The following is a 278585-nucleotide window of genomic DNA, read 5'->3' as shown; positions in this document are numbered from 1 at the left end:
TTTTCGTTATGATACCTTAGTTGTTCATTGATTGCTTTCTCATATGTGCCTTGACCGTGGGCCTTCAGTAGACCGAGTAACCCCTTGCTCAAACCAGCGACCTTGGGTCCAAGCTGGTGAGCTTTTTGCTCAAGCCAGATGAGCCTGAGCTCAAGCTGGTGACCTCGGGGTCTCGAACCTGGGTTCTCCTCATCCCAGTCCGACGCTCTTATCCACTGCGCCACCGCCTGGTCAGGCAAGCTCTTCCTTTGATGCCTTTTGGTGATTTATCCTCACAATGGATCAAGTGGAAGGTCTGAACTTGGGGACAGACCTTGTGGGCCTTTTAATTGAGCCTAGGACTGTCTAATAAGCTTAGATTTATTCTTAGCAGGAAAGGGATATTAAAATTAGTTGATTTACTGTGGGCAAGTTGTTTAACCTCTGAGCATGTTATCTTCATTATTGATTACATTATGAATAGTAGCTAATAATTTATTGAATGCTTAGTATATACCAGGTACTATGTCAAGAATTTATATGCACTGTTTCACCTAATTTCCAATCTGTCATACTCATTTTATAGATGAGGAAACAGGTCCAAAAAGGGTAAATAAGCCTGACCAGGTGGTGGCGAAGTGGATAGAGCGTCTGACTGGGATGCAGAGGACCCCCGGGTTCAAGACCCCGAGGTCGCCAGCTTGAGTGCGGGCTCATCTGGTTTGAGGAAAAGCCCACCAGCTTGAACCCAAGGTCGCTGGCTCCAGCAAGGGGTTACTCAGTCTGCTGAAGGCCCGCGGTCAAGGCATATATGAGAAAGCAATCAATGAACAACTATGGTGTTGCAACGCGCAATGAAAAACTAATGATTGATGCTTCTCATCTCTCTCCGTTCCTGTCTGTCTGTCCCTGTCTATCCCTCTCTCTGATTCACTCTCTGTAAAAAAAATAAATTAAAAAAAAAAAACTTCAAAAAGGGTAAATAACATGCCTTAGGTTAAAAAAGGGGGCTATTAGATTTTCATAGGCCCTGCTTTGAACTTGTTTGTACCTCTTTCAGCACAACTATTTTGAAGCAGTAAAGCGTTGTGTTTGTTTAAGAGGTTTGTTAAGGATGACAAATCAGGTTTACCCAGAACTGAGAGGGTTCCTAGGATGTGGAGTTTTTTGTTGCTGAGACCAGGAAAATGCCAGACAAATTGAAATGGATTTGTCAACCCAGGTTAGCACTGGGACTCAGTCCAGGATTGACCACTGAGACTGCAGTTTCCTGGTTTCTTGGTCTTGTAGGCCTCACCTTGCAGCCAGAGTCCCTTTATCTGCATTTGAGGACCTGCTTTAGTTTAGCAGGCGGGGAGGGATTTGGGGTGAGGAGTTAGGGCATCAGATGGCACTCTGGTCATAGGTAGCTGGAGACATAGAGCTGGGGTCACTGTCTGAGAAGCCAGTCTTAGGTTCCTAGGCAGCCACATGCTCAACCCCCAAATGCAGGGTATCTACTTGGGAGCCACGGAATTTTATGGAAAGCTCACAGGGCTAACACCAAACACGTCTGGATTCAAATCCTAGCTCATCACTTGTCATGTATTTTGGGGGCCTGTTAACTCCATAAGAGTAAGATAATAATCCCTATCCCCTGAATGGGATCTGAAAAGCAAATGGAATGTGTGAAATACCTAGCACAGGGTCTATACATAATACTGCTTAACACTTTGAGTTTCCTTCCTCCTCCCCCTCCCCCATCTTCTGTTTCTTTCTCAGTCCTGTCACCTGTCATGTCTGTCACATGCAGACTCCTCCCTCCTCTCATTAACACTTGCAGCCTTAGGGAGCTTCCTTTGAGAGCCCTGACCTATTGGGCTTGGCCCAGCTGCCCTGCATGTCAGTCACCCAGCCTGCAAGCAGAGAAGGGATGACATCAACCTTTCCCCTCCCCCCATCGGAAGCCTCTGGACTGTTCTGAGCCATAAATATTTTAGCTGGGCTTTTCTCTGGCTGTTGCCAGGGTGATGGACTCTCAGGGGACTGGGGTGGGAGTGTGGAGGCTGGGCTGGCAGCTTGGGGCCTAGCAGCAGAGCTGGCCCTGGAGGGGCGGTATGAAGCCTGGCCGGGAGCCAGTGCTTGCTGCAGCAGTTCAGAAGGCTCTTGCTCTGTAGGCCTGTCTTCCCTTTCCTGGGCCCCTCAGAGCCACTCCAACTGCTTCCAGGCCCAACTCTGCCCTTGAGTGCTATTTGATCTTGGGTAAATTGCTAAATGCCTCTAGGCCTTCATTTTAACATCTGCAACACATAAATTCCTGCTTAACTCGTGCAGGTAAGTGGAGAAGACAAAGGAGGTTTTGTAAAAATTGTATGAAATGTTACAATTAATAGTTCTGTGTTTCCCGGAAAATAGACTGTCTTATATTAATTTTTGCTCCTAAAGACGCACTAGGTCTTATTTTCAGGGGACATCTTATTTTTCCATGAACAAGAATTCACATTTATCGTTGAACAAAAAAATCAACATTTATTAATATACTGTAGTAATTAATATTACTGTAATAGATGAGTGTATGAAGATGATGTGATATATAGTGGCATATTAATCAGCCATTAAAAAGAATGAAACCTTGCCATTTTCAACACAGAAGGATCTTGCGGGTAATGTACTAGGTGAAATAAGTCAGAAAAAAATACTGGATGATTTCATGTATATATGGAATCTAAATAGCAAAATAAATTAACAAAACACAAACAAACGCATAGAGAACAAACTGATGGTTGCCAGATGGAAGCAGGGGAATGGGTGAAATAGGTGAAGGGAAATAAGGCACTTCCAATTATAAAATAAGTCACAGGGATGTGATGTACAGCATAGGGAATAGTCATTAATATTACTGTAGTTTATTAATATACTGTAGTCATCACAAACATCAGCATAACCAACCAAACTGAATTCCATCAAGAATTTCTTGTGGCTTTATTTCCATGTGCAACAATCTACCCTGTTTTCCCCGAAAGAAGACAGTGTCTTATATTAATTTTTGCTCCTAAAGATGCGCTAGGTCTTATTTTCAGGGAAGGCCTTATATTTCTAAACTAGGTCTTATTTTGGGGGGATGTCTTATTTTCGGGGAAACAGGGTAAGTAGTCGTGATTGGAGAAACTAGATCCCATAACCCTTTATGATAGACTTAAAGCTTGGAGTCTTAAGGCAATGTAGATGCCGCTCTAAAGACTGACTGTGAGATATGGCACTGCCTCCCTTTGTCCTTCCCCCTTCCTCACACTGCAGCCCTGCTCCTTTTCTAAGGTTCCCAGATCTAGCTAGACTACCTGGCCTGGTACCCAGTATTTCTAAGAAGTTGGGCTTATAAGCAGAGTTGGTGAAAGCCCTTTTTATTTGAGATACAGTAATTCAGGCCCCCAAACTAGATCTGGCCCTCATTCTGTACTCCCCATCCTAGAGATCTTTTATCTGGTTAGCTGCTAAACTCTAGGTTGTAGCAGCATGCCCTAACCCTGTCCTTAGGATGTGTTAAAGAAAAGGGGGCCAGCGACAGCACCTAGATCCATGCCCCACCCCTACCATTGAAAAGTCTGGATTGGTTCCAGGATTACACACACCCGCCCAGATTTGCCCACCACAATTTTCCTGGAGTTGGGAGCTCTGATTCCTTTGTATTGAGCTCCCTCTAGTGGTTATTAGTATGTGTGCCTTACAGGAATATAAAAATCTCAGCGACACTAGATTACAGGCCACCCTGAGAGTTGGGATGGTTTGCTTTATACCGGACGCAAGAATCTTTGTCTCCAATTTATAAGACAGTCATTTTGTTTCTTACATCTCACCCATCTATCTACTCTTTATTGTTAATCTTCACAACAATTCAATAAGAGAAATCCTAATCTTACAAATGAAACAGGTTTAGAAAGTTGAAATCAACTTCAGACTCTTCAATATATGTAATATTCAAATATATGTAACATTCAAGATCCTCAAGTGCCATAAACTTAATCTATGTTTTCAGCCTCATCTTTACTCACAAGCCAAAATGGTCTTGTTCTTTTGGAACAAAACCTCTGGAGTTTTGCTTGTGCTGTTGTCCCTTCTGTCTTCATTGCCCACCTCCCACCAAATACTTAACAAAATCCTATTTTTGAAAAACTGAAGAAATAGTTATTTTTTTAAAGCTTGCATATATTATCTTTTTAATAATCAAATATAAGACATGGAGGCAAATGCCTGGATGACGATGGGTGGGAGGCCGTACATATGGAAAGTGGATGGGGGAGACTAGATACATGAAGTGAGAATGGCCCCAGAAATTAGAAAAACATGAATTCACCTGGATTCTCTCTTCTAGTCTCTTATAAATCAAATGTATTCTTTTTTTTTTTTACAGAGACAGAGAGTCAGAGACAGACAGGAATGGAGAGATGAGAAGCATCAATCATTAGTTTTTCGTTGCACATTGCGACACCTTAGTTGTTCATTGATTGCTTTCTCATATGTGCCTTGACCGCAGGCCTTCAGCAGACCGAGTGACCCCTTGCTCGAGCCAGTGACCTTGGGTCCAAGCTGGTGAGCTTTGTTCAAACCAGATGAGCCGGAGCTCAAGCTGGCGACCTCGGGGTCTCGAACCTGGGTCCTCGGCATCCCAGTCCGACGCTCTATCCACTGCGCCACCGCCTGGTCAGGCCAAATGTATTCTTTTTTAAAGAATATAGTATATATACAATATTAGTTTCAGGTGTACAACATAGAGATTTAACACTTAAATACCTTACAAAATGGTCACATTAAGTCTAGTAACCATCTGTCACCACACAAAGTTATTACAATATTATTGACTATTCCCTATGCTGTACATTACATCCCTGTGACTTATTTTATAATTGGAAGTGCCTTATTTCCCTTCACCTATTTCACCCATTCCCCTGCTTCCATCTGGCAACCGTCAGTTTGTTCTCTATGCATTTGTTTGTGTTTTGTTAATTTATTTTGCTATTTAGATTCCATATATACATGAAATCATGTATTTTTCTCTGACTTATTTCACCTAGTACATTACCCGCAAGATCCTTCTGTGTTGAAAATGGCAAGGTTTGGCCCTGGCCGGTTGGCTCAGCGGTAGAGCGTCGGCCTGGCATGCGGGGGACCCGGGTTCGATTCCCAGCCAGGGCACATAGGAGGGGCGCCCATTTGCTTCTCCACCCCCCCTCCTTCCTCTCTGTCTCTCTCTTCCCCTCCCACAGCCAAGGCTCCATTGGAGCAAAGATGGCCCGGGCGCTGGGGATGGCTCCTTGGCCTCTGCCCCAGGTGCTAGAGTGGCTCTGGTCGCGACAGAGCGACCCCCCGGAGGGGCAGAGCATCGCCCCCTGAGGGGCAGAGCTTCGCCCCTGGTGGGCGTGCCGGGTGGATCCCGGTCGGGCGCATGTGGGAGTCTGTCTGACTGTCTCTCCCCGTTTCCAGCTTCAGAAAAATACAAAAAAAAAAAGAAAAGAAAATGGCAAGATTTCATTCTTTTTAATGGCTGATTAATATGCCACTATATATCACATCATCTTCATCCACTCATCTATTACTAGAAACTTAGATTGCTTCCATATCTTAGCCATTGTAAGTAATGCTGCAGTGAACATAGCGATGCATAGTTTCAATTAATGTGTTTGTTTTTGGATAAATACCCAGAGGTTGAATTGTAGGATTGCATGGTAGTTCTATTTTTAATGTTTTGAAGAGCCTCCAAACTTTTCCATAGTGGCTGCTCTAATTTACACTCCCACCAGTAGTGCACAGGGCTCCCTTTCCTCCACAGATGTAAGTACTCTTGCTGGCAGAAGAAAATAGGCAAATCCCTGCAGAACTGGGTCAGACCTTCAGGTGACTTTTCTTCAAAGTCTTGTATCTTAAAATTACATTAGTTTTCTTTGTACTTTATAATATATCCATGTTTTAACAGTAATGGCTAATATTTAGCACTTATGCACCAGGCACTGTTCTAAGTACTTAATTTTTACAACAATCTCATTAGGTACTGATACTATCTTCAAAATTTGAAACAGGCCCTGGCCGGTTGGCTCAGCTCAGTGGTAGAACGTCGGCCTGGCATGCAGGGGTCCCGGGTTCGATTCCCAGCCAGGGCACACAGGAGAAGCGCCCATCTGCTTCTCTACCCCTCCCCCTCTCCTTTCTCTCTGTCTCTCTCTTCCCCTCTGGCAGCGAGGCTCCATTGGAGCAAAGATGGCCCAGGCACTGGGGATGGCTCCTTGGCCTCTGCCCCAGGTGCTAGAGTGGCTCTGGTCGCGACAGAGCGACCCCCCGGAGGGGCAGAGCATCACCCCCTGAGGGGCAGATCTTCGCCCCTGGTGGGCGTGCCGGGTGAATCCCGGTCGGGCGCATGTGGGAGTCTGTCTGACTGTCTCTCCCCGTTTCCAGCTTCGGGGAAAAAAAAAATTTTTTTTTTTTGAGGAAACAAGCACAGAGAAGTTAAGTAATTCTAAGGTCATGTAGTTAGTAAGTGATGGAGGCAGGGTTTTAATTCATCTAAGTCTGGCTCAGAAAAGGTGCTCTGAATACCTACACTTTAATGTTGAAAATATTGCCTTACATTTCCATGGATAAAACTGACACTCCAGAAAGCAGTACTGTGTTTTATCCCATGGCTTCAGCACCCCCACTGTATACCACCAGAGGTCTGCATATTCCAGGTTGAAAACTGATCTGGAAGACAGAGTGCCAGTCTTGGCCCCAGAAAAGCATAACCAAGGAAGAGATTGCAACTCCTGACACTCAATGACATAGGACTGGCCTAGAGCCAGTGACATTTCCTTAAAAACTCAGACTCCTGGAAGAGTCAACAGAGAGCAAGTTAATCAGGAAATGAAGACAGAGAAGGAAGTGAGGGCTTTAAGGTCACAAAACAGCTGAGATGTGTGGCGACAGAACTGGAGGACAGAAGCTAACCAACATCTTGCAATCGTTTAATTATTTTCCCCTGAGAGCCTGTAGGAGGCAGATGTGAAAGGACTAAAACCCTAGGTGTTTCTGCTAGAGGCTGGGATAGAAATGTATATTGTGGATTATTTCAGATGCAGTTGTCAGATACCAAACACAAACTGACTTTGTGATGAAAAAGTCCATAAAGCCTTCAGGTATAGCTGTTTCCTTTACTGTCAGTTAAGTTCTGCTGAAAAGTAGTGAGATACCTACCAAGAGCTCCATGGGGTTTTGTTTTTTTTTTCTTTTTTCTGTTCTTGTTTGTTTTTTTTTTGTTTTGTTTTGTTTTTTGTATTTTTCTGAAGCTGGAAACGGGGAGAGACAGTCAGACAGACTCCCGCTTGCGCTGGACCGGGATCCACCCGGCAGGCCCACCAGGGAGCAATGCTGTGCCCCTCCGGGGCGTTGCTCTGTTGCAACCAGAGCCACTCTAGCGCCTGGGGCAGAGGCCAAGGAGCCATCCCCAGCGCCCAGGCCATCTTTGCTCCAATGGAGCCTTGACTGTGGGAGGGGAAGAGAGAGACAGAGAGGAAGGAGAGGGAGAGGGGTGGAGAAGCAGATGGGCGCTTCTCCTGTGTGCCCTGGCCAGGAATTGAACCCGGGACTTCTGCACACCAGGCCGACGCTCTACCACTGAGCCAACCTGCCAGGGCCCAAGAGCTCCATGTTTATATCCTATTTGTTTAGCCATCTGGAACTTAACAATTGTTTCTCAGTACTTCTAGCAAAGATCCTAGGGTTACATCTCATTTGGCCTGTGGTGGGTCACTAACGCCTCCCACCCCAACCCTACAACCAGTCACTGTCACTGGGGTGGCAGGGATGAAATGCTTTGACTCACCAGGCCAGGGTCATCTGCCCACACTGAAAATGCAGAGTAAAAGCCCCACCAAACCACATGAGCTGAGTGGAAGGAAGGGTAGTTCCCCAAGGGAAAATCACAGTGTTCTTACTAGAAGAAGTAAGAATGAATAGATGCTGGGCAGACAAGATCAATAGTCAACCTGTACAAGGTGGGCAGGAGCCACATGTAATGGGTCACATGCATAACGGTTCATTTGAGTGAACTCTTACCCTGGGATATATGAATGCCCTAAAATCAATTCGGTAATTATTTCTTGAGTATTCACCATGTACTAAGTCCTGCACCTTCCACATTATAAACACACATGAAGACATTCCTCTGCCGTCATCCCCAGTAAGACAATTACTGGACTCAAGCTATTGCTTCCTCCCATAGAAGTATGACAGGCAAACTCCTAGCCATCTCTCAGAAACCAGCTCTGATGTCATTTTCCACAAAGCTGCCTCTTGCCTACCACCCCTGTCAGAGTTAGTCACCTTCCATCCACCTCAGAACTTGATACATACTGGTATTATCACACTGTACCATAACTTAGTGATTCTTCTCTGTCTCTCCCAATAATAAGTGCCATCTCTGTATCCCTAGTGCCCAGGATATATTAGATGCTCAAAGAAGTTTATTAGCTTTGGCTGGATATTCAGTTGGTTACAGTGTCATCTGCATACACAAAGGTTGTGGGTTTGATCCCTGGTCATGGCACATACAGATAGATGTATGTATCTCTCTCTCTCTCTCTCTGTGTATTATATATATATATATAATTTTAAGTTTATTGACCTGCATTAAAATGAGTTCCCAGCTATGGCTGTCCTCCAGCTTCTATGGAATATTCCTGAAACCATTTAGCTTCCCTTCCTAATTGGCCTTTCAAGAGTCAATTTGCCATTCTCTCAATTCAACTGAATTAATACTTATTTGGAATGCCTATCATATGCCAGGTAATATTAGACTTTGAGGATTCAAAAATTAATGAGATGCATTTCAAATGTAGCACCATAAAGAGGCCAGAACCAGCTCTCCTACCAGCATTTCTTTTTTTTTTTTTTTTTTTTTTTGTATTTTTCTGAAGTTGGAAACAGGGAGGCAGTCAGACTCCCGCATGTGCCCGACCGGGATCCACCCAGCACACCCACCAGGGGGCGACGCTCTGCCCATCTGGAGCGTCACTCTGTTGCAACCAGAGCCATTCTAGCGCCTGAGGCAGAGGCCACAGAGCCTTCCTCAGTGCCTGGGCCAACTTTGCTCCAATGGAGCCTTGCCTGTGGGAGGGGAAGAGAGAAACAGAGAGGAAGAAGAGGAGGAGGGGTGGAGAAGCAGATGGGTGCTTCTCCTGTGTGCCCTGGCCGGGAATCGAACCTGGGACTCCTGCATGCCAGGCCGATGCTCTACCACTGAGCCAACCAGCCAGGGCCCAGCATTTCTTTAGTTGGAAAAGGAAACCTCTACCCTAGTTTCTACTCTGCTTTGTGACCTGGTCATTCTCCTCTTTATCCCCTACCCCCACCATTTTCAGGCCTTTTCACCCGCCCAAAACGAAACGCCTGACTTGGTGTAAAATCTATTACAGATGTATATATGTGGAATTAAATTCTATATTTTTATTTGCCTAAGCTAAAAACCTTGGAATAATCCTTAGTCTCTTCCACACATCTATCCATCTGTCAACAAATCCTATTGACTTTCATTTCAGATAAAAAATCCAACCATGTCTCATCACCTCACTCAATATGGTACCAACCATTAACATCTCTTGCTAAGGTTATTACCATAGGTTTATGTCTGGTCTCCCCACTCCCACCCATGCCCCTACAGTCCATTATCACAGAGCAGGCCCAGGTGATTCCTTAAAAATGGACGTTCAGCCCTCCAACTGTTCCCCATCTCATTCAGAGTAAAACCACACAGTCCTATATAGTCCTTTCTCATATCCTATTCCAGGGGTCGGGAACCTATGGCTTGTGAGCCAGATGTGGCTCTTTTGATGACTGCATCTGGCTCACAGACAAATCTTTAATAAAAAAATAATAACGTGCCTGACCAGGCGGTGGATAGAGCGGTGGATAGAGTGGTGGATGTGGAGGACCCAGGTTCGAGACCCCGAGGTCGCCAGCTTGAGTGCGGGCTCATCTGGTTTGAGCAAAGGCCCACCAGCTTGAACCCAAGGTCGCTGGCTCCAGCAAGGGGTTACTCGGTCTGTTTGAAGGCCCGCGGTCGGCCTGACCTGTGGTGGCGCAGTGGGATAAAGCGTTGACCTTGAACACTGAGGTCGCTGGTTCGAAACCTTGGGCTTGCCTGGTCAAGGCACATATGGGAGTTGATGCTTCCTGCTCCTCCCCCTTCTCTCTCTCTCTCTGTCTCTCTCTCTCACTCCTCTCTCTCTGTCTCTCTCTCTCACTCCTCTCTCTCTAAAAAAAAATCAATCAATGAAGGCCCGCGGTCAAGGCACATATGAGAAAGCAATCAATGAACAACTAAGGTGTTGCAACGCGCAATGAAAAACTAATGATTGATGCTTCTCATCTCCCTCCATTCCTATCTGTCCCTGTCTATCCCTCTCTCTGACTCACTCTGTCTCTATAAAAAATAAATAAATTTTTAAAAAAGTTTCTATTAAAAAAATAATAATAATAATGTTAAAAATATAAAAACATTCTCATGTATTACAATCCATTTCCTACCGCTCATGTTCATGGTTGTGGGTGGCTGGAGCCAATCACAGCTGTCCTTCGGGACAACACCAAATTTTTATTGGGTAATGCATAAGGTACACGGGTCGTTGTATGGCTCTCACGGAATTACATTTTAAACTATGTGGCATTCATGGCTCTCTCAGCCAAAAAGGTTCCCGACACCTGTCCTATTCCCTTGTTTCTTAAACATACCAGGCATGTATATGTGTGCCTGAGGGTCTTTCCATTGACTTCGTCTGCCTAAAATGCCCCCTTGCCCCAGATATCTGTATGACTGACTCACTCATTTCCTTCAAATGTTTGCTCAAAAATCACCTCAGGGAAGCCTACTATGACTACCCTGTACATAATTGCCACCTGCCATCCCCCTTTCCTGTTTCCTCCACAGCAATCATCATTCCCTTCTAACATACTACAGAATTTACTAAGTTGATGTCCATTTCCTCCCATTTGACTGTAATATCTGAATATCAATTATCTAATTCATACAATTAAACATTACTGTTCATTATGTGCCAAGCACTGTTCTAAGTGATGGAACTACCAGTTGATTAACACAGTTTATAAGTCTTATAAGGGAAGAAACCATAACAATTAGTAGTAGTAGCTCATTTATTGAGTACTTTCTGTGTTGAGTGCTTGCCATACCTCATCATAATAATGATGGCAAACATTTATAAAACAGATTCTGCTTTACATGCATTTTCATTTAATCCTCACCAAGACCTGTAACATGATTTCAAGGCTGGGAACTGGCGGAGTCAGGATTTGAATAGGTGGTAGCAGGGGAGTAAATCTTAAGAATCCGCAAGACTAGGTAAAAGATTAGATGTGGGGCCGAGAGAAACGGGGAAATAACTCCCAGGTTTTGACTGCGGTAGACCAAAGAGCAATACGGCCGGAGAGAAAGGTGACAACCCAATTTGGGAGGTGTTCAATCTTGGCAGCCTATGGGCTACTCAAGGATCCCGTCCACTTCGGGCAGGAACTGAGCCAAGAGGCGGGTTCCGGCCCCCTTCCTCGGACCTGAAGAGATGCTGCGAGAAAGCGCGCACGGAAGAGCAGGACGTGGGTTTCCCTGCTTCTTGGGTTTCTTTAGCAGCACTGCAGGAAAGGCGTGAACACGACTACGAGACAAAGACAATGCAGGCTCCGCCTTTGTCTAGACGGCCCCTTTAAGAAGCGCGCCCCCAGCCTCTATCCCGCCTTGTATGCAAATTTAGCGGCGAGGCGTGAGCGCGCAGCAGATACCCGGGGACTGGGCTGCGGCGGTTAGTCCTCTCCCGGCCGCCGTCGCCTCCGACATATTGCCCGCAGGAGCTGCGGCGGCGAAGCGGAGAGCGCCGGGGGGAGGAGATGGGTAAGCAGATCGGGTCCGGCTCTGTCCGGGAACGGGCGGCCGCGGGGACTGGGATAGTCAAGCTGCTAATTGCTCCCACAAGGGGACAGGATCCCGGAGAGGCGCGGGGGAGGGGATTCGGCTGCAGGGGGACCCCGCCCCCTCCTGTCGTTTTGCGGGGTGGGGCCTTTGTTGTGGGGGCGGGACTTCTAAGTGAAGGGGGCTTGTGGAGAATTGGGTTTAGGTGAGGACCCGGTTAGGCGTGGGAGCGAGGCTTGGCGGGGGCGTGGCCTTAGTGCTAGGGGCGGAGCCCGTGGGCTGTAGGTACTGGTGCAGGGGCGTTCGCGTAGGTGCTTTATGCTGGGAGTAGTGGGACGAGGAGGGATCCCATTCTGGAGCGGGGCTTCTGGGCAGACAGAGCTTTTATTGGCTTGTGGGCGGGTTTTCTGGGCTAACAATTGTGTGTAGGCGGGACTTCTGGGCTGAGGGTGCTTGTGTGGGCGCAGAGCTTCTAAAGAGAGGAGGGGGGTGTGGGCAGACTTTTGGGCAGACTTTTGGTGCTTGTATGGGATTTTCTAAGCCAAGTTTAGTAGTGTATGGACAGTTCTGGGCTGGGGGCTTTTTGGGTACGGAGTTCCTGGACAAGTGATTTGTGGAAACTTGAGGGAAAAGCTTCCAAACTGAGGAACTAGGGCCAAAGAGTATGTGTTATGTAGGCTGCTGTGTTGCCCTGAAGGGGTATGAACAGTGCTACAACCTTGACTAGAACTGGGGTGGTGCTTATAAACAGAATGGCACCTAGGATCTTGAGCTAGACTGCTAAGGCTAGAGAAATAGATTGTGGGTCCAAGTTTTGGGTCCACAACCACACAGTTCTCCAAAACCCATATCCTTGACCCTGTGCTCAGGCCGTGGGTCCTGACCATAAGACACTGGGATGCCCCTTTACCATCCTGAGCTGGATCTCAGGCCCTGAAGGAAAAGGCTGTAAGAGTGCCCAGAATTGTACGCCTACAGAAACTGTGTAGTATTGGAAAGGGGTAGTGTGCACCAGCACTAAGAGCACAGGACCCAGACCCCCAAACTACCTGTGACACAGTATAAACTCAGTTTTCTCATCTGTTGAAAACGTACCTTGCTGGTTTCACTCACTCATCAACATATACTTACTGGGCATTTACTTAATGCAGGTCACTGTGGTAGGGGGAGGGGATACATCAGAAAAAGATAAGTATGGTGACCTCACTGACGTTCCATACTAGTAAGACGGACAATAAGTATGTTAACCAATTAATAAAATAAATTCCAAGAGTGAATTGCTGTGGTGGGGGGGGATTACGGCAGCAGATACTTCATAAATGGCAATCAGGGAAGGGCTCTCCGGACAGAGTGTACAGCAAGTACAAGAGGTAGGAACAAGCTTGGTTTGCTTAAGGAGAAAAAGGCAGGATAGCTGAAGCATAGAGGCGAGACTGAGAATGGTAGATAAGGTTGAAGAGGTAGGCAGGGGCCAGATCATGGGTCTCTGTGACAAAATGGTAAAGTGAAACTCGAGGTAACTGGCAGCCAGTAGTATTGCAGTTATCCCTGATTCCAGCCCTCTGGTTTGAAGATCTACCTTATGTTGAGCCCCACAGGAGGACGAAGAGGTCCCAATAGGACGTCCTACTGTCGTAATCCACTCTGTGAGCCAGGATCCTCAGGGGGCTCTGTTGGGGGCCACACTTCCAGTGCATCAGTCACCAGTGTTCGATCCCGCACCAGGTAAACCACGTTTCTGTCTCTTGTCCCTCACTGTGGGCTCACAGGGGCAGTATGGACGAGCTGTCCTGACTGGGCTCTGAAATGATATAACCCAAAATGCCAGGTGGGGGCTCAGAAGGCTGTGAGCAGAAGAAAATATTTAGAGAGTAGTCATTTGGACAGCTGCAGAGGGACATAGTATAATAAGCCCAAAGGCCTGGATTCTATATAGTTATAGGTCTGCTGCTGATTTGTTGGTGGCTTAAACAAGTTATCTCCCTCTTTGAGCCTCCCTTTTCCTCATCTGTGAAATGGACCTAATAATTTTTTCTTTCCTGGGGAATGTTGGGAAGCCGAAACAAGATTAGGGATAGGAAAAGGCCTGTCAATTACTTGTCTGAAATGTAGGATAAGGACTGTGTTCTTGCTGTGAACTGCTTTTCTGAGCTTACCTCATAATCCTGTGCCCCAGGAGCCCTTCTTAGTTGGGGTTCTCAGATCGGTTCCTGATGTCTTCCCTTCCTACCCTCAGGAGCAGTTCTGGGACGGGTCTCTCCAGTCCCCCACTGGCCACCCAGACGGTCGTGCCCCTACAGCACTGCAAGATCCCCGAGCTGCCAGTCCAGGCCAGCATTCTGTTTGAGCTGCAGCTCTTCTTCTGCCAGCTCATAGCCCTCTTCGTTCACTACATCAACATCTACAAGACAGTGTGGTGGTACCCACCTTCCCATCCGCCCTCCCACACCTCCCTGGTAGGTGCTCAGCTAGGACCAGCCGTGTGTGTGTGTGTGTGTGTGTGTGTGTGTGTGTGTGTGGTGTTTGGTTTCAGTTTAGCATAGCTTACCCAGCACCCTGTATGCTTGGCCTCATGCTGGGCAAGGGAGATGTAGAAGGAACAGGAAACTGGTGACTCTTGAATACTCACCCCTAATGTGCTCAGCACCACACTAGGCATTTGTAAGGGTAGCAGAGATGAGTCTGACAGATTTTGCTAAAGGAGCACAGTCTTAAGTCCTGTGGGGCAGATGAAACAGGCATACGTGAGTGTTTTAAGGAGTGGGAAGATCTCTGCAGAGAGGTTCAGGGACAGGGGCGAGGGTGATCAGAACAAGAGGGCTCACACACCACTCTCTTATCTCCAGGGACGTTCCCACTTCCCTCTGGGTCCTGTTCTACTCCTCTAGGTAATTTCCTGTCCTGACTCAGCTGGAGGCCTATGAAGGTCAGAGAGTGGGGACAGTCCCTATGGAAAGGACTGGGCAGGGGGAGGTGGGTATGAGAATAGCTTGTATGTGGGCAGGAGGCCCACATGACCCCCAGCCTCTGCCCCTGACAGAATTTCCACCTGATTGACTTCAACTTGCTAATGGTGACCACCATCGTTCTGGGCCGCCGCTTCATTGGGTCCGTCGTGAAGGAGGTGATTGGGTCCTAGAGGCTGGGGACTTTGGGACTCCCTTTCCCCTGAGGGTGCCAAGGAGACATATGGAGCCCTTCAACCCTGAGGCATTTCCTTGGGGCTCCTTTTGGACTTGGTTGAAGGACATTACTCACATCACTTCGACTGCTGGAGTTCACTGGGTGTTGAGAAGGACTCACTGTGCCAGGTCCTGCCTAGCCTGCTGCCCCATGTTTCCCTGGGTGGGATCATAGGCTGTTGGGAGGGATTTGGGGGCAGGCCCTGTGACCTTCATCCAAGGCCCATCCCATCCTATCTCGCCCTGACCCAGGCTTCTCAGAGGGGGAAGGTCTCCCTCTTTCGCTCCATCCTGCTGTTCCTCACCCGCTTCACCGTTCTCACGGCAACAGGCTGGAGTCTGTGCCGCTCCCTCATCCACCTCTTCAGGACCTACTCATTCCTGAACCTCCTGTTCCTCTGCTATCCGTGAGTACCCCTTACTTCCCCCCTCACTGCCCGGCCCCTGGCTCCCAGCCTCCCAGCCTTTGTCCTGAGTGTGGCTGGGCCACCAGGCCCCGGCACCTGGGAGATTCACAGGCAGAGCAGCAGCAGTGCCCCCTCACGTTGCCTGACTATATCCCTGAGATAAGAGGGATCAGCCTTCTTTCGCAGGCACAGGAACAGAGACGGCATAATTTGCCCAAGGTGCCACCTAGAGGGAGCTCAGAATGAGACTCAGATCTGAGTGTAAACCCCTAAGGAAGGTTCCTGAGGAAAAGTGCACAGGCTTTGTCTCCCATCTCTTTCTCTCTCTCTTTCTTTTCGGTTCTCTCTCTTTCTGTCCTTGTGTCTGTCAGAGTTTATATAAGCTCTTTGTACCTCCCGCAGGTCTGTGTGCATGCAGGCACCTGTGTGTATTCATGTTTTCTGTGGGTGTTTTTTATTCATGAAACACACGTGTGTGTGTTACCTGCACATGCATGTGTATATGTTTTGTCTTCGTGTCTGTTTTGGTCACTCACTCGCTTCCTCTTGCTAGAACCCAGATTGTTGAGGATAGAGAGATAGTATCTGAAAGAAGCCCAGGGCTGCCCCCTTTCTGGCCTAGAATTGTGGAGGGCTTTGCAGGGTATCCACTCTGGCTGTTCGTGGGGCAAGCTCTTGGCTGCCCGGGCTTTAACAGTTATTTCTCAACCCCTGAGCTTTCTGGTTTATGAGCTTCCCCAGGTCGGACCAGTCCTGTTCCCTAGGAATCTCAGAGCTGGACCCTCCTCCCTCTCTACCAAGCTTAACCAAAAAGGCACTGTCATGGGAGGAGTCCCATCACTGTCGCTTCAGTTATATCTAATGTATAATTAGATGAGTGACACATGTCATATAAGAACATTGAACTTTATAGAAACTTTTAATGAAATGTCCACATAATCTTAGTCTCCCAGAAAACCATTATTAACAACATATCCTTCCATATTTTGGGGGGGCAAGAACACATATACTTTTTTAGAAACAAAAATGGGATTATACTCTACATGATGTTGTACAATTTATTACAGTTTTTACATAATCATATAACTTGGATATTTTTCCATGGCAATGCATATGGATCTGCCTTTTTCTATTTTTAAGCAAGAAAAAGAAAGAGATTGGGGGAGGGACAGAAGAAAGACAGGAAGGGAAAGAGATGAGAAGCATCAACTCATAGTTATGGCACCTTAGTTCACTGATTGCTTTCTTATATGTGCCTTGACCAGGAAGTCTCCAGCCGAGCCAGTGACCCCTTGCTCAAGCCAGCCACCTTGAACTCAAACCAACAACTTTGGGCTTCAAGGCAGTGACCTTTGAGCTCAATCCAGTGACCATGGGATCATGTCTATGATCCCATGCTCAAGCCGGTGACCCGTGCTCAAGCTGGTGAGCCTGCACCCAAGCCAGATGAACGCATACTCAAGCTGGCGACCTCGGGGTTTTGAACCTGGGTCCTCAGTGTCCCAGGTGGATGCTCTATCCACTGCTCCACCGCCTGGTCAGGCTTGGCTCACTTTTTATAATGGTCTCATTGTATTCCATTGTATAGACTTTTTTTAAAGACTATTCATTTTATCTTTTTTTTTTCTTCTGAAGTTGGAAACGGGGAGGCAGTCAGACAGACTCCCGCATGTGCCCGACCGGGATCCACCCAACATGCCCACCAGGGAGCAATGCTCTGTTGCAACCAGAGCCATTCTAGCACCTGAGGCAGAGGCCACAGAGCCTTCCTCAGCGCCCGGGCCAACTTTGCTCCGACGGAGCCCTGGCTGCAGGAGGGGAAGAGAGAGACAGAGAGGAAGGAGAGGGGGAGGGGTTGGAGAGGTAGATGGGCGCTTCTCCTGTGTGCCCTGGCCGGGAATCGAACCCGGGACTCCTGCACGCCAGGCCGACACTCTACCACTGAGCCAACTGGCCAGAGCCCAAGACTATTCATTTTAGAGAGGAGAGAGAGAAGCTGGGAAGAGCAGGAAGTATCAACTCCCATATGTGCCTTGATCAGGCAAGCCAGGGTTTTGAACCAGCGACCTCAGTGTTCCACATTGATGCTTTATCCACTGCACCACCACAGGTCAGGCTCCATTGTATAGATTTTTTTAAATAGATTTTAAAAAGTTTTTTTACTTGTTAATTTTAGAAAGAGAGAGAGAGAGAGAAACATCAAGTTCTTGTTCTCCTTCATCCATGCATTCATTGGTTGACTTTCCTATATATGTATCCTGATCGGGGATCGAACCCACAGCCTTGGCATATATATGAAGATGATGCTTTAACCAACTGAGCTACCTAGCCAGAGCCACCTAGCCAGGACTACATAGTATAGGTTTTTTTGTTTGTTTGTTTGTTTTTGTTTTTTTACAGAGACAGAGTCAAAGAGAGGGATAGATAGGGACAGACAGGAACAGAGAGAGATGAGAAGCATCAATCATCAGTTTTTCATTGTGGCACTTTAGTTGTTTATTGATTGCTTTCTCATATGTGCCTTGACCGCGGGCCTTCAGCAGACCAGGTAACCCCTTGCTCGAGCCAGCGACCTTGGGTCCAAGCTGGTGAGCTTTGCTCAAACCAGATGAGCCCGCGCTCAAGCTGGCGACCTTGGGGTCTCAAACCTGGGTTCTCCGCATCCCAGTCCAACGCTGTATCCATTGCGCCACCACCTGGTCAGGCCACAGTATAGGTTTTTGAAAACAATCTGTTTTGTCTGCAATTGGTAGATTTTTGAGTTGTTCTTAGCTTCTCCCTACTTAAAACAATGAGGGAGAGACCCTGGCCGGTTGGCTCAGTGGTAGAGCGTCGGCCTGGCGTGTGGAGGTCCCGAGTTCAATTCCCGGCCAGGGCACACAGGAGAAGCGCACATCTGCTTCTCCACCCTTCCCCTTATCCTTCCTCTCTATCTCTCTCTTACCCTCCCACAGCCAGGGCTCCATTGGAGCAAAGTTGGCCCAGGTGCTGAGGATGGCTCTGTGGCCTCTGCCTCAGGTGCTAGAATGGCTCTGGTTGCGGCAGAGCGACACCCTAGATGGGCAGAGCATCGCCCCCTGGTGGGCATGCCGGGTGGATCCTGGTTAGGCAGTCTCTGACTGCCTCCCCATTTCCAGCTTCAGAAAATACAAAAAGGAAAAAAACAAAACAAACAACAAAAAAAAACGAGGGAGAGAGTCTGACCTGCAGTGGCACAATGGATTAAGCATCAGTTTGGAATGCTGAGGTCGCCATTTCGAAACCCTGGGCTTGCCCAGTCCAAGGCACATACGAGAAGTAATTACTACCAACTTGAAACTTCCTGCTCCTCTCCCCCTCTTCTCTATCTCTTTCTGCTCTCTCTAAAATCAATCTTCAAAATAAAATGAGGCCGGAATATTCTTTTACATACATTTTTGCACACATGTCCAATATTTTTGTACAGCAGATTCCCAGAAGTAGAATTACTGCACCAAAAGTTATATCTACTTACACTTTTAATAGACATTAGCAAATAGCTCTCCAAAATTTACTCTATTGATTAAAATTGCCAATAGTCACCTTAATTTGACCTTTTCTGGTTATTCTCTGGTGAGTCCATTGTCCTAGGATACAGACATCATCTAATGTTCATATTTTGCTATATATTTTTTTTAATTTTTAAATTTTTATGAACATAATACATGTACCTCATAAAAAATTAAGTCTAGTAGGCTAAAAGTTTATAATGATAAACAGCCTATAACTCCACCCACCAGAGTTTTAGTCCCACTTCTCAAAAGCAGTCTCTGTCGCTGTTTCTGGTTTTAAGTGTTTTCCAGGCTACCTCCATAATTCTAGAATTCTTTTATACCTTTATTTATTCCTTTAAAATTTTTATTGATTTTAGAGTTGGACTTACACAGTTAAAATTCAACAGGTATAAAAGAGTATGAATGGGCCCTGGCCGGTTGGCTCAGTGGTAGAGCGTTGGCCTGGCGTGCGGGGGACCCGGGTTCGATTCCCGGCCAGGGCACACAGGAGAAGCGCCCATTTGCTTCTCCACCCCCACCCCCTCCTTCCTCTCTGTCTCTCTCTTCCCCTCCCGCAGCCAAGGCTTCATTGGAGCAAAGATGGCCCGGGCGCTGGGGATGGCTCCTTGGCCTCTGCCCCAGGTGCTAGAGTGGCTCTGGTCGAGGCAGAGCGACGCCCCGGAGGGGCAGAGCATCACCCCCTGGTGGTCAGAGCGTCGCCCCCTGGTGGGCGTGCCGGGTGGATCCCGGTTGGGCGCATGCAGGAGTCTGTCTGTCTCTCCCCGTTTCCAGCTTCAGAAAGAGAAAATTAAAAAAAAAAAAAAAAAAAAGAGTATGAATGAAAAAAATCTCCCCTGACTCCTGTTTCCTAGCTCTCCATTTCCCCATCCCAGAGATAGCCACCTCTGTTTCTGGTTTCTTGTGTATCCTGGAAATAAACGTTCTTTGCACCACAAGCATACTGCACATGCATATATGCACATCCATTCAGGTGCACATGCAATGACAGATAAAAGATTTAGTACACCCTTCCATTCCTACTGGTTCCAGTGTTTGATAACTTACTATTTCTAGTTTTCTATTGGTTATCTTTTTCAATATTATGAATATGCCTGTATTTTTTATTCCATCAACAGCAGTCAGTATCTTAATCCCTTTTATGGAAGAGGAAACTATTAGGAGCCCTGCCAAACCACTTTTTCTCTGCTCTTCCTCCTCTCACTTCCTGGCAACTAAACTCTTATATTGTCCAGCTTGACATTCGCCCTCTTGTATATAAACACATTTAAGTCTTTCATTCTTTGTCTAAGGCTAATTCTAAAAATTAAAAACAAGTAAATAGCCTGGATGTTAGGAATGTAAACATAAAAATATCATTCAGTGTAGGACCAAGTAGTATTCATAGATGACATTCCTTCTCTGTAGTTACTTGGGCCTCTTAAAAAAAAGAATGTTCTTGTGTCAAGGTCAAATGATTTCTCTTTTCTTACATCCCATCAATTAATTAAAGTCATGTCATATTTTAGTTTGCTTCATATTTAGATTATAACTATCTTTTTTTAAAATTTTTTTTACAAGGACAGAGAGTGAGTCAGAGAGAGGGATAGACAGGGACAGACAGACAGGAACGGAGAGAGATGAGAAGCATCAATCATCAGTTTTTCGTTGCGACACCTTAGTTGTTCATTGATTGCTTTCTCATATGTGCCATGACTGCGGGCCTTCAGCAGACTGAGTAACCCCCGCTCGAGCCAGTGACCTTGGGTCCATGCTAGTGAGCTTTTTTGCTCAAACCAGATGAGCCCACGCTCAAGCTGGCGACCTCGGGGTCTCGAACCTGGGTCCTTCCGCATCCCAGCCTGATGCTCTATCCACTGTGCCACCGCCTGGTCAGGCAGATTATAACTATCTTATACAAGTTTTTATTCCTCTTGGGAGTTTCTAATTGCCTTTCTTTTTTCTTGTTGACCAAAGAATGATGGGCCTTCAACATATCCTCAAGTTTATCCAGCTCTCAATCATGCTACCTGTTGCCTGGAATTTATTTTTCCCCCCAAAGACATCCCTCCCGGAGCCCTCCATCCTCCTGCTCCATTCTGGAGGTTGCTTTTTAGGCCTGCTGAACAGCTCTCAGCCTGAGACTTCCCTACACTGCCCTCCTGGGTTGGATCCACTGTTTCCTGGATCCCATGTCTTCCTCTTTCTTGGTTTTCTCTCTTATTTTGCTGGAGTGCATTATCAGGTAATTTTCTTAACAGTGGGTACATGGGAGTTATATGCATTCTGAGTCCTTGCATGTCTAAAAATGTCTTTATTCTGCCCTCATACTTGATTGATTATTTGGCTGAATGTAGATTTTACTCATTCTCAGAATTTTGAAGATACTGATCCACTGTCTGTAGCCTCCCATGTTTACAAAGAGAAAACTGATGCCAGTTTGATTCCAGTTACTTTGTAGATGACTTGCTTTTTTCTTTCTGAAGGCTTTTAGGGATAGTCTGTTTATTTTTTGATTGTTTGAAAGTTCACAAGAATGTGTGTGATGTGGAACTTGTCTCAATCATCTAATAAGAATTCTAGGACTTTTTAACCAGACGGTATAGGTATTCAGTTCAAGGAAATTTTCTTCTATTATTTTTTTGATGATATCTTTCCTTCCATGTTTTCTGTTCTCTCTGGGACTTCTTTTCATCAGATAGTAGACCTCATAGATTGGTCATCTGTTCCTCTTATATTTTCTCTCATATATTTCTCATCATTCTCCCTCTGCCTCCCTTCAGCCTCTCTTTCTATGTCTGTTTCTCTTTTTTTACTTTGTCTTAGGGAGATTTCGTCACCTTTATCTTTCCAGCTCTTTTGAGATTTTTTTCAGCAATCACATTTTTCATTTTTAAGGCCTCTTTCTTATTTTCTTATTTTTATAAGTTTTTATTTATTGATTTATTGAGAGAGGAAATGAAGGAGGAAGAGAGAGAGAGAGACAGGAACATCAGTCTGTTCCTGTATGTGCCCTGACTGGGAATCAAACCGCCAACCTTTGTGCTTCAGGATGATTCTCCAACCAATGGAGCTATCTGGACAGGGCATCTAATTTTCTGATTATTCTTTTTCATAGCATTCTGTTTTTAAAATCTCTTATGTCCCTTCAATATTGTCTTTCCACCTGGGTCAATTTTTCTGTTTTATGCTGCTAGTTTTCTAAAGACAGTTGGCCTCTTTGCCTGTCTGTTTATATTTAAGAATGAAGGACCTAGTATCTTGGGGTATATTTTCTCTTCCTTTGCCATTGTATACAAAAATAGGAGATTTGCCTGGAGTTTGGGGACATGGGCAGGGCACACTGATGCAATCTTTGCTCTAGGGTGATTGAAGGAGTTACTAGTTGTCAGCTGTGGGCCCTCCTAGGCTAGAAAAAGGGGGAGAGGTATTACTCTAGGATTCCCAAATTGGAGACCTCAGTTCTCAGACACCTTGTTCAATTTTTTTTTTTTTTTTAATTTTTATTTTATTTATTCATTTTTTTAGAGAGGAGAGAGAGAGGGAGAGAGAGAGACAGACAGAGAGAGAAGGGGGGAGGAGCTGGAAGCATCAACTCCCATATGTGCCTTGACCAGGCAAGCCCAGGGTTGTTTTTTTTTTTGAACCGGCGACCTCAGCATTTCCAGGTCGACGCTTTATCCACTGCGCCACCACAGGTCAGGCTTGTTCAATTTCTATGGAGAAAAAAATCCTTCAAGGTGTGTTGTGTGAAGTGCGTAAGAGAATAAAGGGACTGATTCTTATACATAAATACAGATCTTTGTTTAATTCCATTTGTTCAGCCCTGCTTTTCACTTCTACCTTCTATCAAATGTGCCTACTTCTAGCCAGAGTCTCTCTTAGGTGACTAGGCAGATAAGCTTCTTCCCCCAGTGCAGCCCTCTCATGGCATCTAGACCTGTGCCACCCAGTTTAGTAGTTTGTAGCCACCTGTTGTTACTGAACATTTGAAATAGACTAGTTTGAATTGAGATGTGCTATAAGTGTAAAATATATACCGGATTCTGAAGACTTAGTACAAAAAAAAGAAAGTAAAACACATCATTCATAAATAATGATTCTGTTTTGTAGTGATTGTGTTCTGTATATATTGTTATGTAAGATAAAGTATTAAAATTAATTTTATCGCCTGACCTGTGGTGGTGCAGTGGATAAAGCGTCGACCTGGAAATGCTGAGGTCGCCGGTTTGAAACCCTGGGCTTGCCTGGTCAAGGCACATATGGGAGTTGATGCTTCCAGCTCCTCCCCCCTTCTCTCTCTCTGTTTCTCTCTCTCCCTCTCTCTATCCTCTCTAAAAATAAATAAAAATTTTTAAAAATTAATTTTATCTATTTTTTTATGTGGCTCTTAGGAAATTTTAAATTGCATGTGTGACTCATACTTCCATTAGACAGCACTGCTCTAGAGGTCTGATGCCTTCCTTCTGCATCTGTCAACATGTGTCTGTCTACTTTTCAAATTTGTCAAACTCAATTGTGTACCAATAACCCCCCTCCCATTCTTTTTGCGGATATGGATTTATTTCCTGCCGTCGTGTCTTGAATGGAGAGGATGGGAGGGATTCTGCCATCTTGCATGTGACCTAATTTGTGACCCGTCAGAGCAGTCACTTGCTGTTTCCACATCATTTGATTGACTCTGCAGTTCTTCTTAGAAGCAAAGCCAGAGAGATTTTTAAGTACTTGCCCTTAAGTTTGAGTTTGAATCCCTTTTATGTTTGTGTAGGTACCCCACCCCTTCATTCCCACAGGGTATCCTGAAGAGTGTTTTGGGAGTCCTGTTTCAGTCTTCTTTCCTGTCCCATGGAATCACTGGCCTATATTTGGTGGGGGGTTGTATTTTTCTGAAGTTGGAAACGGGGAGGCAGTCAGACAGACCCCCGCATGCACCCGACTGGGATCCACCCGGCATGCCCACCAGGGGCGATGCTCTGCCCCTCTGGGGCGTCACTCTGTTGCAACCGGAGCCATTCTAGCACCTGAGGCAGAGGCCACGGAGCCGTCCCCAGCACCCGGGCTAACTCTGCTCCAGTGGAGCCTCAGCTGTGGGAGGGGAAGAGAGAGACAGAGAGGAAGGAGAGGGGGAGGGGTGGAGAAGCAGATGGGCGCTTCTCTTGTGTGCCCCGGCCGGGAATCGAACCCGGGAGCCCCGCACGCCAGGCCGACGCTCTACCACGGAGCCAACTGGCCAAGGCCACCTATTTCTTTTTTTTTTTTTTTTTTTTTTTTTTGTTTTGTTTTTTTTGTTTTTTTTTTTTGAGTGGAGAGGGAGAGACAGAGAGAGAGAGAGAGAGAGGAGAGACAGAGAGATAGAAATGGGGGAGGAGCTGGAAGCATCAACTCCCATATGTGCCTTGACCAGGCAAGCCCAGGGTTTCGAACCGGTGACCTCAGCATTTCCAGGTCGACGCTTTATCCACTGTGCCACCACAGGTCAGGCCACCTATTTCTTTTCTAAACAAAATTGTATTGATATAATCTGAGCCAGGCACCATGCTGGAGGTTACTGCAAAGATTAAGAAAGTATTCATCAAAACACTAGCATTAGCCTGACCAGGCAGTGGCACAGTGGATAGAGCGTCGGACTGGGATGCGGAAGACCCAGGTTCGAGACCCCGAGGTCACCAGCTTGAGTGTGGGCTTATCTGGTTTGAGCAAAAATTCACCAGCTTGGACCCAAGGTCGCTGGCTCAAGCAAGGGGTTACTCAGTCTGCTGAAGGCCCGTGGTTAAGGCACATATGAGGGAGCAATTAATGAACAACTAAGGTGTTGCAATGTGCAACAAAAAACTAATGATTGATGCTTCTCATCTCTCCGTTCCTGTCTGTCTGTCCCTGTCTTTCCCTCACTCTAACTCTCTCTCTGTCTCTGTAAAAAAACAACAACAATAACAAAAACACACTAGCATTCCTGGCTGCGCATAAAGAATCGATTCAAGCTGTGTAACTTAAGGCAAATTAAGTAAACTGAGGCTCATAGAGGTTAAGTACTTAGCCATAAATAGCAGCATTAGTAAGTGGCAGAGCTAGGATTTTTTTTTTATTTTTTTTATTCATTTTAGAGAGGAGAGAGAGGGAGGGAGAGAGAGAAGAGAGAGACAGGGGGAGGAGCTGGAAGCATCTACTCCCATATGTGCCTTGACCAGGCAAGCCCAGGGTTTCAAACCGGTGACCTCAGCATTTCCAGGTCGACGCTTTATCCAGTGCGCCACCACAGGTCAGGCTTAGTTGTTCATTGATTGCTTCTCATATGTGCCTTGACCACGAGTCTTCAGCAGACCGAGTAATGCCTTGCTCGAGCCAGCGACTTTGGGTCCAAGCTGGTGAGCTTTTGCTCAAACCAGATGAGCCCGTGCTCAAGCTGGCGACCTTGGGGTCTCGAACCTGGGTCTTCCACATTCCAGCCCAACGCTCTATCCACTGTGCCACTGCCTGGTCAGGCAGAGCTAGGATTTTAATCCTGGCCTATTTGTCCACAAAGGTTGTGCTCTCAACCAAATTCTCTAAGTTATCTTACTTAACCTTACCCCAGGGAGAACGGCAGCATCCCCATTTTATAGAACAGAAAACAATAACCCAAAGAGTCAGATTGCCCAAGGACACTCGTATTTCCCTTCTTGGAACCTCAGAAAACAAGAAAAGAGGAAATTATTGTTGATAAGAAGATGTAGCATTCTCATTGACCCTAACTTCTGGGGCAGCCCGGGGACCCTTCTGGGTCTTTCTATGTCTGAGGAGCTGGGGAAAGGGAGAGGCCCCAGGAAAGAGTACCTCCTATGACGTTCCAAGTACTGTGCTGGATCCTTACCCAGTTTATAATTATCTACCCTTCTGGGCTATGGGTTTGCCTAGTTTTCTCCTCAAATGATATTAGCCAATTACTCAAAACACCCCTTGACTAGCCCCAGCCCTAACCTAAGGGTACCACTCAAAGGAGCAGATTTCTATTATTAAGGGTCCATGTCGGTATGTGTCATGTAATAGGCACATACTGTTCTGAACTGCCCTCTGCCGCACAGAGGAGTTGCCTCTAACATAGGTACTCATAGTAACTTATACCTCTCTTTTGTGGTGCGTGGACATTTTAAATTAATTACTTGTAGCATTTGTTGACTATCTGTCCTGATCTTTGGTACCAGATTGTTCTGAGTTTGAATACCAGCTCTATTGCTTCCTCATTAATTGTGTAATCTGTGGAAGTCCGCTTCACCTCCCTGAGCCACAGCTTCTTTGGCTGCAAAGGGCACAAAATAGCAGTATCTAATGCACAGTGAGTGTTCTTAGGAGGGAAAAAGAGGAGAGAATGCACATAAAGGACTTAGCACAGTGTCTGGAACACAGGTTGTACCGAGTCACTGTGGGCTGTTACGATTACTGTTAGTCAAGGACTCATCTCTTGCTCCCTGCTGTGTCCCTGACGCTCAGCGCACACTCAGTGCTAATACTTGAGTTGAATGACTGACTGTTGGATGGGAGAATGGATGGGTAGAAGGATGAGTACATTCTTCCCTCAAAACTGCCAGGAGAGCGAAGGCAAGGGAAGAAAGAAGGTATCCCTTAGATGCTAAGGGTTGGGATCACGGCCCGTGGGCAGGCCTGCCCTCACCACTGTCTTCCCCAGCAGGTTTGGGATGTACATTCCGTTCCTGCAGCTGAACTGTGACCTCCGCAAAACAAATCTCTTCAGCCACTTGTCTTCCGTGGGTCCCCGGGAGGCTGTCAGTGGTCTAGCGAGGAGCCGGGACTACCTGCTGACTCTGCGGGAGTCATGGAAGCAGCACACCCGGCAGCTGTATGGCCCAGACGCCATGCCCACCCATGCCTGCTGCCTGTCGCCCAGCCTTATCCGCAGTGAGGTGGAATTCCTCAAGATGGACTTCAACTGGCGCATGAAGGAAGTGCTCGTCAGCTCCATGCTGAGTGCCTATTATGTGGCCTTTGTGCCTGTCTGGTTTGTGAAGGTGGGTAGCTCAACCTGGGGACAGAAAGGGCCCATGGGAAGGGCCTGCTGCAGGGCTTTACCCTGTTGCCTGCCCCCCAGGAGAACGGCTTGCATGAAGCACTACTGGTTTTTATGAGATTCAGTATGTTCTCTCGAGGGCTAGAGTGACTGCCACCTCATGTTAGAGTGGGGAAAACAACGTTCATTGAAAGGAAGTGGCCTGCACAGGGTCACCCAGCCAATGAGGAGGAGATGGCATTGTTCAAAATACTTGATAACAAAGAACAGTGACATATTTATTTCTCTTTTTTTCCAAATTAGAAAGTTTATTTAGAAAGTTACAAAGGTAGTAGAAGTGAGCCAGTGGGCTGCTTGGGCTCTAGAAACAAGTCACAGAAGCAAAAGAAGGGCCCTTGGAGCTTAGGGGGAGAGGAAGGCAAAGGCAGCATGCCTGTGGGGAGGGGCAAGGGCTGGCCCGCTCCCGGGAGGGAGGGCACAGGTAACTTCTACTTCACTTCGGCTGTTTAGGCACAGCGTGTCACAGTGTCCTGCTTTATCGGTAAATAGGAAAGCCAGGACTCCCCCAGATCTGAGGGAATGCAAAAGCCTGTGCTCTTTAGCTTGTGTGGTGTCCTAGAAAGGTATCTCTCCAACTGACCATAGGAGTTGAATGGACTATACTGAATAATATGATATTGAGAGGACTTCAATTCTGTTGAGCATCTACAATGTGCTAGAGCTTTCCTGAGGATTGTCCTCCAAATGCCTCTCAGAGGTTTGGTGGTATCTTATACTCATTTAACAGATGAGGAAACTAGAGTTCAGAGCAGTGAAATGACTTGGCCAGGGTCACACAGTCAATAAGCAGCAGTGTCAAGATTTGAACTCATGTCTATTGGACTCATGTGCTTGGACCCCAGAGCTGTGCTCTGGCTCAGAGTGGTGGGCTGTGGGAGCAGTTTTGCTTTGTAGAAAACTAAGTAGTGGGCACAGGTTCTAAGCCCATGATTAAACCTTCATTAGGTATTAGATCCTTGGTTTTAAGTCACCCTGAGTTTTCTCCAGGGTTATCCTGATCTTCAAGGCAGATAGAATCAGGGAAAGGGGAAGGAGTGAGGCCATTCCATTATGGACATCCCAAGCCTTACCCACTGCTTTCTACCCCCAGAACACACACTACTATGACAAGCGCTGGTCCTGCGAGCTCTTCCTTCTGGTGTCCATCAGCACCTCAGTGATCCTCATGCAGCACCTGCTGCCTGCCAGCTACTGCGACCTGCTGCACAAGGCCGCTGCCCACCTGGGCTGCTGGCAGAAGGTGGACCCAGCGCTGTGCTCCAACGTGCTGCAGCACCCGTGAGTTGTCCTACCCTTAGAGAGTTGCCAACCCCAGCCCTCTTGCTCAGTGTCTGAAGTCATTCACCTCCTCTCTTGTCAATTCATTCATTTAGTCAGCAGTTTATTGATCATGTCTTATATGCTAGACCTTGTGGTCAGAGTGGAGTATGGCAGGGCCCAAGACAGGTATGTTTCCTGTCCTTAAGTAACTTGTAATATACTAGACATTGGAGAGGGACAGGTGCTAAATTCATAGACTCATTGACGTTATCATTCTCTGACTGTTGTTTATTCACTCATTGACTGATTTGCTCATGCATTCATTCATTACTTCACTCTATCCACTGCTTACTCATCCATGCAGTCATTAGTCATCTGCTCTTGCAGCAGACATTTATTTCTACCTAATCTATACTAGGCCTGGTTCTATGTATTACACAGAGAAGCTTAGCTTTGGCCTATGAGCAGAGGAAAGCTATAGAGGGTTTTGAATAGTGGAGGTACTGATTCCAAGGCGTACCTTAGAAACATCAGTCTGGAAACAAGATATGGTGTTGTGTTGGTTGATGGTGAACCCTGGACAGGGAAGAAAAGACACAGGGAGAAAATGACTGAGACCAGATCCTGGAGGAGTTCACAGCCTGATAGGGGTGATAGCTGTTTACACAAATAGTCAGGATGAGTGGCATAAGAGAGACCCAGCTGCAGGGTGGCACTGTACCCGGAGCAGAGGCAAAAGTCACCCTGCTTGGGAACCCTGAAGGGCTGGGCTGTCCTCCCCTTAGCCTGGTTCTCTCTTGGTGCCTGGCATGTCTCCAGCCCTTCACCATAGTGCTTTTCACCCAGGTTATACTAATTTTTTTTTTCTTTTCTTTTTTTTTGTATTTTTCTGAAGCTGGAAACGGAGAGACAGTCAGACAGACTCCCGCATGCGCCTGACCGGGATCCACCCGGCACGCCCACCAGGGGCAACGCTCTGCCCACCAGGGGGCGATGCTCTGCCCCTCCGGGGTGTCGCTCTGCCGCGACCAGAGCCACTCTAGCGCCTGGGGCAGAGGCCAAGGAGCCATCCCCAGCGCCCGGGCTATCTTTGCTCCAATGGAGCCTTGGCTGCGGGAGGGGAAGAGAGAGACAGAGAGGAAGGAGGGGGTGGGGGTGGAGAAGCAAATGGGTGCTTCTCCTATGTGCCCTGGCTGGGAATCGAACCCGGGTCCCCCGCACGCCAGGCCGACGCTCTACCGCTGAGCCAACCGGCCAGGGCCGGTTATACTAATTTTCATGCCTGTTTTACCACATTAGATTGGAAGCTTCTAAAGCTTGGGCCACTTCTATATCACATCTGGGTCTTAGGCCCAGCACAAGGCCTGACAGAGAAGAAGCCACTAGGACAGGTTTGTATAGGCAGGCCCAGCAGAAGCTGAGTCGCAGAGGGAGGCCACAGGGCCAAGCCTCCTGGTGTTGGCCCTCTGTGCTGGTCCGGGTCCTTCTCAGTCTCTGTTCAGGGGGTCCAGGGAAGGGAATAGGCATTGCCAGATAGGCCAGAAGGGGACCCAGCTTAGCCTAGGTCTCTAAGGGAGGGAGGAGTAGAAAGATAGAACATAGTGAAATATGAGAATAAACCTGTCCATAGCTCGCCACAGTGTGCAGATAAGACCCAGGCTCTGTCACAGGCTTCACAGCTGGTGAACTGAGTCCTGCCAGCCTTTTCTACCCCATCTCTTACCATGTCCCAGCTCACACCCTTCTCTAGCCAGGCCAGACCTCTTTGGGTCCTTAAACTGTATGCATTTGTGTTTCTGAGCTTTTGCGTGTGATACGTTTTGCCTACAACACTCTTTCCAACTCTCTTTTCCTGATTAATTCTTTAGCACTTGATTTCCTTCAGGACTTTCCTGACCATTCAAGTGCACCTCCCTTCTCCTCCCACAATCCCATAATGCCATGATCACTGCACCTAACACTGTCTGCTCTGTGTGCTCGGTGACTTGCCTGTCATTCCAGGACTAAAGCTCCAGAGATCAGGGCCTGATCTGTCAAGCACTCAGACATCCCCTCACTCCTGACAGAGTGCCTGGCTCAGAACAGGTTCATAGCAAAATTTTTGTGGTGTTTTGAGTATATATATATACATTTTTTAAGATAAAATTTGTATACAATGAAATATATATATCTTAAAGATTATAGTTCTTTGATTTTTAATAAAGGGATATACACCCATGTAATCCACCTTCCATCAAGATACAAAACATGTCCAGCCCCTCAGAAAGTTCCTCATGGCCCCTTCCCAGTGACCACCCCAACTACTGTCCTACTTTCTTTCACCATAGGTTAGTCGTCTGTTCTGCAACTTTATATAAATGAAACCTTGGGTCCAGCTTCTTTTATTCAGTCTATTGTCTGTGACGTTTGTCTGTGTTAATGCATATAACACGGTAACTATTTTATAAATGAATGAATCAACAAGGCAGGAGCAGGAGCTTGAGTTTCTTGCAGACAGTGATTCTCAGCCCTCTAGCCCGGTACCCTTGGAGTTCCTGAGAGATGTTTCAGAACATTGGATAAAAGCTCATTGGTTCCACCACCTCATTCACACACTCACTGGGTCCTCTATGTGCCAGGCCTTGAAGGCCACAGAGATGAATTGGACACCATCCCTCTCCTTAAGGGCTCCCAGCCTAGTGAGGGGTACAGACATAAGTAAGTGATGAGACATTGGGGAAAGGAGACCAGTCGTATGGGATTCAGAGAGAGTTAAAGGATACTGAACTCTGTGTGGAGCTGAAGAAGGCCTTATGGAGGATTCCAGGTTTTAAAAGATGACAAAGAGCTTGTCAGAAGGCTAGGCATCAGGAAGAGCAGTCCTGTTGGTGGTAGCAACCCATGCAGACGCATGAAGTAGTAAGGTATGCTGGAAGAACTGGAAACAGTTCTGCATGGCTTGAGCGAGAGCTATATGGTGGGAGGCATGGAAGGACCGCAGAGACCATGCCAAACAGGGGAATTGACCCAAGAACACTGGACAGCCTTCAGGGGATTTTGAGCCGAAAATAGGTTCAGTTTGGTATTTTACAAACACTACTCAGGCATCTGTGTGATGAACCAATTGGAGGCTACAGGTGAGACCAAATGTAGAAAATGCACCTAGAAAGGGAAAAGGATTTTCTTGATAGTCCCTCACATGTCCTTGATAGACATTAATGTGAGCCCTAGACCTTGTGACTCCCAGTACGGTGAATATCTCATGATTCTTACCCCGTTTTACAGAAGGGCAACTGATTCTCAGAAAAGGGAGGTTACTATGTCTAATTGGTAGAAATGGGAGCAGAGCCCTGGTGGTCTTTCCTCATGTCCAGTCTTCATGTCCTGCTTTGGTGGGTGAGCTGGGAGTAAAGGGCCTTGTTGGGCTGTGCCTCCAGGTGGACTGAAGAATGCATGTGGCCACAGGGCGTGCTGGTGAAGCATAGCAAGAACGTCTACAAAGCAGTGGGTCACTACAATGTGGCCATCCCCTCTGATGTCTCCCACTTCCGGTTCCACGTGAGTCTCCTCCCCTGGGAAGGAGGGGTGGGGCCTGATCTCGAAGGCAGGAAGGTGATTTCATTTCAAGAGAGAACCATTTTTAGTATTTTCCAAATCTAAAGGAGGACAATGCACACTGCACACATGCAGAACAAGGACAGCCATACCAGTGACCACTTCATATAACTACAGCTCACCTGGGAGCAGATCTTTGGAAACACTGGGTAGAGGTAGAAAAGATGATACAATAAAAGGAGGAGTTCTAGCTTGATCGGTGGTGATGCAGTGGCTAAAGCATTGACCTGAAATGCTGAGGTCGCTGGTTTGAAACCCTAGGCTTGCCTGTTCAAGGCACATATGAGAAGCAATTACTATGAGTTGATGCTTCCCGCTCCTCCTTACCTCCCCCCCCTTTCTAAAAATCAATAAATAAAATCTTTAAAAAAAAAAGGAGGGGTTCTTGGTGGAAATAATAACTGTTATCATTTCTATTATGTGTCAGGCACTATAGTAAGGATTTCCTATGCACCCTCCATCAGTCTTTACCAGAACCTGTGTATGGGAGAAATATCAGGGCTCTCCCCATTTTTAGATACTAAAATCAGCTTAGAGAGTTTAAATTGTTCAAGGGTGCCTTCCTGGGAAACTTGGAAATTGATGGTAATAAAACTATGGAAAAAGGCCTGACCTGGTGGCGCAGTGGATAAAGCATCGACCTGGAAATGCTGAGGTCACTGGTTCGAAACCCTGGGCTTGCCTGGTCAAGGCACATATGGGAGTTGATGCTTCCTGCTCCTCCCCCTATTCTCTCTCTCTTCTCTCTCTCTCTCTCCCTCTCTCTCTCCTTTCTAAAATGAATAAATAAAATTTAAAAAAAACTACAAAGGATCAACCAAATAAAAAGTTGATTCTTAATTAAAAAAAAAAACTGGAAAAAGTATGCTCAGAATTATCTAGGCTAGTGGTCTCTGTTTTATTTACTTATTTTGCTATCAAAATGTCTAATACAGTCATAGACTAAAGTTCAGTATCTAGGACCTCATGACACTGCTGTATTTGAAAGGGTTGGCACGCTTTTACTTCCCACTCACCCCGCTGTAGTCCCTGAAGTAACCTCCTCGGAACCTGGGGCTCTGAGGAACGCAGTCTGCAAAATCATTGACCTGGGTGAACTCTTCATTTCACAGCAGAGAAACCTAAGGCCTGGGCAGGGAAGGGCCTTGCCCAAGGTCCCAGAGCCAGCCTGGCATGCTGGACTCCTGGACTCCCGTTTCCTGCTACTTCTGCCATCCCGTAAACAGCTCTTGAGGTTCGGTCGGGTATCTTGGCTCCTACAGACTCTGGATCCCTAGACATTGAGCACTCTTTTTTTTTTTTAATATTTATTTATTTATTGTAGCAGAGACAGAGTCAGATAGGGACAGATAGACAGGAAGGGAGAGAGATGAGAAGCATCAATTCTTTGTTGCAGCTCCTTAGTTGTTCATTGATTGATTTCTCATATGTGCCTTGACCCAGGGGGCTACAGCAGACGGAGTGCCCCCTTGCTCGAGCCAGTGACCTTGTGCTCAAGCTGGTGAGCCTTGCTCAAACCAGATGAGCTCGCGCTCAAGCTGGTGACCTCAGGGTCTTGAACCTGGGTCCTCCACATCCCAGTCCAACGCTCTATCTACTGTGCCAACCGCTTGGTCAGGCTTGATCACTCTTTTGAACTGACCAGAAAATTTTTCTTGAGTCCCTACACTCTACCTTGCCCAGTAAACACCAGGTAAGAGTGAGGTGTTGCCATGTCCTCTTGACATCGCTTAGCTGGCAATGCTACACGTGAAGTAGTGGGTGACTCAGGCCGCAGAGTCTCTAATAACTTTTCATGCCTGTGTGATAAGATTTTAATTTGTTCAGGTCTTACAGTACCCAAGAGGATCACATATAAAAAGATGTTGATTTTAGACCAGAAAAAGTTTGAGAGAGCAAGTGAGACTTCTCAAGAAAAGCTTCCTAGAGAAGGTAGAAGGCGAACAGGATCTTAACTCACGTGGGAAGCGGTAGTCTTTTTTTTTTTTTTTTGCATTTTTCTGAAGCTGGAAACAGGGAGAGACAGTCAGGCAGACTCCCGCATGCGCCCTACCGGGATCCACCCGGCACGCCCACCAGGGGCGAAGCTCTGCCCACCAGGGGGCGACACTCTGCCCATCCTGGGCGTCGCCTTGTTGCGACCAGAGCCACTCTAGCGCCTGAGGCAGAGGCCACAGAGCCATCCCCAGCTCCCGGGCCATTCTTGCTCCAATGGAGCGTTGGCTGCGGGAGGGGAAGAGAGAGACAGAGAGGAAGGCGCGGCGGAGGGGTGGAGAAGCAAATGGGCGCTTCTCCTGTGTGCCCTGGCCGGGAATCGAACCCGGGTCCTCCGCACGCTAGGCCGACGCTCTACCGCTGAGCCAACTGGCCAGGGCTGGAAGCGGTAGTCTTGACAGAAGGAACACCACAAACAAAGGCAGAGAGGTGGCCAAGTCCTTGCCCAACCCTCCCAGGTCTTCCCACCCCAGTCCCAGCTGGGGACCCCTAGAACTCACCCCCCTCGTGGGCCCATCCAGCCCATCCAAGAGGCAGGTTCCCGGAGCATACTTCCCAGTCCATGCCTACTCTTTCCTGGATAGTTCTTTTTCAGCAAACCCCTGCGGATCCTCAACATCCTCCTGCTGCTGGAGGGCGCCGTCATCGTCTACCAGCTGTACTCCTTAATGTCTTCTGAAAAGTGGCACCAGACCATCTCGCTGGCGCTCATCCTCTTCAGCAACTACTATGCCTTCTTCAAGCTGCTGCGGGACCGCCTGGTATTGGGCAAGGCGTACTCATACTCGGCCAGCCCCCAGAGGGACCTGGACCACCGGTTCTCCTGAGCCCCAGGGTGACCCCAGGCGGGCTATCCCTGGGAAGGGGCTGTTGGGGAGGGATGGGTGAGGGACAAAAAAAATCCAAAACTGACAAAAAAATCCACCAGAGCTTTGTATTTTTGTTACATACTGTTTCTTTCTTTGATAATTGATATGATTATGAGGAAAAAAAGTCCTATTTTTATACTCCTAATAAGTCTGTGTCCTGTATTTTTTTCTCTCGCCTCTCAGAGTGCAGAGGGTGTGCCTTCTGGGTCCTGTGGGCTGGGTCTTCTCCAGTGGAGAGGAGGTGAGGCATTAGAGGTCACGGCAGCAGTGAGAACTGCTGAATGCTTGCTGTGTACAAGATGCTGCTCTATGTGCATGACATGCCTTGTCTTAATCCAGTTTTTATGACAACCATAGGAGCTGGGTGCTGTCACTCCTAGTTGATAGTTGAAGAACAAGCTCAGAGAGCTATAGTGATTGGCCCAAGGTAACACAAGGGCCACAAAACCCTCCAAAAGATGCTGCTGCTGTCCTAGCAGAATGTGATGTCCTGATTCAGCGTGCAGTCCCTGCAGCCCTGCTGTGTGCCAGGGATTGTGGTAGATGGTGAGGATGCTGACACAGAAACAAGTCTTACTACACTGGGATGGGTGTAACAGTTACAAGGTACACAGTAGCATAGGGGAAAGGATGTATAATGTTCTCTGGACTTCTTGGAGGAGGGGATAGCCTGAGTTATATCAGCCACTTCCTAGGTGGACAAGAGGGGAAGGGCATTTTAAGCAGAAATGCAATACACAGAGGTTTCCTAGAGCAGGAAGGATAAGAAAGGTGGGGCAGTGGTGGGGTGGAGCTGGAAAAGTCTGTAGGGCCTGGATTGGGGAGGACCAATGACTCCAGCCTAGAGCAGTGGTAGTCAACCTGGTCCCTACCACCCACTAGTGGGCGTTCCAGCTTTCATGGTGGGCAGTAGCGGAGCAACCAAAGTATAAATAAAAAGATAGGCCCTGGCCGGTTGGCTCAGTGGTAGAGCGTCGGCCTGGCGTACGGGAGTCCCGGGTTCAATTCCCGGCCAGGGCACACAGGAGAAGTGCCCATCTGCTTCTCCACTCCTTCCCCTCTCCTTCCTCTCTGTCTCTCTCTTCCCCTCCCGCAGCCAAGGCTCCATTGGAGCAAAGATGGCCCGGGCGCTGGGGATGGCTCCATGGCCTCTGCCTCAGGTGCTAGACTGGCTCCGGTTGCAACAGAGCGACACCCGGATGGGCAGAGCATCGCCCCCTGGTGGGCATGCCAGGTGGATCCTGGTTGAGCACATGCGGGAGTCTGTCTGACTGCCTCCCCGTTTCCAGCTTCAGAAAAATACAAAAAAAAAAAAAAGAAAAAAGATTTAACTATATAGTAAGTTGTCTTATAAAGATTTTTCTGCCAAACTTAGCGAAAATCCGACATAAAGTACTTGGTAAGTAATTATTCTTTTTTTTTTTTGGTAATTATTCTTATATGCTTTAAGTTGCTGTGACTCTGCTTTATAAATTTTATAAAGTAAAGTTACTTCCCTACTTTATAAGTCACCATTACTATGGAACCGGTGGGTGGTTAGAACATTTTACTACTAACAGAGATACAAAAGTGGGCGGAAGGTATAAAAAGGTTGACTAGCCCTGGCCGGTTGGCTCAGCGGTAGAGCGTCGGCCTGGCGTGCGGGGGACCCAGGTTCGATTCCCGGCCAGGGCACATAGGAGAAGCGCCCATTTGCTTCTCCACCCCCACCCCCCCTCCTTCCTCTCTGTCTCTCTCTTCCCTTCCCGCAGCCAAGGCTCCATTGGAGCAAAGATGGCCCTGGTGCTGGGGATGGCTCCTTGGCCTCTGCCCCAGGCGCTAGAGTGGCTCTGGCCTCGGCAGAGCAATGCCCTGGAGGGGCATAGCATCGCCCCCTGGTGGGCAGAGCTTCGCCCCTGGTGGGCGTGCCGGGTGGATCCCGGTGGGGCGCATGCGGGAGTCTGTCTGACTGTCTCTCCCCGTTTCCAGCTTCAGAAAAATACAAAAAAAAAAAAAGGTTGACTGACTACCCCTGGCCTAGAGGGTCTGTGAGCAAGGCTGAGTGCTAAGAGTAGAAACAAAGCTTCTTGGAGGGCCTCCTGGTTCCTGCGCGGCATAGCTCAGGGCTGGGAGGAGAGGAGACAGTCATAGCTGCTCATCTAGCCTGCCTGTGTTCCCTGAGCGCTTTTTGGCCGCAGGATATGCACATGAGTCCACAGAAGTGTATGGGCGACAGGTACTGCAACAAAAATTTTTGGAACCTCTGTTGAGGCAGGTACAGTGCTAGGACCTAGGACAGATAGATACAAACTTGAGGAAGATACTAATACTGACAACATAAGAATATCTAAACCTAGCCCTGGCCGGTTGGCTCAGTGGTAGAGCGTCGTCCTGGCGTGCAGAAGTCCCAGGTTCGATTCCCAACCAGGGCACACAGGAGAAGCGCCCATCTGCTTCTCCATCCCTCCCCCTCTCCTTCCTCTCTGTCTCTCTCTTCCCCTCCGGCAGCGAGGCTCCATTGGAGCAAAGATGGCCCGGGCGCTGGGGATGGCTCCTTGGCCTCTGCCCCAGGTGCTGGAGTGGCTCTGGTCGCAACAGAGCGACGCCCCGGAGGGGCAGAGCATCGCCCCCTGGTGGGCGTGCCGGGTGGATCCCGGTCGGGTGCATGCGGGAGTCTGTCTGACTGCCTCCCTGTTTCCAACTTAAGAAAAATACAAAAAAAAAAAAAAAAAAAGTTTATTAGAGCTCTGCCAGTAGCTCAGTTGGTTAGAGTGTTGTTCCAAAACGCTAAGATTGTGGGTTCAGTCCCTGGTCAGGGCATTCGAGAATCAATGAATGAGTGCATAACTAAGTGGAACAATAAATCAATGTTTCTTTATTTTCAAAATCAATAAAAACATTTTTTTTTTAAAGTTCATTTGAGCCAAAACTGGCAATAATGCTGGGAAGCTCCTGAGAATGGCAGTTCTGCGGTTTCTTTCATGCATTTGGAATTAAGGAGGGAACACAAAGAAGAGTACATGAAGGTAGGGAAAAAAAGGTACAAGTAGTTAAGATCATGTGATCCCTTAAGGGTGGTTATGCCTCCAAGGGCTCTGAAAAAGAGGATTGCTTTGTTTTTTGTTTTTTTTGTGAGAGGCATAGACAGAAGCATCAACTGGTAGTTGCAGCACTTTAGTTGTTCATTGATTGTTTCTCATACAAGCCTTGATGAGGGGGTGGGGAACTCCAACCGAGTCAGTGACCCCTTGCTCAAGCCAGCAACCTTGGGCTTCAAGCTAGCAACCATGGGGTTGAGTCCTGTATGTGCCCCTGACTGGGGATCAAACCAGTAGTGGAATTTAAATAATTTAACAACCGGTTTTCTGCTCTAATGACCGTTATAAGCAGGGGTTGGGAACCTTTTTGGCTGAGAGAGCCATGAACGCCACATAGTTTAAAATGTAATTCCGTGAGAGCCATACAACAACCCATGTACATTAAGCATTATCCAATAAAAACTTGGTGTTGTCCTGGAGGACAGCTGTGATTGGCTCCAGCCATCTGCAACCATGAACATGGGCGGTAGGCAATGAATGAATTGTAATACATGAGAATGTTTTATATTTTTAACATTTTTTTTTTAAGATTTGTCTCTGAGCCAGATGCAGCCATCAAAAGAGCCACATCTGGCTTGCAAGCCATAGGTTCCCGGCCCCTGGTTTTAAGTATAAAAAGCAATATACCAAAAGGTGGTTTATTATTGATAGATAAAATGACTACTTTGATGCCATCTGAAAACAGTGCAGGCCCAAAGGAGGAGGAGGAAGGGCTTGAAACAGAGCATTCTCATCCCCCACTGTCAAATTGTAGTTAATTTGCTTGCTATTCTCTCTTAATGGTTTCCTGGCCTTTACTTTGAAATGTAGCAAAAAGTTTACCTTTTCAGGAATGCCAGGAAAAGCTTACATTGGTGAGAGACATGACAATTAGGGGAGCTTAAATCACAATGGTTGTTTGTAGAAGCCTAGCCACAGGCCCAGAAGCACCAGGTCCCAGCTGTTCCTGGAAGACACCCTAACCCAGGGGTCTCAAACTCACGACCGCGGCCCGCCGAACAATTTTGTGCGGCCCGCAGACTAATCCACGAAGTTCAAAATATTTTGGATAAAATTAAGTAAGCCTAGGGGCCTACTTGTATTTTTCATTTCTCTAGCATCCTAGCTAGATATTAGCTTAGTTAACAGCAGTTGTGATGCGAACTACAGTTTCTGGTCGTTTTGTGACACTGAGTAAACTGCATGTACGATTGTGCTTGTTGTACTGATTTTTTTTTTTGTTTTCAACTGCAGTGAGAAAAGTGTTGCGTAACAGTTGCCTTTTGTAGACCTAGTGCGGCCCGCCGAAGGGCTGTGATCTTGCTCTGCGGCCCACATGCTGAGTTGAGTTTGAGACCCCTGCCCTAACCTCTTGGCTGTTTTAAAGATTTACCAAGGACAGCAGATAGGACCACGCTGATTAGGCCTGTGCTACATCAGAATAACTTGCACAGTAGGTGTTTCTGCAGCTGAATCCCCCTCCTCCTGCTCATTGTCACATCAGTGACCAAGACTACAAACCAAAATATGCTCATCTGAGCATGTCCAGGTGCACCCAGTCCCATGCCAGCAAATGCCTGCAGCAACCCCAATATCTAATGCTCTCTCCCGCAGCTTGGGGCCGTCAGTCACCCTTTGTTGGTCTCAGCCCACCTGCACCCAGGTGTTGTTGGGGGTTTTTTGTGGGTTGTTTTTTTTTTTTTACAGAGACAGAGAGAGAGTCAGAGAGAGGGATAGACAGAGACAGACAGACAGGAACAGAGAGAGATGAGAAGCATCAATCATCAGTTTTTTGTTGTGACACCTTAGTTGTTCATTGATTGCTTTCTCATATGTGCCTTGACCATGGACCTTCAGCAGACCGAGTAACCCCTTACTCAAGCCAGTGACCTTGGGTCCAAGCTGATGAGCTTTGCTCAAACCAGATGGGCCCGCGCTCAGGCTGGCGACCTTGGGGTCTCGAACCTGGATCCTCCGCATCCCAGTCCGACGCTTTATCCACTGCGCCACCACCTGGTCAGGGCACCCAGGTGTTTTTATTTTTATTTTTATTTATTTTTTATTTTTCCAAAGCTGGAAACGGGGAGGTAGTCAGACAGACTCCCGAATGCGCCCGACCGGGATCCACCTAGCACACCAACCAGGGGGTGATGCTCTGCCCATCCGGGGCATCGCTCTGTTGCGACCAGAGCCACTCTAGTGCCTGGGGCAGAGGCCATGGAGCCATCCCCAGTGCCCGGGCCATCTTTTTGCTCCAATGGAGCCTTGGCTGCAGGAGGGGAAGAGAGAGACAGAGAGGAAGGAGAGGGGGAGGGGTGGAGAAGCAGATGGGCGCCTCTCCTGTGTGCCCTGGCTGGGAATCGAACCTGGGACTTCCGCACGCCAGACCGATGCTCTACCACTGAGCCAACCAGCTAGGGCCTCCCAGGTGTTTTTTTTTTTGTTTTTTTTTTCTTTTTTTTTTAATTTTTTTATTTATTCATCTTTAGAGAGGAGAGAGAGGGAGAGAGAGAGAGAGAGGAGAGAGAGAGAGAGAGAGAAGGGGGGGAGGAGCTGGAAGCATCAACTCCCATATGTGCCTTGACCAGGCAAGCACAGGGTTTCGAACCGGCGACCTCAGCATTTCCAGGTCGATGCTTTATCCACTGCGCCACCACAGGTCAGGTCTCCCAGGTGTTTTTAAAATAAACTTTCCTTTTGGAACACACTAGCCTGGTGTTTTTGGTTTGGCCCACGGTTTCTGCCTTTCAATTATTTCATGAATTTAATACTTAAATAAGAATAAAAGAGGTATACAAAATTAGATTATGTTATAGGAAAGAGTTTTAAAATATTAATGAAAAAATATTAAATAATACCTGACAAAAAGAATGCACGTTATCACCCCCTGATTGGCACTTTTTCTTTTTACGTTATATGCTTGTTTACTGAAATAACAAACTCAAGGGAATTAAAATGTAGTATTTCATCAAAGGTATAATGAACTTTAAAATTTTTAAAATTAATTTTAATTTATTGTGTTAACATGGATTCAAGCATCCCACTCAATATAATACCCTCACCTCCCCCACTCATGTGTCCCCCATTACATCCCCTTTGCCCCTTCCCCCTAACTCCTTTACCCCCCTTTCGGCTGGGATTTGCTGTCCTGTTATCTGTATCTATGTGTTATGTATATATAATTTCACTAATCCCTTCACTTTCTCTGATTCCGTACCCTCATCCCACTTCCCTCTGACAGCTGTCCCTCTGCTCCCCATGACCCTGCCTCTACTTCTATTCCATTCTTCAGTTCACTTTGTTCATTAGATTCCACATATAAGTAAAATCATGATATCTTTCTTTCTCTGCCTGGCTTATTTCATTTAGCATAATAATATGCAGGTCCATCTGTGCTGTCACAAAAGGTAAGATTTCCTTCTTTTTCAGAGCAGTGTAGTATTCCATTATGTATATGTACCATAGTTTTTTAATCCACTTGTTTACTGATGGACTCATTCACTTGGGCTGTTTCCAGATCTTGGTTATTGTAAGGTATAATGAATTTTATGAAATAAATATTACAAGGATAGTTCCATCAATTTTTTTTCAGGTATGGACAAAATGAACATTATTAAGGGCACTTAGAATACACTGTTGCACAGATGAACTTAAAAGAGTAAGGAATGTAACATTGTGATTTCCACACTGGGTGGCTTCCCAGACACCCACCTTAGAGAGAACCCTGATTATAATTGCCATTTTAACAACAGGTTCCCTGAACTCAACAAAAAAATAGGCACTGGTTCTGCTGAACTGGTGCGAACTGGTTGAATACCACCACTGGATCAAACCCATCAACCTGGCACATCAGGATGATGTTCTAACTAACCAAGCTACTCAGCCAGGCGATATCTGCTTTTAAGGAGACAGTAGATGCCAGTGGGAGAGCCCGGGGCAGGCAAAATAGACCAGAAGATAATGATGAGGTCTGACTCTGAGCAGTGGCAGTAGAAAGAGATAGTACTCTCTTTCCTGACCCTGAGTTCTAAAGTGGGCTCTTTGAGTTGCTTCCCTTAACTGACAAGACACACAACTAGAGTTGGCAATTTGTTGTGATGGGACCTGGAAGCTAAGGTCCTTCCTTCTGCTTCTAAAAGATAGCTTCCTCTTGGGACCAGTGACTTGAAGTCATAGTTTTCCTTTGTTGTTGAGGTGAGAAACAGGAGAACTGGTTTGTCATGCAAAAAAGAGAGGCCAAATGTGTACGAGCCATAAATTCCATGACTCAAAAGGCACATAAATACTAATAGTTTCAATTTTCTCATCTCTAAAAAGGGAGATAATTTCCCATACTTTATGTAACTCACAGGTCTATTCATTTGTTTATTTATTCAACATTTATTTATGGCCCAACCAGGTGGTGGTGCAGTGGATAGAGCATTGGCCTGTGAAGCAGAGGACCCAGGTTCAAAACACCAAGGCTGCCAGATTGAGTGCAAGATCATAGATATGAGAACCGCAGAGTCACTGGCTTTAAGCCCAAGGTCCCTGGCTTGAGCCCAAAGTCACTGGCTTGAGCAAGAGGTCACTGGCTAAGCTGCAGTATCTCCCCTTGAGGCACATATAAGAAATCAATCAATGAACAACTAAGGTGCCACAATGAAGAACTGATGCTTCGCCTGGCCTGTGGTGGCGCAGTGGGTCGGGCATCGACCTGCAATGCTGAGGTCGCCAGTTTGAGGCCCTGGGCTTGCCTGGTCCGGGCACGAGTGGGAGTTGACGCTTCCTGTTCCTCTCCTCTCCTCTCCTCTCTCTCTCTCTCCTCTAAATTGAATAAATAAGTAAAAATTTAAAAAAAAAAGAATTGATGCTTCTCAGCTCTCTCCCTTCCTGTCTGTTCCTCTTTCTGTCTCTTTGTCTCTGTCACTGAAAAACAAACAAAAAACCCACAATTATTTCTGGAGCACATACCATGTGCCAGATACTGTACTGGGTGTTGGAAATAGAGATGAAGAATAGAGAACCTACCCCTGCCCTCAGAGAGTTTGCTGTGATAATAAGTGAAATAGCTCTGTTAACTACAAAACACTGCACTTTTCCAATTTCTCTACTTTTTATCTCCCAATAAGATTGTAATCCTGTTTACTCTTGACTTCTTCATTGCCTTATCTTGATCAAGTCACTTCCCCTCTCCAAGTTAGTCCTCATTAATAGCCAGTTCAGGGTCTATGATTGGCTTTAACTCTGAAAGAATTACTTTCTGGGAGAAAAAGGAAACAGAAAAAGCTGAAAACTCCTAGGCATGCTTTCTTTAGTAGGTCTCTCTCCCAATCTCTCTCCACCCATCCCTTTCATATTCCATCCCTTCTCCTTGCCTTTTAGTAGTTGCGGTCTCTTTAAGTGCGCTCTTCTGTGTAAACTAGACTGTAGAACCGAGAGCGCATTTCTTCCCGGCGTTGAATGTCAAGTTGTTTGTCCGTTTCCGGCTGCCGTCCTTTAGAGCCGCCATATTGTCTGCTGAAGCTACCGCTGAAGCTGCCGCCGCTGCCGCCGCCAAGTAGGAGCGAGCGCAGCCGGGATGGGTGAGTAAAGAAACCAGACAACTGGGGACTCCAGTCGAGGCAGTGTCAGGGCTTGGGGTCTGGCGACAGCCTGTCTCCAATCTGCAGAGGATGTCTGAGCCCCTCCAAATAGATCTTGGGGGGAGCCAGGCCGGGAGTGCCGCTCAGACCCGTTTGGGGCCGGGCTAGGGCCCATGCGGGGTGCAGTCTTCGGGGGCTGGTTCCGGGAACGTTGCCACGCCTGGAGCCCCCACGTGGTGTCCTTGGGCCGGAGCCCAAGCATTCCCCGGGGCTAGAAAGGGGCCAATCCTCTGGCCTGCGCCGCTGAGGTTGGTGCTAGGGGGACGGGCTCCCCGCCGCAGGCCCGGGCGGCGCCAAAGGAGCCTCCTCCAGGCGTGTGTTTGACCGACGCGCATCTTGATCATATTCAGTGGCTCCCCTGCTCGTAATCCTACTTACGTCGCGGGTAGAGAGTCCGCTGGTGAGGGGACGCCAGGGGAGCCAGCTCCAGGCCCCGTAACCAAGGGCAGCCGTGCCAAAGACAGCCTGGGCAGCTGAAGGCTGGGAGAACTTCCCGAGCCGAGACGGAAGTGGGGTGGTTCGGTGGGGCTCAGAGTGACAGCCTTCGTAGTGGTAGAAGGCCAAAGGCCAAGACCTTGTGATCATATGTAGGTCGAGGACTTCAGGGTTCTGGGCTCGGCCCTGATTAGGAGGAAAGGAGCGACCTGTTGCTCTTTCTTAAGGGACTCCGGCTGGTAAGGCTTGTTCTCAGGGAGAATACAATGGCAAAGCCTTTGGACTTAAGGACAGAAACATCAGTGGTATTTCTTCTCCAGCAAAAAAAAAAAAGTATGCATATATTAGATTTGCTAAGCACTTACTATGTATAGGTATTGTTCTGAGTGCTTTACATGTCGCATTTTATTTAATGTGCACAACCGAATCAGATAGATACTACTGTTACCCCTATTTTACAGATAAGAAAACTGAGGCTTAGAGAGAAGTAAGGTAATTTATCCAAGGTCATACAGTGCCTAAAACAGGATGATTACTCTAGAACCCTAGTTTATAGCCTGGTCCCTAGTGGTAGAACTGGAAAAGGGGAAAAGAAAACTTTTAACCCAGGCAAAGTTGTAAAGGTAAAAGTGTTTGGTTTGGTTTGGTTTTTTTGCTAGTGGGCCCACTTTGAAATCTTTAGTCTGAATGAAACTGAAAAACTGCAAATTGAATGCTAATACCAGATGTTTTTGTGTGTGGGGGGGGGGGGGCTAAATGAGACTCTATAATGAGTTTTGTAAGATCCCTGATCCTGAGAAAAATGATTCCCCACTTGAGCTGCAAGACAGTGACTGTAGAATCAAATCTAGCATTCTAATCCTGACTGCCGCTTCCTGGCTTTCTTATCCAGAGAAGTCTTAGATGTTGAATGCAGTAATACATATGGAAAGCATCTAGTGTAACCTTAATAAATGTTATTTTTCTTTTTGAGTCTTTATTTCCTCATTTCTAGAAAGAAGGGAGGGGGCAGTGTTATCAAGTTGTTTAAAAACAAAAGGTGTAACACAGTGTTGAAGCCTAGTAAGAGCTCTGTAAATATCAGAATGGATTTTTTCCACTTAAACTCTGTGTGTGTGTGTGTGTGTGTGTGTGTGTGACAGATAGGGACAGACAGACAAGAAAGGAGAGAGATGAGAAGCATCAGTTCTTCATTGTGGCTACTTAGTTGTTCATTGATTGATTTCTCCTATATGCCTTGACGGGGGCGGGGGTAGGCTACAGGAGAGTGAGCAACCCCTTGCTCAAGCCAGCCACCTCAGGGTTTCAAACCTGAGTCCTCTGCATCCCAATCCGATGCTCTATCATCTGCACCACCACCTGGTCAGATTCTTTTCCACTTTTAATGATGTTAGTTCCTTTCTCTTAAGTACTCTGGTTTTCAGACTCTTCCATTAAGACTGATAGGCCTTTCTTTGTAACTATAGTTTTTTGTATCAATGAAAAATTTTAGGGTCTTTAATACTATAGATTTTGTATTGGCCTTTAATTTTGGGAACACTGGTGCCTCAAAGGGAAGGAGCTACTGTTTAGTTTATTAAGTTGGGTGAAATAAATTTGGTAAGTGATTTGCTCAGTTCTTTTTTAAATTTTTTTAAGACTTATTCATTTTGGAGACAAGACAAAGAGAGAGAAAAGGAGGGGGCAAGAACCATCAACTCCCATATGTGCCTTGACTGGGCAAGCCCAGGGTTTTGAGCCGGCGACCTCACCATTCCAAGTCGATACTTTATCCTCTGTGCCACCACAGGCCAGGCAGGGTTTTTTTCTTTCTCTCCTTTTGTTTTTTTCTTTTAATTAATTTAGAGAGAGAGGAAGAGAAAGAGAGACAGAGAGTAACATTTATTTGTTTCTGTATGTGCCTTGACAGGCTCAAACCAGCAACCTTTGCATATTGGGATGACACTAACCAACTGAGCTATCTGGCTAGCGCCATATATATATATATATATATATATATATATATATATTTTTTTTTTTTTTTTTTTTTTTTTTTTTTAGGTCTAAATGTCTAACATTTAAGTGGCTAAGTACTGTAATATTGACTTATTTAATTCTCAGACTCTTGGCCCTGGCAGGCTGGCTCAGTGGATATAGTGTCAGCCCTGTGAATAGACATCCCAGGTTCAGTTCTCGGTCAGGGCGCACATGAGAAGCAACCATCTGCTTCTCTTCCCCTCCGTCTTTCCCCTCTCTCCCTCTTTCCCTCCCACAGCCAGTGACTCTGAGTGTCAGCCTTAGGCACGAGAAATAGCTCAGTTTATTCGAGCATCGGCCCCAGACAGGTTGCTGGGTGGATCCCAGTTGAGGCACATGCAGGAGTCTGTCTCACTGTTTCTCCTCCTTTCACTTAAAAAGAAGGAATAAAGGATCCTGGTTGGTTGGCTCAGTGGTAGAGCATTAGCCCGGCATATAGAAATCCCAGGTTCGATTTCTGGTCAGGGCACACAGGAGAAGCAACCTTCTGTTTCTCCATTCTCTCCCCATCCCCTTCTCTCTCTCTCTCTTTCTTCCTCTCCTTTTCTCTCTCTTTTCCTCTCAAAGCCAGGGCTCAATTAGTTTGAGCAAGTTGGCCCCAGATGCTGAGGATGGCACCTTGCCTCAGGTGCTCAGTTGCTGAGCAATAGAGCAGTGGCCCCAGATGGGCAGAGCATCACCCAATAGGGGACTTGCAAGCTGGATCTGGGTCAGGGTGCATGTGAGAGTCTGTCTCTGCCATCTCTTCTCTCAATAATAATTTATTTTTATTATTTTTTTAAATTTATCATTTTTTTTACAGGGACAGAGAGAGAGAGTCAGAAAGAGGGATAGATAGGGACAGACAGGAATGGAGAGAGATGAGAAGCATCAATCATCAGTTTTTCGTTGGGACTCCTTAGTTGTTCATTGATTGCTTTTTGATATGTGCCTTGACCATGGGCCTTCAGCAGACCGAGTAACCCCTTGCTTGAGCCAGCGACCTTAGGTCCAAGCTGGTGAGCTTTCTTTTTTTTTGGGGGGGGGGGTTCAAGCCAGATGAGCCCGCACTCAAGCTGGCAACCTCGGGGTCTTGAACCTGGGTCCTTCTGCATCCCAGTCCGACGCTCTATTCACTGCGCCACCACCTGGTCAGGCTCAATAATAATTAAAAAAAAGGATAAAGGGCCCTGGCTGGTTGGCTCAGTGGTGGAGCGTCAGCCTGGCGTGTGGAAGTCCCAGGTTTGATTCCCAGTCAGAGCACATAGGAGAAGTGCCCATCTGCTTCTCCACCATTCCCCCTCTCCTTCCTCTCTGTCTCTCTCTTCCCCTCTCAACAGCCAAGGCTCCATTGTAGCAAAGTTGGCCCGGACACTGAGGATGGCACCATGGCCTCCACCTCAGGAGCTAGAATGGCTCTAGCTGCAATGGAGTAATGGCCCAGACAGGCAGAGCATCACCCCCTGGTGGGCATGCCAGGTGCATCCCAAGTGGGCTCATGCTGGAGTCTGTCTGACTGCCTCCTTGCTTCTAACTTTGGAAATATACAAAGAAAAGAAAAATACTTCTCAGACTTTAATGTTTTAGTTGAGGAAATTGAAGCATAGAGAGTTTTTATGAAAAGTCAGAGGTAGCTATCATATTTCCCCACTCTTTTCCAAAAAATTAGAGTCTAAAAACTGGGTGCGTCTTATACAGTGGTTGTAGTTTCTTTTTTAACTTGCATTTCCCGCTTTTTTGCATTTGATGAGGAGTTGTATGAATTTTATGATGAATAAAACTTGAGTTCAGGCCCTGGCCGGTTGGCTCAGTGGTAGAGCGTCGGCCTGGCGTGCGGGGGACCCGGGTTTGATTCCCGGCCAGGGCACATAGGAGAAGCGCCCATTTGCTTCTCCACCCCCCCCCTTCCTCTCTGTCTCTCTCTTCCCTTCCCGCAGCCAAGGCTCCATTGGAGCAAAGATGGCCCGGGCACTGGGGATGGCTCCTTAGCCTCTGCCCCAGGCGCTAGAGTGGCTCTGGTCGCGGCAGAGCGACGCCCCAGAGGGGCAGAGCATCGCCCCCTGGTGGGCGTGCCGGGTGGACCCCGGTCAGGCGCATGCGGGAGTCTGTCTGACTGTCTCTCCCCGTTTCCAGCTTCAGAAAAATACAAGACAAAACAAAACTTGAGTTCAGTAACTTTATGTAATTTTTTTCCAAATTTCGAGCTCCAAAATTAAGATGCGTCTTATACATGAGAAAATATGATACTTGCAGAGAAGACACTAAACCATCAAGCACCATCTAAGTTGCTGAGGAGCATCAAACTCACTCCTCCTTTTGGCCTGCTTTTTCTGCCTTTTTGTTAATGGTGAGACCATTGGCGCAGTCACTAGGGCATAAGATAGAAACCATATCTATCAATGGTTTCTTACTCTTCTTTCCTTTCTGGCATTCGTTGGACACTGTGTGATCCTGTTCCTGAGGTCTTCCCGAAGTTGCTTTGGGTTTTTCTCATGACATAGTTCCAGAAAGGGTATTAATTCTGTGGTCTTCAACCTTTCTGAGTCTCAGGCTCCTCAAAGGGAAAATATGGATAATGCTTTTTATTAATGTTGTTAGTAAAAATCCAGTGAATTACTAGATGTCAAAAAATATTGTAAACTGCCTGACCAGGCAGTGGTGCAATGGATAGAGCGTCGGACTGGGACACGGAGGACCCAGGTTCGAAACCCCAAGGTCGCCAGCTTGAGCGCGAGTTCATCTGGTTTGAGCAAAGCTCACCAGCTTGAGCGCAAGGTCGCTGGCTTGAGCAAGGGGCTACTTGGTCTGCTGGAGTCCCCCGGTCAAGGCACATATGAGAAAGCAATCAATGAGCAACTAAGGTGCTGCAACGAAGAATCGATGCTTCTCATCTCTCTCCGTTCCTGTCTGTCTGTTCCTATCTGTCCTTCTCCCTGACTCTCTCTCTCTCTGTCTCTGTCAAAAAAAATAAATATTGTAAACTTGTAAAGGTGTTATAACTTAAGAAGCTCCTCCAAATCTCTTCTATAGCTTCTCTACCCAATACCAATTCTGCTACATCTACATTACTAAAATGCTCATCCCATCTTGTCATTCTCCCGCTTAGTTTAGGAACCTTCTCATATTCCTTTATTTATTTACTTATTAAAAAAATTTTTTTAAATTTTATTTATTCATTTTTAGAGAGGAGACAGAGAAGGAGAGAGAGAGACAGAGAGAGAGAAGTGGGGAGGAGCTGGAAGCATCAACTCCCATATGTGCCTTGACCAGGCAAGCCCAGGGTTTCAAACCAGCAGCCTCAGCACTTCCAGGTTGACTCTTTTTTTTTTTTTTTTTTTTTTTTTTTGTATTTTTCTGAAGCTGGAAACGGGGAGAGACAGTCAGACAGACTCCTGCCTGCGCCCGACCGGGATCCACCTGGCACGCCCACCAGGGGGCGACGCTCTGCCCACCAGGGGGCGATGCTCTGCCCCTTCTGGGCGTCGCTGTGTTGCGACCAGAGCCACTCTAGCACCTGGGGCAGAGGCCAAGGAGCCATCCCCAGTGCCCGGGCCATCTTTGCTCCAATGGAGCCTCGGCTGAGGGAGGGGAAGAGAGAGACAGAAAGGAAGGAGAGGGGGAGGGGTGGAGAAACAGATGGGTGCTTCTGCTGTGTGCCCTGGCCGGGAATCGAACCTGGGACTTCTGCATGCCAGGCTGACGCTCTACCACTGAGCCAACCGGCCAGGACCCCAGGTCGACTCTTTATCCACTGTGCCACCACAGGTCAGGCCTATATTCCTTTATTTTTATTTATTTCTTTTATTTTTTTATGTATTTTTCTGAAGCAGGAAACGGGGTGGCAGTCAGACTCCTGCATGCACCCGACCAGGATTCACCTGGCATGTCCACCAGGGGGCGATGCTCTGCCCATCTGGGGCGTCGCTCTGTTGCAACTAGAGCCATTCTAGCGCCTGAGGCAGAGGCCACAGAGCCATCCTCAGCACCCGGGCCAACTTTGCTCCAATGGAGCCTCGGCTGTGGGATGGGAAGAGAGAGACAGAGAGGAAGGAGAGGGGGAGGGGTGGAGAAGCAAATGGGCGCCTCTCCTGTGTGCCCTGGCCGGGAATTGAATCCGGGACTCCTGCACGCCAGGCCGACGCTCTGCCACTGAGCCAACTGGCCAGGGCCTATTTATTTATTTATTTTAAATTAATTTAATTTAATTTATTCATTTTTAGAGAGGAGAGAGAGAGGGAGAGAGAGAAACAGAGAGGGAGAGAGAAGAGAGAGAGAAGGGGGAGGAGCTGGAAGCATCAACTCCCATTTTTGCCTTGACCAGGCAAGCCCAGGGTTTCGAACCGGCGACCTCAGCATTTCCAGGTCGACACTTTATCCACTGTGCCACCACAGGTCAGGTCTATTTATTTCTTTTTTTTACAGAGACAGAGAGAGAGGGATAGACAGGGACAAACAGAAACGGAGAGAGATGAGAGGCATCAATCATCAGTTTTTCATTGAGACATCTTAGTTGTTCATTGATTGCTTTCTCATATGTGCCTTGACCGTGGGCCTTCAGCAGACCGAGTAACCCCTTGCTCGGGCCAGAGACCTTGGGTCCAAGCTAGTGAGCTTTGCTCAAACCAGATGAGCCTGCACTCAAGCTGGCGACCTCAGGTCTCGAACTGGGTCTTCTGCATCCCAGTCCGACACTCTATCCACTGTACCACTGCCTGGTCAGGCTCATATTCCTTATTATATACAGAATAAAGTCATACCCATACGGTGTGATATTCAAGACCTTCCTATTGACTTTAGTAATCTTATTCCATTTAACATCTACATATCCTGCATTCCACTCAGACTACTTCCTTTGTACTTTTCCTGTGGAAATTTTAAAGATCTAGTTTAAATGCTACCTCCTTCATGAACCTTTCCCAAATATTTTATGCCATCCAAACTGGAAGTGTACCTGAATTCTGTAGCACTTTGTTCTTGCTTTTCCTATAGCCCTTTTTGTATTCATTCTTGTGTTACAGTTATTTCATTCTGTAATACAGTATAGTTAATTCTTCGAGAAGTTAATCTCCAGAGCCTCCTCTCTAAAATAGGGATAATACTGTCTACTTCATTGGAGTTTAGGGGATTAAATGAGCTAATGCATGTAAAACATTTTCACATGGTATTTAACAAAATAAGTACTTGATACATAACAACTAATTGCTCTTAATCACTTAGTGAACAAAGCTCTTACTATGTGTGAGGCCCTGCTAAACATAAAGATTAATCAGTTTGTCTTTCAGGAGAAGGCAGAAACATTATAAATGCTTGTCAAAAACTCCTAGTTTGCCCTGGCCGGTTGGCTCAGTGGTAGAGCATTGGCCTGGCGTGCAGAAGTCCCGGGTTCGATTCCCGGCCTGGGCACACAGGAGAAGCGCCCATTTGCTTCTCCACCCCTCCCTCTCCTTCCTCTCCGTCTCTCTCTTCCCCTCCCGCAGCTGAGGCTCCATTGGAGCAAAGATGGCCCGGGCGCTGGGGATGGCTCCTTGGCCTCTGGGTGCTAGAGTGGCTCTGGTCGCGACAGAGTGACGCCCCGGAGGGGCAGAGCATCGCCCCCTGGTGGGCAGATCGTGGCCCCTGGTGGGCATGCTGGGTGGATCCTGGTTGGTCAGGCGCATGCGGGAGTCTGTCTGACTGTCTCTCCCCGTTTCCAGCTTCAGAAAAATACAAACAAACAAACAAAAAAACTCCTAGTTCAGGGGTTCCCAAACTTTTTACACAGGGCGCCGGTTCACTGTCACTCAGACCGTTGGAGGGCCAAACTATGAACAAATCCCTATGCACACTGCACATATCTTATTTTAAAGTAAAAAAACAAAACGGGAACAAATACAATATTTAAAATAAAGAACAAGCCTGACCTGTGGTGGCGCAGTGGATAAAGCGTCGACCTGGAAATGCTGAGTTCGCCAGTTCAAAACCCTGGGCAAGGCACATATGGGAGTTGATGCTTCCAGCTCCTCCCCACCTTCTCTCTCTCTGTCTCTCTCTCCTCTCTCTCTCCCTCTCTGTCTCTCTCTCTCCCTTTCTCTCTCCTCTCTAAAATGAATAAATAAAATTAAAAAAAAAAAAGAGAACAAGTAAATTTAAATCAACAAACTGACCAGTATTTCAATGGGAAATATACTCTTCTCACTGACCACCAATGAAAGAGGTGCCCCTTCCGGAAGTGCGGCCGGGGCCGGATAAATGGCCTCAGGGGGCCACATGCTGCCCGTGGGCCGTAGTTTGGGGACCCCGTCCTAGTTTTAGGGACCAGACAGGCATCAGTTACTAATTTCAGCAAATGTTTGTTGAATGCTTACTATGTGCCAGGAACTGTTTTAAGGCCCTGGAAATACAGTGGTGAACAAAATAGACAAAAGTCTATCTTTCTGTTGAAATCCCCAGAATTTAAATTATAGTGGGTAATTGAGTGAAATCAATCAAATGGACAGGAAAGCCAGCCAACTGGAGAGTTTCTTACAGTCTACTGAGCTCCCTGCAGTTGTTGCCATGAGGAAATGTAGGTCTAGTAGTGCCTTACTGCAAAATTTCCCATCCCTTCCCACAACCCCTCATCCCCTTAAAGTTGGCAATTTGAGCTTTCATATGATATTATTAGATTAAACATTTGTAAATATTACAAGTTAACATTTTAAAATGTTACTGAGTTTTCTTCTGGCTTTCTCTTTTTTTCTTCTTTTAATTTTTTTTTTTTTTTCCTGAAGCTGGAAACGGGGAGAGACAGTCAGACAGACTCCCGCATGCGCCCGACCGAGATTCACCCGGCAAGCCCACCAGGGGCGACGCTCTGCCCACCAGGGGGCGATGCTCTGCCCCTCCGGGGCGTCGCTCTGCTGCGACCAGAGCCACTCTAGCGCCTGGGGCAGAGGCCAAGGAGCCATCCCCAGTGCCCGGGCCATCTTTGCTCCAATGGAGCCTTGGCTGCGGGAAGGGAAGAGAGAGACAGAGAGGAAGGGGGGGGGGTGGAGAAGCAAATGGGCGCTTCTCCTGTGTGCCCTGGCCAGGAATCGAACCCAGGTTCCCCGCACGCCAGGCCGACGCTCTACTGCTGAGCCAACCGGCCAGGGCCTTTTTCTTCTTTTAAAATTTTATCAGCTCTGGCCAGTTTGCTCAGTGGTAGAGCATCCGCCCAGTGTGTGGATGTCCCGGGTTCAATTCCCAATTAGGACATATAGAAGTGACCATCTGCTTCTCCACTCCTCCTCCCCTCCCTTCTCTCTTTATCTGTCTCTTCCTCTCTCATGGCCATGGCCCAGTTGGAGCAAGTTGGCCCCGGGCACTGAGAATGGCTCCATGGTCTTGCCTCAGGTGCTAAAAATAGCTCAGTTGCCAAGCAGTAGAGCAATGGCCCCAGATGGGCAGAGCATAACCCCATAGAGGGCTTCATGGGTGGATCCCGGTTGGAGCACATGTAAGAGTCTGTCTCTCTGCCTCCCTACTTCTCACTTAAGAAAATTAAAAAAAATTATTTTTTTCTTTCTCCAATATTGGGTCAAGTTTCCTGTCCTGGACTTGTCCATTATCTATTATTAATGCTATTCTTTTTTCTTTTTTTTTTTTTTACAGAGACATAGAGTTAGAGAGAGGGATAGACAGGGACAGACAGACAGGGACAGAGAGAGATGAGAAGCATCAATCATTAGTTTTTCGTTGCACATTGCAACACCTTAGTTGTTTATTGATTGCTTTCTCATATGTGCCTTGACTGCGGGCCTTCAGCAGACCGAGTAACCACTTGCTGGAGCCAGCGACCTTGGGTCCAAGCTGGTGAGCTTTTGCTCTAACCATATGAGCCCGCACTCAAGCTGGTAGCCTCGGGGTCTCGAACCTGAGTCCTCCACATCCCAATCCTATGCTCTATCCACTGCGCCACCACCTGGTCAGGCTTTTTTTTTTTTTTTTTAAACAAGTTTTATTTTTTTACAGAGACAGAGAGTTAGAGAGAGGGATAGACAGGGACAGATAGTTAGATGAGAAGCATCAATCATTAGTATTTTGTTACGTGTTGCAACACCTTAGTTGTTCATTGATTGCTTTCTCATATGTGCCTTGACCGTGGGCCTTCAGCAGACCGAGTAACCCCTTGCTCGAGCCAGCGACCTTGAGTCCAGGCTGGCGAGCTTTTGCTCAAACCAGATGAGCCCGTGCTCTAGCTGGCAACCTCGAGGTCTCGAACCTGGGTCCTCCGCATCCCAGTCTGACGTTCTATCTACTGTGCCACTGCTTGGTCAGGCAAGAAAATTAAAATTTTATTTATTGATTGATCACTGAGGGGGGGGGAGAAAAACATCGATCTGTTCTATTATTAATGCATTCATTGGTAGAGTCTTGTACGTGCCCTGACCAGGGATCAAGCCTACAACCTTGGTGTTTCAGGATGACTCTCTAACCAAATGAGTTAACTGGCCAGGGCCAGTAGGTATTATTTTTGAGCATAATATACATTTGGAGCAAGATGAACAAGAGATTGTAAGTCCATATTTTATTTTATTTTTTAACAAAGAAACATTTTAAAAATTGATTTTAGAGAGGAAGGGAAACAGAAAAAGAGAAACATCACTTTTTTTTTTCACTTTTTCCACTTATTTATGCATTCATTGGTTGATTTCTTTCTCTTTTTTTGTGACAGAGACAGAGAGAGGGACAGATAGGGACAGACAGACAGGAAGGGAGAGAGATGAGAAGCATCAGTTCTTCGTTATGGCACCTTAGTTGTTCATTGATTGCTTTCTCATATGTGCCTTGACTGCGGGAGGAGGGCTACAGCAGACCAAGTGACCCCTTGCTCAAGCCAGCGACCCTGGACTCAAGCTGGTGAGCCTTGCTCGAAGTAGATGAGCCCGCAGTCAAGCTGGGGACCTCGGGGTTTCAAATCTGGGTCCTCCGCATCCCAGTCTGATGCTCTACCCATTGCACCACTGCCTGGTCAAGAGGTTGATTTCTCTTTTTTTTTTTTTTTTTCATTTCATTTTTCTGAAGCTGGAAACAGGGAGAGACAGACAGACTCCCGCATGCGCCCGACCGGGATCCACCCGGCACGCCCACCAGGGGCGACGCTCTGCCCACCAGGGGGCGATGCTCTGCCCATCCTGGGCGTCGCCATGTTGCAACCAGAGCCACTCTAGCGCCTGAGGCAGAGGCCACAGAGCCATCCCCAGCGCCCTGGCCATCTTTGCTCCAATGGAGCGTTGGCTGCGGGAGGGGAAGAGAGAGACAGAGAGGAAAGCGCGGCGGAAGGGTGGAGAAGCAAATGGGCGCTTCTCCTGTGTGCCCTGGCCGGGAATCGAACCCGGGTCCTCCGCACGCTAGGCCGACGCTCTATCGCTGAGCCAACCGGCCAGGGCAAGAGGTTGATTTCTTATATGAGCTCTGACCAGGAAATCAGACCCTTAACCTTAATGCAGTGGTTCTCAAACTTTTTGAAATCGGGGCGCATTTAAAATCCTACAAATAATTGTAGGCACACTATATACAAATTTCTGAGAAATATGTTATGATAATTAAGTCAAATATTAAAGAAAAATATAAAGTCCAAGTGTGCTTTTATGGTAATTAAAATAAATATGACAAAATTAAATTTATTCTGACATTCAAAAACATTTTTATGTTACATTTTTTGAGTTATGCTTTTTAGAATTAAAAAAGGGGTTAAAAATTTTAAAAACGACGAAAAGTTACCTTTTTATATATATTGATACATTCTTAGTAAGATTTAGTAAATTCGGCAGGCACCGGAGCGAATGTGTTAAGTTTTTTCATTCTTGTGTTTATGAGAAACGTGAGCCTGATGTGTCCTAGCGATTTCATCAATGTTTGGGCATATATTTGAAAGGTAAGCTCTCATTTCTTCGTCAATACATTGAACAATTCCTCTCTTTTTACTCTTAATTGTGTTGAGGGTAAAAAATCCTAATTCACGTAAATAAGATGTTGAAAATTGTAAAATGTTCAAAGTTTTTTTAGATATTGCCACATATTCTTCTTTTATAGAAATCCAAAAGGCTTCAAGAGACAATTCCTTATGTTTAATCATCAATATATGATCAGTGGATATAGCTGCCAGTTCTTCTTCTTCTGTTAATGTTAAACCAAAATCACTTGAAACTTCTATGAATGGGTTTCTAATTCAATCGTATTGTTCAGTGTTAAGTGATGGAAAATGCTATAAATTAAATTCTGCCTGTCAGCTTTCAAGTCCTATTTTATTTACACTTAACTTTTGCTCACTTCCAGAATCAGATTCTTCAATATCACGCTTCTTTTGGAAAAATCTACCCATTTTATTTGGATGTATTTATCTAAAAATCATATAATGTGTGTTAATAATAAATATAATAATGATGTGTTAACAAAAAGAGCAGTATTTCGTAATGAAATGGTGTAATAGAGTAACTATATTTATTTTTATATCTGGGCACATGCCGCAAACCAGCACAGCTAGTAATTCCAGGTCCTGAGTGGGAACAGTGTGGAATTTAGAAAATACGGGGTCAGGAGGGCCCTGTAATTGCTGCTGGCAAGAACAAAGTGTGCCCCAAAACAGCATCTTGCTTTATTTATAGGGCAATGTGGGCCATTAGCAAAGCAATGAGATCTTTGATCATGTTTCCAAGGCAACACAAGAATTTTACCAAGTGCAGAAAACCCCCACCATACATATCATCTTAACTTTACACCAAACAAAGGATAGAAGAAACTTGTCTCCAGTCTTTCCAGGGAATCTGGGGGGTAGTATAAACAATTCAGCACCACAGCTTAACAGCCTTCTGCAACCTAATCAGGCAAGTGAGGTAGGGGGTTGGGCAGACTGTCAGTTATAGCCAATTCCCCACACCTCTGTCCCCCAAAAATCTAAATTCCAAAAACCCTGTTAGTTTTTTGGTCCCCAACAGGCACATATTTCTCTGGAATACCATATGGCATACCTGGAAATCTTCTAGGGCGCACACTTTGAGAACCACTACCTTAGTGTATTGAGACAGTGCTAACCTACTGAGCTACTTGGCCATGGCTATAAGTCCATGTTTTAAATAGTCTTCTAGATCAGTGGTCAGCAAACTGTGGCTTGCAAGCCAGATGCAGCTCTTTGGCCCTTTGAGTGTGGCTCTTTGGCCAGCTTTAGGAGTACCCTAATTAAGTTAATAACTATGTACCTACCCATATAGTTTAAGTTTAAAAAATTTGGCTCTCGCCTGACCAGGCAGTGGCGCAATGGATAGAGCATCGGTCTGGGATGCAGAGGACCTAGGTTCGAGACCCCGAGGTCGCCAGCTTGAGCGCAGGCTCATCTGGCTTAAGCAAAAAGCTCATCAGCTTAGACCCAAGGTCGCTGGCTCGAGCAAGGGGTTACTCGGTCCGCTGAAGGCCCGTGGTCAAGGCACATATGAGAAAGCAATCAATGAACAACTATGTTGCAACAAAAAACTGATGATTGATGCTTCTCATCTCTCTCCATTCCTGTCTGTCCCTGTCTATCCCTCTCTCTGACTCTCTCTCTGTCCCTGAAAGAAAAAAAAAAAATTCTACCTCAAGACTTGAGCAAAAAAAAAAAAAATTGGCTCTCAAAAAGAATTTCAATTGTTGTACTGTTGATATTTGGTTCTGTTGACTAATGAGTTTGCCAATCACTGTTCTAGATAATTTTAAATTTGGGGGCTGACTTAATTGTGATTAGCTGGTTATTATATTATTTTGTTTTATTGTGGTGTGGCAGGTAGAATTTTGGTACTTAGGAATTCATACTTCCAGAGACTCCAGCTCTGCTGGGTTTTTCTGTTCCTTTTATGCTTACATTATTAACATTGCCTTCCATTCAGTTTTTTGTTAGGATACTAAACCACTTAACAATTTTGTGTGTTAATTTAGTTAAAACTAGATAACTTATAAATCTTATTATAACTAGGCACACAAACTACAATATGATGTAGTATATTTAATGTGAGTGAGCCAGTATCCTCACCTACTTGATATAACTCTCAGACTTCCTTCAGGAAAACCTGGCCATCTGGCCCTGGCTAGATAGCTGGGTTGGTTAGAGTGTCACCCTGAAGCCAAGAGGTTGCCAGTTCGGTACCTTCCCAGAGCATATATAGGAACAGGTCGATGTTTCTCTCTCTCTCACGGTCTCTCTCTTGCTCTCTCCCTTCCTTCTGCTATCTCCCTCCCTCCATTCTTCCTCCCCCTTCCTCTCACTAAAATCAATAAATACATTTTTTGAAAGAAAGGAAATCTGGCTATCTGACCAAAATTGCCAGTATTGATAAGCACTATATATACGTGTATGTGTGTATGTATAAAATAGGCATATATATATGCCTATTAATACTGGCAATTATAAACACACATCTGTAATAAAGGTAAGCCTTAGCATCATGCACATGATTAGTGGCTTTCACTAAAAGTTTTAATGGCATGGAAGTAAATTGGAATGGGCTAAGAAATGAGAGAAGAGTGGCAAACTATTTCAGGAAGTTTGGAGTAAAGAAAGAAGGAACAGGTTTAATAGGCTCTTAAAAAGGCAAGAGATCATGAAGATCTGAATTAGGGTAATGGTAGTGGGAACAGAGAAAAAGAGAGTCCAGAAATAATAGGAAATAAAGATGCCCATTAAAAAAACTTTTTTTGTTGTTTATTGCTTTTTAGAAAGAGAAACATCAATTGTTGTTTCACCTATTTATGCCATCATTGGTTGATTTTTTTTTTTTTAAGCAAAGAGAGAAGGGAGGAAAGAGCAGGAAACATCAACTCCCATATGTGCCTTAAAGCTAGGTTTCCATTTATTTATTTATTTATTCATTCATTCATTCATTCATTCATTCAATTTTAGAGAAAGGAGAGAGAGAGAATGGGGGAAGAACAGGAAGCATCAACTCCCATATGTGCCTTAAAGCTAGGTTTCTTTTCATTTATTCATTTATTTATTTATTTATTTATTCATTCATTCATTCAATTTTAGAGAAAGGAGAGAGAGAGAGAATGGGGGAAGAGCAGGAAGCATCAACTCCCATATGTGCCTTGACCAGGCAAGTCCAGGGTTTTGAACTGGCGACCTTAGCATTCCAGGTTGATGCTTTTATTCACTGCACCACCACAGGTCAGGCTCACTGGTTGATTCTTGTATGTGCCCTCACAACCTTGGCAAGTTGGCATGACACTCTTAACCAACTGAATTACCCAGCAGGGCAAGCTGGCCATTTTTAGTGATTGGATATGGGGATTAGGGAAAAGGAGTTAGTTAGTTGTTAAGGATGTCTTCCAACTTTCTGGTTGAAAAGCTAAAAAGATATTGGACAGATCCCTAATCCATTATATCAGCATTTCTCAGCCTTTTCTTTCATTGTTACCCTCCTAAGGTGGCTTTTTAGACATTTTATGTATGGTAAGTATATCTTTATATATAAAGAAAGCATAGAACTTAGTTTTTAGTCAGTTTAAAGTTAAGAATGACTAAACAAAATGTTTATGTTACAAATTAAATTGGCCCTGGCTGGGGTGGTTCAGTGGATAAAGCATCAACCCAGTGCGCCTGAGGTCATGGGTGTGACACCCCCCCCCCCCCCAGTCAGGGCAGTAGGAGAAGCAATTAATGAATACACAACTAAATGTAACAGCTAAGTGAGTCAGTGAGCTGCTGTTTCTCTGTTTCATAGATGGAAAAAAAAATTTAATGAGAAAACAGTTTCCTGACCAGGTGGTGGTGCAGTGAATAGAGCATTGGCCTAGAATGTGGAGAACCGAGGTTCGAAACCTGGAGGCTGCCAGCTTGAGCATGGGCTCACCAGCTTCAGTGCAGGGTCGCTGGCTTGAACATGGGATCATAGACAGAACCCCATGATTGCTGGCTTGAGCCCAAAGGTTGCTTGCTTGAAGCCTAAGGTCGCTGGCTTGAGCAAGGGGTCACTCGCTCTGCTGGAACCATCCCCCTGCCCCCAGTCAAGGCAACATGAGAAAGCAATCAATGAACAACTAAGGTGCCACAACGAAGAATTGATGCTTCTCATCTCTCTCCCTTCCTGTCTGTCTGTCCCTGTCTGCCCCTCTGTCTCTGTCTCTCATATACACAAAAAAAGTTAAATTGGAAAGCCATTTGCAGTTAACTACTTTATAGCTGTATTTGCTGAGTAATTTCTAATATAATTTCCTTAGATAAATTATATTGTATCAAATTGCATATAAAAATTAGCATTTGTAAATAGAAAACAATGTAATCAAAATTTTAAATCATTCAGGCTGTTTATTTTCCAGCAAAAGCAAGACAGTAGCAAAATCAATATTTCTTTGGCCATCTGGCTTGGTTGGTTGGAGCATTGTCCCTATATGCAAAGGTTACCAGTTTGATCCCTGGTCAGGGCACATACAGAAACAGATATTTCTGTCTTTCTACCTTCCTCTCTCTCTAAAATGAATCAATAAAGCAAAAATTTTTCTTTTTTTTGTAACAGAGACAGAGAGAGGGACAGATAGGGACAGACAGACAGGGAGAGAGATGAGAAACATCAATTCTAAGTTGCAGCTCCTTAGTTGTTCATTGACTGCTTTCTCATATGTGCCTTGACCATGGGGCTACAGCAGACCAAGTGACCCCTTGCTCATGCCAGAGACCTTGGGTCCAAGCTGGTGAGCCTTGCTCAAACCATATGAACCCATGCTCAAGCTGGCGACCTGGGGTCTTGAACCTGGGTCCTCCGCGTCCCAGTCCGACGCTCTATCCACTGCGCCACCACCTGGTCAGGCTAAAGCAAATTTTTTAAAAAAAATCAATTTCTTAAAATTATTTTTAGTGAACTTTTAAACTTTTGCTTGATGTGAGAAAATAACTGAGAACTTAAATAGCTGCTAGATGTTTATTCAGATTTTTTTTCTTTTTTTTTTTGTATTTTTCTGAAGCTGGAAACGGGGAGGCAGTCAGACAGACTCCCGCATGCGCCGACCGGGATCCACCCGGCACGCCCACTAGGGGGGTTGCTCTGCCCATCCCGGGTGTCGCTTTGTCGCAACCAGAGCCACTCTAACGCCTGGGGCAGAGGCCAAGCAGCCATCCCCAGCGCCGGAGCCATCTTTTGCTCCAATGGAGCCTCGGCTGCAGGAGGGGAAAAGAGAGACAGAGAGGAAGGAGAGGGGGAGGAGTGGAGAAGCAGATGGGCGCCTCTCCTGTGTGCCCTGGCTGGGAATCGAACCCGGGACTTCCGCACGCCAGGCCGACGCTCTATCACTGAGCCAACCAGCCAGGGCCTATTCAGATTTTTTTTCTTTCTTTTTTTTTTTTTTTTTTTTTTTTTAAGTGAGAGGTGGGGAGGCAGGTAGACAGGTTCCCATATGCGCCCTGACCGGGTTCAACCTGGAAAGCCCTCTACCGGGCAATGCTCTGCCCATCTGGGGCTGCTGCTCAGCAACTGAGCTATTTTAGTGCCTGAGGTGAGGTCATGGAGCCATCCTCAGTGCCCAGGGCCAACTTCCTCAAACCATTCAAGCCATGTTTGCAGGAAGGGAACAGAGAAGAGGGAGAGGGAGGGGTGGAGAAGTAGATGGTTGCTTCTCCTGTGTGCCCTAACTGGGGATCGAACCCAGAACTTCCACACACCAGGCTGATGCTCTATCACTGAGCCAACCAGCCAGGGCCCAGATATTATTTTATTTGTTTATTTGTTTGTTTTTATTTATTCATTTTAGAGAGGAGAGGGAGAGACAGAGAGAGACAGAGAGAGAGAGAAGGGGGAGGAGCTGGAAGCATCAACTCTCATATGTGCCTTGACCAGGCAAGCCCAGGGTTTCAAACCGGCGACCTCAGCATTTCCAGGTCGACGCTTTATCCACTGCGCCACCACAGGTCAGGCCCCAGATATTATTTTATTATCAGCACTTGGCAAAATTATTTATGACAAATTTTAATTTTTAGAATTAAACAATAAAATATAAACTCTTTTTTTCTTTTTTCTTTTTTCTTTTTTTTTTTTTACAGAGGCAGAGATAGACAGGGACAGACAGACAGGAACGGAGAGAGATGAGAAGCATCAATCATCAGTTTCTCGTTGCGTGTTGCGACTTCTTAGTTGTTCATGATTGCTTTCTTACTTGTGCCTTGACCATGGGCCTTCAGCAGACCGAGTAACCCCCTACTGGAGCCAGCGACCTTGGGTCTAAGCTGGTGAGCTCTTTGCTCAAGCCAGTTGAGCCCGCGCTCAAGCTGGCGACCTCGGGGTCTCGAACCTGGGTCCTTCTGCATCCCAGTCCGACGCTCTATCCACTGCGCCACCACCTGGTCAGGCTATAAACTTAATTTAATTACCAACGCTGATGTCACACACTGAGGATCAAACATAAAAAACATTCACGAGACATAACAGGCATGCATAGGCCAATCTTGTATGACTTCAAGATCCAGCAATTAATTAGTCAAGGGAAAGTCCCCAAGTCATGACCATCTAGCAGCGTTCCAGGTCCACACTTGACTGTGCTGCCACAAGTCAGGCAGCAGTTGTTTTCCAAAGAGGCAGTAATTGTCTAATGAGACATGATTGGAATTGCTCATCTTGGGGTGAGGTAAATGGTAGAGAGCTGGTTGTTTTTTAAATTCTGGCTTATTGGGCCTGACCTGTGGTGGCGCAGTCGATAAAGCATCAACCTGGAATGCTGAGATCACTGGTTTGAAACCCAGGGCTTGTCTGGTCAAGGTACATATGGGAGTTGATACTTTCTGCTCCTCTACCCCCTTCTTTCTCTCTCTCTCTCTCTCTCTTATCTTTCCTCTCTCTAAAATGAATAAATAATGTTTAAAAATTTTTTAATTCTGGCTTCTTGATTCTTAAAAAAAATTTTTTTTAATTGATTTTAGAGAAACATTGATTCATTGTTTCACTTATTTATGCATTCATTGGTTGAATCTTGTATATATCCTGATGGGGGATTGAACCTGCAACTTTGGTGTATCATGATAACTCTGTAACCAACTAACATATCCTGCCAGGGCATTGAAAGTCTGGCTTGTGGCCCTGGCCAATTGGTTCAGTGGATAGAACATCGGCCTGGCATGCGAACGTCCTGGGTTCAATCCCCAGTCAGGGTACACATGTGTAGCAACCATCTGTTTCTCTTCCTCTCTCTTTCCACCTTCTCTCTCTCTGCCTTTCTCCCTTGTCGCAGCCAGTGGCTCAGTTGGTTCGAGTGTTGGCCGAGTCATTTGAGGATAGCTCAGTTGATTCAAACATCAGTCACAGACCGGGATTGCTGGGTGGATCCTGGTTGGGGTGTATACAGGAGTCTATTTCCCCTCCTCTCACTTAAAAAAAAATCTGACTTGTTGGTTCTTACAGTCCAGGTTGGGAGAGAGTGAGATGGAGTAGAAGGATAAAGATTTAAGGGGAAGGAGCTACAGTGTTAGAAGGAAGGAAAAGCTACCTGTAAATAGAGAGCAAGAAAACATAGCTGTCCTTTCTGACCCAGCTTCCTAGAAATTGACCTCATGGGTAATTGAGGCCTTTTAGAGTAGGAGCTGAGAAGGGAAATAACTGTTGATTTAGCATTTAGGCCCTCTCCACTTCCATATTACCTCGCCAATTCTCCAGGGCTATAATTTTATCCTCATTTTATAGTTAATAGAAGTAGTAACTCAAAGATATATATATCTTCCAAATGATTGTCTCCAAACTGATTATCTTCAATATATGAATATTCCAAGTAGGTATCCCCAAATGGTTATATTTTATATATAGTCTGCCCCCTCTCAATTCCTTAAACTGTGAATGCATAGGAGATACTCAGTGAATATTTTGCAGTTGGATTAAATGGAAGTTGAGCTCTTTGCTTTCCCTACTTTATGTAATTCATTTTAGTTCTTTGTAACACCTAGTGGTAGTGGCAATGGGGTGTCCCTAGGAAGGTGAGAGCTGCCAGATGCTGCAGTCTATATGGGATGATTGGAAATTTTCTTTTGAAGAAATTGTTTGGACTGTAGCATCCTTAGTCCTCTCCTATGTCTCTTGCTGCTCCTTAATTCCCATCTCTGTGTCTGAGCATTGCATTTACATGTAGACTCCAGGGCTAAAAGTACTACTAAATCTTAGAAGGGAATTAGGATTAGAGAACTAGACAACTGGGACTGTCAACTATCTGGTTAATTTATACCTCAGTGTGCTATACAAAGTTTAGACCCTGAGCTTTGAATATTAAGTTGTATGTGCAGAAGATAGATTTTCCCATGTGGTTTTTTTTGTTTTTTTGTTTTTTGTTTTTACAGAGAGTCAGAGAGGGATAGACAGAGACAGACAGGAACAGAGAGAAGAGAAGCATCAATCATTAGTTTCTCGTTGTGCGTTGCAACACCTTAGTTGTTCATTGATTGCTTTCTCATTTGTGCCTTGACCGCGGGCCTTCAGCAGACCGAGTAGCCCCTTGCTCGAGCCAGCAACCTTGAGCTCAAGCTGGTGAGCTTTTGCTCAAACCAGATGAGCCCATGCTCAAGCTGGCGACCTTGGGGTCTCGAACCTGGGTCTTCCGCATTCCAGTCCAACGCTCTATCCACTGCGCCACTGCATGGTCAGGCCCATGTGGTTTTTTAGCTAAACCCTAGTTTATAGATTCAGGTTTGTTTTCTAGAGTGATTGCTGTTTAGCTCAGCCCTCTGAGGATCTGCTAGAATTATGAACAGCTTTCTTATGGCCACAGGTGGACTGACCTAATTGTCCATAGGAGTCTCTCTTACTGTTTTGGTGACTGGCAGTTCCGACAGTCTTGCACATAACGTCCTGAGAGCCTCATGCAGTCAGACGTGTTTTACTGTTGTCTTGTTTGCAGTATTTTCCTGAGAGAAATTCTAGAAGTTTGCAAAGTTATTGCCAAATTTAATCCTACCATCACCACAGCACTTACCTATTTACAAAGTACTTGCATGTATGTCCACATTTAATCTTCACTGCCACTCTGAGATAGCACGAGGATAGGAAAATTGAGGAACTGACACCCAAAGTGGTACATTTTATTAAGTTGCAAGACCAGAAATCACATTGTCTGGCTTGGTAGCCCCTTTCGCCAATACCACACTGTTTCCAGTGTGCTCGTTTGTGGCCCTTCCAGCACAGCTGGAACATTCACATAATGTTGAGTTTTTAAAAAGATTTTCAAACCCTACCCCAAACTTAAATGGCATTTATCTCAGCTCATCCTGTTACCTTCAACTTTTATTTGCCCTAACGCAACTTCCACCACCACAAATCATTCCCTCTACACACACAAACACAAACATGATGCCGCAAAAACAAGAACAGAGTTTGTGTTTTCCTTTGAAGTGTCAGACAACCTTCAAATGGCTACCTACCTACCTGCCAGTCCCTACAGTTTTCTACTTCTGTTTATATCTGTTGGTATCATCTGGTATTTGTATGCTCTATTCTTGGCAAGAATTAGACCACACCTTATCTGAGGGATTGAGTCAGGCAATGGTTAGGGTGCTAGGATCCAAGGAGAAATGTTGACACTCCTTCCAGGAAGTAACAAGGGTGTCTCCTTGTGGCTGTGCTGTTAAGTAAAGTATATGTAATGGAGAGAGTGTTGGCTTTAGTCAGAAAGAACTGGATTAGATTCTTCCACTTACTAGCTGAGTTCGTCTACGATTTAAGCTTCAGTTTCCCCACCTCTGATACGGGGATTCTGTATGAGCTTATACTTAAAAGCTAAGCAAATCATTATTAATTTTCCCTTGGAATATTCCCCCTATATAAGTCAGAGATTAATTTTGGGATATTTGAAAGATCTTTCAAAGAGGTATCTTAGTTCTTAGTCTGAATTTAGTAGACACAGTTGTGCACCGCTTAACAAGGTGATTTCATCATGGGAACATCAGAGTATACTACACAAATCTAGATGCATAGCTTACTGCTCTAATTGTATGTGCTATACTTTTATACAACTGGCAGAACAGTGGGTTTGTTTACACTTCCATCATCACAACATGTGAGGGATGCATCACACTACGACAGTGTGAAGGCTACAACATCTCTAGGTATCTAGGTGATAGTTTTACATTTCCTTTATAATCTATGAGACCACCATTGTATAATATATACAGTCCATCATAGACTGAAAAGTTATGTGGTATGCGATTATAATACCTTTTCACCATGGCCAGAGACTCTGGAAAGCATTCTGGACTGAACTTGAGAAGACTGCTTACCATCTAGCAGTAAGAACATAAATGTGTAATTTTTTTTGCCAAGAGTATCATGATCCTTTTCTACCTAATGCCTGATGCAGGTTTCCTAGCAAGACGTGGAAATAAGTAACTTGACACAGGAAAGGAACTTGTATATACTACAGTACTTTGTTGGTTTAACTTTAATAGATTAGTTTAATCATAAAAATGATTAACTTTGAAGGAATCTCAATTAACGAAATTCATTAAGAAAGGACCCATGTGGTCCTGGCTGGTTGGCTCAGTGGTAGAGCGTCGGCCTGGCGTGCAGAAGTCCCGGGTTCGATTCCTGGCCAGGGCACACAGGAAAAGCGCCCATCTGCTTCTCCACCCCCCCCCCCCTCCTTCCTCTCTGTCTCTCTCTTCCCCTCCTGCAGCCGAGGCTCCATTGGAGCAAAGATGGCCCAGGCGCTGGGGATGGCTCCTTGGCCTCTGCCCCAGGCGCTAGAGTGGCTCTGGTCGCAACAGAGTGACGCCCCGGAGGGGCAGAGCATTGCCCCCTGGTGGGCAGAGCGTCACCCCCTGGTGGGCATGCCAGGTGGATCCCGGTCAGCACATGCGGGAGTCTGACTGTCTCTACCCATTTCCAGCTTCAGAAAAATACAAAAAAAAAAAAAAAAAAAAAAAGGTGGCACAGTAGATAGACCGTTGGACTGGGATGCGGAGGACCCAGGTTCGAGACCCCGGGGTCACCAGCTTGAGCGTGGGTTCATCTGGTTTGAGCAAAGCTCACCAGCTTGAGTCCAGGGTCGCTGGCTTGAGCAAGGGGTCACTCAATCTGCTGTAGCCCCCCAGTCAAGGCACATATGAAAGCAATCAATGAAAAACTAAGGTGCCGTGACGAAAAATTGATGCTTCTCATCTCTTTCTTCCTTTCTGTCTGTCCCTACCTGTCCCTCTCTCTGTCTCTGTCACAAAAAATAAAAAAAAAGGATCCGTGTGGATTACTGGTTTATTTTGATCATCTTAATGTGCTAATTACTATATATAATGCCTAGTAATAATAGGTATCCATATGGAAAAGAATGAAGTTGGACCCATGCCTTACATCATATATAAAAATTAATTCAGTAGCTCAAAGACTTAAATGTAAAGATCTAAAACTCTTCTTTATTATTTTTATTTTATTTTTTAAGAGAGAGACAGGAAGGGAGAGAGATGAGAAGCATCAACTTGTAATTGTGGCACTTTAGTTGTTCATTGTTTGCTTTTCGTATGTGCCTTGACTGGGGGCTCAAGACCTTAGGCTTCAAGCCAGTGACCTCTGGGCTCAAGCTAGCAACCTTGGGATCATGTCGATGATCCTGTACTCAAGCTGACAGCCATGGTGTTTCGAACCTGGGACCTCAGCATCCCAGGTTGATGCTCTATTCATTATGTCACCACCAGTCAGGCAAGATCTAAAACTCTTTTAAGAAAACATAGGGCCCTGGCCGGTTGGCTCAGCGGTAGAGCGTCGGCCTAGCGTGCGGAGGACCCGGGTTCGATTCCCGGCCAGGGCACACGGGAGAAGCGCCCATTTGCTTCTCCACCCCTCCGCCGCGCTTTCCTCTCTGTCTCTCTCTTCCCCTCCTGCAGCCAAGGCTCCATTGGAGCAAAGATGGCCCGGGCGCTGGGGATGGCTCTGTGGCCTCTGCCTCAGGCGCTAGAGTGGCTCTGGTCGCAACATGGCGACGCCCAGGATGGGCAGAGCATCGCCCCCTGGTGGGCAGAGCGTCGCCCCTGGTGGGCGTGCCGGGTGGATCCCGGTCGGGCGCATGCGGGAGTCTGTCTGACTGTCTCTCCCCGTTTCCAGCTTCAGAAAAATGAAAAAAAGAAAAAAAAAAAGAAAACATAGGAGCCCTGGCTGGATAGTTCAGTTGGTTAGAGCATTGTCTCAAAGCACAGAAGTTACAAGTTTGATCCCCAGTCAGGATACATTCAGGAACATATATAATGTTTCTCTCTCTCTCTCTCTCTCTCTCTCTCTCTCTCTCTCCCTTCCTCTCTCCTTCTCTCCCTCCTCCCCCCTTTTTCTCTCTCTAAAATCAATTTTAAAAAAATAGGAGTAAATCTTTATATCCTTAGATTAAGATAAAATATAAGACAGCAAAAGCACCAGCAACCCAAAAAAAAGATAATTTGGACTTAGTCAAAATATAAAATTCTTGGCCTGACCTGTGGTGGCGCAGTGGATAAAGCGTCGACCTGGAAATGCTGAGGTTGCCGGTTCGAAACCCTGGGCTTGCCCGGTCAAGGCACATATGGGAGTTGATGCTTCCAGCTCCTTCTCTCCTCTTTCTCTGTCTCTCCCTCTCCTCTCTAAAAAAAATGAATAAATAAATAAATTAATTAAAAATATATATAAAATTCTTGTGTTTCAAAGGACACCATCATGGACAGTGAGAATTATGTGAGTGCTCACTCATGTTGCTTTATCTTGGCTGTCAGGTAGACATGTCAAGATGCAACTCAGTTTTAATAATTAAATGATTCTTTGGGTCCTGCTTTTCTTCATTCATCTTCCCCTATTTTCTATATAAATTTGTCTATTCCTATTCCAGATTTTTGTTTTTGTATTTTTATTTTGTTGGATTTATTGTAAACTACTTCAGGTCCTTTGGAAAACTGAAGTTTAAAATGTTCAATGGGACATTGAGAGCATACGTGTGTTGTAGACTCAACGATTCTTGCTCTCAGGGATTTAGTGGTCTTGTAATGAGAGATAATGAGTGTGAACTAAAACTGTGTCATTGGAGGTTGTCAATAAGGATCACTTTGGGGTAGCAAGTGTCAAAGAGAAAGCTGGACACTACTTAAAGTGAACTGAACTCAACTTCAATTTTATTTATTTATTTTTTGAGAGAGACAGGAAGGGAGAGAGATGAGAAGAAGCATCAACTCATAGCTGTGTCACTTTAGTTCATTGATTGCTTCTCATATGTGCCTTGACCAAGGGGCTCAAGCTGAGCCATTGACCCCTTGCTCAAGCCAGTGACCTTTGGGCTCAGGCCAACCACCTTGGGATCATGTTGATCCCACACTCAAGCTGGCGACCTTGGGGTTTCAAACCTGAGAACTCAGCATCCCAGGTTGACGCTCTATCCACTGTGCAACTTCTGGTCAGGCTCAACTTCACTTTATACAAAGGTAAGTAGGCGTGTGTTTTTTTGTTTGTTTTTTGTATTTTATTTATTCATTTAAGAGAGAGAGAGACAGAGACAGAGAAAGGGGAAGGAGGAGAAAGCATCAACTCCCATATGTGCCTTTACCAGGAAAGCCTGGGGTTTTGAACCGGCGACCTCAGCATTCCAGGTCGAGGCTTTCTTTACCCACTGTGCCACCAAAGGTCAGGCTAAGTAGGCGTTTTAAAGGAAGAATGAGGGAATGGAGAGTGGGAGGGTAAAAGAGGGCTCAGTGGAGTCAGAGCAGTGAAAAATTACAAAATTTGAGGAAGGGGTTTGGTCCATGTGAAACCTAGCTGGGTTTGCTAACTTGTACTTACTAAAGTTAGGCTCCTACCTCCCGCAGAACCTGGGAGACTGACACCCTATTTTCAGGTGTTGGCCGAAACAATAGGGTCATTCTAGTGATGTGACTTGGAGCTATTAAAAACTATGTTAGTGTTTTGTTCAAGTCCTTGTTGTTGTTAAGATTTTTTTTTTAAAGATTTTATTTATTGATGTTACAGTGGAGGGGTAAGTGAGAAATATCAACTCATAGTGGCTTCATTTTATTTTAGTTCATTGATTGCTTCTTGTATGTGCCATGACTGGGCGAGCCTGGGGTTTTGAACCTCAACATTCCAGGTTAACATTTGATCCACTGAGCCACCATAGGTCAGGCGTGTTGTTCAAGTATTTATAGGGCCAGAGTTGAGACCTAGTTGAGAAAGGGCCCAGAGGAGCCTAGATACAGTTTGGTTAAGGAGAGAATCTCCGGCACAAGTAAAAATCAGTTTACCAACCTGTTGTCTTTGAGGAGGAGAAAGTTTATGGCTGACTCTAAGACCATGTGAGTGGTAATGGCATTAACTCTAGACTAGCCAAGATAGAAGAAACTGGTTTAAGGAGAAAGTGAGGTGGAAATAGCCAGTAGGCATTTGCAAATGCACTTTTGGACAGGAGGTTGAGACCAAAGGGATTTGGTACTTGGTGTAAAAGTGGAGGTTGAAGCTAAGGGAGATCACTTAGGGCAGGGGTCTGGAACCTATGGCCTGCGAGCCAGATGTGGCTCTTTTGATGGCTGCATCTGGCTCGCAGACAAATCATTAATAAAAAATAATAATAATGGCCCTGGCCGGTTGGCTCAGTGGTAGAGCGTCGGCCTGGCGTGCAGAAGTCTCGGGTTCGATTCCCGGCCAGGGCACACGGGAGAAGCGCCCATCTGCTTCTCCACCCCTCCCCCTCTCCTTCCTCTCTGTCTCTCTCTCTTCCCCTCCCGCAGCCGAGGCTCCATTGGAGCAAAGATGGCCCGGGCACTGGGGATGGCTCCTTGGCCTCTGCCCCAGGCGCTAGAGTGGCTCTGGTTGCAACCAGATGGGCAGAGCATCGCCCCCTGGTGGGCAGAGCGTCGCCCCTGGTGGGCGTGCTGGGTGGATCCCGGTTGGGCGCATGCGGGAGTCTGTCTGTCTCTCCCCGTTTCCAGCTTCAGAAAAATACAAAAAAAAATAAAATAAAAAAATAATGTTAAAAATATAAAACACTCTTGCCTGACCAGGCGGTGGCGCAGTGGATAGAGCGGCGGACTGGGATGCAGAAGACCTAGGTTCGAGACCCTGAGGTCGCCAGCTTGAGTGCGGATTCATCTGGTTTGAGCAAAAGCTCACCAGCTTGAGCCCAAGGTCCCTGGCTCGAGCAAGGGGTTACTCGGTCTGCTGAAGGCCCGCAGTCAAGGTACATAAGAGAAAGCAATCAATGAACAACTAAGGTGTTGCAGCGCTCAATGAAAAACTAATGATTGATGCTTCCCATCTCTCTGTTCCTGTCTCTGTTCCTGTCTATCCCTTTCTCTGACTCTTTCTGTGTGTCTGTAAAAAAAATAAATATAACTAAATAAAATATATAAAACATTCTCATGTATTACAATCCATTCATTTCCTACCGCTCATGTTCATGGTTGCGGGTGGCTGAAGCCAATCACAGTTATCCAAATTTTTAGTGGATAATGCGTAACATACACAGGTCGTTCTATGGCTCTCACGGAATTACATTTTAAAATATGTGGCGTTCATGGCTCTCTCAGCCAGAAAGGTTCCCAACCCCTGACTTAGGGAGAGGACTGCTCCTGCTCTGAGGACCAAGGGAGTATGTGATGAAAAAAGCCCCTTGCCTGCTAGTCTTTAAACACGAGTCCAGCCTGACCAGGCGGTGGCGCAGTGGATAGAGCGTCGGACTGGGATGCAGAGGACCCAGGTTCGAGACCCTGAGGTCGCCAGTTTAAGCATGGACTCATCTGGTTTGAGCAAGGGGTTACTCAGTCTGCTGCAGCCCCATGGTCAAGGCACATATGAGAAAGCAATCAGTGAACAGCTAAGGTGTCACAACGAAAATCTAATGATTGATGCTTCTCATCTCTCTCAGTTCCTGTTTGTCCCTGTCTGTCCCTCTCTTTGACTCTCTCTGTCTCTGTAAAAAACAAAAAACAAAAACAAAACAAACAGAAAAACCCACATGAGTCCAGCTTCCTTTGGTTGCTGATTCCAGATATGCTTCTGCAGATGTTCCCCTTTCAATCTACCCTTCCCCTGCCTGGCTTCTCTAGTGAAGTCATAAGCAGATAGTTGTGATAGTTTCTTGTCACCATGGTGACTAAAAAAGCACAGCCTGGTTCTCCTTCCAGCTTCACTAGCAGCTCTGCTGGAAGGAGAGGACAGACCTGTGAGTAGCCCAGGCTCAGAGTCATGAAAAGCCATCTATCAGGTAATGGGTGACAGCAGTCTACTGTGCTGACTTCAGGAATCTGTCCTGTGCCTGTTAAGGTCCAGGGGTAATTAGGGCCCCAAAAGGAGGCTACTGTAGTCCCCTGGGACTTTTATTTATTTATTTTTTTTTATTTATTTTTTTAGAGAGGAGAGAGAGACAGAGAGGAGAGAGAGACAGAGAGGAGAGAGAGACAGAGAGAGAGAGAATGGGGGAGGAGCTGGAAGCATCAACTCCCATATGTGCCTTGACCAGGCAAGCCCAGGGTTTCGAACCGGCGACCTCAGCATTTCCAGGTCAACGCTTTATCCACTGCGCCACCACAGGTCAGGCCCCTGGGACTTTTATTGTTTATTTATTTATTTATTTATTTTCATTTTTCTGAAGCTGGAAACAGGGAGAGACAGTCAGACAGACTCCCACATGCGCCCGACCGGGATCCACCCGGCACGCCCACCATGGGGTGATGCTCTGCCCACCAGGGAGCGATGCTCTGCCCATCCTGGGCATCGCCATATTGCGACCAGAGCCACTCTAGCGCCTGAGGCAGAGGCCACAGAGCCATCCCCAGCGCCCAGGCCATCTTTGCTCCAATGGAGCGTTGGCTGCGGGAGGGGAAGAGAGAGACAGAGAGGAAAGCGCGGCAGAGGGGTGGAGAAGCAAATGGGCGCTTCTCCCGTGTGCCCTGGCCGGGAATCGACCCCGGGTTTTTATTGTTTATTTTATTTAACAATAAATCCACTTGGGTTTTGCCAAGTGGGTATGGAGACTCACATATTCTAAGACCCAACTGCTGTTACTGGTTTGCCAAGCTACTTTCCAGAATGGCCAGAAGCACCGTCTCTGAAGCTTCATTTCCTCAGGTCTCTAGCTCAAGGATTCAGCTCTTTTCTCAACTTTTATTTTCATTTCTCTTTCACTGCAATTCTCTTAATAGACTAGTTTTTTCCCCTCACATTTATTCTATTCCCACCCCTAAGGTGGATATCCTCCTGCTTGAAGAACCAGCCCAATTCTTACCTTGGGAGATTTTTTTCCTTTTTCCTCTCCCCCCCTTCCTTCCTCCCTTCTTCCTTCCTTCCTCCCTCTTTCTTTTTATTTATTTTTAAATTTTATTTATTAATTTAAGATAGAGAGGAAGGGGAGAGAAAAAGAGAGCGCGCGCGCATGACAGGAACATACCTCTGTTCCTGTATGTGCCATGACTGGGGATTGAACTGTTAATATCTGCACTTCTGGTTGACACTAACCAACTGAGCTATCTGGACAGGGCCTTTCTTTTTTTTAGAGAGACAGAGAGAGAGAGAGTCAGAGAGGAATAGACAGGGACAGACGGACAGGAACAGAAAGAGATAAGCATCAATCATCAGTTTTTCGTTGCGCGTTGCAACACCTTAGTTGTTCATTGATTGCTTTCTCGTATGTGCCTTGACCACGGGCCTTCAGCAGACCAAGTAACCCCTTGCTCGAGCCAGTGATCTTGGGTCCAATCTGGTAAGCTTTGCTCAAACCAGATGAGCCCGCGCTCAAGCTGGCGATCTCTGGATCTCAAACCTGAGCCCTCTGCATCCCAGTCCAATGCTCTATCCACTGCGCCACCGCCTGGTCAGGGCCGTTTTTTAAATTTACTTTATCTATCTATCTATCTATCTATCTATTTCTTAAACTGGAGTTGCACATTTGAGCCAGTTGATAATTTTTTTTTTTTTTTACAGGGACAGAGAGAGGGGTAGATAGGGACAGACAGACAGGAACGGAGAGAGATGGAAGCATCAATCATCAGTTTTGCGTTGGGACTCCTTAGTTGTTCATTGATTTCTTTCTCATATGTGCCTTGACCGCGGGCCTTCAGCAGACCGAGTAACCCCTTGCTCAAGCCAGCAACCTTGGGTCCAAGCCGGTGAGCTTTGCTCAAGCCAGATGAGCCTGCACTCAAGCTGGCGACCTCAGGGTCTCAAACCTCGGTCCTCTGCATCCCAGTCCGACGCTCTATCCACTGCGCCACCACCTGGTTAGGGCCTTTTTAAAAATTTACTTTATCTATCCATCCATCTATCTATTTCTTAAACTGGAGTTGCACATTTGAGCCAGTTGATAATTTTTTTTTAAGATTTTATTTTTTAAACCTGACCTGTGGTGGCGCAGGTAGAGCATTGACCTGGAATGCTAAGGTCACTGGTTCGAAACCCTGGACTTACCGGTCAAGGCACATACAAGAAGCAATAAGCAAGCAATAAACAGCTAAAATGAAGCAACTATGAATTGATACTTCTTGCTTCCCCACCTCCGCTCTCTGTAAAATCAATAAACAAGACATTTATTTAAAAAAATATTTTATTTATTGATTTCAGAGAGTGAGCACTTGGCTGGTGGCTCAGTGCATAGAGCACTGGCCCAGTGTATGAACGACCTGGGTTTGATTTCCTGGTCAGGGTACACAGGAGAAGTGCCCATCTGCTTCTTCCCCTTCTCTCCATCTTCCCTTCCTACAGCCAGCGGCTCGATTGGTTCAAGTGTTGCCCAAGGCAGTGAGGACAGCTCCCTTGGAGCACATCATCCTCAGGCACTAAAAATAGCTCAGCACTTGAGCATCAGCTTTGAATGAGGTTGCTGAGTGGATCCTGGTGGGGCACATGCTTTACTATCTCCCCTTCTCTCACCTAAAAAAAAAAAATAATAATAATAATAAAAATTAAAATGAAATCACTAAAATGTAATTACAATGTGGATGAATCTTGAGGGCATTATGTTAAGTGAAATAAGTCAGACAATGAATGACATGCAAATATAATTGACCTTTGAACAACACTGCACAGGTCCATTATTACAGATTTTTTAAAATATGCGGATTTATTTTTTTTAATAATCTGTATTGGTAGACCCACACCATTTAAACCCATGTTGTTCAGGGGTCAAATGTACATTTTAATGTGTAATACAATAAAGCCTAACTCATAGAAACAGAGTAGTAGATTGATGGTTGTCAGGGACAGGATAGGAGAATTGGATGGTGGTCAAAGGGTATAAATTTTTAGTTGTTAGGTGAATAAGTTCTGGGGATCTGATGTACAGCGTGGTATCTATAGTTAATATTATATACTTTAAAGTTGCTAAGAGACTAAAAGATAACTGTGTGAGGTGATGGATATATTAACTAACCTTACTGTGGTAATCATCTTGCAGTATAGACATATATCAAATCATCACTTTGTACAATTTAAATGTATATGTTATATGTCAATTATATCTCAATAAAGCCAAGAAAAAATTTAAGGTGTTATTTACCTGCATTGACATTTGTACTGATGTTGCAAAAGCGATGGTGGGTAAAACTGTTGGTGCCTCAGCACAGATCAAGACAGTGGCACTAAACTGTTCTGGTAGTACATGTATTCTTCACCACTACTCACTCACTATTAAAAAAATTCTAGGCCTGACTAGGTGGTGGCGCAGTGGGTAGAGCATCGACCTGGGATGCTGAGGGACCCAGGTTTGAAACCCTGAGGTCACTGGCCTGAGCAAGGGGTCACTGGCTCAGCTTGAGCCCCAGTCAAGTGGCATATGAGAAGCAATCAATGAATAACTAAAGTGGTGCAACCACAAGTTGATACTTCTCATCTCTCTCCCTTCCTGTCTCTCTCTCAAGATAAAAAATATACATTTTTTAATTATTTATTCATTTTAGAGAGGAGAGAGAGAGAGAAGGGGGAAAGGAGCAGGAAGCATCAACTCCCACATGTGCCTTGACCAGGCAAGCCCTGGGTTTCAAACCAGTGACCGCAGCATTCCAGGTCAATGCTTTATCCACTGCTCCACCACAGGTCAGGCCTCAAGATAAAATAAAAACAAAAAGATGACAATTCAAGATAGTAGTTTTCTTTTGGCTGGAGTTGGAGTAGAGCTGGAGGAAGAGTTCAAAACTAGATACAGGCATATTGATAGTGTTCTAGTTCTTAGATTTGGTGGTGGGTTTACAGATTCTCATTGTTAATTTTGCTTGGTAACAACATTGTCTTTGTATGTATCAAATATTACAGATTAATTAAAAAATTTTTAATTTAAAAAATGGATAGAGAGCATATGGGTCATTTAAAAAAGATACATGGCATTCTACTGAATTTTATATACTATAATTATTTCACTGGCTAGATTAAATATATTTGAATTTGTTGGGCAAGTCATATAACTGTTTTCTCTCATCATGAAGGTGATTGTAACTTATGAGCATTTACCATATGCCGAGCATTGTTCTAAAAAGTACTTCATGTGCATTAACCTATTTAATTTTTCTAACAGCTCTGTGAAGTAGAAATTATTATGTCCCTATTTTAAAGATGAGATCCTGAAGCAAAGAGGTTAAAGCAACTTATTGGAGGTTTGCACAGTTAAGAAGTAGAAGAGTCAAAATCTAAACCCACACAATCTAGCTCCAGGGCCTACACCTTTAACTACTACACTTTTATCAATTGCTATAATTACACTTATTTAACCAGCTTATTATTATTAAAGGAAACTGAGTGTTGGTGGTATTAGAGATGTCAGGTGCAGTTACTGAGATTATTAGGCCTCCTTGAGAATCTGTGGTCTCCCTGAGTGGGGAGTGTTAGTGGAGACAGAGCCCAGTAAACAGGAAATGCTGTCTTCTTAAGAGCCTTTACAAATGTGTTTTATCTTCTCTTCTAGAGACCATGGCGAGCCCAGGGAAAGACAATTACCGAATGAAGAGCTATAAGAATAATGCCCTAAACCCTGAGGAAATGAGGCGAAGAAGAGAGGAAGAGGGTATTCAGCTTCGGAAGCAGAAGCGGGAGCAACAAGTGGGTTCACCAGAGTATTCTTCAACATACTGTTTGCAGTTGGCCTCTGCCTTCCCCTGTCACCTTCCCTTTAGGAAGGAAACTAAGCTGCCATGTTCGATAGTTTCCTTAGTTGTAAAGAAATGTTGGAAGCTTTGAGAACAAAGAAAAGCAATCCCTTATTCTTTTTCCATAATTTAGAACAACTTAGACATCATTATTGTCTTTAATATAACATTCTAGTTCTAGCCCCTTGTTGCCTTCTTTTTTACCCTATAGCCAGTGTTAGGCTTGGCCTTCAAGGCCCAGCTTCAAGCCTGGACCTTTAAGAGGTTCATTAGCAACCCTGGCTGGTTGGCTCTGCAGTAGAGCATCAGCCTGGCATGTGGGAGTCCTGGGTTCAATTTCTGGTCAGGGCACACAGGAGAAGCAGCCATCTGCTTCTCTACCCCTTCCCCTTCTCTCTCTCTCTCTCTCTCTCTCTCTCTCTCTCTCTCTCTCTCCTCTCCTACAGCCATAGATCAAATGGTTTGAACAAGTTGGCTTGGGGCACTGAGGATGGCCTCAGGTGCTAAAATAGCTCAGTTGCTGAGCAACAGAGCAGCAACCCCAGATGGGCAGAGCATCACCCAGTAGGGGGCTTGCTGGGTGGATCTCAGTCAGGGCGCATGAGGGAATCTGTCTCTGCCTCCCTGCCTCTCACTTAATAAAAAAATAATTAAAAAAGAGATTTGTTAGCTCTTCTTGGCTGCCTTATTTCTATTTTCTGGGCCCATTCTTTGTAAGTCTTCCTAGCACTAAGAGTATATTAATGCCTCATCACTCTGCCATATACCCACTAAATTGGTGCCTTGCCCAGACACTCGTGCAGTCACCTAACCTGCCTTTGCCTACCCTCTTGCTTTACCATTATTTCTGTACTTCAGAGCCTTTTATATTCATCACCTTTTGTATAAAGGGCATTAAAATTTTTAAAGATTTTTTTGCCTACCCTGGCCCAATAGCTCAAGTTGGTTAGAACATTGTCCCAGCCTGACCTGTGGTGGCGCAGTGGATAAAGCGTCGACCTGGAAATGCTGAGGTTGCCGGTTCGAAACCCTGGGCTTGCCTGGTCAAGGCACATATGGGAGTTGATGCTTCCTGCTCCTCCCCCCTTCTCTCTCTCTGTCTCTCTCTCCTCTCCCTCTCTCTCCTTTCTAGAAATGAATAAATAAAATAAAATAAATTTTAAAAAAATATTAAAAAAAAAAAAAAAAGAACATTGTCCCAATGCACCAAGGTTGTGGGTTTTATCCCAGGTCAGGGCACATACAAGAATCAACCAGTGAATGCGTAGATGGATGGAGCAACACATCGTGTTTCTCTCTTACTCCCTCCCTCTCTCCTCCTTCCTATTTCTCTAACATCAATTTTATTTATTTAGTTAATTTTTCTTTTTCTTAGTGAGGGAGAGAGAGACAGGAAGGGAGAGAAATGAGATGCATCAGCTCATACTTGTGGCACTTTAGTTGTTCATTGATTGCCTTCTCATACGTACCTTGATTGAGGGACTCCAGCTGAGCCAGTGAGCCCTTGCTCAAGCCAGTGACCATGGCGTTATGTCTGTGATCCCACGCTCAAATCAGCAGCCCTGTGCTAAAACTGGTGAGCCCACGCTCAAGCTGGTGACCTTGGGTTTCAAACCTGGGTTCTCAGCATTCCAGGCCAACACTATATCCATATCCATGGTGCCACTGCCTGGTCAGACATTAAAAAAACTAATGTTTAAAAATAAGAGACTTTTTTGCTTATAAAAATGTTCCCTTAAAAAAATGAAGACAGCCTGACCTGTGGTGGTGCAGTGGATAAAGCGTCGACCTGGAAATGCTGGGGTCGCCGGTTCGAAACCCTGGGCTTGCCTGGTCAAGGCACATATGGGAGTTGATGCTTTCAGCTCCTCCCCCCTGTCTCTCCTCTCTCTCTCCCCCTCCCTCTCTTCTCTCTAAAATGAATAAATAAAATAAATAAATAAATAATTAAAAAAAAAAAAAATGAAGACAGTGCCCTGGCTGGTGGCACAGTGGATAAAGTGATATCCTGGAGCACTGATGTCACTGGTTTGATCCTGGGGACACCGACTCAACCCCCAGGGTGCCAGTTCGAGCCCTAGTCAGGGCACATATGAGAAGCAATCAGTGACTGCCCAACTAAGTGGAACAACAAGTTGATGTTTCCCTCCCTCCCTCCCTCCTTTTTCCCTGCTCCCTTCCCCCCTCTCTCTCAAAATTAAATACAAGTAATTATATATAATAGAAAGAAAGCTTTTGAATATTTTTCTATGTCAGAATATTTTTATTTATTTATTTATTTTATAGAGACAGAGAGTGAGTCAGAGAGAGGGACAGACAGGGACAGACAGACAGGAACGGAGAGAGATGGGAAGCATCAATCATTAGTTTTTCGTTGCAACACCTTAGTTGTTCATTGATTGCTTTCTCACATGTGCCTTGACCGCGGGCCTTCAGCAGACCGAGCAACCCCTTGCTTGAGCCAGCGACCTTGGGTCCAAGCTGGTGAGCCTCGCTCAAACCAGATAAGCCTGCGCTCAAGCTGGAGACCTCGGGGTCTCGAACCTGGGTCCTTCCGCATCCCAGTCCGACGCTCTATCCACTGCGCCACCACCAGGTCAGGCCTATGTCAGAATATTAAACTTGGCATTTTGTCAACTATGCTAGCATTTCCTTGACAGTTATGCCATAATAGAAGTTTGGGTCATTCTTTGTTGTTGTTTTATTTTGTTTGTTTTTGTCTCAGTGAGTAGTCTGACCACCATCTCTCTACTTGCAGCTTTTTAAACGGAGAAATGTGGAGATGATTAATGAAGAAGCTGCCATGTTCGATAGTCTCCTCATGGACTCCTATGTGAGCTCTACCACTGGGGTAAGGCCCTGGCTTCAGGCAGGCCTGGGAAGTACCTGCTTCTACAGAACAGAAATTGGGCAGTTCACTTCATCCAGTAGTTTTGCTGACAACCGTGCTAAGCCCTTTCTTCCAGGGGCCTTTTTGTAACTGGTCAGCTTTAAGAGTCAACAAGGATTCATCTCTGATGGAGACACCTGAGGAAACTAAGGGAAGCCATCAGTTGCCTCAGAAATTAGGAATCATTTTCAAATGTCCCAACTTGAAGCAGCCATGGATTAAACAAACACCTTCTCCAAGCCTGTGTGTTATGCTGTCCTCTTGCCCTCAATTCTTGACAAAGCAGGATGCCACGCAGGATTATGTGCTCATATCTGGCTCTAGTGTTGGTTTGCAAAGCCTTGAACCTGTTTTATGTTCTAGGAGAGTGTGATCACAAGAGAGATGGTAGAGATGCTCTTTTCTGATGACTCTGACCTGCAGTTAGCAACCACACAGAAATTCCGGAAACTGCTCTCCAAAGGTACAAAGCCTGGTCCTCCCTAAAGAGACTCTTACATGATTTAGTGTCTTGTTTCTTGTCTTTGACCTCATCAGTCTCCTCCCCTTCATTCATTGTGCTCCAGCCCTATTGGCTTTGGTGTTACAAGCCAGGTGCATTTTTACCTTTGCACTGGCTATTCCTCTGCCTGAGGTCCTCTCCTTGACATTTCTATGTGACAGCTCCCTCACTTCTATGATCAGATCCTACCTCCTCAATAAAACCTACCCTTACATCCTACTTAAAATAACAGGCTGTCCCCCACCTTCAATATTTTCATTCTTATCCTGCTCTACCTATTTTATTTTCATCATACTTAACACCTTCTATCATAATAGAATGTCCTTAGTAGGATGTAAGCTCTGTAAGGGTAGAGACTTTTGGTTTTGTTCACTACTATATCCATAATACTAGAACTGTGTTTGGCACGTTGCTGATGCTTAGTATAAATTTGACGGAAAAGCCCTGACCGGTGGCACAGTAGATAGAGTGTTGCCTTGGAGCACTGATATTGCTCATTTCTTGGGCTTTCTTTTCTCCCTTACTTCCTTACTTGCTTAGATAACTACTGTTACTTCCTTGCTTAGGTTCAGTAAACCAAAGATGAGCATACTTAAATTAGGATGGACATTGCTCTTTAGCATCCCAGATGTATCGTACAGTTCAAAGATGACCAACTGTTGTTCAAACCACTTCCTCCAAAGGGGGTTTGGGCATGTTTATAACGATGGTTCAGTATCTGTGAAGGATGGTGAGTTGACCCCAGTGAATGCATCAGCCAAAGCCTATCCTGACTTTTCCTCTGCTTCCTTTCTCCCTCTTCCAGAGCCTAGCCCTCCTATAGATGAAGTTATCAACACTCCAGGAGTGGTGGATAGGTTTGTGGAGTTTCTGAAGAGGAAAGAAAATTGTACATTACAGGTGAGACCTGGGGTGGAGGGGGTACCAGATGAAAGCCCTAATTCCAAGAAATTGCAGTGAGATGTTTTTATAGACACATCTTATATGTTTCTATAGACACAGAAAATAGACAAGTAATATGAGGAACCATTTTTAAAAAGCTATCAGTTTGTTGCCACATAAGTCTTGGCCTCAAGAGAGCCCAGGTCTCTTCCCCAAAATAATCCCAAAGGAAAGATACCAGAATATGACAGATTAATTGTTCAGTTATATATAATTAGAGTTTCTAGTCCACTTCCACATTACCTGGGTGACCTGTGGCAGATCATTTAGCCTCTCAGGGTTTCACTTCTTAGAAATAGGCGGCAAGTCAATCTTTTGGAACTTACTAGAAACTCAGCAGAAAGGGACTTTAAGAAATCTATCTCATTCTAATCCTGGTTTCAGAAATGAAAACAGTGAAGCTTGGGAAATAAAAAAGTGATTTGCTAATGGACTCACGGATGCAGGACTAGACCTGAACCATTGACACCCAGTTCTGGCTTCCCACTGTTAGGTCATTGCGGCTACTTCTTCCTACCATTAAAGGGGAGAGGAAAAGCCTGGTGTTTCGATTTTTTTTTTTTTTTAGTTAGGATCAAGAGGCTTATTGCTGAGCCAGCTGGTAGGCATGGCTGCCCTCTCTGGAATGATCTCTCAGTCATGACTTAATCTCCCTTTCAGTTTGAAGCTGCCTGGGCTCTAACGAACATTGCCTCCGGAACCTCTCAGCAGACCAAAATTGTCATTGAAGCAGGGGCTGTCCCCATTTTTATAGAGTTGCTTAACTCAGACTTTGAGGATGTACAGGAACAGGTAATGTTCAATTTTGGTTTAATTTTTGATGGTACTTGTCTTTTTTTTTCTTTTTTTTTTTTTTCTGAAGCTGGAAACGGGGAGAGAGAGTCAGACAGACTCCCGCATGCGCCCGACCGGGATCCACCTGGCACGCCCACCAGGGGCGATGCTCTGCCCACCAGGGAGCGATGCTCTGCCCCTCTGGGGCATCGCTCTGCCGCGACCAGAGCCACTCTAGTGCCTGGGGTAGAGGCCAAGGAGCCATCCCCAGCTCCCGGGCCATCTTTGCTCCAGTGGAGCCTTGGCTGCAGGAGGGGAAGAGAGAGACAGAGAGGAAGGGGGGCGGGGTGGAGAAGCAAATGGGCGCTTCTGCTATGTGCCCTGGCTGGGAATCGAACCCGGGTTCCCCGCACGCCAGGCCGATGCTCTACCGCTGAGCCAACCAGCCAGGGCCAGATGGTACTTGTCTTGTAGTAAAAAATATATTTGGTCTTCACCTTCAGTTCTGTCAAAGAACTCCTAAAAACTTTGGAATTTTCTGAGTGATAATAGTATCTTTTATTTATAATGAGCCTCTTTGGAACAAACCTGAATCTATGCTAATGCGATGACTTAAGGTGGGGCTCCTAATAATCTCAGGATGGGGTTGGGCATGGCTGGTCATTAGAAAGACCAAACAGGATTAGAGGATAGGAACTCTTGGCCCCATCCCCTTAACCTTCCTCCCCTCTCCCCCCCATCACCTTCCATCCCCCTGCACCCCAACTCCCGAGGAAGATTAGGAAAGCTGGAGATTGGGTTATGAAGACTCTTGAACATGACATTTAGAGGATTCCCAGGTTGGTGAACACATCAGTGTGCTGGGAAGGCGGCAAGCCTAGAGAGGCCTTGGAAGCTGTGCCAGCCCACTGCTCACCCTACACCTTGCCCTGTATAGCTCTCTCCTTCAGCTCTTCCTGAATTATAGCTGTTATAATAAACTGGTAATTGTAAATAAAGTGTTTTTCTGAGTTCTGTGAACCTAGTGAGTTACTGAACCTGAGGAGGAGATTGTAGGAACTCCCAAACTTATAGCCAGTGGGTCAGAAGTACAGGTGACAGCTGGGAATTGCAGCTGGTGTCTAAGGTGGGGAGCAGTCTTATGGGACTGAGCCTTAACCCATGGGGTCTGCAATAACTCCAAGAGTTAGTGTCAGAATTTAATTGAATTGTTGGGCAGTTGGTATTGGATAATTTGTTGTTGGTGTGGAAAAAACTCCACACATTTGGCACTAGAGGTGGTAATGGAAAAAAGACACGCCAGTACCCATTTCTCAGTACATACAGATCACAGAATTAAAGATACAACTTCCGCTTCTTCTACTGGATTTTTGCTGGTTGGATAGAAATGGAGAATGGTACTGGGATTTTTTTTTTCCTCCGTTACAGTGAGGTCAGTCTTGTGAGGCTACAAGAATGCAACTTTTCAATCACTTTCTCCTTTCCTGGGGGGTGGGGATACAGCAGTCTTGGTTTGGCGTCTCTGGCTGCATTACAGCAGCCAGCCTGTCTTTGTAGCTGAACCAGTAACTCACAGAGGAAAGGTTCTCACAGAGCATGTGCTCAAAAAGGATGTCAATAGGGATGGTACCTGAGTTCATTTAACGTGTCCCGGGCTTTGATATGGTTTTCATCCTGATTATTGGTGGGTATTCACTCTATAGTTGTAAGTATAAAATACTCAAAGAAGCCACTAGGCTCTGTGGGTGACAGTTTCATCATCCCCTTTTCAGGCAGTCTGGGCACTGGGAAACATAGCTGGAGACAGCTCCGTTTGCCGAGATTACGTCTTGAACTGTTCCATCCTTAATCCTTTGTTAACGTGAGTAATTAATGATCATCTGCACCGGGGACATCTACAGGGCAGCTACGTGGCAGGTCTTTGGGGCAGCTTACCTTAAGATGATAAATACAAAAATGTTAAAAGTACATTTTTTAAAAGATTTTTTTATTCATTTTTTAGAGAGGAGAGAAAGAAAGAAGGGGGGCTGGGAGCAGGAAGCATCAACTCCTATATGTGCCTTGACCAGGCAACCCCAGGGTTTCAAACGGGCAACCTCAATATTCCAGGTCGATGTTTTTATCCACTGTGCCACCACAGATCAGGCAAAAGTACTTTTTGATTGCCAAAGTAAAAGAGATATCTTTTAAGAGCAAGAAGATTGTGCCACTGGTCTATGCCAAGGCAAATCTTGTGCTTCCTCACTTTGTGGCACTGTGAAATCTCATGTTTGTTATATCTGCCTCGTTGTTGAACCAGGAAGAGAAGCAGATTTTTTGAGGTTTAGAACAGAGATCTCAAAAAATCTAGCCTTCTCTACAGAATACATTGATTAGCTATGAGTTTATGCCTAGGTACATTGGAGAGCTGGGTTTTTTTGTGTGTTTTGTGTTTTTTGGGGGGTTTTTTGAGAGAGAGAGAGAGAGAGAGAGAGAGGGAAGGAGAGTGAAACATCAACTCCTAGTTGCTTCACTTTAGTTGTTCATTGATTGTTTTTCATATGTGCCTTGACTGGGAGGCTCTGGCTAAGCCAGTAACCTTTGTGCTCAAACCATTGACCCTGTGCTCAAGCCAGCAACCTTGCAGTTTTGAACTGGGGTCCGCAGTGTCCCAGTCCACTGTCCCAACACTATCCACTGTGCCACCACCAGTCAGACTGGAGAGCTCTATTTTATTTTTATTTTTATTTCTTTTAGAGAGAGAGGCAGGCAGACAGGAATAGACAAACAGGAAGAGAGAGAGATGAGAAGCATCAACTCACAGTTGTGGCACTTGAGTTTTTCATTGATTGCTTTCCCATATGTGCCTTGACTGGGGGGCTTCAGCCGAGCCAGTGACCCCTTACTCAAGCCAGCGAACTTGGGCTTCAAACCAGCAATCATGGGGTTATGTGTATGATCCCACGTTCAAGCTGGCAATCTTGTGGTTTGGAACCTGAGTCCTCAGTGTCCCAGGCCAATACTCTGTTCACTGAGTCAACACCTGGTTAGGCCCAGAGAGCTCTGTTTTCATTTTTTTTTTTTTTTTTTTTACAATTTTATTGATTCCCCCCCCCCCCCCCAGAGAGGACAGAGAAAGGAGGGGGAGGAGGATGCTTCCTGTTCCTTGGTGGAGCAGGAAGCATCAACCCATAGTAGTTGCCTTGACAGGGCAAGCCCAGGGTTTCAAACCAGGAATCTCAGCATTCCAGGTTACTGCTTTATCTACTGTGCCACCAAAAGTCAGAGAGATCTCTGTTCTAAACCTCAAGTCAAAGACCCCATAAAAATGCATCTGGATATTTCTTCCTCCCATAACCTTAAAGTAGAGCTACATTGCATCTAAACCAAAATAGATGGATGAACTGTTTTTCAGAAATCACAATCTCATAGGCTCCCACTATAACTGTTTCTTGGGCCCTTCACAGAAAGTAGACCTTCAACTTTTATTTCCTAAGAGAACAATACTTCTTTAGGATTTGTGGCCAACGTTGGGGTCACGGTATGTCTTACCTTACAAGCTTTTTAGGCTTACTCAAAATCCAGCCCTCTGTTTGTCCTTACTAGCCATGGTCTTAACTAGACATAGTAGCTGGTCCTTATCTTCTGGGGATATAGTTTGGCCTTCTGGCCCAAATAGGCTCAGTTAACTTAGGTGTTTGGATAGGAAGAAACTGAGGTTGCTAGAGTCTTAGAGGTTTAATTGGATTTGCTCCTGGGGTTCATTGGCAACAACCCTATGCCAAGGACATCATTGCTCAGGATCTGGTTTGGTTTTGTTTTCTTCTTTTTAATATCTTTCTAATAGACTGATGGGGGGAGGGAGATAGGGAACGAGATGATAGTTGCTTCACTTTAGTTGTTCACTGATTGCTTCTTGTATGTTCCTTGGTGGGGCAAGCCCAGATTTCGAACCTGGGACCCCAGTGTTCCAGATTGATGCTCTATCCACTGCACCATCACAGGTCAGGCTGGTTTACTTTTATTTCAGACTCCTTACAAAGTCCACACGACTGACAATGACACGAAATGCAGTCTGGGCCCTGTCAAACCTCTGCCGAGGGAAGAACCCCCCTCCGGAGTTTGCAAAGGTGAGACAGCTTCTTACTGGTCCCTGAGGGATAACAGGTTACTTCATATGGAGAAACTTTTTTAAAAAAACTAGAGACAGACAGGAAGGGAGAGAGATGAGAAGCATCAACTTGTAGTTGCAGCACCTTAGTTGTTTGTTGATTGCTTCTCATATGTGCCTTGACTGGAGGTCCCCAGCCAAGCTAGTGACCCCTTGCTCAAGCCAGCAACGTTGGGCTTCAAGCCTGTGATCATGGGATCATGTCAATAACCCACACTCAAGCCAGTTATCCTGCGCTCAAGTTGGATGCACCTACACTCAAGCCAGTAATCTTGGGCTTTCAAACCTAGGACCTTAGCGTACCAGGTTAACGCTCCTACAAATTTTTATGTGGGAGTTTTCAAGTCTTTGGGGAACCCCTTATAGTCTCTCAATCCATGAGAAACTATAAGAGGTCATTGTCAGTGAAGTAAGTGATCTTGTGTATATGGATGGCAAAGTAAAGAGTCAGGACTGATAGTTTAATGCAGGGGTCGGGAACCTTTTTGGCTGAGAGAGCAATGAACACCACATATTTTAAAATGTAATTCCGTGAGAGCCATACAACAACTCATGTACATTATCCAATAAAAATTTGATGTTGTCCCGGAGGACAGCTGTGATTGGCTCCAGCTACCCGCAACCATGAACATGAGCGGTGGGAAATGAATGGATTGAATACATGAGAATGTTTTATATTTTTAACATTATTTTTTTAAGATTTGTCTGTGAGCCAGATGCAGCCATCAAAAGAGCCACATCTGGCTCATGAGCTGTAGGTTCCCGACCCCTGGTTTAATGTCTCCAGGGCTTAGAATTACTTGAGAGAAGGGGACAGCAGTGTTAGTAGTAGTAGCAGAGTTGATGTAGCTGTCCCCCTGAGTTCCTCTCACTCTGCTTCCAACAGGTCTCCCCTTGTTTGCCTGTGCTGTCTCGCCTACTCTTCAGCAGTGACTCAGACTTGCTGGCAGATGCTTGCTGGGCCCTTTCTTATTTGTCTGATGGCCCCAATGAGAAGATCCAGGCAGTCATAGACTCTGGAGTCTGCAGGAGATTGGTAGAGCTTCTAATGTGAGTGGTCTCAGAAAGGGTACTGATTCCCTAATCTTCTCCAAGCTCAGACTAAAGAACTGCTGCCCTGTCCAAAGGTCTGGAACCATGAGAGTGCTGTCAGACTTGGTGGTCAGCAGGGCTGAGTACTGTGCTCTGGCCCTCTACTCACCAGATCTTCCTCCTCTGCAGGCATAATGATTACAAAGTGGCTTCTCCTGCCCTGAGAGCTGTGGGAAACATTGTCACTGGGGATGACATCCAAACCCAGGTAAGGAAAAGGAGAGCTGCCTATGGACAAAACCCTTCCTTACTAGGACTTTGGTCCTGATGGGAGGCGGCTTGGGCTAGGAGATAAAACATAGGTTTAAGTGAAAAACTCCAACTCTGGTCCTGGCTGGATAGCTCAATTGGTTACAGCATCATTCTGATGCACAGAGGTTGCCAGTTCAATCCCTAGTCAGGGCACATACAGGAACAGATCTGTTTCTGTCTGTCTTTCTCTATATATAAAAATAAATGAATTTAAAAGAAAAATCCAACTCTACCACTTTCTGTATGATCATGGGCAACTTGGTTGCCTTCATTTTCTCTATAAATTGAAATAAAATCAATCATCCATTTTGTGCTTTTGAAGAAACACTAAATTAACCAGACTCAGTACCTGGGACTTGGTAAGATAATTGTTAAGTTTTTGTGTCCTGGTTCCTTCAAGATACTAAAAACTACTTTCTAGATCTTTAGGATCCTATGGACACTGCTTCATGTTAATCTTGTGTTAATAACACCTCCGGGGGGGGGGGGGGGCACAGGAAACAGGGTTCTCCTGTTCAAAGGGTAGAAGTCTGGATATTCTTTGATTCTTGAGTAGATGGCAAAATTTTGTGGGATTCTTGACAGTTTCTAATAGGGGAGCAATCTCACTCAAACCCACACTTTTTTGTTTTTGAAAGAGAAAGGAAGGGAGAGAGATGGGAAACATCAACTTGTAGTTGTGTCACTTTAGTTGTTCATTGATTGCTCCTCATACATGCTTGACCAGGGAGCGCAAGTCGAGCCAGTGACCCCTTGCTCAAGCCACTGAACTTTGGACTCAAGCCTGCAGCCAGTGACCATGGAATCATTTCAGTAATCCCAAGCTCAAGCTGGTGAGCTTGTGCTAAAGGTGGCAACCTCAGGATTTCAAACCTAGGACCTCAGAGTCCCAGATCAGCACTCTATCCACTGTGCCACCACTGATCAGGCTTTCTAGGTCATTATTATGTGTGGCATGCATGAACAAGTATTCATAACTTTAAATTTATCATTTTAACCATTTTCTTTTTAATTTTTTTAAGGTGAGAGGAAGGGAGATAGGCAGACTCCTGCATGTGCCCCAACTGGGATTCACCCGGTAACCACATCAGGGGCCGATGCTTAAGTACTGAGCTATTTTAGCGCCTGAGGCTGATGCACTCCAGTGGAGCCATTCTCAGCACCTGGGGCCATGCTCAAACTAAAACCAGTTGAGCCATTGGCTGCAGGATGGGAAGAGGGAGAGAAGGGAAGGAGGGGATGGGGAGAAGCAGGTGGTTTCTTCTATGTGCCCTGACTGGGAATCAGACCCAGGACGTCCATATGCTGGGCCGATACTCTAGCCACTGAGCAACCAGCCAGGGCCTGTTTTAACCATTTTCAAGTGTACATTTCAGTGGCATTAAGTACATTCATATTGTTACTCAACCCTCATCACTACCCATTTCCACAATTTTTTCATCATTTCAGATTAAAACTCTGTACCTATTAAATAATAACTTCCCATTTCCTTGTTCCTCTACCCCTGTAACCACAGCACTACTTTCTTTATGAGTTGGACTACTGTGGGTACCTCATAGGAGTAGAATCATGTATTGTCTTTGTGTCAGCTTACTTCACTGAGCGTAATGTCTTTGAAGTCCATTTATATCATAGTATGTGTCAGATCTTCATTTTTATGTCTAAATAATATTCCATTTTATGCATACACCACATTTTGTTTATCCATTCATCTGTTGATAGACATGTATTGTTGGCTATTTTGAATAATACTGCATTGAACATTGGCGCTCAAATTGTCTGAGTCTCTGCTTTCAGTTCTTTTGGATATGTACCCAGAACTAGAATTATTGGATCATATGATAATTTTATATTTAATATTTTAAGGAACCACCATAGGGTTTTGCACTGTGGCTGCAAGAGTACTAGGTTCCAGTTCTTTCCACATCATTATCAACACTTTTATTTTTTATAGTAGTCATCGTAGTAAGTGTAAAATGGTATCTCTTCTCGTTTTAATTTGCAGTTCCCTGATAATTAGTGATGTTTGGCATCTTTTCATTTGCTTTTTGGCCACCTGTATATCATTTTTGGAAAAATGTTTATTCAAATCCTTTGCTTATATCTTTTAAAATTTATTGATTTGAGATAGGGAGGGAGAGAGAGAGACTGATTTGTTGTTCCACTTATTATGCATTCATTGGCTGATTCTTGTGTGTGCCCTGACCAGGGATCAAACCTGTAACCTTAGCATATTGGGATTTGACCAACTGTGCTACCTGGCCAGGGTTCTTCTGCCCATTTTTAAAATTGGGTTGTTTGGCTTTTTACTATTGCATTATAAAAATTCTTTTATATATTCTGGATGTTAATCCTTACCAGGTATATGATTTGCATATTCTTTCTCCCATTCTGTGGTTTGCCTGTTCACTCTGTTAGTGGTATCTTCTGATGCACACAAGTTTTTAATTTTGGTTGAGTCCATTTATCTAATTTTTTCTGCCTGTGCTTTGGTGTTCTAGGTCATTCTCAACTGTTCAGCGCTCCCTTGCCTCCTCCACTTGCTGAGCAGCCCCAAGGAGTCAATCCGGAAAGAAGCTTGCTGGACCATTTCAAATATCACTGCTGGCAACAGGGCTCAAATACAGGTAAACCAAGCAGGAGGGAAATTTAAGGGGAGGGGATGTCAGGTATGAAGGCATGGGAAAATTAGAGGTTGTAGAATATTTGTTTCCCTTTAGAAATTGGGGTTGGTGTATGCTGTTGTTCAAAGATTCTGGTGTAGTGGAAGCCAGGTTTCCCTGTACCCTCTCATCTATATCAACAAGAACAAAGGAAGACTCCCAGGAAGGGAAGATGTCTAAATCTTAGCTGATTTATGGGCTAGATTTGATTTCCCTTCTTCGAGTGACTTACTTTCTCCTCCTCACCCCCACCCTGACCCCAATCCTCCCTCAGGCTGTCATAGATACAAACATCTTCCCTGTGTTGATCGAAATTCTTCAGAAAGCAGAGTTCCGTACAAGGAAAGAGGCAGCTTGGGCCATCACCAATGCCACATCTGGAGGAACCCCTGAGCAGATCAGGTATCATTCTTTTTTCCATCATCTTGAATGATATGTGTACTCTCCTTCCTCACTTACGATACGTGGGTTTTTTGTTTGTTTTTTCGTTGATTTGAAAGAGAGAGAGAGAGAAGCATCAACTCATTCTACTTAGTTCCATTTATTTGTGCACTCATTAGTTGTTTCTCATATGTGCCCTGACTGGGGATGGAACCTGCGACCTTGACACACCTGGACAACAGTCTGATGGTCTATCCAGTGAGCCACCTGACCAGGGCCAGAATAAATTTTTTTTAATATTTATTTAATTGATTTTAGAGAGAGCAGTAGAGACAGAGAGAGACAGGAACATCAGTCTGTTCTTGTATGTGCCCTGACCAGGGACTGAACCAGCAATCTCTACACTTTGGGACAATGCTCTAACCAATTGAGCTATCCAGGTGAAAGAGTATACTTTAAGCATAAAAAGTGTATATAGCAAATACATAAAGCAGCAATGTAGTATTTATTATCATCATCAAGCGCTATGAACTATACATTATATAATTGTATGTACTTTACTTTTATACAACTGGCAGCACAATAAGTTTATTTATACCAGCATCACCACAAATAAGTGAGAAATGCATTGTGCTATGATGTTATGATGGTTATGATGTCACTAGGTGATAGGGATTTTTCAGCTTCATTATAATTTTATGAGACCATCATTATTTACTATATGAGGTCCATCATTTACCAAAATTTTGTTATGTGTTTCACAACTGTATTTATAAAGCTTTAGGAGAAAGGAGATAGCCATTAAGTTAATCTTTGAAGGATAAATACAGTGTTGTAAAAGGTCTTTATGATTGGAAAAGCGTAAGTAAAAGAAACAAAACCTCCTGGAGACCTTTACATGTTTGACTGGAATGTAGTGTCCTAAGAAGGGAATAATGAGAAGTGAGCCAGAAGAAGAGGGTAGGAGTCAGACTATAGAGGGTCTGCATTGTCATGCCTGCAGAGATTGGACCGTGAAAACTTAAACAGGGAAATGATGTGTCCAGAGTGGTACTTTTGCAGCAAGGAGACATCAGAGACGACGAGGAGGGATCTATGGCAGCCTTTCACATTGAAATGAACTAGACCAGTGATTTTCAACCAGTGTGCTGCATGAATTATTATTATTATTATTTTTTATTTCTCTTTTCCTGTACCTTTCCGAAGCTGGAAACGGGGAGAGACAGACTCCCGCATGCGTACGACCTGGATCCACCCGGCACGCCCACCAGAGGGCGAAGCTCTGCCCACCAGGGGGCAATGCTCTGCCCCTCCGGGGCGTCACTCTGCCTCAACCAGAGCCACTCTAGCGCCTAGGGCAGAGGCCAAGGAGCCATCCCCAGCGCCCGGGCCATCCCTGCTCCAATGGAGCCCCGCTGCAGGAGGGGAAGAGAGAGACAGAGAGGAAGGAGAGGGGGAGGGGTGGAGAGGCAGATGGGCGCCTCTCCTGTGTGCCCTGGCCGGGAATCGAACCCGGGACCCCTGCACGCCAGGCCGACGCTCTACCACTGAGCCAACCGGCCAGGGCCTGCATGAATTTTTAAAACATGCAATACCTGATTATTTAGTCAGAAATTCACACTAATCTCTTTTCCCTTAGATTGTCAAATAAAAAAATGACAACAGCCTGACCAGGTGGTGCACAGTGGATAGAGTGTCAGACAGGGATACAGAGGACCTAGGTTCAAAACCCTTAAGTCACCAGCTTAAGTGTGGGCTCATTGGCTTCAGGCTTAAGCGTAGGTCACTGATTGAGCATGAGATCATAGACATGAACCCGTGGTCACTGGTTTGAGCAAGGGGTCACTTGGTCTGCTCTAACCCCTGTCAGGGCACATATGAGAAAGCAATCAGTGAAGAAATAAGGTGCTACAACAAAGAATTGATACTTTTCATCTCCCTCCCTTCCCATCTGTCTGTCCTTATCTGTCCCTCTTTCTGTCTCCATCACATACACACACACACACACACTGACAACAGCCAACACAATAGCTGTCTGGTGTGAATGAATCAAACTTTTATCTTTTATTTTAGTGTGAAGAAGGGAGGCAAAGACAGACTCCCTCATGTGCCCCAACTAGGATCCACTTGGCAAGCCCACTAGGAGGCAATGCTTTGCCCATTTGGGGCATTGCTCTAGTTGCTCAGCAACCAAGCCTTTTTTTTTTTTTTTTTTTTTTTTCGAGCTGGAACCAATCAAGCCATGACTGTGGGAGTGGGGGGTGGGGGGGGAAGATGATCACTTCTGTGTGCCCTGACCAGAAATCGAACCTAGGACATCTACGCTCCAGATGGACACTCTTTTCTTTTCTTTTTTTTAAGGGTGAGGAAGAGGAGGGAGGGAAGGACAGACAGGAAGGGTGGGAGATGAGAGGGATCCAACTCACAGGTGTATCACTTTGTTATTCATTGATTGCTTGTTATGCGAGCCTTGAAAGGGGGGCTCCAGCTGAGCCAGTGACCCCTTGCTCAAGCCAGCAACCTTTGGGCTCAATGCATGCAATCATGTAATCATGTCGATGATGATCCCACACTCATGCCAGCAACCTCGGGATTTCAATCCTGGGTTCTCAGATAGACGCTCTATCCCAGGGGTCCCCAAACTTTTTACACAGGGGACCAGTTCACTGTCCCTCAGACCGTTGGAGGGCCGAACTATAAAAAAAAATACGAACAAATCCTTATGCACGCTGCACATATCTTATTTTAAAGTAAAAAAACAACATGGGAACAAATACAATATTTAAAATAAAGAACAAGTAAATTTAAATCAACAAACTGACCAGTATTTTTTTTTATTATTTTAAAATTATTTTTTTATTTTTTTATTTTTTACAGAGATAGATAGAATGAGTCAGAGAGAGGGATAGACAGGGACAGTCAGACAGAAACGGAGAGAGATAAGAAGCATCAATCATCAGTCTTTCATTGCGCCTTGCAACACCTTAGTTCATTGATTGCTCTCTCATATGTGCCTTGACCGTGGGCCTTCAGCAGACTGAGTAACCCCTTGCTAGAGCCAGTGACCTTGGGTTCAAGCTGGTGGGCTCTTGCTCAAACCAGATGAGCCCACGCTCAAGCTGGCGACCTCAGGGTCTCTAATCTGGATCCTCTGCATCCAAGTCCGACGTTCCATCCACTGCGCCACCACCTGGTCAGGCACTGACCAGTATTTCAGTGGGAACTATGGGCCTGCTTTTGGCTAATGAGACGGTCAATGTCCAGTTCCATATTTGTCTCTGCTAGCTGTAGCAAGTGATATGACGCGCTTCCGGAGCCCTGACGTGTGCATCCCGCGTCACCGGAAGTGGTGCTGTATGTGAGCAACACTGTGCTTTGGGGTGCCGCCACATACAGTACTCCAGGATGCAGATGCATCCTGTGCTCCTCTCACTGACCACAAATGAAAGAGGTGCCCCTTCCGGAAGTGCAGCGGGGGCTGGATAAATGGCCTCAGGGGGCCGCATGCGGCCCACAAGCCATAGTTTGGGGACCCCTGCTCTATCCATTGCACCACCACCAGTCAGGCTACTTTTTTTTTTTTTTTTTGGTCAGGTCAGCAAAAAATGTATTTTTTGTTGTGCCACAGAATTTTTTTAATTAGTTTTTAGTTTTTGTGCCATGAGATGAAAAAGGTTGAATATCATTAGATAGGTGGAGAGATTGAGATAGAGAATGGGTGGTTATGAAGGCTCGGTAGGAGTGGCTTGCTCAGTGTGTTGACATATGAGGGAAACCCACAGGCATCATAGCACCTGCCTAGCACATCCCTTGCCCTGCATTAAATTAGAACTTGTCTGGTCTCTGGTCCCCAGATACCTGGTCTCACTGGGCTGCATCAAACCCCTGTGCGACTTGCTGACTGTGATGGATTCAAAGATTGTGCAAGTGGCCCTCAATGGACTAGAGAACATCCTTCGGCTTGGAGAGCAAGAGGGCAAGCGCAGTGGCTCAGGGGTCAATCCCTACTGTGGCCTCATCGAAGAAGCCTATGGTATGTGCCCTCGCCTCAGCGATATCTCTGCCTTAAGTAGAGAAGTTCTAGGTCAGGGTCTCAGGACTGTAGGCCTCCAAAGTAGATACATTTGTGAGGGTGTATGTTTAGAGTCATCATTGGATGACTCCCCAGATCCTTCTCCCTCTGAAGGACATTATCCAGTTCCCTTTCTGATGGTCTCTACCCAATAAGTAGTTATGATACAGATGCCAAAGGAAAACTTCAGAATTGATGACAAATCAGGCATTGGAAGGCAGTTTTTAACTGAGTTTCTAGCAAGTTCCAGTAAGAGTGCCGGACAGACTCATCAGTCATCTGAGAAATTCAGTGTGGCTAATGATTCGCCAAGGTCACATAGGTAGTTAAAAGCAGAATCAGGACTAGAACCTATGATTTATAACTGACATTGTGATCTTTTTCCTTTGGGGTTGTCTAGTTTGAAAGGGAGGGTTCCTGGCTTTTTTCATGTCAGAAAGAGATCTGATCATATTACTTGTGTTTATAAACAGCAACATACCTCAGAGAAAGAAAAATATAATAGATAAGTGGTTTCATGGAGCCATAGGAAAGTACTTATGAAAGTTTTCTTTGCCTTCTTACTTCTTACCACCATAGGCTTGGATAAAATTGAGTTTCTCCAGAGCCATGAGAACCAGGAGATCTACCAGAAGGCCTTTGACCTCATTGAGCACTACTTTGGTGTAGAAGATGATGACAGCAGCCTGGCTCCCCAAGTGGATGAAACGCAACAGCAGTTCATCTTCCAGCAGCCTGAGGCCCCGATGGAGGGCTTCCAGCTATAATGTCTGCCTCCGGGGAGGGGATGGGATGGGAAGCACCACCAACCAGTGGAAAAGCAGCCCTCTGGTGGGCAGAGTTTGGCCCCACCATCAGCCACCACACACCTCTGCTGCTCTGGAAACTGTGCTCTTGACCTGCTCCACCCTCTTCCCTGGAGGGAGCACCCTCTGGACGGACAGAACCATCTGAGGCTCACATTTGGGTTGGTGACAAGAAGGGGACGTGTTGGGTTTTTCTTCCTTACACTATATTTTGGCTGCACATATGTCTTTAACCCAGGAGCCCAGGGGTAGACAAAGGAGGACTGAGGTAATCAATTTTGCACCTTTTTTTTTTTAATTTTTTCTTTAGTGGTGACTTCCTTCCCTTTTATCTTACTTATCCTTCCCAGTTCTCTGCCCTGATCTGTGTAACTCTATCTTGGGTACTTGAGCAGATGGAATATTCCAGAAGTGGGAGGTGGGAGGGGAGGGGAGAAATCCAAAACAAAGTGTTCTTGCTCTGACAGAATTATTAATCTTGTATGCTTGGATTGAGTTATTTAATTTTTTTCTTTTGCACATTTTTCTTGTATTAAGATTGCTCTTTCCAAGAACCATGAGTTCCTGGTTTTAGGAATCCCAGCTGCCAGCATTGTGTGGGACTAGAGGCTGAGGGGGAGGTCACCACGAGACAAAGGCCTTTCCCTTCCTCTCTCTAACCCCTGCCCAGACCTCTTTAGTTTGGGAGATCCCTTTCACTCTCCTGGGGCAAGTACACCAGTGGGAGTGAAGGGGAGGAGCACAGGCCTTTCAGACGGGGCTTCCCATGTGTCGCTACTGATCCCATGTTTCCTACCCACCTTCCAGGGGTGCGACCCAACTTCATTTGTTTACTTGAAAATTCCCCTCAGAGTTGAATGAACCTCTGAGGTAGCTGTATTTTCTCCTAAGGATAGGAGGCAGGGGTGCTGTGGTCATTCCTTTCTCCAGAAAGTCAAGAAAGTCTTGCTCTGGTGACCCATAAGTTGCAGAGGAGGTTGGAGTGAGTGTCATGTATTGGGATAGCCAGGAATCCCTGCCTTTGGCCTTTCTTCCTCTTCCATAGTTGGATTATGTATATTTTACTTCCAAAGGAGAGAATGTCAAAAAGTTCTGTATTTTTTTATATTCTATATATTAGGTAGGTCAATCTTAATTGGTCTTGAGAGGAAGAACTGCTTGTAATTTCTGTAAGTAGGATACTATGAGGAAGACCAAAAAGAAATATGGAGGCATAGCTTGGTCCTTTTCTTCTCTGCTTGGGTTCTGGGCCACCACCTGGGACCAATCCTTAGCTCTGGAACCTTTCTGTAGCAGGTCAGCCTGGTCTGATTGTCCCAGTACCTAAAGGAAAGCAAGGATGACCCCAGAGTGTGGTGAAGTCTATCACTCTAGTCCTTCCTGCTGAGCATTCTGCTTGCATCAGGAAATTCAAAAAGCAGTCTACCTTCTCATATTTGGTCTCAAAGGCCCTTGTTCACATAAGTTATCACACGTGGCTGCCTCTCCTATTATCACAGAAACTTAGCAGCCTCAGGACTTTTGTGAGAGTTATTGATATCTTCCCTGTTTGGGACCCCTGTACCTGGTTTGGGTTTTGCCCTTCCGTGTGACAGTTATGATCCTACTGTCTTTTTTTTTCTCTTTGAGTAAAGTTAATGCAGTGCCACAACAGCATGCCTATGCTTTGGTGGGCTACATATGAGAGTAAAGCCCAGTTGTTGGGGATGGGGGCAGAGGAAGTTGTCAATTAAGTAAGGGTAGACCAACTGTGAGAAGGTGCAGTCTGCCGTGCCTCTGCTTTCCTACTATGGTCAGTCAGTCAGGTGCCCTGCTCCAAGCTGTAATTTCCCTTCTCCAGAAACAGTGCCATTCCTGCTCCTGTTCCTATGCATCTCCTTCGGCTCAGGTGAAATCCATGCCCCTCTGCCTGCAGGTCTAAAGTCCAGGTGCTCACTGTCAGCCCCTGGTCTTTAATTTGCCCTCCTTCTTGTGTAAGATTCAACTCCACAACTATTTTCTGAGAAAGGTGGAGCTAGAGCTTATCATCGAAAGTCCACACCAATGCTGTACCTCAGCGAGTGAGATGCTCCTCTTCAGCGTGGGAATGACTGTCAGTCAGTCCCCAGTCTCCTGGTAGGCAAGAGGCAGGACCTTTTGGCCTGCTAGCTGCATTACAAAACTATTCTACAGTTCAAAGAAAAATTTACCCTCACCCCCCACCCCATCCCCATCCTGGTCCAAAGGGGAAAGCACTTTACTAGAATCTACTTAGTACTTCTTAAGCAATAGTTAAGTCCCTGACATTGGGGCCACGTACTTACTGTGAGACATACACATCCTGCTTTCCCCAACTATCCCCCCAAATCTACTTTCCCTTCAGGTCTGGGCCCTGTACCAGGAGGAAGACTCTTTATCCTCTGGCTGCAGCTTAAAGCCAGTTTTCTCCAAGGACTTCAAAGGCTGAAGTCTCCCAGGGCACAACATGAGGACAGATTTCTCATCACACAAATGTGGCCTCTAGGAGCTTTCCTTGTTAGTGTCTTCCTCAGACCATGTTTCCCATTATCTTCCTCTAAACCCCTTTCAGTCAACAGGTGAAGTTCTTCCAGCCTACAGAGGCAGTGACATCATGTTTTATGTCTCCTCCTCTCCTTTGGCCATCTTGGGAAGCAAAATAGTATTTCTTTAACTCAGGCTTGACATCCACTCTTCATGGGCAGCTCCCATCTGGACTCCAGACCCTGGCCAAGGTGAGGTCAAAGGCTTTCTGTTGGATTTCTGAATGGGTGTTTCAGGGATGGAGGAGCTGCCAGCCTGCTATAGGGAACATCCTAAGACATGCTTTTGGAATCTTATGTTGGCACATGGCTGGTATGTCCATTTTACGATCTGTAGTGGAGGTGGAGATATCTAGGTGTGGATTAAGGGGATAAGGAGCCTTTTTATTAGCTAAAGTGAATGTTCAAATACCGTTTTTGAACAATGCCAGCTATTTATTGCCAGCCCTTCTGGGCATGCATCCCCAATTCCTCTTCTAGTACTAACAGGGTCTCTGGTCTTAGAAGCCTGCCTTCAGTTTTGAGCTATCCCCAGTTGGTGTTGGCTGCACCTTCTGAAGGAACCACGTGGGTTCCACTCTCAGCTGGCCAGCCTGGTTACTAAGGTCATTGGGTACAAATGACTCTTCCAACGAGCAGGTGTTGATGACTTAAGCTTTCAAGGACCCTTAGACCTACTGCTATTACTCTTTGCCCTGGAATCTACCTTCCAGGAACCCCTTTTTTTTGGAGCTTACCTGCACAGATTATAGCTGCTACTATATTTAGTCAAGGAAGAGTAAAAGAGGGCTCTCAGGCACAGACTTTTATTTCTCTCAAGCCAAACCAGCTTAACAGGAAAAACGGTCTACAGAATGGATTTCCATTTCCTCATGTCTGCCTGCCTCCCTGTACATCCTATTTCTAGCAAACTAGAAGGGAAGATGAATGCCTGGCAATACTTCCCTCCTCATTCCACAGACCCCTCTTTGAATGCCTCAGCTTGTATGTTCAGGTCATATCCCTTTTCCCCAAGACTCACTCAGCTTGGTGTCCATCATCCTGGGTATTCCTTTGTAGATTCATGTTGTGGGCTCAAAATCTGGATTCTCAATTGAAGGCAAGGAGCCAGATTCTCTAGGTCCCTGTAGGCGCTATAGGGGCCTATAGGGAAAACAGGCTGGGTGGGGCCCCAGGAATGTGTGTGACTGTCTGCCTCCCTGGCAGGCTGGGGAAGGTTGCAAGGCTCAGTGCACTGAACCACAGGAAAATGCTCATAACCAGCAGGCCACATCTTCCAGGTAAGAAATTGCTCATTGTAGGTTTTTTTCCATAACCATTTTAGGATTCTAGACAAATCTTGTCCAGTGTTTTTTCTGTATCAACTTTTGGGTTCTTTTGTTAAACCAGCGAGCTGAGAATTTGGCCCTGTGAAGATCCATGTTTAGCTGCTCTTTAGCCAAGGCCTTGATAAATGATGCAATAGTCATCCTATTATCTATTCCCCTGCCCATCCCCATCCCCAACCCCAGATTTAAATCATAGCAAGGGAAAAATTTGAGGTCAGTACCGCCCAAGTCAGAATTAAAGCTGTTGTTTTTCCTCTGAGGGATTTTGCAGAACAAACCAAGTATGACAGAAGAGACAGCATTAAATTGGGGGCACAGAAGAAAGGTTTGTGTAGTGTGTAGTTTGGGCCTACCTTAGCTATGTCTGGGCCAGCCTGACTGCTGATGTCCACTTTAGAACATCCCTGTGCTAAATGCTAGCCCTGCTCCTGTGTATAGGTTGGACTTGCATCCCTTGGATTTGAGGACAGAAAATCTTGCCATGCTCTTGGGGTAGTGAAGGAAGGCAAAGTTCAGATCCTGAAACTGGCTGGGAACCTCTGACTCAGAGGATGATCCTCCTTAGAGTCCACCTCTATGAGAACCCTCAGACCCTGGAGTTGGGTATTGTCTCTTTTAGCCAACTTTTGTGGGGACTGCCTTTGATTGAATCACTAAAGAAACAAAGGGTATGAAGTCCCAGCCACCCAAGACAAACTAGATGTCCCTAAAAAGCAACTTAGGTTCCCAGCTACAGAGCGTATGAAGGTGAACCAAACCATTTTTCTCACTCATTTTCCTTTCCAAATTCATTTGCTTTTAGTTCTCCAAGAACTATAAACTGGCTATTTTCTATGTTTTCAGGGCCCCTGGGTAGACAGACAAAGCTTGATTTCAGAGCAGACGTAGGCCAAGAAACCATGGCATTGAGTGTGCTGAGTCCAGACAAATGATATTTATATACACATCCAAATTTGAAGAGAAAATGTATTTCTTTAGGTTTCAGACACTGTAATAGATATAAAGCAAAAATAAAAACCTGTTGCAAAGTTCTATATTGTCTTCTTTGGGATGATCCTAGTCTGGATTTTTTTTGAAGTGAAGGGAAGGGGAGGGTGTTTAAATTTTTGGTCTAACAGTGGCATTAAGAATTACAACAGCCGCCTGACCTGTGGTGGTGCAGTGGATAAAGCGACGACCTGGAAATGCTGAGGACGCCGGTTCGAAACCCTGGGCTTGCCTGGTCAAGGCACATATGGGAGTTGATGCTTCCAGCTCCTCCCCCCCCTTCTCTCTCTGTGTCTCTCCTCACTGTCTCTCCCTCTCCTCTCTAAAATGAATAAATAAAAAAAAAATTACAACAGCCTACTCCTGCTATAACAATGTTTTTATTTATTTTTAATTTTTTTTAATTTTTCTGAAGTTGGAAACGGGGGGGGGCAGTCAGACAGACTCTTGCATGTGCCTGACTTGGAACCACCCGGCATGCCCACCAGGGGTGATGCTCTGCCCATCTGGGGTGTCACTCTGTTGCAACCAGAGCCATTCTAGCACCTGAGGCAGAGGCAATGTAGCCATCCTCGGCGCCCGAGCCAACTTTGCTCCAATGGAGCCTTGGCTGCGGGAGGGGAAGAGAGAGACAGAGAGGAAGGAGAGGGGGAGGGGTGGAGAAGCAGATGGGTGCTTCTCCTGTGTGCCCTGGCTGGGAATCGAACCCGGGACTCCTGCACACCAGGCCAACGCTCTACCACTGAGCCAGCTGGCCAGGGCCTATAACAATGTTTTTAAATCTTTTTTTTTTTTCATTTTTATTTATTCATTTTAGAGAGGAGAGAGAGACAGGGGGGAGGAGCTGGAAGCATCAACTCTCATATGTGCCTTGACCAGGCAAGCCCAGGGTTTCGAACCAGCGACCACAGCACTTCCAGGTCGATGCTTTATCCACTGCGCCACCACAGGTCAGGCTATAACAATGTTTTTAAAAATCAGCTTTATTGGAACAAAATTGATACACAGTAAATGGCACATTTAAAATGTACAGTTTGCCTGACCAGGCAGTGGCGCAGTGGATAGAGCATTGGACTGGGATGCAAAGGACCCAGGTTCGAGACCCCGAGGTCGCCAGCTTGAGCGCGGGCTCGTCTGGTTTGAACAAAAGTCCACCAGCTTGAACCCAAGGTTACTGGCTCCAGCAAGAGGTTACTCAGTCTGCTGAAGGCCCGCGGTCAAGGCGCATATGAGAAAGCAATCAATGAACAACGATGTTGCAACACGCAACAAAAAACGAATGATTGATGCTTCTCATCTCTCTCCGTTCCTGTCTATCCCTCTCTCTGACTCACTGTCTCTGTAAAATATAAATAAGTAAATAAAGTTTAAAATGTACAGTTTGAGCCCTGGCATAGCTCAGTTGGTTAGAGCATCATCCTGATACACCAAAGTTGTGGGTTCAATTCCTAGACAGGGAATATACAAAAATCAACCAACGGCTGTGGCAGGTGGCACAGTGAATACAGCATCAACCTGGAGCGCTGAGGCCCCAGCTCAACCTCCAAGGTGTCTCTATCTAGTTCAAGCCCTGGTCAGGGCACATATGAGAAGCAATCAATGCCACAACAAAGTGGAACAATGAATTGATGCTATTCTCTCTCTCAAAAAAAGAATCAGCCAATGAATGCAGAAATGGTTGGAATAACAAATCGTTTCTAAAATTTTACAATATTTTTCAAATAGCCCTGGCTGGGTTGCTCAGTAGATGAAGCATCATCCCAGCACAGCAAGGTCGCAGGTTCAATCCCCAGTCAGGAATGTACAAGAAACAGTGTACAACTAAGTGGAATGGCAAGTTGATGCTTCTTTCTCTCCTCCCTCCCCATTCCTCTCTCAAATCAATGGGAAAATTAAATAAAATTTACAATTTGATAGGTTTTTAACATAAATGTATACAAGAAACCACCTCAATCAAGATAGTGAACATATCCATCATCTCTAGAAGTTTCAACATGCTCCATAGGACTCCTCACCCAACCCCCAGTATCCACTGATCTGTGTTCTGCCACTAGAATTTAGTGAGCCCTTAAGGTCATACTGTTCAGACTACTTGCTTCATTCAGTTCAGATCAATTCCTAAAGCAGAAATTACAAGCAGCCAAAAGTTAATTCAACTCAAAGGGAAGATTTTGGTTGGTTGATAAGTGTATTTTAATACGTTGCCAAAGTTTTGGGGTTTTTTAAAATAATTTTATTATTTTTAAAAACTTTATTTTTTTGTAACATAGAGGGACAGACAAGGGAGAAAAATGAGAAGCATCTATTCTTCGTTGTGGCACCTTAGTTGTTCATTGATTGCTTTCTCATATGTGCCTTGACCAGGGGGCTACAGCAGACCGAGTGACCCCTTGCTCAAGCCAGCGACCTTGGGTCCAAGCTGGTGAGCTTGCTCAAACCAAATGAGTGTATGCTCAAGCTGGCAACCTCGGGGTTTCAACTTGGTTCCTCTGCTTCCTAGTCCGACGCTCTATCCACTGTGCAACCACCTGGTTAGACAAAAATTTTTTGGTTACTGATGTTAGAGAGAGGAAGAGGGATGGAGGGCGTCTGATGTGTTCCTGCATGTGCCCTGTCCAGGGATCGAACCAACAATCTCTGCTTTGGGACAATGATCCAACCAACTGAGCCAAACATTTAAAAAAAAATGATATATCTATCTTGAAAAATATCTGGCATTACCAGGCCTAAGCCTCTGCTTGAAAACAATGTGCAAGAACTCTGACTACAATCATCACCATTCCTAATGGTCTCCCTGTCTCAATGGCAGATTCTAATATCGTTGCTATTGTTTTTTAAGATTTTATGTATTCATTTTTTTTTTTCTTTTCTGAAGCTGGAAACGGGGAGAGACAGACAGACTCCCGCATGCGCCCGACCGGGATCCACCGGCATGCCCACCAGGGGCGACGCTCTGCCCACCAGGGGGCGATGCTCTGCCCCTCCGGGGCGTCGCTGTGCCGCGACCAGAGCCACTCTAGCGCCTGGGGCAGAGGCCAAGGAGCCATCCCCAGCGCCCGGGCCATCTTTGCTCCAATGAAGCCTTGGCTGCAGGAGGGGAAGAGAGAGACAGAGAAGAAGGAGGGGGGGGTGTGGAGAAGCAAATGGGCGCTTCTTCTATGTGCCCTGGCCAGGAATCGAACCCAGGTCCCCCGCACACCAGGCCCACGCTCTACCGCTAAGCCAACCGGCCAGGGCCTATGTATTCATTTTAGAGAGAAGAGAGAAAGAGAAGGGGGGAAGGAGCAGGAAGCATCAACTCCCATATGTGCCTTGACCAGGGAAAGGCCAAGGTTTTGAACTGGCGACCTCAGCATTCCAGGTTGACACTTTAGCCACTGCACCACCACAGGTGAAGCTATTTAATAGCAAAGGAGAAAGTAACTTTTTAACCTATGTTTACCAAATTTTGTTATTGCTTGCCTGCTTACTCATTACCCAGCTGGCCCCTATAGGCCACAGTTGATCCTTCTTGTTACACTACTTCATTCCTCCCTGTTCTTGCTTATGTACTTTATCACTTTCTTCATATGGAAATCCATCAAGGCCTGATTTATATATTACTTCCTCAACAGATTTCCAATATACTTTTCTGGAAATAATCAGGCCTTAGTTTCCGGAGACCTGGATTCTAAACCTTTCTGGGCTTGAGTTTTACTATTCTATTATACCATATTCCTTTCAGTGTTACCTGATGAACTTGTGATGCCTAAAAGGGAAAGACCACTGCCCAGGAGTCTCTAACTGGGAAAAATACTTTACATCTTAAAGAGTCCTAAAACAATGCTGATTTGCACAATAATTAAAACATTTCTGGCCAGTGGTGGCTCAGTGGATAGAGCATTGAACTCGAACTCGGACATTGAGGTACCAGGTTCGAAACCCCAAGGTTGCCAGCTTGAGCGTGGGATCATCCCATGGCCTCTGGGTTGAGCCCATAAGTCACTGGCTTGAGCTAGGGCTTACTGGCTCGGCTTAAGCCCCCCAGTCAAGGCATGTATGAGAAGCAATCCATGAACAACTAAAAATGGCACGAGTTGATGCTTCTCATCTCTCTCCTTCTCTCTCTCTCTCAAAAAAAGAAAAAATTCTACCCCCAGAGATCCTAGGCTTTAGGACAGGATTTAGCCAGTAGTTCTTGTAGTGTTGTGATGTTCATTAATTTGTAAGCAAATAATTTCAACACCTAATAGAACACTGTAATAGAACTTTCCCCAGACCTTGGGAGAGAGCTATGACAGACTATGTAGAGCGGTGGAAGGCGCTAAAGCAGGGTCGGGAACCTATGGCTCGCGAGTCAGATGTGGCTCTTTTGATGGCTGCATCTGGCTTGCAGACAAATCTTTAATAATAAAAAAATAACGTTAAAAATATAAAACATTCTCCTGTATTACAATCCATTCATTTCCTACTGCTCATGTTCATGGTTGCGGGTGGTTGGAGCCAATCACAGTTGTCCTCTGGGACAACGCCAAATTTTTATTGGATAATGCGTAATATACACGGGTTGTATGGCTCTCACGGAATTACATTTTATTAAACTATGTGGCGTTCATGGCTCTCTCAGCCAAAAAGTTTCCCGACCCCTGCTCTAAAGTAACCTTTGAGCTGGGCCTCAAAACATTTTGTTTTTGCCATTAGAACATTTTGGAAGCTGGAATAACACCTGCAAAAACCTGGGAAGTCCTGGAAGTAATAAAAGTATAGTTGGAGCAAAAAAAAAAAAAGACAGAGCGAATGGGCAGAATCAGCTGGAAACCGAAGCCAACCATGTAGGCATTGAATTCCAGGCGTGTGGGTTGTTGGTTTTTATTCCATTATCTATAGGCAACTGGATCAAGAATTGTGATCTCACATCTAGAGAAAAGTTTGGCTTTTTAAACCTTTATCACAGTGCAAGAGACTTTGTGGAGGGCTGCCAGCTCAGGAACCTGCTGAGGCTAAACTTCTTGCAGTGGCTCCTCAGCCCTTTCCAAAGAGGGACTCGTGTGCTGGTAATGGAGAAGGGGGAAAATGAAACCTACTTTGATAAATGTTTTCCTTGATTCCTCAGGGAAAGAAGGCCATGATGGTGAGAGGCAGGGTAATCCAGCAGTTATAGGTGCTGGTGCGGGACTTCCTGCTCTAATCACACAATAGCGATGTGACATGGGCAAATTATCAACCTTTGCCTTAGCCGTCCTCAGCTGTAAAATGGCAATGACAAAATAGTACTTATCTTGATAAGTAGTTATGAGAGTTAAGCTAGTAAATAACCATGAGCGCTCAGAGAACAGCTGTTGTTGAACGCTTCCAACTGAATACGAAAATTGAGGCCTGGGAGAAGAACGAATGCCCAGGCACACAGCAAATTAGTGACGAAGTTAGTACTGCAATACAGGTCTCCGGGGTTCCCACCCCAGTATTCTATCCCTCGTCCTCAGTTCCCAGACGGTCAGACTTGCTCACAGCAGGGAGGAAGGGTTGGTGGAGACCTGCAAGAAAGAACAGCCAGGCGTAAGGCTTTCGGAGCTGAATCAGCTTCTGAGCCACAGAAACGACGTCAACGTGCCTCCTGATACAGAATGACGCTAGCTCCTTTCAAACCGCCTGAGTATCCGGCTCCTAGAACTAAAGCCTTTTCTAATGCATCTTGGGAGTTGGGGGTCATCCCGGTGCATGGAGGGACGTGTAGTCCTTCCCCTCCCCCGCCTTCCCACCTCAACGGCCTCACAAGCCGCTTCGCTTTAATCTTTCCCAGCAAGCTCCGCGCAAGCGCCGGCTATTGATTGGCTGCGGGGAGCAGGCGGCTCTGCCGGTAGCGGTTACCAAAGGTTTCCGGTGCGAGGCTAGAGCGGGCGAAGCCGTCGGGACGTTGGCGGTGGAGTCCGTACTGCGACGCCTAGAGGGACGAGGCGATCAGAAGGTCTAGACCTGAGCGCTTTCAGCCGGTGGGTAGAAGCACACAGGCCCCGCGCGAGGGCTGAGGCCGGGCGGCAGGGCTAAGGCAATGTGCGCATGCGTCGACGGGCGACTGGAGGGCGGGCAAAGCGCGCGGTAGTAGGGCGCGCGGGGCGTGGGTGGCTGTGCGCGCGCGCGCGCGCGGGTGGCCCACGTGGGGCCCCGGAGGCAGGGGAGGGACCGGGAATCGAGCGTCCCGCCACGTCAGTCACCGGCCGGGAGCCCGTTCCGTGCTCGGAGGACCCTAGAGGGCCGCGTTGTGCCGGGAAAAGGCTTCAGGAAAAAGGCCTCTCCTCCCTAGCTCCTGGAGCTGCGCCCCTGAAACCTTCCTGGGTACACCAGGCTCCCCTGGCCTGCGACCTGCCAGAGACGGGGAGAACCGTTGGTTCCCGGACCGTTTGTTTAAGAAGCTTTGTGCATCCGGTATTGGGATTTCTTATCTAGGCTGAGAAGAATTTCGAAGTCTGGAAATTAGCAAGTGCGATTGTTTCTGTAGGATCTGCTCCTCAGCCAGCACTGCAAACCACAATGAAGAACCAAGACAAAAAGAATGGTGCTGCCAAGCAATCGGGCAACACTTCCAACCCAAAGAGCAACCCGGGGCAAGCGGAAGCAGGCTCAGAGGGAACCCAGGGGCTACCCAGCCAGTCGGCCTCTGCGACAGAAGCTGAAGGTTCCACCAGCCAGGCTCCAGGGAAGACTGAGGGTGTGTGCCAGCTCTGCTTTTCCAGCGGGCAAGGGGAGGAGTTTGTGGTGTGTCAGTCTAGCTTCTGGAGTTGGAGGCCCCTGTTTACCCAGAAAGGAGGACATGTAGAATGAGGGGACAACAGTGCCAAGTCTCTAGGGTCCCCGCGGTGATTTAGGGAGTTGGTAGAGCCTTAGACTCAGCACAGGAACAGAACTCTTGAGAGAAGGCTCTGACAGGATTGAATAGGGTGGCAGTCAAATGCACCCTATCTGCATGTCCAGGTTAGAAAGACTTCATGCAACTCAGGCACCAATAGGTAACTGCTCTTTATTCTTGAGGCATTTCTGGAACTTTTTTAAAATCAATAAATTATTTTCTTTTATTTTTTTTTTAATGTTTACTTATTGATTTAGGGGAGAGAGAAAGACAGGAATATCATTCCATTATGTGTTCTGACCAGGGATTGAACCAGCAACCTCTACTTCCAGACGATGCTCAACCTACCCAGTTATCCAACCAGGGCTTCTTTTATTTTTGCTTTTTAATGATTTTATTTATTTTTTTTTTCTGTATTTTTCTGAAGCCAGAAACGGGGAGAGACAGACAGACTCCCGCATGCGCCTGACCGGGATCCACCCGGCACGCCCACCAGGGGGCGATGCTCTGCCCCTCCGGGGCGTCGCTCTGTTGCGACCAGAGCCACTCTAGCGCCTGGGGCAGAGGCCGAGGAGCCATCCCCAGTGCCCGGGCCATCTTTGCTCCAGTGGAGCCTTGGCTGCGGGAGGGGAAGAGAGAGACAGGAAGGAGAGGGGGAGGGGTGGAGAAGCAGATGGGCGCTTCTCCTGTGTGCCCTGGCTGGGAATCGAACCCAGGACTTCTGCACGCCAGACGGACGCTCAACCACTGAGCCAACCGGCCAGGGCCGCTTTTTAATGATTTTAGAGAGAGAAACATTGATTTGTTTTTCATTTATTGATGCATTCATTGGTTGAATATTGTATGTGCCCTGACCTGGGATTGGACCCCCAGCTTATTGGGTTAAGGCTCTAACCAAATGGACTGCCCAGCCAGGGCAAAGGAAATTATTTTTGTGGAGAGGGGAAGGGGATGGACTAGACATTGAATCCCTACAATGTGCCATCCCTATATACTGGATGCTTTCTTTATCTCTTGTATACTCACAACAAACATGATTGGGTGATAGTGAGAGGTAGTCATGTCATTTTATAGGTGAATAAACAGAAGCTTAAAGAAGTTAGGCAACATTTAACCCAAACCAGTAAGTTTGGGCCTGATAAATCCCCACCAGTGGTACAACCATCTTTTTTCTCACTACCCTTCATCATCTGCTATAGGAGCACAAACCAAAACTGCTCAGTCTGGGGCTCTCCGGGATGTCTCAGAGGAGTTGAGCCGCCAGCTAGAAGACATCCTGAGTACATACTGTCAAGGTGGGCCAAGTGAGGATGGTGCACAGGGTGAGCCTGCTGAACCTGAAGATGCAGAGAAGTCCCGGACCTATGCCTCAAGGAATGGGGAACCTGAGCCAGAGAACCCAGTTGTCAATGGTGAGAAGGAGACCTCCAAGGGAGAACCGGGCACAGATGAGATCCGGGCAAGTGATGAGGTGGGAGACCGAGACCACCGAAGGTCACAGGAGAAGAGGAAAGCCAAGGGTCTGGGTGAGCAGAGGGCAGCTACTTATGTGGCTGGTGAGGGGAGGGAGTTCGGACCTGACAGTCCTTGGGCTAGCCTGCTTTGCTGGGATTCAGAGGAAGCCCTACTGCCCAGAGCAGTGCATCACACTGGTTTAATCATAGCCAGGGCTGTGGGGCCATAGAACAGAACTGTGCAGACTGTTCACTTCACAAGGGCTTCTGGCCTTGGGAGCAAGGGAGAACCGAAATCCAACTGGTACTGTGAGGAAATGGAGAGCAGGAGGCTTTTGTGGACTCCTTTGCCAGCCAGCACTATTTCTAACCTGTACAACCCTGGGCAAGGCCTTTCTCCTCTGTTCCTTAGTTGTCACTTCCCTACAGTGAAAGAGTTGGACTAGACCAAGGTTGAAAACTCAAGCCAAGCTAACCAAGAGAGTGCCTACTTTATGCAAAAGGTTTACTGCCACCTGGTCCCACTGAGCTGATAGCGTGTAAAACTACAGTCTAAACCTAGACAGCCACCTTTTTTTTTATTTTAAGGAAAGCCAGAGCTATATGCAATCTCTAGATTGTTAACAGTTGGCAGCAGATATGCTAGGAGCCAAACAAAACTCATCTGTGGGTTGGATTTGGCGTGTGTGCCAGTGATTGCAGTTTCTACACTTATCTCTTAGAGCGGAGCCTCTGAGGCTTGCCACTTCAGAAGCCTAGTACTAAGTATGTACGGTAGCCCTCCAGGAAGACAAAGGCAAGACTGACTCAGGCACAGGCAGTTGGGGAAAATTATTTGGGTGAGGCTGATGTGGCTTGAAGAGTCAAAGTCAAGTGATACTGTACCCATGTCTTAGTCCCTGCTCACTCACCCCCTGTCAACTTAATTTAAAGAAAGGTTTTTTGTGTTAGTTTTTAATCTTAAGATCAAATATTGAAAGGTATATTTATTTTAAAGTTCCCTATTTGGCTTCCTCTGTTGATAAGAATTAGTAGTTCTCAAGGAGACCTATTCCTTTTTGCCTCCTTCCTCTTTCAGAAGGGCCTTCCTTGCATTGAAACAGCAGGACTGAATTCACAGGTGGGACATCTTTCTTAAACCTGTTGGTAGAGCAGGCAGGGTTTTTTTTCCTCCCATTCCTGGTGCTCACCGTGGTGATTTCAGAGATTCAGTCATTCATTTAATAAGCATTTGTTGAGCATAGCCTCTGTGATGGGCACGAGGAACATCACTGGGCTACAGCTATAGGTAGAATTGAGTTGGCCCCAGCCCTCATGAAACACACAGACTAGCAGGGAAGGCAGCCAGTTCAAGCAGAAATATAAAGTATGATAGAGGAGGGCTGCATCAAGGCAGAAGAGTATGGGCCCAGGTCTGAAGAGGACCCCCAGAGAAGGGAGTACATGTCTTCTTTGCTCTCTGTACTTTGCAGGAAAGGAGATTACGTTACTGATGCAGACACTGAACACGCTGAGTACCCCAGAGGAAAAGCTGGCAGCTCTGTGCAAGAAGTATGCTGAACTGGTCAGTTCTCCCCCTTCTCTTTGCACCCTCTCTGCCTTGGAAAGTCAGCAGGCTACCCAATGTGGGGTTGAGGGTACAAGGACAGGTGGGTGGCTTAATTCCTCTTCAACTTCTCTGAAGCTTTTCCTCATCTAGTGGGGGTCAAGTCCCAGCCAGCCTCTCCTGGGCTGACAGTAAGAAAAGAAATTTAACATTCCAGCAGTAGAGACTCCTAGCTCCTGGCCTGAGTTCCAGATACCATGTCACCTCACCCCTGTGTACTTCAGTATGCGTCTCCCCCCAAATATGGAAATGCCCTGTGCCGTCATCACACTTAATAAAATTTATCACTTCATATTCTCTTAATACCCAGTCCATAGTCAGATTTCCCCATTGTTTAAAAATATCAAGGTGATCAAATCAGGGTCCAGAGAAGGTTCAGTTACTATATTGGGTTAGACTTATTTTACCCTACTCCAGAGCTGTTTCTATCTTACTGCCTAGCTCTTTCCCCATAACACTGGCTTATTGCAGACCAGTTGTCCTGTGGCATGCCCCATTTTCTAGCATTGGGCATTTAACTTGTTCCTTTACTTCCTTAGTTCCTGTAAATAAAGTGGAAGTTAGCTGTAGAAGCTTGGTTCAATTCATGTTCAGTTTTTTTTTTTCATGTTCAACATTTTTGGACAAGGATTCTCTGTAGGTGGCTCATAGAAGAAACAGCATAATCATCCCACTTTTAGAGATGAAAGATTGTTCTGTGGGTTCAAGTGGCACCAACCAGGTCCCTCCTTTGTCAGGTTCCTCATCAGATTTGAATTAATAGATTAATCCACCGAGAGTTATTGCCTAACTACTCATTTTTAAATTCTTTCATTCCATTCATATTTATTAGTTGGAATTCTCCTGTAAGAAACTTGTCTATAAAGTGGGAGAAATCATACCTGCCTAATGGGGTTATTTTATTTATTTATTTTTTCAGAAACAGAGTATCAGAGAGAGGGACAGATAGGGACAGACAGGCAGGAACGGAGAGAGATGAGAAACATTAATCATCAGTTTTTTGTTGTGACACCTTAGTTGTTCAGTGATTGCTTTCTCATATGTGCCTTGACCATGGGGCTTCAGCAGACCGAGTAGCCCCTTGCTCAAGCCAGCGACCTTGGGTCCAAGCTGGTGAGCTTTGCTCAAACCAGATGAGCCTGCGCTCAAACTGGCGACCTCGGGGTCTCGAACCTGGGTCCTTCCACATCCCAGTCCGACGCTCTATTTACTGCGCCACAGCCTGGTCAGGCAAGGATGGTATCTTAATCTTATTGATATCCTTTCCTTTATTTAATCATTATAATAACCCCATTAGGCCTGACCAGGCGGTGGCACAGTAGATCGAGTGTCGGACTGGGATGCGGAAGACCCAGGTTCGAGACCCCGAGGTCGCCAGTTTGAGCGCAGGCTCATCTGGTTTGAGCAAAGCTCATCTGGTTTGAGCAAAGCTCATCAGCTTGGACCCAAGGTCGCTGGCTTGAGCAAGGGGCTACTCGGTCTGCTGAAGCCCCACGGTCAAGGCACATATGAGAAAGCAATCACTGAACAACTAAGGTGTCGCAACAAAAAACTGATGATTGATGCTTCTCATCTCTCTCCATTCCTGCCTGTCTGTCCCTCTCTCTGATACTCTCTCTGTCCTGTAAAAAAATTAATTAAAAAATAAAAGGATACCATCCTTTCAGAATGTTCTAAGATGGCAAGAGAGGAGGACGTGGAAGCGAGTTGCTAGAAAGATGTTCTTGAGTAGACGAGAGGAGATGAGGTCTGTTACACCAGGAAAGGGGTCTGCCATGGTGAGAAGCAGGGGCAGGTCCTCATAAAGAGGAGAGGACAAGTGTATGTGGACTGGTGGATACAGAGATTGTACCCTGTTCCTGTGGTTGCTTCTGTGTACTCAAGGAAATGGAAATGATAGTTTTAGCTGCCTGGGGCAGATTTGAAGAGAATGAAATTGTCTCGAAGAAGAATGTGAATTACAAGAGAAATGTATTAGGACTGCTGGGCAGACCAGGGGGCAGTGGTGATTGTGAATTATAAAGTGAGATTCTTTGGGGATTTTTTTTTTTAAGCTAGAAAGAGAGAGAGATAGTAAGGGAGAGAGAAGTATCAAGTCATAGTTGTATCACTTTAGTTCTTCATGTGTTGCTTCTCATACGTGCCTTGACGGGGGCTCCAGCTGAGCCAGTGACCCCTTGCTGAAGCCAGCGACCATGGGATCATGTTGATGATCGCACACTCAACCCTCTGACGCTGACGAACTCGGGGTTTCAAGCCTGGGACCTCAGCATTCCAGGTCGGCACCTTTTTTTTTTTTTTGTAAGCAAGACAAAGACAAGGGGACAGACGGGCATGAAGGGAGAGAGATGAAAAACATTAGTTCTTTGTTGTGGCACCTTAGTTGTTCATTGATTGCTTTCTCGTGTGCGTTGACCAGGGGGCTACAGCAGAGTGAGTGACTCCTTGCTAAAGCCAGCGACCCAGGGCTTCAAGCCAGTGACCTTTGGGCTCAAGCCAGCAACCCCATGTCCAAGCTGGTGAGCCCGCACTCAAGCTGGCGACCTCATGGTTTCGAACCTGGGTCCTCCACGCTCCAGTCTGATGCTCTATCCACTGTGTCACTGCCTGGTCAGGCAAGTGAGATTCTTTAAGCAAGGGCTGATTCAGTGCCAGTGCAGGAAAGGCAGGAAGTTGGTATACCAGGGTTGGGATTTTTCTGGGAAAAGGGAGCAAGAGAATTTCGGGCATGAGGAGTCTCAGCTGGGTAAGAAGGTAAGTGGTTATTTAAGAGAAAGTGAAAGGATAGTTGGATCATGGAGTAAATAAAGCTCCAGTTGGGTAACAGACCTTCTGGGACCACAGATATTTTTTGTTTTAATGATGTGAAGCATCTAGCAGCATATTTTTTATTGATTTCTTTTAGCAGGAGAGAGAGAGAAGGAAGCATTAATTTGTAGTTCCACTTAGTTGTACATTTATTGGTTGCTTCCTTTATGTGCCCTGACTAAGGATTGAACCTGCAATCTTGGCATTTTAGGATGACACTGTAATTGAACTAGCTAACTGGCTAGGGCTGGGACCACAGATATTGATTGGAGGAGATGAGCTAGGAAGGTATGTGGTGGTGCTGGCTTGGGAGGAGATCATGGAGGGGTGGGTATAGTTTTGAGTGATGACAACATGGCCAATTGAATTGTGTATAACTCTAGCCTTATGGTTCAGTTGATTAGAGCATCATCTGGAAGATCAGAGGCTGCTGGTTCGATACCCAGTCAGGGCACGTACAGAAGTGAATTGACGTTCCTGTCTCTTCCTTCCTCTCTCACTAAAAATCAATTAGTAAAAAATTGCCTGACCAGGCCGTAGTGCAGTGGATAGAGTGTTAGACTGGGACGTGGAGGACCCAGGTTCAAAACCCCGAGGTCATTGGCTCGAGCACAGGCTCCTCTGGCTTGAGCGTGGGTATATCCAACTTGAGCGCAGGGTCATCGGCTTGAGTGTGAGATCACATACATGATCCCATGGTTGTTGGCTTGAGCAAGGGATCACTCGCTCTGCTGAAGCCCCCTGGTCAAGGCACATATGAGAACACAATGAACAACTAAGGTGCTGCAACGAAGAATTGATGCTTCTCATTTCTCTCCCTTCCTGTCTGACTATCCCCATCTGTCCCTCTCTCTGACTCTCTGTCAAAAAAAATTTTGCCTGGCTTATGATGGCGCAGTGGATGGAGCATCGACCTGGAACACTGAGGTCACTGGTTTGAAACCCTGGGCTTGCCTGGCCAAGGCACATATGGGAGTTGATGTTTCCTGCTCCTCCCCCTTCCTCTCTCTCTTTCTCTCTCTCCTCTCTAAAAAAAAATGAATAAAACCTTTAATAGGAAAGAAACAAAAGAAATGCGGGTAGTTTGAATTTGGGCATGCTGTAAGGGTTAGGTACACATTGGGTTTAACAGACTGAAGGAAAAGGAATACATGAATAGACTGGGAGATAAAGCTAAGCTGGGAGAGGACAGGGTCCAAGGAGGAGGTAAAGAACTATGAGGCCAGGGAGTCAGAAGGATTGTCTGTTGATAATGAATGAAAAGGCCACGATGTTCCTGACCTGTGGTGGTGCAGTGGATCAAGTACCGACCTGGAATGCTGAGGTCGCCCGTTCAAAGCCCCAGGCTTGCCCAGTCATGGCACATACAACAAGCAACTGGGAGTTGGTGCTTCCCGTTCCTCCCCTGCACTTCTCTCTCTCTCTCTCTCCTCTCTAAAATTAATAAATAAAATCTTTGAAAAGAAAATAGGAGTCATGTTAAAAAGAGAAATGGTGCACAGTGCTAAAGCTTTTGAGCAGGGGGAGATGGGGTCCTTTTTTTTTTTAAACAACTGGGGGAGTTTTGTTTGTTTTTTTATTCTTTTTAGAGAGGGGGGAGAGGAGCAGGAAGCAGCAACTCCCACATGTGCCTTGACCAGACAAGTGCAGGGTTTTGAACCAGCGACCTCAGTGTTCTCAGGTCGACGCTTTATCCACTGCGCCACCACAGGTCAGGCAGAGATGGGGGTCTTTTGATGAGTACAAAGAGGGATAGCAGGTGGTCTCTTCTGAGGGCATGAGTGTCCCCAGAGTTGGAGGAATGTGATGGTCTGAGACTCTTGAGAGCTTTATCTCTGGAGTCAGAGTTGGGAGGGAAACTGGAATCTGGTTACATACCCCTTGTCCTGTCTAAGTGTCCATTTCTGTATCCTTGAGGTACAGTGGCCTTTGGGGTTATTGTGAGGAGCAAATGGAGTGTCTGGCCTGAGCTATTACGGCTGAAGTTGGAGCAGAGGGCCAAGGTCAGGTCAGTTCAGGAGGCCCTAAGCCCCCATGGGGAGAGCTGCACAGGACACTTTTCTCCCTCCTGTCCCCAGCTGGAGGAGCACCGGAAATCCCAGAAGCAGATGAAGCTCCTGCAAAAGAAGCAGAGCCAGCTGGTGCAGGAGAAGGACCACCTGCGTGGTGAGCACAGCAAGGCCATCCTGGCCCGCAGCAAGCTCGAGAGCCTGTGCCGTGAGTTGCAGCGCCACAACCGTTCCCTCAAGGTAGGCTGGCTGGGTCACCGGAGAGGGTCAGCAGATTGCCTTGACTTCCACTTATCTTTGGTGGCTGTCCCCTTAAAAACTAGCACAGGCTTTTAGTATGGAAGTAGATTTCTCCAGGAAAGCCCTGCCTTACTGAGGACTACTTGTAACCATTTGACATGTTAGCTGCATTAAGTATGGTAAAGGCTACATACAGGGCAAAGAGAACCCAGAGTGCAGGCCTTTAGGGGTTCTCAATTCCATCCCAGTCCCCAGGTCAGCTGGGGTTTGGCGCTGACCAGCAGCTTTTCCCAGAGTCGGTCAATCGGGAACGTGGGTACTTTCTCTTTGTTCTACCTCTCCTAGGGTGTAGTCACTCTAGCTAAAGTCTGGTCACTACTGTGACTTCCTTTATATATTTTTCACAGTTTAGATAGTAAATATATGGTATTTTGCAACTTGCTTTGCTATTTTTAGTTTGTCTTTTAAAATATTACAAATATGTCCTGACCCACTAGCTCAGGTGTTTAGAGCATTATCCCAATATGCCAAGATTGTGGGTTCTATCCCCGCTCAGGGCACATATAAGAAATAACGAATAAATACATAAGTAAGTGGAACAACAAATTGTTATTTCTCCCTTTCTCTCTCTCTCTCTCTCTCTCTCTCTCAAAATTAATAAATTTTAGGGGTCCTGACCTGATAAACTCAGTTGGTTAGAGTGTTGTCCCAACATGGCAAGGTTGTTGGTTCAATCCTGCTTCAGGGCACATAACAGGAATCAACTAATGAATGCATAATAAGTGGAACAATGAAGTGATGTTTTTCTCTCTTTATCTTTCTAAAATTTAATAATTTTTTTGTGTGTGTGGTGAGAGAAACAGAATGGAAGAGAGATGAGAAGCATCACCTCGTAGTTGCATCACTTTAGTTGTTCATTGATTGCTTCTTATACACACACACACACACACACACGCCCTTGACCTGGGGGCTCAAGCTAACCATGTGATCATGTTGATGATCCTGCGCTTAAGCTGGTGACCCCTCACTCAATCTGGATGAGTCCGTGCTCAAGCTGACGACCTCAGAGTTTCAAACCTGGGATCTCAGTGTCCCAGGTCAGCACTCTGTCCATTGCGCCACCACTGGTCAGGCCCAAATTTATTAGAAAGTCAATGTAAGGGTTTTAAAAGTGACAAAAGTATAACAAATCAAAGGTGGCACAGTGGATAGGACATCGACCTGGAATGCTGAGGTTGCCAGTTCAAAACCCTGACCTTGGCCCTGGCCGGTTGGCTCAATGGTAGAGCGTCGGCCTGGCATGCGGGAGTCCTGGGTTTGATTCCCAGCCAGGGCACACAGAAGAAGCGCCCATCTGCTTCTCCACCCCTCCCCCTCTCCTTCCTCTCTGTCTCTCTCTTCCCCTCCCGCAGCCAAGGCTCCATTGGAGCAAAGTTGGCCTGGGCGCTGAGGATGGCTCTATGGCCTCTGCCTCAGGCGCTAGAATGGCTCTGATTGTGGCAGAGCATCGCCCCCTGGTGGGCATGCCGGGTGGATCCTGGTCGGGCGCATGTGGGAGTCTGACTGCCTCCCCGTTTCCAACCTCAGAAAAATACAAAAAAAAACCCTGACCTTGGCCCTGGCCAGTCGGCCCTGTGTGTGGAAGTCCCAGGTTCAATTCCCGGTCAGAACACACAGGGGAAGCACCCATCTGCTTCTCCACCCCTCCCCCTCTCCTTCCTCTCTATCTCTTCCCCTCCCACAGCCGAGGCTCCATTGGAGCAAAGTCAGCCTGGGTGCTGGGGATGGTTCCATGGCCTCCACCTCAGGTGCTAGAATGGCTTTGGTCGCAGCAAAGCAACTGCCCAGATGGACAGAGCATCGCCCCCTGGTGGGCATGCCAGGTGGATCCTGGTCAGGTGCATGTCTGTCTCTCTGCCTCCCTGCTTTTCACTTCAGAAAAATACAAAAAATAACCAAAAGAAAAAACCCTGCGCTCGCCCAATCAAGGCACATAGGAGAAGCAATCAATGAACAACTAAAGTGAAGCAACTGTGATCTCACTGCCTCTTTCTCTCCCTCACTCCCTCTAAAATCAAGAAATAAAAATTTTTAAAAATTCAACAACAATGAAATAAAAGGTAATAGTCACTCACTGTCCTCAACACCAGTGCCCAGCAGAAACCACTGGGAAGGACATAAACCTACTAATATGTAAGTTTAAGTATAACCTTTTTTTTTTTTTTTGTAATTTTCCGAAGCTGGAAACGGGGAGAGACAGACAGACTCCCGCATGTGCCCGACCGGGATCCACCCGACACGCCCACCAGGGGCTATGCTCTGTCCACCAGGGGGCGATACTCTGCCCCTCCAGGACGTCGTTCTGCTGCGACCAGAGCCACTCTAGCGCCTGGGGCAGAGGCCAAGGAGCCATCCCCAGTGCCCGGCCATCTTTGCTCCTGTGGAGCCTCGGCTGCGGGAGGGGAAGAGAGAGACAGAGAGGAAGGAGAGGGGGAGGGGTGGAGAAGCAGATGGGCGCTTTTCCTGTGTGCCCTGGCTAGGAATCGAACCCGGGACTTCTGCACACCAGGCCGACGCTCTACCCCTGAGCCAACCGGCCAGGGCCTAAGTACAACCTTTTAACATTCCTGTCTATGTATAAAATCTTACATAGTTTTTTTAAAATTGAAGTGTTATACATTTATTGTTTCATATCATACTCCATTTTCTCACACAGTGCCTTACCTTTCCCTGTCTGTATATATAGGCCTTGTTTTCTTTTTCAGGTTTTTTTTTTAAGATTTTATTTATTGATTTTAGAGAGAGGGAAGAGGGGGAGGAGGGAAAGCATCAGCATTCCAAGTCGATGCTTTATTTACTGTGCCACCACAGGTCAGAGGGGCTCGTTCTTTTTAATATCATTGTATGGATATATTGTATTGTTATCAATGTCTTTAAGGTATTTTGGGGTTGTCTTCAATTTCTCAGTATTATATATGGAGAGCTACAGTGAGAATTCTTATTACATATACCCCTGGTTAATTACATAGAACTTATATATAAGATAAATCTCAGAAGTGAAAAGTGTAGGTCAAAAGAGTATGCAAATTTTAAATTTTAATGGGTTTTGCCAGATTGTCTTCCCACTGACAGTGTCTAGGCGCCTAATTCTGTACGACCTTGCCACCCCTGGCTATTACTGACTCTTACCCACTTGATTTGTTGGGGAGGGGTGTCAAAGATGAAAGCACATTAAAATGAGACTCCTTAACAGATCAGGAAGAGTATGCTTCAGGAGTCAAAAGAACTTACGTGTGTGCCTGCATTTTTCTAGGGGAGACTCACATGAATCACCTGAGATAACATCTTGGAGCCTGACTATTCCTTACTTTGAGCACAGGAAGGCTAGTGAGAGAGAGCATCCTAGGCTGGTTGGGGAGCAAGAGATGATGGAGCTGGGGTTGACTTTTCTGCCCAGGAAGAAGGCATGCAGCGGGCCCGGGAGGAAGAGGAGAAACGCAAGGAGGTGACGTCGCACTTCCAGGTGACGCTGAATGACATTCAGCTACAAATGGAGCAGCACAATGAGCGCAATTCCAAGCTGCGCCAGGAGAACATGGAGCTGGCTGAGAGACTCAAGAAGCTGATTGAGCAGTATGAGCTGCGAGAGGAGGTACAGACAGCCACAGTGGCAGGGAATTGGCAGGTTCTGCGTGTGGCAGGTGCTGGCACTTTTCAGGTTTCACTCCATTCTCCCATTCCTCCTCCTCCTCCTTCGCTGGGAAGGGAGCAGTGTTGTGCGTCCTCGTATAGACGATGAATTGAAGTAAGGAAAAAAGAGTGGCTGGCGGCCACATGACCACAGGTCTATAGTATCTCTCCTAAACGGCGAGCCAGGTATCTTGTAGAATTAGAACTGTTCAAGTGTTAGAATGGAGATATGTTTGTGCACTATATTACATAGCACCTCCCAGCAGGGTCTTGCCTGTGGCAGCACCCCCAAATCAGACATGTTAATATTTATGCAGCTACATTTCTGAGGATATGCATCTAGATTATAATTACCCATACAAAGGTACAGGTCAGTTTGTCTCCCAACTTTTGACAGTTGCAGTTTTCAGAATTATTTAGAATGTGAATTCACGGGCCGAGGAGCTGGAACCTGTGGTCAGGGATCAAGTCCAAAGGCTACATCCTCTGATTCTTTGCTACTCCGTTGCCCCTGTCACCAGTAGGGCAGGATATCACTGTCTAGCCTGGCTTTGTCTACTTCCTGGGGAACTTGAATCCCTCTCTTTGGGGCCTCTGTTTCCTTGTGAAAGAGTAGACTGGCAGTTTCCTTCTGGCTCTGGACCACAGCCCTTTCTAGGCCCTGGTGTGTGCTTATAGGTGGGAAAGGCAAGACCATGACCTCTTGGGCTCATAGTCCAGTATGGTAGTCATAGTGTGCATGGCCTAGAGGGGCTTCCCCTGACCTGTCCTACACTTTGTCCTACCCAATCTGTCCCTGCACTTTGTTTTCTGGGAACAAGGCTGCTTGTTATGCATTTGGTTTGAGAGGAGTTGGTTTGGTTCTTGTCCCTTGGCACAGAGAAACATGGAGGTTTCCTGAGCCACCACAGAGTGAGCAGGTACTTCAATAACCTGCGGACTCTTCCTCCCCCACCCCAAGGAAAAAAATAAGACGTAGTACTGCCTATGGGGGTAGAGGTGAGGGGCTCCAAGTGCTGTGCTCCTCATTTATTCCCCACCCCTAGTCAGATTCAGGCACTGCCATCCTGCCCCCTGAGCCTCTGGACTTCAGATCACAGGTGACTTGAGTAAGATTTATCGTGTCTCCAGCTGGCCACATCCCCAAGCTACCTTCCCTTCCCCTCCCCTCCCCATTCATAAAGTACATTCCCTGCATTCTTTTTTCAGTTGCTTTCAGCTTTGAGGTAGCACGCGAGTATCATCTTTGCTGTGTTCCTGCTCTCTCAGCCTGTCCCAGTTCCAGGGCTCCTCCACAGTTAGGACAGCCATTCCCTGGGATATCGACTCCTCACCTACAGGCAGAACAGAGCTCTGCCGATAGAGCTCAGCTGCTGTGTGTTGGCAGACGTGTCATTTTTGCTCGCTCTTCCCACTTACAAGGGAGTCGGGCTACAAAAAGTGAGGGTGGTCAGCCCCATGGGTCGATCTCTCTTGGGGCTAGAGATTTGAGTATTTATTACTTGGCTTCCTAGGAACAGTTTTTAGCCATAAACCCTTGCTCACCCGGGACTGACTCAGTGAGAGAGAAGTGAAGTGGGTGAGGCTGGGAAGTAAACTTTCCAGGGAATTGGTGCCCACTACCTATGGTACACACAGGAGTCCAGTATTTCAGACTGAAGTGCGAGGCTGGGCAGGAGGCCCCAGCATCTGTAGTCACTGGGCCTCCCTGAGAAAGGGGGCTCCTGACAGGCGGACCCCTCCCACCATGCTTTCCTGCAGCATATCGACAAAGTCTTCAAACACAAGGACCTGCAGCAGCAGCTGGTGGACGCCAAGCTCCAGCAAGCCCAGGAGATGCTGAAGGAGGCAGAGGAGAGGCACCAGCGGGAGAAGGACTTTGTGAGGCTCAGGCCCTGGGGCTTGTGGGGGAGGGTCTTGAAAGAGGTGGGTTGGGTTCGGGCTTAGCTCCTAGTCAAGTTTGTATGGGAAAGGTTGCTGCCTGGCCAGATCAGGGCCCTGCTTCCTCAGACACCAGTCAGGGAGCAGGAAGCCTCAGCGGGTTCTGCTATGCATGCAAAAATTAAAAAAAAAAAAAAAACTGCTTGGGGCTTCTGATAGGGTCTGGTCTCCTATCTTGGAAATAGCTCCTCAAAGAGGCAGTGGAGTCGCAGAGGATGTGCGAGCTGATGAAGCAGCAGGAGACCCACCTGAAGCAGCAGGTAAGGCAGTGTATCCTGACCCTGGGCCCCATCCTGCAGAGAGGGAAATGGGACCCTCATTCCAGGACTGCCTTGACTGCTATGTGTCCTTGCTGAGTCTTTGTTCTCTCTGGGCCTGCCCAGCACCTGTGTGATGGTGACCAGGTGGCTAGGTGAGTTTGAAGGACATTCTTCCTAGGCAGGAGTACTGCTTTTGAGGCGATGGGGACAGATGGTTGTTTTTAATTCTATAAATTCTACTTAATTCTGGAAGGAACATTTGAAAACTTAAATATGTCACCCCAAATCTTACTTTTTAGGCTTACATTAGAATTGTTGAGTCAGAGGGCCATGGGTCTGAGTGCGTTGACCAGGTGTGCCCTCCAGGGGAGTTCAGCCTTACCTGTGGGCTTCTTTCTCACCCAGCTTGCCCTATACACGGAGAAGTTTGAGGAGTTCCAGAACACTCTTTCCAAAAGCAGTGAGGTGTTCACCACATTCAAACAGGAGATGGAGAAGGTAACACCGGGCCAGGCTGGGTCTGTGCGGGGGCACATTTGGAATAGGCACCTCACTGGGAGTTGTTCACAGAGCCGGTGTGCGTGAGAGCGAGGGTGGGGCTGTAAGGAGGCATCACAGCCTTTCCTCCCTCCCGCAAGCGGCAGTGGTAGGTGCACTTCCTGGGTTGTCCTGGAGAAGGGGCTGTCCTGTCATTTCCTGTTATTAGCAGTGGGCTTTTAACTTGAGAGGTCCTAAGGGTGGCACAGAAGGCACTGTGTCCTGTAAGGCCTTGCCTGCCCCATTCCCCACCTTGGGGACACAAATGTAGACAGCCTTGAGCCCTAACCATTTTCTCTACCTGTCACATAATCCAGATGACTAAGAAGATCAAAAAGCTGGAAAAAGAAACCACCATGTACCGGTCCCGGTGGGAGAGCAGCAACAAGGCCCTGCTGGAGATGGCTGAGGAGGTGGGCTGAGTGCACTTGGCCGTGGGGTGGGGTGTGCAGTTACTGAGGATCGGGCCATTTCCCGTGGTTCTAGCAGTGAGTGATGCAGGTAGCATGTGGTGGAGCTGGGCATGTCAGCCCAAGTCCAAGACATTGCCAGCTCTCCCTGGGGAGGTGGTGACCCCAGTCATAGGACTGCAGTAGAAGCAAAGAGAATGAAAGGAATAAAGGAACAGTAAAAACAAGGGGTGCCAATGATGCTTGTAGTTTGTATGCAGAGTGGCCCTGATCATTTAATTTTGTGGGTTGAGATGGAGGAGAGGAAAGTAACTCAGTGCTAGAGCAGCTACTGCAGCCAGATCTGCGGAGTGTCTTTGATATGCAGTTCATTGACCCTTCCCCCTCCAGGTCTGTGAGGTTGATGTTCATAGAGGAGTTTAACAGACAAGGAAATAGAATCAAAGGCCAAGTACTTTTTCAAAGTCATCTGGCAGTTAAATGGAAGAATACATTGTGTCTAAGCCATGCCCCTCTGCCACATCATATTGCCCTCAACTGACAGCCAGGTCTTGACATAAACTAGGGCTGTTTAGCTTGACCAGGCGGTGGCGCAGTGGATAGAGTGTAGGACTGGGATGTGGAGGTCCCAGGTTTGAGGCCCCGAGCTCGCCAGCTTGGGCGTGGGCTCATCTGGTTTGAGCAAAGCTCACCAGCTTGGACCCAAGGTCGCTGGCTTGAGCAAGGGGTTACTCGGTCTGCTGTGGCCCCACGGTCAAGGCACATGTGAGAAAGCAATCAATGAACAACTAAGGAGACGCAACGAAGAATTGATGTTTCTCATCTCTCTCCCTTCCTGTCTGTCCCTCTCTCTGACTCTCTCTGTCTCTGCAAAAAAACCAAAAACAAACTTAAAAACCAGGGCTGTTTACTTAAAAGGGGCCAGCTTTGGGACTCCAGTCTGCTCCTGGCATTGTTAAAGTGTGCATGTTTTCTGCCAATTGGCAGTTTTGGATGGATGGAAGTTTGATGGCATGACACTGAAAGGCCTCCTTTCTCTCCCTAGAAAACACTCCGAGACAAAGAGCTAGAGGGCCTACAGATGAAAACCCAGCGGCTGGAGAAGCTGTGCCGGGCGCTGCAGTCAGAGCGCAATGATCTGAGCAAGAGGGTACAGGACCTGAGTGCTGGTGGCCAGGGCCCGCTCCCTGACAGCGGCCCTGAGCAAAGGCCAGAGGCTGCTGCCTCCAAGGAGCAGGGTAGCGAGGGGTCTGTGGTCCAAGCCCCAAACTCCCCAGGAGCCACAGAAGCTCCTTGCCACCCTGGAGCAGCAAGCACAGAAGCATCAGGCCAAACAGGGCCCCAGGAGCCCACCTCCACCACCGCCTAGGGAGCCTGGTGCTGGGGGCATGCTGGAAGGGAGCCAGCAGCCCAGCCAGGCCTTGCCCATGCAAGGCTCCCACTACTAAGCAGTCCAGTGCTGAGACCCAGGGTGCTCTGACCTGGCTAGTATCTGACACTGCAGTTTTGGATTTCGTGGGTCAGTTTTACGTACATACGACATATGTACAAGGCCTCATATGTTTGTATCATGTGAGATAGGCTTGCATTGGAGGTGGGTGTACAGATGAAGTCAGTACCTCTTCTATGAGCTGAAGAGTCAAAGAGGAGCATCATCTGTAGTCACCTTCACAGTGACCTGGCAGGACAAATGACTTGAACATTTCCCTGCCTGATTTGAGGCTCAGACCCCTCCCTCCCTGCTCTTCAGGGATCATGACAAGTGACACACTGGGCCTTGGCTGTGTTTCTCTTGTTAGCAGGGCTTGGGCAGCTCTGGCTCTCCTTGCTCCCCTGGAAGCTCCTTTATTTTTCTTAATCTGGGAAGGGGTCCCTGGGCAGAGCCGTGGCAGGGCACTCAGCTGGTGATGAAACCACTTTCCTGCCTAGGACACAGGACCTGGAGAATGTTTCTGTGTGGGGTGATGCGCTGGTAGGGAGCCCCCGGGCACTGCTTCCCCTGCCCTGTGGTAGTGCCAGGACCAGGCCAATGATGCTTCTCAGTAGCCTTATCATTCACAGGTGCCTCTCTAGCCTGCACAAATGATTGACAAGAGATCACCCAAAGGATTCTCTCTGAAGGTTTTTGTTTTTGTTGTACACGACAGTGTCTGTTTTGAGGATCTGAGGGAGGAGGAGGAGTGCTCTAGCAGTGGTGCCTGGGTTCCTGGCCTCTAGCACCCCACCACCCTCCCCACCCCACCTGGCACCTTTGTCATGTTGGTGCCTAGGTTTCCTGTTTGACGAGATCAAACTACTAAGAGAAAGGGAAGGGCTTCTGATGGCCTGACCATAAGCTTCCCTGTGGGTTTCCATTCTGGAAGGCCGCTGCCAATTCCCATCACCACTGTCTCCATGCAGTTGCTGGCCCCAGAATCAACTGTCCCCAGTGGCTTTATGAGTTTTTCTGCTTCCTGCCCCCACCCACAATGTGCAGTCCTTGAGATTTGCTCGGGGTCCATTGTCAAGGAATATGAGCTAAGGTGTGTCCTTGACATCCCACTTCTTCCTGTGTGGGAGCCCCAACTCTTGTCTGACAACTGATAGATAAGAATAAGACTCAACAATTGACTGAATCTGAGAAATCCACAAAATAGGTGCAGATATTTGTGGCTCTCCCCACCCCATACCCCCAGAGCCCCCGCCCCTTACGTGTTACTCTACTCTGAAAGTTCTGCTGTTTGCAGATGTGCCTAGGATATTAACTAGCCTTTGTAAGGAAACATTTTATGAAAGAACAGATGGGTCCTGGATCAGGAAGCAGGGCTTTGCCGGGCTTAGGGTACTATGTTCCACCTCTAGCTGGCCTCAGCTTCAGTGTAGCTGAGGGAGCCACAGACCATGGTGAACTGGCTGTTGAACTGCTGCTTGCTATATTTCCTAGACACTTATCATACAGGTCTTTTCATCTTCCACTACAAGCCCACTTTCAGCCCTTAAATCCCTCTCATAAAATACATTGGTGAAGAGTAGTAGTAAGTGCTCCTGAACTGTGTTCTGACTTGGACCAGAGATGGCAAATGAAAGGTATACCATTTCCCCTCTGTCCCCATAGCAAGTACCACTAATCTGCTTCAGAGTATTCCTGCTCATCCCTGGTATTTCCTCATTTTTCGAGGTTCCCTCAGCAACCTTGTAAGTGTAAGTGCTGAAACCTGTTTACCATCTCTGGCTGAGATACTGCTCTCCTGTGGAGAAGTGTTTCCTAAGGTCTTTTCTTCCCCTCTGAAATGCCTCTTCCTGTTCCAATAAGGCTCCTTCCCCCAGCCCCTGTGCCAGCCCCGTACAGGGCTTACTGGGCTATGGAAGCACAGGAAAAGGCAGAAGCTTCTGCTTGCCCCCTTTACAGATCAGGTAGGCCTGCAGCGGCCCACATGATTGCCTGCCTCACTTCAGCTACCTCTTAAAGCCCATGGGGTTAGAGGGAGGGGGCTGTTGGAGCCCAGTGTGGTGAGTGGGAAGTTGGCACAGCAGCCCTCTGAAACTAAGTCTAGCTACTGTGGAACTTACAGTGAGCCAGGTGGCCCCAGCTAGACTTCCCAGGTCAGAAATAATAGGCTCTGCACAGGGTAGAACCTTCGCTCTCAGCTCTGGGCATCCTGGCCAGGCTACAGGCAGAAATCCCATTCCTCTAAGTCCATTGACCAAATCTTAATCACTACAGCTGCTCTGCTTGCTCTGCTTTCCAAAGTCAGCCCGGGGACCTGGGTGCTGCCAACACCAGCCAGGAGCCTGGGTCAGATGGAGGGGAGGTAGCCTATCTGAAGGCCAGTGCCTTCCTCACTGGGGCAGGTCCCATGTACATGACCTCAGTTCTAGGACCAAGAGCTGTGTGGGTTTCTTAGATTGCTAGCTTTTCCTCCAAGGGACCACAGCAGGTGAGGCTCATGGCCCAGAGCCCCTGGCTCTGCTGACAGTAAATTGTGTTCAGGCCCTTGTCCAGCTGAGAGCTTCATGTACACCAGATTCTAAGGTGTCAGCAGCACTTTTTTTTTTAATTACTATTTGTCGTTTGTTTGCCATGAGGTTTTTGGACCATGGGCTGAGCTCAGGCACTTTTCTGTAAGAGAATGTTATGTCTTTAAAAATGGTTATTTTCCCTCCTCCGCCATGTGGCCCTCCCTGCTGAGGGCGACCCAGAGGCCAGAGGAGCTGCCCTGGTGTCTGCGGGGGAGGGCCAAGGCCTGCTGAGCTGATTCTCCAGCTGCTGCTCCAGCCCTCCCACCTTGCACAGCAGAGAGGGCCACCCCAGGGACAGCTGGGCACCTGTCTGGAGGAGGGGTGCTGCCATCTGTCCCTGTAACTGCTTCCCTAATGGCCCAACTTGGCCTCCGGATTTGTTTGAAGCTGTGCTGGAAGTTTTGTTTTTTGTAATTTTTTTTGTTTCATTTTGGTATTCATAACAGCCAGGGACTTGATTTTGATGTATTTTAAACCACATTAAATAAAGAGTCTGTTGCCTTATTGTTTCTCTCCTGACTGTTGTGGGCATTTGGTGCTTCTGGATCCAGCCAGCTACTAGCGATTTGTCCAGAGCCGCTGCCAAGTCTGGCTGTGCCCTGATACCCTGCATCTTCCAGAGTGCCCTCCTTCCTTCCAGCCCAAGATGTGGCAGATTCACTTCAACTGCCTGTGTGGAGCCTTAGCAAAGTGCACCAGAGATGATTTTCACTAAGTCAGAACTTGTCGCTGCCCTCAGGGCTCACAGGCTGGTGAGGGAAAAAGAAACCTGTAGATGTAGAAAGGGTGGTGGTGCTATGGGAGCAGAGGATGGAGGCCCTGTCCCCTTCAGCAGGGAATAGGGGTGGATACTTGGAAGGGCCTATATGACCCAAAGGGCAGGTAGAAGTTCGACAGCTTCATTTAGTGACAGCGGTTCACCTAGCAGTGCAGGGGAAATAAATGTCCAAGAACCTGTATGCCGGTTGAAGGAATTTGGGCTAGATCCAGGGGGCCCCACCAAAGGTGTTTAAGTAGGAGACAGTCCATGAGGAAGGTGAAAAGGACAGAAATCTAGGCATATGCCAGCTGAGGTTCAAATTAAGATGAGTGCACATCACTCCTCAGTCTGCCATGGGTAGCGTTTGGCGCTGATCCCCCAGGGACCTCCAGGTTCCTTGCCTTTGGTTTTGTGCATTTCTTGACAAGACCACATTCTAGTGTAGTTCTTAAGATTAAACTGGTTTCTTTTTTCTTTTTTTAATATTCTATTGATTTTAGAGAGATGAAGAGAGAGAGAAGGAACTTCCATCTGTTGTATGTTCCCTAATCAGGAATCCAACCAGCAACCTCTGTACTTCAGCACAATGCTCTAACCCAGGGGTAGTGAACCTTTTTATACCTACTACCCACTTTGTATCTTTGTTAGTAGTAACATTTTCTAACCGCCCGGTTCCACAGTAATGGTGATTTATAAAGTAGGGAAGTAACTTTATAAAATTTATAAAGCAGAGTTACAGCAAGTTAAAGCATATAATAATCACTTACCAAATACTTTATGTCAGATTTTTGCTAAGTTTGGCAGAGTAAATCTTTATAAAACAACTTACTATAGTTAAACATTTTTATTTATACTTTGGTTGCTCTGCTACTACCCACCATGAGAGCTGGAATGCCCACTAGTGGGTGGTAGGAACCAGGTTGACTATCACTGCTCTAACCAACCAAGCTGTCTGGCCAGGGCTGTGAACTACTTATTATACATTCCTGCTCACCCACCCCAAGCCCAGATGTAAAAGTGGAGGCTTCTGTATGGGAGGCATCCTGGATGCCTCACTCAGCACGCTGTTCTCTTTGAGGCCGGGGCTGGTATGGCACAAAGGGCCATATATGAATGGCCAGCAATGACAGAGACAAAGTGCCCTTCCCTCCCAGCCTCCACAGGCAGGTGGGCCCACACTAGCTGTGACAGTCCCCACAGAGCCTTTGCCACCTTCTAGTCTAGTCAATGTCCTAATGGATTGATATTTTTCTGTGCTGGTCACCTTGGTTCCAAAGATTCTTTGTGAGGGTTCGGGAGGCTGTCACAACAACTCGGAGCTTTGCGTAAAGCAGCTCTGAGAATAACTTCACCCTAGGTGGTCCTGGACCCTCTGCCACCTTCCTAGAGGAGCCCTGGTGCCACTCTGGCTGTTTATTATTGTTGTTGTTGTTGATTTTAGAGAAACATCAGTGTGTTGTTCCACCTATTTATGCATTCATTGGTTGATTCTTGTATGTTCCCTAATTGGGGATTGAACCCTCAACCTTGGCTTTTGGGATGACACTCTAACCAACTGAGCTACCGGCCAGGGCTCTCTAACAATTCTGGTAGGGGAGGATAGGGACTTCAGTTGTCCTCTCTGCCTATGCAGACCCCTCCCTCAGATCCTTGTTTATTGAAGTCTTGAATTAATGTCTCCCTTCTGGAGCAATCTGGGAGAGGAAAGCACCTGGGAAAGAGTCCTGCTCAGGAGCAGGAGGAAACGGGCCTTATCCCTCCCTCACTCAGCCTGAGCCGAAGCCTGGCAAAGCTGCTCCAGCCTGGTGGGAGGGGAAGGTGGATGGGGCAGTTTATTTGAGACAGCAGGACAGCCTTGCCAAGGAAAAGCCTGTCTCCTATTTCATCAGATGCTTCTCTGAAGACCGGAGCCGGAGCCTCTGCCAGGTCTTTAAATAGCTGCCCCACCCCAGCCACACCCCTCACCAAGGGCAGCTCCAGCAGCACAGGGTCAGCCTCAATCACTTGCTTTAGTTTCCCTTCCAGGCTGCAAAAGCCAGGTAATCTCACCAGTTTCCACTCACTGGATGCTCCCCACCGGGGTCTCCTAGACCTGGGGGTGGGGGTGGGGTGGGCTTGGTTCCATCACTTCTTTAGTAACTGGGTATAGCCCCAAGTGTTTACGACCGAGCAGTGGATGTTGTGGGAAGAGTGATATTGCTCTCAAAAGACTATTGTTGACTTTCGGTAATATGAGATGACGACTATCTTCTGTCAGGGTTGTTATGAGGATTAAATGACCATAAAGTGCTTAACAGGAGACCTGGACTAGCTTGATAGTTGGTTGTCTTGCAGTTTCTTCCAGCTGCTGCTGCTGCTTCTGGTCCTTCTTACGTGATTTTATATATATTCATTCGTATTCTCTCTTGCTCTCCTCCCTCTCTCCATTCTTTCTGACAAAGCCACCACCATTTTGTGAGGCTGTAGCTGATGGAAAAAGTGAAAGGGTTTTAGATTGCCATCACACAACTATCGTAGTCCCATTGTTCGGGTTGTTCAGGTAGGGAGGTCAAGTCCTGAGAGGAACAGCATAATAAATGAGGTGTTGCTCTCCCATTTTACTCCATCGCCAGCAAAGTCACTGTCTCTTTAAATGCAAATTACCTCCTGCCAGCTCAGCTTCCACCCCTTCTGTTCCCTAGTAGGAGAAAGCTGAGGGCAGAGGAACCCACAAAGAAGCATCACTCCCAGACCCCAAAACACCAGGTCAGTTGCCCCTGGGGGCTGGGTGGGGCAGGAGTGGCAGGGGGCAGAATTACTCAAGTCTGACACTCCTTTTGGGATCCTGGCTCTTGAGCTGAGCGATCCATTTGGCACACAGCTTTGGGGGTTCAGCGCGGGAAATAGATCCCAGGTCTCGGTCTCCCCCAGCGGTTCCTCGGGAGCAGAGTCTCCTGCTCCGATTCTTCTGTCAAGTCCCTAATTGGGCCAAGCTGCCACAGGTCTTCCCTCCACCACATCCCTAATGCCAACCATGAGCCAATTTAAATGCTTATGCCCTCAGCACCACCACCATCCCAGAGTGCAGAAACAGGCTTGGTGGCGGCAGCCTGGAAGGAGCAGCTCCTGGACCGGAAAGGTCCCCCAGATCTCCCTAGGGAGGACCTCAGCAGCCCTGGGCTTGAGGGCCGGTTTGGACAGGAGGCTGAGCTGTGCCAGCCACAGGCCAGCCATTGTTGGGGCTGAGGCAGCCAGCTGCTGCCCACCGCCCACCCCAGCTGAAGCTAAGCAGGGACTTTCTGGGGAGGGTGAAGCAGCTGGAAACATGTCCCAGAGAACTTACGGGAGTTGCCTGGTGCTTGTGATTGGGGGTGGATGAAGAGGGAGGTGCCCCTCTGAGCTGTGCCCTCCATGCCACAGTTCTCCCGTGGGTACAACTCTGGTGGCTAGTGCTTGGCACACTAACCACCTCCGAGGTGGATGCTCCCCAGTTTGTCAGTATCTGCCTAGGCAGTTGATAAAACAGAACATGGCCTGGCTAAGACACCCCTAATCCTTTTGAGCTCCTGCCAGCTCTTCCTCTCTCTCCCTCCACATTTCCTCTGCCAACTCCGCCCCCTCAGCTCCAGGGGCAGGAAACTCCAGCAGCCTCAGGAGAAAACTACTGGATGCAGCCTGTTCAGGCAGGGCTGGAGTACAGGTGGGGACCTAGTGGGTCTCAGAAGGTCCTTCAAATACATATCCATGACCCCAGTAGTAGGCACTGGCCTTGGGCCCTGCCCATGCCGGTCAGATGAGGGGACAGAGGCCCTAACAGATGTGAGGGGATAGGTGGAAAGTCCCAGGGCCCTTCCTTTGCAGCTCTCAGGGGTTGGCTGGTGAAGGGATCACTGCCCTACACATCTCAGTGGGGCTGCCTCCCCGCCAGAGCGAGCCTGAGGTCCAGCCAGCATCAATGGAAGACAAGAAGAAGAAAAGGAGTCCCAAGCCCTGCCTGACCCAGCCTGCTGCAGCCCCAGGAACACTCCGCAGGGTCCCTGTGCCCACCAGCCACAGTGGTTCCTTGGCCCTGGGCCTCCCTCATCTACCGTCCCCCAAACAGAGGGCCAAGTTCAAGAGGTAGGTGCAGAGGAAAGCAGGGCAAGGAGGGAGGGACCCTAACTCTGGGCTGAACTCTATGAGCAGGAAGGTAAAGGGGGCCTTAGCCTTTATGTACCAAGCAATAATTGATGCTTTCCCTGGGGTTGCCCTTGAGAACCAAATGCTCAGACCAAATCCCTACACTTAAGTGTGTGAGGAAAAGGACAGGTGGGTCACACAGTGTGATGATGCTGCACCTCAGAATGGGAGGTGAGGAGTGCTGCCAGCCGGGAAGTGAGAGTCAGGGAAGGCTGCTGGGTACACTGGACAGGACAGGGAGAATGTTGTAGGGGGCTTGCCTGGCGTAAGCACAGAAGAAAAGTACTCCCAGGGAGATTTTGGGAACCACAGGTGATTTGGTGGTCCTAGAGTGTCATAGGCAGGAAATGGTGAGGGGATACTCAGGTGTACAATTTGAATTCTTTGCTTTTTTTTTTTTTTTTAATTGAGAAAGAGAGGGAGAGACAGACAGGAAGGGAGAGAGATGAGAAGCATCAACACATAGTTGAGGCACCTTAGTTGTTCCCTGATTGCTTTCTATATGTGCCTTGGCTGAGGGAGAGGGGCTCCAGCCAAGCCAATGACCCCTTGCTCAAGCCAGCGACCTTTGGACTCAAGTCAATGACCATGGAGTCATGTCTATGATCCTACACTCAAGCTTTCAACCCTGCGCTCAAGCTGGATGAGCCCACGTTCACACTGGTGACCTCGGGGTTTCAAACTGGGGTCATCAGTGTTCCAGGCCGACACTATCCACTGTGCACTGCCTGGTCAGGCATTTTGCTTATTTTTTTTTTTAATTAAATATATTGAGCCTGACCTATGGTGGCACAGTGAATTAAGTGTCAACCTGGAATGCTGAGGTCGCCGGTTCAAGGCCCTAGGCTTGCCTGGTCAAGGCACCTATGGGATTGATGCTTCCTGCTCCTCCTCACCCTTTGCGCACTCTCTCTGTCCTCACTAAAATAAATTTTAAAAAGAAAAATTTATTGGGGTGACATTAGTCATTTAGGTTTCAAGTGTATATTTCTTGATACATGATTGCATTGTGTGCCCACCAACCAAAGTGAAATCATATTCCATCACCATATATACAGTCCCCTTTACCCTTTTCTACCCCTGCACCCCTTCCCTCTGGTACACACCATACTGTTGTGTGTGTCGGAGTTTCAGTTTTATAGCCTACATATGAGTGAAATTACAAAGTTCTTAGCTTTTTCTGACTTATTTTACTAACTGTAATATTCTCAAGGTCTATCTGTAGCTTAATTTCTTTTTATTGATTTTTTTAGAGAGACAGAGAGAGAGGGAAGCAAGCATTCATTTGCTGTTCCACTTAGTTGTACATTCATTGGTCACTTCCCGTATGTGCCCTGACCAGGGCTCAAACCCGCAATCTTGGTGTTTTGGGGAGATGCTCTAACTGACTGAGCTAACTAGCCAGGGCCTTTTTTTTTTTTTTAATTAACTTTTAGAAATAGAGGAAGGGGGAGCAAGAGAGAGAGAAACATCAACTTGCTGTTCCATTCATTCATGCATGCCATCATTGGTTGATTCTGGTATGCATGCATGCCCTGACCCGGGATTGAACTTGCAACTTCGGCATGTTGGGACAATGCTATAACCAACTGAGCTACCCGGCGAAGGCCCATGGCTTAATTTTTTTTAATAATTGGGAATCTGCATCCTATCCTATAATGTGTTCGTGTGTGTTCTTGCTCAAATTGCTATTTCCTTATGGCTTTGACCCCTCCTGTGGGGACAGCCACAGTGGGTGTAGCTGGAGCTCAGGATTGGGATAGGAATAGGAATAAATGCAATTGGAGAATAGGGTAGGGGGTTGGGGCCAGGCTAGGAAGTTCCTTAAGTGTTAGCCTGAGGGCAATAGAAAATTCAAAACAGTTTTTAGTGTTTTTACTTATTCATTATTATTTATTTTAGAGAGAAAGAGAGGGAGGTAAGGAGAGAGAAACTTAACTTGTTCTAATTACTTATGCATTGTTTGATTCTTGTATGTGCCCTGACCAGGGATCAAACCAGCAACCTTGGTGTATTGGGACAATGCTCTAACCAACTGAGCTACCTGACCAGGGCCCAAAACAGTTCTGGTTTTGTTTTGTTTTGTTTTTCTTTTTTTAAAAAAAATATGAAGCCCTGGCCGGTTGGCTCAGCGGTAGAGCGTCAGCCTAGCGTGCGGAGGACTCGGGTTCGATTCCCAGCCAGGGCACACAGGAGAAGCGCCCATTTGCTTCTCCACCCCTCCGCCGCACTTTCCTCTCTGTCTCTCTCTTCCCCTCCCGCAGCCAAGGCTCCATTGGAGCAAAGATGGCCCGGGCGCTGGGGATGGCTCTGTGGCCGCTTCCTCAGGCGCTAGAGTGGCTCTGGTCCCAACATGGCGACGCCCAGGATGGGCAGAGCATCGCCCCCTGGTGGGCAGAGCGTCACCGCTGGTGGGCGTGCCGGGTGGATCCCGGTCGGGCGCATGCGGGAGTCTGTCTGTCTCTCCCTGTTTCCAGCTTCAGAAAAATGAAAAAAAAAAAAAAAAAAATATATATATATATATATATATGGAATGCTTCACAAATTTGCGTGTCATCCTTGCGCAGGGGCCATGCTAATCTTCTCTGTATCATTCCATTCCAATTTTAGTATATGTGCTGCCGAAGCGAGCACTGTTTTTGTTTTTTTTTAATTTTTCATTGATTTGAGAGAGAGAAGAAGTAAGGGAGAGAGTGAGAAGTGTCAACTCATGGTTCCATTTATTTGTTTCATTTAGTTGTGCATTCATTGGTCACTTCTTGTATGTCCTCTGACTGGGGATAATTCTCCAACCTCAGCATACTGGTTCAACACCCTGTCCACTGAGCCACCCAGCCAGGGTGCCCAATTTTGATTAATTTATTTTATTGATTAATTGATTTTATTGATTTTTGTGAGATGAGAGAGAAAGAAAGGGGTTGCTTCTCATATGTGCCTTGACCAGGCAAGCCCAGGGTTTCCGGCCGGCAACAAAATTTCAGGTCAACGCCTTATTCACTGCGCCACCACAGGTCAGGCATCAAAACATTTTTTTTTTTTAATTTTCTTTCTTTCTTTTTTTTTTTAATTAATTAATTAATTTATTTATTTTTACAGGGACAGAGAGACAGTCAGAGAGAGGGATAGATAGGGACAGACAGACAGGAACGGAGAGAGATGAGAAGCATCAATCATCTGTTTCTAGTTGCAACCTTAGTTGTTCATTGATTGCTTTCTCATATGTGCCTTGACCGCGGGCCTTCAGCAGACCAAGTAACCCCTTGCTCAAGCCAGCGACTTTGGGTCCAAGCTGGCGAGTTTTTTGCTCAAACCAGATGAACCCGCGCTCAAGCTGGCAACCTCGGGTCTCGAACCTGGGTCCTCCGCATCCCAGTCTGACGCTCCATCCACTGCGCCACCGCCTGGCCAGACAAAACATTTTTTAACTAGAGAGGTGCCCTGATCAGACAGCTCAGTTGGTTAGAGCATCTTCCTGAAGCGCAGAGGTTGCCGGTTCAATCCTCGGTCAGGGTGCATACAGGAACAGATGTTCTTGTCTCTCTCTCGCTCTCTCCCTTCCTCTCTCTAAAAAAAATCATTAAAAAATAAAAAGAGGGGCAGAAAGATATTTTAAGGAGAAATTATATGACTCTCATGGCAATATGGGAGTAACTGTCCCCAAATCCTTACTGAGGGCCAGTACAGATTCACTGAGGGTCACAGGAGGAATGAGTGGGGGCGTGGACAGGAACCCAGGAGCCTAGTCCAAGCATGCCTTTGGTTGTATCAGTAGTAGAAAAAGACTTATTTTAACTTTTTTTTTTTTTACAGAGACAGAGAGAGTCAGAGAGAGGGATAGACAGGGATGGAGAGATAAGAAGTATCAATCATTAGTTTTTCGTTGTGCCTCGTAACACCTTAGTTGTTCATTGATTGCTTTCTCATATGTGCCTTGACCGCGGGCCTTCAGCAGTCCGAGTAACCCCTTGCTCGGGCCAGTGACCTTGGGCTCAAGCTGGTGAGCTTTTTGCTCAAACCAGATGAGCCCACACTCAAGCTGGCGACCTCGAGGTCTCGAACCTGGGTCTACCGCATCCCAGTCAGATGCTCTATCCACTGCGCCACCATCTGGTCAGGCTTAACTTCTTACCCTCAACTCTCTTTACTTGCTCTATTCCCTTTACCAGTCCTGGTGCCCAGGGCAGGGCCAGAAGAACAAACATCTATTTATGTTGGTGAGTGGATAGAAAGATGAATCGGTACATAGACAGATGGCACAAAAAACCTGGGCTACTTGGCTGCCCTTACCCTGTGATTTTGGTCATGTCCACCTACCCAGGGTAGGCAAGGAGAAATGCCGCCCCGTGCTGGCCGGAGGTGGGGGCGGCTCTGCGGGCACACCCCTGCAGCACTCTTTCCTGACTGAGGTGACTGATGTTTACGAGATGGAGGGAGGACTGCTGAACCTGCTCAATGATTTCCACTCAGGCCGGCTGCAGGCCTTCGGTAAGTCCTGGGCACTGGGCTTAGAGGGGGTGTGGGTGGGGCTGGAGGGCCTGGTCCCCAAGTCGCTTGGTGCGTGGCTGGGGCCAAGGTCCCAAAGTTGCTCCCAGGGCTCACTCAGGTGCTGTCCAGGGAAGGAATGCTCCTTTGAGCAACTGGAGCACGTGCGGGAGATGCAGGAGAAGTTGGCCCGGCTGCACTTCAGCCTGGATGTGTGTGGGGAGGAAGAGGAAGAGGAGGAAGAGGACGGGGTCACTGAGGGGCTGCCTGAGGAGCAGAAGAAGACCATGGCTGACCGTAACCTGGACCAACTGCTTAGCAATGTGGGTCAGGGCTGGGTGGGTCAGGGCTGGGGTGGGGCCCTTACTGGCTGCTAGGTGAAAAGTTGGGTGCATGAAGCTAAGAGCTCTGTGCCCCTCAACCCCACTAAAGGATGGTACCAAGAACATCTGGGGTTTGCCCTGGTGTCTCTCCTGACAGGAACTTCTCTTTCTCTCTACAGCTGGAAGATCTTAGTAATTCTATGTATCCTTTCCAGGCGACCTGACAGTGCATATGTGTGTATGTGCCTTCCAGAGATGTAATCAGTTTCCTCTTCCCCACCACCCTAGGGGTATTTACATATAACCAACATGCCCACACTTTTCTCTCCTACTGAGTCAGAATTGGCCAGATTGCCCCCACCCAATTTCTCAGATATTAGGAGGATGGTGGTTGCAAGTTATGTTTTACTTACTTATTAAAGCTTTGCAAGTACTTCAGCTGTCACCAACCCGTGGCAAAGCTTGTCTAATGTCTTCATATTCTTTCAGTACTCAACAATTATTTTCACTGATTTAGATTATCTCCCTTCCTAGTCCTAGTCAGAAACAGTGGGAGTGCACACACCTGTATGATCTAGAGCAGGGGTCCCCAAACTACGGCCCGTGGGCCGCATGCGGCCCCCTGAGGCCATTTATCCGGTCCCCACCGCACTTCTGGAAGGGGCACCTATTTCATTGGTGGTCAGTGAGAGGAGCATAGTTCCCATTGAAATACTGGTTTGTTGATTTAAATTTACTTGTTCTTTATTTTAAATATTGTATTTGTTCCCGTTTTGTTCTTTTACTTTAAAATAAGATATGTGCAGTGTGCATAGGGATTTGTTCATAGTTTTTTTTATAGTCCGGCCCTCCAACGGTCTGAGGGACAGTGAACTGGCCCCCTGTGTATAAAGTTTAGAGAATGGGGTGAGTCACCTGGCAAGAAGGGCAGGTGAGGACTGCAACCTCAGATCACCGACCACCCCCCAGTCCCTGCGCAGCCCCTTTTCGCAGCTGGGGCAACAACCAGTGCAGGATGGGAAGGAAGACAGGGTTGGAAAGGCTGGGGTTCAGAGCATCCAATCCTTGACTGACACAGACAGAAACTGCACCTGGCCGAGAACGCGGAGCCTGAGGAGCAGGCAGCTGCGTAGGTGTCGGACCCATGCCCAGGCTGCACCCTCTCATTCTCTTCAAACTGTGACTTTTTTCAGACTGACTGCTTATCCCGCGGCCCCCCAGGTGCTATGGGGAGGGGGGCATTAGATGGAATTAAACCAAAAAGGAAAAAAAAAGCGGCTCTGCGTCCTCCCTCCGCTCACTGCGTCTTTACTTGGCTGGGGTGCCCCGGCCCGGGAGGATACACCTCTGCGCCACACCCTTTTCGTTTTGGGGGGCCGCTCGGGCAATCAGGAATCTGCCCTGCAGCTCCGGAAATCCGGGCAGGCGCCGGGAAGCGGGCGCCCCGGGTGAGAGGGAGGGTTGCCATGGAGACAGCGGGCGGGGCCTCCGCTCGTCGAGAGGTGCGGATTAGTGACGTACTGTGTAGGCGCCGGCATCCTTGCTCGGCAGTTGGCGCCGGATGGAGCTGGAGCAGTTGATTCGGGAGGTGACGGCGCTGCAGGTGCGGGGCGGGTGGGTGGTGCACATGATTACCCCTGGGATCTCGGACTGGGACCATCAAACGAAATGATGTTGTCACGTTTAGTTACTTGCATTCTCACCTCTGAAGATACCCACCCACCCCCACCGCCCTGAAGAATGCTGGGACCCACGGACCCCGCCCCCCCCTTTCCGGCACCCCCGACACGCTCATGCGGGATCACGGAAATGGTAGGAAGGACCTTAAATCGAAGAGAGAGATCCAGTCCAGTATGCTCCCTTGAAGCCCCGGAGCCCCAGCGCATAGTATCACCTGTCCTTTACCACTTGGCTGAGTCCCCTATTGCAGCCACCGGGATGACTGCCCCAGGAGAATCCCTAAAGATGCCTCCACTTTGGCAGTGATGAGGGTTTTCTTTCCGCACTAGGCGTGCGTCCGAGGTTTCCTGGTCCGACGCCAGTTTCAGAGTCTACGAGTTGAGTATGAGGCGATTGTACGAGAGATTGAGGGCGATCTGGGCACACTACAGTGGACTGAGGACTGGATTCCTAGACCCCGATTTCTCCCACAGGTAGTATATATCCCAAGGGGAAAAGGGACCTTGTAAACTAAATCATGGCACCCACATACTTAGAGGGTTTAATCTTGGAGACCCCGATTTCTCCCACAGGTAGTATATATCCCAAAGGGAAAAGGGACCTTGTAAACTAAATCATGGCACCCACATACTTAGAGGGTTTAGTCCTGGAGCTCTCACATCTCTCTGATTTATTTCTCAGAAGGCAAAATCTCAAAAGACCTGGAAAGCCGGAGAGAGGGTACCAAAGCCAGAACAGGAACTATGGAGCTGCGTCCCGTGTAAGAAGCCTGAGAGAGAGACCGTCCAGGAGGAATTGATGCTGAAGAAGTCAGGAGAGAACTCAGCCAACTCAGAAAGCCTTCCCTGCAGAGATGACAGCCTCTGGCTTCAAGATGAGCAGAGCAGGAAACCCAGGAAACCCAGCCAAGAGACCAGAGATATGACAAGGATGGAGAACCCAGGTTCCTCTCTGCCTGGATCAGGGCTAGCCCTGACTCTCTGTGGGCCTCAGCTTTCCCACCTGAAAAGTGAAAGGCATTTTCTAGATAAGCTGCATTCCTTTCCTTTCTTTTCCCTGGTTGAGGGCAACACCTGGGTGGGCAGGGGGAGGGTGCCAGGCTCTAATGCTAGGCCAGTGTCTACCCCTCAAGGCTTTCTCCCTTCTTTCCTCCCTTCTTTGCAGAAGCTGCAGGTCCGGAACTGCCCCACAGCGCCACTGAGCTCCAGGAGCTCCGGTACCTCCGCAGCCACTTGGCCATGGAACTGCTGTGGCTACAGCAGGCCATCAATAGCCGAAAGGAGGTAGGCACTAACTTGGAGCCCTTTGTGCAAAATTAGGGCCAAGGGTGGCGGTTAGGGAAAAGCCTCCTGCCGTGCTAACACAGGCCTGCCTGATACAGTGTCTGTTCTCTTCCCCAATAGTACTTAATTCTCAGACAAACACTGGGATCCCCAGAGGTGAGTCCGGACCACAGGGGGCAGGCCTGTGAGAGAGCTGGATCACAACCAGGCCCACCACTAGCAGACCAGTGCTACAGAGAGAGGACCACTAGAGAGCCAGACCATGCAGATGACTCTTGCTGGAGGCTCAAATCACAACACCACAAATCTCCAGAAAGACTGGCCACTACAGATAAAACCACTGCTGGAGCCAAGTACAGGGACCCATGCCACAGGAGGGCTGGAGCACAGCTGCCCATACTATCAGATAACCAGACCATAGAGAACAGGTTTACCAGAGAATCACACCATGGGGAAAAGACCTCTGGAGGGACCTGCCTGCAACTGACAAAACTGGAGGACCTGACACCCAAAGGCCTCAAACCTGAGGGCCACTGTTCTGGAAAGGCCAAAAAGCAGCTGCCCACACTCAGTGCGGACCCAGATGTTAAAGGCAAGTCTCCCAGAGGACCAGACCACAAAGAGCCAGATTGCCAAAGAGCTAGGCCACGAGAGCTGGGCCTCTTAGAGGACCGTGTCATCTGGGATGGGACTTTGGCAGAAAATGGTAGCCTGGATCTCTGGAAGACTAAACCACCCAAGGGCCCAACCCCCAGTCATAAAAAGTCGAGAGATAGAACTTCCAATAAGCCTAGCTCTGAAGGATGGGGAAACCAGAAGCCTGGACCATGGAGATAAATGGCACCTGAGAAACTGTCTTCCACAGGGTCAGACAGCAGGGAAGAGAACCAGTGGTAGAGCAGGCTGAGGAAAACAAGGCCACTGGGCTAGACCCTGAGGAGCCAGGGGTGGCTCAGGTTCCAAAAGGGGATGACATGAAAGGGCAAGGAAACAGGTCCTCATCCTAGCTCCCTGGTACCAGCTCCACCACCTGCCTCTGGCCATTGGTGGCCAGTGGGACCAAGAGAAGCTGGGGCCAACAGCTGGCGCTCTTTAAAAAATCAGAGAAAGATATTCTTTATCCTCTGCCTGTGGCTCAATCCAAATTTCAGGACGGGAATTACCTGGGTAAGTAAAGTGGGAGACCCGATGGAGAATAAAGGTTTTTCTTGGAATCCAAACCTGGCTGTCTGGGTTGCATTCATCTTCTGCCTGTTAGGACAGACTTGTCCTTCCTGTCACTTCTTACTGACCTGAGGCATCTGCTCCAGAGCTGGCTGGGAGCGGACTGGCCATCTTTGGAGAACAGCCCCCAAAGCTGATCTTTCTGGAGCTCAGCCCTTGGGTTGTAGAATGGCAGGGAGGTTCTGAGAAGCCCTCCCTCCTCCCAGTATTGGACCATCTGCATTTCAGTGTGGTTTCTGCCCCTGCCTCTCTTCACTGAGCCTGAGCCCTAGCGTCTTCTGTGAATATCATCACACCCTCTACTCTTAGGAGGCCCCACCAAGGGCAGATTGAATGAGACTGAATGAAGATTGCTCTCCCTGCATTCCTGAGGGAGGGGGGAGGCTTCCACCCCTGATTGGCACTGTTCCCACGTCTGTCTTAGTTGCCTGACAACAGCTCTGCGTCTCTATCTGAGAATAGCTATGGCAGCCAAGAGGGTAGTAGTGTACCGGAATGGGGACCCTTTCTGCCCAGGACGCCAGCTGGTGGTCACTCAACGCCGCTTCCCCACCCTGGAAGCCTTCCTCAATGAGGTAACGTCAGCTTTGCAGGCCTCACTGGCTGTGCGTGCCCTATACACGCCTTGCCATGGCCACCCTGTCACTGACCTAGCCGACCTGCGGAACAGAGGGCAGTATGTGGCAGCTGGCTTTGAACGATTCTGCAAGCGCAAGTGAGTGGGCTGGGGCTGGTCAAAGAGCCCAGGGAGGGGGGTAATAGCAATAACACATGTCTAGTACTTACTGTGTATGTGCAGGCACTTCATACATTATCTTGGAGTGGAGCAACCCTATGAAGGGGGTGGTCTTGTCCCCACTCTTTAGAAGGGAAAATCAAGACAATAAAGTAACAAGTAAATAATGGAGCCACAGTTCAAGTTGAAGTTGACACGTTGATGCCCGTCACAGCCAGGAGCAACCTGTGGGAAGGAAAGCATTCTCCTGCAGCCTGAGCCCATTTTCCCAGAGACTCTTCCTGACTGGATCCTCTCCTACCACCAAACACTAAATTCGCCCATCACTCCACCTACATGTCAGGGACTTGTGCTCTGCGGTAGGCTGGGCTCGTCCCCCTTTGCAGGGTAGGGCTGTGCCTACCGAGTGGGGAGAAGAATGTGGGTATCTGAGCTTCCAACTCTCAGCTGAGGTTACTTCCTGTAATGTCAGGAACAAGGGGCTGGGCGCTAGACAGACTTAGAGTCTGCACTTTGTCACTTACTTCTGTGTTACTTTAGGTGAGTCACTTAACTTTGAGTATAATACAAAATGAGATAAAACCACCTACCTCACGAATGAGAAGATTTCTGAGATATAGTAGGATCCTTAATAAACTATATAGTTTCTTTCGACATTTAATCTTATAGTTTGGGCCTGACCTGTGGTGGCGCAGTGGATAAAGCATCGACCTGGAAATGCTGAGGTCACCGGTCCGAAACCCTGGGCTTGCCTGGTCAAGGCACATGATGCTTCCTGCCCCCCCCCCTTTTTTTTCTCTCTCTCTCTCCCCCTCCTGCTTTCTGAAATAATGAATAAATAAGTCTTTAAAAAAAAATCTTAGCCTGACCTGTGGCGGCGCAGTGGATAAAGCGTCGACCTGGAAATGCTGAGGTCGCAGGTTCGAAACCCTGGGCTTGCCTGGTCAAGGCACATATGGGAGTTGATGCTTCCTGCTCCTTCCCCCTTCTCTCTCTCTCTGTCTCTCTCTCCTCTCTCTCCCTCTGTCTCTCTCTCCTCTCTAAAAATAAATAAATAAAATTAAAAAAAAATCTTAGGGTTTGTGAGCTTGACTTAGGACACTGAGGCAGGTTCAAGTGCCAGCACCTGTTTCTGGACTGAGGTGACAGATTGTTTCAATGGATGGGAAGGGATGGCTGGTAAGCTAGGCCTCAGCCCCAAACTGGCAGCTACCAGGCTCCCCAAGATGACCTGTGACCCATCTGTCCTTTCAGCTATTTGCCCCCTGGACAGAAGGATCTAGGTGGGAAAAGCAGCAGACTACCAGTAAGTCTTTCCACCCCTCCTGAGATTGCCCTCAATTGGTTCTGGGGAGCCAGAGGCCCTGGAAAGGGCAGGATCTGCCAGTCCCATGGGAGTGGTTTCCACACCAACTCTGGCACAGCTGCTGTGCTTCCTGCATGTAAGATTTCAATACACTGTCCCTTGCTCCTTTCCCAGCCTTTCACTTGATCTCTAGGCTGGGGTTCCCAAAGGAAAGGGGAACCTATAAAACACAAGAGACAGAGGTGGTTAGAATGTGACTTAAGGAGTTAGAAGCACCCTTTGGCCCTGGCCTGTTGGCCAGTGAATAGAGCGTCGGACCAGCATGTAGATGTCCCAGGTTCGATCCCTGGTCAGGGAACATATGAGAAGTGACCATCTGCTTCTTTTCCCCTTTTTCTCTCTCTTCCCCCCCTGCAGCCAGTGGCTCGATTGGTTTGAGGTGTTGGCCCTGGGTGCTGAGGATAGCTCAGTTATTTGAGCATTTGCCCCAGATGGGTTGCTGGGTGGATCCAGGTTGGGGTGCATGCGAGAGTCTATCTCCCATCCTCTCAAAAAAATTTTTTTAAAAAGCATGCTTTGGTGAAGGTATGACCAGTCCCATCCCTCCTTGACCCCTCCCCTGCCCCAGTCTGGTTCCTTTCCCTCGCCCACCCACCTTGGACTAACCCACCCCTAATCAAAGGCCTCACCTCTCACCTGACTTGGGTTTCAGGGTTGTCCTGTGACTCAGCACCCAGGTGATGAGCCCCTTGGACGGAGGCTACCTGCAGGTTCCTCCTGCTACATCCAGTAAGTGCTGGTGTCTTGTTTCAGTGACACCAAGAAAATGTGAGTGGGTTTGTTCCGAGCACAACTGGTCCCTGGTGGGAATATAAAAAACCCAACATGCTTGATGGATGAAAATGGACCAGCGCACTGGTTCTCGGAACATCTCTCCCCTGTTCCACCTTCCTTCCTTTCACACATACAAGTTCTGGGGCCCCTTCCCTTTACCAGGTTGCTCTTTGTCCCAGTGTGTTCAGGAATGGGGACCTGTTAAGTCCCCCGTTTGGCCTGAAGCTGTCCCAGGCTGCCAGCGAGGACTGGGAAACGGTGTTGAAGCTCCTGACTGAGAGGGCCAAGTTACAGAGCGGGGCTGTGCGCAAGTGAGTACGGGCGCTGTGAAAGCCCAAGAGTCTCCAGACCGAGCCTCCTTACTGGCTCCGGCTGTCCTTGAGGATGAAAAGGCAAAAGGAAAGCACGTTCCCCCAAATAGGATTTCCTTCTGTGCCACAGGGAGCGGTTCTCAGCCCACTCCTTGGAGCCAGGGCGGAGCCTAAGTGACTGGCCCTGGTGCTCCAAGGGCCAGCGGCCGGAGGGTACCTCAGAATAGCTGTACCCACCTCCTCGGAGTCTGCCAAATATGAAGAGGCATCTTGTCCACTAGTCCTAACTCGCTCACCTCTCTCTCTCCCAGACTCTGCACTCTGAACGGGCTCCCACTGTCGGCAAGAGAGGCTCTGGTGAGTGGCCATTACTATGTGGCTGTTGGAGAAGAGGAGTTCAAGGCTCTCCCTTATCTGGAGCTGCTGGTACCTAGCCCCTCACTGCCCAGAGGCTGCTGGTATGTACATGTGAGCTGGGAGGGGGAACTGGTTAGAACAAAGGAACCCACCCTAACTCCTGTCCTCTTCTACCTACTACAAGCTTTTTCTTTTTCATTGCAGGTATTCCCGAGACCCAAAGCCTAGGCCGCACAAGCAGGGGGTAGGTGATGTGAGAGCCAAAGTGGGTAGGGGGACGGAAGGACAGTGACTGCCTCACTCCTCCTCCAGCGCAGGCTCTGCCCTCTCCTCTCTGCATCCTCTCAAGCATCTTGTGGAAGACAGAGCATTCCCATTTTCCAGAGGAAAGACTGACATTCAAAGGAGTGAAGTTATTTGTTCAGGGTGACATTACTGAGTGGTAGGGACTAGACCAGAACCTGGTCTGAAAGTCAGCTCATCCAGGCTCTGTATCTTCAGGACTCTGACTTCCTGGGCCTAATGTCCTCTTGCCAGGTTCTCTGCTGGGAAAGAAGTGGCATATCTGGCAGAGCAGAGTCCAGAGGAGCTTATTGCCCCCCATCTCACCCCAGGCCTGAGCTCTCCCATGAGGTGAGCCAGAGCGCATTGGATGGGAGTAGGGAGACACGGCCTGGCTTCCCTGGGCTTCTTGAGTACCAAGTGCCAGCTGCTCTGTCCCCAGATAAGGCAGCCTGATGGGAAGAGGGAGCAGGGCAGGAGGATGCAGGCTCTGAAGATGGACAGCATCTCCTCTCAAAGCTCCCACAGGCACCACAAGCATGCAAGCCTGGACTGGGAGTAGAGAAGTTAAACAGAGCCAGTGCCCATAGCCCAAGCTCAGTGTCCCCTCTACAGGCCCATGGCCACAGGGCACGGGTAACCCAGCCTTCTCCAAAGGAACCAAGCCAAACTGAGCCATCTGCTTTCTACGCCAGAACCCAGCAGGCTACTGAGCCAAGAAGCATGCTCCCCACTCTCTCATTTCTATCAGGTGAGGGGACCCAAGGACCCAGGCCCCTCTCAGCCACCTTCTCACTGGGACTGTGGGTGATCCCTGCTGTTGTGGGGATGGTCCATGGGGGCAGAATGCCCAGATACAGAGCGGGCCCTGACCTCAGTAGAGCTGTCTCCTATGTGCATATCCAGCCCCTTGATTCCTTACAGGGACTTGGCATATGAAAAGAAGCACATGGAAACTCAAATGAGACTTCAGGGGTGGGATTTGGAAGGGATGGAGATGGGGGCCCAAGGCCTACTTCTAAACTACCCGGCCATCCTCAGAGGTGACGAGGAATGTAGAGCAAGGCTCAGGGGAGAGGAAGGGGCTGTAGAGGCCAAAGGAAAGAATGCTGAGGGCTCCTCAGCCTGGGCCTCAGTCCATGTTGGCCCCCATCAGGAGTCAAGGGAGTGTACACGGCTCCCCACCCACGGAAGGAGATAGAAGGAGCCCAGGAAGTGGCAGATGATGAAGACACCTGGACAGAGGAACCCTTGGATCAGGTGGGCAGGGGCTGAAAGCAGTATGTTAGGACAGGGGTTCTGAACTGGACAGAAACTGTCAGCCCTGGGTCCCAGAAAATAGTTCTTCCCCATGACTGTGAGCAGATCTCCTAATATCTCAGAGCCCCACTTCCTACCTTATTGAGAGGGCAGATCATAATTTCTAAAGTCCCTTCCTATCCTGGGATTGGGAAACTTGGCTGAGAGTGAAGGCTGGACATGGGATGCTAATGGCTCCACTCTCTATGACCTGCCTCCTCCTCCAGGTGGCAGCACAGATAGTGGAAGAGGTCCTGTCCCTGGAAAAGCAGCCGGAGGCCGAGGTAGCTGTGACAACCTCAGCCCCTGCTGCACCATCTTGAGAGCCAGCAGCTCCAGCCAGGAACTGGGACTCCCTCTGCACCTACATTTTATCCTCAGCCCCCAGCTGCCTCTTCTAGAGGAACCAGTGCCTCCCCTGGGCTCGCAGGGTACGCTTCAGACCCCTCAGACCCTCCAGTCTTCTGCTCCTAAACCCACAGCCCAGTATTTCTTTTCCTCTGAGCAGAGCAGCCCTAACCACAGAAGCCATTTCCTTATGGAGTTCTCTGGCCAGAGAAAAAAGTAACCAACTGAGCTTGGGGTAGAGATCACAAACTTGGGCATGGGCTTGTCACAATAAAAGAATACTTGCTAACCTCCATCGGTTTACTACAGATTTATTACAGGCTATACTCACCAGGCATTGCACCAATGCTGGAGTTAGGCAGTGCTGGGGCTCACAGCTGTCTTTCTGTGAGAGGGGCAGACAGTTGAGGATTTCCACCCATCTCAAGGGTGGGACACGCATGGCTAACAAGCAGCTCGTCACCCATACATCTGCCATTTTGATGCCCCTTCCGTCCCTCAGTGCCCCCCACAGTCAGCCAAAGCTTTGAGTTTTGGAGGCCTCACATTTGCATTTCTAGCTCAGAGACTGGAGCTGGCCCTCTCCAGACAGCTGGGGTTCTGCAGTCCATTGACGCTGCTGCTGGGATAGTCCAGATCAGGCCACAATGACAGTGGCTGGGCTGGGGGCCTGACGTGACAGCAGGAGGAGCGCTGCTGGGCAGAAAGGTGGCTGAAGCTGAGTGAGAAGTCTCTTGCACTACATCCCAGCCGTTGAACAGTTCTTGAAAGTTACAAAACCCTTTTACTCTTGTCTCTTCTTGTGACCACAAGGTAGCCATTATTCCCATAAACGATGGGAGGCAGAGGCTCAGAAGGAGCAGTGTTAGGTCCATCTGCTCACTGTCTGCACCTCATGGCCTCCTGGGGACAGCAGAGCTAGAGGGTGGCACTGGCCCACTCAAAGGGTAGAAGGTTGTCCCTGGGTCTTGCTCACTGAGCTTGTGATGCAGAGTGTAATTCCTGCCATGGTGAGCACCATGCCTGCAAATGTTCCTGGGATAATGGGTAGAAAGCCAGGGTCTCTAAGCCCAGCCATGCCAGTAGGAGCTGGCACAGGGCTGGGGGAAGGTCCTCTCCCACCCACCCATGGGAGATGGCTCTGGGAGAACTAAAGCAGGAGTGTCGAGGCCCAAGTAGCTGCTCCCCACGCCTACAGTGGCTGACTTACGTTTTCCACCAATGTCTTCTCCAAGGACCTTCCCGACAATCAGTGTGAAGATAATGGACAGAGAATTACTAATGGGCACAGCTAGGGTCAGATCTGAGTGACCAGATAGAAAAAGAATCAGAGATGCAAAAAAATAACTTTCTAAGCACAAAACACTTTCATTTCATCATCAAGACACTTTTTAAATAAAAAGGTATTGTGTGATCCCATTTTCTAGATGAAGTCACAGTAAAGCTCAGGATTCAAACCCAGGTTTCCTGACTCCAAACTCAGTGCTCCCTCAGGATTCCAGCATGAAGACCTGAACTACAAGGTCTGGGACCACCCTGGTTTGCTGATAAGGACAGATCTTCGCACTCAAAGAGAGCTCCTGGGATCTCAAGAACATCTGGGCAGACAGGCACCCAAAGCCCAAAGGATGCAGTGGAATCACTGCACTAATACCAGACACAGCCACCACTTACTTTGCACACATTATGTGCTAGGCGCTTGTGTACGTATCTCCTTTAAACCTTCACAACAACACTGTGAGAAGAGCACTATCATCATGTTGCATAGATAAAGGAAACAAAGGCTCAAAGAAGTCACATAAATAGAGGCAAATTGAGGATTTAAACCAAGGTCTGTCAGACTCTAAAGCTGTGCCCTTACTGATCTAATGGATATGAACAAACCAAAACAGCAAGTGAAGCACATTTTGTTTCTGTTTCCATAAGGCTTGGGCCTAAGGGTTAAAGGAGAAGAAACAATATCAGAGGTAGGAGGCCAGGCTTCTGTTCAGGGCAGGCCTCACAGGGTTGGACCCTAAATAGAGGTCACCATAGCCCAGGATCTGTTCCTTGGGTTTGAAGATCCAAGGGACTGACTCTCAGTAAATGAACTTGGAAAAGAATAATGCAGTAAACAGCATTGTTAATTCAAACTGTATTACACTTAAATTTTGTAGACTTAAAATTTGCTAAGAGGGTTGATTTCATGTTAAGTGTTCTTACTACACACCTACCAAAACAAAACAAAAAATGGATAAATTGGAAGCGGAGTTACTTGTTTACAACAAGACTGGCTGAGGACTCCTGAGCACGTTCTTGCCCAGCATTGCCAGGCCTCACCTGCTTCAGGCAGAGGAGGAAAAAAAAAATTTTTTTTTTTTCCCTGAAGCTGGAAACGGGGAGAGACAGTCAGACAGACTCCCGCATGCGCCCGACCTGGATCCACCCGGCACGCCCACCAGGGGCGACGCTCTGCCCACCAGGGGGCGATGCTCTGCCCCTGGGGGGGGGGTTGCTCTGCCACGACCAGAGCCACTCTAGCACCTGGGGCAGAGGCCAAGGAGCCATCCCCAGCGCCCGGGCCATCTTTGCTCCAATGGAGCCTTGGCTACGGGAGGGGAAGAGAGAGACAGAGAGGAAGGAGGGGGGGGGGGTGGAGAAGCAAATGGGCGCTTCTCCTATGTGCCCTGGCCGGGAATCGAACCTGGTTCCCCCACATGCCAGGCCGACGCTCTACCACTGAGCCAACCGGCCAGGGCCAAAAAATTATTTTTTATTTTGCAAGAGAGACAGATAGAGACAGAGAGAGAAACAGGAAGGGAGAGATGAGAAGCATCAACTGGTAATGGCATCACTTTAGTTGTTCATTGCTTCTCATATGTGCCTTGACCAGGGAGCTTAAGCCCAGCTGGTGACTGCTTGTTCAAGCCAGTGACCTTGGGTTCAAACCAGTGACCCTGGACTTTAGGCCAGCGACTTCTGGGCTCAAGCCAGTGACTGTGGGATCAATCGATGATCCTAAGATCAAGCTGGCGACCTCACAACTTGAGCTGGTGAGCCAGTGCTTAAGCTGGCAACCTCCAGGTTTCAAACCTGGGACTTCAGTGTCCCAGGTCGATGCTCTATCCACTGCACCACCACCAGTCAGGCTCTTTTTTTTTAAGAATCAAACAAGTTTTAAAAAATGTATTTAGTGATTTGGGGGGGGGAGAAACATCAATTTGTTGTTCCACTTATTTAGGCATTCATTGGTTGATTCCTGTTTGTGCCCTGACCAGGGATCAAACCTGCAACCATGGCGTATCAGGACAACGCTCCAACCAACTGAGTTACCAGGCCAGGGCAGGAAAGATCAGTCTTGTTCCTCATCCCGTCAAGGCCCCACCATAGCTGGCATTACTCATCCAAAAAACTGACACAGTTCCTACCGACAGAGAGCTGTTTCTTTAAGCTTACACAACTTCCAGTGAATGCCATGTTTGCTAAAGACTGGTCTGCAATAGTAGATGGGGGAGGGAAGCGACATGGTCGATGGAAGAGCAAGGGCATTGGAGTGAGGTAGACATCAGTTTCCCTATGTAATCTTGGTTAAATAAAACTGTCTTTTTTTTTTTTCTGACAGAGAGAGTGACAGACAGACACAGACAGGAAGGGTGAGATATGTGCCTTGACGGGGGGGGGGGGGGGGGGGGGCTACAGCAGAGCGAATGGCCACTTGCTCAAGCCAGTGACCTTGGGCTCAAGCCAGCAACCATAGGGTCATGTCTATGATTCCACATTCAAGCCAGCAACCCTGCACTCAAGCTGGTGAGCCTGCATTCAAGCCGATGAGCCCATGCTCAAGCCAGAGACCTTGGGGTTTAGAACCTGGATCCTCTGTGTCCCAGTCTGACGCTCTATCCACTGCGTCACCATCTGGTCAGGCAAATTGTCTCTTTTAAAAAAAAATGTTATTTATTGATTGATTTTTAGAGAGAGAGGGACAAGGAGAGAGAGGGAGAGAGAGGGAGAGGGAGGAAGAAAGAGAGCGAGGGAGAGGGAAGAAGAAAGAGGAGAGAGAGAAACATCATTTGTTGTTCCACTTTTTTTTTTTTTTTTTTAATTATTCTGAAGTTGGAAACAGGGAGGCAGTCAGACAGACTCCCGCATGCGCCCAACCGGGATCCAGCCAGCATGCCCACCAGGGGGCGATGCTCTGCCCATCCGGGGTGTTGCTATGTTGCAACCAGAGCCATTCTAGCACCTGAGGCAGAGGCCATGGAGCCATCCTCAGCGCCTGGGGCGAACTTTGCTCCAATGGAGCCTTGGCTGTGGGAGGGGAAGAGAGAGACAGAGAGGAAGGAGAGGGGGAGGGGTGGAGAAGCAGATGGGCGCTTCTCCTGTGTGCCCTGGCCGGGAATCGAACCCGGGACTCCTGCACGCCAGGCCGACACTCTACCACTGAGCCAACCGGCCAGGGCCTTTGTTGTTCCATTTATTTATGTATTCATTCGTTGATTCTTGTATGTCTCCTGACCAGAAATCGAACCTGCAACCTTGACGTATCAGGATGACACTCTAATCAACTGGGCTACCCGGCCAGGGCTCAAATTTTCTTTCAAATGAAGCAGTATAAGAAGCCCAAAATGTAAAACAGATGAAAGTACAGTGACTCTAGCTGAAGCTGATGTGGCAGGTCTGGAGGTTAGCCTATGCCCTCACCCTGCCATTGTTTCTGAAGTGTTCCGCAAAGCGATCTGGGGCCCATACTCCCCTCAAGCCCCTAGGGGGCCTGGGTGAGACTCCACAGGAGGTGAAACAACAACAGGGGGACTTCTCATAGCAAAGTTCAAAAACATAAACTTTAGGTAATATATGGTTTCAAATCCTTCTACACTGACATGCTATATAGGACTTAAGACAGATGAAAGAAGTTACAAAATGAACCTTCCTTTTTTCCTCTGCTGCTGCACAAAACTTCCAGGCTTCAAACCAACCCTAGTACCTGGCAGTATACTCATAACCAGCCACTGTGCCCGTATAGCTCAGAGAAGAGTGTGCAAAGACAGCAACAGGGACAGTGGGCTCTCCTTCACTCATGGAAACAAGGTGCTGCAGGCACCCCTCCCACAGTGATTCAGAAATGCCCTCCGCCACTAAGCATACAGTTCTAAGCCAGAAACCCACCTGTTGATGCCAAGGTGAGGTAGTAGAGAAGGGAGCCACACTGGTTGAGGGAAAAGGGTATCAGGTACTGGAAAGAAGAAATCTGCAGTCAGTGTGATTGCTTGACTGTGCAGCACTGCCTTCTTTGAGCCTCTAAATATGCCTTTCCTTGGAGGGAGGAATAGCTATAAGGACCCAGGGAGCACTAAGCCCTCTGAAAAGGATTCTTCCCAGGCAGAGGGAAACTTACTGACTGAACTCTATGCCTTTGTCCTGAATGCCCTCTCCCTCAGCCCTTCTAGTTCCCATCCTCCCCATCCTGCAAGTCCCTGAATGCCAATGTCACTCCCTCCAAGGAGCCACTCCAAGTCCCCTAGCTCCAGCTTCCCTCCCCTGAGCTTACACAGCACTTTATCTGTATCTCTCATCGCCCTCAGCCCTGAGAGGCGGTTGTGCCTGTCTTGTCTTTCCCACAGACCTAGATTGGCAGCATTGGGGTCAGAAGTCATTCTCCAAGTCCTTTCTTATCTTCCCTCCCCAGGGACAATCTGAACCCCAAGCCCTCACTCTGGAGAGGTCTGTGGAGTCATCGTAATAAAATATTAAATAGCAGCCATAGCTTGAACAGTAATTATGTACTAGGCCCAATGCTAAGTGCTTTATGGGCTTCACTTCATTTCATCTTCACAACTGCCATGTAAAGTGGTTACCATTATTATTCCCATCTTACAAATAATAAGACTTAGGCTCAAGGAAGACAAATGACTCATCCAAGAGCTTCTAGTCAGTGGTGGGGTGCAAAATCTGACCCAGACTGTTTTGACTCCAGAGACCAGATTCTTAGCAGCTATCCCAAAGAGGTCATTCAGAGACGCACCTCAATGTTCAGGAAGAGGGTCTTCATCTCCTGCAGCAACTGCCAGACCCAGGTCCGCTCATGAACCTGCTGCAGGCGGGAGGAAGCCCGTTTCAGCAGCGGCTGGGTACCACCCCACAGAGCGGCCACGAGCACCAGAGCCAGCGCCTGCCCTGGATGAAGATGCGAGTGACCCTCTCCCCGCTACCAAACAGCCGCTCCCCATGCCCCACCAGCCTCCGGCTTCCCATCCCCAGCTACCACCCCTACAGCCCTCCTTCGCTCTCCGATGTCCCGGGTGCGACTGGCGGGTATGACAGACACCGGAAGACCGGGAAGATGGATCCAGAAACCCGGGGTTTGGTAGCAGAGGTCTGATTTAGGTAATGGAGTGGGAGTAGGAAATGAACTCTAGGGTAAGGAGCTCGGGTGGGTATGAGAAGCCCACGGAGGGGACTGCCTGCCTACAAACCGAGGGACGCCGCCATGGGAACGCCTCTCCCTTCCACTTCCGGGCACGAAGGGGCGGAGACCCACAATCCGGAAGTGGCCCCAAAGCCTTTTCCGGCCCTACTCACGTTGCTTCTTTCCTGGCGTCTGCGCAGGGATGGTGAGTTCCACTGAGTTGGAGGTGTTGCTGTCGGGGTCCGGGGCCGAGACGAGGGCCTATTCCAGGCGCTGACACTCCCGTCCTGTCCCCACAGAAGCCGATCCTGCTTCAGGGCCATGAGCGGTCCATTACGCAGATTAAGTACAACCGCGAGGGAGACCTCCTCTTCACGGTGGCCAAGGACCCTGTGAGCGACGCCGGGAGGGCGGGCCTGCGGGACTTTCCGGAGGGCGTCCGGGAGGGAGCGAGTTCATTTTGCCAGGGAGATGGGTGGGCAGGCTGGTTTTGTCGCTAGCAGGGACCCAAAGAGCGCCCTATTCTAAGAAGTGGGGAATGACCAATCCGGGGGTAGGTGGGCGAGAACATTCTACCGGGAAAGGTTGAAAAGAACCCAATTGTTGGTAGAAGAGAGTAGCTGGGAAGAATGAATGCAGATGACCATTGTGGAACGGGGACAGGACGGGGGTCAGTTCGTTCAGGGCACCTGGAGAAGACCATTCTGGGGAAGAACAGAACTGTTCTACCAGGAAAGGAAAACAGGCCATTTCTAGAGGGGAAAGCCGATCCTTGGGCAGCGAGAGAGGCACACAGAGGACTTAATGAAGGTGTCCTTGGTCTTATTTTAGTCAGTCCTGGGGCCCAGCCTGCCACTCACTGAATGCAAACAGTCCCTCACACTACTGCCTTTTGAGGTACCTCCCGACTAACAGTAGGGCTCTGAAGCCAAACACACCTGATTTGAATCCTGACTCCTGCATCCACCAGCAATGTGACTTTGAACATGTCATTTAACTTTTCTAACTTTGTTTCCCTTTTTATAAAATATGGATGCTAGTAGTACCTTCCTCATGAGGTTGCCTTTAGGATTAAATGAGGTAAAGAGCATGGCACAGTCTGGCCTGTGGTGATGCAGTGGATAAAATGTCCTGGAATGCTGAGGTTGCTGGTTGGAACCCCCTAGCCTGCCAGGCCAAGGCGAGAAGCAACTACTAATATGAGTTGATTTTGGAGGAGGAGAGAGAAAAAGGGGGAGAGGAGTGGGAAGCATCAACTATCAACTCTTGCCTGACCAGGCGGTGGCGCAGTGGATAAAGCATCGGACTGGGATGCCGAGGACCCAGGTTCGAGACCCTGAGGTTGCCAGCTTGAGCGTGGGCTCATCTGGTTTGAGCAAAAGCTCACCAGCTTGGGGCCCGAGCTGGGGGTTCCTCGGTCTGCTGAAGGCCCACGGTCAAGGCACATATGATAAAGCAATCAATGAACAACTAAGGGGTCGCAATGTGCAACGAAAAACTAATGATTGATGCTTCTCATCTCTCTGTTCCTGTCTGTCTGTCCCTCTCTATCCCTCTGACTCTTTCTCTGTCTCTGTAAAACAAACAAACAAACAAAAAACTATCAACTCTTAGCTGTTTCTTTTTTTTTTTTTTTACAGGGACAGAGAGAGAGTCAGAGAAAGGGATAGATAGCGACAGACAGACAGGAACAGAGAGATGAGAAGCATCAATCATCAGTTTTTCGTTGCAACACCTTAGTTGTTCATTGATTGCTTTCTCATATGTGCCTTGACCGCGGGCCTTCAGCAGACTGAGTAATCCCTTGCTCGAGCCAGCGACCTTGGGTCCAAGCTGGTGAGCCTTTTTTTTTTGCTCAAGCCAGATGAGCCCGTTCATGCTGGCGACCTCAGAGTCTCGAACCTGGGACCTCCGCATCCCAGTCCGACACTCTATCCACTGTGCCATCGCCTGGTCAGGCTCTTAGCTGCTTCTTGTATGTGCTATGACCAGGCAAGCCAGGGTTTTCCAACCTGTGACTTCAGCATTCCAGGTCGACACCCCATCCACTATGCCACCACAGGTCAGGCTGTAAAATCTTACCAAAAAAAAAAAAAAAAAAAAAAGCGTAGCACAGAACATGATGCGATGAGTGCCTCATTAATGATAGTCACTTATACTTTAAATTCCTTAGATATCATTTTGTTGAAATAGCCTCACAGGTATCCTTTGAAGAAAGTATTACTTTTCTGATGAGAAAACTGAAGTTCAGAGGAAAGAAGCCCTGTGTTTGAGAGAATACAGTGAGATAGTGGCAGAACAGGGATTGAAACCCGGCTTCCCTACTACCAACAGCTCCCACTTGGACAGAATACCAAAGCTCCTGTTTTTCTGGACTTGCATTCAGCTTGACCTTTTCTTTTCCTGGGGGTTTAGACATATGGGAGAGGGCTGGAACAGAGGCAAATAGAGAAGTTTTTGTCAGCCTCCTGACTCCCCTGCCACTTAACCTGCAGGAAGGGGAAGAATCCAAGAGTTGATCTTTTTGCCAGCAGTCTGCTATTTCCCAAGAGATGAGCAGGAAAGGGCAGACTCTGACCTGGCTAGAGGCTGCTGAGGGGTTTTGGGGCAAAATATGAAGCCATTGCTCAGCCTGGGTGTGTACCATCCTGTCACATTGTCTTTGACTTCTCCAGATTGTCAATGTGTGGTACTCTGTGAATGGTGAGAGGCTGGGCACCTACATGGGCCATACTGGAGCTGTGTGGTGTGTAGATGCTGACTGTATCCTTGCCTTTGCTTTGAGTTTATGTTCCTAGGAGAGGCCTGCAACAGAGAGGCTGTTGACTTGGAGCTGAGAATTTGGGGTGCTATTGTGGATCTAGAGAGTAATACCTACCTCCTACTCCCTGGACTGTTCACTGTGGGGAGAACAATTAGGACAAATTCCGTTTCTGGTTGAGGAGGTTAGAATGAGGTAAGAGGAAAAGGGGCTCTCTAGAGCTGAACAGGGAGGTGATTCAGTTGGGTTTGGTGAACTTGGTCATGTTTCTTAACACACTCTTCAGGGGACACTAAGCATGTCCTCACTGGCTCAGCTGACAACAGCTGTCGTCTCTGGGACTGTGAAACAGGTAAGCCTGGTTCATTCACTTTTTTTTGGTCATTCACTTTAACAAACAGTGAGGACCTATAGTATACTGTTTAGATTTTTTATTATTATTATTACTCATTTTTAGAGAGAGAGGAGAAAGAGAGAGAGAGATAGAAAGAGGGGAGGAGCAGGAAGGATCAGCTTCCACATGTGCCTTGACTAGGTGTTGGTCAAATAGCAAGCCCAGGGTTTTTTTTTGTTTTTTTTTTTGGTTTGTTTTTTGTATTTTTTCTGAAGTTGGAAACGGGGAGACAGTCAGACAGACTCCCGCATGTGCCCGACCGGGATCCACCCGGCATGCCCACCGGGGGCGATGCTCTGCCCATCTGGGGCGTTGCTCTGTTGCAACCAGAGGCCATTCTAGTGCCTGAGGGCGGAGGCCACAGCCATCCTCAGCGCCCGGGCCAACTTTGCTCCAATGGAGCCTTGGCTGCGGGAGGGGAAGAGAGAGACAGAGAGGAAGGAGAGGAGGAGGGGTGGCGAAGCAGATGGGCGCTTCTCCTGTGTGCCCTGGCCGGGAATTGAACCCGGGACTCCTGCACGCCAGGCCGACACTCTACCACTGAGCCATCTGGCCAGGGCTAAGCCCAGGGTTTTGAACTGGCGACCTCAGCATTCCAGGTTGACGCTGTATCCACTGCGCCACCACAGGTCAGGCCTATAGCATACTATTTAAAAAAACAGGTTCTGAGGAAATATGTATAAATCCAGAGATGGTTCCTAGTCTAGGAAGCAAGAGACAGATGAGAAAATAAAGAACAGAGACTGAAAAGGAGGCACTACAGTAAGATACAAGTCATGTTAGAGGACACATAGAGCACTGTGGAAGGCCAGAGGGGGCCTCTGGCTGCCGGGAATGGGATGGGAGCAGCCCAGGGAGATTTCCCAAGGTAAGTGTCATAGAGCAGGGCCAGAGAAAGAGGTCATTACTTTGGCACATGCAGGAATGAAAGCATGGCAAGTGTCATGTCCAAGTCATCTGATCCGGCAAGAGTTTCTGCTTCTTGGGGAATGAAATACATAGTGCAGCAGATGAGGCAGTTGCTGGGACCAGAACAGGCAGTACTAAGCTTAGAAGCTTGGCTTTGTTCTGTAAGATTGGCACACTGCGGAGGTCGCTGAGCAAGGAAGAGTAGTAGTCTGTGTTTAGTTTTAGCAAGCTTGCCTAGAGGTGGAGAGCACTGGAAGAACTGAGACTAAAGACGGGATCCTGATATGCTGCTCAGTTTAGTATCATAAATATTTACAGGGCATCCAATTCTATGCCAGGGCTGTGCTGGGCACTGGGGACATCCAGAGAGATCAGAGCAGGTCTTTGCTGTAGAGGAGCACATTCTAAGGAGACAGATGTCCTGCACTCCACTATGAGGGGTGCCACATTAGCAAGATGTCTGAAGAGAGACTGGGGAAGAAGTTCACAGACTTGAGCCAAAGCATAGCAGTGAGGAAGAGGAGGGTGGTGGGTTGGAACCACTAGAACAGGAAAAACAGTGAGATGTAATGATTGGCAGGTGTAGACTCTTCTCTACTATGGCAATGAGCAAGGAGTGGCCCAGACTTTGTCTGTCCCCAGGGAAGCAGCTGGCCCTACTCAAGACCAATTCAGCCGTCCGGACCTGTGGCTTTGACTTCGGGGGCAACATCATCATGTTCTCCACGGACAAGCAAATGGGCTACCAGTGCTTTGTGAGCTTCTTTGACCTGCGGGATCCGAGTCAGATTGGTAAGGGCTGGGCCTAGGGGTGGGGTTGAGGTGAAAGGTGTAACTCCAAAGCCAAGGCCCTGACATCTGCCGCCCCACACAGACAACAACGAGCCCTACATGAAGATCCCTTGCAATGACTCCAAGATCACCAGTGCTGTTTGGGGACCCCTAGGGGAATGCATCATTGCAGGCCATGAGAGTGGAGAGCTCAACCAGTATAGCGCCAAGGTAAGGGGCTTGGTGGGACCTGAGCTCACCACAATGATTTTCTACAAGGCAGGATTGTGCAGTGGTTAAGAGCGAGAGCTGGACTTAAATACAGACTTTACCACTTTCTAGCTGTGTGATGTTGGGTAAGTTACATAACTTTCTTGAGCCTGTTTATCTGCAAAATGTCTCAAGGATCTAATAATATTAGGTGTTTTTGTTTTGTTTTGTTTTTACAGAGACAGAGGGATAGACAGACAGGAACAGAGAGAGATGAGAAGCATCAATCATCAGTCTTTTGTTGTGGCACCTTAGTTGTTCATTGATTGCTTTCTCATATGTGTCTTTTTTTTTTCTTTACAGAGACAGAGTTAGAGAGAGGGATAGACAGGGACAGACAGGAACAGAGAGATGAGAAGCATCAATCATTAGTTTTTTGTTGCGCGTTGCAACACCTTAGTTGTTCATTGATTGCTTTCTCATATGTGCCTTGATGGGGGGCCTTCAGCAGACTGAGTAACCCCTTGCTCGAGCCAGCGACCTTGGGTCCAAGCTAGTGAGCTTTTGCTCAAACCAGATGAGCCTGCGCTCAAGCTGGCAACCTCGGAGTCTTTTTTTTTTTTTTTTTTTTTTTTTTAATATTTTTTTTAATTTAATTTAATTTTATTTTTTTACAGAGACAGAGTCAGAGTGAGGGATAGACAGACAGGAATGGAGAGATGAGAAGCATCAATCATTAGTTTTTTATTGCACATTGCAACACCTTAGTTATTCATTGCTTTCTCATATGTGCCTTGACCGTGGGCCTTCAGCAGACCGAGTAACCCCTTGCTGGAGCCAGGGACCTTGGGTCCAAGCTGGTGAATTTTTTTCTCAAACCAGATGAGCCCACGCTCAAGCTGGCGACCTCGGGGTCTCGAACCTGGGTCCTCCGCATCCCAGTCCGACGCTCTATCCACTGCGCCATCGCCTGGTCAGGCAACCTCGGAGTCTTGAACCTGGGTCCTCTGCATCCCAGTTCGATGCTCTATCCACTGCGCCACTGCCTGGTCAGGCAATATTAGGTGTTTGAAAAACCTGTCACAGAGTTCTCAGGCTCTGTTAATAATGATCACAATGGCCTGACCTGTGGTGGCGCAGTGGATAAAGCGTTGACCTGGAAATGCTGAGGTTGCCGGTTCGAAACCCTGGGCTTGCCTGGTCAAGGCACATATGGGAGTTGATGCTTCCAGCTCCTCCCCCCTTCTCTCTCTCTGTCTCTCTCCCTCTCCTGTCTAAAATGAATAAATAAAAAATAAATAAAATTAAAAAATTAAAAAAAAATAATGATCACAATGAATTCTTTTCCTGCTGTCACTGAGTTCCAGGGCCCTGCCCCAAGGGGAGACAGACTGGCAAAAGCTAGCACATGCAGGCAGGGAAATGATTATTGATGAGTCAGATTGTGAGTTGTGCCACCATAGATGTCTCAGTCAAGGTCAGAGTACCCTGTGTCACAGAGGAGGTGGCACGGACATTAAGCCATAGAGAAGAAATGGAGCTTCACACAGGAAGAGAAGTACGTTCTACTGGCAAAAGGAACAGGCACACATAGGCAGAGTTGAGGTAGTGTGTGGGTTCTTTTTTTTTTTTAATTACAGAGATGAGAAGCATCAATCATCAGTTTTTCGTTGCAACACCTTAGTTGTTCATTGATTGCTTTCTCATATGTGCCTTGACCGCAGGCCTTCAGCAGACCAAGTAACCCCTTGCTCCAGCAGCGACCTTGGGTCCAAGCTGGTGAGCTTTTGCTCAAACCAGATGAGTCCGTGCTCAAGCTGGTGACCTCAGGGTCTAGAACATGGGTCCTTCTGCATCCCTGTCCAATGCTCTATCCACTGCGCCACTGCCTAGTTAGGCAGTGTGGGGTTCTTTTTTTTTTTTTTTTTTTTTTTTTTTGTATTTCTCTGAAGTTGGAAGCGGGGAGGCAGCCAGACAGACTCTCGCATGCGCCCAACCGGGATCCACCCGGCACGCCCACCAGGGGCGATGCTTTTAGCCCATCTTCGGGCGTTGCTCTGCCGCAATCAGAACCATTCCAGCCCCCAAGACAGAGGCCACAGAGCCATCCTCAGCGCCCCGGCCAACGCTGCTCCAATGGAGCCTTGGCTGCGGGAGGGGAAGAGAGAGACAGAGAGGAAGGAGAGGGGGAGGGGTTGAGAAGCAGATGGGCGCTTCTCCTGTGTGCCCTGGCTGGGAATCGAACCCGGGACTCCCGCACGCCAGGCCGACGCTCTACCACTGAGCCAGCCGGCCAGGGCCAGTGTGTGGGTTCTTGAGACTTGTTTGGAGGTTCTAGCAGGGGAGCGCAGCTACTCGTATACCCTTGACTGAAGAATGGTCCTCTCCTCTAGGGGGTAAGGTCGTCCTCTTCGACCGAGCGCGCAGCTTCGGGAGGGACGCACATGGAGTGGTGAGGAAGGAAGGGGACACTCGCCTAGCCAGCCAGATCAGCCGAATCAACCCTGGCGATCAATGGGGTGACAGATGTCGCAGCCAGATCGCCCTCACATCCAGTGTGTGGGTTCTTTATGAAATAGTCTTGTATTATTGGAATGTGGCATTGGGAAGGTGGACAGGGACTAGATTTTTTGAGTGTCAGGAGTTAAGGAGTGATTTTCCTGTAGGCAAAAGGGAATCTTGAAATTATTGATGATCAGATCCTCTTTAGAAAGCTTTTGCAAGCTACAGTTTGGAGAACGGACCTGAACTAGGCAATGGAATAGCCATGGGGATATGGAGTACTTAATGCTCAAGAGATATTTAAGGCCTGACCTGTGGTGGCGCAGTGGATAAAGCGTCAACCTGGAGATGCTGGGGTCGCCGGTTCGAAACCCTGGGCTTGCCTGGTCAAGGCACATGTGGGAGTTGATGCTTCCAGCTCCTCCCCCCTGTCTCTGTCTCTGTCTTTCTCTCCCTCTCTCTCTCCTCTCTAAAATGAATAAATAAAATAAAAAATAAAAAAGACATTTAAGGGTGACTGATGAGGATGAAATGAGTATGGGGAAGAAAAGATAAAGTCTAGGCTGTCTGATATTTCTGATTCGGGTACTTGCATTCCTGAGGAATGTCAGAATATAATATCAATACAATAAAGGTTAGTCAGTCTCTCAGCAAGCACTGACCATGGCCCACTAGGCACCAGGTTTACCTGCAGGAAGGGAACAGGAACTGAAGTCAAAGGCATAAATGGCCTGACCAAGTTGTAGTGCAGTGGATAGAGCATCAGACTGGGACATGGAGGACCCAGGTTTGAAACCCCAAGGTCACCAGCTTGAGCCCAAGGTCACTAAGCAAGGAGTCACTCAGTCTGCTGTAGCCCCCTGGTCAAGGCACATATGAGAAAGAAATCAATGAATAACTAAGGTGCCACAATGAAGAATTGATGCTTCTCATCTCTCTTCTCTCTTCCTTCCTGTTTTGTCCCTATCTGTCCCTCTCCCTGTCACCAAAAAAAAAAACCACAAAAAAAAAACATAAATTATGCTTGGTGCTAGCAAATAGTGGTGCTGACCTGTGCCCCCACGTAGGCCAGCTGACAAAGCTGATGCGTGTTCCCAAAATATAGGAGCCAGATACATCCCTACCATATGAACAGATTGATGGAGGAGACAAAAATACATTCTTCCTTCAGAATAGGTAAAAATGGTAAAGGAAAAGGAAATATAGTTTTTCTTTTGTATTTTTCCGAAGTCAGAAGCTGGGAGGCAGTCAGACAGACTCCCACAAGCGCCCTGACCAGGATCCACCCGGCATGTCCACCAGGGGGTGATGCTCTGCCCCTCTGGGGTGCTGCTCCCTTGCTGCCAGAGCCATTCTAGCGCCTGAGGCAGAGGCCACAGAGCCATCCTCAGTGCCCAGGCCAACTTTGCTCCAATGGAGCCTTGGCTGCAAGAGGGGAAGAGAGAGACAGAGAGGAAGGAGAGGGTGAAGGGTGGAGAAGCAGATGGACGCTTCGCTTCTCCTGTGTGCCGACTGGGAATTGAACCCAGGACTTCCACACACCAGGCTGACGCTCTACCGCTGAGCCAACCAGCTAGGGCAGAAAGGAATGTTTTTTGAGACTATGTTTTGTGTGAGGCATGGTGCTCAAAGCCTTTCAGTCTAACAGACATTTACAGGACCTGGGCCAGGTACCTGCTACAACAAAGTCAAGCCACAATCCCAGTATCTTTTTTTTTTTTTTTTTTTTAATTTTTTTTACAGAGACAGAGAGTGAGTCAGAGAGAGGGATAGACAGGGACAGACAGACAGGAACGGAGAGAGATGAGAAGCATCAATCATTAGTTTTTCATTGCGCGTTGCAACACCTTAGTTGTTCATTGATTGCTTTCTCATATGTGCCTTGACCGCGGGCCTTCAGCAGACCAAGTAACCCCTTGCTGGAGCCAGCGACCTTGGGTCCAAGCTGGTGGGCTCTTGCTCAAACCAGATGAGCCCGCGCTAAGCTGGCAACCTTGGGGTTTCGAACCTGGGTCCTTGGCATCCCAGTCCGACGCTCTATCCACTGCGCCACTGCCTGGTCAGGCCAGTCCCAGTATCTTTATGGTGACCCTGGGTGGCTTTTCGCAATCTTGCTTTCTAGATAGAGAAATTGAGACACAGAGAGGTACTTTTAAGGACAGACTCAACTCTGCTCATGCTACACAGTCTAGCAATTTGTGGGAAAGGAAAGCACATGAAATAGCCCTTTGAGAAAATCTTAAGGAAAGGTAGGCATGCAGCAATCCTCGTGTGCGCCAGACCCTAGCGGAGAAGAGGGATAAGCTGGGGCTGTCTGCCTCGTACTGTATACACTGCTCACAAAAATTAGGGGATATTTTATAGCTGCATATTTTGAAATATCCCCTAATAATGTGTGTGTGTGTATAATATTTTTTATTTTTTCTGACAGAGACAGAGAGAGGGACAGATAGGGACACACAGGCAGGAAGGAGAGAGATGAGAAGCATCAGTTCTTCGTTGTGGCTCCTTAGTTGTCCATTGATTGATTTCTCATATGTTCCTTGACTGGGGGGCTACAGCAGACTGAGTGACCCCTTGCTCAAGCCAGCAACCTTGGGCTCAAGCTGGTGAGCCTTGCTCAAAGCCAATGAGCCCGCGCTCAAGCTGACGAGCTCAGGGTCTTGAACCTGAGTCCTCCGCATCCCAGTCCAGTGCTCTATCCACTGTGCCACTGCCTGGTCAGGCAGCAGTATATATAATCTCCCAAGACATACCACCTCTTTGAACCTTAGTGTCTTTTTTTTTAAGATTTTATTTATTGATTGGGGGGGGCAGGAAGCATCAACTCATAGTAGTTGCTTCTCGTATGTGGCTTAACCAGGCAAGCCCAGGGTTTCAAACCAGTGACCTCAGCATTCCACCTCTCCAGATGCTTTACCTAGTATATCACCACAGGTCAGGCGTTAGTGTCTTTCTTTTAAATTTTCCGTTAAAGTACCCTTCTTCATAGGATCATTGTGAGGATTAAATGAAGTGAGGTGTTGTTAAGTGCTTATTAGCAGAATGCTTGGCAATTAGTGGCTATACAATAAATATTTGTTGAAAAAAGGAATAAATAGCCCTGGCCAGTTGGCTCAGTGGTAGAGCGTTGGCCTGGCGTGCAGGAGTCCCGGGTTCGATTCCTGGCCAGGGCACACAGGAGAAGCACCCATCTGCTTCTCCACCCCTCCTCCTCTCCTTCCTCTCTGTCTCTCTCTTCCCCTGCCGCAGCCAAGGCTCCATTGGAGCAAAGTTGGCCCAGGTGCTGAGGATGGCTCTGTGGCCTCTGCCTCGGGTGCTAGAATGGCCCTGGTTGCAACAGAGCAACGCCCCAGATGGGCAGAAGATGGGCAGAGCATCGCCCCCTGGTGGGCATGCCGGGTGGATCCCAGTTGGGCGCATGCGGGAGTCTGTCTGATTGCCTCCCCGTTTCCAACTTCAGAAAAATACAAAAAAAAAAAGAAAAAAGGAATAAATAGAAACTATTTTAGCATTATAATGTGATGATTAATAGGTCCATAGGTTTGTCACCATAAGCATGTGTTTTCCTTGATGGACTAGCAGCATTTATGAAACTTGTGCACATGGGCCAAGTTAAGATGTAGGCTTGGGCTTGGGAGAGGGAGTAAGTGTTAATTCAGGGGATACTTAGGCGGTCCCAACCAAGACTTCCCGTTCCCTTGATGGAACAGGAAGCAGTGTTGAATCCTGGCTGAGTAATGGGGCTAGTGGGATTGGGGCTGCTCAGAGTCTCAGTCTCCTTCCTTCCCTAGTCTGGAGAGGTGTTGGTGAATGTTAAGGAGCACTCTCGGCAGATCAATGACATCCAGTTATCCAGGGACATGACCATGTTTGTCACTGCGTCCAAGGACAACACAGCCAAGGTGAGCCTGGGCAAGGGGTCGGGCAGGGCCGCTCCCATCCTCCTGCACAGCTCTCAGGCTGCCTGACTGCCTCCAAGAAGGCTCCTTTTTCAGATTCCCCCCGCCTTCTCTCTCCAGCTCTTTGACTCCACAACCCTTGAACATCAGAAGACTTTCCGGACAGAACGTCCTGTCAACTCAGCTGCCCTCTCTCCTAACTATGACCATGTAAGAGAATCCCCCTAGGCTCCCTACTAAAGCCTCAGAATGCTTCCGGGATCTAGATGTTTGTCTAGCAGTTAAGGAAGAACTCTGGGTGGAAATAATGTCAGGCAGAGAGGAGATACCCAGAGCATCAACAAGGCTGAACAATTGAGAAGCCCCAAGGAATGGGGTAGGGGGTGGCTAAAGTATCTCTTTGTCCCTGCCTTAGTCCCCTCCCGGTCTGGGGGTTGGGGGGAATGAAAATGGGCTTGCCTGTCCTTTGGCCTTGTCTAGAGTTCTTCTCCCCTTCAGGTGGTGCTGGGCGGTGGTCAGGAAGCCATGGATGTAACCACCACCTCCACCAGGATTGGCAAATTTGAGGCCAGGTAAAGGGGAAGGAGCTCTTCTATGCTGAAATCTCATGGAGTATCTTTCATAATGGACACAAACCATTTAAGGAGACTTCCCTATGTCATTAGTTGCCAGAAAGTACAGCCAGATTTTATGGCCCTCCTGTGACAAGTGTGTAATATACCAGTTTAGAGCATGAACTCTTTTTGTTTTGTTTTGTTTTTAAGGTTTTATTTATTGATTTTACAGAGAGGGGAGCAAGAAGTATGAACTCATAGTTGCTTCACTTTAGTTGTACATTGATTGCTTGTCATATGTGCCTTGACCAGGCAAGCCTAGGGTTTCAAACTAGCAACCTCAGTGTTCCAGGTTGATGCTTATCCACCGTGTCACCACAGGTCAGGCTAAGAGCATGAACTCTTGCCCTGGCCAGTGGCACTGTGAACAGAGCATTCTTCTGGAGCACTGAAGTTGCTGGTTTGAGCCTGGGGTCTCTGCTTGTGGTCTCAGGCTTGATCCCAGGGTTGCTGATCCCAAGGGCACTGGCTTGATCCCGAGCTCTCCAGTTCAAGACCTGGTCAGGGCACATACAAGAAGCAATCAGTGGTGCAACTAAGTGGAATGAGTTGATGCTTCTCCATCTCCCTCTGTCTTTTCCTCCTCTGTCTCTCTCTCAACGAAAAAGAGCCTGACCTGTGGATAAGGTCTTGACCTAGAATACTGAGGTCACTGGTCAAAACCCTGCACTTATCTGGTCAAGGCACATACAAGAAGCAACTACTGCCAAGTTGATGCTTCCTGCTCCTCCCAACCCCCTTCTCTCTCTCCTCTCTAAAGTCAATCAATTTTTTAAAATCTTATTTATTTATTTATTTATTTATTTATTTATTTTACAGAGACAGAGAGAGGGATAGATAGAGACAGACAGACGGGAACGGAGAGAGATGAGAAGCATCAATCATCAGTTTTTCGTTGCGATACCTTTGTTGTTCATTGATTGCTTTCTCATATGTGCCTTGACCGCGGGCCTTCAGCAGACCGAGTAACCCCTTGCTCGAGCCAGCAACCTTGGTTCCAAGCTGGTGAGCTTTGCTCAAACCAGATGAGCCCGTGCTCAAGCTGGCGTCCTCGGGGTCTCGAACCTGGGTCTTCCGCATCCCAGTCAGACGCTCTATCCACTGTGACACTGCCTGGTCAGGCAAAAAAAAATCTTAAAAAAAAGCATGAGCTCTCGGGCTTACTCTGATGCCTTAAACACATCATTGTTCTTCTGTTTCTAGTTATCTTTCGCTGTATAATGGGGACAGTGATAATATACTTAGCTCATAAAACTGTGCAGATTAAATAAATGAGTTAATACTTAAGCTCTTAGAACCCTGCCTGGCATGTAGTAAGGAAGTGTTAGCTATGTATACAGGCAGACATTTGGGCCTGATTGTCCCCTAACTTAATGTTGTTCACATTCATTTCCTTTTACCCCAGCTTCCCTACTTTATGGTTTGTACTGGGGAGTGGTACCTCCAAAGCATTTTGGAAGGAGATGGAGAGTAAATTAACTCTTCTCCTCACCACCCTTTTTTCTCAAGGTTCTTCCATTTGGCCTTTGAAGAAGAGTTTGGAAGAGTCAAGGGTCACTTCGGACCTATCAACAGTGTTGCCTTCCATCCTGATGGCAAGAGGTAGGGCCCAGTGAAGGGAGCTGAGCTCCACCCAGGTCTGGTCCCTGCCTCAGGGGCCCACCCCGTGCCTTCCCCATGCCTCTTCCCCAGGCCCTGCCTCCAGGCCTGCCTCCCCCAGAGCAGGCATCTGACTGGTCCGTGGCTATCTCTTTCCAGCTACAGCAGTGGCGGAGAAGATGGTTATGTCCGCATCCACTACTTCGACCCACAGTACTTTGAATTTGAATTTGAGGCTTAAGAAGCTGGATCTCCATACTGGCGAGGGAAAAGTTTCCAGACCCAGGCTCACATAAAGTTTTTGACTCTGAAAAATAATAAATTAGTTTGAAAATAATTGGTTCCTGGTCAGATATTTTGTGGGGTCTGTTTAATCATTTTTCTTTTCAGTGTGAACCCCAGTGAACTGATAAGTAGTCACGGATACCTTTATTATTTGTACCTCCCTACACTTTGGACACTTTGAACCTAGAACTTCAGTATAATGGACTAGGCTGGTTGGAGGCAACCTCATCCAAGGTCCAAGCATGCTGAGTGGCCTGGAGAGTTCTCAGAAACATCTCAGCCACTTCACAAGGCCAGCACTTAGGGCTGGGGCTCAGAGGCTGACACTGTTGGCTGACAGCCTTTTGTCTTCTCATCTGTCACTATTTGCCATACCTTCTCCCATGCTACCTCTGAATGCTCAGGTGGACGGGTCCAGTGCAGAAACAGGCCTGAGGAAGAGGAGGACAGGTAAGAAAGTTAAGAGAGGATAACTTCCTGAAGGGAAATGGAGTGGGTCACCTTGCTACAGTCATAGGCTCTGGGGCTCCACAGAGGTCCAGATGGCCAAAGGATTGAGCATGTAGAGTGGGTTCTGGCGGTTTTTTTGTTTTGACTAGTTGAGCCCAGGCCACAAGTTCTGATTTCCCACAGTGAAGAGAGGGAGTGAGTTTCCAGACTCAGCTATGTGCTCAGGGATTCTTAGGGTGATAGCCCTGGGGCAGTAATAACCTCTTCTTTTTCCTGCAAACATTGGTGCCTGTCAAATCCTATACTGGGTGCTAAAATAAAGTGGAACAAGACAAGGTCCTAGTTCTCAAGGAGTTCTGCTTAGCTTTGCCTGAAAGTGTCAGGGGTTAATTAGGAATATGCCATTTGGGCTGGGTCTTTCAGCAGAACTTCACCAGGTATACAAAAACATGGAAATACTTAGGAGGGGGAACTGCATGGACAAAAGCGAGAATGTGGAAAAGGACCCAATGTGAATGTGGACAAGTCAGGACTAGTGAAATTTTTTTTTTTAAGTTTATTTTATTTTTTTCGTTGCGACACCTTAGTTGTTCATTGATTGCTTTCTCATATGTGCCTTTGACCATGGGGCTGCAGCAGACCGAGTAACCCCGTGCTTGAGCCAGCGACCTTGGGTCTAAGCTGGTGAGCTTTTGCTCAAATCAGATGAGCTCGCGCTCAAGCTGGCAACCTCGGGGTCTCGAACTTGGGTCCTCTGCATCTCAGTCCCATGCTCTATCCACTGCGCCACTGCCTGGTCAGGCAGGACTAATGAATTTTAATTGACTTTTTTAGAGGAAGGGAGAGAAAGAAACATCAATTTGTTCTACTTATTTATGTATTCATTGATTGATTCTTGTATGTACCCTGAACCCCGCAACCTTGGTGCATCAGGACAATGCTCTAACCAATTGAGCTTCCTGGCCAGAGCCTATATTGATTTTTTTAGAGAGAGGAAGGAGGGGGAAAGAGAAACATGGACCTGTTGTTTCACTCATTTATACATTCATTGGATTTCTTTCTTTTTTTTTTTAATGTACTGATTTTAGGAAGGGAGAAAGAAAGACTGATTTGCCATTCCATGCATCTGACATTTATTGGTTGATTCCCTGTGCCTTGACCCGGGACCAAACCCACAACCTTGGCATATCTGGACGATGCTAACCAACTGAGCTACCTACCCAGGGCAGGGAATCTTTTCAAAATTATTTTTTTATCTAAAAATTTTATTTAAAAATTTTTTAAATTGCAAAGCCCTGGCTGGATAGCTCGGTTAGTGTCATCCAATATGCTAAGGTTGTGGGTTTGATTCCCTAGTCAGTGCACATACACAAATCAACCAATGAATGTATATAAGTAGAACAACAAATCAATGTCTCTCTCTGTCTCTTTGTCTCTCTCTCTCCCCCCTCCTTTCTTCTCTAAAATCAATAAAAATATTTTCAAATTAAAGTGGACATGTTAATTTCAGGTGTATAATGTAGTGATTAGACTTTATTATATAACTTACATAGCAATCACCCCATAAGTCTAGTACCCATCTGACACTATACATAGTTATTACAATATTACTGACCATTTTCCCTGTGCTATATTTCACATCCCATTTTTAAAAACCTTCAGTAGCTCCTCACTACCTTAAGATTTTAGCTCTGGCCCCTGTCACCTCTTGAGCCCCACCTCTCTCACCATGTCACACACTACTCTCCCACTGTACTGCAGTGTTTGCAGTTTCCCAGACAGGGCAAATGACCAGGCTCCTTCCTATACACCTGCAGTGCATCCACATGGGATGTCATTTTCCCACCCTCTGGGTAACTCCCCCTCCTCTTTCCAGTCTCAGCTAAAGCATCTTACTCTCAGAAACTTTCTCTGGACTACCTATATTAAGATAGAACCTGACCAGGCGGTGGCGCAATGGATAAAGCGTCGGACTGGGGTGCGGAGGAACCAGGTTTGAGACCCGGAGTCTGCCAGCTTGAGCGAGGGCTCATCTGGTTTGAGCAAAAGCTCACCAGCTTAGACCCAAGGTCGTCGCTGGCTCAAGCAAGGGGTCACTCAGTCTGCTGAAGGCCCACGGTCAAGGCACATATGAGAAAGCAATCAATGAACAACTAAGATGTCGCAAGGAAAAACATGATTGATGCTTCTCATCTCTCTCCGTTCCTATCTGTCCCTGTCTATCCCTCTCTCTGACTCTCTCTCTGTCTCTGTCTCAGTAAAAAAAAAAAAAAAAAAAAAAGATAGAGGCGGTTACTCTGTGCTGCTACTTATCACACTGAACTCTTAACTGCCTGTATACTGCTGATGTCGTGGCCATGTCTAGACTAGCCACCATCTCAGCCTTTGCACTCAATGTTGGTTGAATAAATGAATAAACAGAGTTTTGTACCTGAGTAGGGGAGCAGTGCACCCCCCTCAAAGCACAAAAACTCCCTCAGGACTTCTTCTTAGTACTATCATCATCTGGAGACAGAGGGAATAGATAGAGCTGGGCAGGTACAGTCCTCAGGGCAGGGAGCTGGGACCAACAAGGTGAGAGAGAGAGAGAGAGAGAGAGAGAGAGTGTGTGTGTGTGTTGGGGGGGGGGGGTCAACTGGAAGACAGTTTTCAGTTTAATGTAAAGAGGTCTTTCCAGCAGAGTTAGGGCACCCAGAGAGTCATGAGCTCTATCAGTGGGAGTATGCATGTGGTGATGCCCACCTGGTGAAATGGCTACCAAAAAAGGCCTAAAAGTCTTCAAGTTTCTTGTAAGACACCCCTTTCAGCTCTATAGCCCCCATGCCACCCCTCCTATTCATGGAGAGCCCTGCAGGAGAGCCGGAGAAGCCCCCTTACCTTACCTGTCCCGGGCCAGTGCAGCCTTCTCCAGCCCGAGTAGGTGGCCTTGGATTCGGTCGGCCGCCAGGCAAGCGGGCCTGTTTGGCGTTCTGGGCCGAGTGCGTATCCACGACGAATCCCCGGGCCACGGGGCGAGCCCCAGCCAGCACAGCCGCAGCAGCTCCTCCGCTCAGCGCTGCTTCCGGAGCCGGTCAGGGGCTGGCTGGGACGTAGCAGCACCTGCAGACAGGGGCTCATCTCCTGAAGCGGTACCCACCAGCTCTGGGTCAGGGACTTCGCTCCAAGAGCTCCTGGGCGAGTCTACGCACTGGAGCGGGTCAGCGCTGGCAGGAGCGGGATGGGGCGCAGGGGCCTTACGAGCTGAACTCACAAGCCTCGGACCCGGGTCCGGGTTGCTTGTGGCAGGATGGGGAGGGACCATGGGCGGGTGCTGGGTTGACAAAGAAGGGACAAGCCGTCAGCGTCAGGGACCGGCCAGAAGGCGGGGCCAGGGAGTTTACACTCCGAACCCGGGAGAGGCGCGGGGCGGGTGTCTGGGAAGGCAGGATTCGGCGGAGCCGGCGGGTGACCCGGCGCGGCTAGGAAGGGCGGCAGCCAGGACAGCAGTGGGACAGCGAATTGGCCCGGCCAGCTGAGAAAAGGGCCCGGTAGCGTCGCGGTTGGCTTTAGCGGCCGAGACTCGGGGGGGGAGTGAGACTCATGGTTCTGCGGGGAGCGTGGTGGTGGCTGAGCACAGGGAAGCGGACGCTGCGCTCCAGGGCATCGTCATGCACAGCGCGAGGCAACTGGGGCACAAGCTGCAGTCCTCGGTCGCCTCGCTCAGCCGCCCCGCGTCGGTCTGCGGCACAGGGAGGGGCGAAGGCCAGGTCTAGAGCACCCAGTGAGCTTCACGTCCCGCGCTCCTCCCAGGCCGCCTCGACCGCGCCCCCCTCGCGGGCTCCTCTCTTGGAAGCAGCATTCGGGCGGGTAGAAGTGCCAGGCGTCACCCAATCTCAAGCCCTTGGGACGGTAGAAGAACGGATAGGGGGCGATGACTGATTCCAGGGAGGACAGTGCCTTGGGAAGGAAGTCAGGGGATCTAGGAAAGATGGAATCATCTCATCTACACCTTTCCAGCTCCTCGGTTCCGCAGCTCCCACCTCTTCAAGTACTTCAGACCACCCCGCATTCCCTAGCCATTAGCCGTGCCCCACGATAACACTGGCTGCTGAAGACTCTTGCTCAGTAGCCCCTGTTTACGGGCTTGGGGTAGTTTAAGGGCTTCGATGGAGCAGGCTATGTCCCGCGTCGTTTCCACGCCATGTTCAGCTGTAGCACGCGCAGGTCCTTACAGCACAACCTGGTGCCCGAGTCACTCGCGGCCCTGGAGATGGACAGGTTTGGGCTTAGTGTACCTCGCCCCCCATAAGGGGAGGAGAAATCAGTTTTATAGGATTGGACATAATGCACCAGCTCCAACTGTGCTTGTCCTTTCCCCTCACCCCGCGGAGCCGCGAAGTTCCCAACTCTGGGCCCGCCCCCGCCAAGCTCACCGCCTCTCGATGGAGTCGACTCTATGCAACAGCAGCAGCCACAGGTCCGTAGTCGCCTGCCGCCCTGGAGACCGCAGCAGGTGGTGGCCTTTGATGCATAGCGTGTCGCGTAGTCTGGGTGCCGCCAGGCCCCACAAGAGCTCGGCTTGGGCCGGGCCCATACGGATCAACTCCGAGGACTCCATTCCTCCAGTGACAAGCCTGGGACTCGGCAAAAAAGACTGACCCCAGGAGGGTCAAGCGGGGCAAGCGCGAACTTGGAAAGGGACAGAAACTGGCTGGGCAGCTGGTGACGTAGGCAGGACCGCTGTTAGGAGGCCCCTTGGAGGAAGAGATCTATCACACAACTTCAGAGGAAGTTCCCCCTCTTACTGCCAGTACTTCTTAGCAAGGACCCCAGACAGAACTTGTTAAGGAAAGCTTAATTTCACCATTTGTGAAATGGGGAGAATAATCTTGCTTAAAAACCCTTAACCTCTGCCTGAGTTGCAGGAGGCACTCAATATTTTTGGTTTTTTAGACTGAAGTGCTAGCACTCCTGCTGACTAAAAAAAGAAAAGAAAAGAAAAGAAAGAAAGGTACCATCTCTTCTCCTGGACTCTGGTGTGAGTGTGGGTGTGAAACTGGGAACTGCCCACTTCCCCCTTTACATCTGAGGCTGCTTGGGGGAAATCCCTTGATCTACCTTAAATGTTAGCAGCTGTGTAGCTGGCCCCCCTTCCCCACCACAGCTGGAAGTCCCTGCCTAAGGGCTCCCATTAGGGTGGCCATTTCTGGTTTAGTCCTGCCCTCTGGAGCCCTGTGCCCTATCACTCCATCCTTTAACCAAATAAGAATTGTCTATACACTGAGTTGGGTTCTATATTTAGTGTTGGAACAAAAGGATGAATGAGTTCTGTTAGTGGGGTTTTCAGTCTAGCAAGAGTCACACTTAGATTGACAGGGCGGTGGTGCAGTGAATAGAGCGTCAGACTCTGACGCAACTCAGAGAACCCAGGTTCCAAACCCGGAGGTTGCCGAGGTTGCTGGCTTGGAATGCAGGCTCATCTGGTTTGAGCAAAAGCTCACCAGCTTGAGCCCAAGGTTGCTGGCTTGAGCAAGGGGTCATTTGGTCTGCTGAAGGCCCACGGTCAAGGCACATATGAGCAAGCAATCAATGAACAACTAAGGTGTTGCAACAAAAAACTGATGATTGATGCTTCTCATCTCTCTCCGTTCCTGTCTGTCTGTCCCTATCTATCCCTCTCTCTGATTCTCTCTGTCCCTGTAAAAAAACAAACGAAAAAACCCACTGATGTCTATCTACACTGTGTTAAGTGCTGACTACTGAGAAGAATAAGATGGATTCCTGTCTTCAAAGGGCCACTAGATTCAGAGGCAGATTAAGGTAGGTTGAGGCCCTGGGCACAGAAGTAAATATTGGGCCCCTTAAAAAAACAGAGAGAGGCCCTGGCCGGTTGGCTCAGCGGTGGACCGTCAGCCTGGTGTGCGGGAGTCCCGGGTTCGATTCCCGGCCAAGGCACACAGGAGAGGCACCCATCTGCTTCTCCACCCCTCCTCCTCTCCTTCCTCTCTGTCTCTCTCTTCCCCTCCTGCAGCCGAGGATCCATTGGAGCGGAGATGGCCCTGGGCCTGGGGACAGCTCTGTGGCCTCTGCCTCAGGTGCTGGAGTGGCTCTGGATGCAGCGGGGGCGATGCCCCAGGGGGGCGGAGCGTCGCCCCCTGGTGGGCGTGCCGGGTTGATCCCGGTGGGGTGCCTGCGGGAGTTTGTCTGACTGCCTCCCCGTTTTCAGCTTCAGAAAAATGAAAGAAAGAAAAAAAAAGAGAGCCTGACCGGGTGGTGGTGCAGTGGATAGAGCGTCGGACTGGGATGCGGAAGGACCCAGGTTCGAGACCCCGAGGTCGCCAGCTTGAACGCGGGCTCATCTGGATTGAGCAAAGAGCTCACTAGCTTGGACCCAAGGTCGCTGGCTCCAGCAGGGGGTTACTCGGTCTGCTGAAGGCCCGCGGTCAAGGCACATGTGAGAAAGCAATCATGAACAACTAAGAAGTCGCAATGCGCAACGAGAAACTGATGATTGATGCTTCTCATCTCTCTCCGTTCCTGTCTGTCTGTCCCTGTCTATCTCTGCCTCTGTAAAAAATAAATAAATAAATAAAATAAAAATAAAAAAAATAAAAAAAAAGAGAGAGAGAGAGAAACAGGGAAGATGAAAATACATATTAACCATATATATATTTTTAATTTATTCATTTTAGAAGAGAGAGAGAGAGCAAGCAAAGGGGGGAGGAGCAGGAAGCTTCAATTCCCATATGTGCCTTGACCAGGCAAGCCCAGGGTTTTGAACCGGCAACCTCAGCATTCCAGGTTGAGGCCTTATCCACTGAGCCACCACAGGTCAGGCTTAACCATTTTTTTTTTTTTTTTTTACAGAGGCAGAGATAGACAGGGACAGACAGACAGGAACGGAGAGAGATGAGAAGCATCAATCATCAGTTTCTCGTTGCGCGTTGCGACTTCTTAGTTGTTCATTGATTGCTTTCTCACATGTGCCTTGACCGTGGGCCTTCAGCAGATCGAGTAACCCCCTGCTGGAGCCAGCGACCTTGGGTCCAAGCTGGTGAGCTCTTTGCTCAAGCCAGATGAGCCCGCGTTCAAGCTGGCGACCTCGGGGTCTCGAACCTGGGTCCTTCCGCATCCCAGTCCGACGCTCTATCCACTGCGCCACCACCTGGTCAGGCTTAACCATATTTTTAAATAAATAAAAATATTATGTACTATTAATGTTAAAATTGCACGCATAAAACCAAACTTGTTGGTGTCATTAGAAAAAAGTGTAGAGTTGGGGTTTTGCGGGGCTCTTCAGAAGTCGGGGCCCAAGGCACCCACCAGTGTGCCCACCATTAACTCCGCCTCTGACTAGGTTCCAAGCTTTTATGTACATGTTTGCATGTGTCCTTGTGTGCAAAACGCTTCCTTCAACTAAAAACCCCTAAATCACAGGTGAACCCCCATAATATAAACATAAAATTGGAACTACTATATGAAAGGAACCAGACATAAAAGTATAAATTGTAAAGTTCCAAACCAGCAGCATCTCTTGGGATGGGAATTTGTTAGAAATGAAATTATGCATCCCTTACCATAAACTAAATCAGAAACTCTGGGAGTGGGGCCCAGCAATTATTTTAAAATAAATTTTTAAAGATTTTATTTATTGATTTGAGAGAGAGAGGAGAGAGAGAGAGAATGGGGGAGGGGGAGAAGTAGGAAGTATCAACTCATAGTTGCTTCTAATATGTGCCTTGACCTGGCAAGTCGAAGTTTCGAACCGGTGACCTCAATGCTCTGGGTCAACACTTTATCCATTGTGCCACCAGGTCAGGCAGCAATGTTTTTTAAACAAGTTTTCCAAGTGATTATAATGCGTGCTAAAGTTTGAGAACCATTAGAAATTTTTTTCTTCATTTTTCCGAAGCTGGAAAAGGGGAGACAGACTCCCGCAGGCGCCCAATCAGGATCCACCTGGCATGCCCACCAGGGGGAGATACTCTGCCCCTCCGGGGTGTCCCTCTGCCGTGACCAGAGCCACTCCAGCGCCTGAGGCAGAGGCCACAGAGCCATCCCCAGCGCCCAGGCCATCCTTGCTCTAGTGGAGCCTCCCTGCGGGAGGGGAAGAGAGAGACAGAGAGGAAGGAGAGGGGGAGGGGTGGAGAAGCAAATGGGCTCCTCTCCTGTGTGCCCTGGCTGGGAATTGAACCCGGGATTCCTGCACACCAGGCCGATGCTCTACCGCTGAGCCAACCGGCCAGGGCCTAGAAAATATTTTTTAAAGGGTTAAATTAATTTGCAGTGTCAGAAATTAGGATAGCATTACCCCCCCCCCATTTATTTTAGGGAGACAGACAGGAAGGGAGAGAGATGAGAAGCGTCAACTCATAGTTGCAGCACCTTTGTTGTTCATTGATTGCTTTCTCATATGTGCTTTGACTGGGAAGCTCCAGCTGAGCCTTTGGGCTCAAGCCAATGACCATGGGGCTCAAGCCAGCAACCATGGGGCCATGTCTATGATCCCATGCTTAAGACAACCTGGGAGTTTTGAACCTGGGTCCTCAGCATCCCAGGCTGATGCTCTATCCCCTGTGCCACTGCCTGGTCAGGCAGGATAGTATTATCCCTTAGTGAGTAGTGACAGAACAGGAACACAAAGGCTATACCAGCCTGAATGGTGGTGATACAGTACACTGCTGTATGATCTGGGTGCTGGTTACATAAGTGCATTCAGTTTGGGAAAATTCATCAAGCCGTGTATTTATAATATGTAAATTTTTCTGTGTGTTTGTTGTATTTCAATACAAAGTTTACAAAAAGGAACTTGCTCTGGTTGAAGCTCTGGGAAGGGCCAGGAGAGGCAAGCCTAAGAACCCATCCACAGCTGTACCCTTATTCTGCACACAAAGAGATTTCCAAAGGAACCTAAGTTCCTTAGAGTGTATAGCTTTGAATCAAAGATCTGTCCTAACAGAGAGTCAGTGGCTTGTCCAAGGCCCCACACAGCCAGCACCAGAATCCAAGTCAGCCCGGGTTCTGGACACTTCCTTTGCCGAAGGGTCAGTGCCACGCATGAGGACAGTGAGCAGCTTGTCAGCCTCCTATGCCCTCCCCACTCCCTTACTTGGGTCTTGGGAAGAAGGCCAGGATGCTGGTGTTGGTGATGCTTTTCTTATCCTGGAGCAACTTCCTTTCTGGGAAACTGGGTGTCTCCTTCTGGGCAAAGACAATAAAATTCATCCAAGGGGCCAAAGGAGCAGGGTTTCTCCTGTCACCAAACGGATGGGTATCACGTGGCTCCAGGGTTAGCAGTCCAGGAAAATCCCAGCCCTTGCACATTCTGCCCCCCACACCCATCTACTCACTCTCCCCGACTCGCTCAGACCCACCTTGAACATTCACCACCGCACACTCCCTGGCATACTTCTTTCACCCTCAGCTTCTGCCACCTGTCCCTGGGCAATATTGCCTGCTTTTCCCTAACCTCAGAGCTGCAGCCCTGTTCTGTTACTCACCCCAAACCCACCATGTCCCTGGGGCCACTGAAATTCCAGGCAGTGGGTGAAGAAGATGAGGAAGATGAGGAGGAAGAGAGCCTGGACTCTGTGAAGGCACTGACGGCCAAGCTGCAGCTGCAGACACGGCGGCCCTCATACCTGGAGTGGACGGCCCAGGTCCAGAGCCAGGCCTGGCGCAGGGCCCGAGCTGGACCTGGGCCGGGGAAACTGGGGGCCATCTGTGGCTTCGACTCGATGGACTCTGCCCTTGAGTGGCTCCGACGAGAGCTGGTGAGTTTGGTGGGGCGAGCAGCCTTGCAGAGGCCTTGGGGGCAGTCCTCTAATGCCACAGGTGTAGGGCAGGTATGAAAATGGACTCTGCCTCCAGCAACTGCTCATTCCTGTAGCTGTGTCCATGGGCTGAGGAGCCAGGAATGGATTTGTTCAGTGTTTCAGTCAAGGAGAATTGTTGAAGGATTTCCTTCAGCTTCTGTGGCCGAAGGGACAGAATCTGCTCTTTGGGCCACCACTTATAGATGGGAAAGACATGGCCTCCCTACTCTGGGAACTGCTATACCCAAGGACACTGTGAAGTACAAAATGAGGCACTGACCACGCTGGAGGCAGAATCTAAGAGGCAAATGTTGAATAGGTGGCTCTTAACCCAAAATGTGCAAATATAGAGGTCCAGGTTCCCCGGTTGGAGGTTCCACTTATTTAACTGGGAAAGGGCTCCAGGCACCTGTATTTGTTTAAGAATGGCTGCTCAGCTTATTTTAGAACCATCAGTGTAGAGCAAGGGCAGACACATGGGAGGGATTAAGCTGGAATGAGAAAGGGTGTGGAGGGCACAGCCAGGGCAAAGCCCCAGGGTGTTGACGAGAAGGGAAGAACGTGCGAGAGCGGCTGAGGGCCGTGCAGCCGGCTGAGGGCTATGCCCCCTCTCCTCTGCAGCGAGAGATGCAGACTCAGGACCGGCAGCTGGCTGGGCAGCTGCTCCGCCTGCGGGCCCAGCTGCACCGGCTGAAGGTGGACCAAGCCTGTCATCTGCATCAAGAGCTGCTGGACGAGGCTGAGCTGGAGCTGGAGCTGGAGCCGGGGGCCGGCCTGGTCCTGGCCCCGCCGCTGCGGCACCTCGGCCTCACACGCATGAACATCAGCAGCCGGCGCTTCACCCTCTGTTAAGGGGACTCTGCGTGCCCCCTGAGCCGCCAGTTCCCCTGACCCCAGCCCACCTGGAAAGGGGGAGGCGAGGGGTGCCCCAGTGGCGTCAGCACCTGGCCGAGGTAGGGGTTGGTGGGTACACACAGCGCTGGGAGCACAAAGCCCCAGCATCCTGTTCCTGCTGCTGCCCCAGCTGTGTGTGTGTGGGGGGGGCTCACAGACCCCCAGGATCCTCAGTAAATGTCCTCTCTGCTTCCCATCAAGGTCTCTGGGTCATTTATTCAGGCCAAGGTTACTTGAATGTCTGTGGCTGGGACCCAGGGTCCACTGCAGGAAAAAAGGCCTGGGGTGGGGGTGGACAGGAATTTACCAATCCCCACTTCTGCAGCTGTAGCTCTGTCTCTATCTCGTCAAGATCAGGACTGGGAAAGAACTTAAAATTCTAAATGACCCGCATGGAAGGTGACTTGGGTAAATGGGCAGCTGAGGAATACAGGATCTGACAGACCTGGATTCAAAGTCAACCTCACCATTTATTTCTATCAGAACTTGAGGCGGTCCCTTAATTTCTCACTCTGTTTCTTTACCTCTTAAATGGAAATGCTAATTCTCTCACTTCACAAGTAGTTGGACATATCTTAATTGTGATAATGAACAGTAAGCACTCAATAAATGTAAACAATCAACTCTATCATTACTCTGGCCAGTGGTGTTTCTATTGTGCTGAGGCCCAGAGATAGCCTGTAAAGAGCTCAGGTTCATAACAACAGGGCTGAGGCCTGCAGCCCAGACTCTGGGCTCTGTGTCACTGTAGTTTTTTTTTCTTTTCTTTTCTTTTTCTTTTTTAACTTTGCATCTCTCAGCCTTTGTTTCTGTGTTGCCCTCTTTGTCTGACTTTCCAACTCAGGCTTCCTCTTCCCCCACCCATTTCCTGTCTCCCCCTTCCCTCGGCAGCTGAGGTGCACACAAAATCAGCTTCCACCTCAGAAACCCCAACAATGCTCTGCGGGCTCCCCTCCCCCAACCTGCTCACTCAGAGTAGCTCAGGCAGTGACGCATTTATACTTTCCTCTGGGAGGGGTCAAGGCTCTTGGGCCTGATAAAGGCCACCTGGAGTTAGTTTCTCATAACACTGATGACCTGTCCCTCAGCCTATGATGGGTGTCACCCTCAGTGTGGCCCCAGGTTAAAGGGAGATTCTTGGCCTGCTTGCTACTTGAGACAAGGTTCCTGCCTCCTGCCCGTAAGAGAAAGTGCTGCTAGTCTGGTCCTGGCACCTGGGTGCTCGGAAAGGGGTGTTGGTTCATCTTCTACCTGTGCAGGAGATGGTGTCGGACTGGCACCTTTAACAGGATCTGTGGTCTTGTCTCTACCTGAATTAAAAAGTGGTCCCTTACTCTTTAACTATAATTAGTCAGTGTTGTCCTGCCTGCCTTTCTTGTTTTTTTTGTTTGTTTTTATTTTTTAATCATTTTAGAAAGAAGAGAGAGAGAGAGAAGGGGGGAGGAGCAGGAAGCATCAACTCCCATATGTGCCTTGACCAGGCAAGCCCAGGTTTTCGAACCCGCGACCTCAGCATTTCCAGGTCGATGCTTTATCCACTGCACCACCACAGGTCAGGCCCTGCCTGCCTTTCTTAAACTGCTTGCTGTCTATCTGTAAGAGGAGTGTCAGCCTATGCTCTGCCTATAATAAGCTATTGTCCTAAACCTTGAAATAATATGGCTATTCTTCTGACTGCAGTAGCCATGTTAACCTGACATTTGACTATAACATGGGCTACTGCTCTCCAGCTACGTAACAGGGATATTGGACTCCCCTCTGACTCTGGAGTGATGTTACTTTCACCTCAGATTGTAATGAATGGGTCCTTCAGCTCTCAGGCTGTGAGAACAGTGCTTCTTGCCTTTCACTGACAGCTGGGTGTGTGTCTGCTTGCCCCTGCTTATTGGGTTTAAAGGCTGCTCTTGAATCTCTTGTCCAGGTGCACCCTGAAGGGCAGGAGGGAGGGTCCATCAAATATCCTCTCTTCTCCTCCAAGTGCCACCCTCAGGGTGAGTAGGGCTAGGCCTGGAGATGTATAAGACCCTTAGGGACTTGGGGGCCAGGGGCTATGGTGGCAGGAAGCTTGGGGTGCTGGAGGCTTGTGGTTGGGCTGCTGGGGCCTGGTTGGCTGCGGAGCCCTCAGGAGGAGGCAGGAAGTCAGGGTGGGACGTGGGCGCGAGGAGTCAGGTGGTGGCAACGACGGCAAGGGGAGCTGAAACTGTCTGGGCAGCCAGGCTAGGCCAGGAGGACCATGTGAATGGGGCCAGAGGGCTCCGGGGCTGGGCAGGTAAGGAGTACTGGGAACAGGGGTCCAAGGGCTGGGGCGGGGGGGGGGGGGGGCTGATAGCAAGGGTCTGCACTAGGCTGGGGCCAGGCTGCCAGGGTATGCAGCAGCCCTTTAGGCTGGGAGTCAGGGGAACCTTGCTGGAGGTCAGGTAGGAGGCATGCAGTTTAGCGAGATCGCCGCTTTCCTCTGTAGTTGTTGGCTCTTGGTTCTGCCATATTGTCCGCCGTCGGCTTCCACCTCACTGGGAAATCTGGCACATGGACTGTCAGGTACTAAAAAGGCCTTCAGAAATCCCAAAGTCCAATGCTTGCTTCGGCAGCACATATCCAAAAAAAAAAAAGTCTAGTCCTTCATCCCATGATGGATGAACCCCCTGACACCTAGAGAGGGCCAGGAACTCTCCGGCCCCCGCAGTCCCTCAGCATGGCAGGAGCAGAACCAGGTCTTGAGAAAGAGTGATGGTCTCTAGGCTGTTACCATCGTGGAGCAGGGTAATAGACAGGCTTGAGTCAAGGCACCCAGGAATCCTTTCAATTGCTGGAATCTCCTGAGAGAGAGCAGAGTCACCAGTGCATCTGGATGAACATGACTGAAGTGATTTTTTGCCTCAGTGACCAGCATTGCTTGAGAGAGGAGTATCCCGTTGGGAGTGGTTGGATATTGAGGGCATATTTATCCTCTGGGATGGGGCCTCCATCTGGCCGGATGCTGGGAAGTTGAAGCACAGAGAATAAGGGGAGAGGGGAGAGGAAGGGCTATTTTTATCCCGAACAGGGGTGCATTTGGCCCTGGGTGAAGAATGCCTGAACTTCCATCTGGAAAGTTGCCATTCCTGCCCCTGCCAAGCGTCAGCAGGAAGTCCTGTCCTCTCCTCTCCATTCGCCTGCTCGCTCCTGCTGCAGCGCCCCCCCCCCCACACACAGCTTCTGCATGTGAATGGGTCCTGCCATTCCTGCTTCAAACCCCAGCAAGGTGGAGGCCCAGGAAGGCATAGTCAGCTACTCGCCCACCCCCTCACCATTTAACGCTTAGCCTTCAGTTTATGAGGAATGAGGGGAGTCCCCAGCTGCACCAGACTTTCCAGGTTTCCCCTGCCATTGGAATTTTTCTTGACACACAATTTCCATCTAGTCAGCATGTCCCAACCTTCCTCCTGTCCCTAGCAGACTTTTGTAGGGGGCTAGGGAACACGCTGGCCCTCCGTGCACTTCAGGGAGGCTCGTCCATACCCTGGACAGGATACCCCCAACCACCAACAATCCAGTCTGTGCTGATAGATGACTCAGAGATCAGGATCAGAGGTTCTTCTCAAAGGGAAAAATGGCCAAGCGATGGGGCAAAAGGACAGTCTGAGGGTTCAGAGGATGAGAGAAGACACCCCTTAGGCGATTTGGAAGGCTTCCTGGAAGAGTCAAGGCAGTTCTGAGAAGGAAAAAGGCATATTTTAGAACGTACCTAAAACATGAAGCCAAGGTCATTGTCCCTGGGCTCTGTTCCTTGGGTACAATGAGGGCACAGACCTCAGAGCAAAACCAAATGCAAGAGGGCCAATGCGAAAAACATGCATTTCAGAGGCAGGCGGCCCCAGGCACAATGCTGGATCTGCCCTTTTCTTGAACAAGAGGCTTCACCTCTTCAAACTCCAGTTTATATGACTTTAAACTCCCGTTTAAAGAGGCAATAATGAGTCTCTCCCTTACAGAATACTTGTGGGTAATCAAAAAGAAAATAATGACTAGTACCTGACATATAGTAGGTGCTTAACAGAGGTTTGGCACTCCCTCCTCCTGCAAGTGTGCACCAAAGGGAAAGCCGTTCACACCCAGAATTACTCCCACTCAGCACCTCGGCAGGCCAGTGAACCACCCATTCCCTCAAATTTGTGCTGTGGCTTTGCAGATGAGCTTGTTTCCTGTGTATAGTAGGTGTGAGAATTATAAACTAGTCTAGAGTTCTACCTTAGAGGAGGGTCCCACACACAGGCTGAACACAACAAATGTACACACACACCCTCCCTATCCCATATACCATATATATCATCACTGAAAAATATATGTATGCATGTATGTTTAGAGACAGAGGCAGGGACAATACATACAACACACACTGGACCCTACAAATTCATACGTACACCCACAAGCTGATGTCTTCAAAACCAAGCTTCATTCAGTGAAAGCTGGTGTGTGGGCGCCATGAGGACAGGCAGGACCAAGATACCATCCAAGGATGGGGCTTCCTGTAATAACCAACTTCAGCGTTGGTTCTAAAGTATTTGCACTTGCATTTCCAACGCATGTTCTAAAGAACATAGTTTTGTGAGGTGCCTGGAAAGAAAAGGGTTCTGGGGCCAAATCAAGGTGGCCTCAGCTACATACTGTCCCATATTAGCTTCATGGTCAACGTGAGCTTGTTAAAGCTCTGAAAGTCCTTCAGAGAAGGAGCCAGATTAATTTTGTCTAACCCAGTGTTTCCCAAACTTTCTCGGTCCCAAAGCCTTTTTTTTCTGCTATCATCTGTTCCATGCCTATACCTTCTGAGACAAGGAGAGAAAAAGAAGGGCAGGCTGTAGAGTTGATCCTCTTATAATCACATCTCTTTGTACAGTGTTTGCATATTGTTGTTGTTGCTTTTTTTTTTCCTTTGCTTTTGCAGTACAAAATTAGCACAGGGTTTGAAATTTAAAAATTCAAACAGTATGGAGGCATATACAGAAATACAAGAAATGTAGCGCCCTCCAATTTCACTCCTGGGACATGCTCACTGTGGACAATTTGGTGTCTGTTCTTCCAGAATTCCCTATGTATGGCTACTGAAAAGTCTCATGGTTAAAAGTCTAGTCTCTGGATGTAAGTAGACCCAGGCTCAAATCGCCATTTCACCATGTGTTTGTTATGAGGCCTCAGGCAAATCACCTTATACTGTTTGGGCCTTAGTTTCTACATCTGTAAAATGGGGATAATAATAGCACTTACCTCATAGGATTATTATGAGAATTACACAAAATCATGCAAATAAAGGCTTAGCACAGAGCCTGCCTTGAAAGAATATATGTATATATATATATATATTTAAATGAAATTGGTTTATACTTTACCATATATAAGATGCACATTTTTTCAAAAAATTTGGGGTCTAAAAACTAGGTGTATCTTATAGTGATTGTACATTTTTTCCTTGCATTTTCCGCTTTTATGCTCTTGTTTTTGCGCGAATTGTTAAAGATAGTGATTCGTCATCAGACACGGATGAGGATAAGCTAATGAATAGAAGTTTTGACATTGATGAGGAGTTGTATGAATTTTATGATGAATAAAACTTGAGTTCAATAACTTTATGTAATACATCTTTTTCAAATTTCGGGCCTTAAAACTAAGGTGCATCTTATACATGGGGTAATACGGTATATTCTGTCCCATAACTTTTTATCATGGACATACCTGGGATGTCCTTCTATGTCAATACATGGAGATAAACCCCACCTTTTTAAGTTTTAACTAAACATCTTTAAGTTGGTAAGTGAGTAATGGTGGTGGTTTTGAGATGTTATTTCCTGGCAAGTACTGCTTTTTGTGTTGTTAGTGTTGTTGAGAGTCACAGACGTTATCGATTGGTGAGCTGAAGACAGATCTTTTGGTTTCCTGTGAAAATGAAATGACCCGCTAGAGCAGCACCCACCTTAGTCACAGAGGGATAAGGCCAGGCGGACGGGAACCTCTGTTTGCTTGCTTCTGTGTCCTTAGTGCTAGATCAGAGCTTGGCACATAGGAAATGCCCATTAAATTTTTGTCATAGGCTGGCCAGTTACAAAAATTTTGCTTCCCCTAAGTCACTGACAGAGACCCAAACTCAAAGTTGTCTCATAGTGAAAAAGGCGAAAGATTTATACGATCTGAAGAGAAACCAGAGCATAAGTTGTCTCATAGTGCAGCATTTCCAAAACTACGGTCTATACACCATTGATGTGGATGTGTGATTTTAGGGGGTAATAAATGGTTGCTTACAAATGCAAATTTATGTATAATAGTATGTGTTTATTTTCATGTACACTGATATCTACTTATGGCTGGGTTTCTACTTACAGTAATAAAGTTTCATTTTAGGTAAATACTATGTTAAAAGTGAAAGAATGGCCCATGACAGTACCAAAAATATCAAAGAAAAATAAAAATGATTCATAATTTTAGGCTGGGAAATGTTTAATGGTGGTGTAATACAATGTTCATGGTAGCCTCAAATAACTATTATTTTCATTTATCTAGTTCTTACTGTGTGCCAAACACCATCGTAAATACTTTATTATATGGGATCATCAATATATCATATATAATGCTCACAATAGCACCAGATGCAGGTCCTATATTAATTCTTATCTTTTAAAATTTTATTTTTTATTTTTTATTTATTCATTTTAAAGAGGAGAGGGGGAGAGAAAGAGAGAGAGAGAGAAGAGAGAGAAGAGAGACAGAGAGAGAGAAGGTGGGGAGGAGCTGGAAGCATCAACTCCCATATGTGCCTTGACCAGGCAAGCCCAGGGTTTCAAACCGGCGACCTCAGCATTTCCAGGTCGACGCTTTATCCACTGCGCCACCACAGGTCAGGCTTTAATTTTTTTATTATTTATTTATCTACTTTTATTTTCTTTTTAAATTTACAGTATTTAATCATTTTTAGAGAGAAAAGAGTAGGGGAAGGGAGAGGAGGAAGCATCAACTCCCATATATGCATTGACCAAGCAAGCCCAGGGTTTTGAACTGGCAGCCTCAACGTTCCAGGTCAATGCTTTATCCACTGTGCCACCACAGGTCAGGCTATTTTCATTTGGTAGGTTAAATCACTGAAGGAAGCTGGGAGAGCTTTAGTAAACAGCCCAAAGAGCCTCTGCCAGTGAGTGACTGAGAAGCCTTGGGATTGAACTTGGGTCACTATAACATGGATATGGTGAGCCAAGTCTCCATGTCCTCCAGACCTAGAAAGTTTAATAAAGGAGTATGAATCTCAAGATGTAATTAAGGCTACGTCCTGATATAACCCCATGATACAAAATGCACAGGGGTACACGAGGTGGGGGGACTCACTACAAGGGATTACTAGGTACATATAAGTTAGTAATTGGAAAGCCTCTATCAAAAACACCAGCTTTAGCCTAGGCAAGGCAACTCATCCTTCCCATATGCCAGGGTTGCGGATTCAATCCCTGGTCAGGGCACATATAAGAGTCAACCAATGAATGCATAAATAAGTGGAACAACAAATTGATGTTTCCTTCTTTCTCCCTTTCTAAAAAAAATCAATCAATAAATAAATTAACAAATTAAAACCAGCTTTAGGCCCTGGCTGAGTAGCTCACTTGGTTAGAGTGTCATCCAAACATGCCAAGGTTGGATCCTTGGTCAAGGCACATACAAGAATCAACCAATGGCCTGACCTGTGGTGGCGCAATGGATAAAGCGTCGACCTGGAAATGCTGAGGTCGCTGGTTCAAAACCCTGGGCTTGCCTGGTCAAGGCACATATGGGAGTTGATGCTTCCAGCTCCTCCCCCCCTTCTCTCTCTCTGTCCTCTCTCTCTCTGTCTCTCCCTCTCCTCTCTAAAATGAATAAATAAATTAAAAAATTTAAAAAAAAAATCAACCAATGAGTGCATGAACAGGTGGAACAATGAATTTATGTTTCTCTCTCTCTCTCTCTTCCTTTCTCTCTCACTAAAAATCAATAAATAAAATACTTTAAAAATAAAATAAAAAATACCAGCTTTAGAATAATTGCTCTATAGCCCTTGTTCATGGGAACAATTAACTAGCAAAATCAGTTCTATGTTTAAGCCACTCTCAGTTTGTAAGAATAAATCCAATTTGTTTGCAGGTAAGAGAAGACTTATATTCTATTATTTGCCATGCCTGCCGATGTCAATTCTTGAGTACCATGATGAGGGTTCTGTGTGGGCATCTGTGGCTAACACTCTTCACTGAACATTTGCAACTTTGACAACCAAATTGTGGCCGAAGAAAAAGGTCAAGAAAATGTTTTAAATTATTCCTGACAGACTTTGCCACAAGGTGGCCCAGAGTACAACAGTAGTGTGCAGCGGAATAGCAAGCCTGATTTTTTTTATTTTTGCCCGCTCTTTTTTTTTTTTTCTTTTTGTGACAGAGACAGAGAGAGCCAGAGAGAGGGATAGATAGGGACAGACAGACAGGAAGGGAGAGAGATGAGAAACATCAATTCTTCTTTGTGACAACTTAGTTGTTCTTTGATTGCTTTCTCATATGTGCCTTGACCAGGAGGCTACAGCAGACTGAGTGACTCCTTGCTCGAGCCAGGGTCCAAGCTGGTGAGCTTTGCTCAAGCTAGATGAGCCTTTGCTCAAGCTGGCTATCTCGGGGTCTCAAACCTGGGTCCTCTGCATCCCAATCCAACGCTCTATTCACTGTGCCATTGCCTAGTCAGGCTTGCCTGCTCTTGATATAAAGGATTAGCCCAAGGAACTCAAGCAAGAAGCTGGCATACATTATGGAAAGAATGTTCAATAAATGAATGAGTTTCCCATTTAGGGGAGAAAAAGTGTTTCCCTTTTTTTAAGGGAACAAAACACATTCTAGAGCCAGCTAGGCTAGATAATGTCTATGGAGTTGATAAAGAAAACAAGCTAGCAAGAATCAGAACTCATTGTGATATGATTCCTAAACAAGCCTGGGATCAGAAAATCTAACCCAGGACTTCCCGCAGCCTGGGAGTTTTGATCAGTTCTACACATTGTGAGTAGGGCCACTGTGTATGTTGGGCACTTCACTGAGGGGCAAGAAGGGGTAGGAACTGAAATCCAGCCCTCACTACACTTTTAATTTTTTTAGCCCCAGGGAGGGGTGGCCTTTCTTTTCTTTAATTTTTTTTTTTTTTTTTTTTTAATTTTTTATTTATTTATTTATTTTTACAGAGGCAGAGATAGACAGGGACAGACAGACAGGAACGGAGAGAGATGAGAAGCATCAATCATCAGTTTCTCGTTGCGCGTTGCGACTTCTTAGTTGTTCATTGATTGCTTTCTCACATGTGCCTTGACCGCGGGCCTTCAGCAGACCGAGTAACCCCCTGCTGGAGCCAGCGACCTTGGGTCCAAGCTGGTGAGCTCTTTGCTCAAGCCATATGAGCCCGCGCTCAAGCTGGCCACCTCGGGGTCTCGAACCTGGGTCCTTCCGCATCCCAGTCCAACGCTCTATCCACTGCGCCACCACCTGGTCAGGCTCTTTTCTTTAATTTTTAAATTTAATTTGTTGATTGATTTTAGAGAGAGATGAAGGGAGGTAGAGAGAGAGAGAGAGATGATGATGTGTTGTTCCACTCATTTACGCATCCGTTGGTTGATTCATGTATGTGCCCTGACCAAGGATCGAACTCACAACCTTGACGTATGGAGACGATGCTCTAACCAACAACTGAGTTATCTCACCAGGGGTCAGCCCTTTTAATTGGCACAAAATGTTTTGTGACCATAGGCAGCCTTGAGTTTGACTGAGAACATTCCAGACCATAGTCAGAGGAGGTCTGGAATCTACAAAATTCCTGCTGTTGACCTTGAATTCCTGAGTTGGGAGAAGAGAATGTCCTTTTCATTCACCCCAGAATCTACCTTCCTTGCTGGTTCTGAGAACCCTGGGGATTCCTTCAATCTGTTTTTCTTCCCCCCCCCTCTTCTTTTTTCTTTCAGACCATGAGAAATTTATATTAAGCTTTAATTTTGATTTTCTTTTTACTGACCTTATTTATTAACTTGGTTATATCATTTTGGCTTCTCAGCAATCTCTGCTAAACAAAGTCCAGAAAAATGAAACACATATTTTATATAAATATATGCATGTAAGATCTCACATTTAGTTAAGGCTGGGAAGAATGTCATCCCTGACATGCTGAGGTTACTGGTTCTATTCCTAGTCAGAAACAGCGAATCAATGTTTTCCTTTCTCTAAAAATTAATAAATATATTTTAAAAGTTAAAAGAAAGAAAAAAAACATTAAAAAAATCTCACAATTATTCAGAGAGAGGCACAAACTATACCTACCCCAATTGTGTACAATCCATCTGCGCACACTGACTCATACAGACCCATGGCAAGGCACACATTAGCACAACACTCACTGAACCACATGCTTCCATATGCATGGACTTGCATTCACCAGTCAGCTAAAGAGAGAATTGTCTTGGAGAGAAAATACTTTTTTTTTTTAATAAGCAAAGCATTTATTTTTTTTCATAATGTTTTCAACATTTTTAGTCCTTCCAACACTTTTTTTTTTATCATTATTGATTTGAGAGGGAGAGAGGAAGGGAGAGAGAGAGAGAGAGAATGAGAAGCATCAGTTTGCTGTCTGGGTGAGAAAAGACTTTGTTAATAGCACAATGATTACATTTTTAATGGAGAGTGGACGCCACCCCGTCAGACCTGCCTCTCTGCCAATTTTTCCTTTCTTTCATATATATATATATATAGATCTAGATATAGATATAGATATATAGATATATATATAGCACGAGAGAGTGAGAAAAGAGGGGTAGAGGGACAGACAGACAAAAAGAGAGATGAGAAACATCAACTTATAGTTGCGTCACCTTAGTTGTTCATTGATTATTTTCTCATATGTGCCTTGATTGAGGGACTGCAGCTGAGCCAGTGATCCCTTGCTCAAGCCAGAGACCTTGGGCTCAAGCCAGAGACCTTGGGCTCAAGCCAGAAACCTTTGGGCTCAAGCCAGTGACCATGGGGTCACATCTATGATCCCATACTCAAGCCAATGACCCCATGCTCAAGCTGGATGAACCCACGCTCAAGCCAGCAGCCTCAGGGTTTTAAACTTGGGTCTTCAGCAGCCCAGGCCAACACTCTATTCACTGCACCAGCGCCTGGTCAAGCTAAATTTTTTAAATTTTTAATTGATTTTTTAGAGAAAGAAGAAGAGAGACAGAGAGAGACACAGAGACAGAGAGACAGAGAGAGAAACATCAATTTGTTGTTCCACTCATTTATGCATCCGCTGGTTGATTCTTCCTTGTGCCCTGACCAGGGATCAAACTTGCAATTTCAGCATGTCGGGACGATGCTCTAACCAACTGAACTACCTGGCTAGAGCCTCTGCCCATTTTTCTCGTGGCCTTTTTAGACTTCTGAGAGAATAAAGTATAGAGGAGATTACCTTGATAAGGGAAGTAGGAGGCCTGATTTGAGTTTCGCCTCTACCAAGAGTCCTCATGTGCTACAAGGGGAAATTACTTAACTTCTCTGATCCCCTAGCTTCTCCATCTTTAAAATGAGGCAGTGGAAGAAAAAAAATGAGGTAGTGGCACAGTGGATAAAGCATTGACCTGGGATGCTGAAGTTACTAGTTTTGAACCCCAGGCTTGTCCGGTCAAGCCACATAGGAGAAGCAATTACTACAAATTTATACTTCCCGCTCCTCCCCCCTTTCTCTAGCCTAGATTCTTCTGGTCTTTCCTCACTGCTACACCTGTCATCCCCTCTTTTCAACCCCAAACTTATCTTTCTCCTACCCTTTCCCATAGCATATAGGAATGTCAGGCCTGGAAGGGACTTTACTGATCTCAGTCCACACTCTATCTGATGTTTGTGTTCTCACATCAATATAACCAACCTGTGGTTTTCTAAAGCCTGTTAAGTATCACAAACAACAGGATGCTCACAAACTTACTCGATCGCTCAGCTCATGACTTTTTCTGGAGGCTTTATAACCAGTTATAAACCAGTTCCTGGCCATAATATAAATAACAGTCAAAAAGCCATTTGTGGCCCTGGCCGGTTGGCTCAGTGGTAGAGCATCGGCCTGGCGTGCAGAAGTCCCGGGTTCGATTCCCGGCCAGGGCACACAGGAGAAGCGCCAATCTGCTTCTCCACTCATCCCCCTCTCCTTCCTCTCTGTCTCTCTCTTCCCCTCCCGCAGCGAGGCTCCATTGGAGCAAAGATGGCCCCGGGCGCTGGGGATGGCTCCTTGGCCTTTGCTCCAGGCGCTAGAGTGGCTCTGGTCGCAACAGAGCGACGCCCCGGAGGGTCAGAGCATCGCCCCCTGGTGGGCAGAGCATCTCCCCCTGGTGGGCGTGCTGCGTGGATCCCGGGGCTCATGCGGGAGTCTGTCTGACGGTCTCTCCCCGTTTCTAGCTTCAGAAAAATCCAAAAAAAAAAAGGCCACTTGCGCCTGACCTGTGGTGGCACAGTGGGATAAAGTGTCGACCTGGAACACTGAGGTCACTGGTTCGAAACCTTGGGCTTGCCTGGTCAAGGCACATATGGGAGTTGATGCTTCCTGCTCCTCCCCTTCTCTCTCTCTCTCTCTCTCTCTCTCTCTCTCTTCTCTCTCTCTCTCTCTCTCTCTCCCTCTCTCTCTCCTCTCTGAAAATTGAATAAAGTCTTTTAAAAAAAGATCTCTTAAAAAGAGCCATTTGCAAAAAAAATACAAACAAAAAAAAAAACTAAACAAAACAAAAAAACCATTTGCAACTGCAGATGGGTGAACTGTGGCTGAGCAGGATTTTTTATTTTATTTTATTTTAAATTTTTATTTTATTTATTCATTTTAGAGAGGAGAGAGAGGGGGGGGAGAGAGAGAGAGACAGAGAGAGAGGAGAGAGAGAGAGGGGGGAGGAGCTGGAAGCATCAACTCCCATATGTGTCTTGACCAGGCAAGCCCAGGGTTTCGAACCAGCGACCTCAGCATTTCCAGGTTGACGCTTTATCCACTGCGCCACCACAGGTCAGGCTGAGCAGGATTTTTTAAACGTCTAACCCCCACCCTTATTATGAGGACTCCTCATAAGAAGAGTTAATGTGTCCCTTTTTCCTTGGTTTGGCTTAAAATTCTATGTATATTTTACATTTTCCTCTATATAGATCGGGGTTTGTTTAACTATATGAAGAAGGTTAAGGAAGGTGCTCTAGGAAGATGCACAAGGGTGACTCTGGTCGCCATGAGAGGTCTGAGTATCTCAGATTAAGAAACAAGAGCTTAATGCTCACTTCAGCAGCACATATACTAAAATTGGAACCATACAGAGAAGATTAGCATGGCCCCTGCGCAAGGATGACACGCAAATTCGTGAAACGTTCCATATTTAAAAAAAAGAAAAAGAAAAAGAAACAAGAGCTTAAAGCAAAGAGAATTATTTACCAGTACTGTTCTCCCACCCTCTGAAGCAGGATTTGGTAGGGCAGAATGGGCACTGGTGGAGGTCTTTCTAAACTCTTAGTCTAAACTAAGCTAACATTTCTGTAAGCTTATGAGAAGGGATGATGATCCCTATTTAATAGAAAAAGGTCAAGTGAGGCTTAGGAAAAATAATTTCAGCAAAGTCACACAGCAAGTGTCAGAACTAAGGTTTGAACTTAGGTGTCTCTGACTCTAGGCCTCGTCCTTGAGTCTTTTTGTTTATTTAATTATTTATTTTTAAATTGAAGTATAGCCTGACCTATGGCGGTGCAGGGGATGAGTGTCAGCCTGGAACGCTGAGGTCGCCGGCTCAAAGCCCCAGGCATGCCTGGTCAAGGCACGTACTGGAAGCAACTATGGGTTGACGCTTCCCACTCCCCCACACCTTTCTCTCCCTCTCTCATTCTCCCTCTCAAGTCAGTAAAATAAAATCTTAAATAAAAATAAATAAAATTGAGGCATAGGCCCTGAAGGGTAGCTTAGCTGGTTGGAGCATTATCCTGATCTGCCAAAACTGTGGGTTCAAAGACCCATAAGCTTACATACAAGAATTAATCAATAAATGTATATAGTCTGACCAGGCGGTGGTCAGTGGATAGAGCGTCGGACTTGAATGCAGAGGACCCAGGTTCGAAATCCTGAGGTTGCTGGCTTGAGCACGGGCTCATCTGGCTTGAGTGTGGGCTCACCAGCTTGAGCATGGGGTCACTGACCTGAGCGTGGGATCATAGACATGACCCCAAGGTCGCTGGCTTGAGCCCAAACGTCGCTGGCTTGAAGCCCAAAGTCACTGGCGTGAGCCCAAGTTCTCTGACTTGAACAGGGGTCACTCGCTCTGCTCTAGCCCCTGGTCAAGGCACATTTGAGAGGGCAGTCAATGAACAAGTAAGGAGCTGCCACAAAGAGCTGCAACAAAGAATTATGCTTCTCATCCTTCCCTCCCTGTCTGTCCCTATCTGTCCCTCTCTCTGTCTCTGTCATACACACACACACAAAATAAATGTATAAATAAGTGGAACAACAAATTGATGTTTTTCTCTCTCTCCTTCTAAAGTCAAGAAATAGATTAATTAATTAAAAAATAAAATTGAGGCCTGACCAGGTGGTGGTGCAGTGGATAGATCACTGGCCTGGGACACTGAGGACCCAGCTCGAAACCCTGAGGTCGCCAGCTTGAGCACAAACTTACTAGCTTGAGCACAAGGTCACCAGCTTGAGCGTGGTCATAGACATGATCCTATGGTCGCTGGCTTAAAGCCCAAGGTCTCTGGCTTGAGCAAGGCTCAGTTGGAGAAAGGCACATATGAGAAAACAATCAATGAAGAACTAAGGTGCCGGGCCACAACTATGAATTGATGCCTCTCATCTCTCTCCCTTCCTGTCTGTCTCTCCCTCCCTCTCTCTCTCAAAATAAATAAATAAATAAATAAAATTGAGGTATAAAATGAGGGGGTGAATATATAATATGATGTGCAGAGATGTGTCATAGAATTGGGGATCTGAAACCTGCATATTATGTTAACCAGTGTCACTCCAATAAAGTTCAATTAAAGAAATAAATTGAATTGAGATATAATTGACATATGTCCTTAAGTCTTGCTAACTGAAACTTTCACTACTCCCACTTCCACTTGTACCCAGCATGGTTTAGCAAATGAATGATTTATTTATTTTTTTAATTTATTGATTGATTACTCAGCCATAAGAAATGATGACATATTGCCATTTATAGCAACATGGATGGACCTTGAGAACATTATACTAAGTGCAATAAGTAAATCAGAAAAAGCTTGGCTCTGGCTGGTTAGTGTTGTCCCCAAAAGACAAGGTTGCGAGTTCGGTCTCCAATCAGGGCACGCATGGGAAGCAACCAATGGGTGCATGACTGAGACTGAATGGAACAACAAATGAATGCTTCCCTTCTCTCTCTTTTCTCTCCCTTCCACTCTCTGTCTTTCTAAAAATCAATCAATTAAAAAAAAAATTAATCCCTGTCTGAATAGCTCAGTTGGTTGGAGCGTGGCCCTGGAGCATGGAGGTTGCTGGTTCATTCCCCTGGTCAGGGCACATACAGGGACTGCTCGATGTTCCTGTCTCTCTCCCTCCAAAAAAAGGAAAAGAAAAGAAAAAGCTAAGATCTATATGACTTCACACATAGGTGGGATATAAAACTGAGACTCATGGCCATATAGTAGATAAAAGTGAGATGATTACCCAGGGAAGGGAGTGGGAAAGAGGGGAGTAAAGAGGGACAAATATACAGTGACAGAAAATGAGTTGACTTTGGGTGATAGGCACACAACACCATCAACAGTTCAAATGCTACAGAGATGTGCACCTGAAACCTAGGTTCTCTTATTGATCAATGTCATCCTATTAAATTTAATTTTAGCCCTGGCCGGTTGGCTCAGCGGTAGAGTGTCGGCCTGGCGTGCGGGGGACCTGGGTTCAATTCCCGGCCAGGGCACATGAGAGAGGCACCCATTTGCTTCTTCACCCCCACCCCCTTCCTCTCTGTCTCTCTCTTCCCCTCCCGCAGCCAAGGCTCCATTGGAGCAAAGATGGCCCGGGCGCTGGGGATGGCTCCTTGGCCTCTGCCCCAGGCGCTAGAGTGGCTCTGGTCGCGGCAGAGCGATGGCCCAAGATGGGCAGAGCATCGCCCCCTGGTGGGCAGAGCATCCCCCTCTGGTGGGCGTGCCGGGTGGATCCCGGTCGGGCGCATGCGGGAGTCTGTCTGACTGTCTCTCCCCGTTTCCAGCTTCAGAAAAATACAAAAAAAAAAAAAAATTAATTTTAAAAAATTGTTGATTGACTTTAGAGAGAGAGGAAAGGAGAGAAAGACAAAGAAACATCAGTTTGTTGTTTCACTTTTTTATGCATTCATTGGTTGTTTCTTGTTTGTGCCCTGACTAGGGTTGCAAGGTTCTAAACAACTGAGCTACCCGGTCAGGGCCAGCAAATCCAGCTTTGTTCTTCCCCAAATAACCTCTGTGAGTATAATCAGGCCTCTTTTGGCCCTAGTTTGTTCACCTCGAATTAGAGATGAGATTTGGTAGTTAGTAAGACCTTTGCAGATGGGAGAATCAGTGCATTTTTTAAAAATTTATTATTTTTTCTTTAATTTTGTAAGACTTTATTTATTAAGTTTAGAGAGAGGAGATGGAGAGAGAGGAAGGATGGAGAGGTACAGGAAGCATCAGTTCAACACTCTATCTACTGCACCTGGGGTCTTGAACTGGAGATCTCAGCATTCCAGGTCAACGCTTTATCCACTGCGTCACCACACATCACAGGTCAGGCCTTTAATTTTTCAATCACAGTTGACATTCAATATTATATTAGTGTTGCCTGACCAGGTGGTGGTGCAGTGGATAGAGTGTCTGATTGGAGTCATGGGACCCAGGTTTGAAACCCCAAGGTCGCCAGCTTGAGCGTAGACTCATCTGGCTTGAGTGCAGGCTCACCAGCTTGAGTGTAAGGTCACTGGCTTGAGACCAGAGGTCACTGGCTTGAAGCCCAAGGTTGCTGGCTCAAGCCTAAGGTTGCTGGCTTGAGAAAGGGTCACTCACTCTGCTGTAGTCCCCCTGGTCAAGGCACATATGAGAAAGCAATCAACGAACAACTAAGGGCCCACAATGAAGAATTGATGCTTATCTCTCTCCCTTCCTGACTGTCCCTTTCTGTCTCTGTCACACACAAAAAAATTATATTCATTTCATGTGTACAACATAGTGGTTAGACATTTCTATAACATACAAAGTGATCCCTCTAATAAATCTAGTATCCAGCTGGCATCATACATAATTGTTAGAATATTATTGACTGTATTCCCTAGGCTGTACTTTATAACCCAGTAATTATTTATAACTGCCAATTTGAATTTCTTAATCCCTTCACCTTTTCCATTCAGCTCCTCAACCCCACTCCCATCTGGCAACCACTAGTTCTTTGTATCTATAAGTTTGTTTCTGTTTTTATTTGTTTATTTATTCTGTGGATTCCACATATTAGTGAAATCATATGGCATTTGTCTTTCTCCGTTTGACTCATTGCATTTATAATAATGCTCTGTAGGTCCATCCATGTTGTTACAAATGGTAAGATATATATTTTTTTGAGATAGAGGAGGGGTGAGAAAGAGAGAGAGGGGGAAGGCGGCAGGGGAGAGAGAGAGAGAAGCATCAACACGTTGTTTTACTTAGTTGTGCACCATTGATTGCATCTCATACGTGCCCTGAATGAGGCTCGAACCTAGTGATCTCAGGGTCAAACCAGTGCCCTTAGGATCAACCTGGTACCCTGGGATTGAGCCTGCAACCTGGGATCAAACCAGAGACCTCAGTGCTCAGGGATGACGTTCTATCCACTGCACCACTGGGCAGGGAAAATTTTTAATTCTTTTTTATGGCAGAGTAATATGCCTTTGTCTGTATATACTGTATGTACCAACATCTCTTTATCCAATTGTCTATTGACGGAGAGTTAGGTTGCTTCCAAATTGTGGCTATTGTATATGAAATGTCCTTTTTTGTCTCCTGTTATAGCTTTTTGTTTGTTTGTTTGTGGTTTTTTTTGTATTTTTCTGAAGCTGGAAACGGGGAGGCAGTCAGACAGACTCCCGCATGCACCCGACCAGGATCCACCTGGCACGCCCACCAGGGGGCCATGCTCTGTCCATCCAGGGCTTCGCTCTGTTGCAACCAGAGCCATTCTAGCGCCTGAGGCAGAGGCCATAGAGCCATCCCCAGCGCCCGGGCCATCTTTGCTCCAATGGAGCCTTGGCTGCGGGAGGGGAAGAGAGAGACAGAGAGGAAGGAGAGGGGGAGGGGTGGAGAAGCAGACGGGCGCTTCTCCTGTGTGCCCTGGCCGGGAATCGAACCCGGGACTCCTGCATGCCAGGCCGGCGCTCTATACCACTATAACTTTTGTTTTAAAGTCTATTTTTGTCTAACATAATAGCCTTTTGGGTTTTTTTTTTTTCATTTCCATTTGAATGAATATCTTTTTCCATCCCTTTACTTTCAGTTTGCGTGTGTCTTTCCATCTGAATTGGGGCTCTTGCTGGCAGCATATGTATGGGTCTTGTTTTCTTATCCATTCAATCACCATGTATCTTTTGATTAGAGCATTGAATTCATTTACATTTAAAGTAATTATCAATAGGTATGTAGTTATTGCCTGTATTATTATTTTTTTTAAGCGAGAGGAGGGGAGATAGTAAGACAGACTTCTGCATGCACCCTGACAGAATCCACCTGTCTGGGGCCAATACTCAGATCAACTAAGCCATTCTCAGTGCCAGGAGCCAACACTCGGACCAACCGAGCCACTGGCTGCTGGAGAGGAAGAGGGAGAGAAGAAGAATAGGGAGGGGGAGAGAAACAGATGTTCGCTTCTCTAGTGTGCCCTGACCGAAATTAAACCTGGGACATCCATACACACTGATTCTCTATCCACTGAACTAATCGGCCAGGACCTATTGCCATTTTATTATCCATATTTTTAATTTTTTTATAATTTTAGTGAGAGAGGGAGAGAGAAAGAGAGACAGAAAGACAGACAAGGAAGGCAGGGAGATGAGAAGCAACAACTCATAGTTGCAGCACTTTAGTTGTTCATTGATTGCTTCTTATATATGCCTTGACAGGGGTGTGGGGTTGTCCAGCCAAGCCAGCAACCTTGGGCTCAAGCCAGCAACCATGGGGTCATGTCTGTGATCCCATACTCAAGCTGATGACCCTGTGCTCAAGCTGGTGAGCCCGTGCTCAAACCAGATGAGCCCATGCTCAAGCCAGATGAGCCCGTGCTCAAAATAGCACCTCTGGGTTTCCACTGTGCCACCACCAATCAGGCTTATTATCCATATTTTTTTATATTTTTTTCTTTCTTTTTCTTAAAGAATTCCCTTTAACATTTCATATATTACTGGTTTGGTGGTGATAAACTTTTCAGATTTTTCTCCTCTGGGAGAGAAGCTGTGCATTAACCCTCCACATACCAGTCAACATTTATTCATGACAACTAGTTCTGGGTACATTCAGGCAAATAAAGCACTGGTTCTGTTTCTAAAGAATTCCCCCCTCTCATCAAAGGGATGGGAGAGGCAGTGGGATTGACACATACATCAATTTAGTTATGGCACTCAGTGCCTAAATTGATGATTGTAGTCTAAGTACAACTGTAGATGCAAAGAGCATTTGGAAGGTTTCACAGAGTAGGTGATATCCAAGCTGAGCCTTGAAGGTTGGAGCTGAAGGGCAGCCCAGGGAAGGAAGTGTCCCAGGGATTCCTACGGGCTTCAGAGAGGCCCCACTCTGCTTCAAGCAGAACAGTTCCATTTTTACCTGCTTTATCTTTGGGGTTCTGCTTGATTTCATATGACAAAAAGTTTCCACTGCTAGCAAGCAAGCAAACAAACAAAAAAGTTACAGCCAATAGGGTCACCGAAGGATTTTCTGCTGGGGAGGAGCAGAAGAAGCCCTCTGAAGGAGACCTTGTATGTGGGACGGGTGTGGGGGCAGAGGCCTGATGGCTGACTTTTGGGGGCACGAGTCTTTTATTCAGCTTCCTGGGCTGGAGAGGAGTACTGTATTAGGAGGTGGGGCGCACACACCTCTCAGATAGGGGTGGATGAAAACTTAGGTCTCCCCCAGGGCTCCTGGGAAGTGTGTGATCTCTAGTAGGTAGTCCCCCAATATGGGGGATGGGCAGAGAGAGAAGGTGGGGGAGAGGCAGGAAGCGGGCAGCTAACAAAGGTGCCTGTGGCGGTTTGCCCATCCCAGGTGGGAGGGCGGGGTCTAGAGCTCAGTGTTGGGGGGGGGCCTGTGAGAATTTACTTGTGGCATGGGGGCTCAGAGGGAGCATCAGTTGGTAGTTAGGGCCCCATTTCAGCTTTTCTATGCTGGTAAATGGGGGCCGGGGAGGAGGGCTGATAATCTCAGGTACTTCTGGAAGTTCCCAGGTCTAGGCCCCAGCATGTCTGGTGTTAGGCAAGTAGATCTTGGGGGAGCCCCTTAGCCCCCTTTCCATTCCCCCAGGGACCATGGGCTGTGGCTGCAGCTCAAACCCTGAAGATGACTGGATGGAAAACATCGATGTCTGTGAGAATTGCCATTACCCCATAGTCCCACTGGATGGCAAGGCCACGGTAAGAGGCAAGACGGGGGCTGGAGAGGGAGCCGGATGGCCTCCATAACTCAGAAGAATGAAATGGATCACCACTATAGTTCCTTGAAATAACAGAGGGGTCCGTTTCCTTGCAATGTAGAAAGAAAAAGAGGCCCAGAGAGGGGAAGGGACTCTTTTAAGGTCACACAGCAAGCAGTTGGCAAATTCAAGGAAATGACCCAGCTAGGCTGGAGAAGTGAAGGAGAGCAGAGCGGTGGGGAGGGAAGCAAGGGTCTGACCCAACCTCCTGTTCTCTGACCTCACTCTCATCCCCCACCCCACAGCTGCCCATCCGGAATGGCTCTGAGGTGCGGGATCCACTGGTCACCTACGAGGAGGACTCCAAACCCCCAGCTTCCCCACTGCAAGGTGACCTCAACCAGCAGGGTGTGGAAGATAAGGCCTGTGGATCCTTGGCTATCTGCCTCCATCTCCTTACCTACCCTCTACTCTGTCCTGCCTCTCTTGCCCCCAGTCTTGTGCTCTGCCCTGTAACTCCTAAGCTCCATGCTCCCAGCTTATTTCAGACTGACTCTCCCTGATGCCCCCTTGTCTTTACAGACAACCTGGTTATCGCCCTGCACAGCTATGAGCCCTCTCACGATGGAGACCTGGGCTTCGAGAAGGGTGAACAGCTCCGTATCCTGGAGCAGTGAGTCCTCCTTTGTCATCCATCCTTGCCCTGTGGTCAGGAGGGGTGGGGGGCTTGCAGTAGGCGCCCTTGACATAAAACGAGAGCCTCAAGATTGCTTAGCTGGAGGGGTAAGGCTAAGGCAAAGTTTCCAGCCGAGTCCAAGGCTGAGCAGGCCACGCTGACCACTGCCGCTATTGTTCAGGAACGGCGAGTGGTGGAAGGCGCAATCTCTGACCACCGGCCAGGAAGGTTTCATCCCCTTCAACTTCGTGGCCAAAGCGAACAGCCTGGAGCCCGAACCGTGAGTAGGGACTCGTCGTGGGGATGGGTGGGAGCAAGCAGATCTAGGGACCCCGCAGCAGAGGAGGGGTACTAGGGGTGATGGTGAACCCTACAACAGACAACGGCTTTTGTTTCTGCCTTGTGCAGCTGGTTCTTCAAGAACCTGAGCCGCAAAGACGCAGAGCGCCAGCTCCTGGCTCCCGGGAACACGCATGGGTCCTTCCTGATCCGGGAAAGCGAGAGCACCGCGGGTGAGTGGCTGGGCGGGGCCGGTGGGCGGAGCCACGGGCTGGCACCCGAATGCCAAGGTGCCGGCTTCGTGAGCGGGTGGGGAGGGGCGCCGTGGCGGAGGCGCCACTGGCAGGAGGCCACCCCACCCTCTCTTCTGCGTTAGTTTACCCATTCTTTTATTCAGGATCGTTTTCCTTGTCCGTCCGGGACTTCGACCAGAACCAGGGAGAGGTGGTGAAACATTACAAGATCCGTAACTTGGACAAAGGAGGCTTCTACATCTCCCCCCGTATCACTTTTCCCGACCTGCACGAACTGGTCCGCTATTACACCAGTGAGCAACAGGACCCCTCAGACGTGGGCCTGAGTCTTCTTCACCTGTTTTCAATCAGCCTGTATCCCCTAAGCCCCTCCCGGGTATACCCGCTACCCATCACTAAGTACGCTCCTCCATTCCCTGCAGTGGGTGGGTGTGTGGCACCCTATAGTCGCAGGTGTCAGGTGAAAGTCCCACAACTCCCTTGCCAGGCCGTTTCTCCTAGACTGGACTTGGTGAAGTGGGGACTGGGTGGGGGTACTCGAGTCCTGCCACATTAACTGCCTAACTCCCTCCCTTGTCCTTGCAGATGCTTCAGACGGGCTATGCACGCGGTTGAGCCGCCCCTGCCAGACCCACAAGCCCCAGAAGCCATGGTGGGAGGATGAGTGGGAGGTTCCCAGGGAGACGCTGAAGCTGGTGGAGCGGCTGGGGGCTGGCCAGTTCGGGGAAGTGTGGATGGGTGAGTGAGGCTTTCCAGGACCGCGGGTAACTGGGAGGGGAGGCGTCTGCTGAGGTCGTGAGAATCCTGCGACAGTCTGGGTGCATGGCTCTGGGTGCTGAGTGACTTCCTCCAACAACTAACTTCCTACACCAGGATATTACAACGGGCACACGAAAGTGGCAGTGAAGAGCCTGAAGCAAGGCAGCATGTCACCCGACGCCTTCCTGGCCGAAGCCAACCTCATGAAGCAGTTGCAACACCAGCGGCTGGTCCGACTGTACGCTGTGGTCACCCAGGAGCCCATCTACATCATCACGGAATACATGGAGAATGGTGGGCGCCGCCGCTGTGATCGGCCGCTTGGGGGCGCTGCTGTCCCCCTCTGCTCCTGGGTGGAGGAGGTTTGACTCTTCTGGCTCAGCACTGAAAGTTGCTAGAGTTTTCCTGGGTCCCTAAAGACTCACCTCCAGGAGTGAGAGGAGAGTGTGTCCTCTGAGCCCATTCGTCCGGGAGCGCAGCCTAAGGTGGCAGACTCTGGAAGAGCATTCAGCCCCAATTTTCCGTGACCTGCAGTCCCATTTGCCTTCTTCAAAGCCCTACCTTGATCCAAGGATGCTTGTTCTCAGGAAATTAGTGGGTCCCTACAGGAGTAGGGACCCAATCTTTTCCCCTTCTGCCCTTGAACGTTGGGAGGCCAGATCTGCCCCAAAGCCTTTTTCGGTTGGGATGAGCCCTCCCCTTCCCTTGATCTGCTGTTGGACAGAGTGAGAGCTCCAGGAAGGTAAATAGGAATTTTCAGGCCCAGTTTTACAGCTGATTTGCTGTATGACTCAGGCCAAGTCCCAGACCTGCATCTGGTGCTCAGTTTCCCTGTGTATAACAGCAGAAATCTAAATGGTTCACCCAGATAGAGGACTTATTAAGGTCTCTAGAGTCTGACTGCTTAGATTAAAATTCTGGCTTCACAATTGTGTATCCTTGAGCTACACTTCACTTCTCTCTGCCATGGTTTCCTCATCTGACGGTAATTATAATGCAATAGTAACTTTCTCATAGGTCTTTATGGAGATGAGTTAGTGATTATGGACCGGTTAGAACAGTGCCTGCCATATATTAACTGCTCAGTAATTTTGTTGTTATCTGGCTCTGATTCTTTGGGAGTACAAGATCTCTTCCTCTTCCAGGAAGAGAAAAAAGCTGTTCACTTGCTAATGGATTCTGGAAGTGGCAAATAGGTTTTATCATGTGAACCAACTTTAACTGGTAGTTGCTTGGAGTTCTGTGTTAAGAAGGATTCTGAGGCTCATTGGAAGTGAGGGCTAGGATTGATTAGCAACATCTCCCATGGACACAATGGAGGCATGACAGTATAGGTCATATATTTTGCTGCATCTGGATGAGGGCTTTATCTTTGGTGACTATGTCAGCACTTATAGTGGGAACACTCAAGTTGTCATCTTCACATGGGTTTTAGTTTCTTAAGGGACAGCAATTACTAGCTCCAATCCAGAAGCTCCCAGTCTCTCAGGGCCCCAGGCAGCTCTTTCCACACTCCTTTTAATGGATCAGCACACACTTACTGCTGCTTACCTTGGGCTGGGCACTGGGAACATGGATGTACAAAACAAGGTGCCTGCTATCAGGGAAATCTCATTTTAGTTATGCATACTAGGAAAACTAAAGCTTGTGATATAGGAAAGTTCCAGCATGCCACGGGAATGTAGATGATGATGTAATTTATTATGGCTGATAGAATCTAGAAAGGCTTCCTAGAGGAATAGTCTAACTGGGCCATGAAAGAAAAGTAGAGTTTTTTATCAGGCAGAGATGGAACAAAGAGACTTTAGGGAGAGAACCCAGTGGTCTATGTGGAAAATGTTGAAATTGTCCAGGGCAGTGGTTGGGAAACTCATTAGTCAACAGAGCCAAATATCAATAGTACAATGATGGAAATTTCTTTTGAGAGACAAATTTTTTAAATTTAAACTATATAGGTAGGTACATTCCTTATCGAGATAGAGCCCACACGTGGTATTTTGTGGAAGAGCCACACTCAAGGGGCCAAAGAGCCGCATGTGGCTTGTGAGCTGCTGTTTGCCAACCAGGGGTCTAGGGTGAGTGAAGTAAGAGTTGCAAGAGTGGGGAGAAGAAACTCCAGAGTGGACCATGCAGGGCTTTGGATGCCTGGCTAAAAGGTTTAGGCTCTACCTCATTGGTGACAAAAAGCTTACAGACAGATCCCTTCAAGCCTGCCCTATCCTAGTCCCCGAGAAAAGACCTTCACATATCCCAGGCATCCTCACTCTGAACACACACTCCTCCATTTTCAGCTCTTATTCTTTCTTTCCACATGCCAGACAATACTTCTAGACACTCCCACACACACACACACACAAGGGAGAAGGGTATGGGAGCTCCTCCCTGGGGCAACTTGGGTCAACAACTCATGCTTCGCCCACAGGGAGCCTGGTGGATTTTCTCAAGACCCCGGCAGGCATCAAGCTGACCATCAATAAACTCTTGGATATGGCAGCCCAAGTAAGGAGACTTTGAAGGGTTGGCATGGGCACAGGCCAGCAGGGTAAGGATGTTTGGCCCACGACTGCTGACCTATACCTGTCTTACAGATTGCAGAGGGGATGGCCTTCATTGAAGAGCGTAATTATATCCACCGTGACCTGAGGGCTGCCAACATCCTGGTGTCTGACACCCTGAGCTGCAAGATAGCGGATTTTGGTCTAGCACGCCTCATTGAGGACAATGAGTACACAGCCAGGGAGGGTAAATGTGGGATATAAGGAAAATCTGGGGCCTATAGGGTCTGGCAAAACAGACGCAGGTGACCTCACTCTGCTTTCCCCCAGGGGCCAAGTTTCCCATTAAGTGGACAGCACCAGAAGCCATTAACTATGGGACCTTCACTATCAAGTCGGACGTGTGGTCTTTCGGGATCCTGCTGACGGAGATTGTCACCCATGGCCGCATTCCTTACCCAGGTCAGGGCTAAAGGCAGGAAATGAAAAGGGTGATGGGAAAGGGTAGTAAAAGCCATGTCTTTCCACTCACTTCTTCCCAGGCTCAGAATTTGAAAACTTTCTAGCTGCTTCTCCATCTTCTCAGAGATGTGACTCCAGTATCCCCAGTGTGGTACCATGTCAACCACAGCTCTGTCTCTGGATATCTCTCCCTTCAAAAATCAAAAATCTCTTTAGTTTTGTGTGTGTGTGTGTGTGTGTGTGTGTGTGTGACACACAAAGAGAGAGACAGAGAGAGGGACAGATAGGGACAGACAGATAGGAAGGGAGAGAGATGAGAAGCATCAATTCTTCATTGCAGCTCCTTTGTCTCCTTAGTTGTTCACTGATTGCTTTTTCATATTGCCTTGGCCAGGGGGCTACAGTAGAGTGAGTGACCCCTTGCTCAAGCCAGCAACCTTCAGGCTCAAGTCAGCAACCATAGGGTCATGTCTATGAGCCCATGCTCAAGCCAGCAACCCCGTGCTCAAGCTGGTGAGCTCGCACTCAAACTGGATGAGCCCACACTCAAGCCAGCGACCTCGGGGTTTCGAACCTGGGTCCTTTACATCCCAGTCTGATGCTCTATCCACTGCATCACTGCCTGGTCAGGCAAAAAAATCTCTGTAGGCCCTGGCCGGTTGGCTCAGCGGTAGAGCGTCAGCCTGGCGTGAGGGGGACCCGGGTTCGATTCCCGGCCAGGGCACATAGGAGAAGCGCCCATTTGCTTCTCCGCCCCCACCCCCTCCTTCCTCTCTGTCTCTCTCTTCCCCTCCCGCAGCCAAGGCTCCATTGGAGCAAAGATGGCCCGGGCGCTGGGGATGGCTCCTTGGCCTCTGCCCCAGGTGCTAGAGTGGCTCTGGTCGCAGCAGAGCGACACCCCGAGGGGCAGAGCATCGCCTCCTGGTGGGCAGAGCGTGGCCCCTGGTGGGCGTGCCGGGTGGATCCCGGTAGGGTGCATGCGGGAGTCTGTCTGACTGTCTCTCCCCATTTCCAGCTTCAGAATAATACAAAAAAAAAAAAAAAATCTCTGTAGTTTTGACACAGACAGCCTAGTATGTTAGAAGAGGACCTGGCCTGTGAGACAAGAGGCCTGCCTTTTATTATCTGATCTTCCATGATACTTTCTTTTTAATCAGCTCATTCCTTCTTTTCCCATCTGTAAAATGTAAGGTTAGAACATTATCTGGCCCATATTAAGCACTCAAGAGTGATAGGTTGTGTTATTAATCATCACTTTGGGCAAGTGACTTTGGGCTGGTAACTTCACCTCTTTGAACCTGTTTCCTGATATGAAAAAGGAGACTTTGTGAAAGAGTTCAACTCATAATAGGTGTTCACTAAACACTGACTTCCCTCCCCAATGAAACTTTCTGTCTAAAGAGTTAAAGACATGTAAGCAAGTAACTCCCACCCTCCTCCATCCCTCCCTCTATCTCCTGGACAAAGTCTTTTATCCTTGAATTCAGCCAAGAATGGGATGGAATTTTTTGAAAGGAACTTGCTAGGAAACTGGGGAAAGGAAATGGAACACAAAGACAGAGCACAAAGGTCACAGAGCACAGTGCCGGACTTCCCACATCCTGAAAGCAGAGTGCTCAGAACTTTGCTCCTAGGAAGGTAAAGATACCTTAGAATCAGGTGAGAGCCTGAGGACTTCCCTATCCTGGACTTGCGCCATCACAGAGTTCAGGGACAGTGCTGGAGCTAGAAGCCCACTCTGGCTATGCTGCCGAGGGCTCTCACTGCTCCTCCACTGTGTCCACAGAGGCAAATCCATAGACAATGTCTCTGTTAGAAGAAAAAAGGCATTGGAAGCATGATGATGTTTGGCAACTGACACATGGGTTCAGGGTTAGGGAGACAGTGGGGAGTAAATGGGGACCTGGATGAACTTGCATCTGCTCCAGCAGATGGCTGCTGTTAAGATATGGGGGCCCCAAAACCAGATTTCGTTTTTTATCAAGAGAAGCCAAAAATTTGCAGCTTTAGGAAAATTTGCCCATTTCCAAACTTTGGTGATTGATTAAAATTGTTTAAAAACACTGTAGAGGACAAACAAAAGTAGGTCTGGAGGCTTTATTTAGGCTGGATTTTGCCTATGGATTCTCAGCCTTGGCTCTGGCCTTGGGGGTTTAGTTCCAAGGCCTCTGTTCTCCAATGCTCTAATTTTGAAATGTGAGAGACCCACAGCTGTAGGCCTCCCACGGGCAGGGCCTGGGGAAGAGGATGTCTATTGAGCAGGGTCCAGTCCCAAGCTTTGCAGGAGTAAAATTTCTATTTTGCTAGGACCCTATAAGGGTTTAGTCTTTGGGAACTGCCCGTCACAGTCTCCTCTCGGAAGACTGAAGAAGTATCCAACCGGTGTGGGTTATTGAGTGTCCAAACCATAGCAGACACTCCAAGTGGCACAGCTGACACTTAGCAGGTACCTACAGTAAGGCCTTACTATTTTTTTTTTTTTTAAAGGAGCTCTTTTTTTTAAATTTTTTAATTTTATTTATTCATTTTAGAGAGGAGAGAGAGAGGGAGAGAGAGAGACAGAGAGACAGCGGGGAGGAGCTAGAAGCATCAACTCCCATATGTGCCTTGACCAGGCAAGCCCAGGGTTTCGAACCGGCGACCTCAGCCTTTCCAGGTCGACGCTTTATCCACTGCGCCACCACGGGTCAGGCAAGGCCTTACTATTGATAAAGACCAAGATCCTTTTGGAGTGGTGTTCACACTGTAACAGTTAAATATTCTGAATACTGCCCCTGCCTGTGGGCTTCCAAAGCATAGACCCTTGATGTCCTTTCTCCCATCATCGTTCAGGTATGACTAATCCTGAAGTGATTCAGAACCTGGAGCGAGGCTACCGCATGGTGCGACCTGACAACTGTCCGGAGGCGCTGTACCATCTCATGATGCTGTGCTGGAAGGAGCACCCGGAGGACAGGCCTACCTTTGACTACCTGCGCAGTGTGCTGGAGGACTTCTTCACAGCCACGGAGGGCCAGTACCAGCCCCAGCCCTGAGAGTACCAGCTGGGGTCTGGAGCCCTGCCCTCATCTAGCCAACTTGCCTGGGGAGAAACAGTTCCTGTGCCATACCCATGGCCTATGCACATATGGACTCTGTCTGTGAATCCTGCCCACATGGGACACATACACTTCTCATGTCTTATACACCAGTTCTTTAGTTGTGTGGGCTCTGCACGTGTGTCTTGTACAAGTGAAGTCTGTGCATATATGTCTTGGACACCTGTCCAAGCTATCCCTTTCTGGGCCCTCCCACTTCCTGAGACCACCTGAGAAAGGAGCGAGGCATCTGATTGACACCAGCTTCTGCCCATCCCTTTTCATTGCCCTGGTCATCAAGAAGCTCCTTGAGGGGGTGACCTTATCTAATACCTCTGTGTGCTCCTCTTTGGTGCCTGGCACACATCAGGAGCTCAATAAATGTTTGTTGTGATGAAGTGTGCATCTCTCTGCTCCCCACTCCCATCTCTTCTTCCTTGGGAGGGGAGAGTGGGGGTTCAAAATATAACCATGAATTAGGGTGAAAGGGATAAGGGAATGTCTAAACTTTTCCCAACCCTGTTGATGTTGGGGGCCAAGAGGAGGTCCCTGTGCTTTCCTGTATGGGATCTTTGAACCCCTTTAAGTCCCCAACTCAAAGGATTCAGGGCAACCCCTACACAGAACTTCCTAGGAAGTGTGTATATCCCAGTATTCTCCCCCTCCCATTAGCATTTTTTATAGCTATTGATTCAAGGGCTATATTTGGTTTCAGATATGTTTTGATTCACCTTCAAGATGTTTTTAAATGTTGAGCTAATTCACTCATTTAACAAATATTTAAAATTACTGTTTGCCAGGCTCAGTTCTGGGCTCATAGAATATTTGATCTTAGCCAAAAGGCTGAGAAGTGATCATAGGATATACAGTAGATAAAGCCTGCCCTTGTGGTGCTTACATTCTAATAAGAGAAGACAGACAATAAACATCACAAAGAAGTAAGTGAGGTGATATGCCACAAGGTGATGTGTGCAAAGGAGAAAATAGAGCAGGGTAAGGGGATTTAGGGACATCATATTAAGGGAGCTTGGCTTTTTTTTTTTTTTATTTGAGAGAGAGAGAGAGAGAGAGAGAAACATCAACCTGTTCCTATATGTGCCCTGACCAGGGATCGATCCCACAACCTTTGTGTATCAGGTTGATGCTCTAATCAACCATGCTATTCAGCCAGGGTGAGTGAAGGGCCTGGCTTTTTTTTTTTTTTTTTTTTGGGGGGGGAGGCCTGGCATTTTTAAAGAGGGTGGTTTGGGAAGGCCTCATTGAGAAGGTGTCTGAGCAAAGATTTAAAGGAGGTGAGTGAGTGAGCCACTTGTGGGAAAGGAGTTGGTTGGGCAGAGGGGGCAGATTGAGGAAGAAGCTTGCCTGGCCAGCTTGGAGATAATGGTTGCTTGAGGGAGTCAGGAGCCATTTTGAGGAGCCCTTCAGGCATTTGTGCAGAGCTGTGACATGATCTGACTGACTTACATTTTAAAAGGATGGCTCTTATTGCTCTCTTGATAATAGACTGAATTAGCAGTCAATTTACAAAACTGAGAAGCCCTGGCTGGGTAGCTCAGTTGGTTACAACATCATCCCAATATGCCAAGGTTGCAGGTTCCATTCCTGGTCAGAGCACATAAAAGAATCAACTGGGCCTGACCTGTGGTGGCGCAGTGAGATAAAGCGTCAACCTGGAACACTGAGGTTGCCGGTTCAAAACCGTGGGCTTGCCTGGTAAAGGCACATATGGGAGTTGATGCTTCCTGCTCCTCCCCCTTCTCTTTCTTTCTCTCTCTCTCTCTCTCCCCCCTCTCTCTAAAAATCAATAAATAAAATATTTTTTAAAAATCATAAAAAAAAAAAGAATCAACTGCCCGACTAGTTGTGGTACAGTGGATGGAGTATCAACCTGGGACCCTGAGGGTCCAGGTTCAAAACCCTATGGTTGCTGGCTTGAAGCCCAAGGTCGCTGGCTTGAGCCCAAGGTTGCTGGCTTGACCAAGGGGTCACTGGCTTGACTGGAGCCCCCCCTCCCCTGGTCAAGGCACATATGAAAAGTAATCAATGAACAACTAAAGTCTTGCAACCACGAGTTGATGCTTCTCATCTCTCTCCTTTCTTGTCTGCCTGTCTGTTTGTCTCTCTTGCTTAAAAAAAAACAACCAACCAATGAATTTATAATAAGTGAAACAACAAATTGATGTTTCCTTTCCTCTCTCTTAAAATAAATAAATACTACATACATGCATAAATGAGGAGATTTTGCATATAACTCCTGATTTCTGCTTTTCTTATTTAAAAAAAAAGGCAAAAGGCCCTGGCAGGGTAGCTCAGTTGGTTGGACCATCATCCTGATGCACCATGGTTGAGGGTTCGATCCCTAGTCAGGGTACATACAAGAATAAACCAAAAAAATCCACAAAGAATAAACCAGTGAATGCACAAATAAGTGGAACAACAAATTGATGTTTCTCTTTTTCTCTTCCTCTCTCTCTCTCCAAAAAAAAAAAGGAAAAGAAAATCAATAAATTAAAAATAATTTTTTTTTTGGGTATTTTTCTGAAGTTGGAAACGGGAAGGCAGTCAGACAGACTCCTACATGCGCCCGACTGGGATCCACCCGGCATGCCCACCAGGGGGCGATGCTCTGCCCATCTGGGGTGTTGCTCTGTTGCAACCAGAGCCATTCTAGCGCCTGAGGCAGAGGCCACAGAGCCATCCTCAGCGCCCAGGCCAACTTTGCTCCAATGGAGCCTTGGCTGTGGGAGGGGAAGAGAGAGACAGAGAGGAAGGAGAGGGGGAGGAGTGGAGAAGCAGATGGGCGCTTCTCCTGTGTGCCCTGGCTGGGAATCAAACCTGGGACTCCTGCACACCAGGCCGATGCTCTACCACTGAGCCAACCGGCCAGGGCCTAAAAAATAATTTTTTTAATAGGAAAATTTGGCCCTGCCCAGATAGCTTGGTTGGTTAGAGCATTGCCCTGATATGCAAAGGCTGCAGGTTCGGACCCCAGTCAGGGCACATACAGGAATAGATTGATGTTTCTGTCTGTCTGTCTCTCTCTCTTGCTCCCTTCCTCTCTCTCTAAAATCAGTCAATCAATATATATTTTTTTATTTTTTTAAAAAAATTTTATTTATTCATTTTTAGAGAAGAGAGAGAGGCAAAGAGAGAGAGAAGGGAGGAGGAGCTGGAAGCATCAACTCCCATATGTGCCTTGACCAGGCAAGCCCAGGGTTTCGAACCGGCGACCTCAGCATTTCCAGGTCGATGCTTTATCCACTGCGCCACCACAGGTCAGGCCAATATATATTTTTTTAAATAAGAAGATTTGGTTCACTTGGGCCTATCTCTCCTCATGGAGATGATAGTAGCCACGCCCCTTTCAGGTAGGGCATGAGATCTCCCTTTGCCTGAGTCCCACGCATTCCCTATTGCTCCCAAACAGTGACACTGTAAGTAGCTATTTGTCATCATGTTCACATTGTTGTTTTTATAATAAAGAGAAAAACAAAATGTTTTTGCACCCACATTTTCATTAAAAAGTTAGAAAATTAAAGATACCTGAAGATGGCATTGTGTTTGAAGAAAGATGGGGGGATAGCATTTCCTTTTTTTTTTTTTAAACAGAGACAGAGAGAGAGTCAGAGAGAGGGATAGACAGGGACAGACAGACAGGAACGGAGATGAGAAGCATCAATCATCAGTTTTTCGTTGCGACACCTTAGTTGTTCACTGATTGCTTTCTCATATGTGCCCCGACCGTGGGTCTTCAGCAGACCGAGCAACCCCCCACTTGAGCCAGTGACCCTGGGTCCAAGCCGGTGAGCTTTTGCTCAAACCAGATGAGCCCGCACACAAGCTGGCGACCTCGGGGTCTCGAACCTGGGTCCTCCGCATCCCAGTCCGACGCTCCATCCACTGCACCACCGCCTGGTCGGGATAGCATTTCTTTAAGAAAATGAAAAAGAGCTCTGGCTGGAGAGCAAATCGCAGAGGTTGCCAGTTCAATCCCCGGTCAGGGCACATACAGGAATAGATGGGTGTTCCTGTCTCTCTCTCTCTCTCTCCCTCTCCCATACTGTCTAACATCAATGAATTAAAGAAAATGAAAAATAATTCAATTTTTAAAATATGCAAACAAAGCACTTGGATCAAACTAATATATATAATATAAATATAGTATAAACCCTCATTTACATCACCTGCCCAACCTCTGTTGGCATTTGAATTTGTGATTTCTGTTCTGCATTTTATAAAATGCTGCCACACCCATGGCCTCATTTGAATACTGTGTGCAGCTATAGAGTTAGTGAATTTTATATTCTTATCCTCTCCATTCTACTTATTTATTGTTTATTTTAATACTTTCAATGTGTTTTTAACATTTTTTAAAATTGTAGAGCAAGAGGAAGAGAAACATCAATTTGTTGTTCCATTTATTTATTTTAGATTTTATTTATTCATTTTTAGAGAGAGAGAAAGAAGGGGGGTAGGAGCAGGAAACATCAACCCCATATGTACCTTGACCAGGCAAGCCCAGGGTTTCAAACCAGTGACCTCAGTGTTTCAGGTCGACACTTTATCTACTGTGCCATCACAGGTCAGGCAGTTTCATTTATTTATGCATTCATTGGTTGAATGGATCAAACTCAAAACCTTGGCATACGTGGATAATGCTTTAACGGTTCTAACCAACTGAGCTGCATGGCCGGCCAGGGTTATCCTTTCCATTTTATGTGGAGGGAAATGGAGGCAGAGAAAGATTCTGAGGTAGGGGTAACAACAACACAGAACTGGTAATAGGGCAAACTGGCCCTTTGCTGTTTCTGTAATGGAACTGCTCAGTCTTAGACCTGTAACCTTTATTTATATTAATGGCCCAAATGCAGTTTCCAAGTAAAGAACACAAGTGTCCAAGCACCCTTTGAACTTTAAAAAGACATAAAAATATATCTTATTCACTATAGGACCATGAGTGAGTGAGTAACTTACTTAGCACATAGTAAGCACCCACTAAATATTAATATTGTTATTTTAATAGCCCCTTACAGTGTTTTTCAGTCTTTCTGCTTTCAATGACCAGTTGATTGACTGATCCAGTGCAGTGGTTCTCAAGAGTAGGGTGGGGAGCAATTGACATTCCATCCAGTCCCTTTCCCACTTGCCCTGGAGACATGCAATGTCTAGAGACAATTTTAGTTGTCACAACTGAGCGGGAGTAGATGCCAAGGACGCTGCTAAACATCGTACAATGCACAGAACAGCCCCCTGCAATAAAGAATTATCCAGCTCAGCCGTGGCCAGGTAGCTCAGTTGGTTAGAGCAGTGGTCCCCAACCTTTTTTGAGCCATGGGCCATTTTAGTGTCAGAAAATATTTTCACTAACCGGCCTTTAGGGTGGGACAGATAAATGTATCACGTGACCGAGACAAGCGTCAAGAGTGAGTCTTAGACGGATGTAACAGAGGGAATCTGGTCATTTTTTAAAAATTAAACATCGTTCGGACTTAAATATAAATAAAATGGAAATAATGTAAGTTATTTATTCTTTCTCTGCGGATCGGTACCAAATGGCCCATGTACCGGTACTGGTCCGCGGCCCGGAGGTTGGGGACCACTGGGTTAGAGCACTGTCCAGACACTACGAAGTTGGTTTGATCTCCAGTCAGGGGTCAGGGCACATACAAAAATCAACCAATAAAGGCATGAATGTGGAACAACAAACAAATGTCTCTCTCTAACTATCTATCCCTCTCTTCCTCTCTCTCCAAAAATCAATCAATAAATTAAAATTTAAAAAGCATCCCCCCCACACACTTTTTTTTAAGTGAGAGGAGGGAAGAGATTGAGATAGATTCCTGCAAGTGCCCTAACAGGGATCCACCCGGTAACACCTGTCTGGGACCAGTGCTGGAACCAATTGAACCACTGATGCAGGAGGGGAAGAGGGAGAGAAATGGGAGAGGGAAGGAGAAAGAAAATGGTCACTTCTCTTTTCTGCCCTGATCAGATATTGAACCTGGGACATCCATATGCCAGCCCATGCTCTATTCATGGAGCCAACTGGCCAGGGACAAGGTATCCTTTAAAAAAAAAAAAAATTTTATCCAGCCCAAAATGTCAATAGCTTCCATATAGCCTGAGAAACCCTGCACCACTATAAGGGGTCTCCTAGTGTCTGAAGGCACTCCTGCCCTGGCCAGATAGTTTCTAGAGCATCAACAGAGGTTGCCGGTTTGATCCCCAGTCAGGACACATACAGGAACAGATCAATGTTCCTCTCTCTCTCTCCCTAAAATCAATAAAATAAACATTAATAAAATAAAGGTACTCCATAGTCCACCTGGGTGACTGCATCAAGGCAGGTAGGCTTTGGAGTAAGAAAGACTAGGTTCTGCCACTTTGTTAGTGTTTCGGGTGCATAGTGGGCATCCAAAATATGCGTACAGTTGAAAACTCAATTACTAATTGCATGAATCTAAGCAAGTCAAAGGTCTCAACTTTAATATGTTTTATCTGTAAAATAGGGATAAAAAGCCCTCCTCTAAAACTGAGGAATTGGAATAACTGAGATAACCTTAGTAAAGTTATTGCATAGTACTTGGCCTACAGCACTTCTACTTCTTTTTGTCAGTTAATTTCTCCCTCTTTCAAACCCGAGTTCTAATCCAGATTCAGCTCTTTCTTTAGCTGAGTGACCTTGTGCAAGTCAATTCCCTCCCCCCTTCCGTAGGCCTCGGTGGATTCTCTGTAAAATTACAAAGTTAGCCTCTGATCTCCAAGCACGCTTCCACCACCATAATGGGACTGTAAAGTTTACAGACCGGTTTTCTTCCCCGGAGACTAATGGTACGGTCCCAAAGCAGCTCCCCCACCCCCCCTGCCGCGGACCTTGGTACAGACCCAGGGGGCCCTGGGCTGCCTCTCCGGGCTGCCCTTGCCCCCTGCCGAGTTCCGGGCCTGTCCTTGCGCAAGCTGATTGGCTGGAGCAGTGCCCGGGCTGCGCGGCTATAGGTGAGTCCGGGAGGGGCGGGCCTCCAGCCCGCTCGGCCCGCCCCCTCCCCCCTGGGTCGGACGCTGAGCGGAGCCGCGGGCGGGAGGCCTGACGGACGGACAGACGGACGGGAGGGACCTGAGGCAAGCAAGATGGCGCAGACTCAGGGCACCAGGAGGAAAGTCTGTTACTACTACGACGGTGAGCACCGTCCTCTAGGCGGGGGCGGGGCTTGCTGGGCCGAATCCGGGAGCGGGAGGCTGAGGAGACCAGAGAGAAGAGGCTGGGAGAGGCTGAGGCGATGGGGAGAGGCTGGGAGAGGAGGCTGAGGGGAGAGGAGGTCCGGGCTGAGGGAGGAGGCTCGGAGGCTGGAGGTCGGGGCTGAGCGAGGAGGCTGAGAGGAATGAGACCGCGCTGAGGAAAGAGGGCGAGACTGAGGGAAGAGGCTCAAGAGGAAAAGAGACGGAGGCTGAGGGAGGAAGCTAAGAGAAGGAGGTCGGGCCTGAGGTCGGAGGCTCAGGGGGTTGGAAAGGAGGTCGAGACTGAGGGAAGAGCCTGAAGCCAGGGGGACCCTTGGGGAAGCCTGGAGTAACCTTGGTGGGACATTTTGAAGTCCGAGGGGGAGAGTTTGAGTGGGACTCCTAGATGGGAGGCTGGTTCGGGGGTGGGGAGCAGAATATGATGAAGATTGCAAGGGTCTGTCCTCTCCCTGAGAACACCAAGGTCTTTCTCCGTCCCTCTCCTTCCTCATCCTTTTTGGGGAGAGCCCTTCGGGAATCACCAACTAGTGGTCACTCCTGTCCCTCCCCGGGTCTCTGAGCAGGGCCTGCGTTAGCCACTGGGAAGTGGGGCCCCTGGGGTTGGAAGGAGAAGGATGCATCTTTTTCGTGTAACAAAAATCTGCCCAGCAGCTTACTCTGAACTATATATATATGTAGCATTTAGGTGCTGGGGTCAGGGGGTGCCCAAGTCACTTCTCATCTTCAGCTCAGTTCTGAGAGGGGGAGGGTACACAGCCACCCAGGCTTGCCCTCCAGTGTCTTGCTGGGATTCAGGAACTCTCCATGTTACAGGGGCACTGAGGAGAGGCACCCAGCCCAGCCTCAGGAATTAGGGAAGGAGGTGCCACCTCAGGACCAGAAGAACAGGAGTTATTAGCCTGGCACAGGGATGGCAAAGACCACAGTGAGTTTAGAGATGAGAGAGGGGACAGCAGGTACGTGTGCAGTACGGCTGAGGCATAGATTTGAGGGCAGAGTGTAGAAGGCAGGGAGCAGGGCTAAGGGAAAGGTTGGAAGTGACAAGGCTGAAGAAGTAAATGGGGACCTGATCATGAAGGGCAGGGCATGCTAAGTTGGACTTCGCTCCTGAGGGCATTTATGAATCATTGAAGTTTTAATGCAGTTTAGTGACCTCATCAGATTTCTACCTTAGAACTATCACTGTGGGACAGAAAATAAATTCGTGAGTGTTGGGCTAAGGAAGAAGACAGGAGCCCAAGTTTCTGGTTTGGGCAGTTTGATGCTGAAGTCTTTGGAGATATGTCAGTTGATAACCTTTTTTTTTTTTTTTAAAGAAATATTTGTTGAGATGCCTGGGGGATATCCAAGTTAGAGGTGTCCAGTAGGCAGCTGGCCATTCTGGCCTGCAATTGAAAAGACAGAAATGAAAAGATAGAGATTTTTGGTAGTTGTCAGCGTGCAGATGGGAGTTTTATTAAAGAAAGGGATGTAATTGATCATGCAAGAAGTATAGAGTAGAAAGAGAAGAGGGTCCAGGGTGGAATTCTAAGGAAGTAGACTGAGGAAAAGTCTAGCGTCTTTCATGCTCTCTGCTCCCCTCTCATAACACTTGTCGCTGTGTATTGAAACTGCCCATTTACTTGTTCATACTTTTTACAAATAGTAAATGTCTAATGGGAAGAACCATGTCTTATCTACCTCTGTATGTTCAAGTCCCCAAACAGTGATTTCTTCTAGTAGGCTCTCAGTAGATAATTGTTGACTAAATGAATAAAGATACAGAGGGCATCACCAGAAATGTAAGTGAACCAGAAAGTGATGGGTTACAGAAGCCAGAAGAGGGAGGGAGTGGCAAATATTGGCAAGAACTATTTCCTGTGCAGGGGAACTGAAGTGGGTGAAGAGGAGACATGAGGTTGAACCATTTTTAACAAACGAAGCTTGTCCAGGGCAGATAGAGATGGTTATTGATAAAGAGGAGATACAGAGGTTGTGAGTCGAGCATATTCAAATTCTTACAGAAAATAGCCAGAGAGAAGGAAAGGTTGAAGATATAGGATAGAGGGGCTAGTAATGATAGAGGTTCCTGAGGAGACCAGGTGAGATGGACACCAGAGCACATAGAAGAAGTTCCTTCTTGATGAGAGGGTAAATGGTCAGGAAAAGTTCAAGTTGATCTGATGGGGAGAGTTGAGGGAGTTTTCAAGATGAAGTAGAATATTCCTTTTCCTGAGGGTGGAGGAGGGCAGTTGGTAGAGTAGAAATCTTGAAGAACGATCGTTGTTAAATAGCTGCTGTGAAAGAGGGAGCAAGGAAAGTAAATTTGGATGGATCGCTGGGCCATGGTGAGGGCACATTTTAGGCTGGATCCTATGACTTTGTAATCATATCAGTTTGCACAGTTTTGTGATCTCCAGACTCTTAGTTTAAAAAGAGAAAAAGGCTTGACCAGGCAGTGGCGCAGGGAATAGCACGTCAGACTGGGATGTAGAGGACCCAGGTTGCTAGCTTGAGCGTGGGCTGATCTGGCTTGAGTGTGGGGTCACCAGCTTGAGCACGGGGTTGCTGGCTTGAGCATGGGATCATCCGGCTTGAGCATGGGGTCACTGACTTGAGCAAGGGGTCACTTGCTCTGCTGTAGCCCCATGGCCAAGGTACATATGAGAAAGCAATCAATGAACAACTAAAGCGATGCAACTAGAAGTTGTTGCTTCTCATCTTCCTCCGTTCCTGTCTGTCTGCCTTGTTTATCCCTTTCTCTGTCTCTCTCTCACTAAAAAAAAAAAAAAAAAAAAAAAAAAAAAAAGGAAAAGAAAGATCCTGGCCGGGTTGCTCAGTGGCTCAGTGGATAGAATGTTGTCCCAGATCAACCCCCAGTCAGGGCACATACGGGAAGCAACCAATGAGTGCACAACTAAATGGAATAACTAAGTGGAACAATGAATTGATGTTTCTGTCTCTTTCCCTTCCCCTTCTGCTTTCCCTTCTTTCCTCTCTCTCAAATCAGTGAAGGAATTTTTTAAAAGATTTTATTTATTATAGAGAGAAGGGAGAGGAGGAGCAGGAAGCATCAACTCCCATATGTGCCTTGACCAGGTCAACCCAGGGTTTCGAACTGGTGACCTCAGCATTCCAGGCAATGCTTTATCCACTGTGCCACCACAGGTAAGGCCAGTAGAGGAATTTTTTGAAAAAGCCTGACCAGTGGTGGTACAGTGGATAGGGCATTGACCTAGGGCACTGAGGTCCCAGGTTCAAAACCCTGAGGTCACTGGCTTGAGCCCAAGGTTGCTGTCTGAAGCCCAAGGTCGCTGGCTAGAGCAAGGGGTCAGTAGCTCTGCTTGAGTCATCCCTCCCCCCTATTAAGGCATGTATGAGAAGCAATCAACGAACAACTAAAGTGCTACAACTATGACTTGATGGCTTCTCATCTCTCTCCATTCCTGTTTCTCTTTCTGCAAAAAAAAAAGGATAGATTGATATTTTTTTTCACTGGTGCTGAAAAATCTGCCTCATCCTGATGGATTCTAAGGAGAGATCTTTGGGTGTGCAGTTCACTAGATTTTGGAGTATTATTACAGAAACTTTCTACCAAGTAAACTCAATGAGCCCTCTAGATTGCAAACTGAAGTAGCTAGCTACCTGGGAAACCCAGTATAGCTTTTAGCATTCTGGATACAGAGTTAGAAGAGTTGACTCCTGGATCATTCATTGGCTGTGCGATCTTGTGCAGGCACTTAACTTCTTTTCTGAGTCTCAGTTCAACTCTTTGAAATTGTATTGAGCCTCTGTGATATACAGAGCATATTTGTCCTTGCCTTGAAGGAGCACCCAGTCTTGTGGATATAAATGTCAGTAATTCAGGAATGAAACAAAACGAATTGAGTGCTGTATACAAATTGCACACAAAGAACAAGACCATTTATTCTGGTCAGGAATATAGTTGCAGCTTGAGCTAGGCTTTGTAGTATGAGAGTATGAGGATTATCAGAGAAGGAAGGACATTCCAGGTCAAACGAACAGTTTAAACTAAGGATATTTAGTGAGGGTGAATGCCCTGTTCAGGATGCTGATAATAATCCAGTGTTTTTTTGTTTTGTTTTGTTTTGTTTTAATTTATTGGTTTGAGAGAGAGAGGAGGGGTGGCAGAGAGAGAGACAGAAACATTGATATGTTCTTGTATATGCCCTAAGTATTGAACCTGCAACTTTTTTGCATCAGAACAACACTCTAACCAACCAAGCTATATATATATATTTTGCTAGGGTGATAATCTAGTGTGTTTAGAGAAAATATAGGTAAACTTTCTTTTTCTTTTTTTTTTTTTCATTTTTTCGAAGCTGGAAACAGGGAGGCAGTCAGATAGACTCCCGCATGCGCCCCGACCGGGATCCACCCGGCATGCCCACCACAGGGCGATGCTCTGCCCATCTGGGGCGCTGCTCTGTCGCAGCCAGAGCCATTCTAGCGCCTGAGGCAGAGGCCATGGAGCCATCCCCAGCGCCTGGGCCATCTTTTGCTCCAATGGAGCCTCGGCTGCGGGAGGGGAAGAGAGAGATAGAGAGGAAGGAGAGGGGGAGGGGTGGAGAAGCAGATGGGCGCTTCTCCTGTGTGCCCTGGCCGGGAATCGAACCCGGGACTCCTGCACGCCAGGCCGATGCTCTACCACTGAGCCAACCGGCCAGGGCCTAAACTTTCTGTTAAGGGCCAGATATTAATTATTTTAGGCTTTGAGTGCCATATGGGTGGGTCTCGGAGGCAATTATTTTATTATTCAACTCTGTTATTATAATGTGAAAGCAGCCATAGATAATATATAAACTCTTGGGTATGGCTGTGTGCCAATAAAATTTTATTTACAGCCTGACCTGTGGTGGCGCAGTGGATAAAGCGTCGACCTGGAAATGCTGAGGTCGCCGGTTCGAAACCCTGGGCTTGCCTGGTCAAGGCACATATGGGAGTTGATGCTTCTAGCTCCTCCCCCCTGTCTCTCTCTCTCTCTCTCTCTCTCTGTCTCTCTCTCTGTCTCTCTCTCTCATCTCTAAAATGAATAAATAAAATTAAAAAATTAAATAAAGGAGTGACATATAAAAAAAAAAGATTTATAAAATTTTATTTACAGAAGACAGGCAGCCTATTGTATTTGGCCTAAGGGTTGTAGTAGTTTGCCTACTCTCAGCTAGAGGAGAGAGGGAGAGGCAGAGAATTGTGGGGGAGCATGGTGGTAGGTAGGTAGCAGGAAATGAAGCTGGAAAGGTAAATTTATTTATTTATTTACTTATTTATTTTCTTAAGTGAGAAGCATGGAAGCAGAGAGACAGATTCTCACATGTACCTTAACTAGGGTCCACCCAGCAAGCCCCCTATTGGGTGATGCTCTGCCCATCTGGAGCCATTGCTCCGTTGCTCAGTAACTGAGCTATTTTAGTGCCTGAGGCAAGGCTGTGGAGCCATCCTCAGTGTCTGGGGCCAACTTGCTCCAATTGAGCCATGGCTGTGGGAGAAGAATGAGACAGAGAGAAAGAAGGGAGAGGGGTAGGGATGGAGAAGCAGATGGTCGCCTTTCCTGTGTGTCCTGACCCGGAATCAAACCTGGGACATTCACATGCCAGCTGACGCTCTACCACTGAGCAAACCAGCCAGGGCTGGAAAGGTAGATTTAGAAAATCCTTGAGCCTGACCTGTGGTGGCACAGTGGATAAAGCGTCGACCTGGAAATGCTGAGGTCGCCGGTTCGAAACCCTGGGCTTGCCTGGTCAAGGCACATATGGGAGTTGATGCGTCCAGCTCCTCCCCCCTTCTCTCTCTCTGTCTCTCTCTCTTCTCTCTTCCTCTCTGTCTCTCTCTCCTCTCTAAAAATGAATAAATAAAATTTAAAAAATTAAATAAAAAAAAGAAAATCCTTGAGCCCTAGCCCAATAGCTCAGTTGGTTAGAGCCCTAGCCCAATAGCTCAGTTGGTTAGAGCATTGTCCCAGGGCACATAGAAGAATCAACCAATGAATGCGTAAATAAGTAGAACAACAAATCAATACTTCTCTCTATTCTTTTCTCTCTAACAATCAATTTTAGCCTGACCTGTGGATAAAGCGTCGACCTAGAACGCTGAGGTCGCGGGTTTGAAACCTGGGCCTTGCCCAATCAAGGCACATATGGGAGTTGATGCTTCCTGCTCCACCTCCCACCCCTGTCTCTCTAAAATAAATAAAATCTAAAAAAAAAAACAACTCAATTTTTTTTATTTTTTTTTATTTTATTTTTTTACAGAGGCAGAGATAGACAGGGACAGACAGACAGGAATGGAGAGAGATGAGAAGCATCAATCATCAGTTTCTCGTTGCGCGTTGCGACTTCTTAGTTGTTCATTGATTGCTTTCTCACATGTGCCTTGACCGTGGGCCTTCAGCAGACCGAGCAACCCCCTGCTGGAGCCAGCGACCTTGGGTCCAAGCTGGTGAGCTCTTTGCTCAAGCCAGATGAGCCCGCGCTCAAGCTGGCGACCTCGGGGTCTCGAACCTGGGTCCTTCCGCATCCCAGTCCGAAGCTCTATCCACTGCGCCACCACCTGGTCAGGCAAAACAACTCAATTTTTAAAAAAGTCCTTGAATGCCAGGGTACTGAAGTTGTTCTTTATTCTTCATCCTGTTAGTAGATGGGGAGCAGAGCCATTAGTATTTTTGAGCAGGGGGAGGGATGTTATCAAAGCTGTGTACAGTGTGACATGGTTTGAATATGAAGGCAGAGGAACCAGTTAGAAGGCTATTGCTGTAAATAAAGCAAGAAGTGCTAAGAGTTTAGTTTTCTTTTCTAGATCACAGGAATAAAACTCCCTTTCTTAACTCTTTTACTTGGTTATTGTGAGGACCCAGTAAGAAAATGAATGTGAATGGGCATTGACAACTAGAAAGTGTCACAGTGTATAAGTGGTTAACTGTATAAGTGGTGAACTGTGGCTTATAATAATTCTGAGTATTGATGGTTATTTTTCTGTTATGGGAGTGGATTCCTTGGAGATACAGTGTTATCTTGCTGGGTACAGTTTCCAAGTAGCTTTGGATTGAACTTCTCACCTCACACTCTAAGTAGCTTTGGATTGAACTTCTCACCTCACACTCTTTAGTAGTGCCTGTGGGTTCCAGGGGAAGAAACTGGGCTAGATTGACATCCATAAATGCTGACCTCACCAGGGTTCCCTGCCTTTTTTCCTTTGGAGTTGTCTTTCCTCAAGATACTGAGAATCTTAAAGACTAGATTAAACCATAAAGAGAGTTTGCCTAGGAGTTTATTGGAAAAATTCCTGGGTTCTTCTGGGAGTGTGTGTTTGTGTCACTGAAACTGTCACTCTTTCTTCTTCAGGAGATGTTGGAAATTACTATTATGGACAGGGCCACCCAATGAAGCCTCACCGAATCCGCATGACTCACAATTTGCTGCTTAACTATGGTCTCTACCGAAAAATGGAAATCTATGTGAGTTACTGGGACCTCCACCCCTCAACCTCATCAGCTCTGGTTCCCAATATGTTTTTTGGGGTTTTTTTTTAAGATAGAGAGAGACAGAGAGTGGGACAGATAGAGACATACAGACAGGAAGGAAGAGATGAGAAGCATCAGTCTTCGTTGCAGCAGCTTAGTTTATTGATTGCTTTCTATATGTGCTTTGACTGGGGGGGGGGCTACAGCAGAGCAAGTGACCCCTTGCTCAAGCCAGCGACCTTTGGCTCAAGCCAGTGACCTTGGGCTACAAGCCAGAAACCATGGGAGCATATCTATGATCTCATGCTCAAGCCAGTTTGACCCTGCGCCTAAGCTGGTGAACCCGCGCTAAAGCCAAATGAGCCCCGCTTATGCTGGTGACTTCAGGGTGTCAAACCTGGGTCCTCTGCATCCCAGTCTGATGCTCTATCTACTGCGCCACCGCCTGATCAGGCCCCAATATGTCATTTATCTTATTTTCTTAAATACTAATTCATCAAATATGTTGAGTGGCTGTTATGTGGCAGACTGTAAATCAGGGGTTGGGAAACTTTTTGGCTGAGAGAGCCATGAATGCCACATATTTTAAAATCTAATTCCGTGAGAGCCATACAACGACCCGTGTACGTTAGGCATTATCCAATAAAAATTTGGTGTTCTCCTGTAGGACAGCTGTGATTGGCTCCAGCCACCTGCAACCATGAACATGAGCAGTAGGAAATGAATGGATTATAATACATGAGAATGTTATATATATATATATATATATATATATATTTTAAGATTTTATTTATTCATTATAGAAAGGGGGAAAAGAGAGAGAGAGAGAGAGAGAGGGAGAGAGAGAAGGGGAGAGGAGCAGGAAGCATCAACTCCTATATGTGCCTTGACCAGGTAAGCCCAGGGTTTTGAACCGGCAACCTCAGCGTTTCCAGGTTGACGCTTTATCCACTGCGCCACCACAGGTCAGGCTGTTTTATATTTTTAACGTTATTATTTTTTTATTAAAGATTTGTCTGTGAGCCAGATGCAGCCATCAAAAGAGCCTCATCTGGCTCGCGAGCCATAGGTTTCCGACCCTTGCTGTAAATGATAGAAATTCTGTTTTTAAGGAGTTCACTCTAGTGCTGGAAACTAACATATACACAGATAAATTGTAACACAGTTTGTAAATGCAACAATTAAAAAAATGTAGCCTGGCATGGCCTGTGGTGGCACAGTGGATAAAGCATCAACCTATATCATTGAGATTGTGGGTTAGAGACACTTGGATTGCCTGGTCAAGGTATATACAAGAAGCAACTATGGTTCCCACTCCTTCTCCCCCTTGCCTTTCTCTCTCTTCTCTCTCTAAAAATCTTTCTTTTTTTTTTTTAATTAAGTGAGAGGCGGGGAGGCAGAGACAGACTCCCACATGCACCCTGACCGGGATCCACCCGCTAAGTCTCCCACCAGGCTATGCTCTGCCCATCTGAGGTCACTGCTTCATTGCTCAGCAACTGAGCTATTTTATTTTAGCGCCTGAGGTGAGGCCATGGAGACATCTTCAGTGCCTGGAGCCAACTTGCTCAAACCGAGCTGTGGCTGCAGGAGGAGCAGAGAAAGAAAGAGAAGGGGGAGGGGTGGAGAAGCAAATGGTCACTTCTCCTGTGTGCCCTGACTGGGAATTAAACCTGAAACTTCCAATGCTCTACCGCTAAGTCAACCGGCTAGGGCCAAATCTTAAAAAAAAAAAAAAATGTAGCCTGACTTGTGGTAGTGCAGTAGATAAAGCATCGACCTGGGACACTGAGGTTGCCAGTTTGAAATCCCAGGCTTGCCCAGTCAAGGCACATACGAGAAGCAACTACTATGAGTTGATGCTTACTGTCCCCTCACATTCTCTCTCCTCTCTCTAAAATCAATAAATAAAATCTTTTAAAAAAATGTACAAGATGCAGAGATCAGGAGGAACGAAGGGGGAATGGAATCTTGGGATGTTTCCTAGAGATGATATTTAAGCAGTTTTAAAGATTGAATAGATTTAGCCTGGAGTTCAGGAGGAGAACTAGTGTTGCAGGCCAAGGGAAGAATACACTCCAAAAAGGCAGAGAGGCCTTGTTCAGGTAGTTCAGTTGGTTAGAGAATCGTCCAGATACGTCAAGATTGTGGGTTCGATCCCCAATCAGCACATATAAGAAGCAACCAGTGAATGCACAACTAAGTGGAATGACAAATCAGTGTTTCTTTCTCTCTCTCACCCTTCCTCTCTCTAAAAAAATCGATCAAATTTTTTAAAAAGGCAGAGAGATAAGAACAATATGGTGTATTTGGGAAAATACAAGTAGTAAGTAGTTCAGTGTGCAGATGTTGCTATAGTGTAAAGTTTACAGGTAAGAGTGGGGGCAGCTAGAGCTGGAAAGTTCAGCAAGGATCAGATGCGCTATACTAAGCAGCTCTGATGGGCCAAGCTAAAAAAATTCAATGCCTAAAAAAAAGAATGATTGGAATTTTTGAACTAGCACCAAGTCTCTAGTTACCAGAGGTATAGACTGTCTAACTTCTTGACTCAGTTCCTGCTGATCTTTGGTCCATACAGTTTTTAAAGAGATGCTAGAAATCTAGATTATGTAAAATCTCCCAACAAAAACCTCCAGCAAAAACTTGTTGGCCTAAGTTGTTTTTTTTTAAACCTGTACAAACAAAAATACATCAGTACATGTGTGGACCATATTTTGTCCAAAGATTTCCAGTTTGAACCTCTTCTGGAGACAGTAAGAACAAGTGAAGGATTTTACATGAAATAGTGATAGGAACAGGAATGCATTTTAGAAGCAGGGAGGCCAGTTAGGAGGCTGCTGCAAAGGTCCAAATGAGAAAATAAAGAGGATCTGGGGGCCCATGTTGCCTTATGGTTAGAGGGTAAGAGTGTTGTTAAAGTGTGCCAGCAGCTTAAGTAACCTAGCAACAGCAGTATCTTCCTCACCATTCCAGAGAGTGAAAGAGGATGAGTTTTTCTGCCCAGATGGCCCACAGAGGCAACTGGGGAAGCCAGAGGGAAGGTAAGGTAAACAGGAGCAGACAGACCTTGGGACCAGAGAGGTTTTTCAGGTGTGAAAGGCAGCTGGGAATGAAATATATAAAAGGTGGCAAGGTTTTCAGGGACTCTAGAGAGCAGACTACATTTATTGTAGATGAAGATACCTGAATGTGGAATAGTAAGCCTGAAGACTTTCCAGAACTACCTATTGTACATCTGCACCATGCTAATCTGGCCCCAACTTGCCTTATTTCCTGCCTTTCCCCCCTTGGCCTTCCAAGTGAACCAGATCAGATTCTGCATCTTTCCACCCCATCTGACTGGGATTATTTATTGTGCTCAGTCATATCTTCCTCATTATCAAGAGTCATTCTCAAGCCCTCTTTCTGTCATTCATCATATTTTTGAGTACTGTCATACTCCAGGGACTATATTAACCTCTATGAGAGATAATTGAGAAATTTAAAAATGGATTCTAGCCTGACCAGGTGGTGGCGCAATGGATAGAGCATCGGACTGGGATGCGGAGGAGCCTGGTTTGAGACCCCAAGGTCACCAGCTTGAGCACAGGCTCATCTGGTTTGAGCAAAGCTTGGACCCAAGGTCGCTGGCTTGAGCAAGGGGTTACTCAGTCTGCTGAAGGCCCATGGTCAAGGCACATATGAGAAAGCAATCAATGAGCAACTAAGGTGTCGCAACGAAAAACTGATGATTTTTTTTTATAAATTTTATTTTTATTTATTCATTTTTAGAAAGGAGAGAGAGAGAGAGACATTAAGGGAGAGAGAGGAGAGAGAGACAGAGAGAGAGAAGGGGGGAGGAGCTGGGAGCATCAACTCCCATATGTGCCTTGACCAGGCAAGCTCAGGGTTTCAAACCGGCAACCTCAGCATTTCCAGGTCAACGCTTTATCCACTGTGCCACCACAGGTCAGGTGAAAAACTGATGATTGATGCTTCTCATCTCTCTCTGTTCCTGTCTCTCTGTCCCTATCTATCCCTCTCTCTCTCTCTGTCTCTGTAAAATAAAAATAAAAATAAAAAAAATTATTATTTAAAAATGGATTCTATTTTCAAGTGAAAGGAAAAATAAACTAATATTTATTGACAATTGCTTGGTGCCTGGCCAGGGTTACCTATTATTTCATGTAATCCTTATAACATCCTTAACTTATAGATAGAAAATAAGCTCAGAGAGGATAATTAACATGCCCAAACTTACATAGCTATTAATAGATGAGCTAAGACTCCCAACCCATAGCTGTCTGGTTCTAGTATCTGTATCTGTCCATTTGTCCTTTTTTACTTCCTAAACAACCTTTTAACAAGAAGTCTAGAAGTATACGGTCTCAGGATTTTTTTTTTTTAATTTTCTGCTATGTCTTGAGGGACTGAGGCTTATTCTGTCCTGCTCAGCCATCCTTAGCTTATGTAATTTCATCGCTTCTTGGCCTTTTGGCTAAGATCAAATGTGAAGCTTATGTGATTTTATCCTTATGTTTTTTAGCCTAGAAGTCACATGATAGCTATCTCCAAGTATTATGTCTTTATATAACAGAATCCAAAGAGGAAGGGAACAAGGGTAAATGCATCAATGCCCACTGTCTCCAGCCCATACTTCCTTTTTATTAAAGAGTAAAAACCCTAGCCTGACCGGTGGTGGCATAGTGGATAGAGCTCAGCCTGGGCCACTGAGGTCCCAGGTTCAAAAACCTGAGGTCATGGGCTTAAGTGTGATTTTATCGGGCTTAAGTGTGAGTTTATCTGGCTTAAGCGCAGGCTCACCAGCTTGAGCATGAGTTTATCCGGCTTGAGCACAGGCTCATTGGCTTGAGCACGCAGTCACCAGCTTGAGTGTGGGTTCATTGAAATGATCTCCTGGTCACTGACTTGGGCCCAAGGTCTCTGGCTTGAGTGACGGGTCACTGGCTCAGCTGGGGCCCCTAGTCAAGGCACATATGAGAAAGCAATCAGTGAAAAACTAAGATGCTGCGGTCCTGGCTGGATGGCTCAGTGGTATAGTGTCGGCCTGGCGTGCAGGAGTCCCAGGTTCAATTCCCAGCCAGGGCACACAGGAGAAGCGCCCATCTGCTTCTCCACTCCTCCCCCTCTCTTTCCTCTCTGTTTCTTTCTTCCCCTCCCGTAGCCAGGGCTCCATTGGAGCAAAGTTAGACCAGGTGCTGAGGATGGCTCTATGGCCTCTGCCTCAGGCGCTGGAATGGCTCTGGTTGCAACAGAGCAGCTCCCCACATGGGCAGAGCATCACCCCCTGGTGGATGTGCCAGGTGGATCCTGGTTGGGCGCATGTAGGAGTCTGTCTGACTGCCTCCCCGTTTCCAACTTCAGAAAAATACAAAAAAAATAAATAAGTAAATAAAAACTAAGGTGTCACAACTATGAATTGATGCTTCTCATCTCTTTCCCTTCCTGTCTATCCCAGTTTGTCCATCTCTCTTTCTCTACCTCCTTTGCTGAAAAAGAAAGGAAGAAAATAAAGGTACCTTATTGGAAATTATGTCAGATGTGTGATATTCTTATTGTAAACATCTAAAGCAAAACCTTAATATTATCTCTCTTTTCAAAATCTCTAGACCTTGTTCTTTTTTTTCTTTTTTTGTATTTTTCCAAAGTTAGAAGCAGGGAGGCAGTCAGACAGACTCCCACATGCGCCCAACTGGGATGCACCTGGCATGCCCACCAGGGGGCGATGCTCTGCCCATCTGGGGCATTGCTCCACTGTGACCAGAGCTATTGTAGTGCCTGAGGTGGAGGCCATGGAGCCATCCTCAGCGCCCAGGCCAACTTTGCTCCAATGGAGCCTTTGGCTGAGGGAGGGGAAGAGAGAGAGAGAGAGAAAGGAAGGAGAGGGGGAAGGGTGGAGAAGCAGATGGGCGCTTCTCCTGTGTGCCCTGACTGGGAATTGAACCTGGGACTTCCACATGCCAGGCCAACACTCTGCTGCTGAGCCAATTGGCCAGGGCCTAGACCTTGTTGTTTTTAATGTGATCTTTCTCTTTCATTGGCCTTACCATTGAGTGTGACTCTTTGTCCTGTTCCCCCAACATCGTTTCTCTGCATTCATCCTGTCTATTCTCTCCTTTCTCTGGGCTGTGATCCTAGCATCCCTTTCCCAAAGCACAGATAGACATTTTTAGTATCTATCCTGAAATTGATGGCTTTTGAGAGTCAGTCCTGAAAGATGCTCCATAGACTTCTCATGGAAGTTGCTGTATTACTTTTGTACTTCTGCCTCAATACCTGAAGGAGACATGTTGAGGCCTTTTTCACACAATTTCACCCTTTTTTGGTCTCTTTCCCAATTCAGTTTTCCATATACCTAATTAATCTCTCCCAGAGTATACATCCCGGTTTTCATCTAGGCACCTTGCTATTTACATAATCAAAATTCCTGCTCTCTTCCTTGTCTTCGATGCTAATTTTGTATATTCCCAGGCTTCTTGTTCATTGCCTTCTGTTCTTTTGTTCTTTTTTTAAGAAGTGTTTTTATAAAATATTGTTAGATATGAAATAATTTTTATAAAATACATGTAAGGTATCATCGCATTACAATTAATACCACCTAGTTTAAGAAAAGGAACATTTCCATGACTACTAAAGGCCCTGTATGCCCTTCCCTGACTCTATCTTCCCAGAGTTACCCTCTGCCCTAAATTTGAGGGGTTTATTATTTCCTTGCTTTTCTATATTGTTTTACCAGTGTGCATTACTATCTGGTACGTTTTAGTGTTACATGTTTGAATGTTACATAAGTGGAGCCATACAGTATGTATTATATGACTTGCCTTTCTTGCTCAACATATTCCTAAGAGTCATATATATTGATGCATGTAGCTATATTTATTTTTACTGTATTTCATTGAAAGAATATACTACAATCTGTCTATTTTATCATTGGTGGGCATTTGGTTTGTTTCTACTTTTTGGCTATTAACACTGCTGCTGTGAACTTTTTTATGTGTGTGTGATAGAGACAGAGAGAGGTACCGATAGGGACAGGAAAGGAGAGAGATGAGAAGCATCAACTCTTCGTTGTGGCACCTTAGTTTCTCATTGTTTGCTTTTTCATATGTGCCTTGACTAGAGGCTACAGCAGACAGAGAACCCCTTGCTCAAGCCAGCGACCTTGGGATCAAACTGGTGAGCCTTGCTCAAACCAGATGAGCCCGTGCTCAAGCTGGTGACCTCAGGGTTCAAACCTGGGTCTTCTGTGTCCCAGTCTGACGCTCTATCCCCTGCACTACCGCCTGGTCAGACTCTGAACTTTTTAACAAAATTATTTATTGATCCCTGGCTGGATAGCCCGGTTGGTTAGAGCATCGTCCCAAGGCACAGAGATTGCTGGTTCGATCCCCAGTCAGGGCGCATACAGGAACAGATTGATGTTCTTGTCTCTCTCCCTCTCCCTTAAATATCAATAAAATAAAAATTAAAAAAATGATTTATTGAGCCTCACCAGGTGGTAGTGCAATGGATAGAGCATTGACCTGGGATGCTGAGGCCCCAGGTTCAAAACCTCGAGGTTGCTGGCTTGAGCGTGGGGTCACCAGCTTGAGCATGGGATCATAGACATGACCTCATGGTCGCTGACTTGAAGCCCAGCATTACTGGCTTGAGCCCAAGGTCACTGGATTGAGCAAGGAGTCATGGTTTGGCTGTAGCTCCCCCATCAAAGCACAGATGAGAAATAATCAATGAACAACTAAAGTGCTGCAACTACAAGTTTTTTTTTTTGTTTTTGTTTTTGTTTTTACAGAGACAGTGAGTCAGAGAGAGGGATAGACAGGGACAGACAGACAGGAACAGAGAGAGATGAGAACCATCAATCATTAGTTTTTCATTGCGCGTTGCAACACCTTAGTTGTTCATTGATTGCTTTCTCATATGTGCCTTGACCGTGGGCCTTCAGCAGACCGAGTAACCCCTTGGGTCTAAGCTGGTAAGCTTTTGCTCAAACCAGATGAGCCTGCGCTCAAGCTGGCGACCTCGGGGTCTTGAACCTGGGTCCTCTGCATCCCAGTCTGACACTCTATCCACTGTGCCACTGCCTGGTCAGGCGCTACAAGTTTTTGATTCTCATCTCTCTCCTTTCCTGTCTGTCTGCCTCTCTCTCTAAAAAAAAAAAAAAAAAAAAAAAAAAATTGATTTTAGAGAGAGTAAGGGGGTGAGAGAGAGAAAGATCAATTTGTTCTACTTATTTATGCATTCATTAGTTGATTTTTGTGTGTGTGAGAGAGACAGAGAGAGGGACAGATAGGGACAGACAGGCAGGAAGAGAGAGAGATGAGAAGCATCAATTCCTTTTTGCAGCTCCTTAGTTGTTTATTGATTGCTTTCTCATATGTGCCTTGACTAGGGGGGCTACAGCAGAGCAAGTGACCCGTTCTTCAAGCCAGATGACCATGGGGTCATGACAGTGATCCCACACTCAAGCCAGCAACCCAATGCTCAAGCTGGTGAGCTCGTGCCCAAGCTGGCGACCTCGGGGCTTTGATCCTAGGTCCTCTGCGTCCCAGTCCGAAGCTCTGCACCATCGCCTGGTCAGGCTCATTGGTTGATTCTCATATGTTCCCTGACTGGAGACTGAACCTGCAAGTTGAGTGTATTTGGACAATGCTAACCAACTGAGCTTCCTGGCCAGAGCCGGCCAAGACTTCTGTGAACAATTTTTTTTTTCAAGTGAGAGAGAGAGAGAGAGAGACAGGGACAGACAGACAGGAACGGCGAGAGATGAGAAACATCAATTTGTAGTTGCAGCACTTAAGTTGTTCATTGATTGCTTTCTCATATGTGCTTTGACCAGGGGGCTTCAGCTGAGCCAGTGACCCCTTGCTCAAGCTAATGACCTTTGACCTCAAGTCAGTGATGTTGGGCTCAAGCCAGCAGCAACCTTGAGCTTCAAGCCAGTGACCTTGGGGTCATGTCTATGATCCCTTTCTGAAGCTGGTGACCCCACACTAAAGCTGATGAGCCTGCTCTCAAGCTGGCAACCTCACAGTTTAGAACCTGGGTCCTCAGTATCCCAAGTCGACACTATCCACTGTGCTACCACCTGTCAGGCACTGCTGTGAACAATCTTAAACATGTTTCTTTGCACATATGCTGGAGTTTCACTAGGGGATTTACTAGGAGTAGAATTGCTTGGTCAGAATGTGTGCATAGTCACTCTTAGTTGATAATGCCAACATGGTTTCCAGTTGCCAGCAATGTAGAAGAATTGCAGTTGCTCTAATAATTTTCTTTATTTTTCATTTTAAATTTTTGTTTATTGATTTTAGAAAGAGAGGAAGAGCAAGAGAGAAAAGGGGAGGGAGGGAAGGAGGGAGGGAGGGACAGAGAGAGAAACATTGATTTATTATCCCACCTATCCATGTATTTATTGGTTGATTCTTGTATGGCCCTGACTGGGAATCGAACCCGCAACCTTGGTGTATTGGTAAAACTCTCTACCCATCTGAGCCACCCATCCAGGGATACTCTAATTTCTTTACTTGATTTTGTCATGTTTATATTTTTATGCCAATTTTGGTAGGCATGAATGATATCTTATTGTTTTAATTTGTATTTCCCTGGTTAATAGTGAGCCTGAGGATCTTTTTGTACATTTATTGGCCATTCAGGTTTCCCTACTATTGAAATTTCTATTCAAGCTTTTGCCTGTTTTTCCATTTGATTGTCTGATTTTTGTTTTTGTTTTAATTGGACCTCAGATACACAGAATAGGGTTAGTCATTATCCTTGGTTCATAAGCATTAAAAAAGGTCCATGCTTGGCCTTTTTTTTTTTTAAGTGAGAGGAGGGGAGATAGACAGACTCCCAGTGTGCCCTGACGAGGATTCATCCAGCAGTCCCTAACTGGGGCCAATGCTTGAATCAACCAAACTATCCTCAATGCCTGAGGCTGATGCTTGGACCAACCAAACTATCCTCTTCGGCACCTGGGCCAATGCTTGAACCAATCGAGCCACTGGCTGAGAGGGGAAGAGAAAATGAGAAGGAGAAGAGAGAGAGAAAGAGAAGCAGATGGTTGCTTCTCATGTGTACCCTGACTGGGGATTGAACCTGGGATGTCCACACATGGGGCCAACACTCTATCCACTGAGCCAACCAGCCAGGGCCTGACCATCTTTTTGAAAAATTGATTTTATTCTGCTCTTGCCAGCTAGCTCAGTTGGTTAGAATGTCATCCCAATATGCCAAGGTTGTGAGTTCAATCCTTGTTCAAGACACATAAAAGAATCAACCAGCCTGACCTGTGGTGGCGCAGTGGGATAAAGCGTCGACCTGGAACACTGAGGTCACCGGTTCGAAACCTTGGGCTTGCCTGGTCAAGGCACATATGGGAGTTGATGCTTCCTGCTCCTCCCCCTTCTCTCTCTCTCTGTCTCTCTCTCTCACTCCTCTCTCTCTAAAAAAATCAATAAATAAAATATTAAAAAAAAAAAATCAACCAATGGATACATAAGTAAGTTGAATAACAAATTGATGTTTCTCTTTCTCTCTCTCTCTCAAAACAATAAATAAGAATTTTAAAAAATTATTGTCAGTTTATTAATTTATTACTTAATATTTTAATAATGCAATGAACCTCCATATTTCTACAACCCACTCTTCTAAATTTTGTTTATCTTCTTGCTCATATTTATTTTTGAGTGCCTTTTTGTTTCTGGCCTTTTATTTTATTTTTTAAGATTTTATTTACTTTAGAGAGAGGGGGGGAGAGAGAGAGAGAGAGAAGGGAGAGGAGCAGCAAGCATCAACTCCTATGTGTGCCTTGACTAGGCAAGCCCAGGGTTTTGAACAAGCGACCTCAGCGTTCCATGTTAATGCTTTATCCACTGTGCCACCTCAGGTCAGGCTGCAGTTGTTTTCTATTTAAACATATATTCACCCTCGCTGGATAGCTCAGATGTTTGAGCATCATCCTGAAGTACAGAGGTTGCTGGTTTGATGCCCAGTCAGGGCGCATATAGGAACAAATCCATGTTCCTGCCTCTTTCTCTCTCTCCCCACCCCCTCACTAATATAAATAAATTAAAATTTTTGCCTGACCAGTGGTGGCTCTGGATAGAGCATTCACCTGGGATGCTGAAGTCGTCGGTTTGAAATCCCAGGCTTTCCTAATCAAGGCACATATGAGAAACAATCAATGAACAACTAAAGTAAAGCAACTACAAGTTGATGTCCTTCTCTCTCTTTCTCAAAATCAATAAATAAAATCTTTAAAAATAAATAAGTAGGCCCTGGCCGGTTGGCTCAGTGGTAGAGTGCCGGCCTGGCGTGCAGGAGTCCCAGGTTCAATTCCCGGCCAGGGCACACAGGAGAAGCGCCCATCTGCTTCTCCACCCCTCCCCCTCTCCTTCCTCTCTGTCTCTCTCTTCCTCTCCCGCAGCCAAGGCTCCATTGGAGCAAAGTTGGCCCGGGCGCTGAGGATGACTCCATGGCCTCTGCCTCAGGCACTAGAATGGCTCTGGTTGCAACAGAGCAGTGCCCAAGATGGGCAGAGCATCGCCCCCTGGTGGGCATGCCGGGTGGATCCCAGTCGGGCGCATGCCAGAGTCTGACTGCCTCCCCTTTTCCAGCTTCAGAAAAATACAAAAAAATTAAATAAATAAGTTATTTAAAAAATAAACATATTCAAAGTCTATATAGATTTGTTTCTGCTAGTTATTGTTTGTATGGGCTTTCATAACTGGTGCTTTTGTTTCCTTGTTTGTTTTGTAATTTTTAACTGTAAGATCATATTTCTTGGAACTCTGTGGCCTGGGATGAAGATGGGTTCTTAGAGCAAGGTTTGCTTTTTCTTTTTTAAAAGGGGCAGCTTTTGAGATGGGCTTTGTCCTTTAGAGATTTGGGATAAGGATGAATTTCAAATTGTAGGAAGAACATGATCATAGACATTGTGGTGGGTAGCTGTATAGGTCTTGTTCAGGAAGAGGGTATGGGGGAATTTGATTGGAAAAAGAAACTTGCAAAATTCTTTGATTACTCTGTCAGAATTTAGAATTTTTTGTAATTAGGGAATCATTGAATGTTTTAGAGCAGGGCAGTGACTTTTCAAGATTTTGTGACACCATTACAGAAGATTGATTGGAAGAGATTAAGGCTGGATATAAATGGGACCAAGTCTGAGGCCAAAAATAATTTAAGTGAGAGTTAATTTATTATGGCAACAGATATTTACTGAGCACCTGCTAAGTGCCAGGCACTGTGCTAGTTGCTTAGAATAATGACAGAACCTGCTCCTGGCCTCCCAGAGTGGACCAAACAAATGCAATTTCTGTGCACGTTGAATATGAAAAAGGAAGTAAGGGTTCTTTTTTTTTTTTTTTTTATTCATTTTAGAGCGGAGAGGGAGAGACAGAGAGAGAGGAGAGACAGAGAGAGACGAGGGGAGGAGCTGGAAGCATCAACTCCCATATGTGCCTTGACCAGGCAAGCCCAAGGTTTTGAACCGGCAACCTCAGCATTTCCAGGTGGATGCTTTATCCACTGCACCACCACAGGTCAGGCTGGAAGTAAGGGTTCTTAAGGGAGCACCTCAGTGAGTTTCTTAACTGAGACACAAGGGGTCAAGGGCAGTGTTCTAGTTCATTGAAAATCAAAATTTCAGTTGCAACCTAACGGTTGAGTCGAGGGGTAAAGAGAACAGTAATCTAGGCCATAGCACTTGCCAACTTCTAAAGATGAGAGAGAAATCCCTTGGAGAACTGCAAGTAAAATTTTGCATGGCAGAATGGTACAATCAATGCATGAGCTACATTCAGCTTCTCAGATGTTTTGTTTAACTTAAACTGCAAAGTACTTTTAAGAACTTTATGTTAGGCCCTGGTCAGTTGGCTTAGCAGTAGAGCATTGGCCCGGTGTGTGGAAAGTCCCGGGTTCCCTGTTAGGGCATACAGGAGAAGCGACCATCTGCTTCTCTACCCCTCCCCCCTCTTTTTACCTCCCACAGCCATACTCCAATGGTTTGAGCAGTTTGGCCCCAGGTACTGAGGATAGCGACATGGCCTTGCCTCAGGTGCTGAAATGGCTGGGTGGCTGAGCAAGAGCAGTGGCCCCAGATGGGCAGAGCATCACCCCCTACTGGGGTTGCCCGGTGGATGCTGGTTGGGGTGCATGTGAGAGTCTGTCTCCCTGCTTCCTCGCTTCTCAATAATAATAATAATAAAAGAACATGTCTGACCAGGCGCAGTGGATAGAGCGTTGGACTGCGATGCAGAGGACCCGGGTTCGAGACCCCGAGGTCGCCAACTTGAGTGCGGACTCATCTGGTTTGAGGAAAAGCCCACCAGCTTGAACCCAGGGTCGCTGGCTCCAGCAAGGGGTTACTCGGTCTGCTGAAGGCCCGCGGTCAAGGCACATATGAGAAAGCAATCAATGAACAACTAAGGTGTTGCAATGCGCAATGAAAAACTAATGATTGATGCTTCTCATCTCTCTCCATTCCTGTCTGTCTGTCCCTGTCTATCCCTCTCTCTGTCTCTGTAAAACAACAACAAAAAAAAACAAAAAAAAGAGGAAAGGAAGGCCTGACTGGTGGTAGTGTTTTAGTGGATAGGGTGTCTACCTGGGATTCTGAGGTCCAAGATTCAAAGCCCCAAGGTTGCCAACTTCAGTGCAGGGTCACCAGCTTGAGTCCAAAGGTTGCTGGTTTGAAGCCCAAGGTCACTGGCTTGAGCAAGGGGTCACTGGCTCGTCTTGAGACCCCCTCCCCCCCAGTCAAGGCACATATGAGAAACAATCAGTGAACACCTAAAGTGATGCAACTACAAGTTGATGCTTCTTACCTCTCTTCCTTCCTGTCTCTCTCTCAAGAAAAAAATAGAATAAAATAAAAAAGAAAAGAGGAAAGGATGAATGAAAATGTTGGGATAACCTGGTTGGTTAGCTCAGTTGGTTAGAGAGCATCCTCTCAATATGCCAAGGTTGTGGGTTCAATCCTCAGGGCACATAATTATGCAACCAGTGAGTGCTTATATAAGTGGAACAACAAACTGATGTTTCTCTCTCTCTCTTTCCTCATTTCTCTCATAAATCAGTAAAAATAAAATTTAAGAAGACCCTGGCTGGTTAGCTCAGTTGGTTAGAGTGTTGTCCCAAAATGCTAAGGTTGTGGATTCAATTTCCAGTCAGGGCACATACAGGAAGCAACCAATGAATGCACAGCTAACTGGAACAATAAATGAATGCTTTGCTCTCCCTCTTTCCCTTCCTCTCTCTGTCTCTCTAAAAGCAGTCAATAAATTAAAAAATAAAATTTTTTAAATTTCCCATCTATTTCAGTTATTATTCACCCCTTCTTGAACTTTTGGAGCCATTTGGTCCATAATTATATATTGTTATATTTAATATTAAAAAGAAGTAATTTGTAGCCTCACCAAGTGGTGGCGCAGTGGATAGAGCATCCGACTGGGATGCGAAAGACCCAGGTTCGAGACCCCGAGGTCGCCAGCTTGAGCACGGGCTCATCTGGTTTGAATAAAAGCTCACCAGCTTGAGCCCAAGGTCGCTGGCTCAAGCAAGGGGTTACTCGATCTGCTGAAGGCCTGCAGTTAAGGCACATATGAGAAAGCAATCAATGAACAACTAAGGTGTTGCAACCCGCAACGAAAAACTAATGATTGATGCTTCTCATCTCTCCGTTCTTGTCTGTCTGTCCCTGTCTATCCCTCTCTCTGTAAAAAAATAATAATAATTTGTAAAACACTTTACAATATTTAAAGAGACTTAACAATCTCATTCAGTTCTCAACTTCCCTTTAAGGTAGATGTTGTTATGCCTATATAGCAGTGGTCCCCAACCCCCGGGCCACGGACCGGTACCGGTCCATGGGTCATTTGGTACCGGTCCGCAGAGAAAGAATAAATAACTTACATTATTTCCATTTTATTTATATTTAAGTCTGAATGATGTTTTATTTTTTATTTTTTTGTTTTTTTTTACAGAGAGAGGGATAGACAGGGACAAACAGGAATGGAGAGATGAGAAATATCAATCATTAGTTTTTCGTTGCGCATTGCAACACCTTAGTTGTTCATTGATTGCTTTCTCATATGTGCCTTGACCGCGGGCCTTCAGCAGACCGAGTAACCCCTTGCTTGAGCCAGTGACCTTGGGTCCAAGCTGGTGAGCTTTTGCTCAAACCAGATGAGCCCGCGCTCAAGCTGGCGACCTCGGGGTCTCGAACCTGGGTCCTCTGCATCCCAGTCCGACGCTCTATCCACTGAGCCACCGCTTGGTCAGGCGATGTTTTATTTTTTAAAAATGACCAGATTTCCGGCCTGACCTGTGGTGGCGCAGTGGGATAAAGCGTCGACCTGGAACACTGAGGTTGCCGGTTCGAAACCTTGGGCTTGCCTGGTCAAGGCACATATGGGAGTTGATGCTTCCTGCTCCTCCCTCTTCTCTCTCTTTCTCCCCTCTCTCTAAAAATCAATAAATAAAATATTTTTTAAAAATGACCAGATTTCCTCTGTTACATCCATCTAAGACTCACTCTTGACGCTTGTCTCGGTCACGTGATACATTTATCTGTCCCACCCTAAAGGCCTGTCAGTGAAAATATTTTTTGACATTAAACCAGTTCATGGCCCAAAAAAGGTTGGGGACCACTGCTATATAGTAAATAGGAAATTGAGGCTCAAGAGGTAGGCTTGCCTAAGCAACAGAGCTTGAGTTGCAGTCTGGGTCTTTTGATACTAAATCTCCTTTGATAATCTTATTTGCCTAATTAGATTGTAAGTTTCTTGAAGCCTGAATCTAATCAGTAACTTTTTATGCTTTACAGCATCTAGCTCCATGCTGGGAGGATATAAGTGTTCAAACTAGACTGAGTGAAGACTGGCGGTATTCAAGAATAACATGTCCTTTCTCCTTTCTGCCCTCTAGCGCCCTCACAAAGCCAATGCTGAGGAGATGACCAAGTATCACAGCGATGACTACATAAAATTCTTGCGCTCCATCCGCCCAGATAACATGTCCGAGTACAGCAAACAGATGCAGAGATGTAAGTCCATTTTGTTCCCTCCCTACTTTCAAGCCCCCAGTTGGATCTTCCTTTCTTTTCTTTTTTTCTTCTTTTCCAAGTGAGAGGAGGGGAGATAGACAGATTCCTGCATGTGCCCTGACTGGAATCCACCTGGCAACCCCTGTCTGGGGCTGATGCTCTGCCCATCTAGGGTCATGCTGACAACCGAGCTATTTTTAGCACCTGAGGTAGAGGCTCCATGGAGCCATCCTCAGGGTCAGGCCTGTGTGCTCAAACCAGTAGAGCCATGGCTGCGGGAGGGGAAGAGAGAGAGAAAAGGAGGAGGGGAATGGGTGGAGAAGCAGATGGTCACTTTTCCTGTGTGCCCTGACCAGGAATCGAACCTGGGACATCCACATACCAGGCAGACGCTCTACCACTGAACCAACTGGCCAGAGCCTGGATCTTTCTTTCAATTGGAGGAGCCCACCCTGCTTTTCTTTGTACCTCCCATTCAGCTGACATCTGATTTCTCTTGCCTCCCAAGTGTGCCAGTGTGCTTCTTTTTTCTCAAGTCTGGTTTTCCTTGTTTCTTGATTGCAAGGAACAGAGATTAAACCTTGTCCAGTTAGGTTCGCAACATTTGCCAAGAAAACTGTAGTTGTTATAATGGAAAAAGCACTGACCTGGGAAGAGGGGATGGGAGATACAGGTCCAAGCTCTGACTTTTAACTGACTGGGCAAGTCACTTCCCTCAGTTTTTTCTTTTGTAAAATGGACTAAATGTCATCCCATACAATTTTAGCAGCTACTTAGAATAGACTCTAGATTATGTGATCTTGGAGTTGAGGTGATTCTACGCCTGCCCTCTGGAATTTGAAACTCAGAATAGATACCATCACAGAAGCAACACTCATTTTGTGGGAATTATGGGGATTAATATAACTGTGGATGGAAAATATGTTAAAATTTGGGAAAAACTGTCATGCATGACTTTTCCTTGTGTTATTTTAGAAATTCTCTTAACACCTAAAATCTCTGTAAAGCAGTTTAACAGTATTGTTTGAAAGAAGTATGGTAGCTTATGACAGCTTATTTTGAAATATCAGAAAATCTGTGGCACTGTTGCTACTGGCCACAAGGTAGTCTGAGTCCCAAGTCAGAAAGTTACTTATCTATTGCAATAATTGTGCAGGTAATGACTATAGAACCAGAGAGACTCTCTGAAGCATTACATTTCACAATTCCAGGACTTGCTACCCCCTCTAAGTGAAGTATTTGCTCTCTCAATTAGCAGGGTCTTATTTCCTTTCCAAGTGAGACAAATTCATTCCTTTGCTCTAGATGGCTTTAGGGGTTTCCATTTCCTGTTTAGGCTAACAGTCAGGTTCTACTGTCAGTAGAGAGGGCTCTCATTAGCCCTTTGAGTAGTACGAACGTTGATATATGTCTTTGTGCCTCCTGACGTCACATCCAGGGTACGATCAATTTATTTTTATTTTTATTTAAAAAATTTTTTTTTTTTTATTCATTTTAGAGAGGAGAGAGAGAGAGAGAGAGAGAGACAGGGGGGAGGAGCTGGAAGCATCAACTCCCATATGTGCCTTGACCAGGCAAGCCCAGGGTTTTGAACCGGCGACCTCAGCATTTCCAGGTCGACGCTTTATCCACTGCGCCATCACAGGTCAGGCCGATCAATTTATTTTAACAATGTGTAAGGCAACATTAAAAAAAGGCAAATGGGCCCTGGCCAGTTGGCTCAGTGGTAGAGTGTCAGCCTGGCGTGCAGAAGTCCAGGTTTGATTCCCGGCCAGGGCACACAGGAGAAGCGCCCATCTGCTTCTCCACCCCTCCCCCTCTCCTTCCTCTCTGTCTCTCTCTTCCCCTCCCGCAGCCAAGGCTCCATTGGAGCAAAGATGGCCCAGGCGCTGAGGATGACTCCATGGCCTCTGCCTCAGGCGCTAGAATGGCTCTAGTTGCAACAGAGCGACGCCCCGGATGGGCAGAGCATTGCCCCCTGGTGGGCGTGCTGGGTGGATCCCGGTTGGGCGTATGTGGAAGTCTGTCTGACTGCCTCCCCATTTCCAGCTTCAGAAAAATACAAAAAAAAAAAAAAAAAAGGCAAATGTATGCTCTTCATGTTTCCATAAATTGGTTATTACATAAACATGATTTTAAGTTAATAAAATGTAACTGGAACTAATTTTATTTTTTGAAAAAAAACTCACTCCTGGGGGTCAGCGAGCATGAAAAAAACTCACTACTCAAAGGGTTAGAAAAGACACTTGGTGTTGAGGCAGGAAAATAAGCTTTGATGTTTTGGTTTGAATCCCTTAGTTCTTCCACTTAGATATGAGTTTGTCTTTTCTTTTTTTTTTCATTTTTCTGAAGCTAGAAACGGGGAGAGACAGTCAGACTCCCCCATGCGCCCGACCGGGATTCACCCGGCACGCCCACCAGGGGCAACGCTCTGCCCACCAGGGGGCGATGCTCTGCCCATCCTGGGCGTCCCCATATTGCGACCAGAGCCACTCTAGCGCCTGAGGCAATAGGCCACAGAGCCATCCCCAGCGCCCAGGCCATCTTTGCTCCAATGGAGCCTTGGCTGCGGGAGGGGAAGAGAGAGACAGAGAGGAAAGCGCGGCGGAGGGGTGGAGAAGCAAATGGGCGCTTCTCCTGTGTGCCCTGGCCAGCAATCGAACCCGGGTCCTCCGCACGCTAGGCCGACGCTCTACCGCTGAGCCAACCGGCCAGGGCATGAGTTTGTCTTTTTAATTTTCCTCCCTCCCTCCCTCCTTCCCTCCCTCCTTCCTTCCCCTTCCCTTTCCCTTTCCCTTTCTCTTTCCTTTCTTGGTGAAAGGTAGGAGACAGTGAGGCAGAATTCTGCATGCACCCTAATCTGCAGCCACCTGGCAACACCAGCTATTTTTTGGCACCTGAGGTTCATGCACTCCCAAGGGAGTGCCCAGAGCCAAGCTTGAACCAATCAAACCACTGGCTAAGGGAGGGGAAGAGGGAAAGAAGCAGGAGAAGGAGGGGAAGAGAAGCAGATAGTTGCTTCTCCTGTGTGCCCTTCACTGGGAATCAAACCTGGGACATTCATCCTCCTGACCGACACTCATCCACTGAGGCCAGGGCTTCTTTTTCTTTCTTTTCTTTTTTTTTTTTTAAAGTGAGAGGAAGGGAGATAGACTCCTGCATACACCCTAACTGGGATCCATCTGGCAACTCCTGGTCTGGGGCAGATGCTCAAACCAGTCAAGCCATAGGCTGCGAGAGGGGAAGAGAGAGAAAGGGAAGAGAAGCAGATGGTTGCTTCTCATGAGTGACCTGACCAGGGATCAAACCGGGGACATCCACATATGAGGTCGACACTCTATCCACTAAGCCAACCAGTCAGGGCCAGATACATGGTTTTGTTTTGTTTTTTCTTTTACAGAGACAGAGAGAGAGAGAGTCAGAAAGAGGGATAGATAGGGACAGACAGACAGGAATGGAGAGAGATGAGAAGCATCAATCATCAGTTGTGACACTTTAGTTGTTCATTGATTTCTTTCTCATATGTGCCTTGACCTTGGGCTTTCAGCAGACCAAGGGACCCCTTGCTCGAGCCAGTGACCTTGGGTCCAAGCTGGTGAGCCTTGCTCAAACCAGATGAGCCCGCGCTCAAGCTGGCGACCTCGGGATCTCTTTTTTTTTTTTTTTTTTTTTTAAATTTCTATTTATTCATTTTAGAGAGGAGAGGAAGAGACAGAGAGGAGAGGAGAGACAGAAGGGGGGGAGGAGCTGGAAGCTTCAACTCCCATATGTGCCTTGACCAGGCAAGCCCAGGGCTTTGAACCAGTGATCTCGGCATTTCCAGGTCAACGCTTTATCCACTGCACCACCACAGGTCAGGCAACCTCGGGATCTCAAACCTGGGTCCTCCGCATCCCAGTCCAATACTCTATCCACTGCGCCATTGCCTGGTCAGGCTATTGTCTTCTTTTATTTATTTATTTATTAATTAAAAATTTTTATTTTATTTTTTTTCATTTTTCCGAAGCTGGAAACAGAAAGGCAGTCAGACAGACTCCCGCATGCGCCCGACTGGGATCCACCCGGCATGCCCACCAGAGGGCGATGCTCTGCCCAGCTGGGGCGTAGCTCTGTTGCAACCAGAGCCATTCTAGCGCCTGAGGCAGAGGCCACAGAGCCATCCCCAGCGCCCGGGCCATCTTTGCTCCAATGGAGCCTTGGCTGCGGGAGGGGAAGAGAGAGACAGAGAGGAAGGAGAGGGGGAGGGGTGAAGAAGCAGATGGGCGCTTCTCCTGTGTGCCCTGGCCGGGAATCGAACCCGGGACTCCTGCACGCCAGGCCGACGCTCTACCGCTGAGCCAACCGGCTAGGGCCTATTGTCTTCTTTTTAAGGAAGGGAAAACATGCTCAGAGAGGCTTGAAGACTTACTCAAAAACATGTATCGCCTGACCAGGCAGTGGCGCAGTGGATAGAGTATTGGACTGGGATGTGGAGGACCCAGGTTTAAGACCCCGAGGTCACCAGCTTGAGTGCGGGCTCATCTGGTTTGAGGAAAAGCTCACCAGCTTGGACCCAAGGTCGCTGGCTCAAGCAAGGGGTTACTCGGTCTGCTGAAGGCCCGTGGTCAAGGCACATATGAGAAAGCAATCAATGAACAACTAAAGGTGTTGCAATGTGCAACGAAAAACTAATGATTGATGCTTCTCATCTCTCTCCGTTCCTGTCTGTCTGTCCCTGTCTATCCCTCACTCTGACTCTCTCTCTGTCTCTGTAAAAAAAAAAACACCAAAAAAAAAAAACACAAAAAAGAAGACAATAGCCTGACCTGTGGTGGCACAGTGGATGGCGCGCTGACCTAGAACGCTGAGGTCACCAGTTCCAGACCCTGCGCTTGCTGGGTCAAGGTACATATGGGAGTTGATGCTTCCTGCTCCAACCCCCTTCTCTCTCTCTCTCTAATGAATAAATAAAGTCTAAAAAAAAAAAAAAGAAGACAATAGTGCCTGTCTCATAATGGAGGTTGGGAGGTGATGAGATAATGTATTCAAAGCACCAAACTATCACTATTTGAACAGTAGCTTTTGCTAGTATGATTTGCAACTTCTGTTATTTTCAAACCTGTCGAGGCAGACAGAATATTTCGCCCTCACAAGTGTATAGGTTTGGCTCTGGCTCCCAGTTTGCTCTAATTTTCCTGAAACCAGCACTCTAAACTTGTTCATTAAAAAATTAGGTCTGGGATTTCTCTCATTGAAGATGGGGAATAGGAAGAATGAGGCTCTCTAAGGATTTCAAGTTACTTTATTAACTTGATTCATAGGATTATACAGAGATGTCACTTAATACAGATACAGTGAGTGCTTTATTACCACCACCACCTAGGTATAAGCATTGTCCCATGCATCTCTTTCTGCAGTATGCTTTTACTGCCTTTCTACCTATCTCCACTCTCCCATCTCTCACACAGTATTACTCACCTTTAGTGTAGAGCCAGCCTAAGAATGAGAAAGTATTTATATAGGGGAAAAAAAGTATTTATAGTAGGAAGAGGGAAAATCCATAGAAAAGGCTTTCCTAGCCTTACAGATTAGTCTAAGTGAGAGACTGCTTTCCCATTTTCTCCCTTTTTCATCTCTAATCACATAGCTTGTTGAACTGGGAACAATGCACTGGCCATTTGAGCCACACATTGGTTTGGAGCCTGAAAGAAAATATTTTTTCATTATGTCTTAAACACCCATTTCCTCCCATCGAGGCTCCATATCCCGAATGGGAATGCAAACAAAAGATTGGAAACCGAGGCAGGCCAAATCCACTGCAGGAGGAAGCAGCCAGAGTGGGAAATTGGTTGCCAGTGGATAAATAGCCTGGCCCCAGGGACCAAAGTTCTTATTGACACAGCCTCCCAGTGTTTACATGAGAAGCTGGGGAGAGAGCCACACACTGTGTACCCCGTTATGCAGAAAAACTCCCTTGGAGCACTTGCCTTGGCAGGGCATCAGACCAGGGCACCCCCTTAGGGCAGTACCAGAGTTGGTAACTCTTGTGGTTATTACAAACCTTGGAGCTGAAGCTGTGTCTCAACAGGTTACCACGGTCCAACCTGGGCTTTTCTACCCTCCTCATCCTGGAGGTTCCCCTCCTTGCTCTACTTTGGGAACTGCTATTGATAACAGTGGATGCAATGGGAAGGCTGGGGCCAGAGAACAAGGCTCTAGCCCCACCCCTGCCTCTAACGTCCTATCATTGATGTCTCAGCGGTTTCCTTTTCTGTGAGAGGAGACTTGGAGCTATAAGGTTCCTCCCCTAGCTCTGTGAGTCTACAACCTTCAGGTGTGCTTCCCTTCCTGTCTTTTCATTTGCATTATGGTTTGCATGTGTTTCATCATTATGTGTTAGTTTGTACTTTTACCCCTTTAGGCCTGAAATAACTTTACTCCAGTTGTCACTTGTGGGTGTCGGAGAAAGAGCACTGGACCATGGGAGTCAGGACACCTGGGACTCTGATTCTGGTTCTGTCATTGCCTGGTAGTATAACCTTGGGCAAGTCACTTAGCTTCTCCATATCTGTTTGTTCCTCTGCAGCAGGGTTGATATCTGTCTTACTCAGCTCATAAGGTTATTATGAGGATCAGATGAGATTGTGTATGTGAAATTACTGGGAAAAAGCCAGATTATATCTTCATAGGCTTTTACAGACAGACTGATACTTTAATGCTGCCCAGCCATTTATTTACTAGCAGTTCATCTCTCTGTGCCTGTTTTCGCATTTATAAAATGGGACCAAATTTTACCTCATAAGGATGTATGAGGATAAATTATATCAGCTATTAAAAGCATTTAACAAAGCGCCTGGCACATTCTTTTTTGTTGTTGTTGTTGTTTGTTTGTTTTTTTTTGTTTTGTTTTGTTTTTTATTTCTCTGAAGCTGAAAACGGGGAGAGACAGACAGACTCCCGCATGTGCCCGACCGGGATCCACCCGGCACACCCACCAGGGGCAACGCTCTGCCCACCAGGGGGCGATGCTCTGCCCCTCCGGGGCGTTGCTCCACCGAGACCAGAGCCACTCTAGCGCCTGGGGCAGAGGCCAAGGAGCCATCCCCAGCGCCCAGGCCATCTTTGCTCCAGTGGAGCCTTGGCTGCGGGAGAGGAAGAGAGAGACAGAGAGGAAGGAGGGGTTGGGGGCGGAGAAGCAAATGGGCACCTCTCCTATGTGCCCTGGCCAGGAATCGAACCCGGATCCCCCACACTCCAGGCCGACGCTCTACCGCTGAGCCAACCGGTCAGGGCCGCGCCTGGCACATTCTTAAATGTTCAGTGGAACAATAGTTATATAGATCTCTTCTTCACTTCCTTGTTGGTCAGCTGGAGTGAGGTTCAGGAACAAACCCAGGCTGGATGAAGAGGCTAAATTTTTCTCCCTCAAGGCATGAATCAGCATTTTCCCAGTACTTATTTGCTAAATATTTCTCCATATAAGGTTTCTGTTGATCTTCTCAACAGTGGGATGAGGTGGGTATCATTATCACTTGTTAGAGATAATGAGCCAAAGCTCAAAGAAGTTAAATGATGTGACTCAGTTACACAGCCAGTCAGTAGTCGAGCCTGGACTAGAACCCAAGCCTTCTGAATACAAATTCATTTTTTCCATCAGCTCATACATTTATAAACCAAAACTAAAGGAAATTGTGGAACTTAACCTTTTGCTTATGTCTTTCAAGTCAACGTTGGTGAAGACTGTCCAGTATTTGATGGCCTGTTTGAGTTCTGTCAGTTATCTACTGGTGGCTCTGTGGGTAAGGATCATACCTCTCTCCTTGAGGGCAGTGCTGGGGTGTAATAGTGAGGTCTTTTAGGTTACTATCCCAAGAAGGGTGATCTGTGACCATATGAAAGGGTCCTGTGGATTTTTCCCTTAGGTCTTTCACATGTTCTGGTTCAGTCCCAGCCCAGGCTCAATCTTTGACGTGGTAATGACAGGTGTCCTTGACTCTCCTCTTCTACCAAGTGAACTTATATACAAGAATTCCCTGCCGACCTTATGGGTTGTTGAGATACTGCACATAAAAGTAATTTGTGAACTGCATAGTGCTATAAAAATGGGAAGTGTCATCATTTGTGTCTTAAAAAAGAGTATGGTTATTATCTTGAAGGTCAGAAATATGCTCCATATATTGCCTACCACTTCCATTAGTAACTTCTAGATTACCTTTAGAGTTACTCTAAACCCTTTTTCTTTTCCTTTTTTTTTATGAGGTTTAAAACATTTTTTTTTAATTTCCATTGATTTGGGGGAGAGAGAGAGAAAGAGAAGCGTCAGCATGTTGTTCCATTTAGTTTTGCACCCATTGGTTGCTTCTCGTATGTAGTCTCTCTGGGGATTGAACTTGTGACCTCAGTGTTGCAGGTGACACTATCCGCCTGGCTAGGGCCAAATGAGTTTTTTGTTTTTGTTTTTGTTTTTGTTTTTGTTTTCATTTTTCTGAAGCTGGAAACAGGGAGAGACAGACAGACTCCTGCATGCGCCCGACCGTGATCCACCCGGCACACCCACCAGGGGCGACACTCTGCCCACCAGGGGGCGATGCTCTGCCCATCCTGGGTGTCGCCATGTTGCGACCAGAGCCACTCTAGCGCCTGAGGCAGAGGCCACAGAGCCATCCACAGCGCCCGGGCCATCTTTGCTCCAATGGAGCCTTGGCTGCGGGAGGGGAAGAGAGAGACAGAGAGGAAAGCGCGGCGGAGGGGTGGAGAAGCAAATGGGCGCTTCTCCTGTGTGCCCTGGCCGGGAATCGGACCCGGGTCCTCCTCACTCTAGGCCAACGCTCTACCGCTGAGCCAACGGGCCAGGGCTTGTTTTTTTTTTTTTAGATAGGCAGTGGGAGAGAAAGACAGGAACACTGAGCTGTTGCTGTATGAGCTCTGACCAGGGATCGAACCAGCAACCTCTGCACTGTGGGACAATGCTCCAACCAACCAAGCTATCCAGCCAGGGCTTAATTTTTAGAGAGACAGAGAGGAAGGAAGAGAGAGGGGAGAGGGAAAGGAAGCATTTGTTTCATTCAGTTCAGCATTTTTTGGTTGCTTCCCAGGTGTACCCTGACTAGCAATTGAACCTGCAACATTGTTGTTTCGGGACAAGGCTCTTAACCCACTGAACTATCTGGCGAGGGCTGTTTTATTTATTTATTTATTTACTTATTTATAAACAATTATAGAGAGTGAGAGGAAGCGAGAGAGAGAGAGAGAGAGAGAGAGAGAGAGAGGGAGGTGTGGTAAACATTGATCTGTTGGTCCACTTATTTATGTATTCATTGGTTGATTTTTTTTTTAATGTTTATTTTATTGACTTTTAGAGAGAGGAAGGGAGAGAGCAGGACAGAGACAGGAACATCTGTTCCTGTATGTTCCCTGACTGGGGATGAAACTGGCAACCTCTGCACTTCAGTATAATGCTCTAACCAACTGGACTATCTAGCCGGGGCTCTTTTTTTTTTTAATTGATTTGAGAGAGGGAGAAAGAGGGAGGGAGGATGAGCAGGAAGCATCAACACATAGTAGTTACTTCTCATCTGTGCCTTGACTGGGCAATGCCAGGGTTTCCAACTGGCAACCTCAGCATTCCAGGTTGATACTATCAACTGCGCCACTACAGGTCAGACTCATTAGGTCAGACTCATTGGTTGATTTTTGTATGCGCCCTGACGGGATCAATCCTGCAACCTTGGTGTATCAGGATGACGTTTCTAACCAACTCAGCTACTCAGCCAGGGCTAAATCCTTTTCCTTTTTTAAAAAAATATATATATATATTTATTGATTTTAGAGAGAGGAAGGGAGTGGGGGAGAGAGGGACAGACATCAATTTGTTGTTCCACCTGCCATGCATTTACTAGTTGAATTTTGTATATTCCCTGACCTGGGATTGAACCCGCAACCTTGGCATATCCTATAACACTCTAACCAACTGAGCTACCCCACCAGGGCTAAACCCTTTTTTATGTGTGTGTCTGTGTGCACACACAAGAGAGAGACAGACAGGAAGGGAGAGAGATGAGAAGTATCAACTTGTAGTGGCAGTACTTTAGTTGTTCATTCATTGCCTCTCATATGTGCCTTGATGGGGGAAGGGGGGGGCTCCAGCCAAGCCAGTGACCCCTTTCTCAGGCCATCAACCTTGGGCTTCAAGCTCAAGCCAGCAACCCTGTGCTCAAGCTGGTGACCTCAGGATTTTTTTGTTTTTTTTTTAAAAAAAATTTTTTTATTCGTTTTAGGCAAAGGGGAGATAGCAAGAGAGAGAGAAGAGGGAGGAGCAGAAAGCATCAACTCCCATATGTGCCTTGACCAGGCAAGCCCAGGGTTTTGGACTGCCGACCTCAGTGTTCCAGGTTATCACTTTATCCACTGTGCCACCACAGGTCAGGCCAGACCTCAGGGTTTTGAACTTCAGTGTCCCAGGTTGACACTCTATCCACTGCACCACCACCAGTCAGGCTAAACCCTTTTTCTTAACAAATATTTATTTTCTTATAATTAGTGTTTTGTCCTCCCCCCTCCATCCCACCACTTAATGTAATCTCAGAAAACAAAGAAGTGCACCAGGAGAGAAAATTGCCCACAGTTGGCCCTGGCTAGGTAGCTCAGTTGGATAGAATGTCTTCCCTATATGCTGAAGTTGCAGGTTCAGCCCCTGTTCAGGGCACATACGGGAATCAACCAATGACAGCATGAATGAGTGGAACAAATTGATGTTTCTTTTCTCTCTGTGTCTCTTTCCCTTCCTCTTTCTCTAAAAATTAATTTTAATAAATAAAAATTAATTTAAAAAAATACATAAAACAGCTTACAGCCTGATCGATGATGGCACAGTGGATGGAGAATTGACCTAGGATGCTGAAGTCCCAGTTTCAAAGCCCCAAGGTCACTGGCTTGAGCCCAAAGGTCGCTGGCTTGAGTCCAAGGTCACTCGCTTGAGCAAGGGGTCACTAGCTTGACTGGAACCCCCACACAACCCTTTTCGGCATGTATGAGAAGCAATTAGTGAACTATAGTGCCACAACTATGAATTGATGCTTCTCATCTCTCTCCCTTCCTATCTCTTTGAAAAAAGAAAAAGCTCACAGTCACACTGTCCATAATCATTTTTAGCATTTTGGGAGTCTACTACATTCATCTTTTTTTTATGTTTATATATCTGGACATAACATACATACATCTGGTAACTTTACAAATATGTTCATCCTTTTTGTGTGTATATATCTGGACATAACATACATTGACATTTTACAAATATGTTCATCCTTTATATGTATATATCTGGACATAATATATAATACATACATTGGTATTTTACAAATATGTGTTGCATTTTATATCATTTAATGTCTGCATTTTTTAGTAAATCTAGTTTCTCTATAGTATTGTAGATACAGTGTGATTTTTAGTGGCTATCTGATTATTCCATGTTAGGGACCTACTTCAGTTGATGTACTTGGTTCCCTCTTGTTGGATTACTTGGATTGTTTCATGTTTTTATTGCTGTTAAAATTACACTTTAACAAATGCGATAAATGCACTTGAATACTTGAGTGTATATTTCTCTCTTACTTCTTGGACCTACTTGTACTTTGAATCTCTACCACCTTTGGTATCTTCCAATTTTTGACGGTGAACAGAATACATTTATACTTGCAATGCAGGTTTTATGAATGTATACACACGCACACTCACACATTCACTATCACTCAAAAACCTTTTCTCACTCTGAAGCCAGTTTTACAAAAGAGCAGTTACCTTTACTATTATTCTGATATTTTTGTCCTACTCTGTTTCATTTAAAAATATATATACTGGTCATGACCCACTAAACCAGTTTTTTTTTTTTTTTTTAAAGATTTTTTTATTTATTCATTATAGAGAGGGGAGAGAGAGAGAGAGAGAGAGAGAGAGAGAGAGAGAGAGAGAGAGAAAGAAGTGGGGAGGAGCAGAAAGCATCAACTCCCATATGTGCCTTGACCAGGCAAGCCCAGGGTTTTGAACCAGCAACCTCAGCGTTTCCAGGTTGACGCTTTACCCACTGCGCCACCACAGGTCAGGCTAAACCAGTTTTAAGGCATACTAAGGGATTACCACCTTCATTTTAGAAAACTTTTTTTTTTAGAGTAACTAATACCATGTTTGCTCCCTGTTGGAATGGGGTGGGAGAGGACTGCCTTGTGAATTGTACAATACAGCTGTTGAATAGGCAAGTCCTGCCTCTCCCTAGGTTCCCTGGGCTTCTTGGGGGAGGGGAGAGTGGCTTGGTAATAGGCTTATGTTCTCTCTTCCCACGCCCAGCAAGTGCTGTGAAACTTAATAAGCAGCAGACGGACATCGCTGTGAATTGGGCTGGGGGCCTGCACCATGCAAAGAAGTCTGAGGCATCTGGCTTCTGTTACGTCAATGATATCGTCTTGGCCATCCTGGAACTGCTAAAGTATGCCTGCCTGGCCTTGTCTTTTGGAGGAGCACCTTAGGCCAGGTTCCCACTTACCTTTCCCCTGGGTTTGCCTCCCTAGTTTGCTTTTCCTAGCGGTTTGCTGGCTAGGATATGTTCGGTGAGTGTCTCTGGCCATTCTCTCCTTGATGGGGTCTTGATTTGACCTGAGCCCACGGCAAGATCAGGGGCAGGCGCTGCTCAGATCCTGCCTCCAGAGTGTCCCTGTGTGGCTGGAGTTGACCCTGGCTGTAGAGTAGGAAGATTGGACTTGGTCGGCTTGGTCAGGCCTCTGGAGACACCCTGCCGCTCTTCCACCTTCCTTCAGCCAGTTTCCACGTCTCTGGTGCTTAGAGATACCTGAGGGAGGCAGCCAGCTCGGTAAGCTGGGACCTGGCGCCCTTGGCGCGCCCCACTCCAGAAGAGCCCCCAGACCCCTGACCCTCTTTTGATCCTAGGTATCACCAGAGGGTGCTGTATATTGACATTGATATTCACCACGGCGATGGTGTGGAAGAGGCCTTCTATACCACAGACCGGGTCATGACTGTGTCCTTTCATAAATATGGAGAATACTTCCCAGGAACTGGGGACTTACGGGTGAGAACTCCCTTCAGGGGCCAACCAACTCACTCTCAGCTGCCATCTCTAACTCCTATCTCATGTCACCAAAAACCACTTTTTGTCTCTTCTGGCATTAAGAACACTATACTCCAGCCTGGGATTCCTGCCCCAAGTCGTCTTTCCTCCCTTATTCTGGAGGAAGGGAATGATGCAGACCTAAAGGGTTGGGAGGAATGGGGTCACCTGATTCATGCATTTCACTCCTGGCTACAGCTGAATTGCATTACACTATTCAGATGTCCCATATGGCTTGAATTTTAGGTTAGAAACATCAGGTTTTCTCTCATGGGCTAGAAATTGGGACCTTTCTGAACCATCTCAGCGTTCTTAACATTTTTAGGTCACTTCCTTGGTATAGAATAGTTAATAGACACTTCCCCTTAATGAAGTCTATCCATGGACCTCTAAGAATTCTTGGAAGCTAATTTTTTTTTAAGATTTTATTTATTGATTTTAGAGAGAGGAGAGAGAGAAAGGCAAGGGGAGGAGTGGGACACATCAGCTGGTAGTTGCTTCTCACATGTACTTTGACCTCACAAGCACAGGATTTTGAACTGGCAACCTCAGCATTCCAGGTTTAATGCTTTATCTACTGTGCCACCACAGGTCAGGCGGAAGCTAATTTTTTGAGCTGTCCTGTTATTAGCATGAATATGGTGAAACCAGCCACTTTGTCATGCCAGTAGCTCTTCGGTGAAAAAGTGGCACTAATTCAGTTGTTTGTTATTGCAAGCATTAAAGTAACTAAGCAGTTACTATTTTGAAGAACTCTTTTTTCCCCTCTGCTTCCATTCCATACCTCCCCAAAGAGGAGAGGGTGGGTAGGTAGAGGAGTGAGCAGTAAAGCTCTCTGGAGAGGAAATTGTTATGGGCAGGTATTCTGTGACCCATTCACCAGCCAGCTCTAACCCAATCCATAGGTAGAGGAATTTATGTTGTGGGTAGGATATTTAATCTCTGGCCCCATAAACAATTCTCAGTTTGGATATTTGCTGTGCCGTGTCAAGAGATGTAAGCTAGACTTGCCACTGAGGGTAATGCTGCTAACCACAGTGCCTTGCTCTATCCCTGGCCCACCTCTAGAGCCCAGTTTGTCCCTCTTAGAACCACTGCCTCTTTCTTTAGCCTTCCAGCCCCTCTCCTAGCTTTGTTTTTTCAGTTTTACTTTAATGTCCCCCTTGATTAGGATATTGGGGCTGGCAAAGGCAAGTATTATGCTGTTAACTACCCGCTTCGAGATGGGATTGATGACGAGTCCTATGAGGCCATTTTCAAGCCGGTAAGTGGTTTATCCATCAGCTGGGCTACAAACGGGATTGGTTTAAGGTGGCAAAGCACCCCCACCATGTCTCCAGAATCTTTCCCCATTGAGAGGCTGGTTGGGAGATGTGTTTCAACCCTGGATTGCATGCTCTGTGCTCAGTTCTGGAAACAAAATTCACCCAGATATTTGTTGATGCCTCTGTGAGTCTGGCCCCCTGTCTGATACAAGAACATCTAAGATGTTATCTACAGTTTGAAGACTTCACAGTCCAGGGTATGGGAGGCAGGCACATACCCAGCAGTGTATAGTCTACTGTTTTTAAGGGATGAACAGAAGAATGAGAGACCGCTGCCTGGGCTGGTGAGAGGGTAGTAGGGTGATTTCACAGAGGTGGTGACAGTTGAGTGAGACTTTGAAAAATGAGGAGTTACCCATGTGAAAAGGAAGTAGGGGCTAGATGGGAGGGGTAGCATTGAATAGAGGGAACAGTGGTGCCAGTACGTAGCTGCATGTAGGCCAGTGTAGTGTGGGGGAGGAGTGTTGAAGGATGTGGGAAATGTATGTTGGGGTCACTATTTCAAAGGGAGACTTGAATGTCATGCTAAGGAGGTAAATCTTCACCTGTAAGCAGCAGGGAACCATTAATAGAATAACCTAATAAAGTCAGCAAACACCAAATAGCCTACTCTGTGCCTTGTAGTAATGGGGACCGAAGCCTGAGTTATGGTCTCTGTCCTCAGTAATGTTAGATTCAGCTTGTGAGAATGAGATATACAAAAGTGAAGTGGTTCTTCACATCTGGCTCAAAGTCTGTAGTACCATGAGTAGAGCAGATGAAGCTAAGGGTCAGAAAGACTTCCTATAGGAAGTGGCACTGAAGCTTGGGCAGTGAAAGAATGGACTCGGAGTTGACACAGAGGCCATTACAGGTTCAATGTTAGAAGAGCTAGGAGGCTCTTTCAAATTGGGAAACTGAAATCCAGAGTGGGGAAACCCCTCTGGCTCATACCTTTTATCTACCACCTAGCATGTGGGAGAGTAGAAAGGTCAGAGTGGGGGATGAGGGTCAGAAGAAAGTACTGCACCCACTCTTTTTAGCCCTGAACAATCACATAGCTTTTCTTAAGGCTTATGGTGACCAATATGTGTCCTTTAGGTCATATCCAAAGTAATGGAGATGTTCCAGCCCAGTGCAGTCGTCTTACAGTGTGGCTCTGATTCCTTGTCAGGAGATCGGTTAGGTTGCTTCAATCTGACTATCAAAGGTGAGACCAGGGAGCATAGAGCTGGGTGGGCTGGGTCCTGCTTGGAGCTCCTGTAACCCAGTACCACCTTCTTCCACCAAAGGGCATGCCAAGTGTGTAGAGTTTGTGAAGAGCTTTAACCTGCCTATGCTGATGCTGGGAGGAGGTGGCTACACCATTCGTAATGTTGCCCGGTGCTGGACATATGAAACAGCCGTGGCCCTGGACACGGAGATTCCTAATGGTAATGGTTCCAGGGCTAGGTTGGGCTGGGTGGAGCTGAAGCTCATATGTCCTCAAATTCACTTCTGTCCCATTGGCCATATGACCTCTCCTCTTCTAGTACTAGTCATTGATTTTCCTGCCTGTTCTCTTGTGATCATCAGACCATAGCCATCAGCTTTTCCCGAATCCTCTTTGACCCTGTCCCCTTTCTCTCTCTTGGTCTGAACAAAATATCAATGGTTATTTATAGCTTTGGAGTTTCTATTCTGTAGGGTAACTGAGGTAGTAAAGGAGTGATCCCAATGAGCATTACCTAAATTTTTCTAAACCAGGAGCTTGGGCTTTCTCATAGTGAGATAGACACACACAACTGATGTGGACATTGCAGAAGGCATTAAAAAAATTGAAGTACTGTAGGTACTCTTCTCACCCTATCTTGGAAGCATTCTTCTCTACCGTACTTGGGCTGACAGATCCGGATAAACCTACAGATGCTTCTCTCAGGGTCCTGTGGTTTGGCCAGGTCTCATGACTTTCTTATCCACTACCCCAATTAGAGCTTCCATACAACGACTACTTTGAATACTTTGGACCAGATTTCAAACTTCACATCAGTCCTTCCAATATGACTAACCAGAACACAAATGAGTACCTGGAGAAGATCAAGTGAGTATATCCCCAGACACCCCTTGATTGAACATTCCATAGTGTGGTTTGTCCCTAACTAGAGCCTAGCTATCCTCTACCATTGGCCATAGACAGCGACTGTTTGAGAACCTGAGAATGCTGCCCCATGCACCTGGGGTCCAAATGCAGGTGATTCCTGAGGATGCCATCCCAGAGGAGAGTGGCGATGAGGATGAAGAGGACCCTGACAAGCGTATCTCAAGTAAGACCCAGACATAAGGTCCTGTACTTCCCACTAGGTAGGCAGCTCCGACTTCCCCCCACTGTTTCTGGTTTCACTTTTCCCCCCAAAATACTCATCCATTGAGATATCCAAGTTCCAGTGCCTATAGGAACAATTAGGGAGCCTGCATTCCCTGTCCTCTTTCCTGGGTGTTTCTTGGAGAACACTCATAGGGAAGCACTGGGCATAGACCCAGAGATCAAGAATCTCCTGCTCTCAGTATTTCCCATTGCTTCCCAGTCTGTTCCTCTGACAAACGAATTGCCTGTGAGGAAGAGTTCTCAGACTCTGATGAGGAGGGGGAAGGTGGTCGCAAGAACTCTTCCAACTTCAAAAAAGCCAAGAGAGTCAAAACAGAGGATGAAAAAGAGAAAGACCCAGAAGAGAAGAAAGGTGGGTTAGGGTTGGGTCGGAACTTGGGTCTTCAGCCCCAGGCCCTGGAGGATAATGAATCTATGTAGGGTACTGGGAGGAGGGAGTTGACTTGGGCACTGGTAGTGCCTGTGGGGCTCTTCCTCCAGCGCCTTGGGCCTTTCAGTGGCTCCCAGAAAGAATGAAACTCGATTCATCATCTCCACTGGCTTATTGAGCCCTGCCAGGTCCGAGAGCCAGGGACATGCCTGGGTCAGGAGCATGGGTCTCACATACCACCCAAGCCCTTTTCCCTGGCACTTCACCCCAGTTTCCCAGGGGGCTGCCTCCTCCCACCTGGTTCAGGCACTAGCAGGTTGAGAAACCGGTCAGACCTGTTTGTTCTCAGTAAGGCTCACTGGGTGGACCTGAGATGGGCTTTTCTCTTTTTTATGTCCAGTGAGCTCTAGTGTGGGGAAGGGGTTTCGGGTAAGGGAAGATTCCCATGGGTCTTTCCAGAGAGGCTCTCCTTGGCCATCCCTGCACTTTTATGTTCCAGAAGTCCCAGAAGAGGAGAAAACCAAGGAGGACAAGCAAGAAGCCAAAGGGTGAGGAAGGAGCTGTCTGTCGGCCATCTCCCTGGCATTGGTGCACCAGCCCCTTTGTCCCACTAGGCTGAGAGGGAAGGCACAGAGACAGCTGGTCAAGCTTACAAAGGCTTCTTTCAAGGACCAGTCTGTCTCTGCAGTTCTAGGCAAAGCTATGAAGCCCCAGCCCTTAGCAGTCACCTAGGGTCCTATGAGTCTTGTACCTATACTATACTTTTGCTTCAAGGCCTCTGGGTTATCTCATATCAGTCTGTGCTCTCTCCACAGGGTCAAAGAGGAGGTCAAGTTGGCCTGAGTAGACCTCTCCAGTTCTGGCTTCTTGCAAAGTCCTTTACCTTTCTCCTGCAACCCCCCAGATTTTATATTTTCTATTTCTGTATATTTATATAAAAATATATTAAATATAAATATCCCCCGGGACTAGACAGGAACCAAGGCCCCGAACCCGGGGCACACGTGCTGGGTGAGTTCTAATAGCTACCTTGTCATCCCTATTTCTTAATTTTGAACTATAAAGGGTGCCAGTTCTGGGTGGAAAGGATTCTACTCTCCTAAACATCCATAGGACAAAATTCCAATTTCCTGCTTAGTATCTTTGACAAGGTACCCTTATTGATCATTCTAGAAGGGGTGGCTGGGTCTTCAGGGACCCTGTTCTTTATAGGCTCCTTAAGGTAACATCAGCCATCTTTAGATTGGTTCTGTTTTCATACCTTCCCATGGCCCCAAGTAAGCCAAGAAACTCACCCTGTCTGACCTCTGTCCCACCCCCACTCCCCTGTTCTGCAGGTGGAGATCCGTAGTTTCTTTTTTGAGATACTATTTTTGGGTTTTTTGTTTGTTTTTTGGTGAGAATCTTTGTAATAAAATGGTACATTTCTATACCCTCTTGAGCTCATCTAGCAGTATCCCTGGGTTGATTCTGACTCCACTTAGGGAAATGGGCCCTTCCACTTAGGAAGAGGATCTGGGCAATCCCCCAACAACAAAAGAACCCCTGGCTTCTCCATCCCTCCCTCAGGGTTTGAGGTTAACCAGTCTTCTCATCCTTCCCCCAGAAGACCACTCATTAAAAAGCACCACTAAAGGGACAACATTTATTCCTTTTCCAAATGTTACAGTAAAATCAGGTGGAAGAGAATGGTTTTAGAAGTTAGAAAAAAAAGTACAAATCTGGGGTTTGGCCATTAAAAGTTATTTACAACAATGGGAGGGGGGAAAAGACAACAAGAAGTTGTTTCACATTACAGACCTCCCCCCCACCCCAAAGCCTAATACTTGCTTACCAAGTCAAAAAAGAGACACAGTTGATTAACAAGCTGGAGGTTTGAACTTGAGTAAGACATTATAAAAACCTAGACAGGGGCAGTGTCCTCCCCTAGCCCAGGTGCCACTAGGCACAGCACAAGAGACTTAAAAACTCAACAGGGGAAGGCTGGACACTCAGGATTTGGGAGTGTAGGCACCCCACATCTGGCTCAGGGATTTGGGGAGTAAACAAAACCTACTTGGAAAAGAACTGGGGAAGAAAACCAGCAATTGCCTTCTGTAAGGGTGGGGATGGGGAAAGAGGTAGGACTAGGGGCAGGAGCATTTCACATCACTAACCTAACTTGGGAAACTGCAAGGGACCATCTTCAACTGGCCTTGAGAGAAAGACCAGGTGGATGATGGGAGAATCCACAGAAGGGAAAGGAGGGAAGGGAACGTGGCTTGGAAGGGGCAAAAGCCCCTTCCTTTCTGGGCACAGGAAAGCAGCCAGGGTACCAGGTCCAGGCAGTGACCTCACAAGGACAGCACAGTTTTTGCAGCTTAGAGATCACCCACCTGCCCCCACCCAGCTACTCATTCTGCTCGCTGGAAGGTGTAGGGCCACTCTCCGGCCCTGAAGGAGTGGACATCTCTGCAGCCTGGGGCCCTGCCTCTTCTTCTGTATCTCCTCCCTTGGAGGTAGCACTAGCCTCTGCCCCCTTGGCTTGGGGCTCCTGGCTCTCAGGGATGGCAACAGCCTTCCCTTCCTGGGCAGTGCCTTCCTCGCTGCAGGCACCGATCTCTCCCTGCTCCTGCTCTTCCTCAGTGGGTGAGGAGGCAGAGGATTCACCCCCACCCTCCTTCCGATTTCTCTTGAAGGACAGGCCACTCAATTTGAAAGGCTTCTTGAAAGAGAATTTCTTCTTCTTCTTGGGGGTCTCCTTGGGAGGAACATCCCCCTTGGCCTCAGCTCCCTGGCTAGGGGGTGCTGGCTCGATGGCATCACCAGTGGCCCCAGCTGCCTCCTCTGTTCCGTTCACAGGGGGCGACTCCCCTTCACCCTTGGATAAGTCTCCATTGCTTTTCACGTGGCCATTCTCCTGCGGGGCAGAGGAGACAGCAGTAAGGGTCAGGACTCTACACCACACTCCAGCTCGCCTCTGACCCCTTCCAGACAACGAGGGTCTGAGTGATTCTACTGCAAACGTCGAGTCTGATTGTAGCCTCACTCCACACCCGGGATCCCGTCAAATATCTCCCTCCTGCCCTTCCAGGCGCGCTAGGGCCGGCAGGAGGCGCTGGGGTCCGGTGGCCTCCCACCCTCCTCCCCCGGGGCGGCTCTCCATTCCGCGCAGACCCGCAGGCAGCTGCGGAACCCGGGCGGGCGAGCCGTGCCAACCGAGATTGGGCGGGAAGCCGCCCCGGGGCGCTGTTCTCCGCACCTGGACGGCCTACTTTCCCAGCTTCCTGCTTTGTGTAAACGGCCCCCCACCCATCGCAGCCTACCCACACATCTCGACTACCCCCTGAAAAAAGGCCATGGGCCACCGAGGTCCGGGCTGCGGGCGGAGTGCTCGGAGGGGAGGACACCCGCCCCGCGGCCCCTGGGCGCCCCCTTGACGCGGCCCTTTGTTCCCCGCGCGGCACTCGGGGCGGCCGGGGGGCAGCGCCGGGGGCCTGGGCGGCGAACAAAGAAGGCGGCGGGGCCCAGCCGGCGCCCCCTCCGCGCCCCTCCCCTCGCTTCACCCGCGGGGGCTGCGGCGCCGAGAACAAAGGGACCGGGCGGGGGAGGGGGTTGCCGCGTGTCCCGGGCCGGACAAAGCGCGCGGCCCCGGACCAGGGCCTTAGAGGGGGGCGAGGTGCGAGAGGAGGGGGGCCAGGGTGGGCCGTACCCAGCGCACCCACCTGTCCGTTGGCCTTAGCAGGGGAAGCGCCTGCTGCCTCTTCGGCGGTCACGTCTCCCCGGGGAGCCTTGGAGCTCTGGCTGCCCATGATGGTGGGTCTGCTGGGGGGCGCCCGGAGCCGCCCCGGGCTCGCGCCGCAGGGGGATAGTTCTGTTGGGTCGGCCTGGCCGGCGAAGGGGTGGGGCTCGCGCCTCAGGGGGAGGGGTATCGGGGGGGGGGGGAACCGAGCTGCACCCCCGCTCCGCACCAGACCAAATAGCTGCACCCGCCGCCGCTCCGCTCCGCGCCAGAATGCCGCCCGCCGAGCTGCCTATATATATGCGCCCCGAGCTTGGGGCGGGGCCGGGCATTTAAATGAGCGCCCAATCGAGGGGCGGAGGCGGGCTCAGGTCGTGCGCCCCTCTTGTGCAGTGGGCGACGCTAGCGGTCTGTTCCCCCTAAAACCCATACAGCAGGTGGGGTCCGGTGTGGGGAGGGTAAGAGAGGGTTGTTCGACGAGTTGGCAGAGGGGTGCTCCTAGAGGATAGGAGAGAGAGCAGTCATTTCCTCCTACCAAAGCCCACTTCCCAGAGAGACGCCCCAGCACCTGGACTGGCCCCCATTACCTTGGTCCTGCCCTGGCAGTCTCCCCGTAGAACTCTTCGAAAGGCTTACATGCCCAGACTCATCCGACGGCTGGTCCTGAGTTATGCTCCAGAGAATGTGGTCATCAAAGCTGCAGGGTCCCTCTCTAGGATCTGCACCCCCTCAGGCCCCGAGGCAGGTCAGAGGTCCCACCCACTTCCCTGCTGGCCTGCCCCAGCCAGCCTGGGGGGTCTGACCCTCTGTGGGACCACTCTGGTCAGACTGGTGAGGCCCGTTTCTCATCTCTTCTCTCAGTCCCTGGTGGCTAGTCACGCTGGTCCCTCATGCCCTCAGCCTGGACCCCACCTAAGGTGGTCCTGTGACCTTGAAGGGCCTCATCATCTCTGAAAGCTGAGGAGCCTAGACCTTCGAGACACTGACATAATCTATCTGACTTGTCTGGTGCTCTCCTCCAACATCTGCTCCCCTACATCAGCAAACAGAGGAGCCCCAGAAGGCAGATGAACAAATCTTAAAACACTCCAGTTCCTAAAGAGGAGGGGCTAGGACATCACCAAGGCTCCTTCCATGCCTGGACAGGCCATGGGAACCCCAGAATACTAGCTGACCCCAGATACGTGTGTGTGTCCAGCTGTACAGGAGGAAGGGGGTGGGGGCTAGAGGAAGCAAAGTGTTGCAAAAGCAAGGCTGTCCTGGACAGCTAGCTCAACGTGGTGTCCATTTCCCTCCAACCTACAATGGCCAAGGCTTCCGGGGAGGACTGCGGCTGACAGGTGTGGAGATACCCCCAGGACCTGAGAAATCAAACTCTTCTGCCCTGGTTGGATAGCTTAGTCTTCCACATAGGCAAGGGTTGTGGGTTCAATTCTCCAGTCAGAGCTCATGCAGGAACAGATCAATATTTATGTCTGTCTGTCTCCCTCTCTCTCTCAAATCAGTTAATAAATTTTAAAAACAGAAAGAAACTTCCCACAGATCTGACTGCAAGGGAAGGGAGTGGGGGGGACAGGCTGAGGTGGTTTCTACATTCACACTCACTCCTATATCTTCCACCCCCACCTCCACTGTAGAACACTTTCAGCTTCATTAGCACCCTCCCATTTTTCAGACTGGCATACTGAGGTTCAACAAAGGAAAGTGACCAGTCCAAGGACACACAGCAAATACCAGTAGCTGAGCGTGAGAAAGAGCTAAGAGACCTGTTAAAATGGGCTGGCGTCTGTAAGGAAACCCCTAGAAGAATTCTGTTAAGATCTGGGGCTGCTTGGTCAGAATGGGAGGCAAGAAGCACTAACTTTGGGACAGGGAGAGGCACCCTGACTCACTGCAACTCAATATGACAATGACTTCTCCATCCACTGCAACTGAAGGATGGATATTGTGACCTGCATCCCTGTCTTGGCCACAATAGGGAACCCACAATGCTGCCAGGCGCTGCCCGCCCCGGCTGGTAGGGCTTAGATTGAAGGGGGTGTGAGTCCTGGAGGGGTTAGGGTCAGAGGTTAAAAGTAGCTCCCAAGGCATCTGATTTCTCCACACTGTCCTTTCAGGGTATATGAGGCAAATTGCTTGGATAATCCCAGGAAGAGGGAGGAACATCAGGGCTAAAGGACCCTGAGTCCCCAGAGCCTCAAAAGGAGCCTGGTCTGCAGGGAAGCCCCTGCATCCCCCACTAGACATTGCAGGAGGCTGGGGGAGGGTACATGAGAGACCAATCCCTCAGCAAATCCAGGTCCCAGCAGAATCTGGCTTCTGGGAGAGGGAAGAGGTTTAGAGGATGCTGCAGTAGTGAAGGGGGGTGGGTACAGCAGCCCCTGCTGCCTCCTCTGTCCACACTGCTGCTCCTTCCTCCCCAGCTGCTGCCAGCCCAGACAATGTGCCCATTGTTCTGAGTCTCCAGGGGCCTATGTGCAACTGTGTGTGTCTGTTTCTCTCTGTGTGTGACTGTGTATTGCTCTGTATCTGTCTGTGTGTGAGAGACTTTGTGACTCTGTGTGTGTGTGTGACCAGGTGTGTATAGTTGTGGTGTTGTGAGTCTGCATCTTTGTTTGACTGTGTGTTGGGGTGAGAGAGAGAGACTTGGTGACTCTTGGTGACTTTGAGACCTTCTGATTGTGTGCTGATCTGTCCTTGAAATTATGTGTTAGTGACTATTATCTGACTGTGACTGGGTGTATAACTATGAGTGTGGCCCTGGCTGGATTGCTGTTAGAGCATCATCCTGATACACAAAGGTTGTGGGTTTGATCTCCGGTCAGGCACAAGTAGGAACAGGTTGATGTTTCTGTCTCTCTTTCTCTCAATTCAATTAAAATTTTAAAAAGAGCACCCTTTAAAAAAAAACAACAAAGCCTGACCTGTGGTGGCGCAGTGGATAAAGCATCGACCTGGAAATGCTGAGGTCGCTGGTTCGAAACCCTGGGCTTGCCTGGTCAAGGCACATATGGGAGTTGATGCTTCCAGCTCCTCCCCCCCTTCTCTCTCTCTCTGTCTCTCCTCTCTCTCTGTCTCTCCCCCTCTTCTCTAAAATGAATTAAAAAAAAGAAAAAGAATCTTTAAAAAAAACAAAAAACCTGTGACTGTGTGCAGCTGTGTGAGAGAATGTCTATGAGCGTGTGGACAAAAGAGTGAATAGTGTGTGTTCGTGTGTGTCCTCGTGGGGTGGCTGTGTGTGCCTCAATGGGTCAGTAAGGTTATGGTGGTCAGAACCTTTGAGGTGTGAGCTTTGACCAGAAAGAATGGCAGGGAAAGGAAGAAGGGGAAGGACAAGGTGACTGAGATGGACAGGGGGAAGGGAAGCTGCAGGGACTAGAAACACCACGTTTTCTTACATTCTCCATCTGTTCCTAGTTCTCCGGTAAGGCTCAGACTCTGGCCCTGGCCTGAGAACTCCTAGTTCCCATGGACAGAAAGGAATGGATCTCCTTGGCAGGAAGCCTGGGACCCTCAGAGAGACAGAGGGTGGGGCTGAAGGTGGAGAAGGGCAGCAGAGAACATTGCGCTATAAAGGAGTTTGGAGGGCATTTGGCAATCTCTGAGAGGGACCCTGTGATGGGGATCAGATCAGATGCCAGCCAGGTAAGGTGTTAGTGGGCACTATGTAGTCAGAGATGGAAGATGAGCCTTCCTAATGTTGGGAAAGGCTTAGAGATGGAAAGAGACATCAGTGAATGGCTAAGTCCCTATGGAGGCCTCAAGAATGGTGACTTGGCACAGCTCGGTTTCCAGCCCCAGGGTTGCCATCTCCTTCTGGGAGCATCACCTGGACCCAGAGACCTTAGTTCTAGCTCCAAGTCTGCCTCTTCCTGCTCTGTAACTGTAAGCCAGTCCCCTTTCCTCTTGGGCCTCAGCTTGCCCATCTGTACAATGAGAGATTGGGCTCTATGATTCACACTCACAAAGGCTGGAGTTCCTCTGCTCTCACTGGGGCAGTGTCAGCTGTGAGTCACACAGCTGACAGGGGTTTCCCATGGAGAGAAGAAACAGGCAGTGCCTGAGGGGAAAAGAAAGACCAGACCAGGATCAGATGAGGGGTCTGTAAGGCCCGTGGAGAAAGGGCATGTGGGTGGGCCGGGGGATGGAGGAAGAGCTTAGAGCAGGACAGAGTGGGAATAGCAAATGGTTTGTGTGAGGGTGGGGCTGGAGGGAGAGGTCTAGTCTGGAGCAAGGTTTAGGAGACAGGCTCTCCAGGATTCGGTGACTGGCTGAGTGCAAGGGTTGAGTGGGCGGAAGGGAATGATTAAGTTGTTGTCCACATCTCTGTTTGGGGTGACAACTGGCAGAATGAATCCACTGACTGCTATGGTACTTCAGAGGGAAAGAGTTGTTTAATCGATACTTGTTGAGTTTGAGGTGCTCAGGGAATATCTGGGGAGATAACCAGGAGGAAGCCTGAAGTTCATATGCTTCAGCACATAGACATGGTATCATAAATGCCAGGGCCTAGCCTGGCTAGTGGCCATACAGGGACAACAGACAGAAGGTTTTTAAATCAGAACTGACCCCACGAAATCTGGGCCTCTGGTCACTGCTTGTAACCAGAGCCGCACAGTACATGAGGTCACCCAGGAGGTAGAAGGGCGAGGGGAGCACTGCCATCAGAGGAGCAGGCAGCAGGAGAGAGCCCCAGGAACAAGCCTGGGAGGGAGCCAGCGGAGAGGGTGAGGAAAAACCCCAGGTACAGAGTCATGGAGCTCCTGGACCACTGGGGAGATTTTTAACAAGGCAGGAATGACCAGCTGCAATAATCATCATAACTGCTAGCATTGATTCCATGCTGCTTCCCATCCAGTACTTCCACCTGTTGAGATGTGTGCCATCTTTGTTCCCACTTACAGAGGAGGAAACTGAAGCCCAGGGGTGGAGAATTTATGTGAGCAGAAGAGGAGGGGGCAGGACTAGCAGAAAGTGGTTTCCAGGAGCTCTGTGGAGCATGGCAGTGCTAGGTTCTGTTGGAGTCATCCACAAAGGGTTCTGATCCTTTGGTTTTGGGAGGAGCTGTTACAAATGTCAGCAGAGAGAGACAAGGCAGTCACAGGGCTGGGGCCCCAGCGACTTGACTCTTCAGCATGCTGGGTATGCTGGGTTCCCACAGTAGTCAGCAGGACCCAGGCCTGCAGCTTCCCTGCCAATCACTGGGCCTTGAATGTGGGCCCAGATACTGAGGAAGTTCAGGAACCCTTCATATGAACCCACCATCCACCAGTCACCAAATCAGAGACAAGAATTCTGGAAGTTTCCTTTCAGAATTTTCGGCCGCCCAGACCTTTTATTTCTCCTTTCCCCTCCGTCTGCTCCAGATCTCTGTGCGTGCATGCGCCCACGCATCTGTGGTAGGGGTGGCTGCGTAAACTGGACAGGGCCCAGCCACTCTCCAACAGAGCTGTTTCTCTGGCTCAGTTTCCCCAATAGTCAAGAGGTGTGTAATCCCGGCTCGCCTCCCTATTACCCCAGGCTAGAGGAAGTCACCAAAAATTCAACCCAGTTTTTCTGGGTTGCCCTGAACCTCTCCCTTCTACCTTCCCTCCCTTCTTCCTAACTTTCAGTTTCTTTTCGGATCCTGGGTGTCTTTGGGGAAGAGGTGGAATGTGGATTGCTTACAACTTTCCAGCCAAAATTCCCCACTTGGGGGAATTCCCTTTAAAAGGGAAATTGAAATTCTCACCTAATCCAGTCCCTAGTCCCACCCCTTCCTCTCCACGCTGCTCATCACCTCTCCAGTTCAGCCTCTTCCCCTAAATGATCTGGACCCAAACTACTGTTACCTTCCAGCTCAGTAACCCCAATAAGTCCCTACTCCTCACTGAGCGTCACCATGCCCACTCTGTAAAACGAGGACACTAGGTACCACTTCATGTTGTGGCAAGGGTTTGGTGAGGTACTATGTTGAGGCAATTGTAGTGGTGAAAAGTTGGCTCTATCACATCCTAACCATGTGGCATTAGGCCTTCTCTGAGTCTCAGTATTCTCATCTGTAAAATGGGAATGATAACAGTACCCACTTCTTAGGATTATTATGAAATAAATGATCTGGTGCCAGGCAGCAAAGCTTTTTAAAACAGCACCTGGGACATTCAAGAATGTTCCTAGATGTGATTATGTGACATGCTGGGCAAAGGTCCGACACAAAGTTAGCATTCAACAGTGTGCGCATTCCCTCCCTTCTCTCCCTCCCTGCCCTGGGGAGAGGAGTATGAGTCGAGGACAGCCCTGAGAGAACCTTGTGGTCCCTCCATCAACATGCTTCTGGAGCAGGTGGTGGAGGGTCTAACCAGGCTGATCCAGACAGCCCAGAGGCTGACTTGTTCAAATGGAAATTTATCTGGCCCAATCAATTCCTTACATGGTAAAGGAATCTGCCTCTCTCCAGAACCCTGAGGATTCTCTACCTCTTGTACTGTACCCCAAAAATGTTCTTCTGGGACCTCCTTTGGGAGCCCCTCCTTCAACACACACTTCATCTCTCTGTCCCCTCCTAGTTCCTTCATAAATCTTCCTTCTGTCCCATCTGCAAAAGGGGCCTGACATGTCAGTGGCCTTCCTCAATGCTCCAGGTTATGTCTCTGAGACATTGAGCTCCCGGCCTCACTTCCCTCTTTTTCTCTGCAGTCCACTGAACTTCAATTTTTTTTTTTTTTACAGAGACAAAGAGAAAGAGAGGGATAGATAGGGACAGACAGACAGGAACGGAGAGAGATGAGAAGCATAAATCATTAGTTTTTCATTGAGACACCTTACTTGTTCATTGATTGCTTTCTCATATGTGCCTTGACCGTGAGGCTACAGCAGACTGAGTAACCCCTTGCTCAAGCCAGCGACCTTGGGTCCAAGCTGCTGAGCTTTGCTCAAACCAGATGAGCCCGCGCTCAAGCTGGCGACCTCGAGGTCTCGAACCTGGGTCCTCTGCATCCCAGTTTAACGTTCTATCCACTGCGCCACTGCCTGGTCAGGCTGAACTTCAAATTTACTGGAGTATTTTAGTTCTTCAGAGTGCTGAGCTTCTCCAACCTCAGGGCCTTTGAACACGCTGTTCTGCCACTTAGAACGCCTCTCTCCACTTCCCTACTTGCTGAATTTCTACTTATCTCTTCTTCTCCTTCTCCTTCTCCTTCTTCTTTTGACAGAGAGAGAGATAGGGACAGACAGACAGGAAGGGAGAGAGATGAGAAGCATCAATTCTTTGTTGCGGCACATTAGTTGTTCATTGATTGCTTTCTCATATGTGCCTCGACTGGGGGCTACAGCAGAGCAAGCAACCTCTTCAAGCCAGTGACCTTGGGCTCAAGCCAGCAATCTTGGACTTCAAGCCAACGACCATAGGATTTCGAACCTGGGTGCTCCATATCCCAGTCCAACGTTCTATTCACTGCACCACCACCTGGTCAGGCTCTACTTTTTCTCTTAAAACCCAGATCAAACCACACTTGAAGACTTCCCAGATTCCCCAGGAGGAAGGAATGGCTCTTCCCACCTCATATGTCATACCTCTGGGCTTAGGGTTCCCATTCAACACTTCTCACATAGTGTCACTCAGTGCTGGGGATTATTAGTGCACCTCCGAGTTAAGGTTTCAGATGCCTCTTAGAGTCCCAGCGGTGGCCTGACCTGTTGTGGTGCAGTGGATAAAGCATTGACCTGGAACACCGAGGTCACTGGTTCAAAACCCTGGGTTTGCCTGGTCAAGGCAAATGCAGGAAGCAACTACTACCAGCTGATGCTTCCCACTTCTCCCCCCTTTTTTTTCTTTCTCTAAAAAAAAAAAAAAAATCAATAAAAAGTAAATAAATAAAGAATCCCAGTGGAAACATCAGGCTGACAGTGATGGATCAATAAGTCTGGACTTCAGAGGAGTTTTGAGGTGTTCCAAATTTGAAGCCACAGGACTGGATGGGATCTACTAGAGAGGAGGGAGTGGCTCATGAAGACAGCTCTCCAATATTTCGATTCTGAGAGGGGAGGCAGTGGGGTGATTCAGCTGAGGGCTGGTAAGAACGAGAAGCAGGGTTGTCCTGAAGGCTGAGGAAAGAAATGCTTTCCAGAAGGAATGAGTGATCCTCCATGTCAAATGCTGCTGAATGAAGGGTGGGGGAAGGTAAAGGGAGAGGGGTATGGGAGGTGTTCAGGGCTTAGGACTTAGGACTGGTCAGGATCTGGCAGAAGTGACAGGACCTAGGAAAAGACTAAGGATGTTGAGAGTGAGGAGGGAGAAGGACTGAGAATGGTGCCCACGAGTCTGGCTTGCGCAAATGCATGAAAGGTGGTGCCAAGTCACACACAGGAAGCCTAAAGGAGGCCTGGCCTGTGGTGGCGCAGTGGATAAAGTGTCAACCTGAAAAGTTGAAGTTGCTGGATCAAAATCTGGGCTTGCCTGGTCAAGGCACATATGGAAGTTGATGCTTCCTGCTCCTTCCCCCTTCTCTCTCTCCTCTCTAAAATGAATAAATAAGCCTGACCAGCCGGTGATGCAGTGGATAGAGCATCAGACTGGGATTCGTTGGACCCAGGTCCAAAGCCCCGAGGTTGTTGGTCACTGGCTTGAGTGCAGGCTCATCAACTTGAGCATGGGGTGGCTGGTTTAAGCATGGGATCATAGACATGACCCCATGGTCACTGGCTTGAGCCCAAAGGTCACTGGCTTGAAGCCCAAGATCTCTGGCTTGAGCCCAAGGTTGTTGGCTTGAGCAAGGGGTCACTCATTCTGCTGTAGCCCCACGGTCAAGGCACATAAGAGAAAGCAATCAATAACAACTAAGGTGCCGCAACCAAGAATAGATGCTTCTCATCTCTCTCCCTTCCTGTCTGTCTGTCCCTATCTATCCCTCTCTCTGACTCTCTCTCCATCTCTGTCAAAATAAATCTAAAATGAGTAAATAAAAATCTTAAAAAAATTAAAAAAAGGAAGCCTAAGGAGGAGCAGTGGGGTACACGTGGAAATGGAGAGGTCAGTTTTGGATAGACTAAGTTGAGGTGTCTTTGGAATGGCATTAGGACCACATGATGTCAGTAGGACCAAATGAGGTCTGTGGGTCTGGAGAAAACTCTTGGTTGGGAGAGAAAGAGAGAAAAGACCTCTCTCCCTTCTCTATGTCTGTATGTTTATCTATGAGAGAATCTACTATATGCTTACAACTCTGAAATCACTATCTCCAGCCGAGATCTCTCCAGAACTCCAGCTGCTCTTGGTGATCACACCAGATGTCCCACAGGGACCTACAAGACAGACAAACAGGCCCAAGTGGACACAGATTAGAGGGGACAGAGTTGGAGGCAAGAAAACCAGGGAACAGTCAATCAGACTGGTCCAGACAAGGCAGTAGTGGCCTGGACTAGGCAAGGCCTGAGGGCAGAGGAGGAGATCAGGTCCAGAGATACTCAGAGAGCAGAGAGCACCAGAGATGGGAACTGGGTTCCTAGTGGAGGGAGAGGGGCTAGAGGAGGAAGGGAGATGGTTCCAGGGGTCTACTGGGGGCTAGGGTGGGGCTGCCCCGCAGTTACCTGTTCCTGAGATGGAGACCCCACGAAGGGCAGGATGATGGGTCATAAGTGGGCCTTAGGGTGTGAAGAAGGGGCATTGCTGTTTACTGCCAAGTAGATGAGTCTGGGTAGCCATCCAAAGATTCCCTCCTTAGCTGTCAGCACCCTCTGCCTGGCTTTTGTAGGGAGGCATGGGCAGGATCCACTACTGGCCTCAGTCCTGAGTAGGACCTGGGAGAGTGTGCAAGGGGGAGCACAGGGACACATCAGAGGCCTTGGACCTAGTTGAGGACTGGAGACCACTCACTGCCCACCAGAGTGCCACCTTAGAGGATCTGAGGCCTGGAGATGCCATGATGGGACCATGTCCCTCCCTTACTTTAAACCTGTCCATGGCTCCTCACTTCCTCCTGGAGAATGTCAAACTCCCTAGTTTGACCTTCAACTTCTTTGAAGCTCCAAGTCCATCTAGTCTCATTTTAGGCGGAGCCCACCTATTTACCAGTCTCACGCTCCATCAGTGGGCTGACCATTTCAGCCTGTACATCGCCAAACCTTGCTCCATGCTGCCAGTTCTGTCTGCACTGCTGTGCTGTGTGTGCCCTCCTGGTTCCCGCTCACCCATCAAGATTCCACTCAAAGGAGCCCTCCTGAAGGCTTTTCTGACCCACCAAAGGACCCACTGTGCCTCATAGAAACCGATGTCACACCGCCCTGTGGCATTTTACTGAGCTGGAGTGTATCTCTGCCTTTCTCTCTCTGTGGCACTGTGAGAGTCCGGCCCATCCAGTCTGTACTACTGTGCGGTTTGTGAGTGGGAGTGGTGCCGTGGGAGGATCCAGGGTGGCAGCAGACATCCCCCTCCCGGCCCTTGGGTTCAGTCTAACTCAGTGTGTGGGAAGGGACGAACAAAGAGCCAGAGGGAGGTGAAAGCGGCTTTATTTGGGCAGTGAAGGGCAGAAACATGGACAGCCCAGGAGAGAAGGCAGAGATAAGTAATCTTCACCCTCAGAGAGGGGACACGGATTGTGCAGTACTCCCAGGCCATCTTCTGCTCATCCTGGCTTGGTGCAAGTCAGCCTCGGGACCATTATGCGATGAACCTGAAGTCTGTCTCCCAAATCTCTGGAAAACAGACACTGTGACACTCCTCTGGAAACCCAGGGCACAGGGTGTGTAGCTGAGCATGCCAGAGTGCCTTGCCTCACAGGCCACTCTTCCGTGAACTAGTTGGTGTCCTTGAGCAAGTCATTTAATGGCTCTGAGCCTCAGTCTCCTCATCTGAGGATGATGGGAGTAACGATGGTCCCTACCTCACAGGGTTGTGATGATGTTTAAGAAAAATAATTGCTGTCTGACCTGTGGTGGCGCAGTGAATAGACTGTAGACCTGAAATGCTGAGTTGCTGGTTCAAAACCCCAGGCTTGCCCGGTCAAGGCACATGAGAGAAGCAACTACTATAAGTTGATGCCTCCTGTTCTTTCTCCTCTTTTTCTCTCTCCTCTCTCTAAATTCAATAAATAAAATCTTAAAGATAACTGCGTACAAAGTTTAAGCATGCTACCTGGCAGAGAGTTAATGTGAAATAAATATTATTTGTTATGATTATTACTACTTTATCCAGAGACCTGGGTTCTGGTCTCAGTTCTGCCATGTTTTCCTCTCCGGCCCTGCCTGGGTGTCCATCTGTAAAATGGGGCGCTGAACAGTTAAATGAGATAATGGATGTGGCAGTGGCTTCTAAAGTGAATGATTATCTCTGCCCCTGTGAGGTTCCCCTCCACGGGGCTTGTTACCCTCGCTGTCAGGTCTTTAGGAGGCTCTCAGTCCAGGAAGTACCTGCTGTCACATGGCCAGCCCACCCACTCCCCTCTGCCCACAAGGCAGAATGAGAGGAAAAGGCTGGCCTGCAGGGATTATGGTTAGACAGGACGAAAGACTTCCGGGCTGCAGGATACAACTCTGGAAAGGAGCCAGAGGTCGAGGGAGTGCGGCTGCTGGGGGGAAGGGTTGCTTCCCCCAGAGAACTGGCCGGGCCAGGCTGGCCAGACCAGAATGGGCCAGTGAAGTGAATCAGCTCTGCAGTGACCTCACTTCCAGAGACCCTGGAGGGGCCTGTTTAAACCTGCCCTGCAGCTAGGCTCCCAAGATCACAAAACAACAGACAGGAACAGAGACAGCAATAAAGATTCTTGAGGACAGCCAGAGGCAAGAGGCCAGCCACTAGACATATATATTGTTTTCTCTATTCCCAGAGTCTGAAGTGGCTGACCCCTCATCCTTCAGGCCTTAGCTTATTATTCTCCTCAGGCAGGACCTCCTAACCAACAAATGCATTCATTCAACATCTACTGAGCCCCAATTATGACTCAGGGGGCGCTCTTCTAGATCTGTGCACAAGACCAAGTCCCTGCCCACTAAATATAAAGTAGCACCTGGTCCACCTTGTTCTTCTCAAACACAGAACATTTTATCTCTGACCTCTTTGTATTGTCTGTCTCCCTAACCAGAATGCAAGCTCCATGAAGGCAGGGACTTCAGCTGCTTGTTTCACTACTGTGAACCCATTGACTCATTAAATAAACATGGCACAAACCACTAAAGTGGACCATTGATAAATATTTGTTAAATAAATAAATGGACACAGATTCCAGAGATAGATACACAAAAACTGAGCCTTGCTGAAAGGTGGATGCAGATATGAAGAGACGCATAAAAAATGGGTGCATGCACAGACACACAATGGATGGTCACCACAATAGCACGTGTCAAGTTGACCCTGAGCCTGCCTTCCTTCCCTTAGATTTTTTAACTTGGTCAGCAGGCCAGGGGCTGGCATCACTGTTGCCCTGGAGCTGACCTAGTTGGTCCCCAAAGTCAAGACCTATCCTATCCTATCCTCACATTCTTCATACAGCGCATAAAGTTGGCATTATATGAGGAGGTCTGTTTGGAACTCTTACTTGACTCATTTTTAGGTCTTTTACTTTTTTTTTTTTTTAACAAATTAGGTATCATTTAAAAAAAATTATTGATTAAGTCCTGGCTGGATAGCTCAGTTGGCTGCAGTGTCTTCCCAGAACACAGAGGTTGCTAGTTTGATTCCCCAGTCAGGGTACACACAGGAGCAGCTCAATGTTCCTGTTTCTCTCTCCCTTCCTCTCTCAAAAAACAAAAGTAAATAAATATTTATTGATTTTTTTTTTTTTTACAGGGACAGAGAGTCAGATAGAGGGATAGACAGGGACAGACAAACAGGAACAGAGAGAGATGAGAAGCATCAATCATAAGTTTTTTGTTGTGACACCATAGTTGTTCATTGATTGATTTTTCATATGTGCCTTGACTGGGGGGCTACAGCAGACCAAGTGACCCTCTGCTCGAGCCAGTGACCTTGGGTCCAAGCTGGTGAGCTTTTTTGCTCAAGCCAGATGAGCCCGCGCTCAAGCTGGCTATCCTGGGGTCTCGAACCTGGGTCCTTCCGCATCCCAGTCCGACGCTCTATCCACTGCGCCACCGCCTGGTCAGGCTATTTATTGATTTTTGAGAGAAAGACAGGAACATCTATCTGTTCCTGTATGTGCCCTGACGGAGGACAGAACTGCCAACCTCAGTACACCTGAAACAATGGTCAAACCAAATAAGCTACCTGGCCACGGTGCTATCATTTATTTATTTATTTATTTATTTATTTTTATTTTTTTTCTTTTTCATTTTTTCATTTTTTCTGAAGCTGGAAACGGGGAGAGACAGTCAGACAGACTCCCGCATGCGCCCGACCGGGATCCACCCGGCACGCCCACCAGGGGCGACGCTCTGCCCACCAGGGGGCGATGCTCTGCCCATCCTGGGCGTCGCCATATTGCGACCAGAGCCACTCTAGCGCCTGAGGCAGAGACCACAGAGCCATCCCCAGCGCCCGGGCCATCTCTGCTCCAATGGAGCCTTGGCTGCGGGAGGGGAAGAGAGAGACAGAGAGGAAAGCGCGGCGGAGGGGTGGAGAAGCAAATGGGCGCTTCTCCTGTGTGCCCTGGCCGGGAATCGAACCCGGGTCCTCCGCACGCTAGGCCGACGCTCTACCGCTGAGCCAACCGGCCAGGGCCTTTTTATTTTTATTTTTTATTTTTTTGTATTTTTCTGAAGTTGGAAACGGGGAGGCAGTCAGACAGACTCCTGCATGCACGCCCACCAGGGGGCAATGCTCTGCTCATCCGGGGCGTCGCTCTGTTGCAACCAGAGCCATTCTAGCGCCTGGGGCAGAGGCCAAGGAGCCATCCTCAGCGCCCGGGCCAACTTTGCTCCAATAGAGCCTTGGCTGCAGGAGAGGAAGAGAGAGACAGAGAGGAAGGAGATGGGGAGGGGTGGAGAAGCAGATAGGCGCTTCTCCTGTGTGCCCTGGCCGGGAATCGAACCCAGGACTCCTGCACACCAGGCCGACGCTCTACCACTGAGCCAACTGGCCAGGGCCAGCTATCACTTTTTTAAAACTGTATTTATTGATTTGAGAGCGAGAGAGAAGAAACATCAGTTTGCTTTTCCACTTATTTATGCATTCATTGGTTGACTCTTGTATGTGCTTTGACCAGGGATCCAACCCACAATCTTGGTGTACCTCCTTCAGGGCTAGGTGTCTTCTGATGAACAGAAATTTCAATACAGTTCTATTTGTCAATCTTTTAAAAAATGTTTTGTGTCAGTCTGAAAAGGGCAGGTATAAATAACCCTTTAGAGACCCCAGCCCAGCCCGTGAGGCCCCTACCACTTCGGCTCCACCGCCACAAGTCCTAAAGCCCGCGCAGCTGCGGACCTGTTGCTCAGGCCTCGCCCTCCCCCACCTCCCTCTAGGTCCCGCCTCTAACACCTCCCCCCGTGATCGCGCCCTCCCCGGCCCCGCCCCTCACCGGTTCTCACGGGCGCAGAGGAACTAGAGGTCTCTTCCTTTTGCCCAGGAATTGGTAGTTAATATTCTGCCACCGGTGCTTCCACCTGGAGGGAGGGGAAAATGTGGCAGACAAGATGGAAGCAAAGCCTCCCTACTCCCTCCGGCTCTACGCCCACTCCGCCTAGCTCGGTCCCTTGCTCCGCTCCCGGAGCTCAGGCACCGCCCCTCCCAGCTCCGTTCCGCCCTCCCGCTCCCAGGCGCCGTCACCCAAGCCCACCCAACCGCCGCCTGGCCCTTGGCTCGGGGTCCGCCCCTTCTCACAGACCTCGCCCTCCTCGGCTCACAGGCCCCGCCCCCCAGGGCGCTCCCTGCCCCTCTCCCCGCGCTCACGCGAGGCGCGGGCGCGCGCCGTAGCAGCTGGGCCATCGCGCGGAGGGCACGTCGGCCAGGCCCGTGGCCCCCGGCAGCAGCAGCAGGTTGCGCGCGGGCCAGCGCCAGGCGGCGCCCGGCAGGCGGCGGCGCTGCGGGCTCAGCCAGTAGTCGCCCAGGCTGCGGCGGTCGGCGGGCGCCGGCGAGGTCGGGCCCCGGCAGCCCCAGAAACACAACTCCTGGTCCAGGCGGTGCGGGGGCGTGGCCCGGGGCCGCCTGCGGGGAGATGGGGCCGCAGTCACCCCAGGAGGGCACTACGAACTGGGAGAGGGCAGTCTGGAATCGGAAGCGGCGAGGCGGGGGCCGGGGTCACTCCTGGTCAATAGAGGGACTGGGAGGAGGATTAGAGGCGCCCCATCGGGGCCTTCCCCAGGACCTGAGCGCCCCACCACCCCCAGCCCACCCCGACTGCCAGACCAGGGTCCTGGGTAACTGCTGGCGTCCTCCCTCAAACCGCCTCACCGGGACAGAAGAAAATTCACCACGAAGTGAGCAGTCTCAGTGAATAGCATGGTGTCCAGGCCGCCTGGCCCGGCTTCGGCCTCTTTAATACCTGCCCAGGCGTGGAGGGGGAGGCCTGAAAGTTCATAGTCCCCCTGGGGCCGGCTGTTTTTAGTTGGAGGCCTCAGCTGGCCGAGGGAGGTGGGGGCAGCGCCAGACCCTCTGACGAGCTCTACTCTGTCTGTCGTCTGACTGATTTCACCAGCCGCTTCAGTGGGTGGGAGCTGGTCACCGGATCTTAATGATCCCCTGAGACATTTCCCCCCAGGACCTAGGACAGAAGGGCAAAGACAGGCAGAATCAGCAAGAGGGGTCTGAGGGCTGGAAGGTCAGCTGCCGGTTGAATAAACTCTTCCCTTTTCCACCCAGGGGCTGCCAGCCTACACTCACACTCCCTGATGGTGTTCTCAAAAGGCCGGTCTGCTCCCAGGCTTACAAGCCCCCAAGGCTGTTTAAGAGCCTTTTTTCCCTTGCTTCAGGGCACTCGTAAATGTGAGAGGCAGAAGGCTTCTCAGCCAGGTCTAGTTCAAGAATTCCTATCTGGAGGCCAGGAGTGAGTTTCTGGAAGCTCCAGGACCCCCTTAATTCTGCAAAGTTTCAAATACAAATATATTTCTGGAAAGAATCTAGATAGGGTCCCTGACACCTACCTTCCCTCCTCCCAAGAAAGTCCTTGATCTGGTCTAACCCACTCTTTGCAGGAAGGGAAGCAGGTTCAGAGAAGGGCAGAGAAAAGCCAAAACTAAACCCCAGGCTTCCTATTACTCTGCCTGCCCCCCACAAAGGATGAGATGACTTTTCTGTGCCCTTGTTCTGCTCAGACATGGGGTTCAGGGCTCACGGCCCAGAGTCCAGGCTGGACCCTGCTCCTTGACCCCTTGGGATCCCGAGGAACGTGCTGGCCCAGCTCCCTTTCCCACACTGCCAGCGTGGGCTATTTCCCCCCTAGTGACTCATACCAGCTTCTGGGGAGAGTGGGCAGCTGTTCCAAGCCCCCAGAGTCCAGTACAGGCCCTGACTTGCCCCCTAGTTGTGGAGCCATATTTGGGGATTTAACCTCCTCGTTTTCCTCCTTGGGCAACCTCCCTCCTCTCATTCCTTCCCCTTTTCTCTGTCTCCAACCTCTCTCTTTCTGACAGCTCCTTCCCAGCAGCAAACAGGCTCTAGTCTTTCCTATCTTTGAAAAAGAAGAAAGCCCTTCTTCAACCCTATGTCCTCCAGCTACCCTTCACAGCCAACATTCTTAAAAGAGTTGTGTACACACACTGTTTCTGCTTCCTCACTCAACCCCCTGCAATCAGCCTTCCTCCCCCACCATTCCACAGGAACAGCTCATCAAGGTCACCACTGACCTCCTTGTTGCTAAATCTAAGAGATGCTCTCAAGGCTTTATCTGTCTTGACCCCTTAGCAGTGGTGACTTCGGCACAAATACTCCCTCCTTTTTGCAGTACTTTGCATCTTTGTTTTTCTAGGTACCGTGCACTCTTGATTTTCTTGCTATCTTACTGATTGCTGCCACATGATGAAGTTCTCATCCTTTGCTCACTGTCTAAAATGGGTATTTTGGGCCCTCTGCAGGCTGTCCCAAGGGAATCTCATCAGTTTCTACGTCTTTGGTGTCCACCTGTGTCATAGACTCATTTATCCCTTTCAGCACTGACCTCTCTTCCCTTCTCCACACCTGTCCCTTACACCCCAGCCCTGGACGTCCCACCTCACAGGAAACACACACGCCCCACACCTGCCCTTTCTTTTCTATTCCCCAGCTTGGCTGTTTTCTCAGTAGCCTGAATTAGAAATCTGGGCTTGGTTCTAGACTCTTCCCTTTCTCTCCCTTTTCATATTCAAGCAGTTACAAAATCCTGTCCTCTATGGCAGTGGTCCCCAACCTTTTTTGGGCCACAGACTGGTTTAATGTCAGAAAATATTTTCATGGATTGGCCTTTAGGGTGGGACGGATAAATGCACAAAATAAAATTATGCGACTGGTGTAAAACTGTGGTATTTTTAAATATAATTGTTGAACTTACGAGACAAGCATCAAGAGTGAGTCTTAGACAAATGTAACAGAGGGAATCTGGTCATTTTAAAAAAATAAAACATCATTCAGACTTAAATATAAATAAAACGGAAATAATGTAAGTTATTTATTCTTTCTCTGCGGACCGGTACCAATGGCCCATGGACCAGTACCGGTTCGCGGCCCGGGGTTTGGGGACCACTGCTCTATGGGACACATCTAAATCCCCTTGCTTCTCTCCATTTCCACTGCTAACACTTGGCCCATCACCATTCACCTGGGAGGCAGCAGCGCCTCCGCCTCCTGAATAGTCTCCCTGCTGCCCCCTCAACATCTTAGGCAGTCTGTTCTCACAGCACAACCAGGGTTGTCTTTCCAAAATGAGTATATCCCTCTGCACAGTGTCTTCAGCAAAAAGGTCGCCCGTGGCACATGCCAACCCCAGTGTTGGGACATTTCCCACCCCTTGGTCTTTGCTTGGGGAAGTACTTCTCATCTCAGTTTCGGTGTCAGTTCCTGAGGGAAGCCATTCTGGACCTCCGCACTGGCTCTCCTTTTCCTTCTCCTCTCAGCACTGTGGCCTCTCCTCTGTGGACTTCTCAAGCCTCCAGATCTCAGGATGAATATGATACAGCCCCCTGCCCTCAGTGAATCCATATCACAATGAGGTAGACAGCCATTCGACCGGGATCGAGGAAGATAGGTAAGTACATGATGGGACAAATAGGTGCTATGGGAGGACACAAACAGGTGGTCAGAGGAGCCTTCCTTGAGAAGTGACACTTGGAGATCTGGAGGGTCAGTGAGATCGGGAGGGAGGCTATTCCAGGCAGAAGACCAATGTGCTTAAAGATGGGAAATTTTTTGTGAATATTTTATTCCTTATTGATTTTAGAGAGCGAGGGAGGGAGAAAGAGGGAGCGAGATCATAGTTGCTTCACTTTTAGTTGTTCACTGATTGCTTCTCATATGTGCTTTGATCGGGCAAGCTGGGGTTTCGAACCGGTGACCTCAGCGTTCCAGGCTGACGCTCTGTCCACTGTATCAGCACAGGTCAGGCAAGGTGGGAAGGATATTTTGTGAAGAGTTGAGGAGTATCCAGTGTGGCTGGACAAGTGATGTAAAGAAGCCGTTGATGAGATTTAAATAGGAGAATGACAGACGGGGTTAATGGGCTTTATAAAACAAGTCTGGACTGGAGGAATCAAGTGAGGAAGGAATCAGCCAGACTGGTTAGGATTGAAAGACAAAATGGCGCTGGAGTAGGCGGACGTACCAACATCCACCTCCCCGAACCAAAGTGGATTACAAACTAATTTTAAGAACTATCATCTGGAAAAACCAACTTTGGACTAAACTAAGAGGACTCTTCAACGAAGGAACACTGAAGAAGCCACACCAAGACTGGAAGAAGTGCAGAAAGTAATAGGATCAAAAGTAGCTGCCCCAAAATACATATCTGTTGACAGAAAAATGTTAATATTCTTTAACCCAATAATTATCACTTTGAGAATTTACTCTAAGAGCCTATCTGGAAAAAAGAAAAAGAAAAACTCTCAGCAATGAAGATATTAATTTAACTATCACTTGAAAATAATAAATAGAAACATGAAGATAAAACTCTATGGAAGTCAAGTGGAGTCCATATACTCAAAAGGATGATACATAGCAATTGAAGGCCTAACCTGTGGTGGCGCAGTGGATAAAGTGTCAACCTGGAAATGCTGAGGTCGCCGGTTTGAAACCCTGGGCTTCCCTGGTCAAGGCACATATGGGAGTTGATGCTTCCAGCTCCTCCCTCCTTCTCTCTTCTCTGTCTCTCTCTCTCTCTCCTCTCTAAAAATGAATCAAACAAACAAACAAAAAACAATCAATCAAATAAAATGTAAAATAAATGCTTCAGGTACATAGCAATTGAAAATAATGATTATAGAAACTGTGGAATGCGCCTGACCAGGCGGTGGCACAGTGGATAGAGCGTCAGACTGGGATGCAGAAGACCCAGGTTCGAGACCCCAAGGTTGCCAGCTTGAGCGTGGGCTCATCTGGTTTGAGCAAAGTTCACCAGCTTGGACCCAAGGTCGCTGGCTCAAGCAAGGGGTTACTCGGTCTACTGAAGGCCCATGGTCAAGGCACATATGAGAAAGCAATCAATGAACAACTAAGGTGTCGCCACGAAAAACTGATAATTGATGCTTCTCATTTCTCTCTGTTCCTGTCTGTCCCTATCTATCCCTCTCTCTGACTCTCTGTCTCTAAAAAATAAAAATAAAAATCATCTTTAAAAAAGAAACTGTGGAATGCACAAGTGTTTATATAAATGTTAAATGAATAAATACAATTCAGCACAATGCTTTAACAAGAAAAAAAAAAAAGACTGGTTAGGAGGCTGCTGGAATAATCCAGATGAGTACCAATGGGGCCTGATTCAGGGGGTTGGATCTGGACTGGGGGTTGGGGAAGAGAGAGGGAATGACATGATTCTGATGCCCTTACCCTGAGAGTGGGTGGACAGAGGCCCTGGGAGCTGGGACACCCACATCCCTGGGGTGTCCAACTCACTGATCTAGTGGGGGTTGGGTTTCCTGATGCCTTCCCAGAGGCCCTCGTCCATCCTTTTTCCTAGAGGAGCAGATGGAGAGAGGTAGAAGGCTGCTAAGAAGACCCAGGACAAGACACAGGGGAGGAGAAAAGGGAAGTTGGGTCAGAGTCTGGATGTGATGGGGTTTCAGGGAAAGTGATACCTGGGGTTTTCTCAGTCTGAAAATTCCACTGTCTCTGGCTCCACCCGAACTGACTCCCAAATTCTGAGATGCTCAATCTCTGGGGCTCAGTACTTAGAAGTCTTGGGAGCCGTCTTGTGGCTGTGGGTCTATATCTGAAAGATCACCATTCCCTGACAGGTCCACAGAACTCTCAACAGTCCCTAATGTCAGTGCGCACTTCCCATGAGTTGGCCCCATGTCCACTGCCTGCATGATCGCCCAAGATCAGGATCCTCATATTAACCCCGGAGGCCCACCGCTTATGTATCTGCATGGTACCTAGGAGACTTCCAGGGGTTAAGAAACTTCTCAAAATCACACAGTTAAAACAAGGCAGGAGGAGGACTGGAACCACGGTTTGACTGACATCAGAGTCTGTGCTTTTAACTCCTCATCTATATTAAGCCTGTTCACCTCTGGTTGATTGGCTCAGTAAAGGGAGAAGGCTTTGTGAGGAGCTTGCTCATGGTTAGGGTGGCTAACCATGAGCCACCCCCCCCCCCCCATATCAAAGGGTGGGAAAGGGTAGCGCTGACGTCAGTTGTTGCCATGGCAGTAGAGCAACCCTTTCACTCCCATCTCCATGGTAACCTGGGGGGCCCATCTGTACTTCACCCCGTCCTTCTAAAAAGGGGTCCCTTAGGGAGGGGCTGGCTAGTAAGGTATCTGAGAGAGAAGTCAGGGAAGGCAGTGATTCAAGCTCCCCTTTTCCCTGGGCCCCTCCACATTCCTCAGGCTCACACAATAAGGCTGGGATCTGAGGGTCCTGCTTTGGAATCTGGGGACAGCTCTACCCTCTAAGGTGAGAGAAGAAACCCTACTTTTACCAGCTGGGGATTCCCCTGGAAATGCCCCCTACAATTTTCTAGGCTCCTAAGCAGAACTGCTGGGAAGTTGGCAGAGGGAGGCAAGAGGGATTCCCCAACCCCATCCCAGGCTAGGCATCACCCAGTCTCTGGGGACTTGGCTGGCTGGCTCTCTGCTGCCCCTTGAAGCCAAATGTAGGAGCAGCAGCAGCAGCTTCTCTTAGCCATCAAGTGCTGGCTGTGCCATACATAGATCCCCGCCTAGTGCTGTACTTGACTGAAAGCTTCCACTGTTAATCCCATTTTACAGATTTGGAAATGGAGACTCAGATTGGCTAAATAGCTAGTCCAAGTTTGCACCCCTTATAAATGGCAGTCAGGATTCAAACCCAGTACTAGAATTTAGACCAGTGACTTTTCCAGCAGAAAAAAAGAAGAAGCAACAAGAACTGGATGGAAAAGGAGACGAGAAATAGGAGAGAGACATGATCCAGATCGGAGCCTGTCATGCTCCCTGTCACCTACAGAACAAAGTTCAA

At 47.5% G+C, this 278585-nt stretch overlaps 12 protein-coding genes, 1 long non-coding RNA gene, 2 other non-coding genes and 1 pseudogene across 26 annotated transcripts; 11 read left to right on the top strand and 5 right to left on the bottom strand.

Annotated features, from left to right (window-relative positions):
• Window positions 1-11764: 11764 nt before the first annotated feature.
• Window positions 11765-34916, top strand: TMEM39B (transmembrane protein 39B). Of its 4 annotated transcripts, XM_066265098.1 has the most exons (9): window positions 11765-11878; window positions 13495-13621; window positions 14133-14352; window positions 14937-15020; window positions 15331-15485; window positions 26661-26997; window positions 28147-28334; window positions 31733-31853; window positions 34490-34916. In XM_066265098.1, the coding sequence occupies exons 1-9, from the start codon at window positions 11875-11877 to the stop codon at window positions 34730-34732; spliced, it is 1479 nt and encodes a 492-aa protein (XP_066121195.1). In that variant the 5' UTR covers window positions 11765-11874; the 3' UTR covers window positions 34733-34916. The 4 variants fall into 4 exon arrangements, with proteins under 4 accessions (XP_066121195.1, XP_066121198.1, XP_066121197.1 ...); XM_066265100.1 differs by lacking the exons at window positions 11765-11878; window positions 13495-13621 and adding an exon at window positions 14743-14784 and having other exon boundaries at window positions 14226-14352; XM_066265099.1 differs by lacking the exons at window positions 11765-11878; window positions 13495-13621 and adding an exon at window positions 14743-14822 and having other exon boundaries at window positions 14226-14352.
• Window positions 34917-43257: 8341 nt separating this feature from the next.
• On the top strand, window positions 43258-100299 carry KPNA6 (karyopherin subunit alpha 6). Of its 3 annotated transcripts, XM_066269806.1 has the most exons (15): window positions 43258-43375; window positions 75453-75467; window positions 76695-76828; window positions 79634-79726; window positions 80129-80228; window positions 81073-81167; window positions 81870-82001; window positions 83756-83844; window positions 85993-86092; window positions 87020-87183; window positions 87355-87433; window positions 89979-90104; window positions 90415-90542; window positions 94376-94554; window positions 95173-100299. In XM_066269806.1, exons 1-15 carry the CDS (start codon window positions 43273-43275, stop codon window positions 95358-95360), a joined length of 1725 nt encoding a protein of 574 aa, XP_066125903.1. In that variant the 5' UTR covers window positions 43258-43272; the 3' UTR covers window positions 95361-100299. The 3 variants fall into 3 exon arrangements, with proteins under 3 accessions (XP_066125903.1, XP_066125902.1, XP_066125901.1); XM_066269805.1 differs by lacking the exon at window positions 75453-75467 and having other exon boundaries at window positions 43262-43394; XM_066269804.1 differs by lacking the exons at window positions 43258-43375; window positions 75453-75467 and adding an exon at window positions 72212-72337.
• Window positions 100300-102477: 2178 nt separating this feature from the next.
• On the bottom strand, window positions 102478-106238 carry LOC136331398 (uncharacterized). The gene is made up of 3 exons (XR_010730475.1): window positions 106102-106238; window positions 105318-105767; window positions 102478-102782 (listed from the first exon to the last, which is right to left on the bottom strand). It is a non-coding gene; the product is annotated as an uncharacterized lncRNA (long non-coding RNA).
• Window positions 106055-126542, top strand: TXLNA (taxilin alpha). Its single transcript, XM_066269799.1, has 11 exons — window positions 106055-106223; window positions 106730-106939; window positions 108277-108603; window positions 110004-110095; window positions 115024-115194; window positions 118652-118846; window positions 120646-120765; window positions 121011-121085; window positions 121491-121583; window positions 121940-122035; window positions 123078-126542. Exons 2-11 carry the CDS (start codon window positions 106762-106764, stop codon window positions 123399-123401), a joined length of 1671 nt encoding a protein of 556 aa, XP_066125896.1. The 5' UTR covers window positions 106055-106223; window positions 106730-106761; the 3' UTR covers window positions 123402-126542.
• A 2234-nt stretch (window positions 126543-128776) lies between these two features.
• CCDC28B (coiled-coil domain containing 28B) lies at window positions 128777-136972 on the top strand. 3 transcript variants are annotated; one of them, XM_066269794.1, is made up of 7 exons: window positions 128777-128830; window positions 129473-129536; window positions 130699-130889; window positions 135268-135434; window positions 135564-135754; window positions 135934-135956; window positions 136833-136972. In XM_066269794.1, exons 3-7 carry the CDS (start codon window positions 130726-130728, stop codon window positions 136885-136887), a joined length of 600 nt encoding a protein of 199 aa, XP_066125891.1. In that variant the 5' UTR covers window positions 128777-128830; window positions 129473-129536; window positions 130699-130725; the 3' UTR covers window positions 136888-136972. The 3 variants fall into 3 exon arrangements, with proteins under 3 accessions (XP_066125891.1, XP_066125892.1, XP_066125890.1); XM_066269795.1 differs by having other exon boundaries at window positions 128814-128830; window positions 130679-130889; XM_066269793.1 differs by lacking the exon at window positions 128777-128830 and having other exon boundaries at window positions 130632-130889.
• LOC136332671 (U6 spliceosomal RNA) lies at window positions 133472-133583 on the bottom strand. Its single transcript, XR_010730837.1, has one exon. It is a non-coding gene; the product is annotated as a U6 spliceosomal RNA (small nuclear RNA).
• Window positions 136973-137293: 321 nt separating the features above from the next.
• IQCC (IQ motif containing C) lies at window positions 137294-139928 on the top strand. Of its 2 annotated transcripts, none has more exons than XM_066269790.1 (5): window positions 137294-137357; window positions 137764-137907; window positions 138116-138377; window positions 138599-138717; window positions 138838-139928. In XM_066269790.1, the coding sequence occupies exons 1-5, from the start codon at window positions 137316-137318 to the stop codon at window positions 139552-139554; spliced, it is 1284 nt and encodes a 427-aa protein (XP_066125887.1). In that variant the 5' UTR covers window positions 137294-137315; the 3' UTR covers window positions 139555-139928. The 2 variants fall into 2 exon arrangements, with proteins under 2 accessions (XP_066125887.1, XP_066125886.1); XM_066269789.1 differs by lacking the exon at window positions 137294-137357 and adding an exon at window positions 137483-137566.
• A 477-nt stretch (window positions 139929-140405) lies between these two features.
• DCDC2B (doublecortin domain containing 2B) lies at window positions 140406-145497 on the top strand. The gene is made up of 9 exons (XM_066269792.1): window positions 140406-140656; window positions 141932-141983; window positions 142696-142772; window positions 142997-143128; window positions 143440-143586; window positions 143690-143729; window positions 144383-144518; window positions 144924-145027; window positions 145294-145497. The coding sequence occupies exons 1-9, from the start codon at window positions 140406-140408 to the stop codon at window positions 145387-145389; spliced, it is 1035 nt and encodes a 344-aa protein (XP_066125889.1). The 3' UTR covers window positions 145390-145497.
• Window positions 145498-145709: 212 nt separating this feature from the next.
• On the bottom strand, window positions 145710-151917 carry TMEM234 (transmembrane protein 234). 2 transcript variants are annotated; one of them, XM_066269797.1, is made up of 5 exons: window positions 151867-151917; window positions 151416-151567; window positions 150560-150626; window positions 146625-146717; window positions 145710-146449 (listed from the first exon to the last, which is right to left on the bottom strand). In XM_066269797.1, the coding sequence occupies exons 1-5, from the start codon at window positions 151880-151882 to the stop codon at window positions 146355-146357; spliced, it is 423 nt and encodes a 140-aa protein (XP_066125894.1). In that variant the 5' UTR covers window positions 151883-151917; the 3' UTR covers window positions 145710-146354. The 2 variants fall into 2 exon arrangements, with proteins under 2 accessions (XP_066125894.1, XP_066125895.1); XM_066269798.1 differs by having other exon boundaries at window positions 145710-146107.
• EIF3I (eukaryotic translation initiation factor 3 subunit I) lies at window positions 151784-165798 on the top strand. Its single transcript, XM_066269791.1, is given in 12 exon segments — window positions 151784-151973; window positions 151976-152004; window positions 152099-152191; window positions 154475-154562; window positions 154847-154912; window positions 156506-156655; window positions 156738-156865; window positions 163141-163251; window positions 163369-163458; window positions 163747-163820; window positions 165372-165464; window positions 165621-165798. Coding segments are annotated over 12 exon segments (1179 nt in total). The 5' UTR covers window positions 151784-151798; the 3' UTR covers window positions 165703-165798.
• A 248-nt stretch (window positions 165799-166046) lies between these two features.
• Window positions 166047-170912, bottom strand: LOC136330063 (myotubularin-related protein 9-like; annotated as a pseudogene).
• Window positions 170913-175280: 4368 nt separating this feature from the next.
• Window positions 175281-177502, top strand: FAM167B (family with sequence similarity 167 member B). The gene is made up of 2 exons (XM_066265096.1): window positions 175281-175948; window positions 176612-177502. Exons 1-2 carry the CDS (start codon window positions 175688-175690, stop codon window positions 176840-176842), a joined length of 492 nt encoding a protein of 163 aa, XP_066121193.1. The 5' UTR covers window positions 175281-175687; the 3' UTR covers window positions 176843-177502.
• Window positions 177503-179046: 1544 nt separating this feature from the next.
• LCK (LCK proto-oncogene, Src family tyrosine kinase) lies at window positions 179047-205902 on the top strand. Of its 2 annotated transcripts, none has more exons than XM_066269801.1 (13): window positions 179047-179153; window positions 197398-197507; window positions 197812-197896; window positions 198089-198179; window positions 198364-198462; window positions 198591-198694; window positions 198859-199008; window positions 199301-199453; window positions 199589-199768; window positions 201897-201973; window positions 202063-202216; window positions 202300-202431; window positions 205264-205902. In XM_066269801.1, the coding sequence occupies exons 2-13, from the start codon at window positions 197403-197405 to the stop codon at window positions 205464-205466; spliced, it is 1533 nt and encodes a 510-aa protein (XP_066125898.1). In that variant the 5' UTR covers window positions 179047-179153; window positions 197398-197402; the 3' UTR covers window positions 205467-205902. The 2 variants fall into 2 exon arrangements, with proteins under 2 accessions (XP_066125898.1, XP_066125897.1); XM_066269800.1 differs by lacking the exon at window positions 179047-179153 and adding an exon at window positions 196890-196958.
• Window positions 190163-190269, top strand: LOC136332656 (U6 spliceosomal RNA). Its single transcript, XR_010730822.1, has one exon. It is a non-coding gene; the product is annotated as a U6 spliceosomal RNA (small nuclear RNA).
• Window positions 205903-212543: 6641 nt separating the features above from the next.
• On the top strand, window positions 212544-254826 carry HDAC1 (histone deacetylase 1). Of its 2 annotated transcripts, XM_066269785.1 has the most exons (14): window positions 212544-212685; window positions 220082-220194; window positions 236128-236245; window positions 243949-244023; window positions 248564-248702; window positions 249161-249302; window positions 250513-250605; window positions 251747-251855; window positions 251938-252078; window positions 252617-252725; window positions 252818-252948; window positions 253210-253362; window positions 253880-253928; window positions 254196-254826. In XM_066269785.1, exons 1-14 carry the CDS (start codon window positions 212637-212639, stop codon window positions 254221-254223), a joined length of 1449 nt encoding a protein of 482 aa, XP_066125882.1. In that variant the 5' UTR covers window positions 212544-212636; the 3' UTR covers window positions 254224-254826. The 2 variants fall into 2 exon arrangements, with proteins under 2 accessions (XP_066125882.1, XP_066125883.1); XM_066269786.1 differs by lacking the exon at window positions 243949-244023.
• Window positions 254827-255011: 185 nt separating this feature from the next.
• MARCKSL1 (MARCKS like 1) lies at window positions 255012-257925 on the bottom strand. The gene is made up of 2 exons (XM_066269788.1): window positions 257085-257925; window positions 255012-256279 (listed from the first exon to the last, which is right to left on the bottom strand). The coding sequence occupies exons 1-2, from the start codon at window positions 257169-257171 to the stop codon at window positions 255770-255772; spliced, it is 597 nt and encodes a 198-aa protein (XP_066125885.1). The 5' UTR covers window positions 257172-257925; the 3' UTR covers window positions 255012-255769.
• Window positions 257926-278585: the final 20660 nt, after the last annotated feature.

Source organism: Saccopteryx bilineata, chromosome 3 (genome assembly GCF_036850765.1).
Source record: "Saccopteryx bilineata isolate mSacBil1 chromosome 3, mSacBil1_pri_phased_curated, whole genome shotgun sequence".
NCBI classification, from domain to species: domain Eukaryota; kingdom Metazoa; phylum Chordata; class Mammalia; order Chiroptera; family Emballonuridae; genus Saccopteryx; species Saccopteryx bilineata.
The sequence above is the reverse complement of the archived record's forward strand: the minus strand, read 5'-3'. Positions and strand labels throughout refer to the sequence as shown.

Excerpts from the sequence above, each read along its gene's own strand:
- LCK (XM_066269801.1), top strand. The coding sequence starts at position 197,403 with ATGGGCTGTGGCTGCAGCTCAAACCCTGAAGATGACTGGATGGAAAAC. Across the intron at positions 198,180-198,363 it reads CAGCTCCGTATCCTGGAGCA|GAACGGCGAGTGGTGGAAGG; the intron begins GTGAGTCCTCCT and ends GCTATTGTTCAG. Across the intron at positions 202,217-202,299 it reads TGAGTACACAGCCAGGGAGG|GGGCCAAGTTTCCCATTAAG; the intron begins GTAAATGTGGGA and ends GCTTTCCCCCAG.
- DCDC2B (XM_066269792.1), top strand. The coding sequence starts at position 140,406 with ATGGCAGCCAAGAGGGTAGTAGTGTACCGGAATGGGGACCCTTTCTGC. Across the intron at positions 143,730-144,382 it reads CTAGGCCGCACAAGCAGGGG|GCCCATGGCCACAGGGCACG; the intron begins GTAGGTGATGTG and ends TCCCCTCTACAG. Across the intron at positions 144,519-144,923 it reads CACTCTCTCATTTCTATCAG|GAGTCAAGGGAGTGTACACG; the intron begins GTGAGGGGACCC and ends GGCCCCCATCAG.
- TMEM39B (XM_066265098.1), top strand. Across the intron at positions 14,353-14,936 it reads CGCCCTCCCACACCTCCCTG|AATTTCCACCTGATTGACTT; the intron begins GTAGGTGCTCAG and ends TGCCCCTGACAG. Across the intron at positions 15,021-15,330 it reads TTGGGTCCGTCGTGAAGGAG|GCTTCTCAGAGGGGGAAGGT; the intron begins GTGATTGGGTCC and ends GCCCTGACCCAG.
- FAM167B (XM_066265096.1), top strand. The coding sequence starts at position 175,688 with ATGTCCCTGGGGCCACTGAAATTCCAGGCAGTGGGTGAAGAAGATGAG. Across the intron at positions 175,949-176,611 it reads AGTGGCTCCGACGAGAGCTG|CGAGAGATGCAGACTCAGGA; the intron begins GTGAGTTTGGTG and ends TCTCCTCTGCAG.
- KPNA6 (XM_066269806.1), top strand. The coding sequence starts at position 43,273 with ATGTCAAGTTGTTTGTCCGTTTCCGGCTGCCGTCCTTTAGAGCCGCCA. Across the intron at positions 87,434-89,978 it reads GGGATGACATCCAAACCCAG|GTCATTCTCAACTGTTCAGC; the intron begins GTAAGGAAAAGG and ends TTGGTGTTCTAG. Across the intron at positions 90,543-94,375 it reads GGAACCCCTGAGCAGATCAG|ATACCTGGTCTCACTGGGCT; the intron begins GTATCATTCTTT and ends TCTGGTCCCCAG.
- CCDC28B (XM_066269794.1), top strand. The coding sequence starts at position 130,726 with ATGGAAGACAAGAAGAAGAAAAGGAGTCCCAAGCCCTGCCTGACCCAG. Across the intron at positions 135,755-135,933 it reads TGGACCAACTGCTTAGCAAT|CTGGAAGATCTTAGTAATTC; the intron begins GTGGGTCAGGGC and ends TTCTCTCTACAG. Across the intron at positions 135,957-136,832 it reads GAAGATCTTAGTAATTCTAT|ACAGAAACTGCACCTGGCCG; the intron begins GTATCCTTTCCA and ends TGACTGACACAG.
- MARCKSL1 (XM_066269788.1), bottom strand. The coding sequence starts at position 257,171 with ATGGGCAGCCAGAGCTCCAAGGCTCCCCGGGGAGACGTGACCGCCGAA. Across the intron at positions 256,280-257,084 it reads CTGCTAAGGCCAACGGACAG|GAGAATGGCCACGTGAAAAG; the intron begins GTGGGTGCGCTG and ends TCTGCCCCGCAG.
- IQCC (XM_066269789.1), top strand. The coding sequence starts at position 137,495 with ATGCTGGGACCCACGGACCCCGCCCCCCCCTTTCCGGCACCCCCGACA. Across the intron at positions 137,567-137,763 it reads CATGCGGGATCACGGAAATG|GCGTGCGTCCGAGGTTTCCT; the intron begins GTAGGAAGGACC and ends TTTCCGCACTAG. Across the intron at positions 138,378-138,598 it reads GACAAGGATGGAGAACCCAG|AAGCTGCAGGTCCGGAACTG; the intron begins GTTCCTCTCTGC and ends CCTTCTTTGCAG.
- HDAC1 (XM_066269785.1), top strand. The coding sequence starts at position 212,637 with ATGGCGCAGACTCAGGGCACCAGGAGGAAAGTCTGTTACTACTACGAC. Across the intron at positions 212,686-220,081 it reads AGTCTGTTACTACTACGACG|GAGATGTTGGAAATTACTAT; the intron begins GTGAGCACCGTC and ends TTTCTTCTTCAG. Across the intron at positions 248,703-249,160 it reads GCCATCCTGGAACTGCTAAA|GTATCACCAGAGGGTGCTGT; the intron begins GTATGCCTGCCT and ends TTTTGATCCTAG.
- TXLNA (XM_066269799.1), top strand. The coding sequence starts at position 106,762 with ATGAAGAACCAAGACAAAAAGAATGGTGCTGCCAAGCAATCGGGCAAC. Across the intron at positions 121,584-121,939 it reads TCAAACAGGAGATGGAGAAG|ATGACTAAGAAGATCAAAAA; the intron begins GTAACACCGGGC and ends CACATAATCCAG. Across the intron at positions 122,036-123,077 it reads TGCTGGAGATGGCTGAGGAG|AAAACACTCCGAGACAAAGA; the intron begins GTGGGCTGAGTG and ends TTCTCTCCCTAG.
- TMEM234 (XM_066269797.1), bottom strand. Across the intron at positions 146,718-150,559 it reads CCTCACCTTGGCATCAACAG|ATCTGACCCTAGCTGTGCCC; the intron begins GTGGGTTTCTGG and ends CTGGTCACTCAG. Across the intron at positions 146,450-146,624 it reads AGAAGACATTGGTGGAAAAC|GAACATTTGCAGGCATGGTG; the intron begins GTAAGTCAGCCA and ends CCATTATCCCAG.